Source organism: Brachycentrus maculatus, unplaced genomic scaffold (genome assembly GCF_059751285.1).
Source record: "Brachycentrus maculatus isolate JH-2025_06_01 unplaced genomic scaffold, ASM5975128v1 h1tg001032l, whole genome shotgun sequence".
Lineage (NCBI taxonomy): Eukaryota > Metazoa > Arthropoda > Insecta > Trichoptera > Brachycentridae > Brachycentrus > Brachycentrus maculatus.
This window is the reverse complement of record NW_028281744.1, coordinates 1-210,734: the sequence shown is the minus strand read 5'-3', so window position 1 is coordinate 210,734 and position 210,734 is coordinate 1. Positions and strand designations below refer to the sequence as shown.

At 29.8% G+C, this 210,734-nt stretch overlaps 2 protein-coding genes across 3 annotated transcripts; both read right to left on the bottom strand.

Moving 5' to 3' along the window:
• Window positions 1-3,311: 3,311 nt before the first annotated feature.
• Window positions 3,312-8,111, bottom strand: LOC148299637 (monocarboxylate transporter 13-like; the record flags this gene model as incomplete). Its single annotated transcript, XM_088275863.1, has 3 exons — window positions 8,025-8,111; window positions 5,543-5,813; window positions 3,312-3,514 (listed from the first exon to the last, which is right to left on the bottom strand). Coding segments are annotated over exons 1-3 (561 nt in total), but the record flags the coding sequence as incomplete, so codon positions are not given.
• A 28,011-nt stretch (window positions 8,112-36,122) lies between these two features.
• LOC148299636 (lachesin-like) lies at window positions 36,123-177,188 on the bottom strand. 2 transcript variants are annotated; one of them, XM_088275860.1, is made up of 9 exons: window positions 176,855-177,188; window positions 131,542-131,652; window positions 57,793-57,899; window positions 56,414-56,599; window positions 51,934-52,126; window positions 42,734-42,862; window positions 41,675-41,797; window positions 39,797-39,967; window positions 36,123-38,904 (listed from the first exon to the last, which is right to left on the bottom strand). In XM_088275860.1, the coding sequence occupies exons 2-9, from the start codon at window positions 131,603-131,605 to the stop codon at window positions 38,540-38,542; spliced, it is 1,338 nt and encodes a 445-aa protein (XP_088131986.1). In that variant the 5' UTR covers window positions 131,606-131,652; window positions 176,855-177,188; the 3' UTR covers window positions 36,123-38,539. The 2 variants fall into 2 exon arrangements, with proteins under 2 accessions (XP_088131986.1, XP_088131987.1); XM_088275861.1 differs by having other exon boundaries at window positions 176,933-177,188.
• Between the last annotated feature and the right edge of the window lie 33,546 nt (window positions 177,189-210,734).

The following is a 210,734-nucleotide window of genomic DNA, read 5'->3' as shown; positions in this document are numbered from 1 at the left end:
TATATATATATATTTATATATATATATATAAATAGTAGTAGTAGTTGCAATATTTTGAGTGTAACTGAATTATCAGGAATACTTTTTTATATTATTTTTTGACATCTCAACAACTTTTTTTGTAAATAGATAACGATTAATATCGCAGTCTGGGCATTTACGGGGCTTACGACCGCCGACGACCGTCTTCATAGGTGTCCCCAAAGAAATTCTGGTGAATTCAAGCACTATGTTCCTAATTTGAACATATATATATATATATATATATATATATATATATATATATATATATATATATATATATATATATATATATATATATATATATATATATATATATAATTTCAAGTCCCAAATATAGAATCCAACCAAAAAAAACGCAGTTTTTCAAATACTAAAGGGTAACAACTATTTAAATTTAACAAAAAATTTATCATCGAGATTCTCAAACGATTTTTCTACTCCAAAATGCAACACCAAGCAATTTCAGCAAAACTTCAAATGTTTGGCAATCAAACATTTCAATAAACTCCCTAAAGAAATAAAAAAATAGATGATTTAAAAATCCTTAAGAAAAAAATTAAAGCTCTATATATATATAAATCTTAAAAAAAAATATATAAAAAAAACTATTATATCTTTTATCATAAAACATTAAACCACGAGTGTAAGTCCCTTTCCAAGCACAAGAGCACAGACTCTTTTATGGAGAGGCACAGCGAATCGAAATATAAAAGTTTTCCATATGTATAAATGATTCAAATGTATTATGTTATAAATAAAAATGTAAAAATATTTAATAAATAAAAAAAAAATTATATATTTAGAAGTTACATTTAGAATATATTTAGAATTTGCGCATTGTGGTTGTCAACCATAGGTAGAATTAGTGAATGTTACACGTGTGTAAAGTGACCACTTAAGGTCCATGACGTTAGAAGGAGTTATTACAAAGTCATTCAAACTATTAGATTTAATAGGAATGGCAATAAGTTGTAAAAATTAAGGTTATTTATGTGAAGAATGCTTGCTAATGTTTTTTATATGAATGTACAACAGATAATACAAATTTAACAATCGATAAGTAATCGATTTCCACGTATGTTTCACTTATGTACATAAAGGCAGATATTATTTCGCACACTACTTACAAGATTATTAGATTATAGTAACATACTTATGAATTTGCTCACATATATCTTTTTCCTGACAGTTTAAAATCGGATATGTGAGTTGAAGCCAAGAGCCGATTCCCGGTATATTAGAACTCCAGCAGATCGACCGATACAGGAAAAAGTTTCCCGCCTTAAACCGGCTAAGTTGTTCACTTTACAATTTACAACTGTAACTGTCTTATCAAGATATCAATAATTGCTTTTCTGATCTTTCGAATTCAGAAAGTTAGAGCGAGGAGATAGCTTCATACGATAATGAGCAACTTATGTTGTTTTTACTTCATATTATATAGTCAATTTGATATGAACATTTCTATTTTTATTTACTTATCCCGTTTTTATTCAATAATGTTAGTTAATGATTACTCGCCAAGAATTTAGTCTACCGGTTTCGAGACGTATGCGTCTCTTCGTCAGAACATTCACTAGCCAGCATGCAAACCATTCACATACAACTACACAAAATATTTTTGACATCTCAACATAGATGAAGAAGAATATGAAAGTCTGTTTTTTTTTTTATTTCCAAAACGGCAAAATTATGTATTGAGTTTACTTTGTTATTATAACGCAATATTTTTTTACCATTTTCAAAATTAAAAAAATTATTATGATTTGATTTGTGTTCAGTGAAATCGGAAAAAAATTGTTATTTAGACATCTCATATGTTCAATATAGGGTATGAGTACGTTGCAAACATAATCTGCTCCAAACACTTATCCGCAACCGATGGTGCATAGAGCACTGCATCGTATTGACGCAGTGTTATCTTGATCGACACTTATTTGAAGGCAAGGTCGAGGGTAATATTGAATAAATATTAGAGTGAAAAATCACTGAAATTTATTTTCATTCTCCCCAGGGAATCGAACCCGAAACTTCTAGCACAGTAGCTAAACACGCTAACCATTACACCACGGAGGCGGACATTAGTTATTTAGACAACTCATGTTTGTGGTATGTAGGGTATGATTGATAGCATGTTAGGATGATAAAATCGGAAATTGAATATGGTTTCCATATCGGCTAAATAATATAGTCATTTGATTGATTTATCACCCTATACCTCTACGAAGTATTAACAACTAAACGTGCAGTTATTACTAAATGCAATAACGCCGTAAGTAAGAATTCTAGTATTTTTCCCCCGTTAAACTTGGTCCATTAAAAGCAAGTGCCCTATATCACCCTGTACGGAAAGTCGTATCGGTACAACAGGTAATACGTAGGAAGGTGGTGTGGGGTGTGAACGGGTCTAGAATTTTATTTCAGTTAAAGTTGCCCCAACTAAAGCAATTGTACCTAGAATCATGACGGTTGCCTGGCCCCGGAATTCAATCGTTAGAAGTGAATTAACGTTACTTAACACCGCGAGGGGTGAAAATTTGAGATGAAAGAGAATTTTATATTACCTTTTTACGTCTTTATCTAATTCTATTGTGCAAAATACAAAATGTTTGCTTTTCTTTTCATTAATTGAGATGATATTTGTTGAATTAAAATCTCAGTATAATTTTTATGCCAGTCATAATCCTTTGAGATTTTTTATTACAGGGATATTTTCTATGACGCTTACATGTTATTGAATTTAAAAAAAAAAAATATTGTAGGACCCTAACCTAACCCTAAGGTTGACTACTCCCGGGTAGACCACCAAAGAGATGGATTTATAGCACAGAACATCACTGGAGACTAATCCCTCTTAGAAACAGGCCAAGAGGCCTACACAAAGCAGAAGAAGTAGAACAATTTTAATATCTTACTTTAAAATACGTTAGTATGGTGCATACCTGATCACATTCTTAAAATACAAACAGAATGGTGCAATGCAATGCTTGCAGATGTCTCTAGTTTAAATTTGTTAAACTTATAATTATGTTGTCTCTAGTTTAAAAATCTTCGGTGTAAGTTATTCTCTCTAAAGAGATAAATAAAATAAAATAAAATGAGTAGATAATAATTCTTCTTCTTCCTCGTCTTCTTCTTCTTTGTCAGCCGTCTCTGTACTGCTGGATGTTGGCCTCCTATTTTTTTTTCTAGACTGCTCTCATTTGGGTTTTTTCAATGCACTTACTACCTAAAATATTGCTAAAAGATAGTTATCTTTTATATATTATATCCAGACATAAGTTTACCCCGTTAAACGCCAGTGCTCCCAATAGCATGGCTGTTCCTTGAAAACCATAGTTATCCAGCAGGTAGCGTACGAGTTGAGGCATCAGCATCTGTCCTACCCCTGTTCCAGCCATGGATGTACCAACAGCCCTCCCTCGCTTCGCCCTGAAGTAAGAGTTGACAGCGACAAACGTTGAGGGTTGAATTAAACCGATTCCCAATCCTGAAATTCATTTCAATTACAGTTTTCAGAGCCATGCTTGAAAAATATTATTTGAGAATTTCTGGATAAAAAAAACAACTACATATTTATTAAATTGAATAAGAAATGCAATTTATAAATTTATTAAAGAGGTGGCAGGAGAGGGAAACCTTTCCATTGTTTGATTTCAAAATTTGATATAAAAAATTTAACTCAAATATTTTTTTCTTATTACATTCAGCATTTTTTATATAACGCTTATAATAAAAAAAACTTCAGAAATCAACTTTGAATGATTAAGTATTTAAGGGCTTGAAAGTAGTCAGGTCAGAAATAGGAATAATTGAGAGGTATGTATGAGGAGATGCATGAATATGGATGAGGCAAAGATTGTTTGCAAAGGCAGAATGGTGTGGCATTCTATTTTCTCTGCCTAGCCTTTCGAAGAAGCGGCGTAATGCTAAGTTAGTAAGTTAGTTTACAGAAATATTATATGTATTTGCTGTACAAATTGCAATTTGTCAATATTTATTGATTCTTAATTTATGTTTTACTTAGTAAATACCTTCGTAATGCATCGAAAAACGTGTCGCAGTAGATTTGAAGAAGTAGTGATATTTACTAAGTAAAACATTTATTACAAATGGATAAAATTAACCACAAAGTGACTGCTGGTCAATTAGTGAAAATATTTTTTGGGTTTAGTTTTTTTTAAATAAAATATATGAAATGATATTTTTATTTCGTATGTATTATATATCTGTAAAATAGTGAGCCATACACGATAATTTCTATTAATCTTTTATTTTGTATCTACCACGTAGCACTTATAAGTATGTGATGGTATTTAATCAATAAATCACATGTGATAACCATCGCCAATATATCAAAATTTCGTCTTAAACCGGTAAATTGACATAATTTGACACCTGAAATGTAAAATGAGATACGTGATACATTTATTCAATGAGTAGAATAATCATTCATTGTCAACATTTCCCAAACCGTAGTACTCGTAAAAATAGTCAAATTATCTTTAATACCGGAGACTTGTTGTTTTGAAAGTAACATTTAATGACTCATTATTTTCGGAGATTATTTTATGACTAATATTTTTGAGCCAAACTAAATAGTGGTAGGGTGATATCGTAATCAAGAGATTTAAAGAGACTGGGTGATTAATCCTGCTCTTTTGTAGCCTAGGCTAAAGGGTGGCTCACCCCGTTTTTTATGTAGTGATATATTCCTTCCCTTAGCTAGAGGGATTTCGTTACTAGGCGCCAGATATTCGCCTTCCGCCCTCTTCGAAAATAGTTACCTGAATCAAATACTAAGTGTAAGACAGTGTGACTTCGTCAGGAATGTGGATGTATGAGAGAAGAACGCAGCAGCCAACCATTTTGGATCATACTTAAAAAGATAATATATGGTAGATATGGTCGGAGCACATTGTGATAATGCCGTTTGAGAAGATTAATACTCATTTCTCGTGTCTCTTGTTCTAATCCCGAAAGCACAGTGACGACCTTCCGTCAACTTTACTCAGTGAAATTTTGGGATGCTGGAATGATCTAAGAGTAAGCTAAGCTAAGAAAATGACACGTAACAGAATGACTTTCTTCTAGATGAGAATTGCATTTGTTATTTGTCTTGCTTATTATGTTGTTTGCTTAAAATGGTAACTAAGTGAATTTTTATTTCTTCTAATAAACAAAATATATTTTTATCTGTTTTAGGAGCAGGATGGATGCTCAGTGATGGAAAGAAACCACGTTAAATTCCTCAGGAGAAGCCGGACTGTTGACTCTCGTCTACAGACCTTCAGTTCACTCGAATAGGGTTCGGTATTTTGTATCTTAGATTGGTTCATGGTACCAATGCCCTTCTCTATTTTAATCATGTATAACAAGACTTATCCTTTATTACTCTAAATGGAGCATATGACCACTACTTGTAGTGCTCCATGTGCTCCTTAAGTGGGGCAAAGTGGTCATTTGCTCCATTTGGAGCGCAAAAATGGGTGAGAATGAATAATAATAATTATCTTACCAGTAAAAACGCTGTAGGTGACAACTAAATGCCAGACTTCAGTGGAGAAACTAGCAGCTATCATGCCGCCTCCAGCAAGGATGCTTCCTATTATGGTCACTGACCTAGCTGAGTAATTCTTCAGCGCAGGTCCTGACACCAATCCGGAGAAGTTGTACACGAGCAGCATTATATTAGCCACCCATGTTGCGCCGACAGTTCCTTGACCCATTTCAATTAACTTATCTCCGAATAAAAGTCCGAAAAGTGACAACAGTGATTGGTTGAATATCTAAAAAAAAGTTTTAAACAAATACTGAACAAACGTGCGAGGTCTCTCATTTATAAATTTCGGTTTATTTAACTTTATATTGTTGTGTGTAAAAATAATTAAAGTTTTTACGTTTCAGTACTTTCCCAACTAATTGGCAGACATAATTTTTTCAATTGTTTGCGAAAGAAAATGTTTTTATTTTAAATTAATTTTGTTTAAACTTATATATTTACGTTGTCATAATGGTCAAAAAATATATTTTTCACCTGAAACCTCTATCAAATTAATGCTTCGAAATCCATACAATTCCGTGTAGTGCACTAACGCCCATATTGTACGTAAACTATTATGGATTATTTGCAAAATTTTCTAAAATCGACGACTTTTAACTGAAAATAAAACTTTAAATACAATTCCGTTCTCACTGTAAATAAAAATTAAATCCCGTGTTTTTTTACGATATTGTATTTATTGACTATTAAACAAGAATGCGCTTTTATTCTACTGACCTATTAAAAATAATGATAACCTTAAAAAGTGTTATCTTTCACAAAGAAAATATTCATCTTTAATCATTTTAAATAATTTTATCTGCACTTTAATGACCGTCATTATTTATACCTAGTGTGAGATATAAATATCCGATCGAGGATACAATGTACATAAGAGTATGTACATATGTACAATATAATATATGTTATCCGTGACCTATTTTTTTTGTTATTTTCTATGGAGATCAAAAGCTCAAATATCATTATTTAAGATATATGTATCTGATTCAAAACAGTGTTAAATTACCAATATATTACAGCTAAATTACCTCCAAAAGAGAAAGAGAGAGCAATAACAAAAATATTGTGAGGTACGCGTGTGAAAGAGACATTCAATGAATGAGAGTGACCGCGATATGCACGTATAGCTATTATGCCAATCGGTTTGGTTGATGCAATTTATCGAAATATTTTAATAATTCAAAAAAATTCATCAAAACTATCGAACAAGTCTGATAATTTATATAAAATATACCTTTTTTAGATTTTATTTTTTTTGAAAAATTAATCCATGCTTTCGTAATCGATAATTTGGCGGGAAATTTTGTTTTCACGAAATCTTAGTTTTGTTTTTTTTTTGTTTTTCAAAATAGTATCTATTTTATTTAATAGTAGAAATGATTTCCATAGAAACTAGAATGTTCATAAAACGATATAGAATTCAACAACGACGAAAATTGCAAAAGTATTTTATTTCATGAATTTTTTAATCATCTGGATTCTAGAAAATAATATTTCTCAAGTACAGTCACAGAGGATCAAATGGATCTCTCTAGGACGCCTTTAAAACAATAGAGACATCGGCACGTTTCGATTTTTAATACAATTAACATGCTCCGAATATTTTACTGATTTTTATACAATTTTTCCCAACACTAATCCAAGATTAGGTGCTTGTACTTACTGTACAGTCAAGAGGCTCTTCAAAATAAACGGTGAGTTCAAAACAAACATGTATTAATTACATTGTAAACCCATATTTCTCTCGTTTCTCATAACACCACCAATTGAAAAGAGTGTTTGGATAACATTTTTTTAAAACCTTTGTTTATAATTATAATTTCAAGGTTGGAATTTTAAATAAAAAACCTATTATAGGTAATATGAAATTAGAATTTCATAAATGATGTATGATAAATGTGCGAATAAACGCATAAATTTCATTTATGATGTATGATAGATGTGCGAAACGATGTTTGATAGATGTGCGAATAAACGATGTATGATAGATGTGCGAATAGTGAAATAAGGAAGGAATGCAAAGCTGAGATAAGCATTATCGATAAAATTAAGAAAGGTGTGTTGAGATGGTTTGGACATGTAGAACGAATGAGTGAGGAAAGAACGGTCAAACAAATTTATGAGGCGAATGTAAGTGAAGAAAGGAGTAGAGGAAGACCGAGATAAACATGGCACGATCAGGTATGCCAAATACTTGAAAGTGGTCAGGTTAGGAGTTGTAACAATCGGCGGGTATGTATGAGGAGATGCATGAACGTGGAAGAGGCGAAGAATGTTTGCAAAGACAGAGTGGTGTGGCGTTCTATTCTCTCTGCCTACCCCTGCGGGGAAGCGGCGTGATGGTTAGTTAGTTAGTTAGTTAATCTCATATGTTATTGGTTAATTTTAAATTTAACAATAAAATATGGTACATGTGCAAGGTAAATAAAGTACTTACATTTGTCACTGCAGTACCAAATACCACCATCCAACCCCATCCACCATCCGGGGGGACAAGGGTTGTTTCACGTTTCATTGGAACCATTTTATTCACTTCTTAGCTACTTTTTTTTCAAGTACAGTCCATCCTCGTACACCGAAATTTAGGATTCAATACAATAAAATTTCAACAGTTATTATAAAACACCATAATTGTAGAAATATTAATAAAAGGGATAAAAAACCATTCTACATATTCATGCTTTAAACCACGGTTGTTTAACAATACTAAAAATGTCAATTTTGAAATTGTTTACATTTTGTATCTTAAAGAATAAAGGGATTTTGTTGACGTTGTGATTCTAGAAAAAATAGCACGGCACTAATGAAAACAAGTAATTGATATGGTTTTATATTGACAACGGTTCGATAGATAAGAAAAAAGAGATAACGCGTGATTTAAAAGAGATAAAATAACTCTTTTAAAATAAACGTCTGTCACGATAAAGACGATTTTATTATTTTACATCAGTAGGGAATATTGTTTTTTTCTTTCTCAAACTTAGAAATCGGTGCCGGGAAAAATAGGAGACGTGTAAATCAAAATGTGTGAAAATTTAAATGAAATAAAAAACTTTTATTTTCAATATAACAGTTTAAGACATGATATTATCATTAATCCGCCTCCGTAGTGTAATGGTCAGCACGCTCGGCTACCGTTCTGGAGGTCCCAAGTTCGATTCCCAAGGGGGGTAAAATAAATATAAGGGATTTTTTCACTGTAATATTTATTCAATATTACCATGGACTGGTACCTGAAGCGGAGGGCTGATCACCTTTCCTTCACGCGAAGGATCGTTTACACATGTAAACAATAAAGATAACACTGAGTTAATATGACACAGTGCCCTATGCACCATTGGGATGAAGATAAGGGTTTTATTATTATTATTAGATTATCATTAAAGAAAAAAAATCTCAATCGAACCAAATGTCTATCGTTTAAGGGTTGAGATTTATTTTAAGAGGAAAATTTCTTAAATATAAAACTAAATAAATGGGTAGGCACTATTTTTTGGTGGTTTCTAAAAAAAACTTATTAATAAGATTAACTAAAATTAATAAGTAAATTAACATCAATTTATCGCGGATCAATGGCGACTGAAGTAACACTAAAATTTACAATACTAAATTTCGACAAGATTATTTTTATTCATGCAACTAATTTTAACCCTATTGATATCATTTTTAATATCAGAATCTGCATTGTAACCCTACGTAGGAGGGTTTACCTTTAATTACTCTTTACCTTGATATGAAACATCTATTGTTCATCTATTATTCCAACTAATCGAATATCGTATCGAAATGTGGAAGGTTCCGAGACTATTGCATGTATACAGGTTTCAAAAATTAATGCAATATGGATGTTTAATAAATAGGCAGAACGGTGAACGTTACACAAGTGTATAAAATGATTGCTTCAGCCAACCAAGTGACAGGTCGTAAGTCCTGGGATGCTAAACTTCTATTTTCTTTCAAATAAAGAGGAATGGTAGATGTTTCCTATGAAGGTGATACATCTATAATACTAACTAATTGTGATTATTATAAAATTCACACTTATATTAGACCACTAAAACCTATTTTAAAAATAGTTTTTGTCATCACTTGTCGATGAAAACATTTGTAGTTTTCGAAACAAGTCGTGTAAATTTAAATAAAACTCAATAGTTGGTCTAATACATGTGTTTAATTATTAATAATCAACATGTCATTCCACAAAGTTAATGCCAAATCAGTTAATAATATAAACTAATTTTATTAAAATTAAACATTTGAATAATCTACTTAATTGAGTTTTATTTTTATTTACGACTAATTTCGAAAACGACAATTGTTTTTATCTTCCGGTACAAATTTAAACTTTTAATGTTTTAATTTGTACCAGAAGATGAAAACAATTGTCGTTTTCAAAACTAGTCGTAAATAAAAATAAAACTCAATTAAGTGGATTATTCAAGTGTTTAATTTTAATAAAATAATCATGTCATTCCACAAAGTTAATGCCGAATCAAAAAATAATATAAACTAATTTTAATTTATCTTATGAAACCTTTTTACGTGATACAGCTTAAGTAAGTAGATATTATATCCGAGTGGAGATCACATTTATTTGCTGTTGTAAATTGAATGAGTAGGAGTTTTCCTGGATTAAACTACATCGGTATATGTAATAGTGTATAATATGAGAAGTTTCTTCTTAACACAAGTAAAGCGAAGACTCAGTTAGCTTCTACTCGGTTTAATAGGAACTATTTCACAGGGTGTTCAATATCTCACGGGGATGATCTCCCTTTTCACAGCACTTCATAATACACAAGAACCTTCCAGGAGAAAATAAGTTAATGAAATACCGACATCTCGGGGAATGGAAAAAAACACTTCCATCTTTTATCGCAACGCCCGAAGGATCACTATATTAATATGAAATAAACATGTTTCGCGTTGCCTAATAACTTAATACAAAATTTTACAGTGCAAATAACTAACCATCACGCTGCTTCGTCGAAGGAGTAGGCAGAGAGAATAGAACGCTACACCAATATGTCTTTGCAATTAATTTTCATCTCTTCAAACATACCGTCGATTGTTGAAACTCCTGACCTGAAAACTTTAGAGAATTCGAAGGTCAAGGATCATGGATCATACCAACATTTCCTCGGTCTTTCTGTGCTTCTATTAACAACCACATTCGTCACATACTATTCTTTGTTCACTCATTGTATTCACACGCCCAAACCATCCCAACAAACCTTTCATAATGTTATCGGCAGTGCTTATCATAGCCTTGCTTTTCTACCTTATATCACCATTTGAATATGTATGATACAACGTGTTTATATAACATGCATGCATATCATGCATATACCATACAAAAATGAGTGAGTTTCAAAATTTTATTTGGCATAGGTTGACTGTGTATAATAAATGCGAAATTAAAAAAAAACTGTCAAATTCATGGCAATATTAAAGCCATGTGTACTTTATTTTGTTAAGTATTTATCAATTAAACAATAATAACCAATTAAAATAAAACTGATTTCCATACATTTTACATCTGCAGAAAGTGAAACTAAAGGCTAGTTTTGGAATATTTTTTCAATTTATGTACGCAAGTTTCTACCTACATGTTTGTTATTTTCATCAAAGAAGCGACTAATCCTCTATTCGCTTTTAACGAAATAAGGTTGAACACGTCATCAAGGCAGCTAAGAGGCTTAAGAAGATGGAAGTCTATGTAGATTAAACGATGGATAATCTTTAGATAAAGGCATTAAACGCAATTTGAATAAGGGAGTTAGTGGGTCTTATTATTAAATTTAATATAATTCAATTGTTTATTACATATTTTTATTAATCTGAAAAGAAACATTAAGTAAATGAGCTGGTTATATTATTAAAATAATTATTATGGGGTCATTTTGTATGCCAAATGGAAACCCTTTTTTACATTTGAATAAAGCATATTGATTTTTTTACAGTTACCTATAAGCCACATGAGGTGGCTATTTTGGAATTACATATTGTCTTGAGAATTATTTTAGTTTTAAAAGGCAATCTCAAATAAAATATGTGTAAGAAAAAGAATTGTCTTCTATTAACTAGAATGAATTATAATAAATATGTATATGTATATCAATTAGTTTCAAATAAGTGCGTTTTAAAAATTAATCATTGAAAATTCTATTTAATTTTGCTCTTATGCAATGACACATTCTGGTTTATCACATGAAGAGCTTTCAATTATAATTTGAAACGATTTGCTAAAACGATCTATTTCTTTTGATTAGTAACCAAAGCAACGTTATATAAGCTCACTATTTTCTTAATATCCGCTGTAATCCAAGTGTATCTTCTTATCCTTACAAATATATTTTTAAATACATATTTCAAGGTTTCATTTAACCATAATAGGCAGAAAATCCTTGTTACGTTAACTTTTAAATGGCCATTATTGTATATAAAAACGTTTCCCAGAAGCTAGATTAATTAAAACAATACAAGCGCCAAATGGACTTCAAAGTACGCTTTTTAATATGAAAAAATGGTCAGTAAAATCCAATGGACATTATACGTAGAAATTAAAGCCTTTATAACGGTCTCACTTAGTTCTACGGTAAGAATATCTTCCGTACCACATTCAACCGACTTAATTACAGTTCTTACTAATTCATATTTAGTATGCAAATAAATAATCGCTTTGAAATTCAAATGAATTCTTTTCAATGAATAAAAAAACATCCAAACTATATTTCAACAAAGTTATATTCTGCAATAATTGAGTTGTCTCTTACGAGATACTGCTTATTGCTGTTCGAATTATATATTTCTTAAGGTAGGTCTTGAGTGAGTGAAATGTTGAATCTTACACTGTGTAAAAGTTATTACCCGTGGTTTACCTCAAACCATTTAAATAAATGTCCATTCATATTTTCATCTCAACTTCTTCTCTGTTATATGTATCTATAAAATTTATGATATCAATTTAGTACCGGGAAGTACCCAAAAACGTAATATACTTTTTTTTAATAATATAAAATTCATATCCTACAAGAAATGTCAGAACACTTCAACAGCAAAAAAATTCTTCTTCTAAGCCTGATCCTCACCCAATGTTACATAGGGCACTGCATCGTATAGAAGCAGTGTTATCTTAATCATTAAATACAAGAAGGAAAGGTAATCAGCATTACGCTTCTATGCGGTACTAGTCCAGGGTGATAAACGTAAATATTAGACTGAAAAATCACTAATAATTATTTTGAATCGAACTCGGGACCTCCAGCATGGTAACCTATCGATATTTTTTTTATACAGGCCTGTTTTATTTATATTACTACGAGTATACTCAAAAACTATTGAGGTATAGTAATCTATAAACTTTTTCTGTGCAAAGTAGGATTAATTTTATGAAGTCTGGTTGAAAGGGTGGTGGTTTGGATGGTGGAGTCTGGTTAAGTAGTTATAAAATTGAATGTAGCAAGTAATGTATATGTTATCTAGGAGCTTCGGCTCTCTTAAGTAGAGCGTTGGCCGCGATAAATACGAGCGATATTTCAGCATCACCCCGCCGGCGTTTTGGAAAGAAATATTCGCTAAGCTCGGTTCACACGATCCGGTAACTCGGTTCCATCATCCAGAGGAACTTCGGTTCATCCGAGAAAAGTTGCTTCAGTTCTGCTCGCAGAATATCGGAATATCTCGGGATTTTGTCGAGTCCCGCGAGCGGTACATGGCACTCCGGCGGCTGCCGGGGAAACTTCCCGAGGCGGGGAAGAGAACTTTCCAGAGCTTTCTTCGGCGACGAATGTCGAAAGGATAGATTGCAGAACGTGTTGCAAGTTGAAGATATATATCTTCAACCTCATTTACCGTAAAAGCATAATTGTCAATAAAAGAAAATAATTCATCGTAGAATTTTACTGTCTCTTTCATTTTTTTTTGTAATGTGTAATGAAAGGAAAAAAAACATATGTGTATGTTATTTGTTTGTCTTAGTCTGGAATTAAATAATTAACTGTAAAATTGCGTATTGAACTGTAAAAATGAATGAAATCGAAGACTTAGTCAGAATTTAAAATAAAACAAATAGTAAGGTTAATTAAATATAAACTACGTACCTTAATAATTATCATCCACATTTTAAAGTTTATTATAAAAATATTCCATTTTAAGTTAATTTAAAAGTGAAACAAATGTACTTACATATAAACAATATATCAACACATGGACATCTTTGTATTAATTTATTTTTAAATGAAACTGTAATATATGATTTGTATGACCAAGATAAGTTTGCACTAATAAGCTTAATATTCCAACAATAACAGACAGCAAATAATAATAGTTGAAGAGCACCTACACATAAAATAGTAAACACTGCCTATTGAATCTAGTAATATGACGAACGACGGTCACCAGATGCATTCCCGAATTACCCGCTGCAGTAAATCATTGCAGTGATCCTCTCAATTCACAGTAACTATGCAATTCTGTCTACTCCCTTGGGAGCGAGGAGCTACCAACGTAAATGGGCTTAAGTTATATTTATAATAATCCACCGGGTTCTCGCTGACAAATAGCGTAGATTAGCTGCTCAGATTGCATCTACATATACCAATGAGTTATAGTGAGATATTACGCAATAACAATGGAACTGCTTCTAGGTAATCACTTCATATAATTATTTATTCACGTGTTGGACTTACGTGTTGGTTCCAAGTGGAACTGGATTTTATTATTAAATACACTTCTTACACATTGTTAAATACCCTTTTTAAATTATTTTGTCAGAAAAAAATTAATAGAATCATAGTTTTTTACCCCTGACATTTTGCATATATAATATAACGTAAATTTTTGTCTAGCTTCTCAACAGTCTAATGATAATGACTAAATCCAGTGGTTGTTGTTTTATAATTTAAAAATAACCACATGTAGATGTAAATGAAATGTTAAACTCTACCAGTCTATTCGATTACATGACATGAATAATTTTCTTTTAAATAGTTTTTTAAATAAGTACCTATGGCAAAATATGTCGAGAAAGCTAAGTGATGGCACAATATTGTAATTTGGTATTAAAAATTATGCGTTTGATGAAATGTTTGATTAATGGACAAAAAAGAGATGAACAGAAACATTACCAATGTATATTATATAAACTGTCTGTAAGTATAAATTAGTTAATCGGAAATATATTAGCAATTAGAAATAAGATCAAAGAGGAACATTTTGTTGCGTTGATTTTCTTTTCCTTTCATCCAACTGTTGATTTACCATTGTTGATTTTTCGTACACCCATTTAAATTTAAGATTAATTACAATAAAAACATTATTACAAAATTTAGAAATCGAGTTGATTTTTAGGTTAGTAAATTAATCCAAATGGATAATGACATATGTATATTTTAATTTTTTTATAGGAGTACCAAATACATTTAAAATATCAACAAAGAAACACTTTACCGTTTTAGTAATAAAACTAATAGGGGCTAATAAACGGATCCTTACATGAGTCCCAAAGCGATTGCAGCTTATTTGAGAGTTATCTACTATAGTGGAGGATGCATCCACTATACACTCCGCCGGAGATGAATAGATGCGGTCCATTGATTTACCCAATACAGCATCGGAGAAATGCGATACAACTCAGCTGAATAGGGTGAATCCGAGTGACCATTAACTGAATGGCATTTCATTTGATCGCAAATTCTTGTCGTGTCTTCGGCTAACTGGATATAGTTATTGAATGGTATCAGTGAATTGGAGACATCGGTGGGCTGTACTTCATCTTCACTTAAAGATGTAATTTAAATTAATGTTGCATTTCCGATGACTGAAGATGAAAACAAATGAAAGGTCGTTCGGTCGTGAAGTGAAAAAAGTGAATAATTCATACAAATAAAACAAATATGTAAAAAAAAGTTATTGAATGGTATTAGTAAATTGGAGACATCAATGAGGTACACTTCATCTTCACTGAAATATGTAAATGAATTAAATATTGGATTTGCGATGACTGAATATAATAATAATAAAATAAGAGTTATTCAATCGTGGAGTGAAAAAAGTATATGGTTCATACAGCATTTGTAAAATATTTAATGTGTAAAAAAATCTAGCATCTAGTATCTTTTTCTTAATTTCTCTTTTCAATATAAGTTGAAATATAGCGTTTTTATTAAAAAATCGAATCAATGAAAACATTTTTTTACAGAATCCAACGTTTGTACATTTTTGACATCTCAACATGAAGAAAAATATGCAATGTTTTAAATATTGAAAGCATTAACTTTGTGGATCATATTGATATATTATTTCGAGAAATAAAAATACTTTGTGTTCTGATCCACTCACATTTTTATTATCAAACCCAACCTAAACAGAGTTATCCCCTTCCTTGCTCTTACCCCTCCTTAAAACACCATTACCCCCACCCCTACCCTTTTGAAACCCAACAACTTGTTCACTGTTTCTTTTTATATATATATTTAGTAATAAATGAAACCCTGAAGAGGGCAACAGGTTGTTGCCGAACTAGTTGGTTAATAAAAATGTGAGTGGAAAAGTATTTTTATTTCTCGAAATAATATAAAAATATGGAAGTCTGGGTATTTACAGGGATTACGAGTATTTGCAAAAACAGAGTGGTGTGGCGTTCTATTCTCTCTGCCAACTCCGTCGGGTAAGCGGCATGATGGTTAGTTAGTTAGTCCATATTATTTTTCATCTATGCTAAGATGTCAAAAAAAAATTGAGTGTGTCCATATACTTGTTCACAAATCTGGATTATCACCAATTATAGGAGTTATTTTTCTGTTACATTAATTAAAGAACTTGAGTAGTGTGGTTATCAATCATGGGTAGAAATCGTGAATGTAACACGTGTGTAAAGTGATCCAAAAGAAGATGGTTGAGACATGTCCTTAGAATGCCACCTGAGAGCATCAACCCCTCATGTCTCTTCTTCCAACCCCGATTCCGGCGCCCCGGAAGGCCGCTGACGACCATTCACCGACCATAATCAGCGGAACTTCGAGACGCCAGACTGACCTGGGAGGAAGCCAAGGAGATGGCGCGTGAAAGAGTGACTCGGAGACGTCTCGTATTGGCTATATGCTCCACCTAGGGAGCGAACATGGAAAGAAGTAGAAAACGATCACTTAAATCAGCCTATGACGGTCGTAAGCCGATCTCCAGACTTCCAGATTTTTCTTCATCTATGTTGAGATGTCAAAAAATAATCAAAGATGTCAAAGTGTAACTATTATATATATATAGTAAAGAGTCTAGGATAGACGACACAGCCCACGCAGATTGATATAATCCTACAAATATGATGATGATGTTTTTACGGTAGCTCACAGTTTATGTATGTAGTACATTATTATTCTCTAATAACACAGTACCTGTGAACACCGACTAGAATTCATCCCCTTAGCTTAGCTAGCCGATAAACCTATGCAAATTGCGGTCTCGCTCCGTAAAGGCCACTCCGGGGTATGAATGGGACTGATTGCGAACAGAAATGGCGAGGGGATGGTTCTCTATGTTTCTAATAATTTATATTCACGGGGTCAGGCGAGTCAGAGGGGGCAGACCTACACATAACAATTAACTACTACAATTTCGGAGGTCATGCGATTTGGACCCGAGACAAGAGTGATTGCAGAATATTTTACTAGAGGTCTCTGTTTCAATTTTCATTTCGTAGATACAAAACAACGAGCGTTATACGTACCTACATGCCAATTAAGCAATCAGCAAAATTTGAATGATATTTTAAGTGTGTCGAAATTTTACATCACATATACTGAATTTGCTCCACTGTGGAATTACATATATGTATTATATATTATACATACATACATACATATCTTACCTAAATTTTATAAAGTTTTTTTATTTTCTTACCTATTTTTTATCTGTTGGCAAAAAATATACTTATTTTAGACGTAGATGTCGCAAATAAAGTTTAACTTGAAAAAGTAGTGAATAATTAAGAAAAGACGAAAACAGTGAATCTTGCATTGATCGTATAAATATATTTTTTAATAAACTTGGTCACCCCACCTAATTGAAGTCAACTAATCAAATAATTATTATTGCATACTTATAATATGAAAATAAAATTTCTTTGTGATGTTAAAGAATGTTTCGTTAATTGTTTCTGCCTGGTAAAGATATTTATAAAAAAGTTTTATTAAAAATTTATGTAAAAAATAATAAATCTTTAAAAATACAACTTTCAGAATTTTTTGTGATGTGGTTGTCAATCATGGATAGAATGGTAAATATTACATTGTTCATAAAGTGATGAGCTTAACGAATTTTAAGTAGTAGGTTTTTTTTATTTAAGTAGTAGGGTAGAAATATTTTTATATATAAAAAATGTTAAAATGTCAAAATTGTACAATAGACATGTTACTATGATATTTCAAATTTGCCAAATGGTCCAAAACTTGTTTCTTATTGAAATAAACCTATTTTTGATTTTCAATAATAAAAACATTCATCACATTTCACATTTACGTTTTTGAAGAATTCCTCCGAATTAAATCTTCATTAAAATGTATTTGCATTTCCACAATCCGATCAATTATATTGTAATCAATCCTTTTTTAATTTTCATTTCATCGTTACTGAAAGATGAACAAAGATTTTCAGTTTTCCGCTTGACTTGTTAGCTCCTTCCCCCTTCTTTTTCGATTCCCCACTTTTCATCGCTTGTGCAAACCGGAAGAAAAGTGGAAATATCTGTGTGAAATTTAAATTCAAATTTAATGCTTTAATATATTTATACGAAATTATTCATAAAATGAGTTCATTTATTTTATTGTAAAGGTCACAGAAAGTATTATCAATACTTAAAAAGGCTAAACACTTATTTATTTTAACTTTTTTCATGTTATCAATTTTATTTTCTTGAAATGATCACATTATGGAGAACAATATGTCTTCTTTTGAGCGAAATTATTTCTTAATAGATTGTCATCACAATTTGACAAATACAAAATAAGGATTAAAAAAGAATTGTGTTTTTTTTAGATACTAAAAATACTTTTATTATTATGAAAAATGAAATATTGCAACGCTTGTTTCAGGCGCCTTAACGGTTTGTGTTTAAAAATAGTATTTGTAAAATTGTGTCAAAGAGGGGGTTAAACTTCGCAACGAGACCGCAATAAAACACGAAGTTTTTCATGCTGTAAATATTAACAATTTTCAGAAAAAAATTGATACATTGATATAAGTTAAATATACTGTTTTTGTTTAAATGTTATTTTAAATAAAATTAAGCGTTAAAAGATTTTTACAACAAAATTACAAATACTTACCTGGAAAGATGAATGTTCATAGAAATGATTTTGTTTACGCATATCTACAAATTTGAACCAATGACAAATTTGACAATTTCGCAGTCAAGCATCTACCCAATTACTCTACGGAGGTGACTCTTTGATTAAATGTTATTTACATATTATATTAGGGAAATATAACGACTTGATATATTTTATAAGAGGCACAGTATGTTTAATCAAATTTCAAATATCAAATCCCAACACTTGCATCGTGCAGTATAAGATGATAGCACGTTATACTTATAATGCAAATACTTTAATTTTCTCTTTACAAAACCGCTTTCTTGCGAGGGGTGAAACAAACCCCAAACAATCCGACCCCAAGGAACTTCAACCTTGTAATTTGTCTTTGCGGTTTTCTGTGTAAGGAGCAATGCCAAAAATAGCAGTGATGAATATTTAGGATTTTTATCCCCTTGTCGGTTTTCTCCCCAGAATTCTTAATGATTGCCTCTTAGCTTGGGAAATCTCTTTCCAAATGAATTGAATTTGATTTGAATATAATTTTTGGCAGAAATAAAAATTTATTTTATTTGTTGAAATCGCTTTCGTTAATATTTAGGCAGAAATTTAATTTATTGTATGAATTTTATTTCGTTGCTATATAAAATAAATAACTTTTTTACATGAAAATTATGGACATTTTGACTAAATACTTTTTTTGTAAACATCTCGACATAAATGAAGGAGAATAAGGAATTCTGGAAAATTACAGGATTGACTACTTATTTACTATCACTTTACACACGTGTAACATTCATCATTCTATCCATGCTTAACAACCACACTTCTCAATGACGGGAAGTCATTTCATGACGTTACGTGATTGAGTGCACAACAGCCATCTATGATTGGATTTAGAAAGCTTTTCTCAAACGGAGATCCATTTATTTGTATGTATGATCTAAACCTTAACTATTTTATATACTAAGAAACGCCTGAAAATATGATTTTTTTGTGTTCAGCTTATACTTTGACCAGTTATTTTATTCACAACGTTTTAATTGCGTCCAAATAATTGCATATCGTAGTTGTACAGGAGAAAGTGACCAAGTGCATTTTTTTACAAAAACGTGATCATTGACATTTGATATCTTACTAACTTAATATTGCCCTGAAAAAAATCCCAAAGGATTTTAAACTTCAAAGTAAAATAATATATTAACTTGTTAAAAATGACAAACTGCATTGATATTTATTTTCTTGACAATCAAAAGTGTCTTAAATGGCTCTCCTGAATATTTTACGTTTTGTTAGTTGGTCTCTTTCTCCTGTCATCATCATCATCATCAGCCTGCGTCCGTCCACTGTTGAACGTAGGCCTCCCGCATGAGTCTCCATCCTCTTCGATCCTCCGCCTTCCGTATCCAGGTCACTCCCGTATGACTACGATATGTAAATTAATAAGCGGAGAAACCTAGATTTTTGGAAAAGTATTTGGACACAATTAAAAAGGTTTTTAATTATACATTTGTTACCATCGCCTTAAAAACAGTTTTTTTGCTGTTGTTATAAAAAAAACTTATTGTTATTGAGAGAGAAAATGTTTTTTTAAAACATGATCCCGTAATATTTTTAATTTTAAAAAAAATAATAAAAAATAAATTTATATTAAATTAGCTTTCTTTGAGCACTTCTTGAAAAATAACTTCAAAAGGCTAAACAATTATAGCGAAAATCAGAATATTACGCAAAACTGAATAACGTTACTCGATTTTCTTTTATTAGGTTTTCAATTTAAGTCTGTTATTTACAATTTAATAAACTCAACTGGTCGACATTATTCTATTGGAAATTATTTTTAAGAACATTTTTTTAACAATTGAAATACAAAAAGCAAACTTTCTCGACATCTGTATTATAACTTATATTAAACCATCTGAATATGGGCTAATATACCTGGGCTAAATTTATTGTTTTACCTCAATTGATTAATTTGAACAAAGCATCACATGATAGATTCACAGCTACGATATTCGTCCAGTATCAAGAGAAAATGCAAGAGGACAAAAGGTATTGTGAAACTCTGAAAATTAAAAATCAGATGGAAAATATCACGGTTTATGTGCACAAATCAATTTATGGACTAGAAATCGAAGGTTATACACAAAAAAATTAAATGACACTGAAATGGAATTTTTTAAAAGGTGCGTTATTTTTAAATCCATTTTCTAAAACTGGTACTTGGATACTTTATAACAAGAAGTGTTAATTTAAACCTAAATTATTATTTTTTAATCAATCAACATATTTTTTTAAACTGTGAGTGATATAAAAATGATATAATGATTAAAGAAAACACTTGTTTTTTACCACTTGAAATTTATTATAGACTACATGTTTCAGAAGTTAAACTTCCATCATTCAGGTCTGTATAATAATCAAGTGTTTTCTTTAATCATTGTAACATGTCTTACCACAAAGTTAATGCCGAAACAATAAATAAAAATGATAAACATGGTAGATTTTTATAAATACATTTATATTTTTACTTTCGACCGTTCTTGAGAATGGTTCAGTTTCTGTCTGAGATGACTATTGCGACAAAGGCATTCAAGAGAATAGATTATATCTCCTACTTTTTTTGTTAATGTGGTTTGATATATACTCTTGAACAATAGTAGAATATATATTTTCATTACCCGTCGCTATCCAAAAATGAAGGCTCTGCTAGTATTTTCGATAAAACGAAAAATATCACTCAAATTACATTTTTGTAAATCTTTAACAATTACTTTTCTAAATATTGTAATTTTTTTTTGTTAATATAAATCTTATGTTAGGAAATTTAAAAAAAAAACTAACGTAGTAACTAACTAACTTATCAGCACGCCATATAACCAAACTTCTATAACCGAAATATTAGCCTCATGAATTTGTTAATATATCCTTTCTTCACCCATTCCATTAAAATGCCCAAACCATCTCAACACACCTTTCTTAATTTTAACGATAAGGCTCATTCATCTCAGCGTTGATCGTTTTGCCACACATCGACTGAGAGAACGCATTTCTACTGCATTCAGTCTACTTTTATCCTTCTTTTGCCAACTCTATGTTTCACTTCCATTCATTAGCATTGGAATCAGGACTCCTCCTCCTTATGTTAAAGAAAATATCTTATTAAACAAGTCTCCATTATTTTACAGTTTTGTAAAAGAATGCTGATGTGTTCATTATACAAAAATTAAATTTCCTTTCATTAATGACACTTAATTAGTAGATAAATAATTAGTAAATATATGTAAGTCAAGTTTTGAAGGCACAAGCAAAATTTTAGGTGGTCGTTTCATATTTTATTTGCTCGGAAAATTAATTATTCGTACTTACTGTACTATTATCGAGTGTTCCATTAGAAATAGAAGCGAGGAATGCAAACAAAAGGAGAATTTTGATGGCATGGCGAGAGAAGCTGCATGGAAAAGCTCTATCGTTAAAATATTTAATTAACTCTCCTTCCTTCCCCCGAAGTTCTTCTTACGCTATTAGGAAATTAAGGGCGATTTCAAAATTTATTAATTATTTGGTAGACAATGTTTTTACAGATCCTTAGATAAAACTTACTGATTTCGTGATACCTACATTCTTTACTTAAATTAATTCAAATTCACTTTTCAATCAAACCATTATCCGCACCCCAATGGTGCATAGGGCACTGCATAATAAAAACGTAGTGTTATCTTGATCATTATCATGAAGGAAAGGTGATCAGCCCTCCGCTTCAGATACCAGTCCAGGGTAATATTGAATAAAGGTGATAGAGTGAAGAAATCACTTACATTTATTTGACCCTCCGTGGGAATCGAACCCGGGACCTCAAAATTAATTTATTCAAATACCACCAAATATCATTATTTTAAAATGATTACTGCATTTTTTTTTTGTTACTGGTAGGAAAAACGAATGTCTTCTTCTTCCTGGCTACATCCCAACTCATTGTCTTTGTGCTGCTGCATCGACTGCTGGGGTCAGCTCTCCTCGTCCTCAGCTTGTAGGTCCTTCTGTCATAGACAAAGTCACCTAGGCCATATCTTCGAACCATGTTCTCTCTTTGAAAAACGAATGTATAACTTAATAAATAAATTAAATATTTGATTCCAAATATGTTTTCAACATTAAATTAACTTTCAATTCAAGTTTACAATATTTAATGGTACGTATACATATATATGTTTATATACATATGTTCATGTAAAATATACATATTTTTTAGCTCAACAATGATTTAATCTGTCCACCATTTTCTTTTTGCTAACTAACTAACCATCACGCCGCTTCCCCGCAGGGGTAGGCAGAGAGAATCGAACGCCACACCACTCTATCTTTGCAAACATTCTTTGCCTCTTCTACATTCATGCATCTCCTCATACATAATCGTCGGGTATTTCCTTTTTGTATTTATTATATTATATTCCTAAGCTATAAAATAAAACAAAATGATATCGGTGTACTCTCTATACAGCAATAGCAATTGCATGAAGAAGAAATGCAATTTTGTATTTTAAATTAATCATCCAATGTACGTAAAACGATAACAAAAAATACAATGGAAAAGTAGGTACTTATATGAAGGACTTACCTTTCCATTATGATTTCCATTTAAAAAAATTGCATTAAATTTTAATTCTCCTTTCAAAATAATATATATATATATATATAGTTTTATCACTATATATATTTTTTTGCTATGCATGTACTTGACCGGGAAGAATAGATAATGTTAAAAAATAAATATGAGCTAAAGTATTTACGGCATTAATTTTTTAAGGTAAAAAGGCCATTAAAATAGGTTTATAGATATTAAGTCTTCGTTTAAATAAATAAAGAACTTCAACCAACCTAAAATAATGAAATGAAAAGGTTTTTAAATCTCTAGCCCCGTTTTATCAGGGCATCAGGAGCGCAAGGAGTATATTATAGTAACATAAGTAACCGGGTCGTAATTCACACGACTTGTACGGGGACAGACGCTGGCGGCGCGTTCGCCCGACCGGACCACGCCGCGCGAGTTAAATGGCCCGGCAAATATCTGATTACGCCGTCAGCGGACACCGCCTCCGATTTCTGTGCTTCTGGTATTCTAGTATCCAGCCTTTGTATCTCAAAGTTGTAAACCGTCCAAAATGGCCGAGATATTGCCGTGGTTGTAGAAAATTTGATATTTTTGTCCGAGCACATTGTATTTACGCCGAAATCTTTGTTCATTCCATTGAAAATAGAGCATTTGTTTTAAAACTCTTAGCTTTGTCTTGAAATTTGGCGAAAATGAAATATTTTAAACTCTTTTTCCAAAATAAACATTTAAATTAATCAAAACTTTTAAAAACATGTATTGTTAAATTTATATTAATCAATTCAAAAGTTTAATGCAGATCTGAAAGCAAATGCTTTAAAATGTTTATATGCATACAAGTAAATTTAGCTCTAAATTAACTAACCATCACGCTGCTTACCCATAAGAGTAGATAGAGAGAATAGAACACCACACCAATCTGTCTTTGTGAACATTCTTTGCGCGATCCACATTCGTGGTTCTTCTTATGCATACCCGCCGATTATTTCGACTCGTGACCCGGCCGCTTTCAAGTATTTGACAAACCTGATCATGCCAAGTTTTCTACGGTCTTCTTTTGCTTGTTTTTCCAGTCTTTCCTTGCTGATATGTTCCACATGTCCAAAGATAATTAATTATCAACTATTCAAGATTTTTTAATACACGATATATCCACTACACACTATCCACAATCGTGCAAAATAGGAACAAAAAATAATAACGAGCTCACAAATTTATTTATTTCCCAAATAAAACGTCCTTTAAAATTGAAAAAATAATTCGCCTTTTCCCAATCGATAAAAAATTACTTTGGTGCACAATTTTAAATCATATAAATATTCAAATAATTTAAAATTAAAAATAGGAAAAATATGACTTTTCATGTTCATTGCCAGCGGGGTTTTTTTTGGATGATGGCTTAGGGATATCTATTACGATCGGAGATTACACAAAAATGTTATAGAATGCTCGATAAGTACATGTATAACTTGATCAGGTACCGTTTAAACATGGCTTATAATGCGAGTATGTTGGTATTGAGAAGAAACTTATTAGTCGGTATTTACCAAGGGTGTATTGTATTTTGTATCTATCCAGTGTTCATGTCCAGTGATGCATCCAGACAGTACTGCAGTGGGTGGGGAACGGAATGGCTGTCAGTAATGAGGTGCTGTACTATGGCAAGCGGAGTTGCCACGCGGCCTACCAGAGCATTCCCCGCATCCATAACATTAACCTACCCAGACCTACGGAGGGGATTTTAAATCCCTCTTAAACAACAATTCACTCGACAACCATTCGAACAATTTGATCAATATTTTAACAATCTTTGAAATAATACTTTGGTAAAAGGGAATATTTAGTTATTATCATTTTTAAAATATGATGAGCGAGTAAACTTCAGTTTTTATTTCTTTAGGGGTCTCATCTTGAGGATTGTTTGCAGCAACAAATGACACCTCCTTCGCCATTCCGGTCTACCATGCGCCATCTTCTTCAGCTTCTTATATGCTAAACAGTCAATATCCTCGAACAAGTCACAAAGATATTCGTGGTGTGGCCGTCCTCTTGCGTTAGTTCTCTCGATCTTTTCCTCTATTACCAGGCGCAGGAAATCATCCTGTTGAAACTCGTAACATATTTATTTACTCGTGACAATTAATTTATTTCACTTTAACTCCTGCGCACCACAATTATGTGCAAGTGATACTATGTGAGACAGCAATTATGAATAACATTTTTCTGATCATTCACGCAGTCGATCTGTAAACACTCAACTAGCAGCACTTAGTTTAAGCTCTGCATTATTATTATAGAATATTTTTATGAATACCACTGGGGTCTTCAAATACCCCATTTCGGAATAAGCGTAGTATTAGAATAAGGAGGGTTTAATAGGATTGCTTATTAAACCATCAAAATATAAAGTTTTATATAATTGTTCACCGTAACAAAGATTCACCCTAAAGGCAGTAAATTATTTAAAATATGTATTGGATCAGAATTATTTTTAAAATAAATTTCATATTCAATTCATCCAGGTAAATGATGATCTTTATTAATACGCTACAATTTTTTGAAACATATTTTTAATATTTTTTATGTTAACATTGACATATTTTCCGAAATATGATATGCATAAATATATACACCTGCAAATTTTGGTTAAACATCCATCCACCCCTAAAACGTTATTTTTGATACGTTATATTGAAACGTTATGCTAAACAATATTTTGCCATATTTTAAGACCTTAATGAGACCCAAACATAATTGGCAACCCTCAAAATATATGTACAAGAACATATATACATTAAAACCCAAATTGAGCGGTTTGAAATATTTTGTTTCATCGTGGAAATAGTTCTTTTATATGGAGTTCCAGAATTAGACTGTATTACAAAACTAGTTTGTAAACATTCTAACACATCGTTACAGTTTTGGGACCAATTATGATTTACTATGGGTTAGTTTAATATTTTATGAACCTGTTTAACAGCTAGTGTTATAATTGAATACCTTAAATATAACATATAAACCATCTCCGCTTTTTAAACCATTATTGTTTATTAAAACAAAATACATCAATTTCGAGCTACGGCCTTCTTACTTCAATTTTTTTGAAGATGCGTATCCTTTTGAAAGTATTTCGATTACTCTTCATACTATGGTAGTATAAAACCAATTTGTTAAAGCATAAATATCAAATTATCAAATAAACAAAAATGTCTAAAGATTTGATATGGTTTCCTTGAATCAGAAGTAAAATGCATATTATTTTCTCAAAAATATTTTTTATGTATTTTGTTTTATTTAAAATATGTATATAAATTTTAAACGCGTAGGTGTATTTGATTTACAATGGTTCTTGAACAACATACCTTCCCAGTTGAAGTTCTTCCAGTTATTTTTACTATTTTAATCCCTTTATTCGACACTTTATGTCAGAGTAAAGCAAAATATACTTTTACAGTGATGAAATGACTGCAAATCAAATTTTCATACAAAACTGAGACTATATGGCAAGCCTTAAATTTAAAATTATCATGAAATTTAGATGATTTAAAATTTTGGTGAAATACGGGTAGGTATGTAAACATTTTTCAAAAATATTTAATACCCATTTATTTGTTGTACAACACTGAAAATGTAATTCGTTTGAAAATACATATTTAACATTTTATGTCTAAAAGTCATTTTATGACAATGAGAGCGATAAGGTTTTTGATAACAGGAGTAGATAAACGTATTTATTTCCAGGCAGGTTCATGGGGGGACGTATTGAAAAGCTTGATGGGAACGTGGATGCAGCATATTGGTTATTATCAAAGTACGGAAATTAAAATGAACCCGTCTGACACGGCTTTTGTTATCTGAACGTATGGAGTTGCTAGCTGACCGCTGCTAGCTTCACGTCCACGGAGAGCACACAATGCGATGGAGAAAATATAGATACAATGCTGGAAATTTCCAGCATACCTAGAGTACCCACGTGTGTGTACCGATAGAAGCTTTGAACAACCCTTTGCTTCAATGGGGGTACATCCTGGGCTTACTAATCATGTGCAGCCAGGGACGGTTTTGGATTAGCTAGTGAGTTTTGAAATAACAAAAAATAAACCCAGCGTCTATCATGACACCATGTAAATATGAACTATCGACATGATATTACCACAAAATGACTCCCGATTCTATTAAAAAAATATATGTATTTTCTTTCAAGATTTGTACACAACGATTACTAGCAAAAATGTTATTTTTTTTCTTCTAATTAACTAACTAATCTTAGAACACCACACCAATCTGTCTTTGCACACAACCATTGCCTGTTCCACATTCACACATCTTCCCATATATTCGTTCATTCGAACCCTTATCAGCACCCCAATGGTGCATAGGGCACTGCGTCATATAAACGCAGTGTTATTTTGATTGTTAACACACGAAGGAAAAGTGATCAGCCCTTTACTTCAGGTACCAATCCAGGGTAATATTGAATTAATATTGGAGTGAAATATTTATTAGACTTATATTTATTAGACCCCCCTCCGGGAATCGACCCCGGAACTCCAGAATGGTAGCCGAGCGTGCTGACCATTACACTACGGAGGCGGACAAAAGGACTTCCCATATATACATACCAATTATGCCGACACCTGACCTAACCACTTTCAAGTATTTTAAATACTTGAATATGTCAAGTTTCCTTCTATTACCAAACATATTCGCTTCATAAAATTTGTTAAACTACCCCTTTTTCACACATTCGATAACGAAATAAATATATTTTTTTAATATTAGTTTGTGTACAAAAATTTAATGGTTCTAGTAAAACGATAATACTTTTAACTACGCAAATCACATTATTTAAATTTATTGAAAACATCTTTTGCTTTCTATAGAAGTAGTTAAGGCGAGTTAAGCATATTCAATGAAAAACCGCAGAGTGAAATTAATCTATTTTAATTTTGACATCTCAACATAGATGAAGAAGAATACAGAAGTCTAGGAGTTTACAGGACTTATAACTATGTAGGCTGGTAAATGATCACTTTTCTTAAGCGTTATATTCTCCATTCTACTTATGATTATGCTCATAGACAAGTTTGTAAAATAAAACTTTTTAGAATTGTGTGCTTTATATTTTCTTTATTGTTCATTTGACTAGACTAAGCTACAGCAACGCGTGGCCGGGTAGAGCAAGTTTGAAATACATACAAAATCGACACTGTATGTCGATAGTGTCGTAATAAAAGTTCATAGTCTTATGTTGTCCTTTATCGCATCAAATGAAGCATTTACAAAAAAGTTTGTTTAAATCAGGTATTTTAGGAATATGTATTATTTCAAAGACAAATCCGCTCCTGTGTTCTGGATATGTTGTAGATGAAAATCATTGAACTACGCTCAGAACATACATTCTGAAACGGAAACGTTTCATTTTTACATTAAATGATTGACAAATTATGCACAAATTAGACCTATGACATATGAATATTATATTCCAAGTATTGCATTTAAATGAAAGTTATTTTATTTATTTTTTACAGAATAATAATTGATGTGTTTCATAATTTTATATTAAAAATTATGAACAACATTTTGAGTGTGTCCAAATACTTGTTCACAAAATCTGGATTATCTCCAAGAATTTGAGTAGTGTGGTTGTCAATAAAGGGTAGAATTGGTGAATGTTACACGTGTGTAAAGTGATCACTTAAACCAGCCTATGACGGTCGTAAGCCCCGTAAATGCCCAGACTTTCATATTCTTCTTCATCTTTGATGAGATGTCAAAAAAAAAAAAAAATAATATAAAAATTAGGAATTTGCACCACTTAAAAGTTATGAATATCACGATTTTTTATTGTTTTCTCAAAATAAAAAAAAAGAAGATGATGGGATTTTGAACTATCATGATGGTTTCTGCTGATAACAATTTTTCATAGTAGAATAGAAGAGATCTTTTCAAGAAAGTGGTCAGGTTAGGAGTCGTAAAAATCGGCGGGTATGTATGAGGAGATGCATAAGGAAGAGGCGATGCACGTGGAAGAGGCGAAGAATGTTTGCAAGGACAGAGTGGTGTGGCGCTCTATTCTCTCTGCCTACCCCTGCGGGGAAGCGGCGTGTTGGTTAGTTAGTTAGTTAGTTAGGTTTTCAGTCATGGGTAGAATAATGAATATCAGTGTGTAAGTTTATCACCGAAACCAGCCAATGACAGTCCGTAAACGCTGAAAATACTTAGACTTCTATATTATTTTTTGTTATGTTTTCAGTTTAGGGTGATATGAAATAAATATTAGAGTGTACATTCACTAATATTTATTTCACCTCCCCTGAGAATTGAACCCGGGACCTCCAGCACGGTAGCTAAATACGCTAACCGTTATACCACGGACGCGGAGTTGTATGGGCTCTCAATATAAACATGTCATTCTCACATATCCACGTTTATTTGTATTGGACAACGTTGGTTTCGATTCCCACTCAAAAATCACTGGCGGTCATTATTTTTTCTAAATCCATTACGCAAATTCATCCATCATATAAAGAGGCTTTATCGGCGATCGGTTCATCACTTAAGCACCCCTCAGCAGAAATAATTACCCTAACACAAGCACTACATCAATCACGATTAATAACAATACCAATCAATTTTCATTACAAGAGCAATATGGTGGACTCGGAAGGGTTAAAAACACCCTTCGTGTGTTTTAAACGGTCGACTCTTATCGCATACTCTCAAACAAACTTATGAATTTAAAATCATGAAAAGTAGTATTTTTTAGGAATTTTAAAAATATCTACCGTAAAAAAATAGTTTTTATGAGAATTTATTTGATTGATAATTATTTTAATTAAGAATTAATACTGCAATAATTTATTTAAATCAATTACGTTTTTTTTAATAAATATTTTTGATATGTATTCATATTATTAACACTAATCAATCCTATTTAAATCACTAACTTTGTAATTTTCCTTTTTATAATTAATGTAACTATGTTTTTAAATCACTATAAATATTTTATTATAACTTATTTACGGTTTCCAAGCTAACCGTATCTTTATCAAGACTGATTAATACTTAAACACTTCTACTTAACAATATTTAAAATATTTTAACGGTTGGGCAAATGAGTTCAAGTATTTACAAACTTTTATTCATTTATTTAAGGCAAATTTTATGACTAAATATACAAACCTTTTTTTTTCAGCATTCAGAAAAAGAAAAACAAACTACATTTTCCTTATTTTGTTCGTATCTGTTAAGAAAATTTAAAAATCTACCTTGGTTTTGTAATGAATTCAAAATTTAAGAGTTAAAACTCGAAGCGAAACTCATCAAGTTGCCGTGAAAGTTTTCATCTAGTTGAATCTATTATAGAAATTGCCTACAGCGTGGCTGTATTGTGCTTCCTTTTGTAGGTAATTTGTTCGGATTAAACGATCGAGTGATCTTATCGATTGCCCGAAGGAAGGGTGATAATTAAAAGTCCATTAATCTTTAAGGTCCATTATGTTAAATTCACTTAAAGCTATTATCCACACTATCACCGAAAGCTGTCGGTTATCCCTGAGATCGATTTCAGTTATTACGGAACAAAATCACTCAAACGAATTTGGGGGAAATGATGCGTAAAATCTATTATTATATTTAAGGGTAATTAGATCGCTTCCATTATCACAACCCATTGTTTTCGCTTTTGAGAGTTTGCGTGTTTTGTTTGATTTTTAGATTGTTCTTCTTAAATGTTTTTAATAGGTATTGAGTTCATTTTTAAGAGATAACAAAAGGTTTCACTCAAATGAGGGAATTGTATTATGATAATTTCCATAATTTTCTCAAAAAGTATTGAAGTTTTGAATTTATTTTATACAATCTTAACTGTAGGATATGAAATACAAAATTTATAGAAAAGAATCAGAGACACATTTATGAAAACCTTATAATCATTTTATAAAAATACGTACACATATTGTATAAAAATACGGTTTTAAAAGTCATTTGTTATTTTTGAATGTAGGGTATTTAGTGTGTTTGTTATTTTTTTTTTAAAAACTATTTTTACTAAAACTCCTTCTACTACCATCACGCCGTTTCCTTGTAAGGGTAGGCAGAGAGAGTGCTATCTTCCTTCACATCCATCCATATAATCATAAACGCCATCCGGTTACGTAGATTTTTAACACTAGCAGATTCAAGGTTTTTATTGATCTGGTCGTACCAAGTCTTTTTTGTCGGCCTCATTCTATTCTTTTGTTCGCATTTGTCAAATATATTTTTCATTATATCAATTTTTTCGTTGTATTATATCAAATTAAATCTTCTCTGAATATATTTTTCTTATTTTAAGGGAATCATATTATTCAATAAACACATCTGCAATTTGAATACCCGTGATATTTTCCCAAAATATGTTGATATAGGGTAAAACAACCTTAACACGTTTTTTTCTTTAACATATATGGAAACATACCAATCTCATTAACAAAATTTATGTATTTACTATTGTCATTCTGATTCTGTCATATCCAATATTTGTCATCAGTCCATAGTAATCATACACAGTAGAAATATTATATATTGGAAGTATTTTAACATCGTCTGTGTTTGTCTACGTTGATTCATAGATTCCATTCTGTTGGCGACTGATATTGAAATGGATAGTTAACTTTAAAGAATTAATATAAAATATCACGTTAATGACAAAACTGTATCCACCTACCTTTTTTACCTTAATATAATGCCTTACTCGTTACATTCTGGTTCCACGATAAAAGAAACATGAAAAATAATGAATACATATTTATTTTTAGATTTTATTACCCTTATTGGCCTCGGAATTTTAAGATATCTTTAGTAAAATGTATATATAACGAAGTCGTTATATTATTAACGATCAAAATGACGTTGCATCATTTTAAAGCTCCACATTTTCCCTACTTGATGTTAATAAGGAAAGCAAACGATAAATTAATTAAATATTTCTCTTACAATAAAATTGGATCATTTTATGTGTTTTTAGAGATTTGTATTTCCAATAGAGTGAAAAAATGATTTTTTTAATAAATACCATACTAATATTTACTATTACTTTTGTTCACTTCCTGTAGTAGTCAGCGCGTTTGGCTTCCGCATTGAATTTCCTGGATTTGATTACCAAGCAAGTTCAAATTAAATGTAAGTGATTTTTCACTGTAAAATAAGTCAACCCTAGACTGGTCCTGGAAGTGCAGGGAAAATCACTTTTTTGTATTCTACGATCAAGATTCGGCTTCTGTACAATGCATTTATTATGCCATTAGGTGCGAATAAGGTTCAGATATTTTTTATTTAAAATGTAACGTTTTCCAGATCGATTCCATAGTTGTGATCTGACATAAAATGGTTGAATTGACTTGATGCATAAATTGAAACGTTTTGGTAACTTGCACTGAACAGCAACGTTATTCAAATATGCAGAACGTGATATGTCACGTATAAGTATCGCGTTGTTCCTATTCCAGAGCAGTAAATAGCCTTTCTTGTGTTTTATAAACAAGAATTCGTATTATATAAATGTGGGGTCGTAAATCGGCCCCCTGAGAGTACACCACAGGGTGGCTTGTTAACCGTTTGTCTCGGGAAACCACGCCGGGAGACTTAAACATTTATATTCTACAAACTTCCGGATCAGGGAGTATTTGCAACGTACAGCCTGATTGTAAAAGTTAGTCATGATTCGAATGGGATTTAAATTAATTATTCATTTGGCGATGTATATTTAAACTGTCTGGTCTTTGTGGTCGAAAACCCATCATTCGAGATCAATCCACCTGTGTATTTTATAAAACCCGTGAGGGAAGACAAGTATGTTATTAAATTCATATATTACTCTTATATACGTATATTACTTACTTTTGATATTTTACATGAAACAAACCATTACAAAAACGTTTGCTTGCTACACCTTTAATTCATGTTTTGTAATTTTTCTAATTTTTTTGTTCAAGTTTCATATATATGGGTGTGTTTTACGCTATTAAATAGAAAAATGTTTTTTACGTCTAGTTTTGACTACGAATTGAACAAAGGTATATTTAATAATAATTTTATAATAGCTTTTTGAATAAGCAAAAGCAAGAGAAAATTTAGAAGTCGTCGAAATTTCTTCTAATTGTCTTTAAAGAATCATTTATTGATTCGGCAGTTACTTTGTAGCAATACATTTGTTTATTTTTTTAACATTTTTTTACTTGGTATATACCACTGTTGGTGTAGTATAGTGGTATTTGTTAAATAATCAATGTAAACTTTTGTTCGATATGTTTAGTTTTGCGATTGGGCACTGACGTCATTATTTTTTTAGGGAAAATGAGGACTTTAAATAAACAAAAGTAGAATACAGGAGGTGAGGATCTACTTACCTTTATGTATGGACTTTTGGTTAAAAAGTCCGCATGTAAAATCCTTTTGCCTTTTTTTCATCTTCAATCTTTAGCACGAGTCTAATACTGTTATCCTTATTACAAAAACTATGAATGTATCTTTGCCAGTATAATGTGTCGGATTGTGGTCCCGTGGTTAGTGTCGCGGACTCAGAGTTTCTCGGTTCTCAGAGTTAAGTCTGAGTTTCTCGGTTCGAACCCACTCTACCACAATTTGATACCTATTTCTAATAATGAGCCGCTTAAGCTCACAGAAATAGTATGAAATTGAAATATTTGTGTAATTAATAAAAACACATTTATATCTCTTTTTTTTAATGAACACCTTATTTATACTGGCAACCTTATCTCACGAAACTTTTTAAATATTTTTTTAAAAATATGAAAATGACGGGAATCAAACATACGATACAAGATTCGTAATGGACCACCTGCTCAACTACGCCATGGTACTTAAATTAGTACCAATAATTTGACCAGATAATTTATTTACAACATTTTGAGTGTGTCCAAATACTTGTTCAAAAAATCTGGATTATCTCCAATTACAGGAGTTATTTTCATATTATTTTTTGCCATCTCATCAAAGATGAAGAAAATGACGGTTGTCAGCCCCGTAAATGACCAGACTTTCATATTCTTCTTCATCTTTGATGAGTAAAAAATAAATTAGTGCCAATTAAATAATTTAAATGTAATTTCGAATTCTAAAATCTGCGCCAAAATTATATTTCTCATTGAAATACTTTGGGAACACCGCGTAGTCTGCAAAAAATAGAACATTAATCTTTAAACTGAATTGTTTTCGTTTTTCTGGTATTTGTTAAGCTAAATTAACATTAATTCTGTCTTTTTTTCTTCTCTCCTGTGTTTATAAAGTAATTTGATAGTAGATTTTCATCAACAACAAGAAAAAACCTTTTGTTAGTTCATTGTAAAATAGATGTTAATTTCCTACGCATTCTTCGTTTTACCCATCCATCCATCAAAAATATTATTGTTTCACACATCGCTAATTCCTTTTAACACCATCATACATATATAAAAAAAAACTTGATTTTTTAGGAGATCGTTTTTTAAGTTAAAAAATATAATAAAATGTATTAAAAATAAATATCAAGAAACTATTTGAACTTTTCACTGTGCAACAGATCTTTTTAGGTAAAACCTGAATGTTTTTTTCCATTTGAAAAATATTTATTTTACATTTAAAAAAAAATAATTAAACAAAACATTTTTTTTTTAAATGCAAAAACTACACTTTCTGTCCTGTAGCGGGTAAATATGAAGTCAAAATATTCCATTTTTGCTAGGATATAGAACATTTTTTGGGCATTCCGAAAACATGCACAACTGACGATTTTTGATATATGACGTTGTTGAAAGGAGTGAGCGAAATGTCACGGGTATCGCAATGATGTGCAGAGTGGGTAAAATGTAGTCTTTGTATTTTTGTCCATTGATCTTTTTCCCACTAGCTTGCATAATTTAAAATTTCTCGTTAGATGTGGTGCGAGTAGTAAAATACTGATACATTTTGGAAGAAAATTGAAGACTCAAGGCAAAAAACAAAAACAACAGGTTAACTTAATTACTAATTTTTTTATTTATTTTACTTTTCAGATTTCATAAATATGATAATACAATACCGTATAAATAAAATATTTTGAAAAATCATATGTATGTTAAATCATATGTAAAAAAAATCCCGCCATTTAAGATATTTAAAAAATCGGTCATACTGTCTCCCGTAGTAAAACGAATTTTCCAACACGCATTGTTTTTGTCCCAAAAGCTTCAATTGATTTATTTTTTAAAATTATTTCAAAATGTTATTATACTCCGCGGTTAATTATTGTCATGAATGTAATAAAACCCAGCATATATGTAATTTTCCGCAAGAGTCAACGGTTATCTACTAGTCTATACCAAATATTAATTGTAAACATCACTAACCTTTGATACAAAGTAACGTTTTTGAGTTGCTACTAACTTTATCTTCTAACGTGGGATCAGATTTATAGCCTCATTACCATAAATTAATCCCTAGGCATTTTTGAACTTATTTATAATGAACGTATTTTAATGTTATATGTTTATCTTAACTTTTTATTTTTATTTTTATCTTTTATTTTAACGAGCGTGAAATGTTATCACAATTGCTATCAATGGATGGGTGAATGCGACAATTAATTTTTTGCACGTTAGAAAAAATTAATTAAACGTAGGAAACTAAGAAAAAATAAAATTCCACACACTTAAGCGGTTTTATTTGAATATAATATTACATTTACACAAAAAATATTCTTACATGTATTATATTACATTGATGAAATAACACTATTAATTTTTACAGCGGATATTGGCATTCTAAATAAATGTATTTCTTATAAAACTTATGAAAAAAACGTTCAAATAAAACAGAACATCAAATGGTTTTCTTTCAGCACTTAAGTCCTATTTGAGAATTAAAATTATCCTGTCGAAGAATTCTAAATCATTCAAAGAAGTGAAAATTTTAAAAGTTCAAAGTTCAAAAATGTTCAAAATGTTTACATGTAGATTATCAAGAATTATTAAATAATAAAATAAAAGCATAATTTTGATAATATTGTTACAATTTTCTTAAATAGAGTAATCAATTTATTAAACTATTTTTTCCTTGAATTTATTTACATAATTTTTGTTTTAATGAGAATTAAAATATTATTAAGAAGCACACATTTTTATAGATAAACAACATTTTATTTATACTAAAACATATAATTTTATTATATATTATATATTACGAATTAAGTATCGTTCAAGAGAATAAGTAGTATTTATGATCAAGAATGCATTTCTATACAAGTTACATGGATATTTTTTCGGAATATACTATAATTTTTGTAAATATAAATGGGCCTCATATAAAATATGTTATGTTCATAATAAATTTTGGTATAGATTTTCGTAGCGATTTATATTTTCAAACGTGTATTGTCATTAGTATTTCACCCTTGGAGTTTGAATAAATACTTTCATAAAAAAAATGTAATAAGTATATTAATATTTTTTATTCAATGGGGAAAATATTTGATTATATAAAAATATTGGCCAATCAGGAATATGAAACATGTTTTCTCTATTTGTATTTATTTTTCTATTTCTTTAACGGTATACTAATGAAAGGAAAATAAATATTTATTTTGAATTTTAAAATATTAAAAAAAAAATAAATATGAAATCAATAATTGATTTATTGTTATACATGTTTTACAAAACATGTTTTATTTTGCATTCGTTTTTAAATAATGCAATACATTTTAAAATTAATTGGAATGAATTAAAAAATAAATAAATAAACATTACCTGTGTAAATTAATCACAGATTTATTTCTTAGCCCTTTACATCTATAAATAAGTTGTTTTCACCAATCGAAAACTTTAATTTAATTTATTTCATTAATTTAATAAAAATATGCCCAAAAAAGTTATCGAGACCAGAATGCAAGATTAAGTATGATCTGTTTGTTTAAAACCCTTTACAAACTACAATACGATAATTTTGTTTAAAGCATTAAAATTATTAAGTAAGTAATCTCAGTTGGTGAAATCATCAGTTATAAATTATTTTATATTTGGCCTTACTCTATTTTATTTTACCACGAATTGAAAGATGGAATTTCGTTTTTATAAAATTGAAATTTATAACCAAGCACTATTCGATCTACAAAAATAATACTCTGAGGGTAGTGGTAAGTATCAACATTTTTATACACCTCTTTAAAAGATTCATATACTTGGTAAATTTGTTATAAAATACCCTCAAATAATATTTTTCTTAACTTTTCTGTAAAAATAAGGATTTTGAAAATTCAACAAGAAAATTTATCGTTCTTTTTAAATTTATGTATTTCAAACATGATATTAGAACCTACATTAACGCTTAGTTATTTTTACATTTCAATGTTTTTATAACATATATACATACTCATAAACAAAGACAACAATAAGTATTTTTATTTTATATTTTAAAAGTTTAAATAATAATAATAGGAGTATTACACGTAATTATTTATTCATTTAAAAAATGTTCTAATTAAAAAAAAACGGTGTTATACCATAAACTGAATTTCGTTATGATGAATGCTTAAGTCCTGAACACAAAATTTCAAAAAAGGGGAGAAAACAACAATTAATTTCACACATAAAAAAATCAACGAATAATGTTTAGTATGTGGTTAGGGAATGAATTTGTAAATGCATGTTTTTCAGGATCGTCTAAACTTTATGTAATTTTCGATCAATTTTACATCGCCTCGATCCAATATCATTTGGGTAGAATAGGATTAAAGAAAAAAAAATTATAAAAATCGAAGTCAAAACTGAAGTATTAAAGATAGATAGTTAAAAACAATATTTTTTAAAATTGAAATCATATAAATATAAAAAGCCATTACATATGTAGTTTTATGAATCAGAGTTTTCAGGAAAATCACTACTTTAGGCATAAGTGAGCGTAATCTAAACCCACCGAAAGTATACTATACGAGTATGTACATGTAAATATTGCTATTTTTAAAAATTGTAACGTTTTAATATATTAATATATTAATATAAGCACATTTCATTTAAAAATCTAGTATCTAAGTAACGTTTTCAAAACAATTAAGATAACGAAAGTTTTTTCGAGGCAGATGTAAATATTCGTGATCGATGAACTCCCTGATCTGGAGGCTTCGCCCCTTCCCGACGCAGTCAACAGGACCTGTGTATCGTCCTTGCCTTTCGAATGATGCTCTCTCGGTCCTACGACCGAGTTTCCTTGGTTTCCTCCCGCCCACTTATTGGGCCTTTCGGACACTCTGTTCTTCAGGTCTCCTTCATCAGACTTCTCCTGACTCTCCCCCTCATCCTGATCTTCATCTGTATACTCATCTTCTTCGGTACGCCTTCCGGAAGATCCGGTTTCTGGAGAACGAATCCTGTTGGGACCAGGAATTTCTGAAATGAAAAAAGGAGAAAAAAATGAAAATTTTCAGAATTTTACAGTAAATTATGTGTCTTTTATTAATATTTCACAGTTTGTTGAACATTAATTTAAAAAAAAAAAAAAAAAATTTTAATATTTTAAATTGCAAAAAACACAGTGTTTTATTTACCATAAATATGTGTTAAAAAATATTATATTTTTATATTTTTATAAGCAAAGAAATAAATAAATTGTAAAAGAAACCAAACCGTCATATCTTTTCAAAGGAGAAACACCTTTTTTAGCATATAAAATAATTGCTAAAGAAATATTTTCGACCCTGAATAGGTTTTGGCAATATTATCTGAAATCAAATGATATATGAAGGTCAAAATAAACGAGGCACAAAAGTATGAAGCGAAAGAATTATTCATTAATAATTTTTACAGAATACTTGATAGACATTTCAGGAAAGCTTATTTATTTTAACCAATTTGATTCTTATTGGCAAATTACATACGAAACATTGATATGGCATTTCGATAATGAAACCAAGATGAAACCAAGCAATAAAAGTATGTTTTCAAACTGTTTTTTTTTTGTTGACACATTTGATCGTATCTGGTTTGGTTTACACTATAATTAGATTAACATGAATGGTACCTACTTTAAATATATCCATTATAAAAAAATATTTAAAAAAATACATATTTCTCATTACTGCGTTACGGAAGGTAAAAAATAATATCTTCAACGTATAAAATAGCATTCAAAAATGTTTTGAACTTTATATGTTTATTTGAAATAAAATAAATTTTATAATGCTTCACCGAATTTTATTATTTTTAATACCATTGTTTATTTCGAAAAAAAAAACATAAAATGAACAATAATAATAATAAATTTAGTTCATGAAAATCTTACCATACAGCCTTATTTTGCTCTCAACATCACCGAGGGAATTCTTGGCAACACAAGTATAGCTGCCTACGTCATCTAGTCCAATTTTCTTAACAGACATTGACATTCTGGCTTCGAACATACTCTTTTGGTGTACCTCCATTTCGTATTTTTCCGACGGGATTATCAGCTCACCTGTTGAGTGAAGAAATATTTTCATATAAATATATCGTACATTTTCTTTATAATACAAAAGTATAACATTTGTTACAGTACAATCACAAATGTTCTAGAAATTAATCTTGTTTACACATTATTAAACTCAAAATCTGTTTCACGCAATTGTTTTATTCTTTTCTTTCATCATGTAATTCTACAAAAAAATATTTTATTTATTTACATAAATTGTAAACATTTATTTAAAGAACAATTATGAACGTATTTATATTTTTTGCAGAGACCCACCAAGCCACCTTGTTTGTCTTGTCAGTGGAGTTCTTTTTACATACATTTTTTTATCTATTTTAACCTATATACACAAAAAAAAGGTTTTAAAAAAATAAGAATTAAAATTATGTTACAATTTTCACAGCATTAACTCTTGATCATTTACCTTTTCCTTTATTTTGCCATTGTTCCATATTTTTTGCAACATAAACAAGTAATACCGTGAATTTGCTTATTTTCTTAGAAATATGCATTAAGCATTGAAGACGTACATATATCCATTGATTTTCACATAAGTGAATGGAGTTCGTATTCCATCCTTTTGGAAATGCATAATTGTGCAGTTTGAGAAGTTATTCTATTGAATATTGAAATAAGTCTTGCAGCAACATAATACTGCTTGCAGTCAAGTTTTTCTAAATCAAGAAATCCGTATGAGTAAAAGTTTAACGTATATCACAAATTCTTTCTAACTAACTAATAAACTCAGAATAAGGAAAAGATTCATATATATGTACATAAGTGCGAAGGGAAGTCAGGGAAACATTTGCCAATTTTGTCGTTAAATGTGGTTAAACCATTTTACAATACAAATATTGACCGCGTCAATATTTTCTGAAACGGGTTACACCAAAGGGTGCGTATCGTTTACATGCATTAAGCAATATTTGCCTAGTTTCACTTACACCCCGCTACCGCAAGCTCGCTACTGATGTCTTGGAATAATTACTCTGTGCCATAATTTATACCAGAATACACAAAGTGCTTTGTTATTGCAAGTGTTAATTGAATTTTCTGTAAATTATGTGCACCTGGCTACTGCGGTAATTCTATTATTGTAATAGTGGTACGTGGCTTCGGGTAAATAATTATTTCGTGTACGTAAATATAACGTAACTTTGGCTATTATTTATGATCAACCCTACGTTTCACGAATTTAAAATTATTCCACTTTATTTACTTTCTTAGTTTAGTAATGGAAGTCATATTATTTTTGCCTTTGTAAGTTTGAAGCTTTGTTGTCAATGTTGAAAGAGGATGCTAAGAGTAATCGAATAAACTAATAATGTAAGTACATATAATATCGAATTACATACAAGTCGATGAAATTAAGTTTAAGTTGTTTTAAAAATTAATATTCGATTTTCACTATTTTACATTATCACAAGACACCCATTTTTAAATATTATTCTCATTAGAAAGTTATTGTTTCGAAATAAGTTAATGTTAACATTTTCAGTTTCGTAGGAAAAAAATATTCGCAATATAAACCTATTGATTTTAAAACAGCCATTGATATATTGCATACAATCTTATTAAATTTTAAAGCCAGAAATAAGATTAAAATGTATCCATCTATAAGTTCAAAAAAAATCTCAAAAATAATAACATAAGGGAGAAAATATAATATATCCATAATTACTAATTAAAAAACCAAGGTTTTTTGGTAATTACCTGTACTGTCTTTCACCCAATAATTGATCGACTTAGGTGACGACTCCACGTAGCACTCCAGAGTGACGTCAGTCCCGAGGGGGGCTCCCACTAGTTGATTGGGAACCTGGATCACTGGGTGAACTGTTAATCAAAAGGAGAACCACATTAAAATATATAAGAAAACTAAAAAAAAAAATATTCTTTAATGAAAATACAATTTATATGTGGTAAATGAAAGTAGACTGAATGCAGTCGAAATGCGATCTCTCAGAAGAATGTGCGACAAAACGATGTATGATAGATGTACGAATAGTGAAATAAGGAAGGAATGCAAAGCTGAGATAAGCATTATCGATAAAATTAAGAAAGGTGTGTTGAGATGGTTTGGACATGTAGAACGAATGAGTGAGGAAAGAACGGTAAAACCAATTTATGAGGCGAATGTTAGCGGAAAAAGAAGCAAAGGAAGACCGAGTAAAACATGGCACGATCAGGTATGCCAAATACTTGAAAGTGGTCAGGTTAGGAGTCGTAACAATCGGCGGGTATGTATGAGGAGATGCATGAACGTGGAAGAGGCGAAGAATGTTTGCAAGGACGGAGTGGTGTGGCGCTCTATTCTCTCTGCCTACCCCTGCGGGGAAGCGGCATGATGGTTAGTTAGTTAGTTAGTTCAGATTATATGTATCCGACATTTGACAGTTTGAAGTCCAATACGCTAACATACTAAGTTCTTAGCGTAAGGAATAGGTCAACATATTGTACAGATTAACTTCGACTATCACGTTCCGGTTTATCTCGAATTGTTTCATTTTAAAACCAAACGTGATCAAGCTTTATTATTAAGTGACAAAATTATGCTACATCGGTTTATGAGTTACTTTGATATTCCAAAGAAAAACTGTTATCCAATCCATATAAACACATTGCGTAGAAGCGGTTTCGAAAAAACAATAGAATTTTGATATGTAAACCGAACACCCGCAATTATTTCATACAAATACGAAAATGAAATTTATCGCCATTGGGAGATAATTTATTATAACTCTTAATTTTATTGATAATTTATGAACTTACAGTGAACATTGACGCGTATCCTCTTGCTAACTGAGGGCGGGACACCATTGCTTGCGATACACAAATAAGCCCCCATTTCTGATCTGGTAATTTTTGACAATTTGAGAATCTCTCCTTGAAATGTGGTAACTGAAACAAAGAAAATATGTGTTTTTTATACTAAATCATAATGTTTATTTATTTATTTCAATATTTTTTTTTCTTCTTAAATTTGCGTAATAATTTGAAAAATTTGGATAATTTGTATGGCGTCATTTTTGTTAATTACTACTAAATAATGAAATAAACAGCATTCAAACATATTTTAACAACTAAGTGTCTATTGAACGTCATCTGGTGTTTCTGTCGGAATGACTTTAAAGAGAGAGTAAAATGAATACAATTTAACAATCATAGATATGTAAAAGAATTTTATTGTATTATTGCATACATATACACATAAAAGTATTTTTAGATAGACAATATTTGCTTGAAGGTAAATTACAATCTTATCTAAAAAGAAAGGCTAGAAAAATGAGATGAAGCTTACATGTCCATTTTAAACATTATGATATTAAACATTAATATTATAAACATTTAACATTATTAAATATTAATAAAAAATATTTGCAACCATCATAGAAAAATAAACTTGATTGTGTTCCTACATACATATGAAATACGAGTACATGAAAATGTATTTTTGATATGGTCGAAGAAGAATATTTTTAATATGTATAGTAAAACAAGCCAAGATGAATCAAGGTGACATTGTACACATGAGATATATATTTTTTTAATCATCATAAAAAAACTTCATTGTATATCTACGCAAACATGAAACACGTCAAAACGGATTTTTGAAATTCATAATATTTACAACATTTTGAGTGTGTCCAAATACTTGTTCACAAAATCTGGATTATCTCCCCAATTACAGGAGTTATTTTCATATTATTTTTTGACATCTCATCAAAGATGAAGAAGAATATGGAAGTTTGGGCATATTCTTCATATTCCATATTCTTCTTCATCTTTGATGAGATGTCAAAAAATAATATGAAAAAACTCCTGTAATTGGGGAGATAATCCAGATTTTGTGAACAAGTATTTGGACACACTCAAAATGTTGTAAATAAATTATCTGGTCAAATTATAAGCTTAATAATAAAAATGAAAATGGTATTTTCTGTCGTTTCTCATGTGTCTGATTATAATCCAGGATTCGGATCTCACATACTAATATAAGAGTTTCTGCTTAGTAAAAAAGCTTCTGTACATCTCACCAATAGATGTCTCTAGTGAAGTTCTAGTGATTCAAGAACAAAGTTTCTAAATTGGTTCATATATATAGAACTTCCAAGAATTTGAGTAGTGTGGTTGTCAATAATGGGTAGAATTGGTGAATGTTACACGTGTGTAAAGTGATCACTTAAACCAGCCTTTGACGGTCGTAAGCCCCGTAAATGCCCAAACTTCCATATTCTTCTTCATCTTTGATGAGATGTCAAAAAATAATTTGATAATATTTGCTTGAAGGTTAAATTACAACGTGTTTCTAGTGAAGTAAGCCCAGATGGCTTGAGTCGACAATACACTGTAAACATTGCTTACATACATATTATTATTATTATTTATATACATATTATTTGAAGTCGAATACGTGTAATTTAGTTCGGGCTTATTTTAGCCAGATTTTCGACTTCAATTTTTTAACTTACACACACTTAGTCTTAAAATAGCACATGCATATAAACTTACAAATAACGTTTTTAAAAATACATGATTTCTGATAATATAGTCCTGATATCGGAAGGTTTAATATTAGTGTGGGATGAGTAAAATTATACAGTCGTGATAGAGGAATGTTATAATTTTAGACATTAAATATTAATATCGTTTGACATTTAGACATCTTCGTAATCGCTTATACAGGATCAATTTAATTATTAAACATTCCATGTATAAAGCCAACACTTAAGTATTCATTAATATCTATCAATTCCTTACATACCGAGTTTATTGAGTGATAGAGGTTTATCAAATATGTTACTATAATAATTTATAGAGGAATATTCAGCGAGTTATATGTATGTAAATTCAATTATCTTAGCTTATAACGAGTATGAGATGTAACAAAAAATTACATTTTATATACGTATTTCATTTATGTGTTGGGCTGTGGTCCCGTGGTTAGAGTTGAGTCAGAGTTTCTCGGTTCGAACCCACTCTACCACAATTCAATGCATATTTAAGCCGCTTAGGCTCACTTATATATTATCAAATTAAAGTATTTTTGTGAAAAATAAAAACACAAATATTTCTCTTCAATTTATTTTTATATTTAAACTGTAAGATAATGAGTTTATCAATAAATATAATCAGAAAATATACATGAGTAAAATAAAACTCCCAATTTTATAAGTTTGTTTGGGATGAAAGTATTGGGTGGTATTAAAAGAAATGAAATTAAAAAAAACAGTAGAAAACATAATTCAAGCGGGGTTTTTATGATTTCGTCTACTGGATTCACATCGAGTTTCGAATACGCTGTTAAAGGCTTTAAAGGACTAGTTGCCGGTATACAACTCATAACTTATTCCATGTAGGCTTTTTATAATTTTTCCAAGATATATGATAATCAAGATAATAAATATGTAATAAAATTGAAGAAGCACCCATGTTTCCGTTAAAATGGTTTTTTGACTTGCTGTGTTTTGCAGAATAAATTCCTAAACACATGTGTAGTGTGTTTATTCGATAACAGTACACTAAGGGTACAATATATGGATATCGTGGAGATTCTCTAAAAGCATTAGTCTGCATGCCATTTGCGTACCTCCTACTTGTACCTATAGCAGGAGGTGTAATAAAATACACTTTATACAATATGTTCAGGAGCACTTTATTTCCAATGTTGTTTTCATTGATTGAAATTTCAAAACAAAATGAAACCTACTGGTAATGTCTATTTCATAGAGTAAAATATACCAGATGTTTTAATTTGCATAAAAAATATAATATAATGCATTTGGTAACATTAGTAGGAACAGAAGTATAAAAACTAAACATTTCTTATAGTCGACAGCGTGTTTCTTGAAAGATGTTTTCAATTGTAATGTTTTTTATACATAGATTTTTAATATTTTTAATACTGCAAAATGAAATTTATACCATACATATAAGAAATGTGTGCTTTCTAATTTATTAGTTTTCCATTTAACCTGACTGAGACATATAAATACATTCCTGGCCTAGTAGAGCTTGTATTGAAATATAATTGCAATAATTACTTATTTCACTAAATATAATATAAACAACAATTTGAATGTGTCCAAATATACAGATAATCTTGTTGACAATACTGGATTATCTCCACCTAGGAGTTATTTATGCATTTTGACATTTCTCCACATAGACAAAGAAGAATATGGTTCAAAAAATGTTTTTAAATATGTTTAAAATTGTGTTTGTTTTTTTTTCTAAAAAAAATCCCACACTTCCATATTGTTTTTCATCTTTGTTGAGATGTCAAAAAATAATTCAATCGATAGTTATAGTACATTGGGTACTCGAAAAACGAAAAACGATAGGTGTTTATTTATTTAGTTAGTTAATTGGATATCCGACACACCAAATTAGTGTGGAAATCGAATATTTTCACCACGCTACATTACATAACACAGAACAGTACTGGCAACGAACAAAAAGATAAATCCCATTTCTGCGGAAAGTAAATCAGTCCGTGAAACCTCAACCAGTATTGCACAATTCAAACTGCAACATAATATCACTGCTTCAATGCCCGGGGGTAGTAAACAAAAGTTAAAACATTGAAATTTATTCAACTGAGGTCCAAACAGATGGATAAGTACCCATAAAATGTGTACTTATCCATGTGAATCCATAATACCTGGTGTATTTGAGTAATTTTTTAGAATTTAAATCTCCTTAAATCATTTCTTGAATGTTTTTCGCAGATACTTTGTGGCACATTTTATAAACTTTATAAAATAAAACAACTTTGTTTTAACCACTTTTTATTGGTACACTTTATCCAACCGGTTTCGACAAGAACCTTTTCATCATCAGGGTTTATGTACTAATTCTAAAACATTGAAATACTCATAGTTAGATTATAGTTGATTTAATCCTTTAATCAGCCTATTTATTCATTTCATGCATTTCATTCACTAGGGAACATTGACTAATGGAAAAATCATTGATTTTATTTTTTAACTAGCCGTTTTCAGCCTTTTTGTGGTTCAGTATAGTAATAAAACAGAAAGTAGACATTTTGAATACGTTTAATTTCATAATGATTGTAAAGCAATGCTTACAGCAAAAATGAAATATATCGCTCACTCCTTTCAAGAACGTCATAAATCAAAAAACTTGATTTTTCAGGAGAACGTTTTTAAAGTTTAAAAATATAATACAACGTATTAAAAATAAATAACAAGCCACTTATTGAACTTTTAACTGTGCAACAGATCTTCTTAGGTAAAACCTGAAGGTTTTTTCTCCATTTGAAAAATATTTAGTATATTTAAAAAAATAATTAAACAATACCTTTTCTTCAAAAACAACACTTTCTGCCCTGTAGCGGGTAAATATTAAGTTAAAAATATGTCACGTTTGCTGGGATATAGTACATTTTCTGGGTACTCCGAAAACATTCACAACTGAAAATTGACGATTTTTGATTTATGACATTCTTGAAAGGAGTGAGCGATATGTGCTACGGTAAAGTGCTATAATTTTGTTTGATTATTCAAAGCACGTAAAAGGAACTGATTGAAAGCTATTGAAAATGATGCGATATTTGTTACGACTAGATATTGAATGATATCTCATTGTGAGTCAACTTAACATTGGAGAATTATTCTTATTATCATATATGTACTTATATACAATTATCATTTTAATTATTTTTATATTATTTATTAACATCTCATCAAAGATGAAGAAGAATATGGAAGTCTGGGCATTTACGGGGCTGACGACCGTCATGGGCTGGTTTAAGTGATCACTTTACACACGTGTAACATTCACCAATTCTAATTCTTGGAAGTTCTATATATATGAACCAATTTAGAAACCTTGTTCTTGAATCACTAGAACTTCACTAGAACTTCACTCATCTATTGGTGAGATGTAAAGAAGATTTTTATTAAGCAGAAACTCTTATATTAGTATGTGAGATCCGAATCCTGGATTATAATCACACACATGAGAAACGCCAGAAAATACCATTTTCATTTTTATTATTAAGCTTATAATTTGACCAGATAATTTATTTACAACATTTTGAGTGTGTCCAAATACTTGTTCACAAAATCTGAATTATCTCCAATTACAGGAGTTATTTTCATATTATTTTTTGAAATCTCATCAAAGATGAAGAAGAATATGGAAGTCTGGGCATTTACGGGGCTGACGACCGTCGTGGGCTGGTTTAAGTGATCACTTTACACACGTGTAACATTCACCAATTCTAACCATTATTGACAACCACACTACTCAAATTCTTGGAAGTTCTATATATATGAACCAATTTAGAAACCTTGTTCTCGAATCACTAGAACTTCACTAGAGACATCTATTGGTGAGATGTCAAAAAATAATATGAAAATAACTCCTGTAATTGGAGATAATCCAGATTTTATGAACAAGTATTTGGACACACTCAAAATGTTAATTATTATTTTTTTTTATTTTATTTATTTCATTGACACATACTTTTTTTTACTATATGTATTACGGCTCTTTGGGCATGGCCTGTGTTGAGATGAAATACTTATATGTTGATACAATTTTTAATTTTTATTGTTTTTTTTTTAATTATTACATTATATACATTAAACACAATAGATACAATAATAACTTACAGTATAAAGGTTTTACAATAAAATAATTACACCTGGACTTTAATTCATTCACCCTCTACCTTGTCCCTTCCAACGAGAAGCAACCATCGACGGACACTCTTCTTAAAGACTAAAAAATTAAGAAAGCTGTGAATGGAGATGGTATGAGCATGTGAATCGAATGAACGAAGAAAAAATAATGAAAAAAAAAATGAAGCGAATGTAGGTAATAGAAACAGTGGAAGACCGAGGAAAACTTGGCATGATCAAGTTTTTCTAATACATGAAAGTTGTCAGGTCAGGAGTTTGGGGTTGTATTCTATCTGCCTATTCCCGCGGAGAAGGGGCGTGATTGTTAATTACTTTTGAAAAAAACGTTAAAACGTAACTTTGTTTTAAAATCACTGTAAATGTTGTATTATAATTAAGTTATAACAAAATATTTATTGTGATTTTAAAACAATGTTACATTTTAATTATAAAATTGAAGATCACAAATTAAGTGCTTCAAATATAAATTATAATATTGCTTGTAATTAGTGTGTACGAAACTTGAAATATTAAAAGAATCAGAAATCTTTTTGTGGTAATATCATATTGTTCAAATTTATATGGCGTCATAATACTCGTTGACTTTGGGATATAGTCTACACCTAGTATACAATTAAACATGTACGAACAGTTCCTTACGTCCGCTCTCAATTACGATCTTTATTTCCGCCTTATTTATTAGAGCAAAGTTCTCCCGTAACATGTCGGTAATTCCTTCAAGTGTTCATTTTCAATTTGGGTAATTCGCTGGGGACGGTACACTCGCTACACCGGCATGCCCCACGGCCCGGCCTTGCGCCCCATTACTTCGGGAACGGCTACGTGCCCTCCCCTATTATATTTCAAACACCGCCCACAGCGCCTGTTTTCCTGTTATTGATACCTCGTCTCAATTACTGAATAAAGTAGCGTTCCAGAGTATAAGAAAATTCTGAGATAGTTCCTGTTATCCTGCTCAATGATAATTTTTAAAATTTATGTTAATTTTACCTGAAGTTACGCAATTAAAAATCAAGTTCCTTATCTCGGTTCAATCAGATAAAAGGAATATTCATGTATAGGGTGGGGCGTGGTCACTTACTTATTTAAAAAAAATCATAACGCAAAAATTATTATCAGTTTGGATTAATTTATTTATTAAGCACGTTTAAGCTTTTATTTCATTGCTTTTTAAAAACGACAACTTGAAGGTTACTATCGTCATCGTCAATACGCTGAGATAGTCAAATTTTGATATTTTCCAGTATACCTGTACTTAAGTCTGCAATAGCAGTACGAATATTACCCTTGAGGTGTCCGAGGTTCTTTGGACGATGCATGTAAACCAATGATTCAAGGTAAAATAGTCACAGCTAAATCTGGCGATCGCGCTGGCCTGTGAATATCGCTCTTAGGATAGACGAGTCGTTCGGGAAAGTGTTCCCGCAGAAAATTAATAGAAATTCGTGCCATAAAAGCCTTGATTCCATCCTGTTGGAACCACTCCTACATTCATCCTCCATAAAAGGGAGATACACATATCAATATATATGAAAAATTAAGAAGATAAATGTGGAACACAAGAGGCAGTAATCCTTATCAGGCTTGCCCAGGATCGTGTGGAGTTTAAGAAGATAGTTACAAACCTCCGATAGGAGTGGTATGTGAAGAAAAAGATAAAAGCAGTAGAAGACAGAAGTTAAGGTATTTCTTTGTATTTTCCATCCAGCTGTGGCGTTAATGGTTTCGTTTGTTGAGTTTCAGATGCGCTATTAAAGGCTTTTAAGGAATAGTTGCTGGTATGAAACTCATCTTATTCCATGTAGGCTTTTTGTAGTTTTTTTCACAAATATATATGACAATCAAGGTTATTAGCAATAAAATTTAAGAAGAACCAAAATTTAACAAAAAATGCTTGGTTAACTTGGTGTTTTTTGGTGGATAAACTCCGAAATATATAATATGTATTATGTTTATTCGATACTAATACACTTAGGGCATAATGTTTGAAAATGGCGAAAATTCTCTTAAAGCATTAGTCTGCACACTATTCGCATACCTCCTACTTGTATTTTTAATAACAGAAAGTGTAATAAATAACACTGTATGCAATGTGTTTTAGTCTATTTATTGGAGAGCCATAGCGTAACTTGTAAAATATATTTTCCAAGTAGAAATAAAGTAAAAGGAAAAATATTTACACACATGCAAAGTAAAAAATAGTGGTATTTATAAAGCAAAACGAAATTAAAAATAGATAGGTTGTACCAAAAAGTGACAAAGTGAAATACTCCTATGTAGTTAATAAATTAAAATTTAATCTATTTTTTTTCATTTTAACATACATAGATGAAAAATAATATGGAAGTCTGTGTATTTACAGGACTCACAACGTCATAAGCTTGGTTAAACATTCTACCCATGATTGGCAACCATACTTCTCAAATTTTTGGATTTACTACAAATATCATTAGAATGTACATATGAGAATGTACTTGTACACATTAGTTCACAAGAGCCATCATTGTTGAATCGAGAAAGCTTTTATTTAGCTGACACCTTTTCATTTGGATATACTCGTTTGCAAGATCCGAACTCCGAATTACTTTTACATACTCATACTTTTTGAAACTCCTGGATATATTGATAACTCTTAACATAGTACATACATATGATGTTTTGAATATTGAAAACATTAACTTTGTGGATCATATTCATATATTATTTTGAGAAATAAAGAGACTTTGTTTTTTGATCCACTCACATATTTATTAACCAACTAGTTTCGGCAACAACCTGTTGCCCTCTTCAGGGTTTAATTTATGACTAAAAATCAAACCCTGAAGTCATAAATCAAACCCTGAAGAGGGCGACAGTTTGTTGCCGAAACTAATTAGTTAATAAAAATGTGAGTGGATCAAAAAACAAAGTCTTTTTATTTCTCAAAATAATTTATCAATATGATCCACATAGTTAATGCTTACGACGGTCGTGAGTCCTGTAAATACATAGACATCTATATTATTTTTCATCTATGTTAAAATGTCAAAAATGTAAACCTAATTAGTCAAATTATAAGCTACATAAGAAAATAATGACTTTTTCAAGCATTTTCCCGTGTGTAAAAATAATCCCGAGTTTGAATCTTGCATGCAACCAAATAAAAAGTTATCGGCTAAATAAACGCTTTATCAATTTAACATAGTCATTTTATTTCTCAAAATAACATACATATGAGTTCAGCCATCTATGTAGGAATAGGGAAAGCTTTTATTGATGATCTTTTATGTATCTAATGTCAGTTTATCTGTCAGCTCTTACCCCTCGACTTGACACCGCTGGTCTCCCTTACGGTGATGTCCTGGCCGTCCTCCCTCCTCCACTGAACGTGCGGGGGTGGTGACCCGCGGGCTCGACAGGTCAGCTTCACGGTGCCACCTTCAGGCACCATCACGTCCCCCGACGTCTCTTCGGGGATGAAGTCGGGAGGAACAACCACTTCTAGGTAGCCCAGCTATTGGAAAACGAAAAACATTGGTTTTGTGAATTGTTGAATTGAAAATTTTAAAAATTGGCCTTTATTCTCATTTTGAAAAATACGACTCAGAAAAAGATTATGTACCATATTTTTTAGTGATTTGGTGAACATTATCATTTTTTAAAATGTTATTTTATTAATCAATGTATGTCAACGTGTTTATATATAAAGGTACCTACCTAATTTTTTTTTTAATTTCTGTTTATTAAAAAAATTCCGTGCTGAACTTATTTTCTCAGTGTAATTTACGTACAAAATATTTTTCAGCACAAACGCATTATGTGTTTTTTTTTAAATTTATCAAGGTTTTAGTTATGATATAAAAGATGTTAATTGACAATATTTTGAGTGTGTCTTAATTATCGTTAACATTTCTAGATTTGTATCCTTTTTGGAGATTTTATATCAACATTTTTAACTAACAAACTTACTTACTTACTAACTAAACATCACGCCGCTTCCCCGCAGGGGTAGGCAGAGAGAATAGAACGCCACACCACTCTGTCTTTGCAAACATTATTCGCCTCTTCCACGTTCATGCATCTCCTCATACATACATACATACATCACCATTAAACCTTTTTCGACATTCTAGGTCCTCGACATCTTCTATGGTTGGACTATGTAAATTTTTATTTGACTAGTGTGGTTTTGAATCATGAATAGAATGGTGAATCACTTGAACCGGCCTATACATCGTGACCCCTGTGAAAACCTACACATCCATATTTTTTTTCATCTATGTTGAGATAAAAAACTTTACTTTTTTTGTTTTTTTTTTATTTAGTCTTACTAATGGGTATGTAACATTTGTGATTCAAGTGTTATTTTAATTTAATTATAACTGATAAATTTTTATTGTTCTTAAATTCCTTTCAAAAATCTTTTCAGTCAGTACGTATTTCGATTTTATGTTTAATTTAAATGCTTAATACACTATATTGTCTCAAACACATGAAAATATTTTTTAGTATTTGTGACCAATGTGAGTAATAACAAATTTGTTACGTAAATAATTTATTGCAATAGTTTCATTTGTATAAAGAGTTTCCCCAAACATCAAATGGTGGTCAGTACACTAAATTCGACCAAACGGATGCCCATTAAATCCCGTGTTCCTGGAATATTACCAATGTTATCACTGTGTCCAACTTCATTAACTAGACCCGGAGTCAGGGACCACCTCCCCATTCCCTTTGTTCCCCTGGGACATCTTGTTATATCAATTAAACATTACATCCCATTGAGAAACGAACATGCCGTTAGTGATAGGATAAGATTTGGACCATTTGCTACATGGGACTACTGGATTGTTTACATAATGAATAATTCAATTATTACTCATATTATTGGGAATTAGGTGTACTTATTTCAATTAACCTTAAAATATTACATAAACTCAATCTGACCTATCGACGTTATATATGGAGATATATAGTAATTCATTGTTAATCATAGCAGTCTGTAAAACTTCTGAATTTTACCTGTATTCCAAAAAGATAAATAATGATATTGTTAAAAATAGTACTTAAAAATATTAATAAAAATGAACTTGGAAGAGGCGAAGAATGTTTGCAAAGATAGTGGCGTCATATTCTCTCTGCCTATCCCTGCGGGGAAGCGGTGTGATGGTAAGTTAGTTAATTAATAAAAATAGTCCAAAAAACAAGACATTTTATTTCTTATAAGCTTTGTCCCTGGCATTTCTGTGGCTCAGTCTAGTTAAATAGAAAATTAAGATAATAGACAGCATACATTTCTTATACGTATATTTTCATAATGTTTGTGAAGCAATTAACATCACAAATGTATGAAACAACAATTCAAGTGACAGCAGCTATCAAGAAGGACGATATACCCCATGCATAATCTTTTGTTTTGAGTGTGTTGATGTTATGTTTAACAGGTGGTGTTGCCAATACGGTAAAAAAATCTATTAAAAAAAATACCCACCATTTGTTACATTTTTATATAATTAAAAACGCGCGTATTCAAATGCAATATTGCGAAAAAATTTCAAAGTATTCGGTGGAAAACTTAAGGAAATATAAGATTTTGATGAAACGAACATTCAGATTATTATTTAACGATTAAGTAAAAAAAGAGAGTGCTTAAAAAAAATGAATATGATTAATAGAATATGTAATAATGATTAGTAAATATGTTCTTACAGTAACAATTAAACGTTTAGCCTTTTCTCGGTTAAAATGTAAGAGATCAAATAATATTATATTATCTAATATGCAACTTGAAAGTTACATCACCAGGGTGTATCTACAATCTACAGTGCATTACTATCTATGTTATTTTAATGGGCTTTGGGAATTATTTGTTGAAAGCAAAGTCCAGCAAACATTGCCTGCAGCTGCGATGATATCGAGGGGAGAAAAAGTGGGGGTAGAGTTTGAATTTATGTCAAATATGCATGGAATTTCAAATACTCTTGAAATTTTGATTTAGTTATAATTTAAATAATTAAACCTTGCCTTCATCGATTTTACAATTTAAAATAAGGGAAATTAAAACCGGTTGGAAATGAAATAGGTGACGTTGAATTATTTTCGAAGGGAGAACTAACTACTGGACATTTAACGTTCAAGGAGGTGAATGCGTACGAAAAGCAAACACAAGTTTTGTTGAGTGTTCGGTTCAGATTGTAAAGCCATTTCAAGAGCCTACCAGGATTTAGCACGTAAAGGAGTTAAATTGGAAGATTTCAGCAACGGCAATTTAAACGAATAGTGTTTGATATTTTTTTTTCTTTGAAATTATACAACTTTTGATAAACAACTAAAAATATTCACGTTGGACGAAAATTACTTAGTGTTGAAAAAAAATCTACCAAAAAATTATCTTCTAACCCTTATCGTACCCAAAAGGGCATAGGAAAAGGTGGTATCGATGGCGTTTTTTTGTTGTTTTTATTTTTTATTTAATATAGTATATATTGTCGTTACTTTATCAATTCTTCTTTTAGGGGCAATCTATGATGATAATAAACAATATCCAAGAATTAAATATGAAACAAAAATGTGATTGTAAAAACATGATGTTTAAATTTTATTAAGAATGAGTTTTTTTATAAAATTTTAGATAAACGACATAAGAATTTTATATTATATGTAAATATTAAGAAAACCTGTGATTTTAAATAGGTTTATTTCTTATTCATTTAGCACTAGCTCTGTGAAAAATATTAGTTTTTCAATATTTAATTAAAACAGTTTTATAACACCACTCTTAATTTATTAATATTATCGCCGTTATATTTTCACTTGTTTTATGAGAACATACGTAGTTCTCAAACTAGACGTGGGTACATCTATAAACTCAAAATGTGGTCTTAAGTGTTTTATGTTTATATTTAAATGGCCTATTTTCATATAAAGAATACCAATTAAAATTATTACACCTTGTTCCATATAAAGGCCAAATTATGAATTATCTTGAAAATTTAGAAATACAAAAAAACCTGAATTCTAGTAATAATTTATTAAATAATATATTGTTTCAAAATTCTTCGCCATTGCTTTCAATTTTTCCTTTGTTTTCAAACTCCGTTCCTTGACTAACCCCTTCCCCTTACTTTCCCCTCTCCTTATTTATAGAAAAATTTTATATTTTATATTTTAGTTATTATACAGACCTGAATGATGGAAGTTTAACTTCCGAAACATGTAGTCTTTAATAAAAACTCAAGTGGTAAAAAACAAAGTGTTTTCTTTAATTATTAAAGAATACCAAATTCTGACAATAGTATCAAGGGAAAAAAACTGTATTTCACTATCATATGATTTAAAAGGCATAGTTTAGTACTTCAAACCTCCGAGATGAGGACTCTCCGGATAACCGGAAACACATTGCGTGACCGAGTAAGAAATACCGACATCCGGAGCATATGTGTAAGACGGAGGATATCGTGAGGTGGGGACGACAACGAAGGCGATACTGGAATGATCATGTAAACAGAAAGTCAGATGACAGACTTCTACGTATCGCCCTTCAAGGAATCCCTGAAGGACGCAGACCCCCAGGTAGACCTCCAAAAAGGTGGAAAGACAGCTGGGAATCAACATCTCAAGAGCTACAAGCGGAGGCACAAACAGATCCCTAGGATCTAGAAAAAGAAGAAGAAGAAGAAGAAGTTTAGTATCAAAAGGCTGACATTTTTGTATATTGCCTTTTAATTTTGAATAAAAGTGTATTTTAAGTTTTGTTTTAGGAAATCACAAAGTCAAATCATAATAAATATATATCCGATACCTGACTCTTCATCGGATCCGTGTTGATCTGACACATGTACTGGCCACGATCCTCTTCCTGCACGTTCCTGATGTGAAGGTACCACGTAGAGTGGTCACTGTGGGACACAGACACACGTGGGTTGTGTGTGATCACGTGGTCGTGTATTGCTTGGATGGCTTTCGTGTCTGCTTTCACCCATCCCACCTGATGACAACGGTTGTTTTCTTATTTTATCAAAAGACTTATTAGTTTTTAGATTACTTTGAAATGGTTCTATTGGTGGAGGTTTTTTTAATAGTTAAAAGAGAAATTCAATAAAGAATTCTATGGAAATAGAAACATTTAATAGTAGTTCACATTTATATCATTGTATACTAGAAACCATATTAACCTAGAAACCATAATAATTTTTTTATTAAGCTTTTTAAAATTATTCATGACAGATTGAAGTGAAGTGACCTTTCTGTACAGGTTGATAACTCTTACTTTATCTACAGTTGGCAGTTTATGGTCAAAACTCTAATAGTATCAGAAATTTCGTCACATGCATTTATTAAAATAGTACCGGACTGATAATTATAATAAACTTAGTTACGACAAAATGTACTCCACTATATATCAGTTTAATTAGTTAAAGAAATTTTCCAACTCAAAGTTTTACTGTAAAGTGAATTTAAAGGTTTCTTCTATTAAACATTGTTAATTTTGCGGTATGGTAATATAATGCTCTCATTATCATTCATCATTCACTTTGTGTAATACCACTGTAATGACCACTAATTCGTTCAGAATAATCATTCTTTCATCAGGTCATTAAAATTTATTTAAAATCCCTAAAATGCACACCAAGTCCTACCAAAATTCATTTTAAAATCGAACCTGCGATATGTGCAATGTAATGCTTAATGAAAAATACATCAATAATGTTTCTTTTAATACGTTTAAGAGAAATATTGTTGATGTCTATTATACTAGTTGATAAAGAAAATTTCTATTATTTGATAAAAACATGAAATGTGACTTTATTATGTAGTTATACTTTTATGTACATGGCAGTTTATTTTTATTTTTAGATAACTTAAGTGAAAACCTCTTATTGGAATGTAGATTTTTTAAATTTTATTCTATTATGTTACTTTCGTTAAATATTCTGTTGGTTTTCCAATAAATATTGATAAAAATGAAATTATTATGCGCTGAGATTTAACATCAAGTCCACTTGCATAAATATTTCCATTGTAATTCCTTTGTCTTCTTTCTCTCTTTAGAATTTTTATCTTTGTATCAATGTCAGACCGTAATGTCACGAATCATTGTTTAATAAAGTGGTATTACACAAAGTGAACGATGAATGGTAAGTAGTGTGTTTTTAAGGTTTTTTATTTAAAATTTGTTACCCTGTATCCTCCGAGATGAACCACCAAACATCTGAAGATAGCATCCCTTCCCACTGGCACTGTCAGGTTTGACAGGGGTTCTCCAAACTCGGGTTGGTGTGTTATCCCTAAAACAAAAAGAAGTCACGTTCAATAACATTTAACCAAAATACAATACTTAAGTTTGCCTTCTTGTAAGCGAAGTTCACTGAGGGCTCAAAATTAATTATTTCGAAAAGTTATAATTACAACATAAAATTAATACTTTTTAATCGTATCCAAACAAATCTTTGAAATATTTTATGTAACATAATATACAAAAAATTTTAAATCTAAAAAATAAAATCTAAAACATCTACAGAGTGGATTTTTCTTAAAGGCGAAGAAAAACCCACTTTCTTTTTTTTCTTGAAGAAGATTAGATTTGCTTATAATTTATTAAATAATTAAAGCACGAAATTTCCCATTTTATTTAGTGATTTCCCATTTTATAATTAAAAAAATAACAATGATGTTAAAATCTCTTTACGTTAGATTCTATGGTTATTTTATAACTACGGCAGCTGGTTTTGATATAAATAGTTTCTTTTACAATTCTATTTTAAACTAAGCAAAAATAATAATAATAAAACAGTATGAAAGTTACATACTTGTATTAAAAGAACACAAATAATAAAAAAATATAAAGTACGACATTTTGGCGGTTGGTTGAGCTTCAGTAAAAATCTCAAAATATTTTTTGTAAAACCAAACAATATCGATTTATTAACAATAATTATGTGTTTAAAATTTTCAATCAAGTTATGCAGGTAAGGTTCAGTATATTTTTTATTTAAACCTGTTCGCTCTAAAATCCATCACATTATAATAAAGTTATGTTAAGAATAATATATGGTAACTCTATTTTACTTTTCGTATTACGAGAGTTAATAAAAATATAAAAATAAAATATTTAAAAAAAACCTCCACAGTCAATAAAACATTTGTAACTGGTGTAATTTTAAAGTAACTTAATTTTAGGGTTAAAATCAACTGTAATTAGATACAGGGATATCCGTTTTTTTTTTTCATTTTACATAAACGACTTGAAAACATTGTAAATATTTGTTCCGTTTTCGGAAATTTAAGGCAAACAAGATGGTCGTTAATGAAAACCCATTATTTTTTTCAGAGAAAGAACGTTCTTTACGGGTAACCAGTTTCATTATTCCCCTTCTTTACTTGAAGTTTTTCCTTTTTAAGGAATAATAAGGCGTCATAAACAGTATTTATGCAAATTGCAAAATATGAGAATCACTATTTACCTACCACGACCAGGATAAAGACGTTTGAGCTCACACATAATACCTACTTCTATTTTCCACAACATTTTGAGAGGTCTAAATACTTGTTCAAAAATCTAGGTTTTCTCCACTTAGGGGTTAGTTTTAATTTTTGACATCTCATCAAAGATGAAGAAAAATATGAAGGTCTGGTTAAGTGATCACTTTATACACGTGCAAAATTCACCATTCTACCCGTAATTGACAACCATACTACTAGAAATTTTCAATTTTCATATATTCACGTTTCCAATATTCGAAATGGAGCAAACCGTTAAAATAAGTATTTTGTACATTAAAAACTTTTAACCTTTTAACCTTTTTATGGTATAATAATATTCTCCTTAATATTCATTGTTGTTTTTGAAAAGATACTACTTAAAAACACTATTTCACGACTCCCGGGTTCGGAATAACCATTCCAACATCAGATCAAATGTCTTCCTTTGACCTAATGATGGAATGGTAATTCCGAAACCAGTAGTCACGAAATTGTGTTTTTAAGTGCAATTACATAAAATGAGTTATGAGTGATAAGGAGAGAGTTGATAACCTAAGGTTCAAATATTAGTTTAAATTATAAAATTAATGCTTCAACTTTCTAATTTTCCAAGTATAAAAGAGTGGTTAAATAATTGATTGACTAATAAGTATATAATTTTTTTAATTTTTTACATCGTGTGGTTGTAAAATAATATTGAAAAATAATTAACATGGTTTTGTAAAAAATAAAGAAAAGTTAGTTGAAAGACACAAATAATAATTAAATTCGAATGGTGAAATGTGCTTCGACTTTAATATTGTGACCGGGTAAGTAATGTGTATTTTGCACGGTCTGCTAGGATCCATGAATTGTGTTGTTTATTACAGTAAATACACCCCATTTAATTGCTTTCTATGCTCCAAGCATTCTATTTCTTCCAGTGGGATTCTACTCCAACAACTAAACTGAAAATTGGGCTGCTGAAAAAAAACCTGAAATCCAATACGTGAAATTATCCTCCATCTTATTGTTTTTAAATTAACTTTTTACGATACCAATCGTCCTGTATTAACCAGATTTTTAAATCTTTTTTATTGTAATTGAGATAGAAAATATCGTGTGGAATCTTTCAAATAAACGTAATTAAATATAAAGTTTGATTTCGGTTTTCTGCCTGTAATCAGAGGATGATATAAGTATAAAATTTAGTTTAGTTAAAAGTAATAGTGAAAAATATTGTGTACATATTGATAACATATTTTTTTTATACTTTTTATGAGAGTAAGAACGTTCAAAGTAATTTAATGAAGTAGTTTGATTTCAGTTTTTTGTCTGTAATAAGAGGATGGATGATGTCACTTAAAAAAATTTAGTTTACATATACGTAAATGTGAAAACTTTTGTGTATTATAACATGTTTGATATTTATATTCATATGTTTATATTTTTAAATTTTATATGAGAGTAAAAATATATATAGTAATAGAATAAAATCGTTTGATTTCTATTTTCTTTGTGTAATAAGAAGATTACATAACAATCATAATTTTGTTAAGATATTCGCGTAAGCGAAAACGATTTGGTATAAAAACAAAATATATATATGTATATATATATATATATATATATATATATATATATATATATATATATATATATATATATATATATATATATTTTTTTTTTTTTTTTTTTATTTATTTTTTTTTTTCATGAAAATATATCTAAAACCATGTATGGTAAGGATATTCAAAATATTTTTTAAAAGTATTTTCACTGTTGTTTTCTGCCTGTAATAAAAGGATAATGGAACGTTGATATGAATTTATCAATTTATTAATTTATTGAATGATATGAATTTGTTATTAAAGTTAGGATATAGGTAAAACTAAAACGGTCATGTATAAAAACATTTTCAGTATATTTTTTGAAAACATTTCCGATATTATATGAGGACTTTCGAACTTATGAATTTAAATTATTTATTAAAAAATATATCAAATACTTTGTCGAAACATTAAAAAAACTATAAGATAGTTTCATTTTAGTTTCAACCTTGTAAAAAGACGAAGATATGATATTAGCAAAAATAATAATTTCAACGAAAATCTTTCCGTATGTTAACATGTTCAATATATATTTTAAGGATGTGAAATATTTTGTGTGGGCTTTCAAATTGACGAAATTAATATGTATGATTTAAGTATTGTGTCCATTGTAAGAGAATTATATGACTATGAAGATGACGATAAAGATATACGTATTAGCGAAAACAACGAAGCATAAACACGTAGTCAATAGAAATGGCAAAAAAATACCATTTTCGTATTTAAGTTCATAATGTGCAAATATAAACAAAATAATAGGTAGCTGGGATATTATAATAATTGGATCACGTACTTTGTCCTATTTTGAATGTGTCGATAAAATAAGTATCTTTGAAACATATCGTATTTGACCCGAAGAACATCCGGACTCCTGACATGGATCTATTTACACTTAAAGTACCCTATATCCCTTCTCTTGAATGATACACGCGTTAAGATAGCAAACAATGTTGAACCCTTTTTATTGTGAAATATTCATATCTCCATGTGACATCGTTACTCGAGGAAAGATTTCCTCCCTGGGGAATACAATGGACGCTCCTGATTACTATCGCGGCCATTCTATTACTTACAAAACTCTCAGATAGCTGGAACGTTGCTTCGGGCAGTTTTCGAGGGAATATAAAATTTGCTTAAGCTTCCGATTCCGAGTGAGCAAACACGACCGTACCTTGCACGAAGCTTTGTATGCTGTGACGTAACGCTTAAACACGGTAAATATCAGACTTCAATAATGTTATGCCCAGAAAGTGCTAACAAAAGAGTATTCTTAAAACTTGATAGCAACAAGTTCCAGCCAATTTACATGATATCTCGCTAACGTCAAATTGACCTAAAACTTTTTTACGTAAAATATTATCAAAGGAGGCGGAATGCTGACAGAAGAAATTTCCTTTTCGTATTTCTAGGAAAAGCTTCAGTCATTACATAGGGTGTAATTTGAGTTTTAAAGTGAAGAAAATATTAGGAAAATATTTCTGTAAATATTTTATTTTTTCATTGTATTTTTCCTAACTTAGGAATAATTTCAATATTCTGTAGGAAACTTCTGTCACATGGTAATAATTTAAAAATTACTTTTTCGTTTTTCAGAATTTTGGGGAAGGAAATCCCGATTATGTTTTGACGAATTATTTATGACATTTTTATCTAACCGGGGAATTCGAGAAACTTTTTTTAAACGCGACGCAACAAACTCGTAAATTTCTTTCATTCCTTATTTTTTTTAAACTGGCAAAATATTTATTTTGTATTCAAAGAATAAAATCATTTTTATCACAATAATATAATTCATTAAAAACTCTTGATTTCAATAAATTAAAAATAATATAAACATCTCAAACGAGGTGAGGTACTTTATTATAAAAAGGTTTGATAGGTGTCTGATTACTAATTAATTGCCTGGCTTATTACTTTATATATTACTCATGTTTAACGGTCATCATTCTGCTTCCAAATTTTCGTATCAAAAGAACCTTAATTTTTTTAGACGTTTACAATAAATCTTGATTTATGTCCATCGAGGATAAAATGTAGCATTTGTGTGCAATAAAATAAATAACAAATTACTTTTCATTATAATGCATAGAGAAGGCTACAAATAGAAAGAAAACCACTTAATCGGTCTGTCACCAATACCATTTTGTGAAGATTTTTTTGCTTAAATATAAGAGTCTGTATTAATTAACAGTTTAAGCAATAGAACAAAATCATAGTGATTTTTAGAACATAAATCTTATTAGCGGATTAAGAACAAGTAAAAACGAGTGAAAAGGCACATTTGACAATTTTTTTCTTCTCATTTATCATCAATATGTTGTGGTTCGTCCGTCCCAAATATCGTCCTACCCATTTCTGATGAAACTTTAAGTTTACCAACGGAAAGGAGTAGACAAAGGTCTTGGTACCCAACATAGGGTCATTTGAATAGCTAGAGTCAGTTTGGTGTTCCTTCTTATGATTTTTTGCTTGGGGGCGGTTTTTGGGGCGTAGGAGGCTAGGCAATATAGCAATATGAATGGGTTCGAATGGAAGCCTAGAGTCTTAAATTGGACCTACGAATGTGGTGGGAGCTTTAAAATGCCACTTTCAAGTGAAAACAAATAAATAATTTTGTGGGGTTAAGGCAGTCTCGATATTTTTTTACATTTAGTAATAAGTAAATGCGTTGAGTAAATATGGTAATTTGCCTCAGCTTTGACATCAATTAAGGCTATAAAAGTAAGACCAATAGTTTTGTAAACGTAACGAAAATCATTAAATCCAAACCTAAGTCTCTAATAGGCCACCTTTTCACGAAGTGTTCTACCCCTCAGACCAAATACCACCGCGTAAGAAAGCACGATTACTCCAATACAACCCCAAATGGCATTTGGGAATTATGGTTCATCCCTTTTATTTGTTTGGTATGTTACACCTTAAATCGGTTCAATAAACCAATCGTTAGTTAAAGCCTTTAAGCCGATTACTGAGTTTTTTCGACTGATTCAATACGTACCTACTGGAAAACAAGGGGTTTATTTCCGATAACGATTTATAAAAAAAAAATACGATAAAAATCATCATGCAATCAAGTTTTGGAAAAATTGGCCCATAGAATTAAACTTCCTTTTGTTAATTTTATTTATTCTTATAAAAATACATATTAAATCCAAAATCACCATTTGACATTAGAAAGAAATAGCTTATGCAGGTATGTACTATTATTTTATCTGCCTCTGTAGTATTATTGTTGGAGGGTTTAACTTTTGCGGTAGAGGCCCCAGGTTTGATTCCTAAATAAGTGAAAATCAATACCTGATTAGTTTAATACTAATATTGCTTTAATATCAATCTGGACCGATTCCTCTTGTGTACGACTGATCACCTTACCTTCATGAAATTAACGATTTAATAAAATAAAAAACAAATACAAACAAAAAACAAAAACACTGCGTTGTACCTACTAAACTTAGATTTTCTTTCCGCTTAAAATATAAATAAGAATAATAAATTTTGATTGAGATAATGACTAATTACATACATTTTGCTTTTTTTGACAATTTCGAGTTCCTATTTACATATTTTTATTAATTTTTTTATTTATTGATTCGGCATTAATTTTGTGGAATGATATGTTGATTTTTTTTTTAATTAAACACTTGAATATACCACTTAATGAAATTTAAATTGCAATTTAAATTTTTTTTCTCATGAAAAAAATACATAAAATTTTTATTTAAATTTTAAAACAATAATTGTTTCTGATAAATTATTAATATCGAGTTATGTTTAGTATTCATCTCTAAAATGTTCGATGATTAATTCGTATCAAACTAAATGAATTTAATTAAACACATTACCTAACAGACAATATGTCACACGTATTAAAAAGCGAGAAAGATATAAATTTCGGTGATTTCTAGTGGTTTGGTACTAAAAACCTTGGCTGAAGAAAACCGGTAAACAATGCCAAACAAAAGTGTTGCAAAGGGATGATGGGGTCAGACAAAGAAACAAACAACTCAAATAAGAGTAAACAAAGTGTTCAGTGATATTGAACTTATATGTAAAAAGGATTGTTCTTGAATCACTAGAACTTCACTAGAGACATCTATTGGTGAGATGTAAAGAAGCTTTTTACTAAGCAGAAACTCTTATATTAAGTTTCTGCTTAATAAAAAGCTTCTTTACATCTTGTAAAAAGGATATTCAAATATTCGAAAAAGGCATTCTAAAAAAAAGTTACTTTGTACACAAAAAAATCATATCGCATATTTGTGTGTTATAAATATACTTCCTGTAATACACCTTAAAAATAACCTTTGAGCATGTATGTATATAAATATAAGCGTATATATGTATATTATAACCGAATAGTTTACGGTTGTACAAAAAGCTTTGTTACATACGAGGTTATGTAAGAGCACAGGATAAAGACGTATAGAAAACTCATAAAAATATTTTTACGACATTGAGATTTATTTCAGAGGAATATTTTTTTGAAAAACTCCTTTTAATTCAGAGCCTAGATACTATTATCATATCTCGACGCCTCGGGGTGGATCCTAAGAAGGGGTAAAGGGTAAAAGGACCCAAGATGGGACATTTACTCTCTTGTTACACTAAGGATAGTTTTTATTATAGGCGTGACGCAGATGTGTCGTGGACCATTACGCTTATAAATATATTTCCTTCAAATTTTCTTTCTTCCTTATCCATCCTTTGAAAATAAAGGGACAAGATATGTACCTATCTGTGCACGAGAAAGGCAAAAAGGGTTGCCCAAAATGGTGTATGAATCTTAATAATACCAATTTTATAAATGTTTCCTCTTTGGAAATAAAATTATCAATAACGAAGGTCTATATATTGACAAAGGGGTACAAATAGAAACGTGTATTTTATTATTCTCAATGAAATTGTTTATTTACAATCAATATAAAATGAATTTAAGTCATCTTTCATTTAATTTTTTATTCTTCTAGTGAATTATATATAATATTTTCATACAAGCAATATTATTATTTAACTGGTTTTTATTTAAGTTTATTTCAATTCAAAATGGATATTTGTATGTATTGCACATACTATTTTGTCCACCTCCGTTGTGTACTTGTAAGCGCGTTTGGCCATCGTTATGGAGGTAAGGGGTTAGATTCCCAGGTAGATTAAAATAAAAACGGTGATTTTCATTCTCGTATTAATCTTATGTCACCCTGAACTGATACAACAAGCACAGCACTGATCAGCTTGCCTTCATGCAATAAACGATCAAGATAACACAGTGTTGATGCGATGCAGTTCTTTATACACCACAAGGTGTAAGGTGTAAGGAAAAGATTATTTGAAAAATAAATATGTACATGAGTAAATGTGACTTCCTGTATCAGCCTCCTAATTATCATGGGTCCTGGAGTTGATATCCAGGAGGGTCAGAAAAATAATAATGAAAAATTAATGTGTCTTTCATTCAAATGTTTATTAAATATTACCCTGGACTGGTACCTGAATCGCAGGACAGATTACTAAAGGATCAAATGAACTATATGCGTATGTGTGTGGGTGTGTGTGTGTGTGTGTGTGTGTGTGTGTGTGTGTGTGTGTGCGTGTGCGTGTGTGTTTATATAAAATTATATTATTTTTAAAATTGTTCATACGTATTCTATTTTTCCACCCTATTATTATCACGTAAATATATGAAAAATCATTGGAAAGAAAATTCGTGCCTGATTACACATACTTACATGTGATTCCGACCCCCGCAGCAAACAATGTTCCTCCCCTAACAGTGTATTATCCATCCACCCTCAAAGAAAGTTATTCAATTACCTCTATGTGAGCTTCTCCCGCATAATATTCTGATGTAAGGGTAGAAAACCCCTGAACTATTTTAATTCAACAAAATTTAAATGTAAACCTGATTCTGTCGCAAGAATTACAAATATTACCTAACTTTTATTACTTACCTACGTATCTCCAAATTAGTTGATATATGAATATATAACACACTCTTAAATAGTCATTAAAAATTTACCAACAAAATTTCAAATTTTGCTGTTCCGCGTATCAACCTTTTTTGTAATATTATTACAATATAATGATAACGCGGACGTGGTAATAACTTGAACATTACTTTAATTCTGCAAAAAATAAGTAAATTAGGTTTCTTTCGATAACATTAATTTATTCAAAAGTTTTTTATGTTTCATTGAAAATTAAAAAAATCTATATATTTAAATAAATGCACATACATTAAATGCTAAGATCCAAATACCAGAGCTCGAATTCCGATTTCGTCGGATTACCTTAGTTACAGTTTTAACGACATAATGACGATAAAGCTTATATTATTTTCATTCGATAAATAAAAATAAAATCAGTTATTTTTCAGTAACTTTATCTTTCTCAATATACATATCGACGACTGGTTTAAGAAATCAAAAGTCATATTAAATAAAAGTGCATTTAACATTTTCTTTGCAACGAAGTTTAATCTCTTACTTCCGTATGGAATCCCATCCCAGGAGAGATTCACCTTCAACATTCAGACATCCAGGAAACCAAAGAAGACTTAAATTCTATAAATATTTTTAAAAGAAAAACGAGTAGTGTTTAATAACAAAATCACGTGTTTTCATTAAAAAAACATTGTGTAATGGCTTTTATTTTATTTTTAGACATCGTGCGGAAATGCTTAAAAGAACAATCAATTCAAAATGTCAGCCAATTTTTTTGGTATTTTTTTTAAATCCTATGGGGTTGAAGTTTATTTCATCTTAGAATTTAATGGTTCGTATTTTTACTTTTAGCGGCAATTTCAGGTTAAGTACTTTACACTTGAAAAAATCTGAATCAATTTAATTTATAACCCTTTTGGTGTGCTTAAAATATTAAGATATTGCTTTCGACTAAGTTATAGTTAAATTAAAAAAAAATTGTATGTGTTTTAAAATAAATATTAATAAAATACTTGTTTGGGGCCACTTATTTGAGTGTATTATGTATGCATTATATGTAAGTACAAATATACGACTAGTTTAGGAAACTAGTCGTGTTGACGTGAATAAACTTTTAAAAAAACGCTCTTATAAATGTGTTTTATTTTTATATTTAAAAAAAATAGATTAACATCATTATTATTGTTAAATAGATGGGGATGAAATATATACCAATATGGCTTATATGCTATTGTTACATTTTGTCATGTATAAATGCCATACATTGCATATACATTCAGATATACATATGTACATGGAAAAAGTTGTTTAATTTTTCAACTGATGATTAATCACCTCACATTTTATTAAAATTAAACACTTCAATATACCACTTTAAAGAGTTTTATTTATATTTACGACTAGTTTCGAAAACGACAGATGTTTTCATCTTCTAGTACAAATTTAAACCTTAATTTAAATTGTACCAGTTTTAATTTAAATTTTAAAGTATTAATTTGTACCAGAAGATAAAAATATCTGTCGTTTTCGAAACTAGTCGTAAATATAAATAAAACTCATTAAAGTGGTATATTCAAGTGTTTAATTTTAATAAAATAATCATGTCATTCCACAAAGTTAATGCCGAATCAATAAATAATATATAAATCACCTTGTTATTCCTTTTATAGTGTTCTTTAAATGTTATTAAATACCCTGTCACATTTTCAATACGAATTTTTTCCGAATCTCTAGAAAAGTTTGCTTTTTCACAAATCGACCTTATTGCGGGAGTGAAATGTAGTTCCCACCGAGTAAAAGACAATATCAGCCTTAAACCGGGTTAGCTGGAAGGAAGGCTTGGGACGCCACGGGATAATGGAAGATGAGAATGATTTTTTTTTCTCAAAATAGAAAGGATTTTTTTAAACTTCGTAAAAAAGCTGTTACGTGAATAACAGAGTTTCTCGGATCCTCTCTCTTTCTTTCTCTCTCGTGTAGGAAACATCTTTGTGACGTCGTAAATAGTCGTCGTGTATAAAAGCCCAAACAAGCGGGAAAATTACATTTGGTAAATATGAAAAGTGTTACCTGAGATGGAAAACTTTGTTTATTAAGACTAGAATTCTGGTGAATTTGTGGAAATACAATGATCAAAACGGCCATAACACAAGCTTCATCACTAAAATGTATATATTATTTTTAGGTTTATAGTGAAAACAAAAAAAAACGCATTTCAATAATATTTTGTTTTACTGCTATGCAGCGAATATAAGGATAGCCAAAACAATTTTATATAATTTTTCAGCACCCTTCTCTACTTAATACAACAAAATAAAAACCATTAAAAATACGCGATTCGCTGGAAACTTTTAATTTAATGATTTTATAAATATAAATTTAAAATCTAATAACCTTTATATATTTTAATAGCATAAGCATTATATTACAGGTTATTGTATTTTTTCCTTTTTGTGAAGAAAAGGAAAGAAGATGAGTTTATTTTTTTTGGATTCGCAAAATACGTGATGATAATGATCTTTATTCAAGATACAACCTTCATAAAAGTTGAAAAAAAAAACAAAAATCAAAAACTACAGTTAGATCTCGTTGTACGCTGTTCCGCTTAACGCTGTATCTGCAGTAAGTAGGACAAGTATTCCTCGATATTCTCAATTTTTTTGACGATTTTATTGCTTTTTTACTTGCATACAGTCTCACAGCTCGTTGGATTTAATCAAAGGACATTTTATTACAATATATATGTAGTTTTGAATTAAGATGACCCTTTTTAAGGCTATTCCGGTTAGCGTTGTAACTCATTGGAATATATATGTATATATTATAAAATGATTTTCAAATAATTATCCCGTAAACCGTTATTTTTAAGGGGTAGTTTTTATACTTGATAATAATTGATGTTTATTTTTCCATGTTGAATATTTTAAGTTCATATCATAAATAAATTGAGGATAAAATAATTAAGTGGTCACTTCAACCAGCCTATGATTGTAAGCCCTGTGAATACTTGGATTTTTCATATTCTTATTTTTTTTGTTGAGATATCAACAACAACAAAAATTATGTAAATATCTCTTTTATCTTATTTTATATAAACGTGGAGCAAAACTCCAAATTTATCAACGAAAATTTAAAAAGTGAAAATATTGCGAATAAAAAAAATGTTAGCAGACATCGACAAACCTCAAGTCTTTAAATGCTCTCAAATTATAAGAGTCTTAAATGCAATAACAACAATTATTAATTTAATTTTATATTTTTTTTACTTTTATTTTATTTCCAAAAAGTGAAAACATGTATTACTTTATTTTAAAATATCCCTTTGTTTTTAGAAGTTGACCTGAAAAACTGCATGAAATAGTTTTAATTCTTTTGTATCGTATTTTCTCAACCATTCAAAGATAAAATCCTTTCAACCTACAAAACTTTCCAGTATTTTTGTACTCGCATATTTTGGGAAAACAAGGTCAGGACTATTTCTACCCCCGCAAAAAGATGGGGTAAAATAGTACCAGTTTGTAAGTTACTATGGCCGGTGAATTACTAGTAACATTGTGTAGGGGAAAGTAAAGGGGTGACAGGTAACATCAATAAATTAATCCCAACATAATATTTTCCATAAAGGTTCTACTCCTAAATACGAGTCGAAATATTTAAAAAAAATCTATTTCGGTATTGAATTTACAAGTGAGGATTTGGAATGTATTTCAAATAAAATCAGAAATAAATAAACTTTTCGGTTAATTTACCTTCAAACCCCTTACCGCACCCCAATGGTGCATAGCCAATGTATCATATAAACGCAGTGTTATCTTGATCGCTTACTCATGACTGAAAAATGATCAGCCCTCCGCTTCAGGTACCAGTCCAATGTAATATTGAATAAATGTGAGAGTAAAAAAATCACTTATATTTATTTTACCCTCCCCTGCCATTACTCTACGAAGGTGGACAAAAACGCCAACGCAAAAATGCAAATTCGGTAAATTTTAACTATTATTTAATAAAATATTTCAAGTTGATATTTGGTTATAAGATTCAATTATTAGATTATGCTAATGGCAGACTGGATTATGTACCCTAAAAATAAATATCATGAAAAATGATAAATCTTTCATCTCAACTTGAAGCATATATAATAACTTAACCTAAAATATTTAATATTGTTGAATGATTTCAGAATTTTATGACGTACAAATAATAAGATTTATAAAAATAACGAAAAACAATTTCCTGTTAAATTCATATTCGCAGAAAGCAATTATTAAGGTTGCATTATGTAAAAAAAAATAGTTGTAAAAAAATGTACTAATATGTAACAAAAGAGGCATTTTAATGGTGACGTATTTTTTTTTTAAAGTTTCATTAAAGTCCATATTAATATCTCAAGTGTCAGAATTCTTCTTGCTCCCACGCCTTAAAGGAGGCAATACGAAAGTCTCGTCTTTTAAAATAATTACGACCAATGTTTAAAATTGTTTAATTTGCCTTAAGTTCGCCTTTGCCATATTCTCTGGACATTTTCACTCCAGAGGTCCCGCAGAATTCCTCATATTAAAATTAACGCCAAGATTCGGCAGAAATAACGCGGAGAATTCAAAATTAAAAGCGTCCATTGTGAGCTGATGGTTATCGCCGACCCTAGCGGCAAGTAATCGAATTAATTTTGACGTTTGGAGGGCAAAACGGCGGGAAGGAGGGATCAAAGCGCGCAATCGGCTGACGGCGGATGGCAGCTCTCATATCAATTACAGACCCGCGGTCGCAAAGAACGTTTAAAACACTTGTAATTTGGTTTCGTCACAATTCAAAAGTAATTTTATTTCCCGCAATCGAGACAAAGGCATTACTGTATAATTGCGCTCCGTGATTTCCGAGGAATCTCTTTACGCCTTGTGCGCCTTTTCAACAGCAGTTTGCGCTAATGTCTGCCAGAAGAAATTATTTTCTAGTAATGTTTTATGCTAATGACCATATATATTTATAAGTATTATAATTTTTGCAGTGATTTAACTCTTACATATGCAGATTTGTAGGAAAGGTGAAATAAATATGATTGGACACAAATAATATATAGGTAAATGAAGATCAGGGGAAGAACATGAATTATGTTAGGAAAATTAGAAGAAACAATCAAAACATCATTTAAGAATAAAATAAAAACTGAATTAACAGCAACGATGAGGGAGCTCGGTGTTGCATACTCATACTCATGCAAAACCTCTGACAAATTCCCTGATATTACTGATCCTTTATCGCACGCAATGGTGCATAAGTCATTGCATTAAGTCGATGCAATGTTTTTCATATTTCTTTATACGAAGTAGGTACTAGTCCTGCGTGATATTCAATAAATATTTGAATAAGAGAAACACTTATATTATATTTTTTGACCCCCCTGAATATCGAATCCAGGACCTCCAGCATGGTTACCAAATATGCTAATTAGGAGACGGACAAAGACAAGACGCATATACCTACCTAAATATATATTATATATATATATATATATATATATATATATATATATATATATATATATATATATATATATATATATATATATATATATATATATATATATATATATACATATATTACATATAAATGTGTGTATGTGCATGATTTCACTTTATTTTTTATTTTTTATAATATTAACATAGATAAAGGCACTTACCCACATGCTTATATCGTAAAAGGATCATTGTATATTCCCCTTGAAATAAAATACAAAGTAAACAACATGGAATTAGAATTTTAAATAACTATCCCTCAAATTTAGTCAACGTATTTCAAACGTGAAACAAAAATAATATCATGGCATTCTTCGTGTTTTATTATTCGATTTTGCTATAAGTCAACCTTCCCTGTTCGGGTAACCAGACCCCCCCCCCACAACTCCCCCCGAGATACATTATTCATAGTCCTTACTTTGGCCGAGAGGGTTCGTACATACACTTACAAAATGGTTCATTCTGCTACACAAAGTAGACGGAGTTTCTTCAGTTAGTTTGAATGTTCAATGCCCTTTGCTCAACGACAATGGAGAGTAGCTTAAATGCGCAATTTGCATTGATATTCCTCCACTGCGATTTACAGCGATCTCATGTTTCATTTTTAAATGAAAAGAATAGTCCTGTCAGTATTTTTGTGAAAACAAAAGTTACAATACATTAACCGTTACGTTAAAAACTATATATACACATAAAATTCAGCATGATGTTTTTTTTGTTATTAATCGCTTTGTTTATATTAAATATTAACTTTTACTTTAATTATTTTTTTTTATTTGTTGTGACATCTTAAAATAGTAGATAAATAGTAATGATTTTTTAAAAATAAATCGAAATAACAGTAAAATCTTAGTTATCAAAATTAATTGGAGATGAGGGTAGTGCTTATAATCGAATAAAAATCGAGGAAAGAATGGAAAGTATATCTGAAAATATTGTGAATCTATTGAAACATTATTTAAACAAATATGCATACAATACTTCAAATAGAACCCAGGGTCGTTGGCCCTACAATTTCACCGCCCGATTGATATTGGTGCTTTTGTATTTATGCAGGGCTTGTTTTATATATGAAATAATTTTTGTTTAGCTTAATCTGGTAAACAAAGGTTCTAAGGTAATATTATATTTCAATATTATTATTATTATTTTTATTATTTTTTTTATATTTTTTTATTTATGTAGCTAAACAATTCTAAGTGATAGTTTAACATAAAAATACAACTTAGTAACTCAAAAATCTGTGTTGGATTTAAAAATTAATACATTAATTATTATTAATAGCTAAGTAACACTTTGTCCGCCTCTGTAGTGTAATGGTCAGCACGCTCGGCTACCATTCTGGAGGTCCCGGGTTCGATTCCTAGGGGGGTTAAATAAATAAAAGTGATTTTTTCACTGTAATATTTATTCAATATTACCCTGGACTGGTACCTAAAGCGGAGGGTTGATCACCTTTCCTTCGTGTGTAAACGATCAAGATAACACTGTGTTCATATGAAGCAGTGCCCTATGCACCATTGGGGTGCGGATAAGGGTTTTATTATTTTATTATTTTTAAAGTAACATTTGCACGGTCTTACAAATTTAAGTGTCAATCATAATACCATATTTCTTTTTAATGTTATACACTATATTATCATCCGTTTACATCATAATGAATATACTGAATATAACATCACACCATATTTTCAACTTTACGTATTTAATGTGTTACAAACCTGCATTGGATGGTTTTACTATACAACTACGATTGAACTTTTTTTTGTACAAAGCTGTATAGAAGTATAGTTTGTTCCATTTAGCAGGAACATTTCATTTTCATCCTTAAATTTTTATCAAAGCTAAAGTAATAAAAGTTGATGTCTTTTTTGTCAGATTCTTTCTAAAATATTTAAACCCCCAAAAATAAGTGCGATTGTATATTTACACTGTTATAATTATTTCGTTAAAAATTATATGTTTGTCAAATACAATTTTGGGAAAAGCTAAGTATAATTTAAGCTCTCTCGATTCATTATACAACAATTGGATATTTATTATTGTAAACCTGTATAAGTTTTTTTTGCGAGTTATTACTTTAACAAAATAATAAACGGAAAAATATTTGGCGGAATATAATATTTTCTAAACTATTATGAACTTAGTTCGCCTCCATAGTGTAGTGGTTAGCGCGCTAGACTACCATGCTGGAGGTCTTGGGTTCGATTCCCAAGAGGGTCAAAATAAATATTAGTAATTTTTCAGTCTAATATTTATTTAATATGACCCTGGACTGGTACCTGAAGCGGAAGGCTGATCACCTTTACTTCGTGTATTTAACGATCAAGATAACGCTGTTTCCGTACGATGCAGTGCCCTATGCACCATTGGGTGCGTATAAGGGTTAGAAGAAGAAGAAGAAGATTATAAAATTTGTGAGTACAAAGGTGCTTAAATTATAAATTAGGCACTTAAATGTATAAATAGATTTTAGAAAATACTGGCCGTACCTTTGCGCGGAATAATTATTTATTATGAATCCTTATTAAAGCAGCCATCCGAAATAATCTTTAAACGGTTTAAACCTCACCGGTAGCGGTGGCCATACAAAATACAAATCCGATTGGCCACGCATAACCCCTACAGTCATTAGGCCACTCATACGAGATCGTAATGGTACAACTTACTAAACAACCATCTTCATAATTTAGAAGTCTGACAGTAATCCGAAATGTTTACAGCGCCCGCCCATGGAGATTAGGCGGGGTGAAGAAGGACCTGTTGAACCGGCCCTGGAAGGGTGAGAGGGTGGCCGGCGCAGGGCGGGCGGAGAGAGTTCCGGACGAAAACAATGACACAAGCCTCCTTAATGACACGACTTAAACGTTCGTGCAGGGGTGTCTTAACTTTTACTTGCGGGCTATTCATTTCGAAAGGGCTTGGGTTTTTACTTTGATTTTTAAAGTAGATTGTTTGAGTTGGTATTATTTTAATTACTTTTTAGTAGAAATAATACATTTTTAATTAATGTTTTGCTTAGTAAATACCACTATTTCTTAAAATCTACTGTGACATACGGTGTTTGAAAATGATGCGGAATGCATCAAAACACGTGTCACAGTAGATTTTAAGATATTATGGTATTTATTAAGTAAAACATTAATTAAAAATGGATAGATTTTACCACAAAGTGACTGCCGAATCAATTAAAAAAATAATACAAGTTAACACGAAAGTACACTACCAATTGTATTTTTGTCAGATTTCGCTCTTGTATAAACGTGAATAAGAAAAATCTGATTATATTTTTAACATCTCAACATAGATGAAGAAGAGTATTCTTCATAAGTCCATATTCTTCTTCATACTCCTCTTCGCGAGTGTTTTTGCCTTGAATATTCACTCATGAATTACAATACATGAAATTATTGTAACTTTAAACATAAAGAGTAAATCCACTAACAAGTAGGCATAAGCTATAAAACTTAAAAATTTGAAGCCTGAGTAGGGTCATGAAAAACGGTGTTGCATAAGCCGTAGCTGGATTTTAGAGAAACTTGGACGTTAGGTAATTTAAAAAAAAACATATTTCTCTTCATCTATATTGATGTGCCAAAAATGTAAGAATTAACTCCTAAGTGGAACCCAGATTTGTGAATAAGGATTTGGACACGCCCAGGAAAGTTTTGAAAAATCTGATTTAATTATATTTGATGTCTTAATTGAGATGAAGGATCTTTCTCAATAAAACAAATATGGAGTCCTGAGCATGCGCAAGGTTAACATCCTGGCATCGACTGGGTTAATTAATCGCGTTATTACTATGTTATGTTCGCCATTAAAAAGAAGGAGAAATAGAACATAATACGGCTTTTTGAAATCCTCAAGTGGTACGATACCATATCTTAAGAGAAAATAGTTTGAGTACCACTGAAAAACTGGTATGTTGTGTTGTGTTTCAGCCGACATCGCTTAATAATAAGAGTGACACTCGACTAAATGTGTCGCTTTGAGTGGTTCACTCGGCTTGTATGATAATGCCTTTTGCCTCTTGCGACTGATCGTCAAGGACTCTTAATCTTTATGTGTTTAATTAATAACATTTCACTTAACTGTTCAGGTTTATTTAACTTGTGGTACGTTTCAGTGGATCGGATTCTAATTACTTTCCTGCTTTAACGTTTATTTACTATAAGTATTTTCAACCTACAAGACTAACTGTCGTATACCGTTATATACAAATATACATGATAAACCATTTCATGGCTTAGTTATTAATTTTAAAAAGCAACATGTAAATGTATTCTGATTCTGAAAATTTTGTCTATGCACTGTTGTAGAACTTCTGAAAATACCATTTGTTATAAACAAATATCAAGAAAATAATTCTAGAAATATACGATTCCAGTATAATATAAGCTCTACAAAATATAACATCATATTTCAGAATTATAAGCTTAAATAATAAAAATGAAAATTGTATTTTCTGACGTTTCTCATGTGTGTGATTATAATCCAGGATTTGGACCTCACATACTAATATAAGATTTTCTGCTTGATAAAAAGCTTCTTTACATCTCACCAATAGATGTCTCTAGTGAAGTTCTAGTGATTCAAGAACAAGGTTTCTAAATTGGTTCATGTATAAAGAACTTCCAAGAATTTGAGTAGTGTGGTTGTCAATAATGGGTAGAATTGGTGAATGTTACACGTGTGTAAAGTGATCACTTAAACCAGCCGATGACGGTCGTCAGCCCCGTAAATGCCCAGACTTCCATATTCTTCTTCATCTTTGATGAGATGTCAAAAAAAAAAAAAAAATCAAATTTCAGCGCCAAGTTAAGTAGATTGTTAATTATATGAAGGCAATATGAGAAGTGTTACATTTAAGATTTTATTAAATGGAAAATAGTTGACGAAAATGTAGAAATTTTGTTTGATGGTAGGAATAGCAGAATATAAGCAATGGCTAAAGTAGCTGATGCAAGTTTTACTTTGCTAACATGTAAGCATCTTGCAAGGATTTGTACTCTATGAATAGGCTCCTAAATATAAACGAATTGTATATTATATGTAGATTAACAAGAATATATCTACAGAGAGTATGGAAAGTTATATGATATTCAAATGGTGATGTTAGGAAGGAAGCAAGCTGAGATAAGTATTATCGATACAATTAAGAAAGGTGTGTTGGAATGGTTTGGGCATTTAAATCGAATAAGTGAAGAAAGGATAGTTAGTTAACAAATTTATGAGGCGAATGTGGCTAGTAATAGAAACAAAGGAAAACCGAAGAAAACTTGGCATGATCAAGTATTTTAAATACTTTAAAGTAGCCAAGTCAGGGGTTGGAATAATCGGTGCGTATGTATGAGAAGATGCATGAATATAGAAGGCGAAGATTGTATGCAAAGACATATTGGTGTGGCATTCTATTATCTTTTTCTACACTTGCGGAGAAATGGCGTGATGGTTAGATAGACAGTTAGAGTATTTATTTTGAGAAATGTTTCTTTATTTTTTTAGTACCCTAAAAACTGACGGTTCGTTAGATGTCTCTGTTTGGGAGATTTCCGTATATCTGAGTAGTCGTCTCAGCTCAGTCAACAAGCTGCTGGTCCAATTCTTAGATGATAAAAGTTTCAGATCTCAGTTATTTTTTCCTCTTCCATTTACACCGATACATTTGTTGTTTTTTTCAATATCTTTTAAATTAAAAATGTAATAACGTAAGAAGAACGAGAACTAGGTGTTTTCGAATTATGAAGAAAAGATTATTTCTTGCGAAACGAATTGTATCATTTTCTGAAAAGAGATACTTACTCGGTATCAACTTATTTCCTGACTTCAAACGAAACCGCAATTTTGGTACAAAGGACTTCTTTCTTTCTTTATGTCCCATTGAATATGTTCCCGGTGGCCGTATTTCCCTTACGAAGCCTATTCATAACGTCTCTAATGATGACAGTTCCGCTATATTGTGCAAGTGCAGCCATTCAAAAATATGCCATTGTACCCCTTGCTGGCATGGTGTCAAAGAATATGAGCAATTTTCACCCCCCATCCTCCATCCCCCACTAAGTACCCGCCGATCTGAGTCTGCAGAATTGCCAATTCATTGGAGTCGCGACTTTTTAAGAAAGCCTTTATTCATTTTATTTAATTTCTTTCGGGTTTCATTTTATTACTACAGTGTAAAGGATAGTTAGTGATATCAAGCATGAAATTTAATAGTCATGAGTGGATTCTACTCTTAAAAAAAACAATACAGATGTTGCCTTATTTTAAATTTAAGATTTACTTGGCACATACTAATATTTTTTTAAATCTATTTTAACACACGTTTCGAATCATTTTCAAACAATTTTCCTAAAAATCAAATCATATTAATAAAAAAGGCAAAGGCGTATTATTATACCTTATACATCAGCTACTTTTTATACATACTAGAGAAAAGAGTCGTTTTCGATAAAGCTATTTTTATTTACAAACTCCATCTTATTTTTGTACATACATATTTGTAGAACTTTTAAGCTTTGTTTTTCAATCTAAAATCTTCTTCGTCGTTTCTTGCTGCGTCCTTCAAATGTCGTTTTCATTTAAGAATTCACTTTTGATTCTTTAGATTATCTTATTTTCGTATGCTCCATTAATTTATATGGAAATTCATCGGTATTCAAGTGGTTGCAAAATGTTGTAAATAAATTATCTGGTCAAATTATAAGCTTTAATAATAAAAATGAAAATGGTCTTTTCCAGCGTTTCTCATGTCGCTCACTCCTTTCAAGAACGTCATAAATCAAAAATCGTCAATTTTCAGTTGTGCATGTTTTCGGAATGCCCAGAAAATGTACTACATCCCAGCAAAAGAGGCATATTTTAAACTTAATATTTACCAGCTACAGGGCAGAAAATGTTGTTTTTGCATTTTGATGAAAAGGTATTGTTTAATTATTTTTTAAAAATATAATAAATATTTTTCAAATGGAGAAAAAACCTTCAGGTTTTACCTAAAAAGATCTGTTGTATAGTAAAAAGTTCAGTAAGTGGCTTCATATTTATTTTTAATACATTGTATTATATTTTTCAACTTTAAAAACGTTCTCCTGAAAAATCAAGTTTTTTGATTTATGACGTTCTTGAAAGGAGTGAGCGATGTGTGTGATTATAATCCAGGATTTGGACCTCACATACTAATACAAGAGTTTCTGCTTAGTAAAAAGCTTCTTTACATCTCATTAACAGATGTCTCTAGTGAAATTCTAGTGATTCAAGAACAAGGTTTCTAAATTGGTTCATATATATAGAACTTCCAAGAATTTGAGTAGTGTGGTTGCCAATAATGGGTAGAATTGGTGAATGTTACACGTGTGTAAAGTGATCACTTAAACGAGCCTATGACGGTCGTCAGCCCCGTAAATGCCCAGACTTCCATATTCTTCTTCATCTTTGATGAGATGTCAAAAAATAATATCATTATCATCATTATTAATAAATTATTATTAAACATCGCTTTTGTAGTAACAATACGAATAGTAAAAAAAAGTAAAAATAATGTTAAAGTAATAATAATATGTATATATATATATATATATATATATATATATATATATATATATATATATATATATATATATATATATATATATATATATATATATATATATAAATATAAATATATATATATATATATATATATATATATATATATATATATATATATATATATATATTTATATATATATATATATAAATATATATATATATATATATATATATATATATATATATATATATATATATATATATATATATATATATATATATATATATATATATATATATATATATATATATATATATATATATATACATATATACATATATATATATATATATATATATATATATATATATATATATATATATATATATATATATATATATATATATAAACATATATATACATATATATATATATATATATATATATATATATATATATATATATATATATATATATATATATATATATATATATATATATATATATATATATATATATATATAAATATATATATATCTGGACACGAAGCATCTTCGTTTCACTTAAAAATATTGTATTATAATAATACCCCGCAAGATGGTACAATAAAACGTTCCTTTCGCTCGGCAAACGATTATATCCGTTCCACTTAACCGGCCGCCCGCCCACCGCCCGCCATTTATCAAGCCATAACTTTGCGACGTGTCATTAGCAGACTGACTTTAAAATTTTCATAGAGAATCCGTGATATATAGGGCATATTCAAAATTGTCCGGGATTTCTGCGATGGAGGGGTAGCGGCCACCCCAGCCCTGGAGTGTCATTAAAGCCACTGGCGGCCGTGCCGTGTGCCTTTAATACCCCGCAGGCCCGAGACCCGCGGCCGGCATACTAAGTGCTGGAAATTAATTGGCCCATCCGCGCAAACTGTCAAATCGCACTTATTGGACTGTCACACAATCTGAGAGTGTTTTAATTTTTATTCGGTCGCTTCTCTAACCCGCCGCCGTCACTGTATCTATACGATGCGCCACACACGTGGACGCCGACGGGGGAAGTTATACATCAGAGCCTCGCTATAACGGACCTGTATTTAACGAACTTTATTAATTCCTCTCCTCATTAATTCCTCTCTTTTTTTTCTCCTTCCAGCAAATTCTTTTTTTTTATACCATACCCTTTTTTTAAATCTCTGAATGTTTTTTAAAAGTTATATTATAAGATAAATGTGGAATTATTTCATAGGCTTTATTTTTATTAATGTAACTATTTTTGTTAATGTAATATAATGTTTATTATTGTTGTTAATTTTATTATTTTTTTACATGTAAAGCTATACAATTCCCGAACAAATAAAATAAAATAAAACTTAAAGGACAAAAAATCGTTCAAATATAAATGAAAATAAAAGCGTTGTGTTAATATTTTATAATATATTTACAACATTTTGAGTGTGTCCAAATACTTGTTAACAAATCTGGATTATCTCCAATTAGGAGTTATTTTTTAAAATTATTTTTGACATCTCAATATATATGAGGAAAAATCCATAATTTGGACCTCACAAATGTACAAATGAAGGAGTCTTTGCTTAATAAAAGCTTTTCACATCTTACTTTAGATGTCTCTAGTGAACTCTCACAAACTGTGTTTCGATTTTGATCAATATATCTAGAAAATTCAAGAATTTGAGTAGTGTGGTTGTCAATCATGGGTAGAATTGGTACATGTTACTAGTGTGTAAAGTGATCACTTATGACTATGACGATCGTGAGCCCTGTAAACGCCGAGATTTCCATATTCTTCTTCATCTATGATGAGATGTTGAAAATAATGCTTAAATTTAAGTGACGCCGCATATAAACAATTTGTAGAGGCCATGACAACCATAAATTACGTCTCAAAAGTGAAAACAAAACTTGATTCCTTTTTCAAAGCGGAATTACCAGAAGCAAGTGCATCAATATCAAAAAGCAACGTCACTTCATGAGTGTCCGAAGACAATAAATAGAATTTCGTTTGTTTTATATTGTTTATTTATATCAAAACAGTGTTCATATTTTCCACAAGAAAATTTTTTGGTTTATTTAAAACCTATATTTAAACAATGGACTTCCGGCTTTAACGGACACCCCCTCCTCCCAATAAGTCCGTCATATCGAGGCTTTACTGTACTTGCCACTAAACCAAGCTGTCAAAATCTACCCGTTCATATTTTTCCCGTTGTTTATGGAGTTTTTTTACGCCTTTTTTTTAAATTATGTTTTATACGCTTGTTATCAGAGTATTTTATTATGTTTTCTGTTGTGGGGTGGAATATTTGAATTTTATGTCAGTATTTCTGATTTATAATTTTCGAAGCAATCTTTATTCAGAAATATGTATAAGACTCAAATGATATATATATATATATATATATATATATATATATATATATATATATATATATATATATATATATATATATATATATATATATATATATATATATATATATATATATATATATATATATATGTGTGTATATATATAAACAGCTTTTTTGACTGTTATGGCAGCGCCATTTGTTGAACGTTACTACAATACACGTAGTAATAATATTTCGAATGCTAGACAGCGTGTTTCGTGACAGCTGATAAAATATTGTATACCCAAGAACATCGTGCAATTAACGACATTAAAATGTGCTTTCTTTATTTCTTTTCGATTAAATCAGAATGAACCATAGCAACGCGTGGCCGAAACAGTTTATTTTAGAAATATTCAATGAAAAATCCCCTTAGTAAGGTGGTTACAAAAAAACGAATTGTAAATATCAAACTTCTATCCGATAGGTAATCAATACTTCAATTATTAAAATATTTCAGTAAATTAAAATTTCATTATCAAGCCCTTCATATTAAATATTTTTTAAGGATACTGAAATATTTTGACCTTTGCTGATCACTTTAAAAATATCTACATATCAGTTTTCCAGATTTTTTATTTTTTATCTCAACGCCAGCGTAGCGTTGTAAAAATCGTCGTAAATTCTTATTTTCAAGTATAAAAACATGAAAAATTTTCTTAATGAATTCTCGTTATTTCGAGATTATTTGTAAAATGCTGTGAAAATTTTACGAGACACCCACAAAATATTGATGAGAATGTTGTGATTAAAATAATAAGTGAAATCATAACCTTCATAAAAAAAAAATATATGTAGTATGCAAAATAATTCAGTAAAAATTTTGCATGCATTAAAAATAATTGCCTCTATTAATAAAATATTACTCATATCAACTTAAGATACTGCCACGAACTTACACGTGAAGCAAAGGGAAATTTTATGGTTAATAAATGTATCAGTTCCAAAAGTGTGGTTGTCAATCATAGGTAGAATTATGAATATTATACTTGTATAAAATGATAAACCAGCCTATGTAAACACCCTGATTTTCATATTCTTGTTCATCTATCTGGATATGTCAAAATTCAAAACTATTAATTTTATTCTGAAGTTTGTCCTAAAATATGCTTGAATAGCCTGAACAATTTATAAAGAAAGCTAATGATATTTTTCAATCAATTTTAAGCATATATTGTGCGTTATCAAAAGTATTTTTTTCACAGTTGCAGTCATTATAACCTCCTGAAACTAATTTATTCTTTATTTCAATAACATCTTTCTTTGCCAGAAAATGGTAATAAATATCAGTAGATATCATAAATCAAAGCACATGATTTTTTTCATGTGATTTAAAAAAATTAAAAGTTTATATCAAAATTAATATAGCTCATGCGAAAATAAATAATAACTTTTAAAGAAAATTCCCAAATTATGTGATCAACAAAGTAATACTATACGATTATATTTTAATACTCGTAACAGGGTGATATTGATACCCTACTACAACATAAGACAAGAGACTAACTTTATTTTCAATACGCCTTAGGGATTCAATGTTATTTAATTTAGATTTTTCTGCAAGATAATGATAATAAACCCTTCACGTGTGTAAAAACACTCCTGCTGATTTTCAAGTTATAATTTATAAATTTATTCTAGGTAAATACATCAATTAGTACAGACATAAAAAAGTTAAGACATTAAATTGCTAAAAAAATCAAATGAATTTTGTAAATATAGATAAAGAAAAAAAAACCGAAAAAAATATTTCAATAAAAACAAATTGTATTACCAACAAACATAACTTACACGTGTTAGTCCCTCTCCAAGCACAAAAGCTCAGTCTCTTTAAAATTGTAATTTTAAATGTGTAGAACATGAATAAAAATTATAAAAAACTTTTGTAACCATATTAAATAAATAATAAATATACATTTGTGAACAGATTTGTTCTTTATAGCAAGTTATAACTAGCTGTTCCCTGCCAATTAATACGAAAATTATTCGGTATATTGTTAAACGTCTTTCTATTTGCTCCGATGATAAGAAAACTAAAGAAACTTTAAGTTAAAGAAAATCGGAATGCTATGGAATATCAACAGGTCTCTATTTCGCTTAAAGAGTTTTTGACTTGCTTCCTTTTTAGTTTAAAATCATTTGGTTTTTTATTTACCGCCAAAGGGAAATTTTTAAAATACATGAAAATTGTTCAAAGACGAACTAAATTAAGGTTAGTATGGAAAGTAAAAAAATATATATAGTAAAGATATAAATGCAGTAAATAAAAAGAAACTGAAGTTCAAAAAAAAGTGAAACATAGAAGAAGAAATTTTGCAGCCAATTGTGAAAACACGCATAAATAAGGTGAGGTAAGTAGGTACGAGTATTTAACTTATATTAGCGGTATATCCATATATGCCAAGATTTGGAAAAGAAAAGAGGTTTAAAGTAAGTAAGAGAAAATATTGAACAGTAAAAACATACTTAATAAGGGGTAAGATAAGATAAAACCAAAAAATACAAGGCATAGAAGGCAACTTTTGTCCATCGAAGAGGAAAATCATAAGGAAATAGATTAATTAATGATTCAGTTAGAGCAACAATTGTTGGCAGGCAAATGCACCCGAAACTAGACCATAAAAAACAGTTTAGAAAACAGACGATCGTTGGCGCTTTTACAAAGTGGAGAATCCGCAGTTCAGTTCCTATAAAAGGATTGAAAAGACGATCGGGCAAAGAATCTGGCCCGCCTTAGCCATCGCATTATGAACGCGCCATTGGGCGCGGCTAACACGCTTTGTGCCGAACAGAATGTATGGAGGTGCCGTTATCCGCAAAAGTGGCGGGAAAGAAGGGGCCGAGATGAAAAATTGGCGGGAAGGGGGCCCCGATGAAAAAGTGGAAGGAACTTTGACAGAATGAATGGTTTATGCCCCCTTACATAGCCGATAAGCCCTCAATCTCTCCCTGGCGCGGATTCTCTCCGAGACAAGCTAAGGACTGTGCTTATTTAGGCACTTACAGTTTTATTGTGTGCTGGCATTATTTTCATAATTAATGACCTGACAATGAATTGTCACGTACTTAATTAAATTAAAAAGACAAATCTTTATGTAACACCCATTCGCGTATTCACAGGGTTACCACGGACCAGTACAAGATTGTTATTGGACTGTTAAAAAATATTTTTTCCATGACTACTTAGATTAATAAAAAAAACCACTAAGAAAAAACATCAAAAGTTTCTGGTAAATAACTGTTTTAATTTACGAAACTTCAAACATTTAATGTTTAAAAAGCAGAATTATTCCTATCATTATTATTCATATAAAAATTCATTCAATCATATTTTAAGTACTTTAGTATTTTATATTATCATTGTATGATGCGCTTGTATTATTTAAAAACATTTTCAATAATATACATTAACTATTCATACAAATGTACTCTTATGATTTTTTAACAAATATTTACTGCTTATTAAATATTATTTACATGTAAGCACACGCAGCTTTTATCTAAAAATGGCATTTAAGCTATGGCAGAAAGCCTTCTAGAAACTCTTTGATACTAACTAAGGGACCACAACTCAACTTAACTCTTTATTCAAGTACAATATAACATAAATGTCAGTATTCACATTTCAATTTATATTATTTTCTTTCTCAACCATAGACCAATTTCTTAGATATCAAACCAGTAAGTAATACTTGAAAATTATTTTTTGCTTTTCAGATAATATACCAATAACATCATAAACATACTAATAACAATGTTTTGAAAAGATGCAACTTCTTTGTATCCATAATAGATAAGGAATGGGTCACAACATTTCAGGATTTTCTTGAAATTAATTATAAATCAGTTCAAAGTATTGGATTGTAATATTCTAAATACTATTTATTTCGTTTCCATAAAAACACTACACTAGGTTCTAAAACGTCGAAGTAAAAAAAACAAATGTATTTTGTTTTAAATCAAAGCTGTATTTAAATATTAATTTAAAAAATTAACCGAATAAACCACTTGATATTAATCACGAATATTACCTTTGTTTTAACCTATTTCGGTTATAATGATCATTATTAAAATAAAACAATTGAAGACGATCGATTCGTAGTATAAAGAGATTAAGGATTAAAGCTTAAATCTTTCCTTCTTGAAGCTCTGAAACTTGATTTGCCGTCTGATCAAGCATAAAAGCTTTCCAAAAAATATAAGGAAGCTTAGATTAGAACCACTGTTGGGATCTTTTTATTTATTGAAACACAAGTAAAAGTTTCGTTTTGCTATATTTAAACTACTATATTAAGTCTAGATGAGGTTCTGTGGTAAGTGTCGCGATCTCTGAGTCTAAACCACATTAATTCTTATTTTCAATTTATTATTAGATTAAAACCAATATTTTTAGCTTTTCCACTTTTTTTATTTGACCAGCGACCGGGTTTCGTCGTTAACCCGGTCGCTGGTCAAATAAAAAAGTGGAAAAGCTAAAAATATTGGTTTTAATCTAATAATAAATTAAAAATGCAATTCCATCACGAAGTGTCAGTGGATAATATAAATCTCTTATTTTCAAACTGAAATCACATAAAATATTTGTGTATTATTAATAAAAATAAAAATAAAACGTATGTATTATTTTAACAAACTAACTAACTAACTAACTATCATGCCGCTTCCCGCAAAGGCAGACACAGATAACAGAACGTCATACTACTCTTGTCTTTGCAAACATTATTCGCCTCTTCCACGTTCATGCATCTCTCAAACATATCCGCCGATTATTTAGACTCCTGACCTGATCGCTTTCATATATTTTTATACATATTTATAAAATCATTTTCACCTTTTATATCATAAAACAAAAAAAATCGTTAATCGGCATTGAAAAATCACAAATAATGTATTTGTTATTCTGTTTAAATGAACTTTAAAAAATAGTCAATCCTTTATATCAAATGAACATTTAAGTTATCGTGAGTTAAAATATATTTATTATTACCTAATTCTTCTTCCCTTCCATAGTATAGTGGTTAAAACATTTGGCTACTTTGCTGGAGGTCCCGGGTTTGATTCACAGGGGGGGTGAAAATAAAAATGCGTTTATTCATTGCACAATTTATTTTATATTCCCCTGGACTAGTACACAAAACGTAAAACTAGTAATCTGGCCTCATAAAATAAAAAATCAAATTAATATTCCATCAATTTCATACAGTGTCCTATGTACTATTGGGTGGGGATAAGGATCAGAAAAATAATATTTTTTGTGAAATTTCGACTAATGTGTGTTTTTATATCGATTTGAGTAAACTTTACCAAAAAAACGATATTTTCAAGGGGTATTAAATATTTTAATAAAGATAACATATCTTTTATATGAGAATATGAAAGTCTAGACCTTTACAGGGCTTACGACCTAACATTGGTAACGTTCAATATTTCTCTTATTACTGGACATCCATGTCGCATCAAATTACATTGTACCTACTACGTTTATTAATGCTTTAAACGAATGTTTTACATGTCTCCTCATACATTATCTGCCTCCTTCGAAAGTTACCATAATGTCTCCATCCTTCTCACTAAAAGGATAATACATTTTTATTTCGCGTGGAGGCGATGTGAGACGACACAATAAAGGACATAATGTTTGCGATACGTCCCAGAAATTTACTTACGCGACTCGGTAATAAAGATTATGATCTAAAAGACACGTGTCCTGGGAATATTTGAATCTCAACATTTATGACGTTCCGAATCATGTGAGACGTTATTGTGTTCAGTTGACGTCGCTTTTATTCAAATTCATGCTTTTCAGACCGTCCGACTGCCATTTTTATAGCACTTAAAAAATAAAGCCATTATATAAATAAATAATCAGTTATAGCAAATAAAAACCTATCAGCAAAAACTTAACTAACAGTTTAAACTAGCAGCAATGGAGACCTGTTTTCAATAAAAAAATCAATAATTTAACATAAATAAATGATAAGTTACAGCAAATAAAAACTCATCAGCAGATAAAAAGCTAGAAAACTAAACTGGCAGTACACAACGGAGTCCTGGTTTAAATAATAATGTAAAGAAGTAAAGCAAAGGACAAATTTCAAACAAATGTGAGGCAAATGATATATGATAAATGTTTGAATGGTGATTTTAGGAATAAATTAAAGGCTGAGATAAACATTACCGAAAAAATTAAGAAAGGCGTAGTAAGAAAGTTTTAGTATGTGGAACGAATTAGTGAAAAAAGAATACTAAAACGAATTTAGAAAGCGAATATAGTTATAAATGGAATCAAAAGAAGACCTTTGGAATCAAGGGCATAGGACTTATACCAAGAATTTTGGTCTCATTTAATAAACGAACGAATTTTCACATCGTTTATTTAATGACATGCTCTATGCACCATTGCGTGCGGAATTAAATATGAAGAAGAGAGAGTAAAATGTGGGTGTAAAATATTTTTTCAGAGACGAAATATACAATTATCACGAGAATTGATAAAAGGGTGTGATTACAAACTCAAATTGTAAAATATGTTTAATTATTCTTTGAGAATATTTTCACATTGTTTCTACGACCTTGATTATTTCGTATAAAAATGGAACGGAGACCGTCTTGAATATAACATGAGTCTCTTACGTATCGCTTATGTTATGAAAAGGAACGCTCCCCAAGCATAATACCAACAAAACTGAATATTTTCTTATTTATTTGAGGATTATTTCCATACCCGTTCCCTAGGTGGAGTATTATGGAAGATATACATAAATTCCTTCAGGCAACGGATCTTATTGTACATACATTTCATACCGCACACAATATCGTTGCAATTGTTTGAGAAAGAACAAGAATTGGGACTTCGCTAGGCGTATTCTCATTTCATTCTATGTGTGTGGAACAAGCGGTTTATTGTAATAAAAACGGTAAATTAATATTCAAGTCACAAATATTGTTCATTTTCATTTCAATGTCGTTTAAATTTTCATTTTAATATCGTTTCAACTCATTTAGAAAATTAAATAATTATGATAATTTTAATTTATTAAATATGAATAAAATGGAAATTGTGTTTTTCATAAAATAATTTTTATAAAAAATTTAAAAATAATTCTACTCAAACACAGTTTGTCTTGATGTAATGACAGAATAAAAAATACATGAATATTTATTTAAATATATATATATATATATATATATATATATATATATATATATATATATATATATATATATATATATATATATATATATATATATATATATATATATATATATATATATATATATATATATATATATATATATATATAAATATATATAAATATATATATAGGCAAAATAGGGCCACCTTCTAGGGATGCAAGCAATACGGATATTCAATAATCACTTAAGCTAACCAATGTCGTGACATGTCGTGCAATCAACGTACGATTCCCATCGTAAATAAGAGATACTCAAAATATTTTGAGACATATTTTATACTGAATTATAATTTTTTTTGTATCATAAAATAGAAAATCTTCAATATTAGAGTAGGTTTGGCAGGACACCGGCAGTGCGAATTTGTGATAGCCGACACAAAACTTTATGTTAATGTTTTGCTTTCTTCATAAAATACACACAAAAGTGTGGGAAGGTGCACGCATATGCTGCGAAAATAAAAATTGGGGGACCCATTACATACATTATGGACGATGCCCTATTGTGGGAAGGAAACATTTTACTTTATTACCGACTTTGGCAAAAAGTAATTGCTTTCGGTGTAAGCACCATTCATTTCCTGAGTCGGAAAACGATGTCTTGGTTACCATTCATACGTACCCACTTACTGACCACTCGTGACGTATGGAGTGAGGGTTAGTGATACACCAACGTTTCCAAAACTATGTAGTAGGAACGAAAAATAAAAAATAAAAACTATGTAGTAGTAACACGTGTCTGTGTTGAAAACTTTACTGCATGTTGGTCTTCGGGTCAACCAAAAATCGCATGTGTTAGACATTTTGTGTAGTTTTGAATGTGTAAATGGTGCTATGGTGGTGAAGAGTGGTATTGTTTGCATGCTGTAATAGTGATTGTCCTGATGAAGAGACGGGTACGTCTCGAAACCGGTAGACATAAAAATCTCGGTGAGTGGTTATATACTAATATTATAAACATATATGTAAAAAAAAGTAAAAATGACTAATCACAAAGTAAATGCTTTAAATATTAATAATATTGAGAATATGAAAAATAAATGTTATCAAAGGACTCAGTCAAAAAGTATGACCTCACTTTAATTAGCTTCAGTATTTTGTATACGTGTATATTCACATGGAGTTGTCTCAAGTAATTATCTTAATTTTATTGATTGATTCGGCTATCACTTTGTTATAATATCTATCCATGTTTAATTTAAGCTTTACATAGTAAATACCACTATATTTTTAAATATACTGTTACACGTGCTTCCAAAATCTTTTTTAAAATCTATCATTTTTAAACACTGGTAAAAGGATGCGGTGAATTTATAAAACAGTTTATTTTTTACTACAATAGCAGCACCGTTTTGTTGTATATGTATAACAATAAAACTAAATATTTCTCATGACAAATAGCGTGCTTTTCGACAGCTGTTAAAATATTGTATACCTGTAAGCGTTTTGAAACTAAGCAGATATAATATATATGCTTTCGCTTTTCTTTATTTTCTATTGGACCAGATTGAGCCACTACAACTCGTGTTTGGGTACAACTTACGATCAATAAATCAACTATTTTTCTGCTAACTGTTTAATTACTTTTATGATAAAGGAGGTGCTACGGTCTTCACTTTTAAGGTGCCTTTCAAATTACTTGAGGTCTCAATTTTTTTTCCTAAAAGATGAGAAGTTTTAAGTAAAATCAACTTTTTGTAAATATTAAGCAATATAAAATAAATAAGTAATATATAAGATGTTACTTACTGCTAAAGACGTCGCTTCATGTTTCTTTTACAAAATAAAACAACTGATTTTCGTGAAAAATTCAATTAATATGTGAACGCTTGAAATATTCCGTACATTATTGAAAACATATTTTAATTTTAAGAATTAATTTTGTTTAAACCTATTTTCAATAATTTATTACGTATATAATTTAATTTTTCTCTCTAAGAAACTGAAGATAATATTTACCGTACTAAAGTTATGCATTCCAGTAATGTTTGTAATTATTTAAAAAAATACTTAATCGATTAAAAAAAAGTCCAATTTGATTAACTTTTCTTCGCTATCATTTTAAGGTTTTCTGTTTTTTTCTTAAGGTCAAGTTTTTACAGTAGAGCAATTACTACAAACATAATGAAGTTAGAACGTAAAATATGTTTTTATTTTATTAATTTTTTAAAATATATTCTATTAAGTTACCTATATCGAATTTGCAACAATTATGAAAGACCTATCAGTGAACGCCCTACTGGCACTGTACACGACGAGTTCTGATTCCAAAACTAATGTATGAAAGTGAAGCATAGAGTTGGCAAAAGAAGTAGACTGAATAAAGTGAAGCTGCGATTTCTCAGACGAATGTGAGGCATAGCGATGTATTATGGACGTTTGAATGGTAATATAAGGAAATAATGGAAGGCTCAGATAAGCATTGATAAAATTAAGGTGCATTGAGATGGTTTGGACGCGTGAATCAAATGATTGAAAAAATAATGAAGAGAGCAAAGCGTAAGAAAACTTGACACGATCAAGTATTTTAAATACTTGAATGTGGTCAGGTCTGGAGTTGGAATAATCAACGGGTACCTATGTATGAGGATAGACATGAATGTGGAAGAGGCGAAGATTTTTGGCGAAGACAGATTGGTGTGGCGTTCTATCCTCTTTGCCTATCTCTGTGTGGGAGCGACGTTATTGTTAGTAAGTTTTTTTTAACAAATGAGCTAAGACAAGGTACAATAAAAGTAATAAGTAGCATTCGAGAATAAATTTAAATATCATGTATGCGTGAATGTGTGTATGTGTACGTGTGTGTATTATTAAAAAAATACAAATAAAACACTTGTATAATTACACATGACTAGTTTCAAAAACAACAGATTTTTTCATCTACAGGTGAATAGTAAAAAAAAACTAAAAAGTAACTAGAAAAATTACATTAAATTGAATTAAGTATTATTATTCGAGTGTTTAATTTTTTTTCAAATGACCAACATTTCATTTCACAATGTTTATGCCAAATCAGTAAATAATATACGTGTATATGTATGTGCGTTCGTACGCTCGTGTGTGTTTGTTTGTGTGTGTGTGTGTGTGTGTGTGTGTGTGTGTGTGTGTGTGTGTGTGGGTGTGTGTGTGTGTGTGTGTGTGTGTGTGTGTGTTTGTGTGTGTGTGTGTGTGTGTGTGTGTGTGTGTGTGTGTGTATGTGTGTGTGTGTGCGTGTATGTGTCTGTGTGTGTGTGTGTGTGTGTGTATATTTTTCTTATGTTATTATTATTTCATATTTTATTTAATGCAACTTATAGTCTAGTCTGTATTCATTTTCAGACTAGGGCTTTAAAATACTAATAGAAAGTTTTATTTTGTGGATGCCTCAACACGTTTTCAATTTAATACCTTCGTAAATCTTTCGGTGAGTACACCATCCGCGAATGTGCATTACTCTGTCACATTACTTCACTTAACGAGAGTAATGAAAAATATCATTAGGTACTGCTGATATAAATTTAATACTACTACATACAACGGCCATCGTCGCTAAACAAAGATGTTAAGACGAATGCGGTAGTATTTAGTTTATCTAGAAAAACTATTTTCAGACTGATTGAATACATCAAGATTTTTTTTAAATATCTGAGCGTAGGTAAAGAAAATGGAAGTCCTGACATTCACGGAGCTTATGATTTGTTATAGGCTGGCTTGAGTGATCACTTTAAACACTTGAGTAACGCTTAAAACTCAACCCATAACTGAAAATTAAAAAAAAAGGTATTTACAAAGATACTTGTGCAAAGAAAAATATGCATTTTTGTTGGATTTCTTTAAGTATGTAAGTTGTAATTTGGTTAATTGTGGAATTTTGGCTGACACTAGTGCCTTCAGTTGAGTAATTTTGTTTAAATTTTAAGTTTTTAGCTTTCTCGACTAGTTTTTTTTTTATTTGTTCTATAATGGGCAGAATGGTGAACGTTTAACAAAAGTATAATGTGGTCACATGAGCCATTCAAATCCCTGGTTGTAAGGCCTCTTTTTTTGTCAGTTTTTGTATTAAAACAAATGATTCTCTGTCTCACGTTTGGACACCTTTAATATATTTAAATATATCATCCGTAGGGTGAATAATTCAATTTCTAATTAATAAAGATAGTCTAGAATAAATGAAGGAAAAAATGGAATAGTTTTATGTATATTTTAACAATAAAATATAACTAGTTTTGTGCGGGATAGCACATATCACATATATAGATAATTAATTTCAGTATTTAAAACTTCCCAAATAATTCATTAAACTTGAGTCCTGTATTCTGTTCTGCTGTTTTCCGAAATAAATGTTTCTAACCAAAAAACAGGGAAATGTGAGATTCATTTTTATAGATATTCGGTGATGAAATATCTAATCCCAGATTACAAGCCGGTAGGGCTTACTAAGGGCTTAACCTTTACTTAATGGTCGCAACAGTCCATTAATTTCTAGAGTTAGTAAACCCGAAAGAATTTATGTTTTCGCCTGGTGTTTTTATCCCAAAGTACAAGCCAAAGTGTCTTAAGTAATTTGATTAACGATTTAAGGGATTCTGTAGCGGAATTTAAATCTGGAAACAAAATATGGTAAAGGATTTTACTTGCTGGAATTTAATTTTCTTACGAAAAGATGTTTGTGATACTGGATAACCTTGTTCTAATTAATAAACTTTACATACGTTCCATATAAATTCTCTTTCCTTTTTTTACGCTTACCGAGATATTACACGCTCCATATATCTAGTAGTCTGCTTCTATAATGTGATGTTTAACTACCAACTACATTTTCGTACATTATTGTTAAGATCGACATGAACATCAAATAAATTTAACCATACATTACAATAAAGGAAAACAAAACCTGAATAACAAAAATTAATAGTCGGTTTAAATTTGAAAATAGGCAGTAAATCTTGTATTTAGTTACTAAGTTTTTTGTTACCAAAAATTGTAATACTTTAGAATTTGATAAATACAATGTGAAAATATTAAATGGTGTAAACGATTTATCTGTAATTTTATATTGTACTGCTCTATAAAAAAAAAAACTTGTTTATATTACAGTTTTAAGTCTGAAGGAGAGGTGATCAGCCCTGTGTTTCAAGTATCAGTTCAGGATAATATTTAATAATTATTAGAGTGAAAAAATCACTTATACTTATTTGACCCCCCGCCCCATAGGAATTGAATCAGGGATCTCCGGTACGATAGCCGAGCGTGCTGATCATTACACTATAGAGGCGGACAGTAAAATAATGGAAATAAATATATAAACAATGCATTTATTTTTTCAAAATATATTACATACATAAGTCATATATACATATAATATTACCGATGAGTAATTTCTATTTCTCATTTTAGGACATGGGTTTAAGGTTAACAAGACTGGAACAAAAATAATAAAGTAACAAAAATATTTTTTCTAATAATCAAAACTAATACATGTCAAAATAAAAAAAAACAATAAACAGGTTTAATAAATAGGCATAAGAAGCATATTTAAAACAAATTAATCTGAAAATATAAAAATGAGAAAAAAAACCTAAGGTAAAACAAAATAAGAAAATATGACTAATCACTACATATACTTATATCTTTGTATAAAATTGTTATTTAACTGTGACGGTATTCAATTCAAATACTTAATGGTAATGTTAATAAATAAGATATGGAATAGAAAAAAAGCACATCTGGATTCGTTAAGCTTCCTTTATCAAAATTCATCACATTAGATTTTTATTTACGTACAAAGCACAAGGAATATTATAGTATCAACGTCACAACACACGAGAATGGGAACATTACACAGTAAGTCGGAACTCCGGGCTTATAAGAAAATTCCACACAAAAATCATTTTCCACAAACACGTATTCGAAAAGCCTATTCCACCTTATTGTATTTATGTATGACCGTCCAAGTTTTCCACTCCACGCGGCCCTAGAGGAGTGGAGCCAGGAAGCGGAACGCCGCGTGGAAATCCTTGGCCACATTACGCCGGGAAATTGGAATAAAGTAGATCAAATAAAACAAAGGTACCGCAGTCTTACTTATAAAAGAATTCGCATATAATGGGGGCGTTATATAATATATCGCCTGTGGCCGACATTTCTATCCAATTATGCCAAGAAATTTTGGTTACTTGATTTATGTCATCTTAAAATTAAAGGAAACCAATGCATATTGAGCATTCAGTATATATATATTTTTTTCCGGCTCCATAGTGTTATAGTCAGCATGCTTGGCCTCCGTACTGGAGGTCTCGGGTTCAATTCCCAGAGGGAGAATATAATTGATTTTTAACTCTAATATTTATTCAATATTACCCTCGACTGGTGCCTGAAGTGAACGGCTGAGAACCTTTCCTTCATGTATGAACGACCAAGATAACACTGCGTTTATATGATGCAGCGTCCTATGCACCATCGGGTGCGGAGAAGGAATTGAAGAATAAACAGTCATATGTTTATATATTTATAAATGTATTTATAATATATATATATATATATATATATATATATATATATATATATATATATATATATATATATATATATATATATATATATATATATATATATATATATATATATATATATATATATATATATATATATATATATATATATATATATATATATATATATATATATATATATATATATATATATATATATATATATATATATATAAATTTATATATATATATATATATATATATATATATATATATATCGGGTGCGGAGAAGGAATTGAAGAATAAACAGTCATATGTTTATATATTTATAAATGTATTTATAATATATATATATATATATATATATATATATATATATATATATATATATATATATATATATATATATATATATATATATATATATATATATATATATATATATATATATATATATATATATATAAATATATATATATATATATATATACAGTATCTACTCAATGAATTAGGGCCACGCAGAATTTCGCGCAATTTCTCAATTCAAACAGGAATAACTCAGAGAAAACCTTGAATAAAACAACATTGAATTTTATTTACACATGAACACTTTATTACGCTTAAATTATGCATATATTTTCATATAAATATAGTTAGTATTTAGTATTTCCACCTTTGGCAGAAATAACTGCCTCAATTCTTTTTGGCATACTTAAAATGCACTGTTTTATCATGTTTTTTATTTCTTCGTCTTCTGACCAAATTTTTTGAATATTTTTTTTTTGACAGTCTACTGTCGGATTTGGAAATGAGTATACCTTATTTTTTAACATGCTCCATACGTTTTCTATAGGATTAAGGTCCGGAGAATTTCCAGGCCAGGGGAGCAAAGGCAGATTTTTGTTAGACAAAAATTTTATTATTGATTTAGCCCGGTGGCAAGGTGCCCCATCCTGCATGAAGGTGTATGGACCTTCTGTTGGGTCGAGTGTATGGTAGAAGGGCAATAAAATTCGTTCGAGGACCTGCTTATAGGAATTTTGGTTCATTGTTCCTTCCACGAAAAACAACGGCCCAGGTAAATTGTTAATAATACATGACCATATCATTGTTGCAGGGGAGTGTTTGATAACTTTTACCACACAGGCCTCATTGTAACGTTCCATCGGTGTTCTCCTGACGAATCGACGGCTCTCTGTCACGGCTTCTAACCGGCACTCATCACTAAAGATGACCTGAAAAATAATGAAAATTTAAGTTAAATTCAAATATATAAGTTTATTTACTAAAATGATATGTAGAAAATTCAATTTAATTAAATACCTTTTTCCAATCATCTACCGAGTAATTTCGATGTAGCCTGGCCCATTTTAATCGATCCGCTTTCATTCGTGGTGTCAATTTTGGTACTTTTACAGGGCGCCTGCATTTCAGATTTACTTCGTAAAGACGTCGCTTCAGTGTTGATACCGATATATTTATACCCTCTTCTTCCAATTTTATTTTTAATGTTTTTGCTGATGCACTACGGTTTTCTAAGGCACTTTGAACGATTTTTCGATCAGTCCTCGGTGTTGTTTTTCTAATCCTACGACAGTTCTTTCGCCGATTGCTGGTGGCGGGTGACTGATTTTTTATTGATTTTGAAATTCTGTCCACTGTTTGACGAGAAACGTTTTCTTTTTTTGAAATTTCTCTATTAGATAGTATTCCTAATTTCAGTAGCACTATAACGCTAGACTTTTTTTCCTCAGAAATGTCTTTACTTTTTCCCATTTTGTCCTTTTCAAAAAAAAACACTTGTATTTACAAAAAATTTTTATACTTTATGAACTAAAATTAAAAATTAAGTTTTTTTCACAAGACACGATAACTATATAACCTCTCTGAACAAAACAACAACCAGAACTCAAGAAACTTCACTAATAAATGAGATAGGACTATTTTTTGAACTTTCAACTATCTGTCTACCTGTGCTAATTAGGGACCTTTCTCAGAAAAAGGGTTTGAAATTTTGTAAAGGCTTAAATAATTCAGGTATATTTAACATATTATTGAAGGTAATATACATGATATTAGATGTCAATAGAAAACTTTAAGTATTTATGTAAAATAAATATAATAATCCAAAAGATTTCAGAGTATTCAAAAAAATAATGGGTGGCCCTAATTCATTGAGTAGATACTGTATATATATGTATATATATATATATATATATATATATATATTATATATATATATATATATATATATATATATATATAAATTTATATATATATATATATATATATATATATATATATATATCGGGTGCGGAGAAGGAATTGAAGAATAAACAGTCATATGTTTATATATTTATAAATGTATTTATAATATATATATATATATATATATATATATATATATATATATATATATATATATATATATATATATATATATATATATATATATATATATATATATATATATATATATATATATATATATATATATATATATATATATATATATATATATATATATATATATATATATATATATATATATATATAAATATATATATATATATATATATATATATAAATTTATATATATATATATATATATATATATATATATATATTTATATATATATATATATATATATATATATATATATATATATATATATATATATATATATATATATATATATATATATATATATATATATATATATATATATATATATATATATATATATATAAATATATAAATATATATATATATATATATATATATGTATATATATATATATATATATATATATATATATATATATATATATATATATATATATATATATATATATATATATTTATATATATATATATATATATATATATATATATATATATATATATATATATATATATATATATATATATATATATATATATAATATAAAAACGTTTAATGTGACGTTTAAAGACTTTTATTCTTGAAATATATTCCCAGGGAATAAATATAGTAGTTGTGTAAATTTCTTTATTGATCATCGTTTACAATCAACTAGTTGCATAACTAGTGGTTTAAGTGTGTGAAAAGAAACTCAAAAGATTTCTCACCTATGGTCAGAAGGGGAAAGCTATTTACTTCACAAAGTTGTCAACAGATGGCAGTTTCAACTGAGCTACGGGAACGATCGTTAAGATACTCTTTTGTTTAGACATATAAATCAAGGTGTAGCAAAGTGGGGTCGAACCTATAACCTCTGTCTCAAAGTCCACGACTCATACTGGACCATAAATGGATTACAAATTACTGGGTTAATGTAGCCGGTGGACTCCATAAACATCGCCTGATATAGTATCCCATCACTTACTTAAAAAGGACGAAAGTATGCGAGTTTTTAAATCAATACGAACATATTATCCTCGGCTTCCTTGTGAGCAATTGCCTGGAGGCATAGAATGTGAATATCTATCAAATTTAAAGGTATCTTATTTAGAAAAATATGACAAGGCGAATAAGACGAATAAATAAGCTATGTGACAAATATTGATTCATATAAAATATTGAATCAATTGTATCTAATGTATTGTTTTTAGGGATCAACCTCATTAATTTTTTTTTAACTATACACACTAACTATCATTTTGAAAACAAATAAACTAAATGTGCTTTAAATCGCTATACAAAAATGGCAAGAATATATTTTAAAGGAAACTGATACATATAATTTTTTTAAATGTGACTGGATCTGTGTCTAGATCCGGAACTGGCTATATACGAGTATATATAAATGTACTCGATATTTATATTGCTTTTAAATATAAAATAATAAATAACTTCATTTATTTTTACTTTGGTATTTCAGTTAATTTTATATCTTTAATTATGCTGTGTATCTACATTATACGGGTGTTTCAGCACCGCAAATTTAAAATAAAAAACAAATCGAAATGACCGTGGGTGTAACAAGATCCCCGCGTGGGACTCAGTTAAAAGGATTCGTAAAAAATGGCCACAAAAAGTGGGTTTTTCTCGAGACAGCTAGGATGTTGGCCTTTTTATAAAGGCCGAGATAGAGTTACAGTAAATTACTTTGATTCTGTTTCTCCTTTGGCTGAAATAACAACAACACGTAAGAGGGTGAATCCAGTTATGGAACAATAAGATTAGTTAGATATACCATTAGCTTAGAAAACCAAGGTCTTATTACACACAGGCACAAACCTGAAAATCCCTTTTACCTTTGGTATAAAATTTATAACGTCTTTTATATCTAGGCTTACCATAAGATACTGCAATAAATTCCAACGTACTACGTATTAACTAAATTTCATTCGCATTTTATTTAAAATAGGTATACGATATAAAAATAACTAGATCTTACGTAGATTCTAATAAAGATGGTATAATATTTAAAAACAGAATTTTGAGTGTATCTTTATACTAGTCACAAATCTGGATTATCTTTAATTATTGCTGGTAAAATTATAAGCTAAAATAATAAAATGAAAATGATATTTTTTAGAGTTTCTCATGTATGTGATTATAATCCAGGAGTTTCTGCTCGATAAAGAGGTTATTTTATCTCACTGATAGATGTCTCTAGTGAAACTCTAGTGAATCCAGTACAATGTTTTGAAATTGGATCATTTATAAAAAAAACTTCCAAGAATTTGAGCAGTGTGGTTGTCAATCGTTGGAAGAATTGGTGAATATTACACTTGTGTAAAGTAATCCCTAAAACCAGCTTATGATAGTCGTAAGCCCCGTAAATGCCCAGACTTCCATATTCTTCTTCATCCTTGGTGAGATGTCAAAAAAATTACATGAAAAGTACCTAACCTACAATTGGAGATAATTCAGATTTCCGAACAAGTATTTGGATAAACTCATAATGTTGTAACTGAACTTCATACGGATTTTATTTAAAATATACGAAGTAGTAAAAATAACTAGTTCTTACGTAGATTATAATGGATATGATAAAATCTATAAAGTATTGATTTACCACATTTTGGGTAAAAAAAAAGCCATCAGAGAGGTATATAAGTAATTCGGTGAACGTAACTAACGAAAATCGGCAATTTATTCAAGTAGGCTTAATGTTAACACAAAAAATAAGTTAAGTTAAAACTAATAATAACCCAAATTATTTATTATACATAATATTTATTTACGATACACTGACACGCGATGTTTTTTTTGTGACGTTTCATTTACGTAATGTATATCCAGCATACAGTAAAAACTTTATTTATTGACTTGGCGTTTAATTTGTAGAACTCCATTTTAATTTATGTATTAATTTTAAATCAAACACAGATTTTTTGAGTCTACTAAGTTGTATTTTATTAACAAAAAACACATAAAAAATTATATTGTGACAATTGTTTCGCCTTGTTAGGGCATTATCAAACGAATGTCGACATTCGTTTGATAATGCCCTAACAAGGCGAAACAATTGTCACAATATAATTTTTTATGTGTTTTTTGTTAATAAAATACAACTTAGTAGACTCAAAAAATCTGTGTTTGATTTAAAATTAATACATACAGTAAACACTTGTTTGCTTCTTTCTAAAATGTGCAAATTTCTTAATTATTCATAAGTATAATATCACAAACTTTGTACTTTAAATTTCCCCGAAAAAAACGTAAAAACTCGTAAACATAACGTCATATATAGGTTTTTTTCCGATAAATATACGTACTTAGGCGTAGGCATGCATAAGGCACACGTGGATCAACATAAGTACCTAAACATTACACATTACACATCCGTACATACTAAACAACATCTTGACTTTGGATATTCCTTGCATACAAAACAAAAGCTTCTCCCTAAACAATGGAAATTGTGTAGTTTTGGCTCGTATCCAACCAGAGAATTGAAATGGAAAATTATATCTCATCGGTGAACATTAAATAATATTATTTTCTTCTTTTCTGCCGTAAGAAGATAATAATTTTACTTATTTTGTGTGGCATAAAAGGATACACACATACATACAATACTAACATTTTATGAAGGTTAGTATTTATTTAAATTTGTTAGAGCTGCAGTATTATTTATAATGATAATAAATTGAGATATTATTGATATAAGACCGTTACATTTATCAATTATTCTCTTTTCTACCGGACATTCAAATGACATAGTTTTTATCCTTTGGGGGTGAAAAATATTTTTTTTATTATTAAGTGTAAATTTTTATATATTGATAAGTTTAAACCATTCATACTAATGACCCTTATCTGCAACTAATGGTGCATAAGACACTGCATTAAAATGCTGTAATGTTGATTTAAACGTTTATTGTTCGAAGGCAAATTGATTGTCTTGTATATCAGATACCAGTCTCAAGGGTAATCCAGGGCTATTGTAGCAAAATATTTATATTTATTAAAAACCCTCTGAAAATCGAACACAGGGCCTCTAGCATGATTGCCAAATGCACTTACCACTTAAGTTTATCATATGTAATCATCTAGAAAAACCTTAAAGGAACAATTCACAGTAATAAAAAGACATATATACAACATTTTGAGTTTGTCCAAATACTTGTTCACAAAAAAAATTGAAAATAAATTGTCTGGTCAAATTATAAGCTTAAATAATAAAAATGAAAATTATATTTTCTGGCGTTTCTCATGTGTGTGATTACAATCTATAATTCAGACCTCACATACTTATAAAAGAGTTTCTGCTCAATAAGAAACTTCTTTTCATCTCACCAATATATGTCTCTAGTGAAGTTCTAGTCATCTAAGAATTATGTTTCAAATTGGTTCATATATATATATATATATATAGAACTTCCAGGAATTTGAGTAGTGTGGTTGTCTATAATGGGTAGAATTGGTGAATGTTACACGTGTGTAAAGTGATCACTTAAACCAGCTTATGACTGTCGTCAGCCCTGTAAATGCACAGACTTCCATATTCTTCTTCATATTTGATGAGATGTCAAAAAATTATACAAAATACATATCTTTTATTTTATGTATAGAAACATAACAAGATTATAGATACGTTTTACTACTGATAGCGGATCCATAGCAAAAGTATCCTTATTCAATTACTGTCAACATGAATCCTAAGGACACAAGATGGTTTCTTTAGCACGCAGTTCAGGCTGCAGGCACGTATTTAACATCTCTTTTCATGGGAATCGTCGCGCTCTTAGCGTCGAGCAAAGCTCCATTGGAGTGAGAGTTTATCATCCGACGCATTATAGTCAGGATAGCGCCAACTTTACGGGATATAATTCCGCCATTAAATTTTTAAGATCGCGAGCGGTTTGCAGCGGAAATTTCTAGAAATTTCACTGGCAAGGCGATCGTTACGCTCTGCGGGAAAGGACGCAGTGCAAGGATGCCGGCGACATGTTGTTAGACACTCAACCACTCCCGCTCGAGTACGGAATCCTGGGACGCTAGTATCCCGGTGAGTACTGAGCCTTAAGTACGCTAACAAATGTTGCCACCCATCCGGGAAATGTACCTCCTGCACTCCTAGTGTGCAATCCTCCATTTGATATTCTTCGTTTTGTTTTATTACTTTTCTTGTATTATTCTTCTTCTTCTAACCCCTATGCGTGCCCCATGGTGCATAGGGCACTGTACCGTATTGAGATACATCTATGGTGAGATGAGAGAAGCTTTTTTTACTAAGCAGAAACTCGTAATTTGTATGTGAGGTCCAGTAAGTAAGGTGTGAACAAGTATTTGGGCACACTCAAAATGTTGTAAACATTCATTTAGTTTATTAGGCAATTAAAAAACTAATATTAACAATAATAAAGTATGCTTATTATTGCATTTTGTAATGATGATTTGGACCTCTGAATTGTGAAATGGACCACCAACGATTCTATTTGTAACACTTGGCTTAACTGTAAAAGCGAAATGCGAGTCGCAATCATAAAAACACAAGACAGCCAACATTGTAGGAAATCTGGTCATAAAACAGGACCATTTTGTTGGTTTGTAAAATACTCATGTTTTATATGTACACACATACAATAAACTAGTTCACACTGTACCTTCAGTAAATTGCGTCATAAATTTGTGTAATTAAATAACTTTCAATAATATTATATTGTCGCTGATTAGTTGGTGTATGATATTTCATACACCTAACATACTGATGAACAACAATTGATGATTTATATTTGACGCACTAACTTTGTGATTTTCCATTTTAGAATTAAAATGTAACTTTGCTTTAAAATCACTAAAAATATTGTATTGTTACTTGATTATAATGTCTACCGGTTTCGAAGCTAACCGCTTTTTTATCAAGACTGATTAATATCAATCAGTCTTGATAAAGAAACTAGTCGTGTTAAAAAATATATATATATATATATTAAGTGTTTTTTTTTTAAATAATCAACATGTCATTCCACAAAATTCATGCCGAATCATTAAATAAAAAAAACCAGATACTTCATTTGACTATTTACAATAAAAAGTCTAAGTGACCATTTCTGAAAAGTATTATTATTCTGGAAAAGTATTGTTGATTTTTGAAATTCATGGTAATAATTATTCAAAATTGTTAGTGTAAAATATATTTTTGAATATTTAAAAAAATTAGTATTTAAATTTATTTATCTAAAAAAATTAGGGCGCAGGTTCTGTCTGCGGCAGGCTTGGGACGGAGTGGCAAGGGTTCGCCATAAATCCCTTACCTATTTAATATGTCGACGCTATAAAGCTCTGGATGGTATGCAGGACCCATTAAATGTGTGATGTCTTGAGAACTTTTAGCACTAAATTAACTAAATTATCAACCATTTATCAGCGCGCACCTATAAATAGTGTGCAAAACTTTACAGAAATGATCCACTATTAAAAATACTAAAACTGAATTATAATTATACCTCTAAATATATATTTAACTTGGAAATATCTGCCCACATAATTAGATATCTTTAAGAGAGTTAAAACCGTTTTTTGTACCTTTAAACAAACTGCAATGTATATAAGAAAAAAACAATAAAGGAAAGTTTTTTCTCTAAAATGTAATTTGAGGAACTTTCAAATTCGGTTAAATAAAATTCGGTTCTGGTTAATTTTTTCAGTAAATAAAAGATTAGACATCTTTATTTAAAACTATTTAATATTTTCATAACTTGTTTAAAAACCTCAAATTATTGCTATAAAATATAAACATACTTTAATACAAAACCGCGTTTAAAAGTTACAAAACTGAGGGGAATAAATTTACTCGTCTACGTTTCTTCTCAATGTTTCGGAAAGTTAGAGTTGCTTAAGACAATGATGTTATAAACCTTAATATTATAAATCAGGAAACCAAATTTAAAACAAAGAACGAATGAATATAGATCAGTATATCTGAAGCATCGTTATTTAACAAGCGCTCTAAATAATTTAAGCTTATGTAAAACACGCACCCCATTCTTCTCGGTAATCAATTAAGGGTGGGCGTTTACTCCGGTTTATTACTGTTCTTGTCACGTTCTGACTAAATTCCTTAATCACTGTAGTCCCAACGAATAAACTCGGCAGAATGGCTCACATTCACCTCAAATTCACTCCGGCTGTATTAATCGGTCGTGGTATATAATAATTTACACGATTCGAATAATTTCAAAAGTATGGGGTCCGGTGGAACAATTCGTTTATTGTGTTCCTCACTATCAATGCGATTGTGGAATGAAAAAGGAATTATGTGGTATTTTAATAGTCTGGCATTGAAAATGGGTATGTATTTTTTTTAATAAAAGACCTTTTTTTGTTGGGTAAAAATAGCTTTATCGAAAAAAAAAGTAGTTTAAGAGTAGAGAAAGAAGAAAAAGTAAGAGCAATCTCACGAATTAGTAGACATACACGAAACCAATTAATAAGTTTTTCGAAATACCGTTGAATACATAAACTGCTTTTCTTATGATCTTCTCAGGAACTTTTATTTGATTATCAACAATATTTTCAAAGAGTTTACAAATCTTTTGTTCACAAATCTAGGTTTATCCACTAAGGAATTATTTATATTGACTTTCCAACAAAGATGAAGAATAATATGGAGGTCTTGAGTTACGACCAATTAAAATATCAGAAGTTTTATACATACAAATGTATATATTCGTCAACTGACAAATTCTTCCACATGCGAGATCTCAGTACATATGCATACGACTCTGCTAACATGGGTTTCAATTTTAAATAATTTTTAATCTTTCAATAGTTTATAATACAAGATAAAAAGGTTCCTGCTAAAACATACCACCAAAAATAAATCATTTACATCATATTTATATAACGGATGATTCCCACTTTACGATATCAGATAAAAGGACGTTTACATAATATGAGAATCGATTTGAAGTTATAAAAGTTATGAAATACTTTCCTTAGGAAAGGGGATGGCTCGAAAATATTCAAAGGCTTTCCTTCTTCGTTTTAAAGATAAAATATGAATATAAATATATATATTTATATATATATATATATATATATATATATATATATATATATATATATATATATATATATATATATATATATATATATATATATATATATATATATATATATATAAATATATATATATATAATATATATATATATATATATATATATATATATATATATATAAATATATAAATATATATATATATATATATATATATATATATATATATATATATATATATATATATATATATATATATATATATATATATATATATATATATATATATATATAAATATATATATTTATATTCATATTTTATCTTTAAAACGAAGAAGGAAAGCCTTTGAATATTTTCGAGCCATCCCCTTTCCTAAGGAAAGTATTTCATAACTTTTATAACTTCAAATCGATTCTCATATTATGTAAACGTCCTTTTATCTGATATCGTAAAGTGGGAATCATCCGTTATATAAATATGATGTAAATGATTTATTTTTGGTGGTATGTTTTAGCAGGAACCTTTTTATCTTGTATTATAAACTATTGAAAGATTAAAAATTATTTAAAATTGAAACCCATGTTAGCAGAGTCGTATGCATATGTACTGAGATCTCGCATGTGGAAGAATTTGTCAGTTGACGAATATATACATTTGTATGTATAAAACTTCTGATATTTTAATTGGTCGTAACTCAAGACCTCCATATTATTCTTCATCTTTGTTGGAAAGTCAATATAAATAATTCCTTAGTGGATAAACCTAGATTTGTGAACAAAAGATTTGTAAACTCTTTGAAAATATTGTTGATAATCAAATAAAAGTTCCTGAGAAGATCATAAGAAAAGCAGTTTATGTATTCAACGGTATTTCGAAAAACTTATTAATTGGTTTCGTGTATGTCTACTAATTCGTGAGATTGCTCTTACTTTTTCTTCTTTCTCTACTCTTAAACTACTTTTTTTTTCGATAAAGCTATTTTTACCCAACAAAAAAAGGTCTTTTATTAAAAAAAATACATACCCATTTTCAATGCCAGACTATTAAAATACCACATAATTCCTTTTTCATTCCACAATCGCATTGATAGTGAGGAACACAATAAACGAATTGTTCCACCGGACCCCATACTTTTGAAATTATTCGAATCGTGTAAATTATTATATACCACGACCGATTAATACAGCCGGAGTGAATTTGAGGTGAATGTGAGCCATTCTGCCGAGTTTATTCGTTGGGACTACAGTGATTAAGGAATTTAGTCAGAACGTGACAAGAACAGTAATAAACCGGAGTAAACGCCCACCCTTAATTGATTACCGAGAAGAATGGGGTGCGTGTTTTACATAAGCTTAAATTATTTAGAGCGCTTGTTAAATAACGATGCTTCAGATATACTGATCTATATTCATTCGTTCTTTGTTTTAAATTTGGTTTCCTGATTTATAATATTAAGGTTTATAACATCATTGTCTTAAGCAACTCTAACTTTCCGAAACATTGAGAAGAAACGTAGACGAGTAAATTTATTCCCCTCAGTTTTGTAACTTTTAAACGCGGTTTTGTATTAAAGTATGTTTATATTTTATAGCAATAATTTGAGGTTTTTAAACAAGTTATGAAAATATTAAATAGTTTTAAATAAAGATGTCTAATCTTTTATTTACTGAAAAAATTAACCAGAACCGAATTTTATTTAACCGAATTTGAAAGTTCCTCAAATTACATTTTAGAGAAAAAACTTTCCTTTATTGTTTTTTTCTTATATACATTGCAGTTTGTTTAAAGGTACAAAAAACGGTTTTAACTCTCTTAAAGATATCTAATTATGTGGGCAGATATTTCCAAGTTAAATATATATTTAGAGGTATAATTATAATTCAGTTTTAGTATTTTTAATAGTGGATCATTTCTGTAAAGTTTTGCACACTATTTATAGGTGCGCGCTGATAAATGGTTGATAATTTAGTTAATTTAGTGCTAAAAGTTCTCAAGACATCACACATTTAATGGGTCCTGCATACCATCCAGAGCTTTATAGCGTCGACATATTAAATAGGTAAGGGATTTATGGCGAACCCTTGCCACTCCGTCCCAAGCCTGCCGCAGACAGAACCTGCGCCCTAATTTTTTTAGATAAATAAATTTAAATACTAATTTTTTTAAATATTCAAAAATATATTTTACACTAACAATTTTGAATAATTATTACCATGAATTTCAAAAATCAACAATACTTTTCCAGAATAATAATACTTTTCAGAAATGGTCACTTAGACTTTTTATTGTAAATAGTCAAATGAAGTATCTGGTTTTTTTTATTTAATGATTCGGCATGAATTTTGTGGAATGACATGTTGATTATTTAAAAAAAAAACACTTAATATATATATATATATATTTTTTAACACGACTAGTTTCTTTATCAAGACTGATTGATATTAATCAGTCTTGATAAAAAAGCGGTTAGCTTCGAAACCGGTAGACATTATAATCAAGTAACAATACAATATTTTTAGTGATTTTAAAGCAAAGTTACATTTTAATTCTAAAATGGAAAATCACAAAGTTAGTGCGTCAAATATAAATCATCAATTGTTGTTCATCAGTATGTTAGGTGTATGAAATATCATACACCAACTAATCAGCGACAATATAATATTATTGAAAGTTATTTAATTACACAAATTTATGACGCAATTTACTGAAGGTACAGTGTGAACTAGTTTATTGTATGTGTGTACATATAAAACATGAGTATTTTACAAACCAACAAAATGGTCCTGTTTTATGACCAGATTTCCTACAATGTTGGCTGTCTTGTGTTTTTATGATTGCGACTCGCATTTCGCTTTTACAGTTAAGCCAAGTGTTACAAATAGAATCGTTGGTGGTCCATTTCACAATTCAGAGGTCCAAATCATCATTACAAAATGCAATAATAAGCATACTTTATTATTGTTAATATTAGTTTTTTAATTGCCTAATAAACTAAATGAATGTTTACAACATTTTGAGTGTGCCCAAATACTTGTTCACACCTTACTTACTGGACCTCACATACAAATTACGAGTTTCTGCTTAGTAAAAAAAGCTTCTCTCATCTCACCATAGATGTATCTCAATACGGTACAGTGCCCTATGCACCATGGGGCACGCATAGGGGTTAGAAGAAGAAGAATAATACAAGAAAAGTAATAAAACAAAACGAAGAATATCAAATGGAGGATTGCACACTAGGAGTGCAGGAGGTACATTTCCCGGATGGGTGGCAACATTTGTTAGCGTACTTAAGGCTCAGTACTCACCGGGATACTAGCGTCCCAGGATTCCGTACTCGAGCGGGAGTGGTTGAGTGTCTAACAACATGTCGCCGGCATCCTTGCACTGCGTCCTTTCCCGCAGAGCGTAACGATCGCCTTGCCAGTGAAATTTCTAGAAATTTCCGCTGCAAACCGCTCGCGATCTTAAAAATTTAATGGCGGAATTATATCCCGTAAAGTTGGCGCTATCCTGACTATAATGCGTCGGATGATAAACTCTCACTCCAATGGAGCTTTGCTCGACGCTAAGAGCGCGACGATTCCCATGAAAAGAGATGTTAAATACGTGCCTGCAGCCTGAACTGCGTGCTAAAGAAACCATCTTGTGTCCTTAGGATTCATGTTGACAGTAATTGAATAAGGATACTTTTGCTATGGATCCGCTATCAGTAGTAAAACGTATCTATAATCTTGTTATGTTTCTATACATAAAATAAAAGATATGTATTTTGTATAATATATATATATATATATATATATATATATATATATATATATATATATATACATATTGTAAATACAACGTTTGAAATTTAAGTAACACGCGGTTGTTAATAATGGATTGGATTGTAAATGTTACAAACTGTGTAAAGCTTAAAATTTAAACCGGATAATGATATATTGTAAGTCCTGTAGATGTAAAGATTGCCGTATGTCTTGTTTAAAAATCAATAAAAATACTATTGGTCACTGAGTAATTCATTTTATTGTAGATACAGTTCAAAGCCGTCAAACTTAAAATTATTAAATATAAATAAACAATAAGACATTTATACTTATTTCAAATTGTATTTGGTAATATTCCGTTTGGTGTTCGTCCTAATTGGACACAGTGGAATATCATCTTTTGATTATCAAACAGTCGAATTATATTTGAAACCTGTATTGTAATTTAAATTATTTAACCGACACAATCCGCGGCTCCGCCACTGCGGCGTCCTGTCAAAAACAAAAGGTTTAAGAAAATTAAAAATAATTACAATAGAATTCTTTCCGACTCTCCGAGGCACGGTCCATGGGTGTAGTGGGGTGGTTTTCTGTAGGGAATAAGGGATGATTGATGTCGTCCGTAATTAGACCGCCGCATTGTTCAATTTCTTACATTACGACCAATTTCTGGGACACTCAAAGAATATTTTTAATGCCACCAGCGACTGCTTTTAGCCATGCCACCATTTCATTGTGGTGCCCGAGTATTATCATTGGAAAACGTTCAACGAACGGCGTAAATACACTTATTTATACCAGTAATGGTACTAAGATCAATATTTACGGAAATTAAGTTTACACTACAAATATGGGTACATATTAACATGAACGACGTTTTCAAAATAACATAAATTTTACTTTGTCATTATTTAGACATTCGTCTGCTAGTAAGATTAATAAGAAATGTCTTATGCAAAAAAATAGTCCATTTTATTTATTTCAAAAACATATTACATACATAAGTTATATTTACATATAATATTCCCGATGAGTAATTTCTATTTCTCATTTTAGGACATAGGATTAAGGTTAACAAGACTAGAACACAAATAATAAATAAACATTTTTTTTTAAATAACCAAAACTAATACTAATACATGGCAAAATATGAAAACAATAAACAGGTATAATAAATAGGCATAAGAAACATATTTAAAAGAAATAAATGAGAAAAACATAAGGTAAAAAGCATATTTAAAATAAACAAATGAAAAAATATTTTAAAAAATGAGAAAATATAAAAAAAAACAAAAGGTAAAAAAAAAACAAAATAAGAAAATATAACTAATCACTACATATATATCTTTTCATAAAGTACCTTCTGATATCATTTATTTATTATGAGTTTCCGTTACGTGTGCGTGTGCATATACGAGTAAACATACATACTGATGACATCACAAGAAATTAGAAATTGAAAATATTTAAATACATAAAAAGAAAAAAAAAATCCTAAATCAATTCGTTAATTTTTCCTTGAAAAGAATCGCAGATTTATTATAATGGCACTTTTGTTGAACTTTGATTCTTTTTTATTTAAGCACAAAAAATGGGATTCTAGAATTATGGGGAAACTGTGATTTTATTTGTTGTTCATGGCTAATATTATAATCTTTTTTGAAGTTCAAAAAAATCTACTGAGCAAATACATTTTTATTAAATTTCGTAGGCAATAACAATAAATTAGTAAGAATAAATAAGACATTTTTACCTCGTATCGTTTTTTAACAAACAATCAACCTTTTTGTTTTTGTTTTTGCAAATAAACTTCCCTTTTATAGTGAATCCAAAAAAGGTAAATATTACATAACACTGAACGAATGAACGATGATGATTTATACCTGACAAAAGAAAAAATACTAATAAAACTCAACTTGTTTGAATTGAAAAATTACCTACATGACAAACTTTGCTGAAGAAGTAGAATTTCACGTGAAATTGATCTGTTATCGTTAGATTGTTCGAATGGAATAGCGCAAGTAAACAGCAGGTTGAATATCCTTGTTTACTTGTGTCGCTTTAGCCTCCTTGTGTAAACTTACCCTGTAAACAGTAAATAATACTCATAGTAAAAAGGAAATCAAGGTTTATATTACCAGATACCCTTATATTAACTGGTTAATCAATAATGTACAAGCTTTGCTTGGATTCTTCAGTTTAATTTTACAAAAGTTTATTGAAGTCTGTATTAATGAAAGGATTCATTTATATGGAACATTATTCGTGAAACTTTCTAATTAAAAAAAATACAATACACTTGGAAAGTATAAAATTCTCACTCAGAATGTTATTTTTTAGAATCTAAAAAATGGTAACAAGTATCCAATTTATATATTTCTCCTCGAAAGATATAAATAATAAACCACATTATAATTTTGTGATTCATAAATTGTATTTTGTACATAAGGAGCATTGTTTACTTGGTGGTATGCTAATATAACACTCTCTTTATCATTCATCGTTCACTTTGTGTCATACCTACCTCTTAAAATTCACATTTTTTTATAATTGATTATATTTAATGTGATTTTAATGTTGTATTACACAAAGTGAACGAAAAGTTATAAGGACAGTGTTTATGTGTTATTTCACATTTCATTAATTTTTATTCACGGACAAAAAAATACGAATGGGAAATAAAATACATGTAATAAAAAAAAATTGCTCATTTTTTACACACTAATAAATTTTTAAGAAAGAACTGATTTTAATAATAAAATAAAACTCATTTAAAAAAAGATATTTTTCAATTTTTTAACAACAATTCTTTAACAATGTTGCAAATGTATTGATTTTAAAACACTTTGTGTATACATTTTTTTTAAACCCTTATCCGCACCCCAATGGTGCATAGGGCACTGTGTCTTATAAACGCAGTGTTATCATGATCGTTTTACACATGAAGGAAAGGTGATCAGCCCCCCGCTTCAGGTACCAGTCCATGGTAATATTAAATAAATATTACAGTGAAAAAAAAACCTAAAAAAAAAATAAATATAATAAATATTTTTATAAAACGTGTAATCTACATCTGACCTCCTCACAATCTTCAAATTCCTATCGTTCGGTATCCACATACTTTTTTTGCTGTTTTTTTTATGTATTCTTCACCAATACCACATTTAAATTCTTACGGAGTAATCGCTCGTTAATCGACTGCCTGATTTTCCAAGCTTCGTTACCGCAAAATGCTTTGTTACTGATTTATGTTTTAGTAATATGTATTTTCAAATTACTCTCTCATTTTATCCTACATAGTTTATCTTCAAGTAAACTACTTATTTATAAACCTTTTTTACAAGTATCATCCATTTTATCTACATAAAATACATTAAAAAACATGTTCGTAAAAGAAAACAAACAAATTAATCACGGCTCTTAAAAACCTTTTAACAGCGGGTCAGATTTCTAAAAAATATGTCTAAAAATGACGAAGACTCGATTTTTAATGTTCGGGCATAATTTTTCCGCCATTATAAATCTTAATTAAATAATCTATTTCTCTTTAATAATAAGATCGGCCATCCCTTTTGGCTTTCCGGATCCATTTTGTAGGAAAAAAATAAGCAAAAAAGCGTTTTGTAATCTTAAAACCTTAAATTCCATTTCAACAGCGCGAGGGAATTGAAAATTACGAAAACACTTGGACGGCAGAGTGGGGGAGTTGTACTGTAAGATTAAGCTTTCATTTTCCCCGATACAAGTTATTATAACATGGCAAGTTTCGCCAAATTCAAGGGGCGGAATTATCTCATCTTTATGCGGATCGCATATTTTTACGATGTTTTTATACTTTTATACGTATACCCGGCATTAGCAGGTGTCGACCCCACCCTCAGGCATGATTATGCCAAAAAGAGGCATTACGATTTTATTATGCTCAAGATATTCCGAGATTTTATTTCATCGAAACATAATTTATACATTTTTAAGGATTATACAAAAATACTTTAATAGTTTGTTATTGATAAACGCCTAATTTAAAAACTTTCTTTATGTTTTTAATTATCGACTTTAAAACATGTTTTAATTTAAATATTTTAATAAAACACTTGTATTACACAACATTTTAATAATTAATTAAACCCTTATCCGCACCCCAATGGTGCATAGGGCACTGTGTCATATAAACGCAGTGTTATCTTGATCGTTTACACATGAAGGAAGGGTGATGAGCCCTCCGCTTCAGGTACCAGTCCATGGTAATATTAAATAAATATTACAGTGAAAAAATCACTTATATTTATTTTACCCCCCTTGGGAATCGAACCCGGGACCTCCAGAACGGTAGCCGAGCGTGCTGACCATTACACTACGGAAGCGAACACACCCAACATTTTAGTGGGAGTATTAATCTAAACATGACTATTTTTGAAAAATACAAATATTCTCATTAATTTGCTATAACTTAAGAATGTGCGACAAAACGATGTATGATAGATGTGCGAATAGTGAAATAAGGAAGGAATGCAAAGCTGAGATAAGCATTATGGATAAAATTAAGAAAAAAGGTGTGTTGAGATGGTTTGGAAATGTAGAACGAATGAGTGAGGAAAGAACAGTAAAACAAATTTATGAGGCGAATGTAAGTGGAAAAAAGAGCAGAGGAAGACCGAGAAAAACATGGCACGATCAGGTATGCCAAATACTTGAAAGTGGTCAGGTTAGGAGTCGTAACAATCGGCGGGTATGTATAAGGAGATGCATGAACGTGGAAGAGGCGAAGAATGTTTGCAAAGACAGAGTGGTGTAGCGTTCTATTCTCTCTGCTTACCCCTGCGGGGAAGCGGCGTGATGGTTAGTTATTTAGTTTTTTTTCTCATTAAAATATGAAACTAGTCATAAAACTCAAAAGTGGTATAAGAAATACGATGATTAAAAAATGGTATTTATCTAGTTTTTTAACACCCCTTTTGTTACTTGTCACAATATTATATGGATTATATATTTACGGTTTATTGAAATAAAATCAGAATTTTATACTTTAACAATAAAAACAGTAAGCATTAAATAGTAAAATAGGTAAACAATGTGTTCAATGTAATCTAATATGGATAAAAATGCAATATATCTTCAAAAGCACTAAGCCTAAGCCAATTTTTTTTTTAATCCATCATTTTTGCAAATCAAATAATTGTAATTCTCATAATTTCTCAAAATTACTTTTTATACGTATTACAGTAGTTGTGCTATGTAATTTTCATTACAACGGAAAAAATCCTTAATGATCGATTGTCTATCTACGCAAAATTTGATCAGAATTCATCGTAGGTACCTTTTCTGTTGATTGTCACAAATGAGCTCCATTGAAATTCGCGAACAAAACAATTCATATTATTTAATGTAATACACAATCTACTTTGAAAGAGGAAGGTTAGTCACTAACGAACAATAAAGAACTTTTCATTTTTTGAAGACAGACAATTATTAATCAGTACGTAAGTATTAACGATTTATTTTTATTATTACGTATTTTTTGAAATATGTAAAAATGAATAATGGATATACACATGCCAAGAACTTAACCAGCCAAGAATACAGTCAATGTGTATGCAAGAAAATAAATACATGGTTGATACAAAAGAATAATCTCTTTGAAGAAAATAAGATTATGGTGTATTTTGTATCTTAAAAGCATTGTTAACTTTGCACGCTTTTGTCCGCCCCCATAGTAAATGGTTAATACGCTCGGACTCCGTTTTGGAGATCCCAGGTTCGATTCCCTGGGGCGGAGGTTAAATAAAAATAAGTGATTTATTCAATCTAATATTTATTTAACATTTCTCTCTATTGGTACTTGAAGCGAAGGGCTGATCACCTTTCCTTCGTGTGTTAACGATCAAGACACTGCGTTTATATGATGAAGTGCCTTATGCACCATTGGGCTGCGGATAACGGTTTTCAAATGAAAAACTTTGTGGTATGGTAATAAAAAACTCTCCTTATCATTCATCGTTCACTTTTTAATTGGTATTACACAGAGTGAATAATGAAAATTGGGTAGAGTGTTAGTATTATGATCATTACTTTTTCTAGAATGTAAGATATGAATGAGATACATAAGACTGATAAAATAGAGTTATGATTCCAACCCTAATGTTTGGAAGTGAATTGTCAATAAAAGGATGAACGTAAACTGAATGCAGTCGAAATGTGAACCCTTAGACGAATGTGCGCCAAACGATGTATGAGAGAAATAAATGGCAGAGGGAAACTTGGCGTTATCAAGTATTTAAAAAACGGAAGAAGAAGACGCCTTTAACATTTTCTGATACAATCAAATACGGACAGAAAAAAAGAAAAAAGAAAATATTACACTGGTATGGGAAATATTAAAATACGTCACGATGTCACATATTCATAAAACCAAATAAGAGAAAAAAAATCTTTATAAAACATAATTTTCTGACAGGTTGTATGAAATAAAAGAGTAAATCAGAGATTTGGGATGAATAAAGACCATTTCATACCCAATATCTGAGCAGGGAAAATACCTGCATATAACGAAGAGTGCTTTCTTATGTTGGAGGGGGGGGCGCTTTTCCCTGTCACCTAAATCCAGCGTCGACGGAGAGTTCACCCTCGTGGAGTACAGAGTATTATGTTATACGTAAATGCAAGGGACAGAGAGACGCCATAGAGATATGCATCATCCCTCTAGGGTGGGGGAAAACTTCATAAACGAGTAGCTTGCATCACTTCAGGTAAATAATTTTATATTCATATCACTTTCAGGTTGGCTGAAATCGATTGACGTTTAGTCGATATATATTGCAGGGCAAAAATATATCATAATTTTCATTTTTTAAAAGTGACAATACCGAATATCTACTTATAAATTCAATATTTTTTGGCAAAAATAATGAAATTTATATGTGTGGATTTACATGAGTTTTGTCGACAACAGTTGGAATAGTAGTAGCAAAAATAAAGTGATTTTAACAAAAATTGTTACTTATATTTATTTTATGAACATATGAGTGGTTTCATATGAAAATTTATTTTTAAGATTTAATATTTTTTGTTGTATTTTTCGTATCAACGCTGATTCATACACTAAAATTGCGCTAAATCGTTATAATTCAGAAAATGTATTATTTAGTCAAATAGCTTATATCGTCATTTCGGAATTTCGAGCGATTTCATCAATGCTTCTTATAGCATAATTAATACAAGAAAAGAATTCTGAAATCCAATCAGGTAATTTACAACTAAGTATTATATAATGTCCTTTAAATCAATGACCACCTATCTTTTGATAGTAAAAGTATGTTTCATTTTATTTATAAGTATTATGTGAACATTTTTTGAATATGTTATACCTTTTTGATAAATACGGTTACTTAGAAATACACGTAAGTATTATATTACGTATAAGGTTCAAAGGGCACATCTTATTAGATTTATAAATCTTTTACTACCCGAATCTTTTGAAAAATATCATGACGTTACGTTTCTTATAACAAGTCGTTTATCAGTCATTTTTTCTCAGAATATCATTGAGGGTTGTTTTACCCGCCTAATAACTTTTTCGTAATAGGTGTTTCAAGAAAAAATACGAAAAATAATATTTCAGGTTTTTCGAAATAAAAGCAAACCATGAAATGTAGCCTATTCATCAGGAAATTTTCATGCCACAAAGCTACATAATATGGACAATTTATTAATTCATTGAAAAACAATTTCATATTGAAATACTTTTCAAACGTGCAACCGATCCGACAAAACTGTTACGACAAAAATCCGTTTCTTGTTAAACGTGGAATATGATTTTTTTAACATCTCATCAAAGATGAAGAAGAATATGGAAGTCTGGGCATTTACGGGGCTGACGACCGTCATAGGCTGGTTTAAGTGATCACTTTACACACGTGTAACATTCTCCAATTCTACCCATTATTGACAACCACACTACTCAAATTCTTGGAAGTTCTATATTTATGAACCAATTTAGAAACCTTGTTCTTGAATCACTAGAACTTCACTAGAGACATCTATTGGTGAGATGTAAAGAAGCTTTTTACTAAGCAGAAACTCTTATATTAGTATGTGAGGTCCCAATCCTGTATTATAATCACATACATGAGAAACGCCAGAAAATACCATTTTCATTTTTATTATTTAAGCTTATAATTTGACCAGATAATTTATTTACAACATTTTGAGTGTGTCCAAATACTGGTTCACAAAATCTGGATTATCTCCAATTACAGCAGTAATTGTCGTCAGCCCCGTAAATGCCCAGACTTCCATATTCTTCTTCATCTTTGATGAGATGTTAAAAAAAAATAATATGAAAATAACTCCTGTAATTGGAGATAATCCAGATTTTGTGAACGTAAGTATTTGGACACACTCAAAATGTTGTAAACGTGGAATAGTTCAAATATTCTAATTTTTATATTAAACAGAATATTTTAGTAGCGTTACTTGGAAGAATTATATTTAAAAGATATTAACGTAAACATTAATGCTATAATTTAAAGAAAAAGAAGGTTAAAATATAGGAAAAAGACAAACATAAAAATTAACAAAATTAAAAATAAGAGCATTAAAGCCAAGTCACAATAGATTTTAAGAAAAAGTCATAAATACCAAGTAAAAACTAAATAAAAAAAGAAATACGTGTACATTTGTCACATTCTATGTATTAATACCAACTTATTTTTTGCATGAAAATCTGCTTTCTCAAAGTTTTAACAAGAAATAAAATTTTCGATAAAATTCTCGAAAAAAAATATTTTTGTACAGTATTTTTAAGATACTCTCAAGGGTGAATTTTCAATTCGACTCACAACTTTTCTCATGACTTAATACCAATTTTCTTATAAACGTTCAGAGATGCCTACGCGTAGCGTTCATCAGTTTGTATGTATTTCTTGAAGAATAATATTTTTTCTTCGGAATATTTTCACATTCATATATCATAATAATACGTCAGCTCATCGAATTACAAAGCGTGGTTGTGTTGACAAAGTTGACGTATCATTTTCAATATTTGTACGCGAGACTACGCACGAAAATACGAATTTTACGCAGTTATATTCAGTTTTCTGTTTAATCAAGCCGATGCCTTTCTTCGGTTGTCAAAAATGAATGGTTCTGTTAACATGACAGGAATTCTAATATGTTTTTTGAAGTCATAAATATCTATGGAAAATAAGCAACGATAAAAGGTGTAGCAGAAAAAACATACAATTACCATAGTAAATAGAATAAAATTGTATTTAATTTAGTACTTATGTAATCAAAGGTGTATTTTTAAGTTGATTATTCAGTCTCTTCGTTGGATGACTCAGTATATTTTTAATTGTTTAATATTTCAATTATTTCATAAATAATTTAAAAGCAGATTTTCAAAATTTTCAAAAGATTTTTATATGGAAATATGGTAGGCTGAATCATATAGTTACTCCTGTATTTTTTATAATTTAAAATCACCTACTCTTAGATCGATTGCACATATAATATTTTTTATATGTTGTTGTATCACCGTAAGTTTTGTAATCCTTTTAAAAAGGTACACATTTGTTTAAAAGTTGACAAGGAGATGATTTATTATCTCTTCGCTTAAAAGCATGTAAACTGGATACAATATACTATACAAACATATATATTGTAACGTAAATCCGATATTTGGTATACCTTTTCAGGTATACATAGGTATCTGCGCAGGGTTTAGATAGGGTCGATGTATGTAGACGTAGAACGAAGACAGTGCTCAAAAGATACATTATTTTCCTTGTCGTAATCTTACCCTGTGGCGTCGATGATCAGATTTCCCTCCCACGTGTCGCCGTTCCCGCCAAAAGTTTACAGCCGCCGCTATCCGTTTTATGTATTTCTCCTCCGCCGAATGGAAGGCTTGTTCGGGCCAAGGTAGGGAAATGAGATGCTGGAAACATTTTTGCAAGAGTGAAGTGAATTCCTGTGTAACGGAACTTTGACGTGTACTAAAACTGATAGAAAAAAACTGCTCTATGAGGTTTGCAGCCGACCGGATAACAACCAGCCGTAGTTTGCTGAAATTGGCAGAAATCCTTCGTTAAAACTCTGGGATCGGGGCTTAATATACGAGTATGCAATATCGCCTCTATTCTCGAAGAAGCATTGCGCCATAAAACCATGTTTTTTGGAAATCGAATCGTAAACTCTTCTTCCGATTTGAAAGTTGGTATACCGTGACTAGAAATAAATATGTACTAATTTTTAAACAGATTTATCCAAAATTATGTGTTTAGCTAACATACACACAAAATTATATTTCTGGCTGGTATTGTCGTATGTAACAGTTCTATGTATATATATATATATATATTACATAAATGAATAAAACCGTATCAAATATTGACTTCTTTAAAAGAAGTCGTGTTAATATGATTTTTTTAAAACCATTATTTATAGCAACTCGTGTCAATCAGTACTCAAATTTAGTTGCGTTTTGCAAATTTGTGTCTAAATTAAAAATAGTGTTTTGAGACAATTTGGATATGTGAAACAAATGAGTATGAAAAGAATGGTAAACCAAATTGATGAGATGAATATATTTGGAAATAGAAGCGGAGAAAAATAGAGGAAAACTTGCTAAAATCAAATATGTCAAATACTTGAAAGTGGTCAAGTCAGGAGACGAAGAATCAGCGGATAAGTATGAGAAGATGTATGAATGTGGAAGAGAGAAACATGTTTGCAAATGCAGAGTGATGGCGCGTTCTATTCTCTCTGCTAACGCCTGCAAAGAAGCGGCGTGATAGTAAGTTAGTTAGTTGATTATATATACTTTTAATTCAGAATCGTATACTAATTGAAAAAAGAATACAATCTCTGAAGAAGCAGTACTTTTAAGCGTTTTATTAAAAACTGTTTCGTTCAAGTATTTTCAGTTTTCCTTTCCAAGTCAAGTAAAAATCAAAAGCTGTCCCTGGAGTAGAATAAACAACTTTTGTTAAGCAACTAAGTCCTTGCTGTCAAAGGAACTTCTTCCTGTCATTTGATTTTTAAAGACTTTATTTACGCTTCTCAACTTCGCACCTCACTCAGTTTTCGAAAATAAAAAGTATATATTAAACCATTTTCAACGATACATTTTTCATGACGACATAAGCCTCTTAAAATATCGAGTCCTGTATATTCATAAATATAAAGAACGGTATTGACATACTTTTTTTTTGATAACGAACTGTTAAAAATTATTTGTGAAATCTGTGATTGCGCTACATAGATTATTCAATAGTGATATTTTTGTCGTGGCGATAAATTGAGAAATTATTCAGAAAAATTTCCCCAATCATTGTAAAATCCCTCTTTATTATGTATATCCCATGATCAACTTACATCATGATTTTTTTAAAATGATGTATCATTACATCTTTCTGATGATGGCTTTATTCTATGAACATTTTAACAGTGATTAAAAGAAAAATGCTAATTTGTTTTGAAATTAATACATTATTTAGACTTAACCGTATTTTAGCATCTTAAACGTAAAAATTACTGTGAGGTTGAAGACTAGTAATATAATGGCATATGCATCCTGTTAAGTAATCTATGAACCATACGACAGAAGACAAGATTTTTTTAGGTGATGGTTAAAATAATAACAATTATTGTTGAATATATCAGTGATTAAGTTACAATATGTAAAATAAAATTAATAAACAATTGTTTATATGTTGATCATTTAAATACTTTTAACCTGACTTTCTTGGGTACTTAAAAAACTTTTTAATGCACAGGAATTGCACTAAAAGTTCGTTTTTAATTATAAAGGTACTTTTAAAATATTTAAATAATATTTATAATATATTTAGTGAAATATGATCACATCAAAAATATCAATCCAAAGTTAGTACTACTATTCAAATACTTACCAAAAACCAAATATCATTTTGATTCAAAGGTAAATGTGTATTCATACCTTGGATAGATATATATTAAATAAATATATAACACTGATTGATGTAGGTAGTTACGAAGCCTAGTTTGGGCAGGGTTGTTGAATCCGTTGGGGAAAGTCTTCCTTTTAATAAATACCTCCCCTCAGAAGAGCCGATTACTATCATCAAACACATTCCAATGTTGGGCGGATGACCTCACTGACGATTGATTCCGTTTTCCAGATAAAGGATAAGTAATGGTGAGCTCCACGCTAAACTAGTATTTTCCAAATAGTGATTCTTGAACCTTTCTTAAGTTGCTTTGCAAACCACCGACCGCTCTTTATTTTTTTACCGTTAATTTATAAAAAAACTATAGAAATTAAGAATAGAGTTTTAACATTTGAAATTAATTATTTTTTGATATCTTAACATAGGTGATGAAGAATATGGAAGTCTGGGCATTTACGGGGCTTTCAATCGTCATAAGCTGGTTAAAGTGATCACTTTACATACTTGTAACATTCACCAATTCTACCCATGATTGACAACTACACTTTTGACATGATTATAATCCAATTTTGTTGACATGATCCAGTTTCGAAGCATTGTGCAAGAATCATTAGAATTTTCGCTAGAGATTTTCGCGTGAGATGAAGAAGCTTTTTATATTGAGCCGAATATATATTTTATATTTTCTTCATCTTTGTTGGAATGTCAAAAAAATAACTCCTATAATGGGACATAATCCAGATTTGTGAACAAGGATTTGGACAAACACAAAATTTTTATTTATAACAATATTAGGAGTCGAAACCCAAATGTGTAACGGTAAAAAGTATTTTGTATGGACAATTTTACTTAGTATTTATAACTAAAAAATAATATTACCGTTATTTTTCTTGCCCGGAGTACTCGAAATAAAGCGTGCCATTTTTTTTAATGTTTGCAAAATAACGAAGTATACTATATAGTACACAATAAATAAACTGAATTAAAGTATTTAACCACTTTCAAAATAACAGTTGCATTTGATAAAACATATGATATTAAAAAAAAAAAAAAAACAATAAAATTAATTCACATACTTCTGTTAAAATTAACGAGTGTGACAACAGATTGTATTTGAGTTTGTGCTGTTTTTTTCATGTACAGATGTATGTAATTCTTTTCATAGAAATAAAGATATTACAATGATTTTATTGTGATTTGTGTATAAGAAAACTAAGTTTCGAATTAAAATAGGTAGAGTTGACGTGGAGTGGCCAATTGCTTTCCAAGCGAAGGTCACATTGGAGTGGAAACCATCATTTGTAGTCTGTCCAAATATTGCCAGCTACCTGCTGTAGCCCGAACATGTTTTGATAAGATCATCAAACTTATCGTCTGTTTGAACTTTAAACTTGTTCAGAAATACGAATGGTTGAACATGCATACTTTGCATTTGTATATTTTGATATTATGAAAGATTGTCTGAAAGGTAACTCACTAATTACCTATTTACATACATAATATTATGTAATGGAAATATTGTTTTGTCTTGTTCGGAATATAAAACAACAAGAAAAAAAACAACAAAAAATACACCGATGAATTTTGATAGTTGCATCTGAAAACACTCACACTGCATCTGAAAACTAACGTCTCCTTAATGGTGCCCATATATGTACATAGAAAAAGTGCTCGTTAACAAACTCAAAAAGCCACCGAATGAGCTCTATTGTATCTGGTTGCCTTGGCATCTGTGCGCAGAAAGAAAATTACTTATTCGACTACACCCTAAACATTTCAAAATTTTCTATGATAGGTACTACACGTCTGGTAGACGTATGCATTCTAATTAAGAAGTCATGCAGTAGAATCTTCATATCCACAGGATAAGTTTTTTAATCATCATTTATAATAATGTAAATGCTTTTCTGTTAAAAACTATAAATCTCCTGAAAGTTAAAATTATTTACTTTTTCTGAATGTTGCAAAAAATAAAAACTTATTTTTATCTATTTATAAAAATTAATGTATCTGTCTGTTAAAAATCTTAAATCTCTTTAAGTTACAGGCCGTTAATTTTTTTTACATTCAACATTGTATTTAAATACGCGCATCTTTTCATGAACATGCCATATACTCGTTTACCTACGACAGGTGTATTTTTTTTTTCTTGTGACACGTTAAACAAAAATAAATAAAAGAAGAAAAAAGTCATAAATTAATTCAGCAGTCACTTTGTGGATAATGTTTGCATATATTTTTTTTTATTTGCACACTACTTTTTCATAAAATTAATTGTGACACGCGTTCGATGCATTCTGCATCATTTTCCTATTCTTCAAATAAGTTTTTTTTTTGGGTTGTGTCCTTTGTACGTTTATGGATTGAGAGGGATAATGCATCGAAACTCGTTTTACAATGGATTATAAGAAAAAATGGTATTTATCAAGTGAGATTGAAATAAAAAATAGGAAATTTGTTTCAAAACGTTTAAAATGAACCATCATCCTATATTTTTCGATCAAATCAAATAAATGTCTGAAATCATCCTGTTGCCAACATTTAGCTTTTTTTTTCCTATCAGCAAATACATAATTACAAATTACAAATTGAAGAAATGAGCTTTCCGTACCGAGAGCACATCTTAAAATACTTATTCATAAAACATCAATAATATAGGTTTATATAATCAAATATGACATGGCTGAATGATGCAATATATTTCAGATGTATCACTTAAATTATTCATTTATTAATAGAATTTCATATTTAGTTTAAATTTTCAGAAATTTAAAATGCATTTGTAAAAGAAAAACACTTATTTTTCACCACTTGAGTTTATTTTATTATAACGGTTAATTTCGGAAAATGTAACTCTATCTTCAGGTCTAAATGTAAATTGAGTTTTTATTTTGAATTGAAGATGTTATTATAAAATAAACTCAGGTGGTACAAAAACAAGTGTTTTTCTTTTACAATTTTATCATGTCTTACCACAACGTGAATACCGAAACAATACATTGAAATGCGTTAAAAACTCAAAATAGTTGAATCAACGAATCCTTTTCAATATAACGAATGTTTCGTTTGATAATGCCCTAACAAGGTGAAACAATTGTCACAATATAATTTTTTTATGTGTTTTTGTTAATAAAATACAATTTTGTAGACTCCAAAAACCTGTATTTGATTTAAAATTAATACATAAAATAAAATATGTACATCCTTATTTCGCTAAAAGCAGACAACTCCATGTTTTTATGCAGAAAATGTGATTCGAATGAATCGACGAATCCCTTTAATCTCCATTTGTCCAAAAGTGTCTCCTAATGACCGCGGGGTGGGATAAAGGATTGTCGTCCAGGGCGCTCCGGGCGGAAGTGGGGAAGGCGGGTGGAGGGGGGAGGGGGGAGAGGAGGCCAAATTCCTCCGGTGATTAATCTCCAGGAATTCGTATCGTACAACAAGGTCTAAATATTCGGTATTTCTACAAGTTTTGTAGAGTCGTACAAGTTCTATTGTGACCGCAACGACTGCAGAGGGATGCTTTGCGAAGAATAAATTATAGGGAAGAAATCGTACGAAATTAGTTGGTACCTACTCCCCCATAGTATTTTTTAAAAGTTTTATTTTCATGAATTTATCGAACAATGAAATCGCTTGGCAATAAAAATTACATTTTGTACTCGTTTTAAGCCAAAGAATGAATAATTTACTAGAAATCCCTTTTTGCAAATCCAGACTCGCCCTAAGACACTTATTTTCATAGCTCCAAAACTGTTTAATTCAAGACTATATTTAAACATTAATCACCTAAGTTTAATCCGATTAAAAATTTTTCTTCAATTGTTTATAAAAAAAACACATCTAAGAAATTTCTTCTTTTACGTATAACTCATATAGTACATATTTGCTAACTTTTTTCATTTAAATCTTTTCTCTTAAAATCAAACACATTTTTGTAGTTTATATTAGCACTTTTAATCTTACTTTATTTCTGAAAATATCTTTTGTATTCTTACCATTATTATAACCTTAATATATAATTTATACCAACACACAGGGCATGTCCTTGTCAGATCTTTTTTTCAATTAATATTTTTTTATTTTTTGTACTTGTTATTATTTTTATATTATTTTTTATTAAAGGCATTTTTAATTTTCTGTTTAAATATCAAGCCAAAATCTTTGATATATTAATGAAACATATTGAGTTTTTGTTTAAGCGTTTTGATTTTTTACATTTGTTGTTTTTTTATGCATTTTTTTCTTTTATCGTACAAATAAAAAATAATAACAAATTACTTTCTTAAACGCTTTTCTGTAAGCTTTTGCATAAATATAATTATTTTAACACTCTCTTTATCATTAATCGTTGACTTTGTATAATACCTGTTAAAAACGGAACTTCATGACTGCCGGTTTTGGACTAACCGCTCCATCAGGTCAACTGTAGGCAGTCTACAGACCTAATGATGGAATGGTTATTTTGAAACCGGTTGTCGTGAAGTAGTGTTTTTAAGTGGTATTACACAAATTGAATGGTGAATGATAAAGAGAGTGTTAAACTAAAACTTTCCTACTAAAGCTTTCCTAGAAAAGCGTTTAAGATATTTTTATGATAAAACAACAACAAAAAAACACAAATGTGAAAAATTAAGACGGTCAAACAAAAACTCAAACCGCGTTATTTGGATAACAAAGATTTTGTTTTAAAACTTCAATACAAATCAATCAATGATCATAATTTCATGAAATATCACCATTGACAGAAACTTATATAATCCTTTATTTATGAGCATCTTTAAAAAAATGTTTCTTTTATGGTGAATAAAAATAAAGTCTAAAAGAAATTTTAAATTCCTTTATCAATTTCTGATGTCACTTTAAGCCAAATGATAAATCCTGCAGTGCGGACGTTAAACAGAAAATAAAATAAAATGAAACACCATGACAATGAGACTTCTTAAATATTATTAAAAATATAAAATATTATCAACATGAAAAATAATAAGAATGAAATATCAGTTTCCAATCAAATGTATCAATAATTGATTCCTGATACATAGTATCAATTTGAATATGAACCATATATTCTAATGCCTTGTCACCAAATCAATATCTAATATCATATTCTAATAATGACGGATAATGTTAATTAATACGACTAACAATATTCGTACATATGGTATACAGATATCTGTTGAATCCAGCTTCTGAAATATCTTTCTAATTAATTAAGTATTCTATATATAAATATATATATATATATATATATATATATATATATATATATATATATATATATATATATATATATATATATATATATATATATATATATATATATATATATATATATATATATATATATATATATATATATATATATATATATATATATATATATATATATATATATATATATATATATATATATATATATATATATATATATATATATATATATATATATATATATATATATATATATATATATATATATATATATATATATATATATATATATATATATATATATATATATATATATATATATATATATATATATATATATATATATATATATATATATATATATATATATATATATATATATATATATATGTATATATAAAATTTGCAGAAAAATGAAAAAACCACATATTTATATCAAATAAAATTACATGGGGAAATTACACTAACGATTATCAAAATCCAACAAAATCAGTCCCTATCTACTTTGTTGTTCCTGAAAACATTAAAAACATCATCGAAAAAGTATGGTTTGAAAAATTTTAAAACTACACTTGACTACATACAAAATTTGGTTAAATCCATGCCAAAACATATTGAAGCAGTAATAAAAAAAGGAGGAACAACAAAGTAGGTACTGATTTTGTTGGTTTTCCCAATGTATGTCGGTTTGGGTAGTGAGAGTATCATGTTTAGCAATTGGGCTGATTCACAAGGAGTCAAAATATCGATAATAGACTTTTGTTAAATGGAAATGTTAAATAGGAAATGGTTTTTTTTTTCTTATTAAGAATTCATATTTAATTTAAGGTTTACTAAGGTAAATACTTAAAGTCTATTGTGCCAGGTGCTTTGATGCATTCCGCACCATTTACAGTGTTTGGAGACGATTCGGAATGCATTGAAACACGTGTAACAAGACATTTTAAGAATTACCACAGACTGAGTGAATACCACATGAGCTTATGAAAAAAGATTCGTATTTTAGTTTCCTCACTGTCCGCCTCCGTAGTGTAATGATCAGCACGCTCGGCTACCGTTCTGGAGGTCCCGGGTTCGATTCCCAAGGGGGGTAAAATAAATATAAGTGATTTTTCACTGTCATATTTATTCAATATTACCCTGGACTGTTACCTGAAGCGGAGGGCTGATCACCTTTCTTCATGTGTAAACGATCAAGATAACACTGCATTTATATGACGCAGTGCCCTATGCACCATTGGGGTGCGGATGAGGGTTTCATTCATCATTATATTTTATTTTGATTATAATCATTACTAATATTGAGCATATTTTGTCAATTTGTCCGAATGGGATTTAATATTACAATAACAAAGGGAAAAAAAGTAAATAACGGGATGTACTATCGTGAGACCAGGAAAGGAAACTTAATTATAAGTTATAACACTATCTAGTGAAGGCATTATGTGGTCTGTATATATTAACCAGCTTGGCCAACTGACGGGAGCAGAATCCTAACTCGGACAGCCTTATTCGATAAACTTCAAACAGGATCTTGTTACCGAGCGAGCTTTGAAAACTTCGCCGCGTTCTCTAACGGCAAGAAAACCAGTTTCCAATTCACATTTCATGTACACCATAAAGCTAATTTAATGGGGTATTTGCTAATTTAATAAAACCCGACGATAATGAACCTTTAGTAAGTTTTCCACAGGTAGAAAATGGTTTGTATAAATAATTTATCACGTTTAAATTCATACCGTTAATTCATTTCAAACATCTTAAATTTTTCCACGATATTTCATATGGATTTTAATATTTTTAATGAACAACAATTTATTATAAAAAAAAACAACAACGAAAATTTCCTTCAAACCCATCATTCCAAATAAATATTTTAATAAACGTACAATGACAAAAAATATCTAATATTTTAAATAGTAAATTTATTTGTATGTACATATTGTCGGAGCTTATTTAAAAATTTTGCCTATTCGCTCTGGTAAGGAGTGGTACCAATACACAAATATTTTAAAATAAATATTTGAATAATCACCATAAATATTTTCCAATACATTTATTAAATAAGACATATGCGGCTCGTGTTAAAAAGAGAAATCAAGCTGTGTCAGAATGGGATCAAACATAAAACTGACTCACAGTTTACAACACTAACCACGGAACTATAGTCAAACCTCTGTCAAAGAGCGTCTGTGTTAAAAAGGGGTCGTTTTATAAAAAAAATCTAACTTTTCTGACCAAAAATGTAGAAAACCGCATTTCATCACCTGATTGCTTAATTTTCTTATGTCAAGCACAGAACAGTAAAATTTTTATGCATGTACATATTATGTTGATTATGCTACTTATTTTTACTTTAAAAATTTCTTAGCTTTAAGAGATTTTAGGCCATTTTGAAGAGACATCTAGAAAATGTTTTCTAAAAACATATAATAAAAAAATCAGATTTAAACATATCACAAAACTTACTATTGAACGTTTATTTGTCTCCCCTACGAATTTTACCAAAATGCAGTCAGGTAAGTCGCTCTTATTGTAATTAGTTATTTTTGTAAGTATTCTATTGGTTTTTCAATAAATAAATAAATAAATAAATAATTATTTTTAAAAAAGTAATATCGTTAAACGTTGTTAGCGTAATTGGTAACTACGTTCAAAGACAGGATTTTTTCAGATTTCTCCATAATTTTCTTTGTGTAAACATTTTGAAATAAATTGATTTTCCAAAATTTTGGCTTATTCCGTAAAAAGCTTAAATAGTTGGCATACAAATATAACTGAGTAAAGCGAAGGTATAATTTAAAGTGAATTAAATCATCAAAACCGCCCTCCATCAGCCCGCACATAACGCTAAATGTAAGTGATCTTCCTGAAACCATCTTCAAATTACTTTTCATACACTTAAACTCTCATAACGCGAAGGCACTTTTCCATTGTTTGCAGGAGAAGCCACCTATTTAAAAGTATCTCTTTAATGGGTGCGTGTATTCTACGAGTATCTTTACCGTAAATATCCAACATTTCCCCGCCTGACGAATAACGCCAAATTCAGAGACTATCACCAAACAAGCCCCTACGGATTTTAAGGACCACTTAATGTCAAGGATTACATCTGAATAGTTAATATTTTGTCAAGTTTCGGTATTAAAATGCCCCTTTTTAAGACGAGGGGATGAATGACTTTTATTTTCGTATTCGCGAGTCTATGAATCCGTACGTAAAACGAGGGTAAACATTACACTTCTGGCTGTATTTTACACCATGATGGATAAATTTAAAGAAGACCAGGATACATAATTACTGAAAATGTTCCATTTAAAGAGACAACGTTGCTTTATTAGACGTTTGAGGGACAGAATTTTCACTTTATTTATGGCACCTTTATAATAATTTTGTTAAAAATATGTTTTTATGTCTGAACATCAATTGCTGCAGCCAGTGCTTACGGCCATAAAATGTGGTTAGAATCATAACTAAATACTTAAAGGAAAACTAGATTTTATTTTCAATTATTGAATAAAATTTTATTATTTTATTACTACATCCCTTCTCCCTTTTTATATTTCCACTCTCTAAGGGCAAAATCTACTATAATTTGGAAATAACATAATCATTAAATTTGATTCTACTTGTATGTGTGTACATATATATGGTACAAAGGGCACTGTATTGTATCAAAGCAATGTTACTTTCATCATAAATTGTAAGAATTCAAGGTAATCAGTTCAGCGCTTCAGGTATTACTCCAGAAAGATATTAAAGACATATCGCTCACTCCTTTCAAGAACGTCATAAATCAAAAATCTTGTTTTTTCAGGAGAACGTTTTTAATGTTTAAAAATATAATATAATCTATCAAAAATAAATATCAAGCCACTTACTGAACTTTTTACTGTGCAACAGATCTTTTTAGGTAAAACCAAGGTTTATTCTCCATTTGAAAAATATTTAGTATATTTAAAAGAATAATTAAACAATACCTTTTCTTCAAAATGCAAAAATAATACTTTTTGCCCTGTAGCGGGTAAATATTAAGTTGAAAATATGCCACTTTTGCTGGGACAAAGTACTTTTTCTGGGCATTCCGAAAATATGCACAACTGAAAATTGACGATTTTTGATTTATGACGTTCTTGAAAGGAGTGAGCGATATTACATAGACCGAAAAATCATCTTTTTATTTTGATGATTTGTCATTTTGAAAGTTGGTTCCATTTTCTTAAAATGTCATTTAAGTTCATCAGAAAGTAATAAAATAAGTAAATAGACCATAAATACATTTACAATACATATTATATTTTTACATTCATCCAGATGCTTCTTTAAATATTCACATACTCACTATAAAACTTGATTCAATCATATTTATTTAATTTTGATTTATGTGTTTTTGAAAGTAGGTTCCGTTTTCTTAAAAGATTATAAATATTCATCAAGAAAAAGGTACTTACCAAAATTATTTCCTGTATTGGCCAAGGCTAAAAGGCCGCAAAAGATGACAATTTGGGCCAACATGACGCGATGTTTCTCATCAAAATGGCGTCTTGAAACTCTCAGAAAATCTGCAAAAAAACAAGTTCCAGAATTTAATTAAATTTCTATATGAAAAATATTCCGATACTAAGGGTACAAGATAGATGAAAAAAAATCGGTTATAGTTATAAATATAATAGCGTGTTTCTATATTAATAGTAGTATTATATCTGATACCATAATCATTTCGTTGATTTTTATACCACTATGCTGTCAATTGAGTATTCTTTTTAAACTTCAGTTGTAACAATAATTCTCCAGGGAATGTAAATATGTATTATATTTAATGAAATGTATATATTCTTTACCCGGTTTGTTCCTCACTCTGAGTTAAATATACCTTTTTGTTTGTAAAAAAATCATAGTTTGTAAAAAAATCATATTCGTGTTACATAAATATTTATTGAATTTATGTGATATTTTCCAATTATTTTGAAATCGTTTTTATTTTTCAAATTTATTTAATTCAATCTTACAGTGAGGTTTTCAGGATGTTTTGAACCAAAAAAAATCTTCAAAAAAAATAAAAAAAACCAAAATCAAAATTGTTCCTGAAGTAGGTTCTATATTTTGTCACCATAAGGTTTTTTGATGGAATAACGGCCATTTTAAGTTAACGAAACTACTCAGCCTCAACTCTCAATGTTTCTACTTTGATGGCTTGTCTGCAAGTGGAGTTATAAGGAATACATTTAATTATAAGGATAGATAAATTTTGGTAAATGTAAAAAATAAACCAAAACATTCAGATCAATTGAAAATCAATATTCCCTGAATTTATTTTGCAAATAGTAGGAATCGTACCATTTACGCCAGTTTTAGTGACGAATGTCTATCCTACAACGCCACGACATCTGTCTTGTCAAATTAGTTTTTTTAATTTTTTTATTATTTTACTTTGTAAATACTACTATTTCTTTAAATACGTATTCGTTACGTATTTCGACATATTCAAAATCGTTTACATTTACAGTATGATGCGGAATGCATTTAAACATGTGTAACAATAGATTTTAAGAAATAGAGGTATTTATTAAGTTAAAATTTAATTAAAAATTACTAAATATTGTAACAATGTAACTACCGAATCAATTAATCACATTTTTATCTTAGTTACTTAAAATAACACAAAAATCACACAAAAATGCAAATTATTTTACCTTTATTGATTTAATATCTGAAAACAGTATCCACAATAATTCCATGTTTAATATGGATAATCAATGATTCATTATCCGAAACTATTTACATAATATTATGAAATATAGCCGGAAGGGTGAATTGTCTAAAAACATTATTCAAGCATCATCCATGATGGTGATTAGCTCTTCAATAGCGCCGTGTCTTATCCCATCATCATTAGGAGGATGAACTCAAATCTCTATTGAAAATGGCAACATTTATTCCATCCTTGTTCGATAGTAATCTTGATTAAGTTTAAATCCAAATTCTGGCACCTATACCCAAGTTATACTGTGTACTAGGGTGGATAGTTCGAATAAAATGAAATATACAATTTATAAGAGTTTATATAACCAGTTTGTTGATAAAGTTTTTCAAGAAACTGGTGATTTTTTTATTTTATTTAAACCCTTTTTACTGCTATTTGTATGCACTTTGTGGACTCAATATTCTACTTACACGAGTATGTAGCTGATATGGATAAATAAGCGTTGTTTTCCAGTCCTTTTAGGAGACGAAAAAGAAATTCGGATATAGAAATCGATTACGTTCAGCAGTCACGGTGTAGTAATATTTATCTATTTTTTATTTAAACCTCACTTGGTAAATACCGCTATTTAAAAAAAATCGATTATAACACGCGTTTCGACGTATCTCGCATCATTTTCACATACCATTTCGTATTTTAAAATTATGTAAAATACATCAAAACACGTGTTACAACAGATTTTACGAAGTACTTACCAAGTAAAATTAAAATTGAAAAAATGTATGAAAATAATTAGAAGCTGGGTTGTAAAAATTTAAAACCAAATTTAAATATTTGTTCATAGTTTTGCGGCTTTCATTTTTTTATGTGCATTTTAAAAAAAATGTTAAACAAAAAAAAACTTTAATTTATATTGAATACCATGTACATGACAGTTACTGTATGATATTTATTAAAATATTTGCACACTAGTAGCAGAAAGAATAGTTCTCATACAAGTAAGATCCAACCTAATGCGCGCCCATGTTCAGGTAGTGAGTAACAACATGCGACGAATACTTGCCTAAAGTTATTCCCTTTGATAAATTGAATTATCCAATGTGATGTTATCAATCCTAACATACCTTTACGTTACACGGATATTACTTAGAAATCTGTGTACATTCAAGTATCGGGAAATACAAATTACTAAAGTTTAATTCTAAATTGAGGAGGAATTTACATCAATGAAAATTCAAGTGCTTACATAATATAATAAATCAGATTAACCGCATCTCCACTTTAAGACTATGACTACTCAAATATCTAATCTAGTTTAATGTCACTTCATAAATTCTAGACTATTGTATTCAATATTACCCTGAACTGGTACCTAAAGCGGAGGGCTGATCACCTTTCCTTCATGTTTTAACGATAAATATAGCACTGCATTTATATGATGCAGTGCCCTATGCACCTTCGGGTGCGGATAAGGGTTTGAAGAATTGTATTCAAAACCAATCATTTACAATTTTTTTATTTATCACTAATTAACTAACCATCTCGCTACTTTCCTTCAGATATAAGCGAAGAGAATAGAATGCACACACATCTGTCTTCAAAAACAATATTCGCCTCTTGTACATACATGCATCTCCTTGTATCTTCCGATTATTCCGACACCTCACCTGACCACTTTCAAGTATTTGAAATACTTGATCAGCTAAGTTTTCTTCGAAAATTCTTAAATTGCACTTTAAACTATTTTAAAATACTACTATATACTAGTATAATAGTATTATACCGGTCAATAAAGTCATAATATACAAAGCGTTGACGATTTGTAAATGTTAACTAGTGTAACTTAAATCAGCCGATTACAAATGTAAAATAAAACTAACTTACCATCACACACCACACGCAAGCCACACCAATCAGTATTTACAAACAATTTTCGCTCCTTTCATATTCTAGCATTCATTCATTCAAACTCCTAACCTGACCACTTTTCAGATATAAGCTATGTAAATACTACTTTACTTTTGTCCGCCTCCATAGTGTAATGGTCAGCATGCTCGCCTACCGTTCTGGAGGTTCCGGGTTCGATTCCCAGGGGGGTTTAATAAATATAAGTGATTTTTTCACTCTAATATTTATTCAATATTACACTGGACTGGTACCTGAAGTGGAGGGCTGATCACCTTTCCATCATGTGTAATCGATCGAGATAACACTGCGTTTATATGAAGCAGTGCCCTATGCACCATTGGGGTGCGGCAAGGGATTTATTATATTAAATACTACTTCAGAATTCATAAAAACCTAAAATCTATTTTTTTAAGTTTAGTTACTTTTGAAAATTTGATATCACAAAGCATTTTTTAAATAATAATACACAGGTTTTTGGCACTAATTTTGATTCTAACGCACGTTTATATATGGACCAGATGCGAAAAAAAGCCATAGGTTTTATACAATATTGTAATATAATATAGGTAATAAATAATATTTATCATGTTGGTAATCAAAAAAGCTGTTTTGTAAATATGTTGTCCGAATATTTCGAAATTCCGAAGTGATGTCCATATTAGCTATAAACGGTATCATAATTTTGAATTTTTACATGACAAGTAAAATGACTCGTTAAAAACGCTGTTAAAATATACGACTTTAAGTCTCAACTGCTTGTAATAATAAAAATATTGTGAGGGGGGATTAAACCAATAAATGTTTGCAGTGTGTCAAGTTTACGACTGTTTCTTGACGATTATTAGTATATTAAAATATTTTACCATGGCAAAGATGTTCAAACGTTTGCCGTACAAAATATCTGTTTTCATAATTTAAAAAAATGTTGTTTTATTGAATTGCTAACTTTTGAACAAGTAATATGGAACAACAATGATTTTGTTTATTAGTAATATAGGTATTAAATTTTTGTTTGTATCACATTTAATTTCTTTCTTTATAATTTAGCCATAACGTATCATATACCAAATGCATACAAAATATTTATTTCAAGTATCTATCGTTAGAACATTTGTAAATAAATTTTTTTGATTAAAAAACCGCGTTTTGAAAAACAGTTTTTAATAACGTAATATGTTATAGAATAATTGTTGAATTTTGAAAATTGAGAATTTTTAGTCAATTATTAGAATACTTTAGTATTGAAGGACTTCCATATTCTTCTTCATCTTTGATGAAATGTCAAAAAATAATATAAAAACACTACTATAATTGGAGATAATCCAGATTTGTGAATACGTATTTGGACACACTCAAAATCTTGTATTTAAACTAATTTGCTTTTCGTTCATTTTTCTCTTATATGTATACGCACGTGTGTGTTATTATATGTTCATTGATCCGGAAAATATTTATTTATGTCGTTGTTTAAAATTTTAATATAATTGAAAATTGTAAAGCACCCTTGATATATTTCACAAAATCGGTGCTGTTTAAATTGATCTCTATTATTGTTTCTAGTATGTGCTTCAAAAAAAGATAAATTATAATAAATATATGAATATGGGGAAATAAAAGATTACTTAGAAATATATGTATTTATTACACTTAATCAAACATTTTACTTCAACTTAAATAATTATTTTACTGTTTTGAATATTGAAAGCATTAACTTTATTTTATTTTTTAACTTATTTTATTACTCGAATTTTCTGTTTATATCTCGAAATAATATATAATTATTTTACTTTTTAATTTTTTTTAAAATATATTTTCTCATTTGTTTACTATAAATATGCTTCTTACCTTGTGTTATTCTCATTTATTTCTTATAAAAAATGCTTCTTAAGTCTATTAATTATACCTGTTTATTGTTTTTATATTTTGCCATGTATTTGGTTATTTAAAAAAAACTTTTTTAAACTTTATTATTTGTGTTCCAGTCTTGTTAACCTTAATCCCATGTCCCAAAATGATAAATAGACATTACTCATTGGGAACATTATATATTTGACTTATGTATGTAATGTTTTAAAAAATAAATACATAAATAAATATATGTTGAAGATAGTAAAGTTATTAATAACTTGATTACTTAGTGCCTACAATTATTACACCTAATTCGAGACAATAATGTCATTTTGTTTAATAATGGCCTATTATTTAGATAATCTCCGTTACTGATCGCATGGTCAATCATTCAATAACGATAAAGCGCTATTGCGGATAATACTACACTATATTTTTGACTAAGTACAACTCCGAAAGCGGTGAATCGGATACGTTAGCCAGTAGGTACAATACGTCAAGCTACCCGTTTAATACCTTTGGCTATTACCGACAGCTTTATCCCTTCATGTACGGTCGGATATGTTCGTAATTACATTGTCTTAGTTCGGTGCCCTAAAATCATAAAGATATAATGTAGATTTAATGACCTCGATTGATGTATTCACACGCACCAAATATAACACTTCAACACATTAATTAAGCTTAATAATATTTAAGAGGTTTCCAACGTAATATTTTTACATTTATTTACTTATCTGTTAACTCTTTGACACATATTATATATTTTTCTTCATTCTTCTTCGAACCCTTATCCGCACCCGATGGTGCATAGAGCACTACATTATATAAACGCAATATTATCTTGATCGTTAATGCATGAAGAAAATGAGATCAGCCCTCCGCTTCATGGTACCAGTCAAGGTTGAATAAATATAAGAGTTAAAAATCACTCATATTTATTTGACCCCCCCTGGAAATCAAATGCAACGAAATGGAACCTCCATTACGGTAGCCAAGCTTGCTGACCATTACACTACGGAGGCAGAGAAGTGTGATATGTATTACGTCGTACAAAATTCTACTACAAAATTGAGGGCACAACCGTCAGTCGAATTTCTAAATGCTACAACAAAGAAATTTAAAAAAATCCACCTAAATCTAACGACTTTAAAAATTAATGCAGTTTGGAGATTCAATAACGGGCAGAATTTAAATGTCAGTATTATACAAATGTATAAAGAGATCACTTTTGCAGGAAATTGTCAGTATGTTACCCCTGGAATACTAAGGCTTTCTTTTTCATTTTGTAGAAAAGTAATAATTACTTCGTCTCAGTTAAAATACCTCATCATTCACGTTTTTACCATTTCAAACAAGCACAAGAGCACAGTCTCTTTTATGGAGGGGTACAGCGAATCGAAATATAAAAGTTCTCCATGTGTATAAATGATTCAAATGTATTATGTTATAAATAAAAATAGAAATATATTAGATGAATAAAAAGAATAAAAGCCTTAGAGGGTTGCACTCTACCTCAAGGTTTGGAATAAAGATAAATAAATTGTATGTTATGCGCAAACATTGGCTGTTTAGTATTTCAAAACAATTATTCATTTACATACAATAAAAGCGTAAACTAAAATCACGAACAATATGACTTTTCAAACGACGTACCTTTGCAAATGCTAATTTAATTTGAATACACCCCATAGCAGCACTTTTCTCTGAAAATTAATATCACGATAAAGGTGTAAATTGTCATTTCACGTGATTGAAATGATTATACAACCAAATTTAATAACACACCAAGCCGAGAATAAAATAATATGTAATGTCATGTTAATCTATTCTTTGTATACATTCGTAATAAGTGAATAAATTCTTAATACCACCGGGGAGGGGGAGTTAGGTGTCGCAAGGGTGCGTATGGGTTTGATGTTCGTACGGAATTAATTAGGGGAGGCCCGTTACTAGTCCGCATATTCAAGGTACGCTGAAACACCTCAGTATGGATAATAATGTTAAACATAAACCTGCTAATGTACTGAAAAGTAAAGACTAAACAGTAATTAATAAAATATTAACATCGTAATAATGACATGGCCGTATTAAAATATGGAATTAAGGGTCCAGTATACAAATCCATTCAAAAATCAAACACACATTTTTTAAAAACAATTTTAATATAACCTGATATATTTGTACGTCGAAAAACATTCTAGATCCTAGATCATTTTAACATTTTGTGACTTAACTTATAAGTACCAAGAGCTCTCGCTGAAGTCCAAATCGGTAATATTAGTACATGCACGTATACGAGTGTTTTGTCGATGTTTGGATTTAGCAAATTAAACAGAGAGCTTTACTTGTTGCATTTCACTAATTATCAAACCGCAAGGGCAAAATGTTAAATTAAAACTTCTATCGGGATTTTATTAACGAAATATGAAACTATTTTAAAATGTCATAAACACATGTTGGAACGATACATACGTTTACCTCTTTATCTCCAAATTGAACGAAAAAATGAGAATGAAATCATTATTTATTTGTATCGATAAACGTATGAATGTGATTTTTTTTATCGTACATTCCTTTTTATTATTCTATCCTTTCATTTGGATTCAAGCCATTACCGACAAAACGTCACAATAAAGCAACAAATTTAAAATCAAAGGACTTGATATTTTATACACTTTTCAAAAAAAAAAAACCTAAATTGATGTTTATGTATTATGAAAATGTCTTTAATGAGTTTTTGACTAAACAAAAAAATGAATATTTTATTAATTACCAGAATTATTTACTGCCATCTTAACATTGATTTTAAATATTATATGAACTAACATATAATACGTATTACACAGAAATAAATTGAACATTCTAAGTAATCGAATGTCAAAAATGTGATGGTTCATTTAGCCATCATAAATATTAATATGTTAGGGAAATCCTAAAATATTAAGAATGATTTCTTCAATTTTATTATTTTTTTACCGATTTAAAATGTCATTTTCATTTCAAATCTAACCTTTCATAATATTATAACGCTTTTCTTTGAATATCAATTTTACAGTTTCAAAATTTTGAAACTCTAAATATTATCAAATCTCGAATGCCAAAATTATTCAATTTAAAACATTGTATTGACAATCAACGAAAGGGGGAAGATATCTGTAATAATTGAAAAGCATATCTTTTAAAAGAATACCGAATTAGTTTTCAACAAAATAAATACTTTACTCTTTCAATAGTTTCATTCAAATTAAGAAAATACAATCTAAATATTGTATTTCGTGTTGCGATTCCCAAATTATCAATTTATATTCTAGAAAAGATAAATAATTTTAATTTCCGCAATATCTTGAGATATTTGGGACTCGAGACTAATAATTATTCTGGGGTTTACTTGAAATTGTCTCAAATTGGCTCAGCTATTTGCCTTTGTCATATTAATAATCAACCGTGGATCGCGAATAATATTCAAAACACAGCACGTGCTACTCCCAACAAGTATTCTCAAACTAATGTGATGTTGTTGATTGGGTTGGTTCATGTTCAATTTCCAATAAATACAAACTCGAGTAAATTAAAACAAAATACAAGTGCGATGCGTAATTTACATAAAAAGAATAAAAGCAATGTTGGAATGCTAAACGCTTTGGAACACCCTTTTGCACATTTTTCACCAACTAGCTATTTTTATATTATAATCTATCAATTTCGAAAATTTAGAAATACACTAAAATTTGAATACTGATAAAACATTAATTAATAATTTGATTTTCCAATTTTCCTCATCATTATTGTCTATTTTTCCATTTTACCAGGCCCCATCTCTCTAGTTATTAACCCATTTACCTCTTCCATACCGAATGATTTTTTGTTGGTTTTTGTGATCACCTGTCGATGAAAACATCTGTTGTTATTTAAACTATTCGTTTGAAATAAAACCCAATTAGTAGTTTAACACAAGTTTTAAAAAAAAAAAAATTCAACATTTTTTCTACAAAGTTAATACCATATCAATAAATAATTTAATCAGAATTAAAGAATGTTGCTTTCTTTCTAAACGGTAATCTATTCAATATTTTTTATTTACAAAAATCTGATATTTTTTTCTACATTTATTAATGCAAATAAAATACTGCATTTTACTGACTAATAATTAAAAACTTTTTTAACCATGCATAAAATATTTGTGTTTCTATTTTTAATTACTTTTGGGTACAAAAGTGAAATAAATTTATGGAGATACAAATGATGCTTACGTTTAAAATACACATTTTTGTAAAGGGACAAAAGACAGGTGAAATGTTAGTTTTTACACCTTAAAGTACATTATATACTTTTTTTAAAGTAAAAAGAAACATTTGTGTTTTTAATATATCTAAAAATACTTCACTTTCATACTATTTCTGTGAACCTAAGCGGCTCATGATTAGAAAAAGGTATCAAACTGTGGAAGAGTAGGTTCGAACCGTGAAACTGACTCAAGAGTCCGCGACACTAGCCACGAGACCACAACCCGACTCGTAAGTATAGTCCAAGATATAACACATACCACACCTTTACAAATAAGCAATTCAAATTTGATGGTTCGGAATTGGCAAAGGTCTAGTAGTATTTAAGGCGAGAGAATTTCTGTGATATTGAATTCGGTTGGGAGGCGGTATACCGAAACCTTCTACTAGGGCTCGGGGGTGTTTTAGGTGTGTCAGAAGATGAACAGAATATTTAGTAGGTCACGTGACAAGGTTCCTCGAACAATAGATTTATAAAGCAGGTACGTATGTACACCTGGTTGCGATGTATCAAATTTAATTGTTCGGCATTACCATAGTCTGCAACTCTCACTCCGGCCAGAACTTTGTAACAATGTCCAAATTTACTCATATTAATTATATACGCTTATTGTACGTCGAAATTATATTGAAACTGATATTCAACTTAAGCTATTGAAGCTGATATTCAATTTTTTTTAATAACATTACGATTTTAATAAAAATAAAACGTATGACACCAAGAATTAACAATAAATATGGGAGTCGAAAACTGCAATATATCGTTCCGAACATAACGGATGTTAGATGTCAAAATAGAATATGGAACAAGGCAAAATAAAGGAATGGGTAAATGATCAAGAGTTCATTTTATGACAATTGTAAAATGTTTATATTCTTAATTTTTCTCTCTGTGTGTATATTAGGTTAAAATTGTTAAAAAAATGTACTAAAAAAGAACTCCACCGACAAGACACACAAGGTGGCTTGGTGGGTCTCTGCAAAAAAATGTTCCAAATGTGTAAAAGTTGTGATTTAAATAAATGATTCAAATAAAAAAAAATAAAAAAACCTCTTCTTGAGTTTATCAATGCACACACAATGAGAAAGTTTCGAGAACTAAAGATGTTCTCAACAACAGTTTAAAACATAAAATATAAAGTCTTCTTTTCGAAACTGGTCATGTTGAAGGGGGTTCAAGGGATTAGAGAAACATCAAGCAAAGGGTGATATGATGATGTTGAAGTTTATAATGTATATGGGTTCAAGCTAATCTTGAAATCATGAATTTAATCGTCAAATCGATATTTAAATTAAAAATAATTTTAATTAAAATGTTTAAATGCAATATTAATACTTAAGATAAAAAATATCTGGAATATCACACTTCATTTATTTACGTTTAGATACTAATGATAATAATGGCCAATGTACAAAGTGACGATTTCAAAGAAAAAATACCTCTATGGCACAATATGGCACAAATTACAGTGTGACACACATAGAAGTTTAATTGTGGTACTGTTTTAACATTAAAATTATTTAAATTATCTGAATGTAACTCACTATTGTTGCATTCCGATTAATATTTATAATGATACTAAAAATTTAATGCTCAATGTCCCTAATTTAACTGTGTTCTATATGTTTTATTCTATGTGAATATTCAAAATAAAATCAATTCAATTCAGTATTTTATGCAATTTTACAATAAAATGGTACCTTTTTTAAAACGTTATAAAGGTTTTTTTACAAAGTGTAAATTAATTATTCGAAAAACGGATAAAGAAACCGCGTATTTTCAATGAAAACTTTTCTCAAGATATAATTATAAAATGCGAGTCTGGAGATTCTAACGTATTTCCATTAAACAAAACCGCAATTCTCCCGGATTCTTCGGAGGTAATTTACTATGCAAATCGTTTCCCTTTTCACGTTTTCTGCAACAGATATATTTTGTGTATTTTCTCTTCACAAAAAAGGAAGTGCATTTCATCCAATTTTGGATAATAAATAAAACCATTTTTGTATTGCAATCTTCAATCTGTAGGATAAAGATAACTCATATATATTTATAAAGTACCATAAATGTATGACAAAGGATAAATTGAATAACAACAGGTTATTAACAGATTTTTTATCAACTTCAAAAATTAAATACGTCTTTTTTTTAAGATTCTTTTTACCTATAACGGTAAAAAGATTTTTTTTAAATAAAAGGTATTTTTGATATAAATCAAAAATATTTTTTTATGCTATTATTGACCAGCTGTACCCGGTCACGAGTCTCTGTAGATCAGTCTGGTTAAATGAAAAAGAAATAGAGGAGAAAGGCTACATTTTTAATATTTTTCACTTCACGATGGTAAGTATACGATATTTTAACAGCTGTCAAGAAGCATTTTGAATGCAATTAACAATGTTTTATATTATGTATATTGCTCTCTCTCTCTCTCTCTCTCTCTCTCTCTATATATATATATATATATAAATATATATATATATATATATATATATATATATATATATATATATATATATATATATATATATATATATATATATATATATATATATATATATATATATATATATATATATATATAAACGTTTATATATGTACAATATTGTTTGAGCTAAATTGCGCTTTCGAACTTGAAGTATAAACATAAAATACCATTAAATGAAAGTACTAGCACTGTTACATTAATCATGACACGAGGAGCACCGAAAAAGTTTTATGACTTTAAAAATCATTTAAGACGTGACAGCTCTTATCGCTCGTCGGGATGGTCGGATAAAGTGGGAAATTTTAAATTATCTTCAGACACAAATTATCCCCTAACCGGTTCTTTTGCTTCGAATTAATCTTGGAAATCCCGGGGGATCATCCGACTCTTGCCAAGAAACAAGTCCGATTTTATTTAGTTTTATTTTTTATGTGCGGTCGTTAGATTATTTTTTTATCTTTATATACAATATGTTTTCTATTTTCTTGTATCGATTGTATTCAGACATGTGCGGTAACACTCCCATTTTTTTTTAATACGAGGGGAAATATAATTTTTAAATCGATTCATTCTTTTTGAGGTATTTCAACAGAGACGAAGAATTTTTATTGGTAGTAAGAAATGCGGAAATCTAATTATTAATTTCAAATTTGAAGGTGTTTAAATTTAATCATAATAATTCATTGCGCTTTGGTAAAATTCATGAAAACTCATGAAGTTAACCCAGTTTTTTTTGGTTTTCATATCAGTCCATGAAGTTCATATCCAGTCTTGTTCTCATAGATTTAAATGTTTTAAAGATATTTATTAGTATATAAATTGTGGATTTTTTTAAATATTCGTGGGATTTCTTCTTGTTTTCACTTAGGTTCATTCTCATTTTCGCTAGGTTGTCACAACTAAAACAAGTGTCAAATAAATAGAAACATTAAAAATCTTAATAAATGAAGAAAGATATGAAAAGTTTAAGGAATGAAAGGTCATTTATTATAACAGTTATCCTAGAAAAATTATCGTTTTTATGAGAATCTGAATATACTCGTATAAACAATGAAGACAGTCACTCAAAGACGACCAATGGACTGAAAGGCGAAGTGACGTCACAACGCATAAAATTGTCACAAAGTGAAAGATGCTATCTTAGACGGTTAAAATCAAACGAAGTTGTAAAAATCTTCAAACTATCCGAAACCACTTATGTTGCATAATCATCTGAGTACCTACATATGTGAAAGGTCAGTGAAAGATGGGTGGCATACATCGTTTTACATCATTAAAAAATATCTCATCCACTGTTCTAAAGGATTGTCATGGATCTACCGATGTGATGGGTTATGATTAAATTTTAAACATTCAAAATTGAAAATTAATAATAATCCTTTTATTATATTTGTTTCAATGGTGCTTGACATTTTTATACAAATTGTGCATATTAAGCCAAAAATGGGAAACCTATCAATATTTAAATTGATATCTCTCTTAAAGTCTAGGCATGCTATGGGTTAACAACTTTTCATTGTCTGGTTGAAGTGATCACTGCATACCGTAGTCGTACAGGAGAAAGTGACTAACTACAAAACGTAAAAAATTCAGGAGAGCCATTTAAGTCGCATTTGTTTAGCTCGAAAATAAACATCAATGCAGTTAGTCGTTTTTAACAAATCAATTTATTATATTATGCTTTTAAGTTTAAAATCCTTTTTTTCAGGGCAATATTTAGTTTTAAATATTATTATAATATTATATAAAACTAACCGCTCAGTTAATAATTCGAAAGCTATTAAAAAACTACTTATAAAATATTGAATCCAAAAATGAATTAGTACGCCTAAATATTTATTTAAAAATAAGTATGCCGAATAAGTTCATTTAAAGTAAAACATTGGATTTATTTATTCATAAAATATGCCTATTTTTTATTCTATTTTCCAATCTCAGAACAATATTGGAAGGATTTTCATACGAAGGCCTAGATATGATGTAAATACAAAAGAGAATATCATATCAAAAAGAAATAAAGAAATATGTTACAAGATAAATTGAAAAAATAAAAACAATTTAAAAGGAAATGAAAATATTTACTCAGCATTTCATGATAGTGCATACGACAATAAGTTTCTTGTTTTAAATCAAACCATATTTTATTATTTATATTTATAACAGAACTTAGTCAGAAAATATTTGTTTAATAAAAATTTAAGCGAATAGAGATTCAATTTCAGATTAAAGCTGTTCATATTTAGTGTTTAAGACGCAGCAGAAAGTCGAAGTAAGTATTTATTTAAATGTGTACTTACTTCTATGTACTTTAAATTTTTCACCAAACATGAATTTAATTCAACACTCTCCTTAACATTCATCGTTCGCTTTATTAACTAATTTACTTTTAAAAAATAAAATATCCGTCCAAAATCAAAATATCCGTATGTCGTCCACCTCCGTAGTGTAATGGTCAGCACGCTCGGTTACCGTTCTGGAGATCCCGGGTTCGATTCCCAGGGGGTCGGGGTCAAATCAATGATTCTGAAATGTGATTTTTTTCACTCTTATATTAATTCAATATTACCCTGGACTGTTACCTGAAGCGGAGGGCTGATCACCTTTCCTTCATGTTTAACGATCAAGATAACACTGCGATTATATGATGCAGTGCCATATGCACCATTGGGATGTGGATAAGGGTTTGAGTGAATGAATATACAAAATATAAATTTGATTCCCCCTTATTAATTTACTATCTTCTTATAGGTGTTTAACTTGATATAATATGAATCATCAATTTTTATTTTAATAAAAAAAGGATGAAATTCATAGCAACCCAGGGCTTGCAATCAGGCATTTGGCTGACTTAAGCGATCACTTTATACATTTTGTAAGGTTCACCATTTGGCCCAATATTGAACGTCCATGTTGCATTCATATTTTAAACTTGTATAAGTATATGAAATGGTCTCGATTATCTTTTACGCTTCATTATTAAATCATGCTTCTATAAAACCCCTCACACAATTATAGGTACGTTGTCATTCATCGTATAGCGTCGGCACATAAGATTACTTTTAAGGAAAGAAAAATTGTATTATTTCATGTATTTTACACTAAAATGGATAAATATTACCATTAAATGACTTTTGAATCAATCATCAAAATATATGCTTTTTAACAGGAGCAAAATTAATATTTGTTACATAAATTTGTCTTGTATTTTGTTACAGTACAAAATATATTAAAAGTTATCGTTCAGGTACAAATCTACATTTTGAATTACCAAACAAGTCACGTGATCATGGGCGTGACTAATCATGAGATGATAGCTGTGACAACCGAGGTGCAATTCGTAATAATCGATAACGAACAGCAATCAAAATATAGAATTATGTCTGAACAATATCTTATATCTTATATCCTATATTTATTTAATATTGCCCTGGACTGGTCTCCGAAACGCAAGAGTGATGAACCTTGCCTTCATATAAGTAACGATTAAGATAACTCTATTTCGATGCAGTGCCGTGTATGTGTGTGTGGGTGTGTGGGTGTATGTGTGTAGTAAATGTCTGTTAGTTTCAAAATCCATCAAATTTATTTTATTTTAATTTCTGTACGTTTATTTTATGCACATACTTCTAAAGATATTTTTACTCATTATTCAGTAAAAATAATTTATAACAGTGAAAAATTTCTAGTAGAATACAAACAATTTTATTTATTTTTTAAACAACAAAAAATATTACAATCCCCTTATAGTTACGGTTCGTTATTCTGATTTTTTTTTAAGTTACCACCACATTCTTCTGACAGCAAATGGAAGATCCTTATGTTTTCATTAATTCGGAAGTTACCTTATATTTAAAATAAATAGTATCATCGCAATTACAACATAAAATCTATGAAATCCAAATATTTTAAGTACGGTCTTTTTGAAATCACTTTTCAATTGTTTTGGTCAAGGGTCTTAGAGAGTTCACTCTCATGTGGAGGGTAATTTTAAAATGCGAATAAAATAACCCGGCGATACCCGTTCCCGGATACTCCCAAGTGCTGTCGTAGCAAAAAGTGGTCTAAATTACCCCACGACCTTATCTTATCAGCCGTGACATCACTAAACGTTTAATGGGTCTTTTCACTAACATTCGTTTAACTTAATCCGATTTTGGTCCTTACCTGGTTGCTTGTAGAAGGCCTTATGGCAACTTTTATACTAGGAAATGCTACTTTAAACAATAATATATTAACGCATTTTTTACGGACACTGTTAATTCTGTTTGAACTTTATGCTTAAACTCGCCCTTTATTACAATGATATTGAATTTGAAGTGTTTTTTATTTTCATCAATTTTTTACTCTCGGACACTAGATTATTCACCTTCTGAATGACTTATCAATATAACAGCTATCTCAAGTTGAAATAAAACACTTTGATTGTTAAACGAAAGACGATGGAATTCTGAGCAGCTAGTTGCCGATAGAAAACCTTGAAGGCGTTTGTGGTCTCTACAAAGATAGAGGATATAGATAACTAGTGAGTTTATTAAAATAAATATAATATTTGGGGTATTTTAAAAAGATTAAACAAATTGTATCATCAATTGATTGAGCATTCACTTGAGGAATAACAAAATCATAAAATACAAAAATTTAACGTAACATTACGTAAATTGAGTGAAAATAGTACAGAAAACCATAATTAAAGTTATTTTGAAACTAAAAACATATATCCAACAAAATTATTATTTGAAAAATTTCAAGTCCCAAATATAGAATCCATTTATAAAAATTTTTCAATTTAAAAATTTTTCAATTTTAAGCAATTTTTCAAATACCAAAGGGTGACAACTATTTAAATTTAACGAAAAATTTATCATCAAGATTCTCAAATGATTTTTCTACTCCAAAATGCAACACCAAGCAATTTCAGCAAAACTTCAAATATTTAGCAATCAAACATTTCAATAAACTCCCTAAAGAAATTAAAAAAATAGATGATACAAAAATACTTAAGAAAAAAATTAAAGCTCTTTACATTTAAATCTTGAAAAAATATCCAAAAAACTATTATATCTTTTATTATATAACATTAAACCACGAGTGTAAGTCCCTCTCCAAGCACAAGAGCACAGTCTCTTTTATGGAGAGGCACAGCGAATCGAAATATAAAAGTTCTCCATATGTATAAATGATTCAAATGTATTATGTTATAAATAAAAATGTAAATATATAAAATGAATAAAAAATAAAAAAATACATTGAGAAATAACAAAATGATTAAGATATAAAATAAAAATTATTGTAGAAGGCCACTTTAATTTACGACGTAAATACAACATAAAGACAAAACTACAGCATTTATACTAAAAAACTCAAAAGTTGTCTTATACAAGTGATATTTTTTATTCTGTATTCATATTAAACTAATTAAAAGAATTATATGTATTTGAAAATAATTTTACCCATACTTAATATATTTTTGTATGTGTAATCCAACAGCACTCTGGGAACACCATCATATCCGTTTTATTTCAACTAACATGATATTTATTTTATGACCACTAATGCTGTCATCGATAAATAACAAAAAATGACATCATCCAAGTTGTTCCCAGGAGAAGAGAATGTTCTAGGAGTTAACATCTTCCTTGTCATTACCTTCCAACATGCCGCCCATATGTTCCCATTCTGGGGGTAATCCTCGGGGAGACGCTTCACATGAGAGAAGTCTATCTTAAATCGATTTGTACGGTAACCGTTCGTCAGCCTAATACCTCTACTCAGGCAACGTGCCATATTGTATAAATGTACAGATTATGAATATTCTACAGGTAAATACGAAACCCTAATGAAACAAAAATAAATAATGTACATATATTCGAAAATATCTACTCTGATGTGGGGAGTAGCGACTATTAATTAATAGACTTTTTTTATTAAATAATGATATGGTGAAAAACATATTAAAAACGTATATTAAGGCTTTTTATGTAAAACTCATTTTAAGCCGAAACATTTATAATATTTGAAATAAAAAAAAAAAAAACATTTATAAAGACATACAATAATTGATTAAAAATTCGTTTATCAAAACATATATTATTATGAAAATATAAAACTTATATAATATCACTTATAATAATAAAACCCTTATCCGCACCCCAATGGTGCATAGGGCACTGCTTCATATGAACACAGTGTTATCTTGTTCGTTTACACATGAAGGAAAGGTGATCAGCCCTCCGCTTCAAGTACCAGTCCAGGGTAATATTGAATAAATATTACTGTGAAAAAAAAAAACACTTATATTTATTCGACCCCCTTTGGGAATCGAACCCGGGACCTCTAGAACGGTAGCAGAGCGTGCAGACCATTACACTACAGAGACGGACAAAATAACATATTAAAAACGTATATTAAGGCTTTTTATATACATAGAACTCATTTTAAGCCGAAACACTTATTATATTTGAAAGTAAAAAAAATATCTATAAAACATACAATAATTGATTAAAAATTCGTTTATCAAAAAATATATTATTATGAAAAGATAAAACTTATATAATACCACTTAAGGTTTATAAAATACCACTTAATCTATACGACTAGTTTCAAACTACAGATGCTCTCTCCAGCAATTGAAAATACTAGTCACTATTTATTTTAACCTGTTGATATGAACATTAGCAGTTCTTTTTAATCTGTCGTATTTTCTTTATTAAGAAAAAAAAATTATTTCCATTCCGGACATAAAACTTTTACCATCTTAAATATTTAAAACTAAACATCGCGTTTTTTCTTCAATCTTCAAACCCTTATCCGTAGCCCAATGGTGCATAAGGAACTGCATTATAAATGCAGTGTTATCTTGATCGTTAACATACGAAGGAAAAATCCTTATAAAATAACATTGAAAGTGAAGTAAATTGAGAAATCGTATGATATATTTTTTGAATGATATTGCATTAAATTTACATTAAAACTTCTTTGAAGATTACGTGAATTTTGATTAGAAATAGAAAATTTACCAAGTGAGGCAGAATACCTATATAATCCATCTTAATTTGAATGGACTATTCCTCAGAAATCACAGCGAAAAGTTTGAGTTTTTCTACTCTGAGCGGTATAAACCCCGAAATTCCAGTTGACAGCCACTGATTCCGACAATCAGTCACTGAAAAATTTCCCCCGATCTCAACGTTTCTTTTGATTTCGGCTTCCAGTGGATACATATTTTGACAGTTGAAAAATTGAACAAAAAAACAGATGCCGCTTTGTCGCCAAGATAATTATTTGCTCGCGTCAAGAAGCCTCTCGAGAAATTCGTAATTACGCTTTGTTCCAGCCTAATTCGTGATAAAAAAGATGGCAGGTGGACAATTGAAATACACATTTAAGTAACAAGTAAGATTGAAAAAAATCTGCCTTTATTTTTACCCTACTTAATGAGTTTTATGATTAAAAATTATTTTTTGAGGTTTGTTTATTTTTAAAAGATAGACTCAAAGAGGTAGATTTGATTACAACGATACGCTGAAAATAGTTGAACTTATAATAGAAATATAATTTTCGGAGGAAACCCTCACCTTACTGCTCAGAATGCGGTACTCGTACTAACTCCAGCGTATGGGGCAGTACATGCAACTTAGTAAAAGTGTTGGATCAGACTAGATTAATAGCAGTTCCTCAAACAATAAAATAAATAAAATAAAACCCTTATCCGCACCCAATGGTGCATAGGACACTGCGTCATATAAACGCAGTGTTATCTTGATCGTTTACACATGAAGGAAAGGTGATCAGCCCTCCGCTTCAGGTACCAGTCCAGGGTAATATTAAATAAATATTACAGTGAAAAAATCACTTATATTTATTTTACCCCCCTTGGGAATCGAACCCGGGACCTCCAGAACGGTAGCCGAGCGTGCTGACCATTACACTACGTAGGCGGATAAATAAATGTATAGTAAAGTAAGTAAGATAAAAAATCCGTTACATAGATTAGTAATCATTAATTAAATAATTGAGAAACGTTTAACTTTAAGTTAAATAAACTCGGGAACAGTCAAGTAAAGTAAATTCTAGAAAAATTCAGCGTGTCAGGAATCAACAGAGACTGGTGGATAGTTTTGCCTCTAGCCATTTTTGCTTATCCTTAACCTTGTACCAAAACGACATTAGCTAAATAAATATAAAAGTTAAAGGCAAAAGAAGGCGATTTTTGATCCAGTTTAATTAATATCAAATTGAATTTTGCTATCTTTATGTATTTTGACTGTATTGATGTTTGTATATTATACTAAAACCGTTGTTAACTTTGTGGTATGGTAATATAACACTTTCCTTATAATTCATCGTTCACTTGATGTAAAACAGCATTTTAAGTAGTATTACACAAAGTTAACGATCAATGTTAATGAGAGTTTTATTTTTTAACTGTTTTGATATTAAGATACTTTTTAACTGTGTACAAACGTCAGATTTTTGTAAAATGAATTATTTCTTTAAACAAATAATCTTTGAATGAGCTCTCCAACAATATCTTCAAATAAATTCTCTTCTCAAAATGTGTTATTTTATTTTATTTTGTATTAAAATTTTCTTTACAATAAATTCCTTTTTTAATGCTGTTATTGCAAAAACATCGCGAAAAGATAAGTCTAAATTCTCATAAATTCGTTAATTTTTAAACGTCACGTCTCTTTTTTCCTCCTAGTCAAATAGTCATATTTTTAGACGATCTCATAGTCCTATGAAATATTCGAGAAAAATAGATCTCACGACACATTAAGTAAACATTGGGGCATATTTCTGGGTATTCTTCACAAAACAGCCCTCGGAAGGGGTTTGCTAAATTACTCCCAGAGCAGGCTGTAGGAGTGTATTGTGATGAGCTGCCGGAGGCTCCTGAAAGAACTATTGCCTTTTCCTCCCCTTTGTCGCGCTAAGCTCCGCGAAGGACAAATGGCTCGTAAGTAAAAGATATAAGGGATGTATGAACAAGTTCATATCTCCAGCCATATCACTTGTCTCATTTTCTTCGCTAAACGGAATAACCCATTCAGAAAACTATTGTTATCACGAACTCAAATGAGTTTATAAAATTCATTTACCACACCTAAATCCATTTTTAAAATGTGTAAATTGGTTAATGAACACTACTACCTAACTAACTAACCATCACGCTACTTTCCCGTAGAGGAATGCAGAGATAATAGAAAGCCTCACCAATCTGTCTTTGCATACCTTTTTGCCTCTTCCACATTCATGCATCGCCTCATGATGATCGATGCACTTAGCAACGTTACCAAACAACATATGTTTTATCAATGATATCATTAATTTATAAAATAAAATAATTAAGTTTTATATTGTATCAGCATATGAATTCAGATAATAAAATAATTACTTCTACTGCTATCCATCACGCCACTTCCCGCAAAGGAAGGCAGAGAGAATAGATTACCAAACTACTCTGTATTTGCAAACAATCATCGCATCTCCTACATTCATGAAACTCCTCATACATACCTCCACCGATTACTCCGACTATTGACCTGATCACTTTAAAGTATTTGAAAACTTGATCATACCAAGATTTCCTTGCCTTTCTTCTGCTTCAATTTTCGGTTCATGACTTTGTTTTACTGTTCTTTCCTCACTCATTCGTTCCAAACCATGTCAACATACCATTCTTTATTTCGTCTATAATGCATTTCAGCATTTCCTTATTCCCATTTGAATATCTTGATATCGTTGTACCGCACATTTATCTGAGAGATCGCATTATGACTGCAGTCAGTTTACTATCATTATCCTTTTTTCAACTCTATGCTTCACTTCCAGAAATGAGAGTTGGAACCATGACTTTGTGTAATACCAGTTATATATATTTTTTTTAAATACAGTAATGGGTACATTTTCAATTCCATATTTAACAAATGGTACATATTTTTTATGTATTTTTTACTGCTTGTTCTCTTTCAATTTCAATTAAAGGATTTTATGAGTTACTTTTATTTGTCGAGTTTATTTAAAAATCATTGTGAACGGTGTGGTAGGAATATCAACGTACGTAGATTTCTTTACACCATTTTGAGTGTGTTCAAATACGTGTTCACATAATCTGGATTATCTCCAATTACAGGAGTTTTTTTTTTTTTTTTGTTATTTTTTGTTTCTCATGTGTGTAATTATAATCCTGGATTCAGACCTCACATACTAATAAGATTTTCTGCTTAGTGAAAAAAAAATTGAGTAGTGTGGTTGTCAATAATGGGTAGAATTGGTGAATGTTACACCTGTGAAAAGTTATCACTTAAACCAGCCTATGACGGTCGTCAGCCCCGTAAATGCCCAGAATTCCACATTCTTCTTCATCTTTGATGAGATGTCAAAAAAAATAATTTAATAATAAATAAGATTTCCTCTGTTAAGCGTTTCTCGCATTCACCCTTTTAATCCATAAAGAAAATATTCATTAATTACATAAAGTTTTTCAATATTTTTTGTTAAACTAATCTTTACGATTAAAAATTACAAGAACTCTATTTTATTCGTGTTTTATTCAAATTATAAAGTTACTAACCACCTATCATTTCCCATTTGAAATTAACGATTAAATACTTGGAGTTATTTTAAGGCGTACTTATCTCACAGATGGAAATTTCTCGAATTTCTGCAAAACTGACAATCTCAAGCGGGAAGGAAATTTATCTCAAAAAGTCTTAAAATTTTATCGTTTCACTTCCTTTTGACAATTTAATCCACAGTTATGCCTTGAGGCTAATCCGATTGTATTTACAGTTTTAAAATATATTTCGAATATAATATCTAACGTGACAAGAAATTTGAATATTATTTTTGTAAATAATATTCAATATTTTGGTCCGCCTCCGTAGTTTAATGGTCAGCACGCTCGGCTACCGTTCTGGAGGTCCCGGGTTCGATTCCCAAGGGGGGTAAAATAAATATAAGTGATTTTTTCACTGTAATATTTATTCAATATTACCATGGACTTGTACCTGAATCGGAGGGCTGATCACCTTCCCTTCATGTGTAAACGATCAAGATAACACAGTGCCCTATGCACCATTGGGGTGCGGATAAGGGTTTTATTTTATTATTTAAATAAACACTTTTTCAAATTATATTTAATATAAAAATGATTAAAGAAAACACTTGTATTTTACCACTTGAGTTTTATTATAGACTACATGTTTCAGAATAACCCTTAACCCTAACCCCAACCCTTTCCCTTCACTTTCCCCTCGCCTTATTTATAGAACAATTTTATATTTTAGTTATTATACATACCTGAATGATGGAAGTTTAACTTCTGAAACATGTAGTCTTTAATAAAACTCAAGTGTTAAAAAACAAGTGTTTTCTTTACTCATTGTAACATGTCTTACCACAAAGTTAATGCCGAAACAATAAATAAAATATATTCAATATGTATAACATAACATCTTCTTATAAGAAAATTAGATATAAAATGATAGTCTGCCTCCGTGATGTAATGGTTTGAGCGTTTAGCTACCATGCTGGAGGTCCTGGATTCGATTCCCAGGAAGGGGTAAAAATAAATATTGGTGATTAAACACTCTTATATTTATTTAATATAACCCTGGACTGGTCCCTGAAGCGCAGGAGTGATCACCTTGCCTTCATGTAAGTAACGATCATGATAACACTGTGTCAATACGATGTTGTGCCCTATGCATTGGGTGCGGATAAGGGTTAATAATAAATGATAATAAAACCCTTATCCGCACCCCAATGGTGCATAGGGCACTGCTTCATATAAACGCAGTGTTAAATTGATCGTTTACACATGAAGGAAAGTTGATCAGCCTTCCGCTTCAGGTACCATTCCAGGGTAATATTGAATAAATATTACAGTGAAAAAATCACTAATATTTATTTGACCCCCCCTGGGAATCGAACCCGGGACCTCCAGAACGGTAGCCAAGCGTGCTGACCATTACACTACGGAGGCGGATAAGGGTTAGAAGAATAAAATGATAAAATTAATAAAGACTGCTATTTTTTAGCATGATGTACAATTTTCATGAAAATCAATAAGCTAATCCAATTATAACGCATATAAAACGAATAATTTTTTGTGAACTATAGAGTTAAGAAAAATAAAAACTGTAAATACTTCGATATGTGAAACAATTTAATGATTTTAGTTTTAATTTTAAAAAACACATTATGTTTTTTTTTTAAACTTAAAATCTAAGATCGTTAGGATTTGATGATTTGACGAATTTTTAAATAAAAGCGTAACAAAGTATAGGTTTAGCGGGAATCAATTATACTCGTAATTTGAAAATATTTTAAATTTCTTTTTTTTAAAGTATGAAGTATCCTGTACATATACTTTATGGATAAGGGTAGCTTGATTAAATGAAACTGATTCCTTGACAATCCTTTGAATGGCCTCCCCGGCAAGTCCAAATGGCACACGGAAACATTCACACGTATTTCGATGTGATTTAGAAAGTAATTTGTACGTAAAGTTTGGAATAGGCTTAACCTGATAAGCTTTTGCCTGTGAACGACAAATATAAGAAGGTGGGGAAAAGTTTTTCTTGACTTAAGAATTTCCACAAAGCCTCAGCCATTATCGTTAATTCTCATCCGGGATAGTAGTCGAGAAAGCCGTCCTCTTACGTGTCTCCCTTAAAAGTGTATTACCCGCAAAATGGCTGAAAAAGGGAAATGAAAAGGAAAAATCAAAGTACGGCAGTTAATCGCCGAACCAAGTTATTGGACTTCTGCCAACCGGTGGTAGTTTTTGAATTGCAGTTTAATCCGTCGTCATAATTCAATTCCTACCCCATTGGTTTTAATTATGACTTTGGCGGCACGACTTTCCAGGCGCACTTATATTATTAATCGGAGATTTCCATATGATATTAAAAGTCCTATGTAGTCAACGTCATGCAATAATTTAAGGAGGATTTTTATTCTTCAAATGGAAGAGAGTCTGCACTTGTATATTTTCATCTTCTACACCTATCTAACTCACTTAAAATAATATATTATTAGATTAAAACCAATATTTTTAGCTTTTCCACTTTATTTTTATTTGACCAGCGACCGGGTTTCGGGTAACGACGAAACCCGGTCGCTGGTCAAATAAAAATAAAGTGGAAAAGCTAAAAATATTGGTTTTAATCTAATATATATTTAAAATGCAATTCCATCACGAAGTGTCAGTGGATAATATAAATCAATTAAAATAAAAATAATAATAAATTTGGATAACTAATATAGCGCCATTTTCGTAAAATAATACCTCAAGGGCGCTTCACTGTGAATGAATTGGGGAAAATATTATGGTGGAAATGATTTAGCAAACAAATGTGTTTTTAGTCTTTTTCTAAACATCATCTCACTCTCACTATTTCTAACCATTGGTGGAAGAGCATTCCACGCCGTACGTATTAAAGTACACATTAAATTACATATCTTATCCAATTTAATGGACACATCTTACCCAATTTTTTAAAAATAAAATAACAGAGGATATCTGAATTTTTCCTTTTTAATATATTACAATATTGTTTTTCAGACGAATGTGCGGCCACAACATGTAAATATGATAGGTGTTCAAATGATGAAATAAAGAAAAAAATAATTTAAGGTTAATAAGATAAACATTACATTACACGCTTTAAAACCAAGCTTAGCCAAATAAACGCTAGGATAAATTAAGAAAGGTGTGGAGAGATGGTTTGGACACATGGAAAAAATGAGTGAGGAAAGATCAGTAAAACGAATTCATGATACAAATGAAGTAGAGAAATGGAAATAGGATAAGAAGAAGATCAAAGAAAGGTTGGCATAAAAAGTATTTTTAACACTTGAAAGTGGACATGTCAGGAGTCGAAATATTCGTCGGGAATAAATGTATACTGAGATGCATAAATGTGGAAGAGGCGAATATTGTAAACAAAGACAGATTTGTGTGGCATTATATTTTCTCTTTCTTATCCTACGAGGAAGTGGTGTGATGGTTAGATATGTATCCCCAAGTAGAAGTCTAGAATATTTTTATGTATAATATGGATATTCGTGATTAAAAAATGTGAGAAATAATAAACATTGAAATAAAATAATAATGTAACAATTAGTTCTATTAAAAACGTACATAATACAACTTCAACTTTTTGTTCTGAACAAAATTAATTGCAAATTAAGGATTATTTCAATAAATACACCTCAAATAATATTTTGCGATACTAAAGTGTATTATGTCAAATAAGGGAATCTCAAGAAGCTGAAATTAACAGAAAAATATTTCTATGAGAATCATCCTTAATAAAAATAGATACGAGTAAGAAATGAAAAAATAAGTCATTCGCTTCTAAATTTAATTATTCTGATATTAAACATATATTTAACGACTGATTTAATGAAATTGATGTAAATTGTAATTTAGATTAAAATATAGCCATAAGAATACCATACAAGAAAAAATCCTGTGGAACAAAAATGTTTAATGTACAGAAGAATAAAAATAAAGAATAAGATGTAAAAATGGATGAATGAAAGCTGATGGAATTTAAATGTAATGGATGTAACTGTTTATACTTTTAATAAGTTATACAATTCAAACTGAAAAAAATATGCCGGAGGGTTGAAATAAATATTAGTAATTTTACACTATAATATTTATTTGATGTTTCTCTGGACTGGTCCCGGAAGCGCAGGAGTGATCACCTTGCCTTTATGTAAGTAACGATTAAGATAACACTATGTCAATACGTAGCAGTGCTCTATGCACCATTGGGTGCCAATAAGGGTAAGACAAAATATATGTGTAACTGTAATAACAACTTCAGAATAAATAATAATAAAATTTATAAAAATAATCAAACAAATTTCCCCTCAGACGTGAAAATCTTAAGCAAATAAATAATGCAAATTACCATTCTAATAGAGCGAAAAATCGTTCAGAAAAGCATTTTCCAATGCACTTACTAATAAGTGCCCATAATGATCAGAGTTCAGCTTAGTTAAAATTTATTTATTATTTCTTTTTAAATTTGTATTTCGTTTTAAGTTAAAGTTGATTGTAAACCCCGCTTATAAAAAATTTTAGATTTTCGTACCAATATTAGAAAAATTAAATAGGTTACTGATTTAATTATGCTTTTTAGCTACTAGCTCTACTTTTTTACACCATACTTACCAAGCATTATTTTAATTCGCATAAACTAAAAATCTAGACAGTCCTTTTACTGTTGGGAGCGGGTAGAAATCAGAACAGAATATATTGAAACAAGTCAAACGTAAGGACAAGGACATGTCCCAACCATGTCCACCTTCTTCTCTTCAGGACTTCCAGTATGAGGGGCTGTTGAGTTCTTCTCCTCACATCGTCATTCCTGACGAAGTCATACCACTTTCAGTGGTATGACTTCGTCCTTAGAATGCCACCTGAGTGCATCAACTTCTCATGTCTCTTCTTCCAACCCCGAGGATTCCGGCGCCCCGGAAGGCCGCTGACGACCATTCACCGACTATACTCAGCAGAACTTCGAGACGCCGGACTGACCTGGGAGGAAGCCATGAAGGAGATGGCGCGTGACATAGTGACTTGGAGACGACTCGTGTTGGCCATATGCTCCACCTAGGGAGCGAACATGGAAGAAGAAGAGGAAGACAAGTCAAACTTAACATATTTTGTTAAACAATACTCTCAGAACTAGTGGGCAGGTCTTAGCAGATTGGTTTTTAATAATTATTGTTCTTATAAATACCGCGATGCAACGCCTTATGCACCACACCTTGTATGTGCAGATAGGGATAAAAAAAGTGGTTATTTTGATATTTCAGTTAATTTAAAATACAAACATATTTAACAAACCATATGGACAATTAAAAAAAAAGGTAAAAATGTTTTAATTTGACTTCACCTTGGGTTATTTTTCCATGATTTACGATATTCTTGTTTTTGTTAGGTACCTTTTCTAAAGATTAAAACCTTGGCACGATTTTTTGTTAAAGAACAAAAATTATAAAATTATTTAACGTTACATTACCTTACGTTATCATATACAACGCCTATGGGTGAATTCTTTTTCGCAAACATGTAGCCTACTTTATTATTAAAATGTATCTTCTAAACATGTTACCCTCGGGCAAACTTGTTAACTTTTAAAAAAATCATTTAAGGGTAGGTATTGTGTACATAAAAGTACCTCGGCTTAACCTTTATCGTGTGTAACTTCTGGAATGTGTATTAACAGTACATTAAAACGGAAAGTTTAACAAAAATAAAGTACAAAGGAGAATTGAGAAATAAGCTATTTTTATTTTTGTTTACTCATTATTTTAAATGTAAGAACAAACTACCTAGGATTATTTTAATAATTTAAAAACATTAAATAGTTGTTAAAACAATAAATTTAAATTAAATAAAATAAACTTTTTGTATTCAACATTGAAAAAAGGATAAAATTTTCTCAAAATCAAATATGAATTATTAACATCAAAAGAAAGTTTACGTAATAAGCAACTCATAAGCTGTATATAAATAGCAAATCGGACATAATGTTTCCTGAATGTTAAAAATAGATTTTTTTTAGAAAATGGTTCAAAGGTTTCTAAACATATATCTAAGAATTCTATTTATTGGGTAATATCTACAACCATTTAAATATGAAAATAAAACACTTTTAAAAGACAACTTTTAAGTTTATTATTGCTTACATCATCAGATGTTTTGAACTCCGGGTGGCAATACAAATTGTTTGTATTTTCACCTATAGATGAGAACATTTGTAGTTCTCAAAACTAGTCTTGTTTACTTGAATTCACTCAAAAGTGATATTTTTACTTTAAACCGGCACAAGTGTTTTATTTTGATATTTTTAAGGAATGGAGTTTTTGAGAGCTATCACATAAAGTGAACGATGAACGATAAGAAAAGACCATTTATTACCATTCCACAAAGCAAATAATGCTTTTAAAGTATAAAACTAACCAGATTTTAACCTGAATTTTGATTGAAAATTTAAATGAATTCTTTTAGAATATTTCCAAATGTTTTCCAGCCTTCGGTTTTACATTTGAAAAACACGATATTAAAATATTAATATGAGAAAAACAGTGAGTAAATAAGAATTGTCATTTTTCGCTGCTCATAATACCTCTAAATTAGATATTTATTCATTTATATTTAAACAATAAAATGAAATAATTTTCCTCTCTTTTCTGTTTTTTTCATCCCTTATCATCACTTTCAGGGCGGAATGAAGAGATTCCGTTGAACAAACAATGGAAAAGACGTGCCCTATACAAATGGCCAGCAGCTTACGTTATATTATATATTTATTATATTCCTATTCAATATTTACACAGCGTAAGATAACCGTTATGAAAAAAATACAATGTCTCATAGATCGTATCGTTTATTGGAGATTCTTCTAGTTTCGGAAAACTGGATATTTTGACAAGTAATCTCTCTTCGAGAAGACATCGTTAATGTTATTTGCTTTTGCTTTATTTGATTTAATGTTCATAAATAAAATAATATATTGGTTCATTTCACAATACAATTTTGTTTAGATTTCAGTTTATACAGCCAACTGTATTAAGATTTCATTGAATCCACATACATTTCTTACTACAAACAATCCCTTTTTCACGCTCAATTTGTTGAAAATTGCCTGTTTTATTTCACGAATAAAAATAAAAATAATGAATGATGTATGGTCAAACACATATTAAGCAATTGAAAATAAATTCTGTGAAAAAATAGTGAATTTTTGCAATTTTAATTGATGACTTAAGATTTTTGTAACTGTTTTAGTCTTTTTCATTGTGATAAATATTAATTTAAAAATATTTTACATCTTGAATGGGGCACAAAGACCATCGAAAATCTGGCAACTTATTTTTTTATTGTAAATATACATTTAAATATCCGCCTCCGTGGTGTAATGGTCAGTGTGTTGAGCTACCATCCTGGAGGTCCCGGGTTCGATTCCCAGGGGGGAAGTGAAAATAAATATTTGTGATTTTACACTATAATGTTTATTTCATATTTCCCTGGACTGTGTGTTTGTGTGAATTTATTTTTTAATATTTTTATAATTTTTTATTACATAATGCCTTTAAATATCTTTTTCTACTCGTCTACTCATCGTCACGCTGTACCTCTCCAAAAAAAATAGCCCTTGTGCTTGGAACTTCAAACAGAATATGAATTTGTTTAATTTTTGTTTCCTTTAATTGAGATCGTAAAACCTTTAGCAGTTTGTTCTCCTTTATGAAAATATTTAATTTGTCAACATATTGTACACACATATGTATATATATATATATATATATATATATATATATATATATATATATATATATATATATATATATATATATATAAATATATATATATATATATATATATATATATATATATATATATATATATATATATATATATATATATATATATATATATATATATATAAATATATATGTATATATATATATATATATATATATATATATATATATATATATATATATATATATATATATATATATATATACATATAAATATATATATCTCCTTTCAAAAACGTCATAAATCAAAAAACTTGATTTTCAGGAGAACGTTTTTAAAGTTTAAAAATGTAACAAAATGTATTAAAAATAAATATCAAGCCACTTATTGAACTTTTTACTGTGCAACATATCGTTTAAGGTAAAACCTGTAGGTTTTTTCTCCATTTGAAAAATATTAAGTTTATTTAAAAATATAATTAAACAATACCTTTTCTTAAAAATGCAAAAACAACACTTTCTGGGCGTAGCGGGTTATAGTAGCGGGTAAATATTAAGTAAAAAATATGCCGTTTTTGCTGGGATATAATACATTTTTTGGGCATTCCGAAAACATGCACAACTGAAAATTGGCGATATATATATATATATATGTATATATATATATATATATATATATATATATATATATATATATATATATATATATATATATATATATATATATATATATATATATATATATATATATATATATATATATATATATATATATATATATATATATATATATATATATATATATATATATATATATATATATATATATATATATATATATATATATATATATATATATATATATATATATATATATATATATATATATATATATATATATATATATATAATTACATAAATTGTCAAATTGGTGTTATGAAACTCGTGAATCTGAATAATTTCAGGGAGAAATTTCAGAGTAATATTAATAGGTAAGTTCAGCAAATATTTAATTCAAAAGTGCAAACCCATCCAAACCCTTCCCCGTTATATGAACAAGTTATTCACGAGTTGAGGCTAACGAACTACTGACAAACCCGTCTGTTTGCATGGCGCGGTGTGTAGTATAGTCAAGCCTTAAACCAATAACTCATCTCCTCATTACATTAATGGACTTCCCATTATTACACCGGCCATCTCTATCTTCAGGATCTTTGGATGATTAAGCCGACTCTATATCACGATCAAGCTCACTCTAGTCCATGTTCGAGCCGACTTTGCTCAATGATTAAAGCGACTTAAGTCAATCAATAACTGACACAACTCCGACCATCTGCAATGGGCAGTCATTAGAACTTCAGGTTTACTGTTACTGTCAATCACTTAAGCTCTCCGTCTTTACAAATGAGTCATTAGAAACTTTGATTAATTTATTGCAGCAATGCATTTTGACACTGTACAGTGTTACTTGCTTCAATTTATTGTCTCTTTTGATTTTTTTTCGCACTGAATAATGCATTAGGCAAAACACAGTGCCAACTAGATCATAAAATATTTGTAAACAATGCGATCCGCCCTCTTTGGTTAAAGCGCTATGGGTAAATCATTACTATTTTTAACATTACTGATTCGTAATTAACTTAGGGGTAATTTTTATAAAATTTTAGCAATGTAAATAAAATACCTCTCACCAAAATTTTAAAAGTTCTGTAATATTGACCCGTAATGTTGTTTGTATACTGAAATAGTGATTGTCCTGACGAAGAGATGGGTACATCTTGAAACCGGTAGATTAAAATCCTATTGAATTTTTTTATACTAATATTACTATCATTTTGTTTAAATTATAACTGTTAAAAGAGTACGAAAATGAAAAACGAATAAATACCATATTTATCAGTAACAGAAGAAAGACATCAATTGCTATAGTCTTCGAGATTTCATATCCGTACTCGCACTTTGCTAAATTTGAAACTCAACTAGTTGTCATTTTTAATTTTAAAAAAATACTTGGTAAGTACCACTGTTTCTTAAAATCTACTATGACACGTGTTTCGATGCATTCCGCATCATTTCTAAACACCCTTTACGTTGTTTAAAATAATGAGGAAAGCATCGAAACACGTGTCATAGCAGATTTTAAGAAATAGTGGTTTCACTAAGTATTTTTTTTTAAATAAAAAATGGATTGGTTTTACCACAAAGTGACTGCTGAATCAATGAATAAAATAAGTGTAATCTTAGTAACACATGTATTATACATACAAATAAACTAATACAATCGCTCGCGGTAATTATTCATTGTTGTCTTGTAATACCCGCACAAATCAAAAATGGTTTTTAAGATTATTTTTTAAATTTATCACAGTTTGTAGGAGTAGGTACGCATCATTGTTAGGAAGTCATTATTCTAAAAATAAATCATTTTTAAAAAAGTAATCAAGATTACTAAAAAGCTCCATAGTATAATTCCCTCTTTTTTTCGTCTAAAAACTCCATGGAAAGAAAATATAGTGAGATAGGACTTTGACAACATAAATAACAAGTTCTCGAGAAAAACTTTGCGTGATTGTTTTAAATACCAATAAAAGCTTTAAAGAAAAATAGTCTTCGTTTGTGTGGGTCTGATTGGAGCTCCATAGTTCTAGCATCTGACCCAAGAATGTATCTGGAAGAATCAGAGTAAGGAAAGATTGCTACATTTTATAGGAAAGTGGGTGTAATATGTTTTTGAATACTTTTTCATACACTTTTACACGGGGTATAATTTGATTGTATAAAATCAAACACACAGTATCACATACTGTTTTACTGCACTTATGTGACAATGTTGTTGGTAATAGTAGCGGAGAAAGGCCGAGGAAAACACGGCAGGATCATGTATAGTAACGTTGAGATAGGTACCACGTTATCGGAGAGAACATTATAGGAAGTTAATGTTTAAAATTGTATTTTTACATTTTAACTAGCGGAAATCACTGAAATTAGTCATGTTAAAATTAAAATTCAATTTAATTATATATTCTCACTTTAACGTTTTCTCCGATAATACAGGAGTTATCTCAACGTTGTTGGGGGGCTTACTGTATTTCAAATACTTGAAAGTGGTCAGGACAAAAGTTGGAATAATCGGCGGGTACGTATGAGAAGATGCATCAATGTGGAAGAAAGGAAGATTGTTTGCCAAGGCAGATTAGTGTGTCTTGCTATTACTCTGCCTATCCCTGCGGAGAAGCGGCGTTATAGTTAATAAGATAGTTAGTCAGTTTAATAACAATGCACTTCAAGGAAATTTCGCAAAGATTTATATAAAAAAATCAAAGTGGAATTTTTAATTGCTAGGCCGTGGTCTTTGTATGCCTCCCAAAAACCATACCCAAGCATCCTTCTCATTCAAGGCATGAGATTTTTATCACCCAGGACGTCTACTACTGACTATTCGAGGCTCTGAGACGTTTGCTTGACTTAGGTGATGCAAGAGAACGGGAAATTGATAGAAGAACCTAAAGACGGTTTGGACTCCATATGCTCCACAAAGGAAGCGAATATGTAAAAATGATATTTTAAACGATTTTAATGATTTTTTTTCAAGGAACAACCCACAAACCCTCTGCATTTAAAGGCTTCTCTGCAGGTAGGATAGTACGAAAAGGGTAGGTAAATTTGAAAAAAACATCAAAAACACCCAGACCAATTGAAAATAAGTCTTTCTTGAATTTATTTCGCACTTGGTGGGAATCAAACCCGCAACTCCAGTTTCGCAGTCGAGCGTCTACCCAACTACGCCACGGCGCCTGTTAAGAAGTCCTTTTTACGGCATTTAGCAAATTGATTGTTGTTTTTTTAGTTTACATTTGAGAGAAATTTCAATTTAATAAATCGGCATAATTGAGAGTACCTACCGCTGTAAACATGAATTTATAGTAAATAAATTTAGTTTTGCTTACATATTTTATGTTTCGAGTTAAAATCTACCGACTGCAATCCAATAGTAGTTTCAATATTAAGGGTGCCGTACACGATCATTTAACTGAAGTCCTGTTTGCTTTTAATTACCGGCCGGACAGTAACAACTGGATGCAGGCACGGAAGATGGCGCTCGCCGTCGAACGTGTCCGAATACATTATTGTTTATCTCGGACACACATTGCGAATTCCAGAATGGCTTCGCGTTGTTTTGGGGGATAAAAAGATTTTTCCTGAATAATAAAACTGGATACCCGATGGTAATCCGTCCCGGCAGTTCATTACTAAAACAGGTCGTGTCCGTTGTTAGCGAAACTTTAAAAATCTGACAAAAGAATATGCGATACATCCAGTGGCGGAGTAATTCATTATGACGTCATCTTGTCAAAAAAACTATATTCCTTTTTTTAATTCAATTTTTCATTATAAAGTTAGCTTAGTTTTATTTCGTTTTTAATTTTTACTTTTTTATTATTTTTTATTGTTATTACTCTTTTTTAAGACCGTATTTCTATTCTTTCTCTATATATGTATTTTACTTGTGTCTGTAAGTTTGTTGCGTTCTCATTTATTTAAAAAAAAATGAACGTACCTCTTATATTGCACTGTAATTCATTTCATGTTATGTGTTGTTCATTGTTTGCGAACCATGAATGAATAAGAAATTTCAAAATAATTTTCAAGGTGAAACATTGTAACCTTTAAAATTACACTGTTCACATTTTTCAACGTTTTAAAAATACATTTTTAAAAAAAAACATAGTTGTTAAAAACATAAAGAGGTATTTATTCAAACAACAAACATTTTGTTTCAATTTTAAAATATTTAAAAATACAAAAAAATCGAAATAGTGTATAATTTTTTTGTAATAAATATTTACTATTGATTGGGTATAAATAAATCTCATGTTTAACTAGTTTGCGCTAAAAATACCATTAATTGAGCTTTTTTATGGAATTTAACAAAAAAGAGCACTACACTGTTTTGTAGGATTTATTGGAGATATAAACCTTAATAAGGTTTTTTAGTTTATCATATTTTTATAATTTAGTTACCAAGTTCTTATTTTTACTGTAAATTGCCAACTTAATATGTTTGTAAATCCATTTTATCCGCTTACAATAATAATTACCTAAATATTGTCTCGTGAATACATATTGTCTGGTAAAAGATAGACAAAATTTTAAATATTTCATGAAATATCAATATCAGTTTTTTATTTATTTGAATATTCGATTTTTTTTTACAAAATAATATCTTTTATATTTGACTGTTGGAATTTACCAAAATATCAACAAAAAATAAGATACTGATCTCAGAATATATTTAAAATAATCATACTGACATATTTTTAAAGGTTACAAGGGAATGGGAATTCTTTTCACAATTTAATATGCACATACCATATGGTTGTAAAGAATTTTTCCTAACAAATTTTAATTAAGTCAGTGTGAATGAAATTAAAACAATGCATTATTGCTGGCTCGAAAAATTCACCAGTTGTTTATGTTGTACTAATAATGACAAAGTTTTTGAAACATTCCATTAAAGTTAATTTTGTAGCGAAATTAAAAACCGCACTGCACAATGTAAACTCGCTGTACTTTGTAAAATTAACTTTTTTCTTAGTTCATTACAAATGCAGTAAACGTTTTAACATAACTTTGCTTATCCAACGTCAAGACCGGTCGCTGTATCCACGGGAAGATAAAGTATATATTTTAAATAATGTAATTAAGAAAAAAGATAAACATCTTCTATCAAGATCATTTTATTTTTAAACGAGGACAAAATAAGCGCTTTAACCCAGGTCTCTCTGATCTGACAAAATTTTATCTCTTCAAATTATACCAAAAATATTCCTTGTTACCGAAATAAAATAAAAATGAATGAAAAAAGGTCTGTTTAATATTTTGAGTCAAATAATATTACAATATTATCGCGAAATGTAGAGAACATTATTTTTGTTTGTATCCAGGACCATATATAATATTTTTGTTTCTAACAATTATAATGTAACAAATGTACACTCAGAATATATTTTTAATTGATTAAAATATATGTTTTTTTAATGATAAATATTTAAAATATTTTAAATGTACCGTCTCAAATGACTTTCATAAAATGCCTGAAATATTTCTTGCTATCCTTAGAATCCTAACTGTCCTTCATATCGTTTTTCTTTGGTTTCTTCTAACTCTCTTCTGGATCCTTTTTTTTTCCTTTCGTATTTTCATTGATTCACAGTTTGATTTACATATAAATTATGTTACTGTAATTATTTGTTTATACATACTGAATATTTATTAATTTTTCGTTTAAACTAATCTGTCCACTAATTTTCAACTGAAATAAAATTATCTAACTTTTACCAATATCATCAGGGTTGGCTAGAGTTATTGCTTTTTAACAATAATCGGCTAATATACTTTTTGATATACATACCATACTTGAAGCAAATATTTAGTGTTTACCATAATTTTAATTTTTATGTTTAAATATATTAAAGAGGGTAGGTACTTAAAATTAATAAAATTTAGTTAATAGAATTATCCGAAAATATTATTGGAGCTAGAGAGAGCTATATTTTGTGTTTTATTTTAATAAAAGGCAGCGTTGTTTAAAGCAATTAATACAACTACGAAATATTTTCTGTGAACCTAAATAATAACACAGTTTGACAAATTGATTTAGATCAATATTTTTAGATGATCAAATTTATGATTGATGAATTAAAATTTACCAAAAGTATTAGAATAAAAGAAAAATAAAAAAGAACATAGAAAATAGTTAAAATCTTTAATTCTTTCGTTTTATTTCAACAATACCAAAATAATGTTATTATTAATCCATAAGTAAAAATATCTGTCATTTATTTTTATGACATTTATCAATGAATCAACGTATTATTTAAGGACTTTATTTTAGGTATTCTTTGTGTTGTTTTCCAACACAAAAACCTTAAATTAAGAGATTGGGTAAGACGTAGAAATAGTATCCAATCCACCTAGGAAATCTTTCACACTTGTAGCGGGAACGGCATCTTTTATCCTTACTTCTACGCCTATTTCTCTTTCTAGTCACGTCCTCCGTATCTTCACCTGTCCACGTGGCTATATTTGAATAGTATACGAATTTATTTAGAGTTTTCATCCTTCTTTTAACCCACTCGAGGTAGACTTGATATCGCAAAGAAAATTACCTTCTTTGATATTGTTTGATACAATAATAAAAGCGGTTACGTGGTTTTACTTCCTTATGGAACTCTTTGACATTGAAATGAGTTATTCAGTAAAGAAAATACGTTATTTCCATTTCGATTATTTTTGAAATTTTATGGTGACATCAACCTTACCTTATGTGTGATTAATCGACGAAAGCGATCTACAAGATACTTATTATTTATAAAGAAGTTGCTCATTAGAATCAACTGATCCTTAGAAATATTGGATATTTAATAAAAATCGTTTTTATATATTTTTTTGACATCATCATCATCAAAGATGAAGAAGAATATAGAAGTCCGGGCATTTATGGGGCTGACAACCGTCATAGGTTGGTTTAAGTGATCACTTTACACACGTGTAACATTCACCAATTCTACTCATTATTGACAACCACACTACTCAAATTCTTGGAAGTTCTATAAATATGAACCAATTTTGAAACATTGTTCTTGAATAACTAGAACCTCACTGGAGACATCTATTGGTGAGATGAAAAAAAGCTTTTTACTGAACAGAAACTCTTATATTAGTATGTGAGGTCCGAATCCTGGATTATAATCACACACTTGAGAAACGCAAGAAAATACTATTTTCATTTTTATTATTTAAGGTTACAAATTGACCACATAATTTATTCACAGTATTTTGAGCGTGTCCAAATACTTGTTCACAAAATCTGGATTATCTCCAATTACAGGAGTTATTTTCATATAATTATTTTTTTGGCACAAAAATTGTTTTTAATTAAAATCATATAATGTAAGCGATTCAAAATGGTTCGATGACCGATCGTCCGACAGCGGTCAAGGTTCAACCTTTTCATAAAATATCTGCACAGTATAACTTTTTTTTTAAATCACTGTACCGCACTGTTTTTGTTTTTGTTAAATTAACATCTACACAACCATTTATATCAAATACAATAACGGTAAAAAATACCATAAAGCTTCCATTGTTTTTTCTTTTCGTAAAAAAATATCGTGTTTTGAATTAATAACGTTTTTATTCAGTTTAAATTATAAACATATATTTCTCCTATTAAGAGTTGTAGGCTTTTAAAAAAACGAATATTATCTTTACTCATAAACAATCATCATCAATCAACAAATAATATTTATCGGATATTTAAAATAATAAAAATATTCATGAATTACATTTAAAATATTAAGATGGATATAAAAATTTATATTATATAATTTATTTGTATTATTTTGCAAAATAATGATACGTGCTAATCCAGCGTGCTTTAAATCGATATTTATAATTATTAATCAAAGTATCTTATTAACCATAAAAAGATATCAAATGCAGTTTATTACAATTTTATTTTAATTATAAACGAACAGTGTAGGTATGTATCTTCCCACTAAACGGCAAGTATTCGTTTTGAGGTAGGTTGAGGTAGTAGTTTTTTTTTAAAATACAGTATACTGAGTGTTAATAAAAAAAATGAAAATCTTTTTGATAATGTTTACAAACATTGAAATTTTATAAATATTTATGGAAGGTACGCAAAAATCTAAATTTGCAAAATACATAAAACAGAGAAGAATTTTAGAAGAATCTCATTTAAAATAAAATGTACTGAAATAATATGTGAAATTAGATACAATTACTTTTTTGGAATACGACACACTAACCGAAAAAATATATACACAAACTGACACAATATACTTCACAACATCTGGAGTATGTTCCAAATCTTCACAATAATTCACTAATCTGGGTTTGCGAACAAAGACTTGTGAACAATATCCAAGATTTGAGATTTGTGAACAAAGATTTAATAAAATAACTTATAATAATAGTATAAAAATAATAATATTGTAATAAAATAACTGGATAGTAAACATTTTAAATCGTGTTTTCAGGCATCTCCGAGTACGTAAAATGATTAAAAAAGAATCTAACACACATTTCATAAAGGTCTTTACTAAAACAAACTAACTGAACTCAACCTTAAATAATACCGAGGACTCATATCACTCACTCCTTTCAAGAACGTCAAAAATAAAAAAAATCGCCAATTTTCAGTTGTGCATGTTTTCGTAATGCTCAGAAAATGTACTATATCCCAGAAAAAGCGGCATATTTTTAACTTAATATTTACCCGCTACAGGGCAAAAAATGTTGTTTTTGCATTTTGAAGAAAAGGTATTGATTAATTATTTTTTTACATGTACTAAATATTTTTCAAATGAAGAAAAAACCTTCAGGTTATACCTAAAAAGATCTGTTGCGCAGTAAAAAGTTAAATAAGTGGCTTGATATTTATTTTTAACACATTGTATTATATTTTTAAACTTCAAAAACGATCTGAAAAATCAAGTTTTTTTTATATTTGACGTTGTTGAAAGGAGTGAGCGATGTGTAAAAGAAGGTGTTAATAAAGGTTATATTCAATATCGGAATCGGTTGTCAATCATGGATAGAATGGTGAATTTCACACGTGTATAAAGTGAACACTCAAACCAACCTTTGATAGGGCAAAAGCCCTGCTAATACTCAGGCTTCCACATTTTTACTTCATCTTTTTTTAGATGTCGATAACACATACATACTTATTAAATGAAAAATGCTAATGCACCGATTTTGATGCAATATTATCAGTAAATTCAAATTTCTTTATTTTTCTCATGAAATTTAAATGGTATTTTTCTTCTATATTTTTTCTATATTTTTCTCATGAAATGATATTATACATGTATTTTATTTAAACTATTTAAAATTCAATGCTAATCCTGGAACCGTCAAAGGAACGAGTATTCTCACTTTAGTGTTGGGAACAATAGTTATTAAACGATTGCCGGTTTAAAAGTCGTCAGTAGGCATCCAACTTCAGCTATGCCGAATATGCTAATCAAGCACAACTTCAATCCTCTCGTTTGTCACTTCCCCATTGTACGAAGTCTTGAAAGTCTGAAATTTCAGTACCGTCTCCTCACTCATGAACGCCAAAGTTTGGACACAGAACTGGAACGCCTTGCATCTCGCAAGTCCCATCTTGTTTTACATCTCTTGCCCATATCCAACATTAAGCATTCAAACAAAAGGTTTCCGCCACTACTTCACTTCTTTGTGATGTTCAAACTCTTGGTTTTTGCATGAAGTCTATCTATTTGTTCCTAAAATTTGGATTTTCTCCAATTACAGGAATTATTTTCGTATTATTTTTTGATATCTCATCAAAGATGAAGAAGAATATGGAAATGATGTTTTCTGGCGTTTCTCATGAGTGTGATTATAATCCAGGATTCAGACCTCAAATACTAAAAAAAGAGTTACTGCTCAATAAAAAGCTTCTTTTCACCTCACCAATAGATGTCTCTAGTGAAATTCTAGTGATTCAAGAATAATGTTTCAAAATTGGCTCATATTTATAGAACTTCCAAGAATTTGAGTAGTGTGGTTGTCAATAATGGGTAGAGTTGGTGAATGTTACTCCTAAACCAGCCTATAACGGTCGTCAGCCCCATAAATGCCCAGACTTCCATATTTTTCTTCATCTTTGCTGAGATGTTAAAAAATAATATGGAAATAACTCCTGTAATTAGAGATAATCCAGATTTTGTGAACACGTATTTGGAAACACTCAAAATGTTGTAAATAAATTATCTGGTCAAATTATAAATTTAAATTAAATTAAATGATAATAAATTAAATTAAATTAAAAAATAAAAAAATTCATCTATGATTTGATTCGATGCATTTTCATGATACGACAATGAAATAAATAACTCATGGTTTTTCTCAATGTGAACTTTTCTCAAAAAATGAGTGTGGAGGCAGTCGCAATTTTTAATTGTATGAACGTAAAAACGAAAAACTTGTTTTATATCACTTGAATATTTTATTTTGTAACGATTAGTTTCGGAACCTGTAGATGAAAGCATCTAGATTCCGAAACTAGTCGTTATAAAATATAAAATCCAATTAGTATAAATCAAGGGTTATTTTTATAAAATCATATCATACAAAAAATTTAATACCAAAACATTAATTAATTTAATTACAATTTTTTTTAAATGCATAAAAAATTATGAAGCAAATAAATAATAGTAAGAAATAAAAGCTGAGGGAGACCGAGAAAAATTGGGCATAATTAAGTATCTTAAATGCTCCAAAGAGTTCAAGTCAGATAAGGACAGATTAGTGAGGCGTTCTGTTCTCTCTGCTTATGATTTGTTAATTTAATAGTTATTTTATTTATATATATATATATATATATATATATATATATATATATATATATATATATATATATATATATATATATATATATATATATATATATATATATATATATATATATATATATATATATATATATATATATATATATATATATATATATATATATATATATATATATATTGTAAGCATTATTTTTGTTCAGGTCAAAGTTGAAAATAAATAATTGGACCGTTTTTCCTGCAGATGATTTTTGAAAACTGAAACGAAGCATCAATCTTTCTTATACCGTAGAATGGTGAACGTTACACAAGTGTCAAACGTGATTTTTTTAACCCAGCCAAACGCCACGTCGTAATCTCTGAGATTATCGAAATTTCATCTTCTTTAGTATAAAAATCCATGGATGCTTTGTCTTAGTTGAGACACTTATGATATATTATTTTAAAATATCACGACTTAAGTTGTAAATAATTCAATTATACATAATTTTCTTTTTTTCCACGTTCATCTCACGTTAAAAATAAATATAATTCAAGATGGCGGCTAATCCAATAAGGTTGGAGTCTCAAAAATCTGGAATTAGAATACAAACGACCTATAGGTTACTAGACCTAAGGTTCATGTTATAACAATAACTATCTTTATAAAACCTCGCATTATAAAATAATATAATCAATTAAAATATAAAATTGACGCATTCGTATATAATTTATTTAATTCTAGTGATTGTTACGGTAGACAACGCCTATGTTTGTGAGTTTTTCTAAAATTGGATATTTTAAGGTTAATCTCTACATAAAAATTCAAATAAATATTATTTAACACATATTTGTTATTTAGTAATACCGTTCAAAGATATAGAAAGAAAGTTCTAGACATAGAAAGGAGAGTGAATACTGGGAACAAAGTGAATGGTGCACTGAAATCAGTTATAGCAAAAAAAATCTACCAGCGGAAGCTAAACTGGTAGTGCACAACGGAGTCCTGGTTCCAACTCTAATGTATGGAAGTGAAACATGGAGTTGGCAAAAGAAGGATGAAAGTAGACTGAATGCAGTCGAAATGCGATCTCTCAGAAGAAACAAACTGTGCGACAAAACGATGTATGATAGATGTGCGAATAGTGAAATAAGGAAGGGATGCAAAGCTGAGATAAGCATTATCGATAAAATTAAGAAAGGTGTGTTGAGATGGTTTGGACATGTGGAACGAATGAGTGAGGAAAGAACGGTAAAACAAATTTATGAGGCGAATGTTAGTGGGAAAAGAAGCAGAGGAAGACCGAGAAAAACATGGCACGATCAGGTATGCCAAATACTTGAAAGTGGTCAGGTTAGGAGTCGAAACAATCGGCGGGTATGTATGAGGAGATGCATGAACGTGGAAGAGGCGAAGAATGTTTGCAAGGACAGAGTGGTGTGGTGCTCTATTCTCTCTGCCTACCCCTACGGGGAAGTTAGTTAGTTAGTTTTAGTTGAAAGATGTTATATTATTAAAATTAAATAGTGTGATAATGTTTTTTAATAGGCTTGAATGTTTATATCACCATAACGTTATAGAATATATTTTTCTTCACGTATGTATATGCATTACATTTATTCTATTAATACTTTTTATTTTATTCTTGTTTTTTTGAGTTTTGTAATATTACATTCGTGTACCATATATAAAGGTTTAAAAATGTAAGATAAGATTCACGAATGAATGAAGAATAAAAGAGTTTTAACTAATTTAAAATCAATGTTAGGTTTATTGTAAGAAGATGTTAATACATATGATGTTAAATTAAGTGTAAATATTAGTTTCTGAACGGAAGTTTTATAAACTAACTTAAAAATCAAAAATATATACATACATATCAACTTTTTTCCTGTAAATTTGCTGCCATCTATAATTATTTATAAATACTCTTGGGTTGTAGTCTCGTGGTTAGTATCGCTGTCTTTTGAGTCAGAGCTTCTCGGTTCGAACCCACTCTACCACAATTATATACCTATTTCTTATTATGAGCCGCTAAGGCTCACAAAAAAGTATGAAATTTAAATATTTTTGTTTGTAATAAAAATATTTAAAAAAAAACTTAGTTAACACATTGAATTTTGATTATTTTAAAATCAATTTAAACATTTCTTTCAAATTTAATATATTTTCAATCATTCTTTCATTTCATTATAAATTTACCTTGTAAATGAATTATTATGGCAATAGGATTTTTTCTTGTTTCATAATTACGGACGAAATAAAATAGATAGACATCACAAATACGTATATGATATGATGCAGCAGTTTAACTGACGCATTTTCTAGACAAAAAATCTAACACTTTTTTGCAAACCCTCTGAGAATTTAAACGACAATTTCCACCCTAGCAGATAGTTCTGACTACTGCTCCGTAGGGCGGATAAAGTTACATACAATGTACCATAATAAAGAATGACATCAACAAGTATTGATTTGTCCGCTTATATCGGTCTTATTTGTTTTAATCTCTAATCTGCTCGACTCGGCAATCAATGTATCACCCGCCCGGGACTTAACGAAGCGGATAAAATTCCCGCTCCTTTTTGGGTCTCCCTTTGTTGTATTTATTTTTATTATACTAGTATAAGAAACTAGGTTCTCAAGTTGACTGCGTAACTTTCACTTTTGTTTTATTATACAAAGAAAAGAGAACAATGCGTGTTAATTTGTTTACGAATTGAAACTTATTTAGGCTTCTGTTCGTGCTTTTGAAAATCTATAAACCGAGTTTTATTTAATCTGACAAAAAAATAGTATGCTTGTCACCTATTGCAAAAAAATAGGAATCACAGCTTTAAAAAAAATTAAACTGATTTTATTTTTACCATTTTTTTTAAAGGAATGTTTAAAGGAAGCCAAATATAAGTTTATTTTGAATACAATAGAAAAAAAATTTAATATGTATAATACGTGAAAAACATGGAAACGCGTTTTTTCTTTATTAATAATTTTTATTTTATTTTATTAACGTTTATCTACATTTTTTAATCAGCAATAATGTGACCTCACTGGGGTTTTCCTAGACAAAGGTTTTCAATACCTGTATTGTTTCTGGGTTATTTGTCTATGATAATTCATGCAACTCTGGATTAAATGGCCGAATAACATGATATATTTCTTATAAGCCCTCCTTATTAAACGAAGTATTAAAATTTTAAAAAATCAAAGCGTAAATTTTTTTTTATTTTAATGTAAAATATATGGAAAATCTAAATTTTTTTTCAAATATTATCAACAACACCTTTTTCTTCCATCAAGGTTTTTCGTTGTCTTTTGTTACCCGGAATTCAAAATTAACATAATGTTAGAGGGTTCGGGCTATCGGTGCATTTAATATCGTTACTATTTATACAGGCTATTTGATTTTATCCTAATTATAATAAAAGTAGTAGTAGATTATGATTTGTTTTTTATAAAAAATATATGATCTTATGATTTTATTTTATCGATAAAATTTAATAGAATTTTTATAAAATTAAAATAATTACGAGCTCTTTTTGATTTTTAAAAAAAATTGTAGATAAATTGTACATTTTTTGTACCACGCTAAATAAAAGAAATATGTCAACAAATATTTTATTTGATTTTTTTTAAAAAGAGCAGTTTAACAAAAATTTTTTTTTTTGTATTTATTAATCAAAGTTTTTTTCTCGAATATTCTGATGTAACTATTTTGTCGAAATTAAAATGTGTACACAGCGTGTTTTTTGATGGGGCATTTGGTGTGAATAAATTTTGATTAATACGTTTTTAACATGAACAATAAAACTATGGATACAAGTTTTAGGTGGTCGTAAATTTAAGTATACAAAACATGACTTACTAAACAAAAGAAGCAATCCTCTTGAATTACACCGCTACCGTTAAATTCGACATTGAATATACAAAGCAGCTACCTTACTGTCAAGTCAGGAAAGAAACTTCGCCGCGACTTGGGGAAACTTTGTTGCGTCGTCCGTAATAAATGTCATATCATATCTGAAGCGGGTTTGAAAAACTTTTTCCCTGCCTTATCAATAATGACGCTATCAGATTCCCAACAAGCCAAATACAAACGCCATAAATTACAGGACGTCACTAATCTGCAAAAGTTTGTTTCGCGGGAACTCTCGCGGAGCTTTACGGGAGCTTTATCGGCGAGCGAGGCGACATGCTCAATGCTCTGCGGTCGCGCGAGTACTAACGACTCCGGGTCCGTTGGTAGCGGGCAAGTCCCGGTGAGGACGAGCCCCGATGCGCCGCCCTATCTCCAGCGCCGGGACGCCCCTTGGGTTATCTCGCGACGGTTTGCGGCGTGCCTGAAATTATTTCGTTTTGACTGAAAATATTATGATATCATTTTATCTCTTGACCTATGTATGATTATACCCTGAATTGTTACCTACTTTTATGACATTTTCAACAAGCAGACATCAAAAGTTCACGTACAAACTTCTTTTACGAGATTATTTTTATACGTGTACATTTCAAAAAATGATTTTTAAATGTGATAATTTGGCTTTATGAAAAAGTTAAAAAATAACATTAAAACAAAAATACAGTTTTGTAATAATATTGCAGCTATAAAAGTTTATTCCGGCTTGACTAAGCAGCGGAGAAATATCAGCTTTATTTGATTACAAAAATATGGTACGTATTTTTAAATTTAAAATAAAAAAATAAATTAGTCAAAAAAAAAATACTGTAAAACAAAGTAAAAATGACAAATAATAAATAATTTTCTGTGGAAATATCATAAAATAATATTATTTTTTGCACATTAACAAAAATAAGACTTAAGTATTTGGTACTATGTATATAAATAAATTAAATTATATTTTTACAGTCGAAGAAGGTGTCACAAGATTAGACCACAGACGACGATATTTTAACCATCTAAAGTAGCGATGTATAAACCAATAATGATTTTTTCTGTGTGGAGTTATTTAAGTTTATACACACACCTTAATGTAAACATAAATTAATTGTAACATTATATATAATCAGTGAATTTATAATTGTTCGCTACAATTTAAATACCTTCCGTATTATCTCGAATTAGCTTCCGTGTAGGAAAGGCATTAAGTTTGTCCTTTAATACAATATAATAGAGATGTAGTTAGAACAATGGCGCAGAACATAAGTACCATTGAAACCAAAGGATATCACGATAATTATTGTGAAAATTACATAGGACGGTAAACCTGTTGTTAAATATTATTACCAGATTGCGAAATAATATAACGCGCGCTTTCCATTGAATTCAGTGCTTTTGTTATCACACAGGTTTGTATTTTATACACATCAACATGGAATAAAAAAATAAATATTGAAATATGTACACACAATGAATACGAGTAAAGAGAATTCAATTCGTTAAGTTATTTTTTAAACATCATTTTTACAAAATGTATAAGAAAATTCAAGCAACAACTTAAAGTAGAATAAAAAAATAAGAAGTTCTTCTTTTACAAAAAAATTATATAAATACATAAATCTTTAAATTTATTTTATTTTATAACTCACTATGTCATAAAATGACTATTTTATTAAAATCTTGACATGTTTCAAAGCCAGCAGCTATTTCCTTAATGCTGAACAGTATTTATCCATCGATTAGTGTTCAGCATTGTTGAAGGGTTGAGCGGGTTTTGTGGTTATCGACATCATCAGACTGGTATGTCAGACCACTACTCTGAAACCTGGTCACTGGTCAAAAAAACCATTCTATTTTTTAAGAAATGTCAGTATAAATTAAACTCAATGGCAAATAAATGAAAATATCCAGCTTCATTTGCGTAAAGTCGTTTGTTCAAACGCCCTGAATAAACGAGTCAACACCCATTTAATATTATTTTATAATATGTCCAGTATAACACTATTTTACTCGTATATTTGAGCTTATCCATATCAGGTTATTTAGAGTTCACTATTCTTGATAAAAGACAGCAATTCCTTCTAAATGTGTTTCGGAATGACTTCATTTTGTACATTTTCTACCCGAGAGTTTAATAATCTCTGGTTTGTTAGTCTCGACATTTGTTTGAGTTTATACACAGACAATGATGCAATGTTGTAGTTGTATGTATCAAAATACCTTCATTTTATTGGGTGATTTTTTATCAAAAAAATAAACATTATATGATGAAAAATTTACAGATATTGTGGGTTGAAAAATACTTTTATTTTCTGGTAATGTGTAATTACGTATTCTCTGCCTTTTCTAAGGCATTGATAATTTAAACGATTCTTTACACTTCTCTTTCCTCCTGTCAAATTTCGCACCAAGTTGGGGAATTTTTCTTTTTGAAAGGGAATGAATGATCTCTAATGATTGTAAAACTGCCGAAATCACTTTGCAAGTTTTATAAATTTCACCGCTCAAAATATTCGTAATTGGATCAGCCATTTGCATAGACTTACCGAATTCCTCCCGCGAAGTCGGGCTCGAAGTCTAAAAGAATATTTTTCTTAAGGAAACTTTCTTCGGGAATATTATTTATTTAGAGTTTGGCGAACCGCAAGCCATTTTCATATTTTTTTTCATACAATACAGGCGAAAAATATTTATTTTTAATGTTATTCCCACAAATACGCTTTACGTTGTTTTTCTAAGGAAAGTCGCAATAGAAACTCGACTTCAACCTACCAGTTGTAACCCCTACTAAGCTATAGAAGAAGGTTTCTACGAATAAACTTCAATTTGCTTAGAAAATATATTTGTAATGTTTTTAACTTTTATAGAAAATTTATTAATTTATTAAATTAAATTTATTAATTTCAAAACGTTTTCTAATTCATAAAAAAATATAACCAACTGATAACATAACGACATTTAAGTGAATTTAAGTGTGTATATATATTAAAATGTTAATAACAAATAAACATTTGTTATCAATACTCTTTCCTTGTTTTTTTATATTTCTAACAAAAACTAATAAAAAACTGCTTGTTTTTTTATATTTCTAAAATTGAGAGAAAGGATAGAATCAAGAGTCTCCGACTTACGAGTATGTGATACCACGAGAAAAATAACCCATCTCAAAATATGTATATTTATATAAGTCTTTTTTTTATCTAGATGTAAAATTGTTATAAAATAGTAAGTACAGTTATGATAAACATTGTATATTATCAAGAAAAAGATTTTTTGCTGCTGAAAGATCATGTTATGCCCACGTTGCAAATTTCAATTTAAATTCTCTTATATTTTATTGAAACCATCCTTTTCTCAAGAAATATGTTTGTATTGTACGGACAAAATATCTGAATGCATTTTGCTTTTAGAACAATGTTGAAAAATATATCATACATGAACAAATATATATGTAAGAGTTTCATTTATCTTCAAAGTTGTACGAGGAGAGAGTGTCAGGTGTTTTCCGTGATCAATTTCTTTGAATGTCATCATTTCGTCTGAATACAATATCGAACAATATAGAAATATTTATAATCATACTTTATAAAAAACATGTAAAATAAAATTGGGATTGTGTGAATAAAGGATATTCCAAATTCATTATGACTGTTGTTATATGTATGTTTATATATATGTTTATATGTATATATATATATATATATATATAATTACATATATATATATATATATATATATATATATATATATATATATATATATATATATATATATATATATATATATATATATATATATATATATATATATATATATATATATATATATATATATATATATATATATATATATATATATATATATATATATATATATATATATATATATATATATATATATATATATATATATATATATATATATATATATATATATATATATATATATATATATATATATATATATATATTTATATATATACATATATATATATTTATATATATTTATATATTTATATTTATACATATATATATATATATATATATATATATATATATATATATATATATTTATATATATATATATATATATATATATATATATGTATATATATATATATATATATATATATATATATATATATATATATATATATATATATATATATATATATATATACAGTATATATATATATATATATATATATAAACATATTTTTAATGCATTTTTGTGACGAATATGTAACCATTTTTACCCATACGACTGATCTTTACAATACAATAATGTAATATTGTGCATGAAACAAATATTGTTATATTTTTAACCAATTATGTTTATGTATATTTAATATATTTTATGACATTTGAGGCTATTATACTTTACTGTAATAAAAAAATCACTTATTATTAAATAAATATTATCCTTATATTTTTAACATCAAATCATAATAAAAAAAATATTTACGTTCATTCTCTATTGTCTTTTTTGCTTGTTTATTTATTTTCTCCCTTTATTTATTTCTCTAGGCGAACATGAAAAATGTTACAACGACATGCTTTACAGAGTAGATAATAATCTTTAGATCTGTTTTAATCATCACAGTTATATGTACTCATATAAGTATATGTATCTACCAGTGGCAAACCATATCAAGTCAAGACGAGAAGTTAATAATGCATAGCATGAGTATTTCTCTCGTTTCAAATTATTATAGCCTTCAAACATGACAAAAAGAGAGGAATTCGTCACGAAATATGGTCATTTAAATTTATTTTATTGAGATGTATAACGTAAAGATGTCTGCAACATAAATAGTTCCTTTAATGAAGTGCGCATATAAAAGCTGTGAGTTTTTAGCAACCAAGATTTGTAACCTAATCAAAAGTTAGAAACATCCTATTCAGGGCTTTCACAGGCATATTGCATTTTGCGTATGACGGGGAAATTGCAGCCTTTTTATGTTACAGGCGTTTTTATTTATTTTTCTTTACGTAGTAAATTCATGTCATTGTTTTTTTCTTACTAATTAAAAATATTTCTTTATGAAAATTGGTTTTGGTCGCGTGATAATGAGATACTTTCTGAAGATTTCTCACACACTAATGTGTCATTTCAACAGTTTTTCAGCAAAAGTTTAAACTAACTAACTAACTAACTAACCATCACGCCGCTTCCCCGCAGGGGTAGGCAGAGAGAATAGAGCGCCACACCACTCTGTCCTTGCAAACATTCTTCGCCTCTTCCACGTTCATGCATCTCCTCATACATACCCGCCGATTGTTACGACTCCTAACCTGACCACTTTCAAGTATTTGGCATACCTGATCGTGCCATGTTTTTCTCGGTCTTCCTCTGCTTCTTTTCCCGCTAACATTCGCCTCATAAATTTGTTTTACCGTTCTTTCCTCACTCATTCGTTCTACATGTCCAAACCATCTCAACACACCTTTCTTAATTTTATCCATAATGCTTATCTCAGCTTTGCATTCCTTCCTTATTTCACTATTCGTACATCTATCATACATCGATTTGTCGCACATTCTTCTAAGAGATCGCATTTCGACTGCATTCAGTCTACTTTCATCCTTCTTTTGCCAACTCCATGTTTCACTTCCATACATTAGAGTTGGAACCAGGACTCCGTTGTGCACTGCCAGTTTAGCTTCCGCTGATAGGTTTTTATTTGCTATAACTGATTTCAGTACACCATTAACTTTGTTCCCAGCATTCACTCTCCTTTCTAAGTCTTTATCAATCTTTCCATCCCTAGAAAACATACTACCCAAATACACGAAATCATCTACCTGTTCCAAAATCTCTCCGTTTACCAATATTTCACATTCAGATCTGCATTCTTCTCTTTCAAAAACCATTATCTTGGATTTGCTAACATTCATCAATAAATCACTTTCCTTGCACACATTATACACTTTTGTCACCAACGTCTGCAGGTCTTCTCTGCTATCAGCAAGAAGAACAGCATCGTCAGCAGCAAAAGTTTAATTCTTTAAATACTTATTTCTAGACAAACTATGCCCAATTTTTTTTTTATTATCAGTAACTTGCAATACCCAGCCACTCATTTCTATGGCTTTGTCTAGTTAAATGGAAAAGAAAGATAAAGGAGCCATCTATTTCTAATATGTTTAATTTTACATGCTAGGTAAGCAATGAACATATTAAAATCTATGAAACAAAAATGCAATCGTAAACATTGACAATGGTTAATGACAGCCTGTCAAGAGGCATGCTGTCCGCCATAATTAATGTTTGGCATTTACGTGTATTGTTGATACGCTCAACAGATGCCGCTGCCATTGCGGTAAAAAATAACAGTTTTTACCTGTGGCGCTTATTTGAAGGCCATGTTATATTCACATCAAACCAAGAGATTTCAGATTTTGAACAAGTAAAAATAAAATATTTATACAGATAAATAAAAATACTTCTTCATCTTCTTCTTCTTCTTCCAACCCTTATCTGCACCCAATAGTGCATAGGGCACTGCGTCGTATTAACGCAGTGTTATCTTGATCGTCACTTACATGATGACAAAGTGATTACTCCATCGATTCAAGAACCAATCCAGGGTTATATCAAATAAATGTTAGAGCGTAAAATCACTTTCATTTATTTTTAACTTACACGTTGCACGTTGTTCGCCTCCGTGGTGTAATGGTTAGTGTGTTTAGCTACCATACTGGAAGTTCCGTGTTCGATTCCCGAGGGGGAAATAAAAATACACACGTATTTAAATGCAACGTTGTGTAAAAATTTCAAGGCAATCAGTGAAAAACTTAATGAGATTAAAGGTTTTGAACAAACGAACAGATTTTGGTTACAAAAAATAAATTTAATCATAACTTTAGATAATTTTAGATGTCGTAAGTATAGTTTTTGAAAATAATATAATTTTTCAAATATTATACGTACAGTAACCCAGATTACCAGTCTCTGAATAGTTTATCTCCTTCGTTCCTTGTATGAGTGCACTCGTTCTGTGTATTTTATAAGATGCTGGACCCAGCATGGGAAGCTTCAAGCTCCAGGGAACTTAATGAAGATAAGAGAAATGTGGAGGACTCATTAGGAAATGGTTGAGAGGAGGAAGTGGGAGTGAGAAAAGATTATCATAATACGACCGTGCCATAATAGCTAAAGAAGAATACTCTTTTATCTATTTTTATCTTGTTATGATTAATGTTTTATTTCATGCAAAAGCCATGAAAATGTAATGTAAATACAAAATGAAACGCAACTCTTTTTTTTAAATAAACTGGAATCTTAAACTTTTGAACCTGAGACTTGATAATTATGAATGGCAAATTTGATTATCTATTTTTTTTATAAACTTATATCTTAAGCTTCTGAAAATGAGACTTCAAAATTTTGAATAGTAAAATCTGATTATCGTTTTATATTATTTTCATTTAAAAAAGAGAAATATTTGTGTTTTACTATTGACATCTAAGTACTTCAGTTTCATATTATTTCTGTGAGCCCAAGATTTTTTTTTTTTAAATTGTCATCTTTCCAAGATTAACCATATACGTGTATTTTTAACACGCGTATCTTATTTCGTTTATTGATTCGGGAGTCACTTTTTGGAAATATCTATCCATTTTTAATGTTTTACCCGGTAAATTCAAGTAGTTTTTAAAGTCTATTGTGACACGATTTCGATATTTTCAAACACAGTTAATCAAAAATGTATATTTTACATATATGACAGTATAATATTGTTGCCGAATAAGTAGTTGTAATCCATTCAGAAAAGAAAAATAAAAACATGATTTTTTTTTAAAGTTTTGTACTGACATTTTTTGGTGGTACTGCATTTTAAAGAATAAAATAACTACCTTATTTTATTGTTTAAATAATTAATAGAATTGTATTTTATGGTAATTCTGGCTGATTTATATTAAATACAAATTATTAAAAATGAATATAAATAGACATAAAATAAATTTAGACTTTTCAAATGCCTAAATACACATTTATGAGACCATATACATACCATTTTTTTATGTATGGTGAAAAAAAATACCTTGAAACGTTCCCAGGAATCGTAAAAATGCCCACATTTTTATTTATCCTCATTAAGAATAAAGTATTCCATCCATCCAAGAAAGTTTTCTGTTTAACAACTTTGTTTCTTTACAAACAAGTTCAATAGGGAATAACTCAATAGTATAGTATTTGCTTTTTTTTAGTAAAGCATAATTGCATACAATCATGTGTTTATAAATTCATTCAATATAACTATTTTTATAATAATGTCCATATATCTGTATCACAATAAAGACGAGGTATCTCTATAAATGGAAGAAATATAAAAGGTTGGATATTCACAAAACTTATTATTTGGCATTGACTGGTTAAACTGATTATTATATATATTGTATCACGCTCACCATGATTCAAAATCTATATTGCATTTATTTTCGAAATTGTATTTATTCAGCATTGTATGAAAGTAACCCAGTTTTTATCTCACACACACATATACATTTATATATATATATATATATATATATATATATATATATATATATATATATATATATATATATATATATATATATATATATATATATATATATATATATATATATATATATATATATATATATATATATATATATATATATATATATATATATATATATATATATATATATATATATATATATATATATATATATATATATATATATATATATATATATATATATATATATATATATATATTTATAAATATATTTAAAATATTAAAGTTTTTTATTGCTATACATGTATATAGCTTTTAGCAATAGGACAAAGATGAGTTTCATTCAGAATAAATTCACAATTATTTATCAAAGGAGAGAGAGGCTAAAATATATTTTAAATTAAAAAAATATTTTCAATTAATTTGACCAGTTGATTACTTTTTTGATAATTTTTTATTATTTATTTGATCAAAAAAAATCGCTCTACATTATGTCATTTATATTTATTTAAGGATTAATACATATTGATGGGGAAGTTCTAGTTTCTGATAAAAATATTAATAGTTTTATGAACATTTTTTTAATGAATCCTTAAACATACATTCAAAACCTAAAAGTATTATAATTTAGTTAAGAAAATTAATGAAACGAAAAGAAACAAGGTAAAAAATATCGCCTAAACAAAACATCTCGGTATTCGTAATCCTTTCGCGGCGAACTTAACCCTCTTTCAAAAGTTATACCGAACAAGAAAGTTGTTGAGAAGGGGTGAAATTTAGGACCAATTGTTTTAGGTAAGGAGGAAACATGTTTCCTCATTTCCCGCACTTATTTAACACTTATTACATTTTAGATTTTACGTGTGGATAATGATGAGCGTAAGTATATTTGTATTGACATAGAAGCTTCAAATTATGTAATATATACTCGTACGTATAATTGATTTCTGATATCATTAGATGATATTAACACATTTAACGGTTTTATAAAACCTTTTTAATCTTTATAACTTATATCTAGTTTAATTAAAAAATTTAACAATTTTTTTTCAATACTTAATATGTACATTTTACCTATACATACAACATTTAAAGTATGTCCAAATACTTGACAAATCTGGACTATCTCCAATTATTGGAGAATTTTTTTCGTATAATTTTTTGACATCTCAACATAGATAAAAAAGAATATGGAAGTCTGGCCATTTACAGGATTTACGACCGTCATTCACTTTTTGATCACTTAACCAAGGTGTTGACGGTCAAAGTGTGAATTCCCAGACTTCCATATTATTCTTCATCTATGTTGAGATACACGCCGCCTCCGTAGTGCAATGGTCAGCATGCTTGGCTACCGTTCTAGAGGTCCCGGGTTCGATTCTCAGGGGGGTTTAATAAATAAAAGTGATTTTTTCACTCTAATATTTATTCAATTTTACACTGGACTGGTACCTGAAGTGGAGGGCTGATCACCTTTCCTTCATGTGTAAAAAATCGAGATAACACTGCGTTTATTTGAAACAGTGCCCTATGCACCATTGGGTTGGGGTAAGGGTTTTATTATTATATTATATGTTGAGATATCAAAAATGTTAAAATAACTCCTCAGCGGAGATAATCCAGATTTTTGAACAATTATTTCCAAACACTCAAAATGTTGTAAATTAAATAAGGATGTTAATTTTCTTAATATTCCATTTAATATTTTCTAGTATTTGCAAAACAACTTACTTGTTATATAATGTAAAACTTTGCATAAGATCACTGCAGAGAAAATTATATATTTTCATTATAATATTACCTTTCGTCTTTGAAGTATACTTCCTAATAAATTTTCCCCCATAATAAAATAATACAAACACCCATATTGGCAGGCGTACCCTTTTGGTTTATGTAAATTGTGATGGACAGTCGGGAGTAAATCATGTGGTACATTACTGAAGGGAAAAAAATGATGATATCCCGTCGCATATACTCCAGAGTATTCTCGTGAAGAATCGGGACCCTGCGTCATATACTCCAGTGTATCCTAATAAGAAATCAGGGCCCTGTGCCGGCTTACTAGCCTCCCGAGCCACAATGTGTGACGAGGTATTGAGACGTCAGGCGAAACGACGCGCAGTGACGTCTGGTGATGAAATTATTTATTATTATTTTGTTTGTTTCGCTAATTTTTCTTATATTTATATTTAGACCATAATAGCTATGGACAATGAAAGTTATGAAACATTTAAACATTAAAAGGTTATGAATACATTCGCAATATCAATAATTTCCATGTCCCAAGAATTAACAATAAGTATGGGAGTAGAACACTTCAATATATCGTTCAAACGTTTTTTTTAATTTACAACATTTTGAGTGTGTTCAAATACTAGTTCACAAAATATGGATTATGTCCAATTACAGGAGTTATTTTCATATTATTTTTTGACATCTCACCAAAGATGAAGAAGAATATAGAAGTCTGGGCATTTACGGGGCCGTCATAGGCTGGTTTAAGTGATCACTTTACACACTTGTAACATTCACCAATTCTACCCATTATTGACAACCACACTACTCAAATGCTTGGAAGTTATATATATATGAACCAATTTAGTAACCTTGTTCTTGAATCACTAGAACTTCACTAGAGACATCTATTGGTGAGATGTAAAGAAGCTTTTTTACTAAGCAGAAACTCTTATATTAGTATGTGAGGTTTGAATCCTGGATTATAATCACACACACATGAGAAACGCAAGAAAATACCATTAACATTTTTATTATTTAAGCTTATAATTTGTTTGCCGACGGAGGTAAGGGGTCAAAATAAAATATGGAACAAAGGCAAAATAATTTAATCGGTGTAAATGTTCAACAGTTAATTCTATGAAAATTGTAAAAAAAAAATCATTCTTTTTTGTGTGTATATAAGGTTAAAATTATAGATAAAAACAATTTGAAAAATACGTACGATGAAAGAACTCCTCCGACAAGTCAAGGTATCTTGGTGTCTCTGCAAAAAAATAAACGTATCCAGTTTATGTAAAAAAATAAAATAAAATAAAAAGTATTATACTGGTAGTATCTAAGCCTTTTTAAAAATAATGGAATTTCAGTTTTTGTTTGCTATGCTTTATGATGCTGGTATCTGAAGTTCAGGACTGATCGCCATGACTTTATACAATTAGTGATCAACTAAACGTAATATCAATTTGATTCAGTGCCCTACGGACTGAATCAAATTTATGTTACGATAAGGGTCAGTAGTAGTAGTAGTATGCTTTATGATTTTTAAGGCTTATTTATATTCAGCAAATGGATTATTCTATCTAAGCATCATGTAAGGATCGGGTAGGATAGTCGCCTGTGACTAACCGCTATAATCCTTGTTCAGATTTCTGCACCGCGCCTCACATTGTCTTTCTCCGCTGAAAATTAGGCTGTTAACCATTAACCACTATTTACTATATTTCTTTTCCCACTTTTTATGTCTGTACCATTATTTTTCCCATAAAACAGTTATATCATTAACATACCTCATTTATATAAATATATTCAATAAGATCCCCAATAATCTAAGAGCCATGACTGGTCATTTTGCTTTCAACTTTTGGATCATAGCATGCGGTAGGTGACCAAAAAAACTCGTTGTATGTATTATCTAGGTTAAAATGAAAATGTTTTAAATAATATTTTATTAAGAACTACAAATTCAATAAAAAAAATATATTAAAAAATATTATTACTTAAGTTAGCTTATATTAATACTAATAAAAACTTTTATATGTATACACTTAATTTACTACATCATATATATTTACATTTCCTTAAAGTAAACAAAACATTAATTTTGAAATTCTTTCATACTCTTTTCTCATCATATATTTTCAAACCATTAAACATTAAACAATTTTGCGACACTGTTTTTTTCATACATGGCACTCTAATTTTATTTTTATTGCTAGTAATATATTTATCACAATTTTTGTTTAAAACTATTTTATCCATGAAATATTTTGGTAATTTAAACGTCAATATTTAATATAGAACAAAGTAAATCAAATGTATTTACTTTCGATCGCATTTCATAGTTTACGCAATGGTTTCAGGACTGCCCAAAAAGATGTGTTCTGGTAGTTTAACTTACTCGATCTAACCAAAAACTTTCAAACTTAACACATAGTTCTAACGGTTCGTGTCGGGCTGTGGTCTCGTGGCAGTGTCGTGGAATTCTGACCTGAGGTCCAGTGATTCGATTCTCTACAACTCGATTGCTGTTTTTCTTTAGGTTATTGAACATAATACCAAAAATGAACATTTACGAATAAATTAATTAAAACTACTTTAAAATTGATAGAAATATTTTTCCTTTGATTTTTCTTCCTCTAACCACTATCCACATCCAATGGTGCATAGGGCACTGCGTGGTATTGATGCAGTGTTTTGATCGTTCCGTGAAGGCAATATGATCACTCTGCGCTTAAGGGAACAGTCCAGGATAATATTAAATAAAATTACAGCGGCGTAAAATCGCTTTGACTATTTGATTCATATACCCTCCAAATTATACCCACCAATTTCCTAGGAAGCTCAACCTGAAGCTCAACATTGATAATCTAGCCTTTATTAAATTATTAAAATATTATTTCGCCAAATATGTGTGTCACAAAGATCAAGGTAATTGTGAATTTATGCCAGTCTCTTTATTATGTATGTGTTTTAAATATATAGCTTACACGATTGTTATAATATCACGAGAGATATATTTGTTTAATGCAAAGCCTGGACCCTCAAAGAGGATGATAAAAAAGATGGAATCCTTTGGAAATGTGTCTCAACCGCAGGATGTCACGTATACCATGGACGGACCGAACGACTAATGAAGAGGTTCAAGTTAGAGTTGGGAAAACTAGCCAATTACTGACCTCAAACAAACTAAGGAAAGTTGAGTACCTGGGACGCATCAGGAGACCTGACCGGTACCAACTTCTCCAGGAAATCATGATGGGGTATGTTGGGGATAGAATAAGCATAGAATAGAGGAAGTCCTGGGTTGGCAACATACGCGGGTTGACCGGAATTCGACGTATGAAGGTTCTCTTTCGTCTGGCGAGGGATCGTTCAAGAGATTCCGGTATAGTGACCAACGCATTTATAACCGATAGAGAACATATATAGAGCCTCCAAAAGAAAATAAACATATTACCCTAATAAAGTTATTTACTTTAAACGGGGGTCTGTTTTTAATAATCATTTGAAAAATAGAATCATTGAAATTGGATGTGGATCATTTAAAAAAAATAATTAACTTTATAACATTTTGAGTGTGTCCAAATACTTGTTTACAAATTTTCAAATCATTTCAAGACATCTTATCAAAGATGAAGAAGATCTTCTTCATCTTTGATGAGATGTCAAAAAATAATATGAAATTAATTAACGATCAATTGAAGCTATCCCAACAAGTGGACAAATTGGTTTGAATATTTTGAATTTGAAGCTCCTAATATATTTGAAAATTTGATGATTTGATACCAAAAACTCAAAAATGCATGAAACTGCCATTGTTTTAAATGGCAGCATATTGATTTTCAAATATATATGAGAGAATTCAAAAAAATGTTTTCCCGAAATTATGTCATATAATTTTATTAACATTTAGGGCATTGACTCCTAGTTACGAGTATGCATTCGGTGAGAACAAAACCACTCACCAAATGCACGTTAGTCTTCAGATAGATTAATAAAGCATGTGATCAATATTTTTGTGAAGGTGTAAGTGAATTTTACAATGCGAGTGGTATATAGTAGATATGGACGATCTAACGAAAAACCGAATTTAGTAACAAATTTCATAAAATAAGTCGTTACTTATTTCAGCTTTTGGATTCGATCATTTAAAGGTCATCAAGTTATTTTAAAATTTGGTTTCGTGTAGTGTTTTTATTACTACTTTTAAATGAAAAAAAAAATGATATAATGTTAAGTTGAAAAGAAATATGAACCGATACAAACCAACTAATACCTTCCCGATCGGGTAACTCAGAGAGTAACATTACACATTAGTCTGAAATCTAGCTTATTATAGCCCCCTACTTAGGCTTCAACTTTATAAGTTTTATAGCATTTGCCCACTCGTGAGTGGATTTACTCTTTATGTTTATATGTAGTTACTATAGTATATTGTAATTCATGAGTGAAAATTCTAGGTAAAAACACTCGGATTTCACCGTCCGGCAGACGGATTTGAAAAATGAAAATGACTACGACAGTTTAGCGTGATCGAATTTACGCGCAACGTGTTTACGCACCGATCAAGAGCTCCGATCCGAAGAAAGATGGACAAAAGCACAAGCCAATCCAAGCCAATCGTCGTTTTGACGTGTAAGACGGTAAAATTACACGGAATTACGGGTGGTGGACAAGCACTCTATCTCTCTAGAGGCATGAGTTTATACAATTCAATTACACTTCATATTTCAAATTAAATTAATGCACGTGAAGTTTAATCGTGTTTTATTTAAGGGTTGTTTCAATTTTTCTGATTATTTTTGGAATAAATAAAACAAAGAACAAATATTGATTGCTGAGTATTGTAAATGTCGTTAAACAGTATTTGGTTGTCGTACTTGACCTCAATTTTGACATTGGATCATTAAAGCATCGACGATTTTTATTTGCGACCACAAATGGCTAATGGGCGGGACGTATAACCTTTGATCGTTAGCCTGGTCTTCGTTATGAAATGAGAGCTATTTTGGTAACAAGCGGATGGCTCGGCGTAAAAAAACCTTGAAATATTACACCAGTCTTTTTATACCAGTCAAAAACCTATTAGCACCCAACCCCTACATATATTCTATATATTTTTAATACTATGTCCTATTCTTCGTACTGGCTCAATCTTGACTATTGCGGTCAGCTCTCTTCGTCCGCAGGTTGTGGGTCTTTTTTCATGGATAACGTCACCTAGACCATGCTTTTGAATCATGTTATCTTTCTGTAGCATCCATGAATTTTTTAGTCTTCCTCTCGATGTCTTTCGAGGAAGATCCATGGTGATTGCCTAGTCCACAATATAATAATAATATTTTTAAAAGGGATAGTTATGTATATATTTAAAAAAAATAACTTATTTAATCTTGAAAAATGCTTACACAAGTAAATAATAATAAAAAAGTAATTGAAATTTGAAAAACAATAAATATACAGATACATTCATAAGTACAACAATGTAACATACCAGGGCTAGTTTAACTTTATAAGGTCCATAGAATGCAATATCGGTATGAAATAGTTCAAACTTTTTTATTAAAAAAACTATAATCAAGAATAAGTTATCAAAAAAACGTTGAAGATTGTAAATTTTAAGTTCTTAATATATTCGATAATTTGATATTAAAACATAAGCTGGAAAAAATAGACTCCTAGAATAAGTAACGAATACCATTTCTATCGCATAACCTAAAAAATAACAGTAACAAATATCACACCATTTGACGTTTTCATAACGTTGCTGGGTTTTAATTTATTGTAATATCGTTGATTGTAGAAATTTTCAGAATGCTGATTTTTCAAACAAATTGTTGAAAATGATTTTCCTTAAAATTTAAAGTATAAATAATATTCACTAAAGTAAGACAAAATAAAACAACGAAATATTTTTGTTATATAATTATTATTTAACTTTGTTTTAAAATCACTGTATATTCCTAAAATTTATAGTATTTTTAAAACAAAGTTAGATTTTAATTATAAAATGGAAAATCACAAAGTTAGTGCTTCAAATATAAATTTTATGAAATATTTTAATTAATTCTTTCCTACAATTTCAAAGCTTTGTGAAAAATAAACAATATTATAATATTGACACTAATTCCGGATAGCATCAGGCAAAGATTACTGGCAATATTACAATATAAAAATAAAAATTGTAATAATCATTATTACACTTTACGGAATACTTTCATCCATCCATCATTCTCACAACAAAGTTTTCTTATTATATCAATGAATTATTATGATAGCAAAAATTTACCCAAATTCTTTCTGGCATTCTTTTCTCATTCCTCCAATTTTCTGCCTCTCTCGTTCGATTACGGTATGTTATACCCTGAAGAAACACATACTTTTTTGAGGAATAAAGCCAATTGGTTTAATATAATAAAATTTTGCATGACCAGGTTGAGATCTTTCGTTAATAACCTTTAAAATTTTAAGCATTTTTTTCAGAACATTTTTACACTTTTATACGCAATGGCAATGCGTTGTCCCTTTCGACGTCTAGTTGTAGAAGTATTATAATATCCAATGGTAAGAAGGATCCGTCCATACCGCTTTGCTAATGAGGAGCGAGAACCACAAAACGAGTGAAAATAGTTCCACTGATAAACACAACTCATTGTTTTTACTGTTTAAATAACGGGCCAAATAACCGCGCAGGGCAATTTAAAATCAATTTCGACCGCCATCTTTGTTGACACTTGAAGAAGTGCACGATTAATTTAATGTGAATTTTGTTTGAATGGCCGTTTGCTTCTTTAGAATATTTGATTCGGGTGCGATAAAAAGATAAATATCGAGATAGGAGACAGTTAAATTAAGTTCATTGTGTACTTTGTATGTATTTTTGTTAATGAATATACTATGTGTCTCAAAGGTTTATCTATTTTAAAACGTCTTTGGTAAATTTTAACTTGATCTTGATACGTTGTATTATACAACTATACAAAGAAAATCTAATTAGAAGAACAAAATACTCGTGTAATGTGTAATACGAGTATTTAGATCCAATTCTCGAATTCATTTCAGCTAATAAATAAACTTGTATGTCTACACGCCTCCACATGTAAGAAATTTAATTAAATATTGTGTAAATTATTTCGTTAGAAATTCGTTCAATTAAGCAGTGTCCGAGTTACTTAATCTAGAATCTATATCTTATACCTGTGTATGCAACCCGAAGTTTCTTAATCATTGCTTGTATTTTACTCTTCCCACCTTCCTCTCTTAATTCCTCCTCTATTTTAAAAAAAAAACCCTGGACTCCTATGCTTACGTCATCTGTATCCTATCAAATGTGTTCTAAGAATCAAGAGCCCAAGACTAATCACCCTGATATAATGTAATAAAAGATCAAGTTTACACTGTATCAATCCGACGCAGTATTCTATGTATCACCAGGTTGTGAATAAAGAATAAATAAGGAAGAAAAAAAGATTATATAAAAAGAACAATTCGCTTATCGATCGATGGTCCCTTGGTAAGTATTATAGATTTTGAACTCTTGATTCCTTGATTCCTATTTAAAACGCAACCAGTATTGAATCAATGTATATGATTTTATCATATTTTATCACATAACCCTGCCATCATATAATCTACCACCAAATTAACATCGCAACTATCTAACGACCTACCCTTTGCACCACCTCACCTGGGTGAAAGGGGTAAAAAAATAAAAGTTTAACGTTAAAATAAACATCCCTCTCTTAAATGTTTCTGCATTATATTTCAGTTTAGATCAAGAAGATCTTTATGCGTTAATATTTCTTTTTTCGTTTTCTTTTATATTGTTCCTGTTATTTTCCCATATATTTTAACGAAAAAATTAACATCAAAGCATTACGTTTTTTGTATTATTTGATATATCCACACTTTGGCTATGTGAAATTCCCTGTTTAAAAAATATATTTTTAATGTTGTTTTCAAGCTAGAATTTTAACACTCTCCTTATCTTTTATCGTTTACGTTGTGTAAAACAAAAGTGGCAATGTTTTTAATATTCAAAATATATCATTTTACAAGTCTATATCAATATATTTTATCAAAATATTATTTTAAATTACAATGTTTCTTAGTCACGTTTTTTTCCTAGGTTTAAAATGAAAAATTAACAAAACCTAGTACGTCAATGCCTCTCAAACTCTTTTACGCCCTGTCTTCTTAACTCAATCTCCCTGTATCTGTGTCGACATCCCTCTCCTCTCTCCCCGCCCCCTGCTCCTCTTCCCGTCACCCCTGTTTAGGGGAACATATTTGCCAAATGTTTACATAACCTATCCCTCCACTCGGGACCGCCCTCACCCCCGCAGGGTGCCATTGTGTGTAATTTCCAAAGGATAAACCCGGTCATTAAAGCTGGTGAACGAATATTCCTGGATGACTTTTTTCCATCTATTGGTATTCTTTTTACTCGCACGTTTAACCTAACTCAAAGGAGACATGGAGAATAGAGATTTCAACTCTAACTTACACGCTTCCTTAATAATCTCCTTTTTGTAAAAGATTTACCTTTACTGCAGTTTTATTTTAAGTGTTTTTTTTTTCTTTACAACATTTTGAGTGTGTCCAAATACTTGTTCGCAAAATCTCGATTATTTTCAATTACAGGAGTTGTTTTCATATTATTTTTTGACATGTCATCAAAGATGGAGAAGAATATGGAAATCTGAGCATTTACTGGTAACTTCCAAGAATTTGAGTAGTGTAGTTGTCAATAATGGGTAGAATCGGTGAATGTTACACGTGTGTAAAATGATCACTTAAACCAGCCTATGATGATCGTCAGCCCCGTAAATGCACAGACTTCCATATTGTTCTTCATACTTGATGAGATGTCAAAAAATAGTATGATTTTTTTTCCTTATTTTATTTATTTATTTAAACATATCACATACGTTAGTCACATTTATAATATTCCCGATGAATAATTTCCATTACTCATTTATGACATGGGATTAAGGTTTACAGGTTGTGTAGGGTTGTGGTCCCGTGTTAAGTGTCGCGGACTCTTTAAGTCTGAGTCTCTCGGTTCAAATCCTTTCTACCACAATTCGATACCTATTTCTAATAATGAGCCGTTTAGGCTCACAGAAATAGTATAAAATTGAAATGTTTGTGTAAAAATAAAACACAAATTTTTCCCTTTTTAATAATTTTATAAAAAAAAACCGTTTTACAGGTCTATTTTTAGTAGGTTGAAAGAAATCACTTCTTTAGCGTAATAAGTCATCAATTTGAGTATATAAAATACTATTACAATCGAATAAAAATATATCATATAAAACTCAACAAATCAGTGATATTTGATCTTACCAGGTCGCAACCAGCGCACTAAATTTTGCGAGCTTGTCTTTGCTGTTGCGAGACCGATGGCGTGGAATACTCAACCAGTACATAGAAATAGTGAGAGTAAAATGTTCTTCAGGAAAAAAATTGAAAACATATTTGTTTTCTAAATTATTTCCACATTATTCTTTTCCATAATTCATTTTACGAAAACGGAACTGTTGAAATTATCCAAATTCATTATTTTTTTGGAAACCTAGCTTTTTGTCTACAAATTTTTGACGTTTGTATAATAGTATATTAAAAATATTATTTCTAGAAAAAAAAATATTAAAACAAAGTTGTTTTATTTTAGAAAGTTTTTTTCAAAATATGATGTTATTGAATAGTGTCAATATGTTTATTTAATGTTTGTCAAATATAATGGCAGTGAAATTGATACTAAAAATATAAAACGAAGGACGAAGGAGGCCTACTAATAAATATTTTCCTGAAAACATAATTTAAAGTCAAAATTCTTAAACTTTATTAAATCAATCTCGTTTACCTTTCGTTATTCCGATATTCTTCGTCTAGATACGTTACCGAACTTTTTAGCTTATTATATTATAATATAAAATAAGAATAGCTTCTTTTGCGCTTGTTTACTTTAAACTCGGAAACTTTAAAGTCCAAAAAAACTGATATTGAAAAGACGCTGCTTTTACTAGCAAACAGTCTGTTTCACTTTCATGTAAATCCATTTTTCGGTCGCGAAGGTAGTATTTGAGGGGAGGAAAGGAGATCAACGCCATCAGCGCTTATCCGGCGGGTAGGTCCCGACAACGGCACCTTGGTCCCTTACAGACATTACACAATATTAGAACGCCAAACACCCTCCGGCGACGCTTTACACCAACATGACTTCGTACCGACGACGGAAAAACTCACATACACGGTACTGAATATGTTTTTCCTCCTTTACGGTCATTTAAAACTTATCTCCACACATTTTTAAACTCCCGTCCTGCTTAGCACAATGTGCCATGTACCATGTCATGGTAAAAATATATTTTTTAAAATACATTTTTGAAATCTAAACATAGGTGAAGAAGAATATGGATGTCAATATACATACAGGGCTTATTTATGCGTTTTTACAGGCTGGTTAAGTGATCACTTTGCACGCGTGCAACATTCACCATTCTACTCATGATTGACAATCACACTGTAGGCGATCTAACTACACCGTCGAGTTGGCAGCGCTGACAGGACGCGTAACGACGAATGAGAACGGAGATTACCGAGCGGAACCAACGCTGGAACGGCCAGAGCTCAAACGCGTTGAGAGCCACCGAGAGCGTTGATATCATCGGACGTTTTAATTTAGATTTTCATTTTGTTTCTTTAATTCATATGTATATAGTATTAAGTATTTTGTAATTATTCTGATTTCTGTGTAATCGCACTTATATAAATAAAACGACTAACCGCGAGTAAAACATTCTTTAAATTTCATTCTGGCATTTCCTCATTATACTAAAAACGTGATTCCTTAACGTGATCATGAAACACGGCAACATATGCCCAAAAACTCAAAAATAGCAACTCGCTATAACACTACACAAATGTTCAAAACTCCTAAATATATTGATCAATCTCATGACACAGTACGTGTGAGCTCACTAGAGCCATTTATGGTTAAATTGGGAATAATTTATTTGGATGTATGCAAGTTTCTAACCGGATTATTTTTCATACTGGAAAACGCCTGTTTATCGTGAATCCAAAATGTATGAAATTATCAGGTATAAAAACAATTTGTCAGTTTTATAATATTTCAAATATATAATCAATTTCTTAGTCGGTTATAGAAGCAGAGAAAGACCGAGAAAAACTTGGCATGATCAAGTATTACAATTATTTGTTACTGGTCAGGTCAGGAATAATTGTCAGGAATAATTGTGAAGAGGAGATGCATGAATGTGGAAGAGACGGAGATTGTTTGCAAACGTTCTTTTACTTCTTTGTTTTAAAATGATAAAGGTAGGTACGTTAAATAAATTTTAGCAATTGATTTATTAAAATACGTAAACATGTTTTTTTATTAAAATTTAAAAATATTGTTGATATCATTGATACCATGATTATATCTGAGTGAGAAAAAATAACATAATTGTTTCAGTATTTTTGCTAAGAATTATCCGTTTTTCGTTAAAAATTCTCATTCCTTTTTAAAAATATGTCGAAACAAAATAGCCATATTTTAATAGAAAATCTAGGCAATGCGCTCTTTGATTTTACTCACAGCATCACATATTACCGAAATTAACCTATTTTAATATTCTTATTAACTGCATCAAAGGCAATTCGCTTTTGATTGTATCGTAAATTGTAAGTTCTGATTATTTTATATGTCTTGTTTTTTTCAAGTATCTTTCAACCAGTTATGTTATGTCTGCCGCTATAACCACATGTGTTATTCGTGTTATGTGTGGTGTGTTATGAATCCGTCCAGACTTGTGCATAACACATATCATCACATCTGCAGACCCCTTGAAATAATAACTGATGTAGTGTGATATTTATTAGAAAAATATTTATGCTAGTTACACGTGGAGAACTCAGGACATAGATTCACTAAAGTAATGACAAAATTGCTCACCTTTTAATAATTATTTTATTTTAAATAATTTTAAATAATATATATCAGTATAATAATTCACCAATTAAATAAAAAAGAAGCGCCATTAATAGTATTTTTTTTAACAGTGCTTTACCATATTAATAATCTAAATTTATTTTTATTATTACTTTACCATTCATTATTTTAAATTATTAAATTGATTTTTCTATGCAAAGCTGGGACAAGCATTATCGATAAAATTTAGAAAGGTGTGTTGAGATGGTTTGGACATGTAGAACGAATGATTGAGGAAAGAACGGTCAAACAAATTTATGAAGCGAATGTAATTGGAAAAAGGAGCAGAGGGAGACCGAGAATAACTTGGCACGATCAAGTTTGCCAAATACTTGAAAGTGGTCAGGTTAGGAGTCGAAACAATCGGCGGGTATGTATGAGAAGATGCATGAACGTGGAAGAGGTGAAGAATGTTTGCAAGGACAGAGTGGTGTGGCGTTGTATTCTCTCTGCCTACCCCTGCGGGGAAGCGGCGTGATGGTGAGTTTGTTAGTAAGTTTCAGATTTTTGTAACAACAACAAAAAACAAATGATTTATTTAAATATTCCTGAAGAAGAATATGGAAGTCAGTGTGAAGTCCGGGTAATAACACTACTTACGACCTGTCATATGCTGGTTTAATTGATCACTTCAAACACGTGTAACATTCATTATTCTACCCATGATTGACAACCACACTACTCAAATTAAAAGATTTAATCATATTTAGGTTCTCAATTAAAAGATTTTTTTTTTTTGAAATCTCAATATGTAAAGGTTAAGAATATGGAAGTCTGAGCATTTACAGGGCTTACGACCGTCGTAGACTTCTTTAATGATGGTCGTCAGCCCTGTAAATTCTTAGACATCCATATTTTTCTTCGTCTATGTTGAGACGTCAAAAATAATACAAACAAATATTCCCTAATTGGAGACAATCTAGATTTGCTAACAAGTGTTTGGACACACTCAAAATGTTGTAAATTAAAAGTTATGATTAAAAAAAGTCAATTCACTCAATAATAGGTTTCCCAATCTACCACTTACCACGAACCACAATGTTACAATTTTTATTTTTTTATTTCCAATTTGAATTTACTATCATATAACAAATGTACTGTTTTAACAATATTTTTACTTAATAAATGCTATTACGACTATCCTTAATAATATGTTCGACTCTAAAATCATACACATGAATATAACTTAAACTGACTCTACTACTCTCAACTTTCTGTACTCCCTTTATGAAGCATTATATTATTTGAAGAAGATGATGGTAATTATGGGTTAAGTTTAACATAGTCAAGTAATACTTTAATTAATTTAGAACATAATTAAACGTGACGAAAAGATAATAAGAAAATTATGTGGCAGTTCCAAGAAACGAAATTATTATATTGTAATATAATATAGTCAAGAAACAGGATACGAGAGGATGGATGATTATAAAAAAAATAATAATGGTCATAGAAATAAGTGTTGATAACCACAAAATAAATTAGTTTGAGGGGAATTACCGAATCAGCCAAGAATATTTATTATCAAAATTCATACAATTATTGTTAGTTTTTATACAAGATGGACTTTATTTTATTTTGTTGTAAGTCTGTAATTATCTTGTCTTTCATTTATTATTGTTATGGCTACTGGAGAGTTTTTCTTTTTTTTAAATAATGGTTATTTAAAAAAATATATATTCAATTTTTTAATATTTCTTTTATTTCAATATGTCTTTTACCATATCGCTCATCTGTTTCAGAGGAAACATCTTATTATTTATGATTGTGTATTTAAAAAATACTAGATCAACTTGGAAAACTGAAAAATATAATGGAAAACTTGAGTACGAAATTGTTTATGTAGATACAAGTTTATTCGTATTTTGAATTTTTTATGAGCGGAATGTAGGTCTCGCATTTGATATTTAAGCTTACTAAAAATACATTAAGAATTTGTATGTACCTACATAAATGCATATTAAATATATTGTATCTTTTAAAAAAAAATACGATTTCTTAAAAAAGAGTTAAAATTAATAAAAAAAGTATATACCTGCTGCAGTGAAGTTATTTTTAAAAAATGACTTCAAATTTTGATAGTCCTATGACTAAAAGACGTTTAAATTTTGAAAAAAAATGAAGCATGCCACTTCAAGGAAAAAAAACAATTAACTCTCTACATTAATATACGGTTGTCTCTTCTACAAAAATGTCAGAACCATTCGTATTCATTAAAAATCATCTACCGAAATATAAAAAAACTAAAGAAGGTACTGACCAACATTTTGGTAATTTTATTTAGACGTATTTCTGGGAATCCGAATTAAAAAAATCAATGATTCATGCCTTAAAGTATCCACCTACCTTAATTTCTCTGATATCAAATGCCAACCTTTTAAACCATCCCAGTGTTTTTATTTTTAGTCCCTTCAAATGCCGTCATAAGATATTTTTATTTAGGTAGAACTTTTTCCGACCATGAATGGGCAAAAATGGAAAAATTCCAATATCAACAATAATAATCTCTAAAAGTTTAAATTTTATAAAATGTATTTTTATCGCGTATTTCAATCGAATATCGTTGAATTAAGAAATATTAAAAAAGACAATGAATAAAGTTTTTTTTAATAGCTCAATGACACATGTAAACATTTTCTTGAAATTACTTCAAATATTTTATTATGATAATTAATAAATAAATTATGGATCTTTTTCCTTGTGTTAAAGCTGTTATTATTTACGCTATCATAGTCGTCATAAGTTTTCCAAGAATTTAAATAAAACAACTTATTTTCAAACAATCGGTTCCTTCTTTAGAAATTCCTTAAATTCAATAAATTAAATCTCGAAAACCTCTAACAACAAAGAGATTAAATTTTATAAAGGCTAAGTTTATTTTGTTTACGTAATAGTGACTAATCGTCTTGTTATTCTTTTAAATTTGGTGTGAGAAACGACGAAATATTTTCAACCCTTCTGTATTTAGAAAACGTAAACAGCTTAAACTTGACGATAATTTGTTATTGTTCCCTGACTTCATGGTGTAAATATTTTATAAGCTTTTTTTAAAAAAAATCATTTTAATTTTTATCTTATACAATACACATATTTATTTTAACGGCCGTTTTGACATTGTTCTGGGTGTTTACGCCATAAGGCGTTAAAGGTCCTACATGCAGATAATACAACTGCCTTTCAAGAGGCAATCGTCAGGCAATGTGTCAAAAAATAATACGTAAACATAAAATTATGTGAAACATCACACTGACGATAGATTTTGTAATATTAACTAATGGTGGTCGCACAGTCAACATATCGACACAACGTGATTTACACATAAATAGAAAAAAACACTCAAAATATGTTGATATTCAAATAAAACAGAAAATCTATCATTTCATCGGCTGAAGTAACAACGTGTTTAAAGCCAGATCAAAAAATTCAATGCTTTGGATGAAAATCAAATTTATTTATATTATTTATTAATTCGGCATTAATTTTGTGGAATATGTTGATTTTTTTAATTAACCTTTGTATAATACTATTTATTGAGTTTTAATTTATTACACATCACTAGTTTCAAAGACTACAATTGTTTTCATCGACAAGTGAATACAAAAACTCTGAATAATCACTTGTTTATGAAAATAACTGAAGTTTTCGAAACTAGTCGTATGTAATGAAATAAAAGTCAATCAGTGGAATTTAATATTTAAAATAATAATATTTATTTCACTATTTGTACTAGTCATTTTTTGTTCACGTGTGTATGTTTACCATTATTATTTATTTATTGTGAAAATGTACCAATTTTAGTTTTAATAAAAAATAAGCTCATTTGTTTTCTGTTTTAAAATCTTTTATTTCTGAAGAGAATTTGCAATGTCCTTAAAGAGGGATCAAACCCCTTTAAAAAAATATTTTGCCCCTGATGTATTAAAAACCCTATCTAAATTCACAAAGATGTATCCCGATTAAATGCACAGAGTATTTTGATGCACTCGCCGTGATAAGCACGCTTTAATAAAAACAAGGGGAAGTATATATTTTTAACAGTTTTCTGTGACCGTAAACTAAGCTTCAAATCACCGCATAATCTTTCATGTTCAATGAAGTACAAATTCTTATAATGAGATACTCGTGAGTTGTGCAAGGGGTGCGTTGGTAAATGCAACGTTCATAATATGGTTAATAGTTGTGATAAGTTGTGACAATAAGTGTTTTAGTTTAATTCTTTAAAAATAAATTATCTAAAATGAAAATATAAATTAAAATTATTAAAAATGATAATCTTAAATGTATGTTATATAAAGTATAACTTTTTATAATTATCTAAATAAAAACAGATGGCAATAAGAGATCGCATCAGTGTCAAATTTTATAACTAGCAAGAATTCTAAACAATAACACGCTTGTCACATGGAATTCAAAAGTTTTACGAAAATATATGTATGGCTTAAATAAGTGTGGTGATGTAAAAACCCGTATCTGATTGATCCGAGAAAACTTCGTGTCGATATGGTTGACGTGGTGAAACCACGTTTCTCCTCTAGCCTGGCAAAAATAATCAATTATCAATCGTTTAATTTAATTAGTCTTAGGTAAAAAAAAATTCTGTGCGCGCAAATATTTTTTATGGCTCCGACCTTTTATAATTTACCTGTCGTAAAATTAAAATGTGTTAAAAGGTTTGAATCATAAAAGAACTGTCGCCAACCCGCTGGCCTTTGTAAAAAAGGGATTAAAGATATTTGCCGATGGTTCTTTATTATTATATAGCGCAAATAAAATTATTGCTAATTGAAATGTCTAGACGTCGAAAATTTTGGGGGTGGATACAAGCGCACCGTCAGCCAATGAGAAATGGTTTCGAGGGCGTGATCTTCAAGGAGAGAAACCGAATATAACGGGAAGAAATCAGTGGGATCGGTCACTTGGTAGCCAGTAATTGGAAGGATCAGTTAGAAGGAGTAAGTCGTAAGGAGAGATCGACCAGTTCGGACGGCTGGTCGGAAAGGCAGTCATCAGTTGAAAGAATAGAGCACTTGGAAGTAGGACTTGGAAGTCGGGGACTTGGAAGTAGGACTTGGAAGCCAGCACTTGGAAGTCGGGGACTTGGAAGCCGGGGACATAGAAGCCAACAATTAGAAGGATCAGTTGGAAGGGATCCGTCAGATCAGAGAAGACCGACCAGTCGGACTGGTCGGAATAGTCAGTTGGAAGAGGCATTCGGGAAATCAGTGGGATCGAGGACTTGGAAGCCAGGACTTGGAAGCCAACAGTTGGTCGGAATAGTTGAAGGGAAGGATCAGTTGGAAGGAGTAAGTCGTAAGAGGAGATCGACCATTCGGACGGCTGGTCAGTCAGAAGACACAGAGAAGAAGAAGAGTTGGAAGGAGCATTCGGGAAATCAGTGGGATCGAGGAGTTGTAAGCAGCAGTCGGGAGAGATCAGGGGGATCGAGCAGTCGGGAGAAATCAGTTAGAAGGAGCATACCTACACCAGGTTTTAAGACTTAAGTGAGGAGAAGAGCGGGAGCTCTACGCAGTGAGAGAGAAGATAGAAAAAAGGGAGTTACTCATCCGGAGTATCAAAAGCAAACCCACGCCGGGTCATAAGCCTCAAATTAAGAGCTGAAGCTCTACTAGGAGAAGAAGAAGATAAGAAGCAAGAATCATCGCACGGCGGCCCGTCATAAGAAGAACCTCATCCCAGCATCCAACGGCGCAGCTTTTTCACAAAGGATCACGGCCACCCCAGCACCATGGCGCATCTTTTCCACCAAAGGTTAGAATAAGTTTAATTTAAGATAGGATTAATTAATTTTAAGCTAATTTAAGATAGCAATTTAAGATTAGTTTAAGTTAAAGTCGCTTTCGTATAATTTTGATATTTTTAATTAAATTAATTTAAGTATATTTTTTTTGTGCTGAATTTTCATTCATCTCCCTACCCCTCCTTCTAATATTCCCAAGGTATATCAGCTTGATAAGGTGGGCGACGTCATGGTATTTCATTTTTGAGCTTTTAGGTGGACAAATAAATATTCATACAAACTTTTAGGATAATGACGTACTGCTGTCAAATGAAAAAGTGCGGCATCCAAAAACCAGATAGTTCAGAGATAATGGATGAAACGTCAGTAATTGATATGTTAAATTTATGGAATACGCCATCAGCATTTTAAAGCATATATATTAGTATATATATATATATATATATATATATATATATATATATATATATATATATATATATATATATATATATATATATATATATATATATATATATATATATATATATATATATATATATAAATATATATATAAATATATATATATATTTATATATATATATATATATATATATATATATATATATATAATAATAATTAATACATTGTTTGTGGGTCCAAATCCTTGTTAACAAATCTTGGTTTCTCCACTTTTTCTGGACAACAGAAGTTATTTTTACATTTAAATATCTTAACATAGATAAAAAAGAATAAAGAATGCTAAATATTTACAGGCCTTTTGATCTTTCGTCGGTTGGTTAAGTGATCAGTTTACACACGTGTAACAATCACCATTCTACCACTGCCAGCAAAATGCCAGGTCGTAAGCCCTGGGATGCTCAGACTTCCATGTTCTTTCATATAAAAAGGGCAGAATGCATGTTTTATATCAAGTTGAGACTCTATAAGTTGAGACTTTATAAAGTTAATGCTTAAGTAGAGCTATCATAGGCGGTGTTGCATAAGCTGTAGATAGGTTTCAGAGTCACTCGGACGTTAGGTATCTGTGGTTGGTTTAAGAAAGCTTTTATTTAGTCGCGATTAGTATTGTAAAAAAAGTTCTTTCACTCTGAAAACCTAAGCTGAATTCTTGAAGTCCTGAAGTACACATTTTTATTTATTTTATTTTTTCGGGAATTGTACAGCTTTATATTTAAGAAATTATATTACAATAAAAAGTTACATTAACAATAATTAACATTACATTACATTACACTAGCAAAAAAAGTTACATTGATAAAAATAAAGCCAATTAAACTTATGTTATAATATTATTTTTTGACATCTCATCAAAGATGAAGAAGAATATGGATGTCTGGGCATTTACGGGGCTGACGACCATCATAGGCTGGTTTGAGTGATCACTTTACACACGTGTAACATTCACCAATTCTACCAATTATTGACAACCACACTACTCAAATTCTTGGAAGTTCTATATATATATGAACCAATTTAGAAACCTTGTTCTTGAATCACTAGAACTTCACAAGAGGCATCTATTGGTGAGATGTAAAGATGCTTTTTTTTTACTAAGTAGAAACTCTTATATTATGTTATAATATTTAAATTTATGTAATAATAACTATTAAAAACATTAAGAGATAAAAAATATATTTAAAAAAAGTGGAAGTGTGTGTGTGTGAGAGGAAGGGAGTAAAAGGGTAAGGGTATTGTATAAAAAATGTAATTTGTTGGAAAAAAAGGAAAGGAGAGGAATTAATGAGAGTGAATTATGGTATGTAGTTTTTTTTTATCTTTTATGGTACTTCATCTAATGATATCATAAAAAAATTATAAATACAGTTCATTAATTTATGATGTAGGTGTAGATAAAATAATTTTTTCATATTTAAAAAATAAATATTATATCACAAATGTTTAATTTTTATTTTGATTAGCATATGGACTATCCAATAAAGGAAGTATCCTAAGGGCTAAGAAAGTTCGAAGGTTGGCGTGGCTACAAAACATTACTTAAATGCCTGTTTACACTTAAGTTAGGTCGGTGAGATCGGCCGCTACATCCCTGCCATGTGTTTCTCAGACCCTACTCTCTCATCAACTCCCTGCCATCTGTTGCGGTCTCGACCGAATATTTATTTCACTTTGATTATTGTTTACATGAAAAATATTGTCGTTTTTAAGTACCTATCCCCTAAGTCACCCCGAACAACCCCTGTTTTTTAACTGACACTTTTTGTTTGTTTTTCTTTTAACTATCCAAATTAAGTCAAAACAAACAATGCTGTAAAAAAATATACCTGTACTTTGTATTAAATCTGATGCACACAATTAATTATCTTTAAGTTAAGTTAATTTACGTTAAAGTTAATTTAATAACTAACTTTTGTTAACATTAAATTAACTTAAAAGTTAATTAAGTTAATTTAGCTAATTAATTAACTTTTAAGTTTTAATTGTGTAAATAGTGCTATGGCAGTGAAGGGTAGTATTGTTTGTGGTAGTGATTGTCATGACATAAAGACGGGTACGTCTCGAAACCGGTAAACTTAAAAATCTCGGTGAATGGTTAAATACTAATATTATTAATATTTTTGTAAAAAAATACATAAGTAATAATTTTTTAACTATTTAGTGACCGCTCACAAAATACTATTTTGGCAAATGTGATTAATTTATAAATTTGAAATTTGTAATAGTTAATGGCAATTATCAAATTATTCGTATTCAAAAATTTGCTTTTTTATATGCTAGATCGGGGTTTGCTAAAATTAAAATTCGTCGCTATTGTAAAGGGTATAACATTTTTTTCCAGGAATTAGCTAATATATTTGTTGATAATAATTTCTTTAACTTTTTTCTTTTTTTTAGATATCTATGTGTTTTTTTAGAATTTTGATGTGAAAATTTACATCTCTCGTGGATGTTATGTTGTGCGTTACATTATTAAGAGCGTGGCTTGAAAATGTGGTTCAAAGATGATTACTTAATATAATGCGAGGATAGAAGCGCATTGTTACTTCAAAACAGTGTTACATTACACCCAGGTCCCCCTTATGTTATATCGTAGAAATTGGAAACATTGGTTATTGTAACATGTGAACGATAGCGATAAGAATTTTATCATCGACCATACAATTTTGACAATTCTAATACATTTTTTATCTTTTGTATATGTTAATGTTTCAATTATAAAAAAAAAATACGTATTGCTTGTACACAACAATGTGCACCTCGATAGTTTAATGTCATCCTATTTAAATACTAACCTAGAGGTCCCGGGTTCGATTCCCAAGGATCATAATAAATATTAGAGATTTTTCTCTCTAATATTTATTTAATTGACTAGACCAGTGTCTGTCAGTACCTGAAGCGCTGGGCTGATCTCCTTTCCATCATGTTTTTAACGATAAAGATAACACTGATTATATACCTTAAGGTGCTCCATGCACCATGGGATGCAAATAATGGTTTGAAGATAAAGACTACAGCCAAAATGCACTTTCCCAATTTTCAATATGCGTTATATCAATCTCGCCTTAATGCGTTTTTTTCATACAAGTGTAATGACAATCATACCATGAAATTAGCTGGGATACGTTAATGTAAAATATACTGGTATACACATAAATATAATAAATCAAACACATATTTTTGGTACAGTTTGACACAGATTGAACTTCGTTTCTTAAACGTAAATTTAAGGGTTTTAAATTATACCACCTATGATTATTTAGGACGTATGTTTTAATCGTACTTATTCTGTATTTACCATTCCATCTTTAAGCGCCACCCTTCCGTGAATTGTCCACAATTCTCTACTTAGCACCGCAACAATGTGGATGGTCCAGTTGGTGACCACCCAACATTAGCTCCCACATCTGACACTAACAAGTTTACAGACGTCTACATCAAAGCTCAGGATGTTACGGTACCAAGGGAGCTTCCGCCGGAGCTTTATAAAGTAGAGCTTAGAGCTTTCTTGGTGGGATGTCTTTTTACACACGTTGGATAAACGGGGAAGAACGAATTTGTTTGTTTAGGGGTTTCCTTTCTCTTGTGGTTTGTGGGGGACAGATCGCTGTTTAGTGGTGTGTATTAACCATGTTTGGGGAAAACTAGATAGTTGTAACGCTAATCTCTATACTATTCCGTATACATTACACGTATAGAATTTATATTCAGTTAGTTACTTATGTAATTTTACTGCATTATTCGAATCGTGTTGATAAAATTTTATTTTCTTGTTGTTTTTTTTTTATTATAAAATAAAATGACCATTTTATAGTTTTTTTACACATGAATTTTATCTGACCTGTGATCGGGTTTTTGTAGTTCCCGACATCACAAGTCTAATCATTCCATTAAATTATATGTATGTAGTTCACCCAAGAAATTTGTGTACAAAAAACTTTTTTTTCAATGTCTTACACATGTGGTACGAAACGAATGTACATAGTTTTTTAGAAAATGTGTCTGGGTAGAATACACCAGGTAAAGATCTTACTTTTGTGTTTCAAATGTATTTAATATTGAAGTAATTTTTTACTATTTTTCTAACCCTTATCCACGTCCGAGGATGCATAGGGCACTGAATCATATCGATGTAGTGTGTTATTTTATCCGTCTATTGCATGAAATCTTCTAGCAACAGTCTTTTGTATTAAAAAGAAATAAGGGATTGAAAATAACTGATATTTTTCTTTATATATTAATTATATTTATTATGACACCTTTCGGAATCGAACTCGGCACCTCCAGCACGGTAGCTAAATGCGCTTACCGCTACACTATGGAGGCGGACATAATCTTACTTTTGAGATGAAATATTGTTTTTTTTTATAAATTTTATTATTCACATCTGACTTTTTCACGTTTTCCGTCAATTTATTATATTTTTCCACTTACATTTTTTTTTCTTTTTACTTTCAATTTTTGTATTTTGTATACCTTTATTGAAATAAGTTGCAATTAAATTATGTTATTCTTTTAACTTGTATGACAAGGATAACCAAGGATGATACAAGGATAACCTTGTTACATAATTTGTGAGTGTGGGTAATATGGCGTATGTATAAATTTCGCAAGACGACCTTCTATCTGCTTTTAAGAACATTTTAAGTATGTCGTCTAAACTATGTAACTTATGAGATACCTACGATGTCAAAATATGACAGGCACTTACGCCACTTCTCTCGTAATTTATACGTCCATATTACGTACCAGTTAATTGGCCACAAATAGCGTTCATATAAAATCAAACGACTACAAATGCTTATATAATTTAGTCACGCATAGGACAATTTTATTAGTCCCACAAATGACTATCCCTTAATTGAAGCGTGTGGCTCAGTTTTATGGCACTTAATTCGTTAAATGTATAATATAATCAAGCTTCCGTATAAATTATTCACGGCTTTTAACTCGACGGGAAAACACATTAAAGCACGTCTGACAACCCGTGTTAAATATTACATGGGGTCACCATTAGCGAAACATACGACAGTCCGCCGAACTCCCTCTCCGAAAACAATCTGTCGGACTAGGTGATAGTCTGCCGCGGGAGTTTCCCTCATTGTGGGGAAAACACATCTCATTTTATTGACTTACAGACTCACTCATGCATCACTCCTCTCATAAAATATATGCATATACTGTATATGAATGAAAAGCTTATCTTTTCTGTTCCATTACTGATCGTAAAATCTTCGGCCATCGGTTTTACATACTCAATTATTGTACTATTATTGTTAGAATATATGAGACACTAATTTTTAATTAATACATCTTTCAAAATTCATATATTTACAATTTAAATCTACAATAATGTCCTTAGTGAATTTTAACATTTTACGATATTTGTTTAAGATATAAG

What these genes read in the sequence shown, in the direction of transcription:
- LOC148299636 (XM_088275860.1), bottom strand. Translation starts at nt 131,605, where the DNA reads ATGTTGGCCCAAATTGTCATCTTTTGCGGCCTTTTAGCCTTGGCCAAT. An exon ending in CGGATCCGATGAAGAGTCAG is followed by an intron (nt 52,127 to 56,413) that starts GTATCGGATATA and finishes GTTTTCCAATAG; the next exon opens with CTGGGCTACCTAGAAGTGGT. An exon ending in CAGCGGTGTCAAGTCGAGGG is followed by an intron (nt 42,863 to 51,933) that starts GTAAGAGCTGAC and finishes TCTTTGTTTCAG; the next exon opens with TTACCACATTTCAAGGAGAG.